This window comes from Anomalospiza imberbis, chromosome Z (genome assembly GCF_031753505.1).
Source record: "Anomalospiza imberbis isolate Cuckoo-Finch-1a 21T00152 chromosome Z, ASM3175350v1, whole genome shotgun sequence".
NCBI lineage: Eukaryota > Metazoa > Chordata > Aves > Passeriformes > Viduidae > Anomalospiza > Anomalospiza imberbis.
In genome coordinates, this window is record NC_089721.1 from 19,942,990 (window position 1) to 20,231,347 (window position 288,358).

Genomic DNA, 288,358 nt, shown 5'->3' on the forward strand with positions numbered 1-288,358 from the left:
CAAGATCACAGACTTAGTACTCAGTATTGCACAAAAGTTACTTATGAACTGCAAGGTAAAGTATATGAATGTTTTCTCTCTGAAAGTGAAAGAAAAGCATGTTTCATAAAATAAAAACAGATTTAAAAGCAAATGGGAAAGAAAAATCCAACTAAGATCTCATTCAATCAATTCTCATGTAAATCAACCTTACAGCTAAAAAAGATATTTTTGCTGTCAAAAAGTAATTCTCTCTCTCCATCTTCTTAGAAACTGTTGAATGGAAAGTCAGCGCCCCCCTCAAGGAGTCACCAAGGAAATAATTTCATTCTTAGCTTGTAAACTTAATTACTCCATGAAATTTAAAAAAAAAAAAATACTGTGTGAAATAAGTTGTAGTCATTGTTTCAAAATAATTGTCATCATACTCTCTATTCTGGAGTCATTACTGGACTCATAGCATAAAAGGTCTATTTAGAATTATGTATTGCAAAAGAAAAGGAAAAATTACAAGGGGATAAAACTCAAATAGATTATCAAACTCAATTTCTCTCTCATTGTCTCTCCTTTTATCATTTTAGGGTTTCTCTAAAAGTTCCTTTCTTCTTGGTCTTCCTTATTTTCAAATAGGTTTCCTCTATTTCTTCTTTTGGACACCTTCAATCATTTACCATTAGTCGTGGTGAACCATGGAGTTTCCAGTTGACTGGAAATTAGTACATATGATGCCAATATACAAGAGTGGCTGGAAGGTAGATGGAGGGAACTACAGGCCTGTCAGCCTGAGTTCAGTGCCAGGGGAGGTTATGGAGCAGATTATGGAATGTGATCGTGCAGCTCATGCCAGACAGCCATGGGATCAGGCACGGCCAGCACAGATTTTTGAAATGCAGGTCCTGCCTAAAAAACCTGAACCCTTTCTATGGCAGTGTGACCCACTTAGTGGATGAAAAAAGCCTGTGGATGTTGTCTGCTTGGACTTTACTAAAGCCTTTGACACTGTTACCCACTGCATACCCCTGGAGATACCGGCTACTTGTGGCTTGGACAGGTGCACAGTTCATAGGTTAAAAACTGTCTGGATGGCTGGGCCCCAAGAGTCGTGGTGTACGGCGTTACCTCCAGCTGGTGGCTGGTCACAGGTGGTGGTACCTGGAGCTCAGTACTGGAACCAGCACTGTGTAATACCAGTGGGTAATTGCTGATCAGGTCCACCTTCAGTTAAGTTCATGCATGACACCCAGCTGGGTGGGAGTGCTGATCTGCTGGAGGGCAGGAAGGCTCTGCAGAGGGATCTGGGCAGGCTGGATCATGGGCTGAGGCCATTGGTGTGAGGTTCAACAAGGCCCAGTGCTGGGTCCTGTCCTTAGGTCACAACAGCCCCAGGCAGCTCCACAGGCTGGGGCAGAGTGGCTGGAAAGGACCTGGGGGTGCTGGTGACAGCGGCTGAGCATGAGCCAGGGTGTGCCCAGGTGGCCAAGAAGGCCAATGGCATCCTGGCCTGGATCAGCAATGGTGTGGCCAGCAGGAGCAGGGCAGGGATTGTCCCCCTGCACTGGGCACTGGTGAGGCCACAACTCCAGTGCTGTGTCCAGTTCTGGGCCTCTCAATTCAGAAGGGACATTGAGGTGCTGGAATGAGTCCAGAGAAGGGCAACGGAGCTGGGGAAGGGTCTGAAGCACAAGTCCAATAGGGAGCAGCTGAGGGAACAGTGGATGTCTAGCCTGGAGAAAAGGAGCCTCAGGAGAGATCTTTTTGCTATCTAAAACTGCCTAAAAGGAAGGTGTAGAAAGGTGAGGTCTATCCCTTCTCCCAACTAATAAGTGGTAAAATGAGGACCACCTTGACTTATGAGCTGAGATTAAGTAGTTTAGTTACAAACACTGAGAGAAAGGTCCCCTTTTATGGGATCATAAAATCCTTCACCATCCATCCAAAATAAAGGACCTCTACAGCTTCCCTAGTGGATTTGGGCAATGGGAGATGACTCAAAAAGGACACAGAACATAAACAAGGACCATTAGCAATATATAAGAAGTTAAAGATGCCCCTTTAACACAAAACTTGTTATGGAAGTACAACAAATCTGTCAGAACCCAAAGTTCTTTTTGATTTTAAACTAGGAATCTCAAATCATGATAATAGACTTTTTCTCCAGATCAGTGAAATCCATTCATTATCACAGTCTTCAGAGTGATATAAGACATTACCTCTTTGGGGAAGGGAGAAATTCTTTTGAACAATACAAAACAGCAACAACAACAAGCAACAGCAAAGACATTATTTCCTGTCTCTTGGCGCTTCTGCAGACTCTTTCAACAAGCAGCTACTCCTTTCTTCCATGTGCAGGAGCCATGCACAGTGACTTCACCCAGTCTTTCCTGGACTAATATGTAATCTCCTGAACTATATAACTTTTACCAAAAAATAGCAATAGAGCTTGGAATAGCAATAAATAAATGTAATAGTGAAACAAATTTAATAAAATTTAAAAGCAATAAATAAATGTAGATGCTGAACATTTATGAAAGGGAATAGTTTACTGAACGTATCTGGAAATCAATGTTTCTTCTGCAAATGGCAGATTGTCATTTGATAGATTTCACAGGGAAAGGACAAGTATATCTAAACCTTTACAATTCATACTTTTACATTACTTTACATACTTTTCCATTACATTACATTACTTTACATACTTTTCCATTACATTACATTACTTTTACTTTTTTAATTTTCATATGCTGAAATAGGATGTGCAATTCCTTTGGATTCAGACCTTTACACTCAGCCAATATTCATTCCATTCTCCCTCCACAATGAGTAAGGTGTTAGCACACACACAGAAAACAGCTGCAAACAACCAAAACCAAACACACCACACATCAACTTGAGAACATGCAGTGAGAGCTTTGAAAACTGCAAGCAATGTGACTGTCTGTTTGTTTGGATAGTGATAGGACCAATAGGCTTTTTGTTTTTTAGTTCTAGGCAATCAGTAGAAAGAGATTTGAATCACATGGCAGGGAAATACATTGAGTTATTGAAATAGCTATTGGTAAAATCATATAGATCTACATTTAGTTACATGAACAGTGCTTTTTGTGTGCCATTTTGCCAGGAACATGCATCATAAACATAAAATAACATAAAATTATGAGAAAAAAAGTAGAATCAACAAGGGAGGAAGGGAGTAGGTTGTCATAAATTCATGTTTCCCAGAGAAAAATTGAATAAGAGATATGGGATGAAACCAAAGTAATTATAACATATAATTAATTAAGACAGTTCGTAAATGGAAAAACTACTAAGAAAAGATAGCCCAAACAAAAAATTAAACTCAAAAAAAAGCCAACCAAGCAAGCAAACAGACAAATAAACCAAAACAAAACAAAACCCCAAAATCAAATCAAACCAACCAACCAAACAAAAAAACAACAAAAAACAAAAATAAAGCATGCCATCAAAAGAGAAAAAAATTATACAGGAGGAACACTAGATGATCAAAGAAGGAAACCAGTGATAGATGGTCAATATGTTGCAGGTGTACTCTTTTTTTCATGACAGTCCACACCTAATGAAAGAAGAAAGCATCCTAGGGACTGAGGTATGTTTTCTTAGGCTTGGGGGAGTGAATTGTTGAAAAGCTTTACCCTCATCATAAAGCAGATAAGAAGGCAATTAGACCTCCAGAAAGCCAACAAAGCATTAGACCCAGGACTTAAATACCCAGCGGAAGAGAGGACAACTATAAAACTTATAAAAAAGATTTATGACAGGTTACAGAGAACAGGGTATTACAAAACGTCTGGAGAAAGAATTGATGCAATTACCACATTCAGTAGAGGAAGGAAGGAAGGAGACAGAGAACAAATGCATTGGCTGTAGACACAGATATAGGAAAGGCTCACTAGAAAAGATAAAAACTTTGTGTGACACTGATACAAGATATGGAAATAATAAGGAGAAAGGGAAGATAGGGAACTCACATTTTCAAAACTTGTTTTTTGTTTCTTTCTCTGTTCACCTTTAATATTGATCAGCTAGGAGTAGAAAAGGGGACATGCAGTAAAGGCCATTTATCTGTGTTTAAAGCAAGAAGATATCCCATATCTGTATTCATGTTGATTGTCACAGGGTGTTTTTAGTTGAAGAGAGCAGTTAGTCCAGATAAAGCACCTATCACAGACAGCTGCATCAGTCAGTACAGCATGAATGTGTTCACTCCAGTGGCAGGCTTCAACCTCACAGAAGCAGAAATTAATTGAATAGCCCAGAAGATACATCTGATCACTTAAGAGAAATTTCAAAAGTGGTACAAGCCATGAAGACTAGTGGCCAGAGATTACAGAGCAGCAGCAGAATACCATTGAAAGACATATGAGTCACAACTCAATGTTGAAGGGACGCTTTCAGAAGTAAGTACTTTTATAAATGCAAACACCACAATTTGCATGGTCAAAGTGAGATAAAAGGGGAAAAAATTAAAGAGATTAATTTCTTTAATTAAGAATTTAATTAATTTCTTTAATTAAGAAATTAAGGTCAAAATACTAAAAGCAGTAAGTGGATGTGTGCAATCCCTCCCCTTTCTCTCCCAAAACACTCCACCAAATTAGTTTCTCTAAATTACACTGTTAGTTTACTCTGGAGGACATTAGTTTGTATTTTTAATTTGTACTTTCTATTTATAACAGTTTACTACCTTCAGTAATTGAAGAATATCTATGATCCGAAGGTCAGAAATACATACTTACAGTTCTGTATTTGTACTCTTAGACTCTTGAGTACAAAATTTGATCTGCCAAATTTAAAAATACTCCAAACACCAATTTTCTTGCCCCGATGTGATTTGCCATATGGAGCTGAGACTCAGGTAATCAATTAGTCCACTAACTTCTTTGAAGATCTTCTCTCATACCACTTCACATTACTGGTGGTGAAAAGTACTGGTTGATATTTTTTCAAAACAGAAGTATGAGCATTTTTAACAAGATGCAGCTTAGAAAAGCATAGCCATAATCACAGGAAGAGGCAGAGCCACAAAACAGCCTTTATACTTAAATAAAGGCCTTCACTCTTCTTATCAGCAAGCCTGTGCACACTCTTGTCCAGAGTCTGTCACACAATTTATCTTTTCTAGAGGGGGAAGTGGTGTTAAAAGACCGGCACACTTCATCAGTATGCAACAATTAAAGAATTACTACTATTTTTAGTTTCAGTGAGATGTTTAGCTCATTAAGTAGCACTTCTAACTGCCCTAATCACCATGTCAACTTCTTGTTACAGACAACATTTCTGATCATCAGAAAACTAACATAAACTTAAAATATATACATCATAGAATCATGAAGTGGTTTGGGTTGGAAGGGACCTTAAAAGTCAGGATGGTTCTATGGTTCTGTGACAGGGATGCCACCAACTAGGCCAGGTTAATCAAAGCCCCATGCAGCCTGCCCTTTGATAACAGCAGTGATGAGAAACAGCTGGATTCACCAAGGAAAAGAAAACCAAAAGCAAAGATTTACCATGTAGCAAAAAATGCCTGTACAAGCACCAGCAAATTGTAATCTGGAACCACTTTTATTTTTGTCTTCTGAAAATGTGTAAAGTATTTGTGTACTAAATCCATGTACCAAGATCACAGCAGAAGTTTCATACAAGGTCATAAACCAATTAACACACAAATTCAGCAGAACTGTATTTACCATAGGATAGCAAAAGCACACTGGGGAAAAAAGATGAAGTGTGCTGAATTAGGAAAGTCAATTTCTAATTCTAATGTACAAAAGCAGTACTGTAAGTTTAATGCAACTAATTTTTAAATGTAAAAATTGTAAGAAAAAAACAATAAAAATAGCCGTCTTAGCATCTCCAATATTTTATAAGGCCAGCTCTATGTAGCACCATTCTGAATTGTCGTTGTCTGTCATTTAATATCTGTGTATTCTAAACTACACAGTTAACCTCTCTGGAAGCTAAGAACCTATGAACTGCCTTTCCATGCTTTATTCCTACCATTTTCTTACAGCCTTTGAAAACATTGATTGAACAAAGAAATTAACACAGTTGATGTTACAAGTGTTACACAGCCATATGGACCATTTGCTAGTTATATACAATAAGATCAAAAACAAATAAGAGTTGTGATGCTTTTTGACTCAACACAGACTAGCTTCTAACTCAACTTTTGACACACTTTCTCTGCCTAGACTACCTTTTGTTTTTCTTTTTTTGGTTGGTTGGTAGGTTTTTTTTGTTTGTGTTTGGTTTGTTTTGTTTTGTTTTATTTTGTTTTGTTTTGTTTTGTTTTTACCTGGTATTTTTATTCTTCATTTCAGCCGGTCAGACTATATCATCTTGGATAGCCTCAGGGGCCTCTGAGCAATCAATTGCAAAGAGTACAAAGGTTGAAAAAGGAACTGCAGGTGCAAACTATGCTATCTCTGATCACATATGGTACACTGTAATCATCCATTTCTTAAGGCTTCAAAAACTCCAAGCTGACCTTGTGCTTTATAAATCATGCCACTTTTACAGAACTATCCCCTCCAGCTATTAACTGAATTGTTTTGCATAAACATGCATCAAATCTTATTCTTCCTTTTCAAGCTTCCAAAGGGCATAGCTTACCCCAAGAGGGAAGAGAAACTAAGAGAAACTTGGAAGATAGTTTAAAAGCACCCAAATACCCACTTACTATATTCTAGCTAGTCAAAACCCACAAAAATCAATGCTTATCCTCAGGACTCATCCCTCTTAAAACAGTGTCTGAGATTATTTAAATTCAGAGTAAGTTTTGCGAGAACATACACATTATTTGCTCACAAATACATTAAATATTTTTTCATTCATAATCTTATTTAATTAGCATAAGCACAGGAAAATGGTTTATGGATGACCTTCAGGCAAACAAAGAGAAGTGTGAGAAGTATTTTCTGGTTACTATCAGTACAGGGGAAGTCAATGTATTAAGCTTATAAGGAGGCTCAAGATTTGCATCCATTTACATATCCATGGAAACCTTGTTCCTTAAGCCTCCCTTCCTCTGTCAGTAAGTAAACAAAGTTACTAAGAAACTAACTTAGATTTAGGTATGTAGCTAAATGCATACCACTTTAGCTGCATTAAACAGGGGTGGACTAGGTTAATCCTTAATTTCAGAATAGAAATGTTGACTTTTTCTCACTTGTTGGTATATACACTCACATGACATACATTTCCAGACAAGACACAAAGGAAATATCATCATTATCTCCTACCCTGTGATTACAACCTGACAGTGGAATAAGGCACAGAGTCTGCAGTGTTAATGCAAAGACCTTTATTGGTTTCAAGCACTTATACTTTCCAAAGCTGTGATAAGCAGCACCACTCAACATTTATTGGTAACATGTTATTGTGCTTGCCTCGTGAACTGAGTGTGTGGTGGTTACACTGCATACATGAACAGGATGAGATGTTCCATCTTCTTGGATGCAGTTCATGCCATGTGATCAGCTTCAAGGTTGTTGCTGCACCAGCTATAACAAATCAGCCGTGCTGCTCATGTCATTTAACTCATTCTGCTCCTCAACAATGACCAGCGTCTAGGATGTGGAGACCAGAGTGCATGTACTTACGTCTGTCCTGAAGCTTAGAATCCATACCTCACCTATGCTTTTTTTCATAATTTTTTCCCCCAAACACCAAGCTATGGGATACCTTAAACAAGGGGTGAAGGCATGTGCCACTAAGGGAGATATCACATTACTCTGATACAACATGCTCTTGTGCATCTAGCCATTACATATTTGTAGGGAGCGCAGGACTCCAGGACGGTTTGGATGGATAACAGATCTCTAAAGTCAAGTCTTAGATGTGGTTTATTAAAAAGGGTGAAGGGCCCTGCTTGGAGTTGCCAGCCGCAACTCACGGCAGGCCCAGGGAGAGAGAGGAAGAGAGGGGGAGAGAAGGAGCGAGGGTTCCAGGTGAGGGTCCCAGGGGAAGATCCAAGAGAGCGTCCGGTCCCTCGGGCACACCTTATCAGGGGGCTTCAAGGTGGGCTGGGACAGGACTTGGGCCAATGGGGTCACAGATACCTGATACTTCAGGGGAGGGTTATGGGTGTGGGATGAACCATACATTGGGGGTGAGACAGAGCATTCCATTTGACCTTTGGACCTATCTGCAGGTAAAGGGCATTGTTTAATCAGAAGGGGGGGGATTGCTTTCAACCTGGCTATACTATTGTTTTCTAGTTATTCAGTAGTCAAGGTTTGTTATCTCAAATCTAGTTCTCATGTCAATGTCTGTATTTTCCAAATCTTTTGCCAGGCAATCCTATTTATAAGGTTTTCCTATTTCATCTTCCCCAACACATATTCTTGGAAGTTCTGTCTTGGTTTGAAAAGACAGGAGTCTGTGAAGGAAGGCAAAAGCCTCCTGTGAAATGGAAAAGGTAAGCCCCCTCCTTCCGAATTATCACAATTTCAGAATTAAAAGGCCTCTCAGGCAAAGATATGAGAATGGGAATAACAGTTTTTTTACTAGGAAGGAAAAAAACTAAATAACAATGCAATTTAGCACAAGCAAAAAAAAAAAAAAAAAAAAAAAAAAAAAAAAAAAAGTGGCAGAGTGAGAAAAACCTGACACCCTGAGAAGTCAGGGTGTTGATAGTAGTCCAGCCAGATGGTGGCTGCTCCTCCTGGAGCAGCAATCTGCAGAAGGGTGTAGGTCCTTTCTGAAGATGCGGCGAAGGAGCAGCTGGGCCTGGTTCCTGATTCCTCTGGGAAATCCGGCGAAGAAGGCTGTCTGTTGTCTCAGAAATGCTTGTTTTATGGTGGCAGGGATGCTTGGCTCCTCCCTCTGGGTGGAGCATCTCACAATGGGATGATGTAACTAGTCTTACCAGCCACAGTGAGTAATTCAATAGCTCATTAACAGGAGATTATCTTCCTGGCAGTGTCATTGTTCTTGAAAGAGATAAGAAAAACTGCCTAACTCCCAACAGATGGCAAAAATAGAATACATGCTTATTTTACAAGCCAGGACAAGTTCCCCCCATAGTATTTGTTTACATGGCATTTTGTAGGCAAGCGCATGAAAATTCTACCCAAACAGAGCCAGCAGGACATGTTCCAGCTCTGAATGAAAAGCCATACTGTGCATTTAGCACATTATTGAGCCTCAAATGATAAACTCCACTCAACTGTAAGCAACTTTAAATCCTGGCATTTTTAAACTTTTTACTCTTTAATTACAAAGAAAAAAAAAACCCAAGGATACCTGCTTGCAATATATTAAATAGCAAGATTAAGAATTATTCTCTATAGTACTACCCCAGAACATATGCTAACAATAAAAGTAATATGTAGTAATGTAGATTTAAAAAAAAGTAATAATGCTAGTAATAAAAGACTAGCTTTTATTTTATGTCCCTATCTGTGAGAGGTGAAGACACACACAACTATTTTTCGGGTTTTTGTAAGACAGTAATGCAATCTGAGATCTTGGGAGGAACAGCCTCTGCAGGCAAGCAGGCCATATTAATGTGCCAGTCAAAATGGTCTAGCTGTTTCTGAGGCAAAAAAAAGGTTAGAAAAAAAAATGGAGAGCTTAAAAAAAACATGATCTTAGTGAAAATACTCATCTTAGACTTCCCTGTTCCCTCACCAACTAGATTTATGAAAACCACTGTCAAAACATCCAAGATCCACATAGAGGACAGCAACCTATTATTGCTGCCAATTACTTGCTTACTTCAAAGCACTTGCTTTGATAGGCTGAAAATTTCAGTCTATTTTGAATGAAAAAAGCATCTTGGAGAAAGCAGTATGATTTTCAAAATCAATCACTCAAGCATAAAAAAGATATGAAACTAAGACCTACTTATGCAACATTAATTCGGCTACCTGTTTATGTATGCTCAGGTCAGATCTAATAGGGAAGGGAGCTGAAGGGACATCGCTCTTTTACAAAGGCATTCTCAAAGCCAAGGCTAATAATATTCTCTGCAAAATTATTACTATTCAGAAAGTTACTTAAAACCATCCTGTCTAGTTTCGATAAGAACTAGCAATAATTTGTGCATGCTTTTGAAATTCTCAGTTTTCGTATTTGAAAAATAAGTTTCAGTTCACAAAGCAATTCTGCACACACTTAGAACCAAATCCCAAATCATCAGTCCAACATTCCTCTCACAACAGTATAATATTCTGTATATATTTTAGCAGCAGGACAGTCATTAAAATTTCTGTTCAATGTTGGGAGGCCTGAACCTTTCCCAGGAATCTTTCTAGTTCAAGGCAGGTAGGGGTTGTGAACAAGCCACAAGCACAAGCGATGTTCAATTCTGTTTGTGCTTGTATTAGTAAGAGAGGGGGCTGAATCTGAGCAAAACCTCAGGTCAAGTTCAGTATTACATGTTTCATTTTATATCCAAGACAGAATTTGGGAGAACTGAGTCTCAGTCTTGACGTGAAGTATGAAAGTCTTCACCAAATGAAAGGAAAAAATCTTTCAGGAGTTCATCTAAGTTAACGTTGTAACTATGGAGTAAATCCTGAGGTTGGGTAAATAGCTATTTACTTACTTGTCTAACATTTGCTTGTGTAAATGCTGATTCCAGCCTAAGAGACTGAACACCACTGCATTCCTTTCCTGTGAACATGGCAATTCCTTAAACTGAGGGAAGTAACAGCATTTCAGCAGGGAGAGCCTGAACCTCAGGACACTCCCTATGTGTCTGCAATCCTCCCTCCCTTCATCTGTCCATGATGTTATGTTGCATATTTTAATGATCACAAAACAATTTTTCATTAATGACCTCTGCCCCATTCTTTATGTTTGAGACTTGAAGGGTGAATCAAGGCTGCACGTGAAGTACAAAAAGCTGTCTTCTGAAAGCACTCTGCATGGCAAAAAGCACTGGGAGAAATATTTGAACAAAGCTAGAATTGCAAAAAGAAGAGTCTGGTTTCATACTCAAGGTTGTTAAGTGATAGTCTGGAGCATTTTTCTCTGGACCTGTATCTGCATATCACTTTTCACTTTAGTAAATGCTATACAATGCCATACAATGCTACATGGGAGACAAGAAAGAAAGAAATAAACAAAAAATAAAAACCAGAAAAAAATTATTCCAAGACTTTGGAAACTGGACACCCAAAGTAAGTTATAGCATTGAATAGCAAGACTAAGTTCTGATCTATTAAATTGTGAAATATGGGATCTATTAACCTGTTTAAAGTGTTTTGAAAATATTATCGATACTTGACTATTATTTGAGAATGCTTAGATAGTCAATTTCCTTAAGAAACAATCAGAAAGTTAATAAAACTATTTACTTAGCATAATTTTTAAAAGCACAGGATATATGGTCAGGTTTAGATGCTGATTTGCTTGTTATTTCATCAACAGTTATGGTATCAGAAGTAGCAGAGCAAATAAAGTTACAGAATGTATTTGGCCCTCTGTGCAAAACTACTATACATTGCATTGAGGACCTGTTTAAAAATGCTGAGGTTTTTTAACAACAGAAGCCAGAATTCCAAACAGTTTTCCTGTTAGCACTCTCATATTGGGTAGTAATTATTAAATTTCAAAAGCAGAAAAACAAAAGCAATTCTGTGGAATTATTATTATTTTTTATACATTACTATTTTATACCTTATTATTATTTTTATACTGTCATTAACAAATAAAGTGTTAGAGGAAGATGAGATAGAGGCCATTTTCTCTTATTTTGTGCAAAGCTTCTGAATCTCTAAAATATCTAATATGGTCTTCTTTGTCTTAAACAAAAAAAACAGTATTTACATTTTTCCATCTTTAGAATTTCATTAATGAAATAGCTCACACTAAGAAAATAATAGTTATAGGCCTGTTTATTTTCTAAGGTTTCACAGGAGAAATCTTTAAAACTTTTTAAAATGTAAAACTGCTTAGAAAATTTATGTCAAATGGAAGGACCTCAGCAGTTTGCATTAAAGCTAATTTCTCAAGACAGAAAATACATTCCTTCTTTGTGGTATGTAAAATATAGAGAACTTTATTACAAAAGTTGGCAATTAATTACTCGGCCAAATAAATATTTTATTCTTTTTTCCTTTTTCTTTGTTATAAACTGCCTTCAGCTATACTGGTTTGACCATAAGGCTTCAGGCTACATATAATCCAAAATAATTGCAAAACAGTGATCAGTTAGATAGTGATTTTTCTCCTCTTCACAGACAAATTGTGGGTTTCCTACATGGATTAATCTTAAAATTAGCTGTTTTGTTTCTTCTGCTGCTTACTTTACACTTCATACCATCCTTGATTTTTTTATTGCTGGAGTCCTCAGTGAAAAAAGGGAAGTACTGCACACATTTTTTAAAAAGGTGAATGGGATCCTGGGAACTACTGACCTGTCAGCCTCTCCTGGCCACTGTTTCTCTCTCTAAATTGGAGAGAAATAGATTTGATGGGTGGACATTTAGATGGACAAGCTAGATGACGACCTGCAAAGAATATTGGCCCACAGTCCAAATGAAGATTAATGATGACTGCTGTCCCCCAGGAGTCTATAATGGGATCACTACTGTTTGATATCTTTGTTAATGACATAGATGAAGAGACCAAGTGCAGTCTCAGCAAGTTTGGAGATGACACCAACCTGAGTGGTGTGACTGACACACCTCAGTGATGGGATTTCATCCGGAGGGACCTGGACAAGCTTAAGAAGTGGGTCCCCATGAACCTCATAAGTTCAACAAGTCCAAGCGCAGCAAGGATTTTCACCTGGGTTGGGGCAATCCCCAGTATCAATACAGGCTGGGAGATGATCAGATTGATTGTTTACTTACGTTGAAGTACAGGTTAGTTCTTCAGTTTTGTTGGTGTAAGAAACTAGTACAAAGGATCCCTGACTAAGGTATAGTTCTTCATTTCTCAATTTTGCATGCTTTGATAATCGCTTTTAGTCAGAGGGCTGTTTTTTATCTTTAGATGTCTGTTCAAGGAGGAAAATATCTGGCTAATAGGGTTGTAATGAACTCCTATTTTCTTCCCTCCCCTTCCTCAAAAACTACATGTCTAAGTCTGACAGTGGCCTATCTCCCTTCCTCAAGGTTTAAGGAAACATTGCAAACAGATTTCTAATTCTGAATGTAGAAAGCTGTGTTTAAATAAGTGCTTCTTAAATGGCAGCTTTCTCCACATTGGACTTATGGTGAACAGTTCTAAAATAGTTTGGTAATTTGATAATTAATAGTATGATAGTATGACAATTTACATACATCCAGTTCCAAAATATGCCTTGTTTTATAATACAGTGTCGTATGTTATAGAAATATTCATCTTAGTTCAAGGTAAGCAAAAAGTGCAAAATAGTATCTGCATATATGAGTTGAAAGGTAAAGAGAAATAAAATCAAAAAATTAGATCAGATTTTAGTCTCTTGTTTACAAGTTGTGTAATAATATTGCTACTTCCTGGTATTTTTCCTTAGCATATCTGCAGAGCTTGTTTCTCCCTAAACTAGAAGTCAAAGATAAAAAGACACAAGGCTAGCCCAGATTTACAGAAATTAAATCCCACCTAAAGTTTTGTATCATGTTTCTTATTAGCTCACTACCAAGGCCACAGCTGTTGATCAAAGACTGTACAAAACCAAGTTACAAGCTCATAGAGGAACACTGAAGTAGAACACTTGATAGGCCTGTAATCATTTAGGTGGAGGCTCGATGAATCTGTTCCCAGGAATCTCATTCAAACAGATTTCATCTTGCCACCTTTTTATGAGACTGCAGCTAAAGACACACCTTTGTCTAGTTTTCTCAGCTCTGAAATAAAAAATTTATTTCCAATTTAAATTTTAAAAAATCATCAGAAGCTTATTAAGAATGCAGATATTCCCTTCATTAAGAATGTTGCAGGAATGTCTTGTTTTTCTGTTGCCATATCTGATCATGAAAAGTTGAATCAAACACCCTGTGAGACTACTCCTTACATACAAGGTCCTCCCTCCCACTTAATTTTTTCCATCTTTCAGGAGGGACCAGACAAGGTGATCATTTCTCCAGAGCCCGTGATCTGGCTTCTTGTATGCAAATAGGCATTGAGTGAGCTGACAGCTCCTTAGAAGGGCTTGGCAGCCTCCCCTTCCTGCCACTGTCTCTTCTGAGCTCTTTTGTGGGCCTTTTGCCACATAGCCTACCACTTGGATTTAGAAATAAAGAAATAGCAAAAGAATTTGAAAAATATATTGATTTTTAAGGATGTATTCAATTGTTCAGTTGTAGGAAATCTAGAAAATTACTACCTATAACTTAAGCTTTCCCTTTATCCTTTACAGTCTCAAGCTGTAATGATGCTGACAGTTGTAAAAGCACAGTTGGAAAACAGGAAGCAAAGTGAAGAAAAGTAGTACTTAAAAAATAAAGTTACATCTGGTTTTGCACATTTCTTTTTCTTCTCTCATACTACTTCTGCTTTGCTCAGCTGATCTTAATATTTTGCTGATCTTATATTTTGATCACACTCTGACATGTGTTTTTCCTGGGCTTGTCTTAGGCTTAGCTTCACCTTTTCAGAAAGCTTCTGCCTGTTTACATATCACATAGCAAATGACATGTGCAATGATAAGTAGCATTAGATGGGCTAAGTATACATTCTGACTTTCTGATGGGATAAGTAATCATTCTGCCTTTCAAGTGAAACCTCATTTGGACAGAGAGTCTGATTAGAGCCAAGTGTTTAATTTTTTTCTAGATTTCACAAGTTCTGGCACAAAGAGTAGGGACCTCAACTTCTCCTGCATTTTGAATAAGACACAGTTGTACAGTAGCACACTATAAATTCAGTAAATATAACACCAAAGGATTTTTGGCTTCATCTTAGTAGAGAAGCCAATGAACACACTATAAATGTGCAAAGAGGGAAATCTCACTTTACTGCCTTTGATCTAAAATTCCCGGGGATAAGGACAAGAGATACCACAATTGTTCTTTTCTAACTAACATAGCATAATTTTGACCACTAGCAAAGTCTTTTTATTAAGGCTACTAGATTTTTCTTTTATCACACCCTGTCTCTCAAGTGATCAGCAACTCAACAAGACAGCAACTTTAGATATTTCACAGTTTTTTTACCACCTGGGCTTGCAGCATCTATAATTCTTTGAAAAGCAAGAATACAACAACTGTGACTAAACCAAGCAACATTTAAGCTACTGCTCTTTCAATTTATTATCAGCTCTTAAAAAAAGAGTGTCTATGTGAAAGCAGGGTATTAACAGAGTTTCTGCTTCCCTGTCTGTACCAACAGGGCTCAAAATAACAATCACATAAGTGCAGGATCTAACTCTTCTAGACTAACAAAGTTTGGTGATGAACATTAGAATTGCCTCTTAATGTGCACACATGCCACAGCATTGCTTGATTTCAGAGCAAAGGTTCAGTCAGAATAACTTCATCTTCTGAAAGTATCATCAGACCTGGTTAGTCAGGCCAAATCTCTATTTACTCCTGCTCTGCTAATGTCTGCATGATCTACAACCTCTGAAAGGTAGATTTTCACCTAATTACCAGATACCAAATACTTACTGCCTTTCACTTCAATGATGTGACCTCACTTGTCATCCTGGAAGGAACACCAGTAAAACTGCTGTTCCTTAACTACCTGAAAACCAAGACTATCTCAGCTCTAAGTCATTGTAGCCCCAAAGGATTTATTTGCTCAGAGTTTGGCAGCACTGAAGTTTTTCTGACTTCAGGCTCAGTTATGAGCTCCCAGTACTAGGGGATCAGACCAAACCTATTTAACTGCCTGTTGGTTTTAAGCAGAGATCTGAAAAACAAGTAACTTGCTAGGGAAAATGTGTTAATCTCCATCAATGATAAACAACTTTTTCTTCTAACCTTCTAAAGGGATTACAAACAGCAACCATCCTATATATCTCACTTTCTATTGAATGTCCCACAGAGTAAGAGATTAGTTGTTAAAATTATATACATAATATTAAAATTATGAAATACATAGATATAAATAGAGAAAGAAAGAATAAAGTATACGACTCCACAACAGCATGGATAGCCTGGAATCTGCTTTTGTATCTTCCTAATTGTTCTCATATGACTATATTGAGTAAAAAAGAATGTCTAGAATTGACTGAATGTGACAACTTGCTCCACACAAATCCCCATAACCTAAATGGGCTTGTTTTTCCCAGATCTAGATAAGGTATCCCCTGTGAAATCCAGGCATCTGTATGGACTACTTTATTACTTCAAGAAACCAGCTCATGATAGCATCACAAAGACTTCTTGAAAAGGTCTTGGGAGCAGCTTCCTATTTACTAGAACTGTATGCTCAAACCTCAAGTCAGAGGTACATCATCAGGAGTTTTAGCTTTCCTTCAGGCAGAATTGCTCCAACAGCAGTACCAGAAACACCCTTCCAAACCTCAAAGGAAACATCAAAGAACACATCAACAACCTTCTGTAACCTCCCCCTTGGAAGTCTCCCAACAGGGACAGGCACCCAAAGGCAGTTTTGAAAGGAAATGGAAGTGTGAATAAACCCAGTTTACAGCTTGACAGCTACTTTTATCAGTTTTAGAAAGTGTCTGAGGTTACCTAGGACAAATGGTTTCTCAAAACTCTCAGCAAAAGGTTCACAAATGGTTTTCAGACTTCTTCAAACCTATTTATATTTCCAGTGCCCAGCTGGATTATGACTGATGTTCTACTTTTGTTGCACAAATTTGGAATCTCTGATTTGCAAATGTGCAAACACTTGACTCTGTTTGTAGACACTCCTATGTGGTTTTGGCCTTTTAGACAGCTGCAATGACAGAACCAAACCAAGCAGTAACACATCAGAAAGACTATTGGAGTACAACATCTGAAGATTTTGTAAATTAAGTAAACATGGGACTGCGCCTCACATGTATTATCAGTTCACTTCCCATATGCATTTTGGCTTAGCCACACAAAATTAGTATCTCAGAGCTCCATTAAACAGGAACAGCAATTTTATTTCAAAACTCTTCCAGTCAATTTCATCCATGCATCAGTTTAGCAAGTGCATTCCCTCTTTTCTGTGGTATCATTGCCGTATGTCTGTCTTTGCTGGTTTCTGTACATAAGGAACATGGCAGAAGAGTAAGAATTATGGCTTGCCTAGAGCAAGTTCTTCAATAATGTAAAATTATTGAAGAATATACTGTGGGTTACACAGAACAGAAAGATGAGCTCTGTATTGACAGAGACAACCTACAGCTTCATTGAAATTTGTTCTTTCTTAGGAAGACAATAAGATCCAGAGGTGAACATGACAACAGAGAAGAAAAAAAACTCTGTCCAGATACAAGAACAGGCAGTCAAGTTTGTGACTCAGCCTAAACTTGTTGATTTTACCTTGAGAAATATCAGGTGGGATATTTATATTGTATATAAAGCCCAGGATAGGTAAATGAGCATTTAAAATGAGCTCATTCTGGGATGAGTAGTTCTATTAAGAGGTATTTGTAAAAGTAGATATTTATTTTATACTAACCAGAAAGCAGTGTAAATGCATCTTGTGACACTGCATTGATTCTTGCTAAGCCATAGGAAACTTATAACTAATCTGAACAGAGGAGGATTTTTAAATAAATGTAGAAATATGCAGTGCATATAATTTGGCACTTGGTTCCAGGTACCAATGGAATGAAGTGCTTATATCTTTTAAGACTTAGATATGACTGCTAATGGCCAGTTTGCAAAAAAGAGGTTACAGGTAACTTTGCCATTAAAATCACTCCCAAGCTGCTCTCCAAAAAATTTTAGCAACATTTTAACAGAAAAATATACCTGTGACAGGGCAGCATACAATACAGCTGGAAGTTCCCAGATGTTATGTATAACATGGATGCACAGCTTATGCAACTATCAGTGGATAAATAACTTCATGCTCGGACATGGTCATTTACACATGATATTGGGAATGTTGGTGAACTTTATGAAGCATTAACAGAATTCTGTTAAATGTGTCAAGGTACAATAAAGAACAGAGTGAGGCATAACTGAAATGAGGCCCTAACAGATTTTAATATTTTTGTGCTGTCAATAAACTGCAATTGAATGTTAGCTATGCAGTGTATGGGTCATGGTGAAAAAATTTATTTCAAAGCTGTTTCTCCAAAGAATATTTTGTAAGTATTTTTTCTAGTTCATGTATATATTTTCAAAGCAGACTGCTAAGAGCTTTTAGAGACTGACTTGTAATTTTAGTTCTAAGTCAGAAATGCTGTTTGTGCTTTTTTTTTTTTTTAATTGGCACTGAAATTCCAACATATTCTTCAGATCTCCTCACCCTAGCACTTCTTCAACAGATGCCTATTAGAAAAGCATATTCAGTCTGGAACCTCATGTAGGTTTCTTCTTAAACATAAGAAAAAGGAAACAAAATATTTTGGGAAAGATCAGTATCAGTTTATAATGAACAACACCAAAGAAAACTCAGGTCATATCTAACATATTTACATATAAGTTTCTAAGATGTATTACCTTGTGTTGAGTTTTCACTAGACCTAGCTGTTTGTTAATAATTTTGGATGAATCACAGGAGTACCCAGATACCATTGTATCAGCACAGTACTTCATCAAATACTGACATATGAAAATGGGTCAGATTATCCATCCAGAAAAATCATTCTTTTCCTTGTATGTTTACTTCAACACTCTTATGTACTTATATGGAAATGTTATTTAATCATATTATTGCCAAACTGCCCATAACATAATTCACCTAGCACTGACCAATTACAGAACAAAAATTAAACAAACATTTTGCTGTTGTTAATTTTTTTTCTATGGGTCTGAGCTTCTGAAGCCAGCAGGTCACTTGGATTATATACACAATGTTGATAATTGCATTCCTTAAATCTACAAAATGCAACATAGCTCACTATTTTCCAAAATAGCTTTTAAAACAATTACAATTACTGCCCGGGTATTTTCAAACACAGCAGGCTATTGGCTTAGGCAGAGATGGAAACCCTAAAAAGAAGATAAATATTTTGAAATGCACTGTAAATCAAATTTGTGCACTGGACTAAGACTGGATTATCTGCCTCTAAACAGCAAAAGACGTTTTAGCTTGAGGGGTTTTTTCCATGCTTATTTACTAGAAATTATTTTAAATTGTGTCTGTGTAATTTTTTTTTCTCGAGAATTTTAACAGCCGATTTGTAATAAATACTCTACTATAATTAGTTCTACATACTTTACTCGTTACATTTACTGATGTACAGGAATCCACTGTTTCTCAACCTTTTAATAAAAAGTACATTTTTCAGCTTAAAAACTGATTTGAAACAATGCTATGTTGGCCCAAAGCTGCTCAGTAAGTATTTATAGCAGATGTATCTACAGTCTCAACTGGGCAAATTTTGATGACGTAATTAACAGAGGCATTGATTAAGAATGAGAGCTTAAGGAAGATTATTATATTGTGATCTACTGTCTTTTGGTACTGTGTTACCAGGACAAAGTTAGCCACTTTTTCTAACCTTCATTCCAGAAACTGTCTGGGAGGGGGAAAAAAAGTCAGCTCAAATGGAAGCCAAAGGCACTGTTTTTGTGTATGTGCACTCCAGCCTGGTTATGAATCATCAGTTTTCTGACTTTGGGCCAGATTCACCTTCTCTGGCATGGCAAGTCTATTGCAGGACAAAGACAACACTGCCTGTGTACCTTCTGAGGAATCCTTCAGCAGACCCCAAGCTCATGTCCACTGGGCATCTTCTTGAAAGAAGTTATGTTAGTAAGATAGGATGATGCTAGATTGATGCTGCTGGTTTACTAATTAGTACAGAGCTGGAACTGCAGCCTTCTCTTTCCTAGCAGATCACAAAGAGAATGTGGGAAGTTTATCCTGGACTTTCCAAGTTTCCAGCTGGAAGAAAATCCCTTGGAGTACCCAGATGGAAGCAACATTTTCCTAAGTCAGGTCATTATTTTTATAAAATGGGAGTAAAAGCTTAAAGTTTTACAAAATTTGTCTTCACAGAGAAAGATAGCTATCACTTTCTTCAAAATATCATGAGTATTTAGTTCTTAATCAGAATGGGGTATTATCCCGTTAGCCCTTGTAATATTGTAATATGTTAAAATATTTGTGTTTTCTACTGAAAGACTTCAGTTGCATAAATCTAGCTGTTGAGTTTCCTACCTTTCTTCTTCCCCTTAGAAAGTGATTTTCTGGCTTTCCTCAGTATACAGAGCAGGAAAATGTGAAAGAAGCAAATCATAAGACAAAAAAACCTAATAAGAGAATGGCAACTCAGAAGTTTGATTTTGGTTTGGTGGTTTATTTCTCACAGACAGTTGTATGATTTTTTCTAAATCCTGGTTCAAGATTTTTGTGCAGTAGGTCTGATCATTCATCTGTCAGTCCCTTTTCAAACTTCTCTGCATTATATCCAAGTAAGAATGGGCCATACCTCCAAAACCAGCATGAACTTAATCAAAACAAAGATAAACATATATTGTTGAATGACATACATGGTATAATAAGGAAAACACAAGCAAAATCAAGCTGAGACTTCACATGTAACCACAAGACTCCACTGCACAACTCTGGACACCCTATGCAAGGTCACTGCTTTCGTAATCAAGTTTCTCAAGCCACAGAGGAATGATCAAAATTTCAGTCCAAAGTTACCAAAACATGTTACTTGTCTCTTTTATTTTTAAAGGAGATTCAAGGTTCATTGTTTTGAAGGCTGTGTCATACTCTTAACGAGCAACATACCTCTTGGCAGCCCTTCACTATCTTGATTACCAGCTGAGAGTCAACACACCCTGTAAGCATTTGTTCATCAGTTCAGCAGAATTACTCAGGACCCAGTGAGCATCTGGCATTCAAGAATGCAGCTGTCTTTGTGACAGGCAAATTTACAGACATGATTTTTGCAACTGCTACTTTTTGTGATAATTTACAGTTCACTCATCTGCTAAATACAGCATGGCCAATTAAAACAGGTTATCCAAAATGGTATAGACTTCTGCTCACTGCTGCAACTCACTGAGAGAGTCATAGCTTCTTTTGTTATTAGTATATTCACCAAAAGGATTAAACTGACCCTGTCTCTGCAGGCTCTGCAAAGGCTCTCTGCTCTCCATCCTGAAGACTGAGCTTCTGCAAAGGACATGTCTGAGCTCAAGGCATTTCTGCATGTTTCTTGCACTCCATCTATCCACAGAAGCCATGTCCTCTCCTCTGTAGGGGTACCTCTGGCTGGGACCTGTGGTCTTGATCTATGTACCCAACTCTTGCCCCAGGATCCCATTGCTGAGATTTCCTCAGCTCTTTACACACCCCCCAGCTCCATCTCATGGCCCCACTCTTTCTTCCTGCTCCCTGGCCCCTCGCCCCTCCGCAGCTTTCCCAAACTAGCAGCCTCAGCATAGCTCTCCCAAAACCACTGTCACTGGCCTTCCACCTCAGCTCAAGCCATCCTGTTCCCATGCAGAGTCTTCTCCATTTGGAGTTGTCATGGCTGCACACTGGGGCAGCCCCTTCACCTCTCCAGCTGAGGAGGCAGCTGTGGTGAGCTCGTGGCGGGGCAGAGGCTGCTGCTTAGCCTGGTCCAAGCAGCACTCCTCAGACTCAGGGTTCTCTGAAGGGAAGCCAAACCATGCTCAGCTCTCAGCCACACCTTGGGTGCCAGCTGCTTACAGGGGAGACTAACCACAGCTCAGAGCTCAGCAGATCTCCACACCAATATGATTGACCAGGGATTGACAGCTGCCATGGCAAAATTGCACATTCAAGCATTCTAGCACCTCATCCTGGCTGCAGCTCTGAGACACCACAAGCCACAGCTGAGCCCCAGCAAAGGGCTGAGGGTCATCTGCTGCTGTAGACCAAGCGGTGGCTGCTGGCCAGATTTGAAAGATGCTTGGAGCCCTGTGCTAAGCATGAAAGCCAGGTGATAAAAGGGCCATATTCCATGGGAACCAATTTTATGCAGTGCTGCTCCAAGGTACCTGTGATACCTGATGCCACAGCTATCCACTGAATCTTTCATGGGCATCTGCCCACACTGCAGATGAGCAGTCAGAGAGCCTGTGGTTCCAGAAACCTGTTTTGCTCATAGTGGGGGAAAAAAAGACCACATGACAGTTTCCCAGCTAGAGGAGAAAGGGAGTGAGGGGACACATCCACAGCCATGAGACCAAGGCCTCAACCCCATCATTCTTGGTCTTTCTCTCATTAAAATGTGTGATCATCACAACTACAAGAAATGGGGGAAAAACAGCATAGCAAATCTGAGGGGGGATGCTTTACAGAATGGTGCTTGAGACCTTTCCTAGATGGATTAGGGTAACAAAGTTAAAAAACCCCAAACCCTCCATGGAAGTAGAATTCAGGTCATTTGACTTCAGCTTTACAAACATTTAACAGTGCAGTGAGCAACCAGTGCTGAGCCAACTTCATAAACCTCACTGAAAATCAAAATGGAATATTCTTACCTTGTGTTTTCTTTTTGAAGCTCTTATAAAACGCAGTTTAATTTCTTTTCCTCTTTTAACTAAATAGGCTGTTCTTCACTTTATTTCACAAGAACTCAGAGCAAAATATAGTTAATTGATATGTGTAATTATAGCCATCATACCTTCCCTCCACTCTAGAAAATCAGTTACAAGCCCTATCATTGACAAAATGCTTTTGAAGAATAATACATCTGAAGTCAAATGTTACTGCAAATTGACAGGATAGTTTCAACAATGTAAACTTATCTTAGGTAAACAAACTTCTACGGAAACTTTGAGCCAGAAAGGTCAAATGAGACATTTGAGATCCCTTTTTGCTGCAGAAGGTCTTGTTTAGATAGTGCATTTCAATACAAAGGCTACATGTGAAAGGCAATCTGAGACCAAAAGAGAGGCTCGGTTCCTCCTGTTTGTATTTGCTCCTAACTCATAATAGGAAAAAAGTAACTTTAATGGGCCTCTAATTGCTGCAGTTAAAAAAAATATTAAATATTATTCTTACTTGGACTACTGTTTGAAAAAGAATTAATGCATTTCTAGATTTTTTTCTTGAAATTCTTATTTAGGTTTTGTATTTGTTTTTACTCTTCAATAAATAATTCACAAAACCAGCCTAAAATTTTTAACAAATAACTGTGTTAAATTACAGCTGTGAAAACTCTCAATAACATTCACATTAAAGTAGCTGATCAAAGACAGCAGTACTGTACACCAAATATGAGATGTATAGATGGGTTAAAGCAGTGAGAAAGAGGATAAACAGCCACCAGGGGGGAGGAGATGATGGAGGGAAGAGATATCCTGTACCAGTGTGTGGATTCTGAGGAGTGGAGTCTGAGAAATGACTGAGAGTGTCCTGGAAATGGATTGTAAACTTTTCAACCACACATTGTCATTCATACACAAGGTCCTGCCCCTATTTCTGGTCAGTATTCAAAGATGTTAGAAGGCAGTGACCCTACTAAGTACCCTGCACATCTGTAAATTTATTTGCTTAATGAAACATAGTTGACCTCACAACAAATGTGACAATATTAACTTAAAATGCATTCTCAACTGAAGTTTGTCTTCTGAAATCCCTAGAGTGGGTCTGGGTCTTTTCATAGAGATATAACTGGAAGATATTCCCACATGTCCAGAACTGTTACCTCACAGTTAATTTGGAAAGGAAGTGTTACTCAGAAACATCACTCAGTGTTGCTTCTCAGGGGAGGTAGATTCTACACAGAAGACTGATCTTCATTGCAAAAGATAAATCATATTGCAAGATGGGTTTTTCAAACAATGTGAGCGATAATTTTGTTGTAAACACTGCAAGAATGTGCACATTTGTAGACTTTGATGTCAAGATGGGGTTGGGGAGAAGAATAAACAAATATACTTGTCTTGATGCAGATGAAGAAATCCAATTTCCACAATCCACAGCTTATTCCTTATCAGCCAGGTCATATCTGGTCTCTTTGTGTGGTCATAGCAACCAAAGCTTGGAGCACTCACTGGCTGAGTCTTCTCTTCTAGCTTCCAAAACACTTCCTTTTCTATCTCAAGCTGTGATCTGATAAATTTATTTCAAACAGGATTACTAAAGAAGTGAGATTATTTATTTACTGATCTTGATAGATCTACTCTGAAAAGGCCTTCCTGTTTGTAGAAATTTAATCTTCCAATCCTTAATGCAGAAATACATATATCTTTTCTGGAACAGACTTCAATAATTTTCTGATTGGCAGCTTTATGACCTCTGAACAAAAACTGTGTCCTGTCCAGCTCAATGAAAATGTCAGTCTTATGCAGAAACAGAAGAAAATAAATGACACGTGCTTAGGTGGTATGCCAGTCTAAGGGATGCAGAATCCTTAAGTGTACACCACCCCACATTTTGAGTGGGTCATTTCCCTAAACTGGACATGAACTTCCACTTTAACTGGGCCAAATACACTTGGGAAATGACCAATGCCTTAGTTCTGTAACGAACCTTGTTCTGTGGCTGGCTGAGCCCTTATAAATCTGTTTGGGATTTCATCCTGATTACTGCATGGAAATGCTCTTACACCATTCTGTCTAGAATGAAGATTTGAGGGACCACACAGAAGCAGTCATCCATCCCTTCCACCTAATTGTTTGTGGTGAAGGGAAAACAGCCAGATAGGGTGTCAATTCTTGCAGAATGATAGCCTCGGTGTAGTAATGGCCTTCTACAAGACTTTTGGATTGATGACTGACTGCCTCCAGATGAGGCTCACAAGACTCATCCAAAGTCCATTGCAGTAAACCTCCATAGAAGAGGACCCAGAAGAGTCCTGGGTCTTAGTTCCGAGTAGCAACAAAAAAATAATGAAGTCAGAAGAATAATGAAAACCTGTTCATAATTCTACAGAGGATATGTAAAATGGTTCGTGTACATCAGAGAGCTTCAGATAGAACAGCAAGTATACTCAAGAACGGTATAGAAAGGGAAGATAGGGAAAGGAAAAACCAGCATCTCAGGTAAAAATGGTGCTCATTTCCTCAAGAAATAAACTGAAAAAGTGTAACAGAGAATTATAATAGTAGGATTGTCCCCCGTATCAAATTCTGCTGAGAAAATGCTCTTTAAAAAGACTGGAGGGATTATTTTGTGTCAGAAGTTCTACAGTCATCATGGGTTGTGCCAGGTTTAAGGTAGCAGGAGAAAAGGAGGGAGAAACACCTCTATTCCAGTGTTCTCAGTCTGTCATTATAATACCAGCGGGGAAAAAAACAACACTACAAACTGAACAATAATGGGAAATCTATCAGATTATAATTTAGTGTGAATGTATGGGAGGAACGTCAACAGCTTTACAATGACAGAGAAAACTGTCACTAAATTTTGTTATTTACTAAGACTATTCCAGCTTTAACTTTTGATTTAAACAGCAATAAAATTTTGTCATCAAGCACAGATAGAAATACCCTTATTTTTAATACAAGCCATTGGGTTCTGAATCCTTAATTGTAAATAGAATAACAAAAAATAACCAGAATTAATAAATACATCATCAATACATTTAAGGTTCTTTCTTTAACATCTTATTCACAAGAGTGGAGTGTTTATGTTCATTAAACCAGAAATTAAATTTTAATTCTGAAATAAGAAATATTTCATAGGACTTGATCAGAGATTTCTATAGCAAATTATTTGTACTGTGCCAGGTAAGAAAGAAGGCATCTCTCAGCAACATTTACCCAAGCACCAAGTCTACTGCAATTACTTTCTTCTTTATATTTAAAAATACCATGGCTTCAGATAAACTTCAGATAAAACCTTAAAAGCTCAATGCAAGAAGGACATTTTATTGTTGACTGGCTGTAAACGAAATAATTCCAAGAAGTACAGAATATTTTTGCTGCCATTAATTTCATTCTTTATCTACATCACTGCTTAGACTAAAATATTACTTAATAATGTACATGACCATATTCTTGATTTTTCCTTTTTGTTATTTCCATATTTGCTTATATATGACAAATATTGCTGCTGCCCAGGACAGGATTCTAGCATAACATAGATGTTACTTCAAAGAAGACACCTTGTATAGATTTTGATGCATTGGATGAAGCAAACATTAAGCATACAGAATTCTAGTAACTGTAAGTAAGGGAAGAGACAACTGTACCATGGGTATCAATCTTAAAATCTGCACTTTTATTTTACTAAATTATCTATGTTAAAAACAAATCTGTGCCTGGTGTGGAATTTCACTGCATCAGGTGTTACAATATTTTTGTTTTTATTACAAGCAGGAGAATGCATGTAGAACAAGTGTTAAGAAACATGACAATAAATTAGAATATAATTTACAAAAGCAAAAATAATAATAAAGTAACAGTGTACCACATTAATACTGAGTATAAAATAATAAGCAACTAATCACAATAATACAAAGGTAATTTCAGTCTGTATTATTAAGGATATCTATGTGACATTCACTCCTTTATAAAGTTCCTAACGAAATGGACTATTTTGGATGTATACACCTTGAAGGATTAATCTTAGATTTTTATTTCTGTTTTGATCTTTATCAGCTGATAGTATTGCTCAGCAGAAGTACTGGCACCAGGTTTCTGCATCTTGTATTGTACTATTTGATTCTAGGTCTGTCATATTTATAGCCTGCACAAAGACTCCTTTTGTCACTATTTAGGAATATTAACACTATTTAGCTTAGATTATATAGATGGCTACAGTGTAGCAGCAGCAATGAACTGTGCCGTTGAAATCAATTATTTTTCTTTGAATTAGGTTTCATATTTCAGTCTTAGTCTGTAGTGTTGCTTAGTTTGCAAATCCATATACATTCTGTTTTTTGTTCCCTTTAACAATACAATTCAACATGGTTCCAGGCAGTTCTTTGAATTCCAGCCTCAGTGCTGTTATATTGCAGAGTAAACATCAGAATCCCCGATGTTCTAGCACCAGTAAGAGAGCAAAATGTGTCTTTGGAAACATTCCTTACAATTTTCATGTCCTAAGTGAGGTAAAAAGAAGGGCTTCTTTTCAATACAGAGAAAACCCTTTTCTCATTAGCTGAAATGACACATTAGCTGATAAACAAAATCATGCCCTGGAGAAAACTGGACCTTGATACAAAGAGGCCTCTTGCTCAGGGAATGTTGTAACAATCCCTTACCCTTTCATCATACTTCTGATCTAACCAGGGCATGTTAGCACCAAGGTGTTCTGTCAAAAGAATATAGGAAGTCAATTCACTTAACAGTCAAGGACTACATACTGCCCTTAATCTCTATGTGCAACTCCCAAAAATTTGGGATGTTTTTATCTACTGGTGTCAGTTTTAACAGGAGTTGTTTACATGGTGATGAGAGCAACAGATAACAAGCATATGTGAATACATGCAAGCCAAATGAAAATTAATTCCACTGGTCACAAGTGTACAGAAGTGGAAATACTGGCAAGAGGTAGCAGATGACAGGAATTTGATGGTCATGAGTACAGACATGGGGCTACACAAAAACCCTTGACAGATTGTCAATATGTTGGGGGAATTTCATAGTATGAGTCCTCTTAACAGTATCTATTGTTCCATGTTAATTCACATTAGTAAATAGTGTGCAATATATTTGGTTTGTTATTGGTAAAATACATTGGTACACTTCAATATCATATTTTGAAATTATTTTTCACTGAAAAGATTATCTTTTTTAAAAAAGTGCTATTTGAGTTAGAATTTGTAACACGTTATTGTTCACATAATTTTAACTGCTTTATAACAAAGGAGTCATGGTTGGACACACAATCACATTCATGAAGTACCTGTTGCAAAATGCAAATGTTCAAGTACAATATATTATTATAAAGAAATACCTACTTTCCCCATCTCCTTGTTGAGACTGTTACTGAAAAGTGAAGGGGAAGAGGAGCATGACAATTAACTTTTTAATGTTATATTCCCGATTGTGACTTGCCTAATAAGTTTGGTTTCACTTTTAAAAATGCTAAGTATTTGGTGAATATTAAAAATAGGGTAATGTGAATAAGTGGAGCATGGTGGTGAATAGTTAAGGCATCTATTTTCTAATTTACAGGCATGACTTTGTTCCAGTCTCATGCTGAAAGCTGCCCCTTGCTTAAATATGGTCCAGCTTCAAATAGGTCCCTGGCCATTTAGGTGAAGGTGGCCAGAAGAACAGCCATCCCTTTTCCAGTGTGCCTTATTCCAGGCAAAGGCCTCTCGGCTTAAGCACATTTTTGACTTCTCATTTGATCAGAACCTAGATACCTCCATGAGTCACTTATTCTTTGGTTGCAATCCTTGCCACTCAGATGCAGTGTCCTTAATAGAACATTCACATATTCCTTCTCATAAACAATACCTCTGCTAAGGTATCAAAGGAGGGAACATCCGGAATCCATTTTAACTTTCAGCTTTGCAAAGGATTGTTACTATTACACAGTAGGCTTATCATTTGCATTCAAACTCCTAAGTTTTCGAGAATCAAAGCTAACACATAAACCAGATCTAGAAGCCCAAAAGTTGTTTCTTCTTTGTCGCTGGTGTTGTAAACAAAAGTGAGCTGGAGTCAAATTGTAAGTCCTAAACAACCTTTACGGTAGTAGTGAAGGAACTGGCAATCCAGTCTTCACCACTGCTGGGGTCTGCCTCCCCCCATGATACTGAAATATGTTCCTTTCAGTGGAGTTCTGTTTCACTTGTACAATGGTAAGATGGCTATAAACCTGCAGTGAAGATTTCATTTTGTTTCATAGCACACTTGTATTTCATGCACCACTGCAATAACTGTTGCACCTCTTAAAACTAAGTCCCTCATGGTTGTTCTATTTAGTATAGCTTTATATATGGCTCACAGCAGTGTTCAGGAAATATGGATTACTCCAAAGGGAAATAGGTGGAATGAAGGAAAAATACTTTTTTTTCTAAAAAATTTCTGCTCCTTAAATAACATTTCCAAGCTCATTTTATAATTTAAATTGTGGTGTTGTGTCAAGAGATAAAATAGTTAAGATTTTTAAGCTATGAATTATTTTTTTTTGATTCTTCTTTACTTCCATAGTAAACCAACTCATAAGAACTACATTTTAAACAGTTTTAAATAGAAATGGATTCAGTGTCATTGCTAAGTCCATAATAAAAGTTATTTTAATGGTCCATGGATGTAAACAGACTATTGGATTTAGTCAAAAGAACACAAACGTTCCACAGTAAGCTATTCTATATGTGTTGTGTGAATCTTTCAAATTTGGGATCCCCTCATACTGTGTCCAGCACTTTGGATTAATAAATCCCACTTCACAGAAGTTAAAATAATATTGAAATCCTGTCAGCTGGGGCTGACCAGTGGTTATGTTTTCCACAGGGTAATGCATTTGCAAGGACGTCAATCTTGTTCCGCTGTGTGGCTCTCTTCGATGGACACTCTTCCACAATGATAAAAACAAGGCACATTCTTCTGCTTCCTGTGGGTCAGTGTCCTTGGCAGGTCTTGCAGCACATCTGTCTGAAGTATGCTCGACTGCAGAACTTGAACTTCAGCACCAGTGGGCAATAGGCCACTTTGTTCACATCTTTGCACTCTAATAATTAAGAACATTAAAGAGAAAAAAAATCAGATCTATAAGTTAAAGTACAAAGAAAATTTGATGTTTAATATGCTTCACTATCCATCTATCTTGCTGTCTTTGTAACTACTCTTTCTAGTACAGTCTAGTGAATATAATATTGCAAATTTTAAAAGCCATAAAAATATTTGCAGGGCTTTTGACATTTAGAAGTGTGCAGTCTTTGTCTTGGAAGAATTATCATTTATTGGGATAAGTCATCACTTTACACAGTTAGAAAATGTGAGGGGGGCGGTTTACATTACTTTTACTTCCTTCTCAGGAGTTATTTTATTCTTCCATGGGAGGTTATCATTATGATGATTCATGTCCCTGTATTTGTAAAAATCCTTAAAACAGAATGAGCATTGCAGCTAAGAGGGATGGAGAATATTACATAAGTGTTACAAATAATGGTACCAACAGGGTGAGTTCAGTGACCAAACTGAATGGTGGATTATACTTTAGGCTTGGTTCCACACATCCACAACTTATTTTATGCTAGAAGGAAAGCCACTTTTATGCCTGTAATAGACATAAAAGCTGTTTCTCAAAGTTGTGTTTTCCCTGTATGCTGGGCTTACTGCCTCAGCTGCTCTGTTGTGCTGGCAGGTAGCTTTCCCAGGAAGGGAGAACAGATCTCAACCCCATGGAAGAAGGTTTCATTCTTTTGCATCTCACACAGGTTGCACATAAAGTGACTTTGTGGGTATATTACAGGAGCTGGAATATGCTGTAGTTCTCCTCTGGCTCATTTTTTGCACCTGTAGAAAGAAGGTGGGAATGGGGAATGTAATAGTTTGATCTGTGCTCAGGTCTTATCCTGATACAGCTCGAGAAAGAGAGAATTCAATAACATACTCAGATTCTACAGCTCTTCAGTCTCCACATAATCTCCTAGTACATGATTCTTGCTCTGGGACAAGGTGTTACAGATTGTGGATAAACACTTGCAAGCATACTGTAGTAGCAAATTGAGTGCAGAAGAGAATTTTTAGTATTTGAACCTAGGAAAGCATTATGAGGCTGAACTTCCAGGTCTGTACTGACCAGTATTTCTGATAATGGCAATATGCATGCTTTTAGCTAAGCAAGAAGTGGTTATGAAATTATTTAAAATTTCATGTCATTAACACAGACATTGCATTTTCATTGCAATTCTTTCACTCCACCTACATGATGTTTGACATACTGCTTTTCTAATTCTTTAATTGTTAATGGAAACATAATTGAGTGACAGGAAAAAAGACATTGTGGGTAGCTGGTTGAAACACATGTATTTCTCTACCAGCAACCACACATGGTCACAGCATTTGACTGGATTTCAAAAACTCTTCACAAAAAAGGTCAAATCTGTTCCAGAAATATTTCAGGTGCTCATGTTCGTGAAGACTGGGAATATAAGAGAGACAGATGGTGAATTACAAATGAAGTGAAAAATAAAAAGTTCATTTGATCTCAACAAGACATAAAAAGTTCACTCAATCTCAAAAATAACCCTCAAACCCACTGTGTTTAGTTAAATACAAGTATAGCCACTAACTCAATTTTTTCTAAAAGTAGGATTTCAAATGATCCTTTTTCATGTTTCTTTTAATTTATTCTTCCTCTTGATTAAAACTGGACTCTGTTCAACTGATGCCATTTGGACAGCAATGAGAGAATATTCTGGAAATTCCCCAAAACTTCTGTTTTAAAAATCAGTTTTCAAATAGATAATGGTGGCTGATGAAGAAGCCTATTCTTCATAGGACTGTGGTTGAATGGAGAAGGTCTAGCAGAGTTCCTTTTGTTTCTAGTAACAAGTGTTAATAAGTTTCAGTAAGCTACATGCACAAGCTCTGCCTTGCTGAACTTTGTGGCTAGATCGGGTGATATTATGATATTAACTGTAATTTTATATTAAAAAAACCACAAAATGTCACTGTGCCTCCAGCTAAAGAAATTGCAAAGATGTATCATGAAATATATATATATATATATATATATATATATATATATATATATATATATATACTGAAATAACATAAAATAGACAAAACAGTTTTTCAGGTGAACTTTTAGATGAGCTTTAGCAGTCTAGATTCAGCAGACATATATGTATTTAAGAAAATAGAATAATTACAAATAGATTTCAAGTGGTGTGGTAGATGATGCCTGTAGTTCAATTCCAGCAGAAAATGCAACATTTGCTTCATCAGAGGTAGCCCATCAAAACCACATCTACAATATTATAAATCACCAATGAAAAGTTTGAAAACTCCAGAGCTAAAGCACATGCAAAATATGACAAGATTCAATGTAACTTTCTTTTAGTATTTCTGTATCCTCAAAATTTTGATTCTCGTTTTATGCAAATAACCCATACTTTCCCAGAGAAAAATTTTCCAAGTTTCACCAACATGATCATTACACTGTGGAGTGGCTCAAGCTTCCTCAAAACCCTGTATGATTTTATCTTTGGGTAGCAAAATTAATATTGCTAGGAAATTGTTGAACAGGTTCCATAGTCTGCGAGCACAGGCATTTAGCAAAGGGAATCAGGTTTGCTGGGGCTTGAAACAGGAAGAGAGCCCCCCAGATAATCTGACCCTGCTGCAAATCAGCACATTGCTGCTGAAGTTGCTTTTGCCCCACAGTGGAGCCCAAAGCACGAGGCAGTGCTACAAGGTGGCACATGGACAAAGTCCCCGTGTGTGGGCAGGTATGCTCTGCTACACACATGCACTCTGAAGTGGACAAACCCTCTCTCTGGGAGACCTGACTCCTTCCTTGAAACCCAAATACTGATAGTCAGATCACATCCCACTGCACCTGTGGAGTGACAGAAGCAAGAACAGAGGCACAGCATGCCCCACTCACAAATATATTCATGACAAAATATCATAGCTCCAAAATTTCTCACAGAAAATACTACTTTCCCAAAAATAGTTGTGCTCTTTAGGATTAGTTAGCTCTTGAAATCTTTTCATTATCTCCAGGATGGTGAAAAAGATAAGCCTCACTGTTTAAAGGCTGACACGTTACTGAACTAAGAGATGTCAGCTCCTTTTGTGTCTAAGAGGACATTTTTAAAGCAGAAAATGTGTCAAACCTGCTCACTATTCTGCAAATCCTGTTTGTACTTCTCCTACTCACTATTTAAGAGCAGCTGTAAAAAATTAATAAATTAAAATATGTAAATAAGAAATACTTGTACAAGTATTGAAAAAAATACCTTGAAGATAGAATTTTTGCCTAATTTTTGGATAGGGCAACCTTAGTCTTTCACAGATTGCAGCAAAATTATTCAGAAATTATCTAAGCATATTAAACTGTTAAGTGCTTTGAGATAAGTACCTCTAGTGTGAGACATAAACAAAAATGGGGGGATGCTAAGTGGCAATGTGTTGGGAACTATATCCTTCAGAAGATATTGTGCTATATCTTTTTCCCTTTGATTCTTCCTAACTGTGCTAATGAGCCTGGATGGCTGTCAATAAGGAGCTGGCTTGCACCTTATTGGCTCAGAGTGCAGGCTAAAAAACTGACAACCATCTGGAATACGGTATAAGTGTTTTTCAATATTTTCTATTTGTGGATCCCAAAAATTTTCCAGTGAAGGTGTGGGTCCCTAAAAACACAATTACCAACAGACTCACTGTACATAGCTAGCCTGCACAGTTCTACTGTAGGGAAGTTCAGGCCACCCAGTGTACAGAGATCACACACAGAAAACCCCCAGTTGCATTCTTCTATAAGAGATTAGCATATTTTCTGATAATACTGAAGAATTATTTGTGTAATTACTATAAATAACAGTATGACCTTGACATCTAGAAATTAAGAGGAGACTGGGACTGAATCATGTCCACTTATAAGTAATTAATTACCTTCCTTACTTTGGACTTAAATCAACATCTGTGTCTGGATATAACATGTAGCCTGTGAGATTTAAAAGGCAGAAAGTTTCCTAGATTGATAATTATCACTTAAAGATTTCTTGAGAGTGCCAAACAGAAATAATGCAAACTTTACTAAAAATAGTGAATTACAGTGTTCATACGTTGAAGCATAAGTGTATCTCTGGGACATTTTTAGTATGCTCCCATTTCATCACAGACATCTCTATTTGCAGACTTTTATAACAGTTTTGAATCTATGGCATGGATATTGATGGATAGAGTAGACATTGAATGACCACCAAATCTGAGCAGACTGCAGGATAAACTTGCCTTTAAAAAAATTTAAATCAGAGCATTTGTTCCACACAAATAGGACATTAAACTCCAATGTAGAAGGAGATTTTGTGTAAAAAATACTCAATTATATACTGCACAGAGATTAGCTATGTTAAAAGCAGCAGTGCTAGCAACATTGCAGTCAGGTACTCAAAATTTAGGGCATATAAAAATTTTGGAAATAAGTATTTTAGAACAACTGCTTTTGCTGTGTAATCTCTTGATAGTTTGGAGTATTTTCTATTCCTTTTCTTCTTCCACACAAAATGTGGAAATATACTTATCTCATGAGCAACTATTCTAAATTTTATAATCCATGAGCAAACATATTTTTTTACTGCCTAGAACTCCAAATCTACTTTGAAGTCAGCATTTCATAATAGTTTGGTCTAGACCATTTACATGTTCAGATCCGAAGTATTTAATAAATGTGAATAAGCCTATTTTCACAATATTATCGCATATATTCAGTACCAAAAATACATTCTGATGAAGTGAGTTAATAGTCTGATTAAATTGGACCATATAGTGCAAAAAAAACTATAATTATTTTGAACAGGCATTATAAATAAAAAAAAAAGTCAGTTGGAAGAAGCTGAAAGGATGTCAAAAGTGTAACAACAGACTTGTTCTTACAAGAACCATGTAGCACGAAATCTATGGTCCCAGTTTTCCAATGAACACTATTTTTTGCTACTACTTTGTTGTGTTTAACACTGATTAGGCAGGTAGAAGGTCAGTGGATGAAAAGTGTATCATGCTCCCCCTGCAATTATGAACATTTCCATTGAACTCATAAAGAGATTAGAAAATCAATGGCACAAACAATAGTATTTTGTCTGTGACTTAGGCTATATATTTTTAAGGGCATTTTTTAAAACAAACAATGTGTACTTAGGTTTTCATTGACTTTACCACTGAGCTACAATGACTAAGCAGAAAATAATTTTTAAAAAGTCGTTCACAGCCTGAGAGATGATGTTATATAGACTTTTACCAATGTAGCAATGCTGGTTACACTTTACTCTTTTCAGAATAAATTATATTAAGATGGTAGACTTACCCTCTGTGTTGGAAATGGGAGTACTGTCACATTTACTTTCACACTGCTGCATTGATGGAGGTCTGAGAGTTTCTGGACACTCACTGGATGCTTGTCCAGTATATGACAGGCACTGTACTGTTCTCATCTGTTGCCCAAGACCACACTGTGCAGAACACTAATGAAGGAGAAAAAAAAATTTAAAACCCTCTGTCTAATTTTTAAATATATAATAAAGAAATAGGAAGCAATCAGAAACACTTCATATCCACAAATTTTAAAGAAGACAGGCATCGGAAGATGATTGATTAATAGAGAAAAGAATTATCATTAAATATTCCAGAATTTTTTACAACACATGTGAACACTCATCTCTCAAAGAAAGAAATTGCAATGCAATATTGACTCCCTGAACAGTTCAGATTTGAGATATCAGAATATAATTTACTCTATTTCATATATCATACTGACACTTTAGAATAGAGAAGAAAAAAACCAAAGAAAACAAGAATCCAAATCTGCTACAGGACTTTTTTTAAGGGAAAAGTAGACATCTTTCAAACAAATAGACTTTGCTGTTTGAAAACATTTTTAATTTCTGTAACTAAATAGTTACAATTTTAGTACAATATTAGTTAAATATAAAACTGGATCTGAAGAATCACCATGAGAAAAAAAGCCAACTAGACTGTAATATTGCAAATTACTTTCCACTGGTTAATTAAATAAAATGTTTCATTTTCATTCGAGGAAAATTCCTCCACAAACAGAAAATTTTCATTAATTTAATATTCTAAGAGCAGGCCATTGATCACTAATGATATGCAAAAACATAAAGAAAGAAGGAAACTTAGTAAGTCATATTCAGAAGCACAGTATAATGGCACATTATTCAGCCTGTCCAGGAGTAATTTAGCTCCCTGTATGATAATTCAATCTCTTATGTAAAAAATTATATTGATTGCAAAGTGTGTTTTTTTTCAGAGATAGATAGACATACAGATCTGCTACTACAATAGCAATTGGCTTTATATTTCCATTATGTTTCTCAAGGAAGTTAAGTGTGTTTTAAAAACAGTACACCCTGCAACACTGTTGTAGCTCCGAAATACTCTTTAAAAAAGTAAATTTTTTTTCTTTACAGTGCATGTAGAAATTCATCCAGTAGAAATGAGATTGCTCAGACAATCATCACCAAGAATCACGTTTCAATCTGACACAAAGGGGGAGAATCTTTTTGTTTCCCTCAGCCATAGGAACCATCTCTTATCTATCTCCAGGGACATCTTAAGCTACAAGGTGCTAAAGTGGGAGACTACCAGCAATGAAGACTTGCATGAACTGTCTCACCTGTCCCCAGTCTCCAGCAACCCAGCGAGGAGGAGGACATCGGCCTAAACTGCAGCGGATGCGCACTGGCGGCTTGTTCTCATCTTGGCATTGTGCAGCTGGAAAGGTTTTCAGAAGATCACTGCTTTTGCACAGGACAATTCGGTGTTTGAATCCTGGGCCACACTTTGGTGTGCACTGAAAAAAAAATTATTCAAATAAATAATTAAAATCTCAGTAAAACACCAATGAAACTCTCAGAAATGCAATGTGTAAAACAGGACATGATGATTTATGATCTTACAATTCAACTATAATCACAATAACAGTAATAATAATTTTTAAATGTTTAGAAACACACATAAGCTGACTGAAGATTGTTTCATTATGTACAAGCTTTTGTAAGTTTTAAATTTCCTTTGCTGTTTGTATTTAGACTACAATAATACTATTTATATCAGGCTTAAGAAAAACACTGTAAAGAAGAAAGGTCTGGCACATGTAACACTATTATGAAAAGAATTTGAGTGTTTCAATAATTAAAAATAAGACAGTCTGTTCTTAATATCACCTTAATGGTCTTCTTTCACTTCACTTTATCCACAGACAATGAATACATTTTTTCATCAATACACAAAAGGGAAGATAAATATTGGATTTGACTTCATAGAAATCACATCATTCAGATATATCAAAATATTATACCCTCTCCTACAGTGTATGCTTTCCTCTCTTTTCCTATTTAAATTTTAACTCTTATTTCACAGTTTTCCCTCCTTTTATCTCTCTTGTGCTAGTCTGATAGCAGAAAATAAAACATCCACTTGAAAAGAAGCAGGCCTGATGATCACTGCTTTTCCTCATCTTCCTTCATCATGTTGCTGCTGCCATTCTCTTTCCTTTTTGCTACTGACCATTAACTGTCATATACAGTAGCTCAACTGCATAATGAGGAAGAGACAAGTGCTAACAAAATTAAAACTCAAGACCTTTCCCAAATCAGCCCCTTTTTGACATGACATATTGTAAGCACAGTTTTAGAATTCTTAATTGGCATGTTAACCATTATCCCATAAGCATATGGGCAGTATTTGATCGGAATCAGTTTTTGACAGCATAAACTTTACATGCAGATTATGCTAACCTCTTCAAGACTGGAACTGCCTCTAATATGTAGAGACAAAATATTATTTGGGAAACAACCTTATGTGAAACTGGAGCAATATTCAAGAGAACACATACCAAAGGCCTTCCAAACATCAAAAACAATCCACTATATCACTGGGGAAAAAAAGAAACACCCCTAAGATTAAATTTCAAGAAAATTTATTGAGTGAGGCAAACTTATTTGTTTCATGCCTAATCCTGAAGCATCTTTGAATAATTTATAGAAATTGTAAAACAGTTCCACAGTATTATGTAAGGATATATCCTATCAATATGTAAAATTTTATATCTCTATCTACATATACCTCAAAACAAAAAGAAAATCTCCTGAGGAAGGCACCTAAACTAGTCCATATTAGAATGAAAAGGTTTATTCCAAATGTTATTTCCACTTGGATTTAGGATCTTAAACTTGGCTGCATAAAGATGAGTCTTGCATTTGAAGTTTATAATCCAGAATGCAAAATGGATATATAATCACTTTCCTTAAAATGTAAGCTTTTCTACCCTATTCAATCTTTTTCTACTGAGGTACAGCCTCTTTATCTGCAGTAGTTCAGTATTCAGAATTTTGATGCGGAATAAACAGTTTCAAATGTCTCTATACTTCCAACACCAAATCTTGTGCACACTGCCTACTAGAAAACTAGATGGAAGAGGGAATTAAGAGAAGATGTCTGGTAGAACTACACAAATAATACTAATGATAAAGAGAGACCAAAACCCAATGACAGTTATTATGTGAGGTCTTTGAAGTTATGATCATGACTGATTAGTTTTGGTCCAAATTTCAAGGAGTGTTATGTCTACTTACTCCCACATGTATTTCATGCAAAATGCATATCTTTTTAAGTAGGAAGTAGAAGTATGTGCCCCTTCCAGCTAAGTGCTTAAAAATCAAATCAGTCTGTCAAAGCAAACAGAAAAGTGACAATGTTGAAAGGACTGTGTCAAAATGTCAAAACCCAATTGGCCTGTGAGGTTCTATAATCTGTAGAGGATGTTAGCAAACAAGCAACAAGGACTAAACTTTGAGTTTAGGAGCATCTTCCTTCTAGTACTAATTGAAGACACAATCTTGAATCTATATGTAAGATGCCATCTAAGAAAGATCTTCTTCCAGTTACTGGTACCAGAAGAGAACAACACTCCCTTTTCTGGACTTATAGCATAAATTCTACCAAGATAGACTACACTGAATCTCAGAAATGGAAGTGAAAGAAGGAAATAAGTTTCCTTCAATAATACTGAATCACTAAAAATAATAAACACCAATAAAATTTAACAGAAAGGTTGTACTCTTCCAAAGAAAATGAAAAGAAAAAATCCAGATAAGCCAAACGAGGAAAAATTATCTTCCATTACTAAATGCTTCTACAATTTCTGACTGCCTTTGTGGAAGTCATGAAAGCAAGTTATATGTGCTTGTCTGATAAGGCTCTTCACAAGAAATCCTTAGAATATTTATTCTGCTTTTTTAAATAATTATCCTGAAAAATATAAAAGGAGTAGTTTAGAGTGGGTAGATTAATTCTGTCAAAGCTCAACTATCACAAAGTGTGAAAAACCTTATGGCACTAGCTAAGAACTATTCCATTCCAGTGGGAAAGACATCCTTAGTTTTCATTTCAATTTGATAAAACCATGCTTACATTCTCCTAAGGACTTCATCTAACCAGTATGTTTACAAAATGTTTCTGTTTCTCTGACCAAAAGGATACATAATTTCTTGTTAATAATCACTGAAAATTTTAAAAACATGTAATTATATTGAGTATCAACAAGAGCATAACCAGATAAAACACTTCTGTAATTGTTTTATTTGTAATATGCATTGTTTTGAAAATGAAAAGAAAACTTCATTTCTTGCATTCCAGAGAAAATTAGCAGGGTTTGCCATTGGTTTCAATTGGAGGAGTATCAACTCTTAATTTTTTAAGTTCACTCTTTTTTTCCTTTTCATGTTTCTGTCAGAAATTCATATAAACACACATATAAAAATGTTTACATTTATAGTACTATAGGGATTTTAATATATTGTATTTCTGGAAACCATTAACAGACAAAAAAAAGCAACTTTTCTCATTATATTAAAATGGTATCATCAGTCAAGACAGTCTGCCAAGCTACACAAATAAAATCCATACCAGAAGGAAACCTGGTACTTTTTCACAATCCTGATTAATTATCACAACCAGAAGTTTAGCAGAGTTTGAATCTTTAAATTAGAATTATTTTGTTCAAAATCATTACATGATCTTGCTGCATAAAAGCCTAGATATTATAACAGAGTGTAAAATTAATTTAGGTAACCAGTACGTGATACCTGTGGGAGAGAAGGAGCTAATTTAGGGTATTGTGACACTCTGTAGGTTATGGGCATTTTCAGAAGAGGCAGGAAACAAAACAATGAGGCACAGGTGGAACGTCTTCTGGGAAATTTTCCCATTAATCCTTTACTGAGCAAGCTCTGACAGAAAATGTACTAATATTCAGTGGTCAGAGGTCCTGCCTCCATTGCTACCAATGAGCTAACACAGTGAAATTTCCTTACCTCTGACCAGTCCAGAGCAACCCACTGTGGGGGGCAGGACTGGTTGTTGCAGGGCTCTTTTTCAATAGGCCTGTGTGTTAAACAGTTGGCAGCGTCCAGCGTCTCCTCCTCAGAAGGCCCAATCTTTCTGATGCAGAGAACTGTTCGTGAACGCATTCCTCCATCACAGGTCTTACTGCACTCTGACCAGTCTCCTATAAACCATCTGGATAGAAATTGTTAGGAGGCTAAGTTAAATACATTTCAGAAACAGAGTTGATAGCTACACAAACCAAGAATGCAAATAGTTTAAATCACTAAACCAAAGTAATTTTAACAATGCACACATTCATGCTGAAATAAAGTAGAAATTTATGGGTATTTTTACTAAATATTTTAATTTATGCCTCACTGCAATCGTATCTTCCAATAATAACACTACTTTGTATTTTCTAGAGCAGCAATTTCCATCCTAGCCTATAGTAGTTAGAAAGGAGTGTTTGAGCCTGACAAAACTGAAGCTATTTATGTAGGTTTGTATTGGACTTGCCTGAAATAATTTCTGTGAAAATCGTTTGCAACTGGAAATGTTTGGGAACCATTGCTGAAAGTTATATCACAAGTTAAAAGCCAAGGTGTTTGCCTCTTTAGTATCATTACAATAAAATAATTTTATCTCAAAATTGGGCATTTTGAGAGTTAATTCTCATATGATTATGAGACATTTGTAAACTTTTTAATAAAAGACTACACTGAAATGTAAAATATTCGTATTTTTTGAACTGAAGCAAACACTAGTAAGACATTAATTCATATCATAAAAGCAATCATCTCAACAAACTCCTTTAAAATTTAAAGAATTGCATTATAGGTGGTAGAGGGAACTTCTGACTGTTTCTGCATACGTAGTAGAAACCAAGAATTATAAATCATATTAGATTGCTTTGTACTGCTGCAGAGCTTAAAGCAACTATTAATCTGGCTGCAATGTTACATATTTCTACATATGAATGGCTAATGCAGCTCAATTAAATAGAAATATCTCTTCATACTGATGAGCATATTTGGTCTTCAGTATTTGTTATGTTGATTATTTACTCGCCTGAGTCATCCTTAAAAAGGATGAAGTTGAAGTCTAGTATACTACCACTTGTTCTAGTATGCTATCACTTGTTGCCAAAATGCCAAAATTGCCAGGCATGTCAGTCACTGTGGATGTTCCTGGTGGCATGCCTGGAGCTACCTCATAAGATCTGTCATTTTCTCAAGCTGCTGTCAAAAAAAAGTGCTGCTATCCTCTTTTGTGTTACATTATGCGTAATATATCCTAACATGAAACTAGATCGATGCAGAGATGGAAACAATTATGTCATATTCTGTCATTACTTTCCCAGCAAAAGGAAGTTAATTTTTGATTCTTCATCAAAAAATCTTAAGCTTTCAGCACAAGAGGGGGAATCTGAAGCTCTTTAGAGCTTTCAAGAGGCTGCAGAGTTAATTTTAATTGGTATTATGATTTGCTCAAGTGACTTTGTTCTCAGGTATCTTTAATATTTATACTGTATGGTAAGACAGCACTATGCCTAATTCATAGAATTAGAAGAGCATTTTCTTGAAATCTGAATTGGAAGAGTTACTGTAATAACAAACAAAGTATTGAAAATAAACATAGTCTTCTGCTGTCCAAAGACATAAAGTATAATGTAACTGACATTCAGTTAGAAAGGGTATCATTTTCATTGCTTTTGGTATACACCATGAGAAAAGTAGAATTGTGCTAATTAAAAAGGGAAATATTTGGCCAGTCCATGTAAACACAAAGTCTTATGGCATGATAAATCTTTCTGTCAAAACAGTCAAACTTCTTTGGATAACTATCTGTTATTTGAACAGCCTTCTACTAGATAACTTACAGAATCAGGAATTGACAACCTTTCCTTAGTTTGGCACTTAGTATTCACTCTGTGGGGGAACATTAGATTGGAGGCTGACATGGGTTGAATTGCTGTGATATGTTGAAGTAGATGCTAATTAATACACTCTACCCATTTTCTGAATATTGATATCTTGACTTTCAAGATGTTCATCAATGTCCCCGTTGTAAAGGATGGGGAATCCAAAAGCTTCCCACTTTGTGGGCTGGGTTTTTTTTGTGGGGTTTTTTAAAGTAGTGTCAGTGAAAAAAACAAAAGAAAAAACCAAATCAAACAAAACAACAAAAATACTCCCAAAATTAAACTAGTTTGGAAGAACTTTGTTAACATAACTTTTTAAAATGTTAATTTGCTAATAGGTGAGCCACACAAAGGAAGGGATTGGAATGTGTTTGGTAAAAAGGAACTGATTAAACATGACTGCTTTTCAAGTCCTGCTCTCAGGTACACATAGTTGGTACACTCAGAGCCATGCCGAACTATGGACAAGTGCATATCCTTCCATAATAAATATATATTTACACAAAGAATGTGGGGACAATGATTTCAACCTAATTTAGACCTGTCTGACACAGCTTGTTCACACTCAAAGGTTACAGCAGTGCAATGGCTTCACTTGGCTTTATGCCAAATGAGTGTTACATGACACAGGGGCATGAAGTGTAAGAGATAGTGCTCTGCCATCCTGCAACCAGGCACCACACCAGGGAAGAAGCTAATACTCCGGGAAGAGACTGACTTGAGTTGAAGTTCATTGACCTGCAGTGATTTAATACACAATAATCTTGTCTTATTCCTCACAGTGTCCTTCAGGCCACAATTTAGCAGTTTCTAAGAGACATTTAGAGGTGACCACAATATTATGCAGTATCTGCATTTAATCAGCATTAATGATTTTCATACCCATTTGGAATACAGCTACAGATTATCACCGAAGTCAAACTAACCAGAGCTTGGGAATCAATAAACTGTTGTATCTGTTCCATCCTTTCCACAAGTTTTATTTGTCCCAAAGCATAAGGAAAGCTTTTGTTCACATGCTGATATTATTTTCTAGTACAAAATATCACAACTGTTTCTAAACAGGTTTTTTAGTAAGATTAAGGTATGCTCTATGTCCTTGCCACACTTCATTTTTGATCAAATGAGCTGCTGTGTTTTTAATTATAAATATATAGCACACAGCCATCTTTAAAAATAAACCGAAACAGAATCTAAGCATCTAATCCTAAAAGCACACAGTATTACTCTACAACTCTGAATATGCTGGAGAAAAGGTTTGACAAAACTATTAGCGGGAAATTGTTTGGTCTGCTTATAAGTTTCTATATTTGTTAGTTCTCATGTGAACATTTCCACACAAATGTTATAATAACATACTTTAAAATATGGCAAACATTTCAGATGCAATATTAATAACTAGGGTAAAGTTGTCTCACCCTAACATTTTTTTATCATTGTTGCCTTAACAAAGGTCCCCAGTTTTACTCTGTGCACTACTCACTGCATATGACACTCACATCCTAAGAAACCATTTTGCTAGAATCTATTTAGTTACAGGGTTTGGTGTAGTTCAAACATCACTATTGTTCCTCAATCAAGCAGAGATCCTCAATGCATTTTTCAGAGATGATTTTAGAGGAATAAGAAACTAAAAACCCTTTCTGATAAGACAGGACATGAATACTAGATGAGAATCTTATTTGGTTAACAGGATTTATTATAGATTAGGAAGACTTATCTTTCTATGCAAAACCAATGTCCATCTTAAGTGATTAACGACTTACTCAGGTGGGCAAGGCTCGGTATTGCAGGCTCTTTGGTTTTCTGGAGGCTTACTGTCAGGGTCACAGTAATTGTTTTGTACAATGGAGCTGTCATCCAGCCTTTTACACACCACCTCTTGTTTCTGGACACCTTGAGATGAAAAGAAAGACCATTAATTAATCATTCTTGCTCTTCTAATTTTTGAGTATAATTGTATTTCACCTATTGATTATTAATTCTACCATCCCACTTTATTTGGCTAAAGTCTACAGCAGTGAGAATTTAAATTGACTGAATGCTCCCTAGCCACAATATTTTTTTAATTTTCCTTCAATTTTAGGCTGTTCCACTCAGAGAGGAATTTAAGATTCTGTTGTTTTCTTAAAAAAAAAAAAAGGGAATATATTTATAAATTTACTAGAAGTTTGTTTTGCACAAAATCCATTCTCTGTCTGCCATCCCCTCCTAGTAAAACACTTAAATTTCCAAAGAAAACATCACAAAATAGAATGTGGTCACACTTCAATGCAGAATTATTGTTCATGTACTCTGGTTTGAAACAAACCAGCAATACTGGGAAACAGTGTTGCATTTTCATATATTATACTACAATTTTTTTTTTCAATAAAATAATAGAAGTATAATTCATTCTGAAAGAGGCAGTTTGTCTCTGTGAATATTCATTTTGCCTGGCACTTCCAGTTCTTCTTTCATTGTTAACCATCAACAAGGTAATTTGGAATTGATCATTACTGCTAAAACATGGTATATCACTGCCAAGGCAACATGATAAGATAGTTTATTAAGCATATTTTCTGAGTTTTTTTTTTAAAGCAATAAAGAACCACTGATATTATGACAGTATATTGTTGCAATACACACTGCCTTACTCCTTAAAAACATGCTGTAAGATGTTTATTAGAATTTTAAAAATATGTATTTGCAATTCACTGGAAGTTTTTATTGAACATGCATAGTTATAAATCTGAAATAATGGCAGTATTTGTACTCAAAAGCTTCAAAAAGTCCTGTACCTTTCTTCAAAAGAGAAGTAATCATTTAACTTATTCCAAAATGTGAAATGCATATAATTAAATGGAGATTAAAACCTCCTGGCTTCAAATATCTGCTAACTTTACCTTACAGCCATCTCTTCATTTTAAGACATATATATGTCTTAGAATCATAGAATGACTTGGTTGCAAGGGGCCCTAAAGATCATACAGTTCCAAAACCCAGGCTGTGGGCATGGAGCCTTCCACTTGACCAGGTTGCTCAAAGACCCATCCAGCCTAGCCTTGAACACTACCAGGACTGGGAAGTCCACTTCACTGGACAACTTATTCTGTGCCTCACCAACCTCACAGTAAAGAATTCCTTCCTAATATCTAATCTAAACCTGCTTTCTTTCCGTTTGAAGCCATTCCCACTTGTCCTGTCACTAAATGCTCTTAAAATAAGTCTCTCTACGTCATTTTTGTAGGTTCCCTTTGGATCCCAGATGCCTGCTAAGCTGTCTCTTTTCCAGGCTAAACAAACCCAGTTCTCTCAGCCTTCCCTTGTAGGAGGAAATAATATCCTCCTTTGGCTCTTGAAAAATAAGTGAAAGATCTAAATATATGAGAAGCTGTGACAAGATTCACCTTGAATTCTATAATCAATGCAAAAACTGCCAATAACTCAAATAGGCCTGACAATCTAAGTAGGAATATTTCTAGCAATTTTCTGCTCACATTTCACTACAATAAGTATTTAACAGCCCTAGACAAACAGCAATGCCAATAATGTGGCACTGCTAGCTGATATACAATTAATGTTGAGTTCTGACTAATCATTTATCCTTTCGATCACAAACTGCCTTAATTCTCTTGGTTGAATTAGCTGAATGTGGACTTCATAATGATATTTTCCTCAAATATATTTGGTTAAAAAAATTTATACACAGTTTAGAATTAAGTATTGTAATAATGCATACCATTCTCACACATGTACTTATTGGATAGCATTGATATTAATGTTATATTTTTACTGCATTTTCTACTGCCATCAGACACAATTCCTTCTAGAATTTGGATAAAAATTGGCACTCTTAACAAATTCATTTTTGAGGAATTTTGTAATAAGAAAATATTCTAAACTTCTATGATTACAAAGTATCACTCAGCTTTAAAAAAATTTGCAAGTGTGTTATTAACTGAATGTGTTCAGGCAGCATATCACCTGTTCAAGAGCTCTCACCCTATTCACTTACAGTGAAGAATCTTTAATTGATGCCAGGAGATACATTAATCCATTTCTTAAAAGTTCTGCAGCATCTTGTCACACAGTATATAAAATTTACATAATTGCTGTCTAATTTTAATATTATTTATTAAAAATCTCAGATTAAAAATTCAGATAATAACTTTTAAGACAAGAAAAATAAATGGAAAAAGTCAGAAGTGCTGTTCTTATCCAGACAAGAGATACAACTTGGTTATGCCCTGTATTGAGAAATTATTTTTAAATTATGAATTCTTCCCTGAGCATATGGTCTCTTTTAAAAGTAATCTAAAAAGCACAGATAAAGATTTCATTTAAACACTGGGGACAACAATTACAAGCAGTTAGATAGAAACATTCTGCTTTCAAACCTACAGATTTTTAGTTTATAATAAAAGACATAAACTGTCCTCATGACTGGTCAATGCAATCCTCAGAGAAAACTCCAGTGGTTTGTTGACAATAATCTCCTGAGAACTGAAATGCTTTTCAGATTTCAATTCACAAATAGTCTGCATGACTTTCAGCAGCCAAATTTTAAATTACATGGAGCACATTTTATTCTTGAATTAAAATTGCAGGCATGTAAATGCTGTATCTATTTTTAAAAGCAATCCCAAAAATTGTGGCTTGTGATTGCAACAGTTAATTATAAAGATGCCAGTACCAATACATAGTGAAACTCACATCTCTAAAACTAGTGCATGCTGGTTAACCCAGACATACTTTCTGAGCTCACTCATCAGATCACAAGATGTTCATCTCAGAGCCAAACTTATATTTTCTTTGATGAGGAAATGTATGTTTTATTTGCCTAAAGATAGTTTCATAATTCATCTGAGGGCATAAAAGAAAAACATAGTAGGAATCACTCTAGATGGGTTATGAGCAGCAAAGAAAACCAAACAACAATCATTTTACTTATGACAGTAATAGTATGCTATTTTATAAAAAAAAATTAAAAATTATTTAAAAACCTATGAATATCTGAGATATTTAATCCATCTGGAGATGAACTCTAATAGAATGAAGGAAATCCTAACCAATTCTTAGGACTACTGGCAAATTCCAGATAATAAATGCTGTCATTCGTTGCCATAAATAAACATGAAAGAAATTAAAAAGGGAGTAGGCAGTTATTTGAGTTATTTTTAAATGCATAAACTATAAAAAACATGAAGCAAGACTTAGTTCCTTTGCTAGATTTTTTTTAAACAATACCACCAGAAGTTCACTGCTTTATTAAGAATACTTGTGGATCAGAACTGAGTAATACACTTTCTCAAGGGAAGTTGCAAGATATATGGAAGGACATGTGTGAGAGTTAATAAACTAGAATACTGTGATCTACAAGTGATATAACTACCCTTTCCTTTCAATTTCCAGAATTTTCCTTGTATTGTCTCAGTTCCTATTGCTACATATATTATTTTTAATTTTCTTTGTGTTTCTTATTAAATAATATTCAGGTCCTTAAAGAAAATCTGTTGTTGCCATTAATCTTTTTCTGATTTCCCGGTGTTCTCTCCTTTCCCACTCCTCTCTCTATAGATAACTTAGCACTGTACGTTGCAGTATTCTCTGGCATTGCTTTCATATCATCTTGTCCAAGTTTGCCATTGGCTATAAAGACCTACCTATATAAGATAATAAAAAGCTTTTCTTCTGAAAACCCTTACCTCAGAATAGAAGAGATTTTACTGTACTTAAAGGAAAAAGGGGAATTAATATGAAGAATACATTTAGATCAGCTTTACATTATTATGTAATTTTTTTACTATATATATATAATGTATATTTATAGATTTCTTTTTTTTCCCAGAAGAAAATAACTAACTCAGACACTATAAATTTATATTGTAAAGGAAAATTTTTCAATACAGAAAGTATAGATTCTAGTGTACAAAAAGAAGAGCTGCAATTCTGGATCCCCAAGACTAAGAAAAATACTGATATTAAAAATCAGTGAAATTATCTTCTTGTCCTATATGTAAGCATAGGAATCCTACATAAATAAGACTTGTCTGTCATCAGACATGCCTTTTTAACTATCTGGTAAATCTGAAGATCCTCTTTTAAGGAAAAAAAAAAAAGAAAATATCAAAATAGATCTCAGACTTTGGAGATTTGGTTGCTTGTTGATTCCCTGTACAGTGAGCATCAAGGTCAGTGGCAGAAAAACTGTGTACCTTGCTCCTTTAGCATAAGTGACACTACAAAATACACAGTTTACAATCTCTCATAGAACGGGTCAGGTTGTAAGGGACCACAGTGGGTCATCTGGCTCAAATTCCCTGCTCAAGCAGAGTCATATGCACATGGCATATGATTGTGTCCAAATACTTCTTGAATATCTGCAATGAGGGAGAATCTACAACCTCTCTGGGCAACCTGTTCCAGTGCATGGTCACCTGCACAGTAAAGAACTTCTTCCTCATGTCCAGGTGGAACTTCCTGGGCATCAGTTTATGCCTCTCGTTTCATTGCCTCTTCTTCCATTGACTGGTACCACTGAGAAGAGCCTGGATCCATCCTTTTGTCAGTATCCTCCAGCAGCTCCATGTCTCTGTTGTCCTGAGGAGCCCAGAACTGGACACAGCACTCCAGGTGAGGCCTCACCAGGGTTGAATAGAGGGGCAAGATCACCTCCCTCCACCTGCTGGCAATGATTTTCCTAATGCCCCCCAGGACAGCACTGGCCTTCTTGGCCACCAGGACATGCTGCTGGCCCATGGACAGCTTGTTGGCCACCAGGACCCCCAGGTCCTTCTCCACAGGGCTGCCTCCCAGCAGGTCAGCCCCAGGCTGTGCTGGTGCCTGGGGTTGTTCCTCCCCAGGTGCAGGACCCTGCATTGCCCTTGCTGAAATTCAGATGGTTCTTCTTTGTCCATCTCTCCAACCTATCAAGGTTCTTCAGAAGGGCTGCACAGTACTTCAGGGTATTTGCCACTGATCCCAGCTCTGTGCCCTCAACGAACGTGCTGAGGAGGCATCTGCCCTTCAAGCCCTTGATGAATAAGTTAAATAAAACTGGGCCCAGTATTGAACCTTGGGTGACACCACCAGTGTCAGGCCTCTAACTAGACCCTCTGCCACTGATTATGACCCTCATTGGCTGTTCATCAAGTCCACATCTCCTGAGTTTGCCTATGAGAACATTGTGAAAGGGTATTGAAAGCCTTGGTGAAGTTGAAGCAGACAATACCCACTGCTGTCCCCTCATCCATCCAGGTAGCTCTTTCATTGTAGAAGGCAATCAAACACCTGATCACCTTCAGTGAACTCATTCTGACTACTCCTGATCACCTTCTTGTTTTCCATATGGACAGAGATGGCCTCCAGAATGAGGTGCTCCATCACCTTCCAAGGGATTCAGGCCTGTAGTTCCCTGGGTCCTATTTCTTGCCCATTTTGAAAACTGGGGTGACATTTCCTTTCTTCCAGTACTCAGCATCTCTCCTGATCTTCATGATATTTCAAAGGTGATCATGAGCAGCCTCGTTACAGTGTGCACCGTCTCTCTCATCACAGGGCCCATGGACTTGAGTAGGTCTGTCTAGCTGTTTCAGACCAAATCCTCCTTCCCTAAGAAAGTGTCTTCCTCCCAACATTCATTCACCCTGATCTCCTCAGTAAGGGATCCACGAGGCCTGGTCTTGCTAGTGAAGACTGATCCAAAGGCACTCAGTAATTCTGCCCTCTCATCTTCCCCTCTTACCAGGGTCCCATCTCCATTTAATAATGAGCCCACATTATCTTTTTCTTTTTCTTTTGTTATTGATGTATTTGAAAATACCCGTTTTATTATGCTTGACATCCTTAGCCAAGTTTAAGTCTAGCTGGGCACTGGCCTTTATAGTCTCATTTGCATTTACCCTGACCACCTCTTTATATTCACTCCAGGTGGCCTGACCCTGCTTCCATTTCCTGTGTATTTACTGCTTATACCTGAGTAATGACAGTAGCCTTCATTCATCCATCCACAGAGATCTCTTGCCCCATTGGCCCAATTTCTTTCTAATTGTGATGCATTGTGAGTGGAGTGAGTAATCCACCCTTCTGGACCCCTATTCCCCGCAGGGCCTGTTCCCATGAGATTCTTCCAAAAAGATCCCTAATGAGGTTAAAGGTAGCTCTCCTGAAGTCCATGGTTATAATCTTTCCTGCTGTCCCACTACCTCTTACTTCAATACAGAATTCTACAGTCTCATGGTCACTGCAGCCAAGGCTGCCTCTCATAAAAGATTTTCTTCCACCTTTTAGAGGCAATCTAAACATGTAACTGTTTCTTTCATGAGCTCTAACTTACCTCCTAGATAATTCTATTGAGAATACAGGGGGGACAGGAGGTATAATGCCTACTGTGAAGAGCCCATTGATTTCAGGTGGTGGGTGAGTTTTCATATGAGATGATGAAATTCCTTGAATGCTTCAGAGGTCAGAAATTCCAGAGAGCTATACATACAATAATGAACTCATAATGAGCAAGTAAGAGTGTAATATATGCTTTGAGTTGCTTAATACCATAATAAAGACACAGAGGAGGCAGGAATGGAATTCAGAGCTCTGGCATTGTATTGAACTGTCATAAGCAGGAAACCTTTCTTCTTCCTACGATTCCACTTACTGTGCTCTTCCTATTCTTCAAAGTCAAGACAGGCACTAGGAGAGAGGTTGTGTTTGAAAAATTAAAGCAATTTTTATTGTTCTGATGTGATTCTTCAGCACAGCAGAGATGAACATAATATAGAAGTCCAGAGGAAAAGACAGCATTTTACCAATCAGTCAAAGATTGTGGGTTTCTCCCAGCTTGCTCTTAGCTTATTCCTTGACTCCTGACTGCTCTAGTCACCCTTCTCCAAGATAAGGCATACTAGCAGGTCTAGGAAGAGCTGAATGCAGTGGATTGCTCTTAAAACACTAAGAAGAAGAAACAGCACAAAAAATCAGACACTTCTGCAATATAAAGTACTCTGAAACTATTTAAACTTTGCACTGCCACAATGTCTTTATCCTCTGCTTCATGACATTCAACACATAAGCTCAAGTTTCACTTACTGCATCAAGTAATACTCATGTTTCAAGAGTCACTAAGCAATTAAGAAATGCTTAAGTCACTAAGTCATTAAGCAGTGCAGATACAGATAAACTGATTTAGAAAGAGCTAGACTTAAGCAGTACACAGTGGACATAAGGTAGCCTGTTAAAATGGTCCCTGGTCAAGTCTCTGTTTAATAGAATATTTATATCAGCTAAATTTTCTTGTTAAAGTCTCTGTCTCTTCAACCTTTGTCTCCCTTTTCTTTTTCCTGATTCAGCTCCTCTTTAGAATTGTGTCTTCTTTTGGCATATGGTGAAAGGCATTTCATAAACTGACAGAAACAGCAGAAGCAGGTTCTTTCATGGAAAAAGCAGATGAATGTTTAAACATGAATTATAGCTACAATGAAATGTATGCTTATGAGTAGAGTGCTCAGTGAAAATAAATTACCTCAATATATCCTTTTATTAAACTGAGAGGAGAGAAAATGCCTGGTTTGGCCACCATAAGCTACCAAAGAAAATCTCTCCTCCACCTCCTCTGAGTTTAAATTAATAAATATATGCCACTTTAAGGGATTCACAAATCTTCTCTTGAAATCTAATTAATTACATCCAAATTTTTTAATTTCGACATGTGCCTACTCCTTCAGAGCCAATTATTTTTTCTACTGTGTTTTGTCAAATGTGTGAAATGACAATGACCTTCATGACAGGATTTCAATGGCTAAAATCTTGTCTCAGCCTACATCAATGGGAGTTTTCCCAGGACTTCAGAAAGATCATTAGCACATTACCATCAAAAAAATAGGATATGACAATACCGTTAAGGTTTTGATAACTGGAACTTACTTTCTCTATGAGCTAGGCACTTCTCTTCTTTATACTTCTCCTTTAAAATGTTTTTTTTCACTGCCACACTGACCGTTACTAAAATTGTACTTAAAAATCAGTCTGTAACCCAGGAATCCAACAAACTAATAATAAAAATATCGGAGAAAGTTGGCATCCTTTATTTTTTTTCAAGACTTTCTCTAGTGGCACAGAAAATAATTTATGCTTTTCTTTTTGTATTATGTATGGCTAGGCTGTATTTAAACTGCATACAACTAGTAACAGCCAAAGCAGCTTCCAGCAGAAAGGTGAGTCATGATGAATACCTCCCATAGACAGAAAAAACAAGAAAGCAAGAAGTATTTGGTCCAAATGTTCTTTAAAAAAATATGGTGTCTTCTTCTTGATAAGGACTGTCCATGGTGCCATAGAAACTGAAATTCTGAGATGCATTTAAAGCATTCTCCAATATCTTCTGGAACAGAAGTAAGTTGGGGAGATGATTCATTCAGTCTCCAGAGAGAAGAAAGATACTGTTCACACAGCACTTCTACTCACCAGTTCTTGCAGCAGCAATGGTGTTGGCTTTGAAGGAAGCCAACTGTCCTGCTCTCCCAGCCAGAGGTAAAGAATTGCATTGGTGGCCACTAGAGGGAGGATTAGGAATATAGTAAGTTGTCGGCAAAAGCCACCCATGATGAACCACATGGGACAACCTACAAATCCCCCACTGCTGCCCAAGGGCAACAATTCTCAGATACTGCTACGGGCTGGTAAGTAAAATCCAATTGTTACCATCTTCTACAGAAGAGCTGCCAGTGTGCATCCTAAACTTTGGTGGCTGGAGGATAGGAGGGCTGACTAGAATTGTGTGAAGCACACCTACAAACACACAAAGACACATCTCTTTATTTACAGATGCCTATTTTGCCTTCTTACTTTTAATCTCCTTAACTTAAAACTTCTGATGTCCTTTATCAACAAAGCTTCTGGGAAAAACAAACATACCAGCTTCAAGAAAGTCTCAGAAATATCAGCAGGGAGAAACACTGTGCCAAGATACGCTATATTTAATAAAAAGATCTGAACATATTAAAGGTACTTGAAAATAAGAAAATCCACTGTGATTAAAATAAATGTTCATTAAGATCTGAGGCATACCTGAAAGAAATGTTTTCAATTAGTCACCTAGATAATTATACAGTGAAGTGTATCTTGAAATTCAGTTTACCTTGTAACCTGACTGTCTGGTGTCTTACCTCCTGCACAAGTGGCAGAACATTCTGACCAAGGCAGATGATTCCATGCAAACCCAACCTCATTGTCTCCACTGCCAGTGCGAGAGATCGGAACATTGAATTTATATTTTATCCCCAAATTCTGTTCCTGCAGCAGAATCTGTAGTTGAAAACAACTGGTTATACCATTAAAGAAGGCAAGCAGAGGGCAAACACAGTGACATTTATTCTAGGAGTCTCTTATGTCCTGTTCCTGCTGAACAGGAAGAAAGTAATAAAGGAAGTCACGGTAGTTCTTTTTAGATGTTCCCCAAAAGAATCTGTACCAGCTTTTAAAATATATACAAAAGAAAAATATTATTGTTCAAGGTGAGCTTTATCCTTTTTTTTTTTCCTCCCTTAACACAACTTTATTATTTCTGTCAGTTCCTTATTCCTGACAAAATTTCATAATTTTGCTAGCTTCATAAATTTTATAAATTTTGCTAGTTTTCATAAAATTAATGTCTTCATGGAAATTAACTTGAGAGCTGAATAATTATGGGAGGTCAAAGTTGGTAAAGCACATTACAGTAGAAACATGCAGCAGTTCTAACTGAAGTCTTGCGAGGAGTACAGTCCACAGAGTTTTGAAACCATCTCTTCCCTTGTTAGCACTTCTAGTGACTACAGTACAGTATATCTAGTAATAATAGCAACACCAACAGACTGTTGCTGAGGCCATTGTTTTCCCCTAATGCAACAGCCAACAGCTTAAGGTGTGATTGGTGGAATCACACCTGTGATTCCTTTAAAAGAATTATAAAACTCTCACTGCAGCCACATCACTGCAGGCAACACAGAAAAAAGTGCAACAATCACCATGAGTTTTTGCCTAGCCTCACTGCTGAACTGCACTTTTACAGATTACCTGTCTAACACTGATCTTTGACTCCCAAACAAACTTTTTTCTTTCATTGCTAATAGCAGAAAATCAGTTTAGACACAGCAATTTGACCCACCCTACAGCTACTTTTCATGCATTTCTACTTTCTCATACATTTTGCAGAGGCACATCTGTCTATGTCCATATGGCAAAAGAGCAGAGAACTTTTAGAAAGAAAGTCAGTGACACACACTGAATGAAAGAAGGCACTATAATTGTGTAGTTTATTCTGTGTGGACTGTCTAGCTTATGCACAGCTACAGAAGAAAAAAAGATTATTCAAGTGTTTGAAAATGCTGCCTAAAATGTTGCCTAATGCAACAATTATTCAGGACAAAAAATATCCGATCTGGCTCAAGCAATCACTGAACTGCAAATCCAGCAGCTGACAGACTACACTGGGAAAATATCAACTTGTTCTCATACTCCTCCTCAATATAGCAGTAAAACAGCAGGTTCATCATTGCCTGTTGTCAGAGATGGCATCAGGATCTTGGTCATATCTTCTGTTACATTCTCATTGTCTATAAAATCTTTTGAGAGCAATGTATGTAACAGTAACATACTTTAACATGGGTCATACCATTATACTAATTCTGTGGTAAGGCAGAATGGCATATAAATGCCATTCTGTGGCATATAAATGTCACACTTAGGCCAGGCTTAAAGCTACGGAAATGTACAGAACCGTCAGGGACTGTGAAGTGTCAGCAGTATGCAGAGATATGATACATGGCCCACTCGCAATTTTTACTGCCATTACTGTGAACCACATTTAAAGAGATGGTTTATTTTCTGTGAGTTTTTCTGGTGCTCTTCTGACTTTATCCCCATTTCATCACAATGTTTGCCAATCAGTTTTGAAATGTAAGAAATGTGTGTTAAAACAGTCATACAAAGTCCCAGCTAAAAAAGCTCTATACTGTTGGTAAATTCAACCTATTTTAATTTCATTCATGACATTTTCTTTTCTCAGAACACAAATACATATTACAAATATCAGAAATATATTTATTAAAACTTTACCATGACTATGAGGTTTTCTGAAGTAGGCCCTAGTGCTTCCAAAGACTCTGGTTCATCTGTTGGCCTCTTGTAATGGAAAGCAGTTCCAGCAACATCAAACTTTCTTGGCCAGTCAATAGTCCAGGCACCATTAATATAGTAGTCATCCTCTTCAGATTTTAAAGCTTAAAAAAAAATACAAGCCACCTAAAAATTGGAAGCAGCATTTATAATGGAGAAGCCATTGTAAATTAATCTACTAATCTGTTAAAGTATGTAAGCTTCAGCTCCATATCACTGTTTTTCAAGCAATACAAAGCTTTTTCTTTAGCCCTAGTAAAAATATCCCTCATGTAAATAAACAATTTTTCCGCTGCAATAATCTTCAATGTGCAGATGATTTTGCAGATTTCAACATGCAGATGCTGCATGAAATGAACCAGAATGCTTCATGCAACTTGAACTATTATTCTGATCTACATGAGATACATGTACGTCTGAAATGTATAATCAATTATCAACCTCATCTTTACATTAAGAGGCTGGGGCATAGAATGAATATCACAGACAATGTGTAGAGGAAAAAAAGAGAAGGAACATTGAATCTGACTTATGGTACCAGTCAGCTGTTGTCTTGTTGCCTATGTCCACTAGTTTTTTTTTTTTTTGCCTTACTAAAGCACAAATACAAGATATTCCTACTACAAACTGAAATATTTGCTACTTAATCTGATATTTTATCCTTCTTAATTTACAGCCTTGGAACACAAAAAGACTGTAGACAAAACAGAAAGTTCATAGGTAATCAACCATTAGGATGGGTAAGCACATCTTATTCAGTGATTTGAATTTTATATTTTATTAAAAATATTACATTAAGTTCCTAAATATGAAACTGACATTGTATCTTAAAGTGAATATTCACTTATTGACTTCTTGATTTAAGGTGAAGATTACCAGGTTTTACATATTTTATTTATTTTAAATAGATCATGTTTTTAAAGGAAAAATTATGCTTGGAGCCCCAAAGTCAAAGAGCATGTAATTTTTCATTGAGACAAATAACTGATTTTACTGGATAGGGGAAACTTCACATCATAATGCTAAGGAGTAAGACAACTTCAGTTATGTGACATGTTACTCTCAACTACATGTGTGTGGACAGTTGGTTTACCTTAAACAGTTAGGGAAAATGCCTCAGTGATGCTTAAGTTGTCTAAAACAGATCAGAGAGCATTCATGTGAGCAGGAGATAGAGAGGCAATACTCTTCTACTGGTGACAATGACATTCAGCAGAAATTAGTAACTATTTCCATTAGGATACTAAGGTCTGAAAACTAACTTACAGATGCTATATATGCTTAAACTAATATACATCCAGAAGCAAAGCAGTTAATTTTTTACCTGCCTGCCAATGAAAAATGCATTTTCATTCTCTAAGTACATTTACCTAATGTCAGTTAGGCACAGGTGAAGGCCATAGTTGTGAACAGTAGTCCAATTATTACATTATAATAATTATGCAGTGGCATAATGCTAGTAGCATATGAGACAGAAAGAACAAGTTCATGTTCATAATCAAATAATTTATGAGGACCTGAAATGCAGGAAGCCCACAGAAAATTAGCATAAGAGGAAAGCTAGGTGTCACCTTGGATCAAGCCATTTAAGGGAAGATAACAGCACTACTAAATATGCAGTATTTTCTGCAGCTCTGAGCACAGACAGTTTTGTTGCTGCTGGCTTCTCTGTTGGAGAAATCACTTAAAATATTGTAGTATTTGTGCAGCTGCAGAAATGGGCTTTTGACCAATTTTGTCACATAACTAGGAGAGATACTGGTGAAAAAATGATCAGCAGATCAAGGTGAGAGAGGACAGGAGCTAGCTGAGCTAATTCAATTGTCTAACTGCACTCCAAACTTGAGGTCATGGATTTCAAAGGAACTCCATTGTAGTTTAAGGAGCTATGGGATGTGTGCTGTTAGTTTGAAAGTCTTAGTTTGACTTAGTTTGCTGAATAAAGCAGCCAGTGTGGCAACTACAGAGGAAGAAGGGTTTATTTTTTTGGTATATTAGAATAATATATAAAGAATGTCCTTACCAATGTAGTTTTTTGACATTGCCACTTCTCTTATTTCAATGTGCACAGAACCTCTTGGAATTTGAATCACTTCCATATATCCTGTAAGACAAAGATAAATTTTATTTTGGAAGGAAAACTCTCTAAACTTTGTACAAAAATTTTTAACTAATACCAAGAACTTCAGGAATTCAGGAATTCCTTTTTTAAGTGCAAATAAATTTTCAACAGTGTATCTTAAATAATTAAGACATCTAGAAATGTCTTCAGGAACATAGGATAATTCAAGTGTTAGAGGATTTCAGTCAATCATTTAGTCCAACTTTCTACTGCAAGATGGCACAGCTAAGTGATCAGATTGAGTTACTCAGAGCTTTATCCTGCTGGGTCATGAAAAACTCCAAAGATGGAAACTGTACAACCTTTCTAGGAAATCTGATCCACTGGTAGACTGTCCTCCTGAGGAAATAGCTTTTTCTTCTATTTGGTTACTGACCTTCCTTCTATCACTTTATAGCTACTGTCTTGTCTCCATTTACCCACCAGTGCAGAGCCTGGCTCTGTTTTCTCCATGACCTCCTCATAGTATTGGAGGCCTCATACCAGATCCCCATAAACCAGGGGATTCTCTAGGCTGAGCAAGCCCAGTTCTCTCAACCTCTCCTCACAGAGGGTCAAGCGCTCCAGATCCTCATAATCATGCTGGTCCCCTACTGGACAGAATTAACTGAAGTGCATCACTCCATTTCCTGAATTATGGAGTCCAAAATCTGATAACATTAAGACTACAAGATTAATATTTTTTGAGCTAAGTTTTAAAATAATAGCCTATGTATATTTCCTGAATTCTTAATATTATGAACTTCTAAGATTTTTCTGTATTCTTGCAATTCTAAAATTTCATGCATTACTGTCAGATACTACCATATACAGCAAAATAATACATAAAACAATAAAACATAATACAATAAAACATTACTCTTAATATACCACCATAACTAAATAATAATAAAAAACTTCACCAACAGAACTAAGCATTCAATAATCAAACACATTGTTGTATTTGGGATAAATCCAAACTAATACACAAAGCCAGGAAAGAACAGGAAAACATAGTCTAAGTGATTGACCAGCAGCAATGCTATGCTGGGAATGAAGGCAGCATTGGTATTTGCTAAAGAGTAATTAGCACTGGTAAATGCTAAAAGCATTGTGCAACAGAATGGACAAACATGTACATACCTCCTCTGGGCAATGAACCATTGAAAAAACCTTCAATGGCTTCACATGTACTCCCATCTCCTCCACAAACACGGCATCTATCTTCCTTAGCATCAGACCCCAAAATATTATCACAACCTACATGCTGAGAACAGATAAGAACAAATATTTTAATAGGACACCAATGGTCATTTACCATTATTTCTAAAGTTTTTATGAAGTGTTTCTCTCAAGTTTGAGATATTCAGATCTTATTTTTATCTACCCTATTGTTCATAACCAGTACTTTAATGGGATTTTCATTTGACAATGAAAGGAGATAAAAAAGGAGAAGAATTTGCATTTTGGGTTGTTATCAAATATTGATTAATAAGAACCTTGTATTTCTACTGTGATTTCTAGGAAGGGACTTCACAGTGTTTTGCATGTTATATAATTATTATACTTATTAATAAATGATTACTGATGTTGTTATGTGATATAACAACAGCTTCATGGCATCTATATTGCTTTTTTAAGGTCAACATTTGCTGTGTGATCCTTAAACATTTAGACAGCATAAGCAGCATTCTAAGGCACTACAGCTTCATAGACCATATTTCCACATGCTGCAGGGGAAACTTGTAATTTGTATAAGTATGAATGTAGAGTGTAAATTACTTCACAGTAAGAATAAATGCAGAATAAAACAAAGTGAAAAGCTGAATTGCATGCTGTATTAGATGAAAAAAAATTAAAATAAATTAAAATAAAGACAGCACCTTTGGGAAAAGAAAAAAATTAGGATGAAACAAGTAGGCTGTAACCAGAATAAAGTCTGCAGCTTGCCAATATTTTTCCAGGACTCATATATAGAAGAAGGTAGCTACTTAATTGTCTAGCTGTCTTTGTTTCCTGTCTAGCACTATTATTTGCCATCTTGTAAACAGCTAATACACACATTATAAGAAAAGTTAAAATATCTTCAATAACTGACAAAATATTATTATTTTAACTCTTTACATTTTGACTTACTGATTCACTAAGATGACAGACACCAAACTTTTTTCACTGTTCATTCTCAACTTGAGATTCTTTTACTAAAGAATTAGTTGGTTTACTAAAACATGGCAAAACTTTTGATCTCACTGTATCATTCAATAAGCATTCATCTTCAGCCCTCCATTTAGCAAAGCACTTCAGCATTAAGTTAAAGCTTTAGTTATGTCAGTTGTTTTGTTGAAATCAAATAATTTTTAGAGTCACCAGTACTTTTCAAATATCTAGACCTAATTACATAATTAAACGCTTTGTTAAACTGAGGAAGAAGTGGAATGTTAATAACCAAAAAATATGGCACAAAACCCCAATCCTATTGAAATTCTTCTAATGCAGTTCTAGAAACTCTTACAAGATAATCAGATTTTTAGTAAATGGCAAATACATCATTATACATTTTTTCCTAGAATCACAGGGCAATAGTGATGACTTTCTGTTTCAATTACATTAACAGCATGATTTTTTGCAACAGAATGAACTAGTTAAACAGATTAATATGTTCACATTTAGTGTTTCTCAGACAGAGAGATGTTGTAACTGAAATAATGGAATAGGCCTTGGAAGAGTGCAAGGAACCTGCTCATCTCCTGTTGCCATTTCCATCAACTCTACAACAGAAACCACAAAGCAAGAAAAAAGATAAAATGGCAGATTCTAGTAATGTCTCTGAGAAGTTACTGAAATTCAAATTATTTGTCTATTTTATGCAATACCTTTTTTAACTTTCTGTCTCAGTCTTACACTTTTTTTAACAACTTGACCTGTCAACGTTCCCTTTCATGTAATATACAAGTCCCTTAACTATAGGTAACAGCAGACACAACAAAGAAATCCATAAGTACTTTATAAAATATTTGTAACCTTGCATTCTCCATTGATACAGATATCCAGTGAATCAGCATTGCACTGAGTCCCATCTATCACTGCAGGAGCACGTTCAGTGTAAAAATTATACCCTTCAGCCAAGCAGTTTAATGCACATGGTTTAACCCCACCTGGACAACAAAATCAAATGAAAAGGGAAAAAAATTAACAGAAACCTTAAAAATTTAAGGTTTAGATAAAAATATTATACATAAACAGATCTGCAATTTACAATCTTATCTCATACCTGACATATACAAGGTATACATTTTATTTAGCTTCCCCTTAATGATTTCTCTACTTGACTCTTCTCTTTTGCAAAAAGAAGTTGTATGTTATTTCACACAGTAAGATATGACAAGGTTGTCTGGGTCCATAATGCCGCTGTTATGCTAGTACAATCCTAATGGCTATTTAACAATTGAAAACAACAAGGATACCACTTCACTAATTGAAAAGGAAAAATAGCAACAGAATGTATTCCTAGAAGTATATCAAAACCAGGATCAGAACATTTCAGTTGAGAATTCAGTCCTATTGAATTGCACTACAGCTCACACTACATGATCATGATGACCTTTCAGAGGCTTTTAATCTAAAAACCTGTTTGTAAAACCATTTAGGCTGTTAAGCTAAAAATCATTGGTAAATCATTTTATTTAAGTCAATAAAGTATAAAACCCAAAAGTAATACCCTCCAGCTTTAGAAAAGGAAAAAATTATTAAATTATGATATTATAAATACTGCAATTATTGAAGTAGTCTTTAGAGACTCCTATAATGCTTTTACTTCTTTCTCATTTTCCTAATACGTTCCTGACTTTAGTAAAGGCAAACTTATTTTGAGATTACTTAACACTAAACTCATCACTGTAGAATAAGAGGCACTTGCAGGTCACTTATGGAATATCTATTACAGGTGCAGTTGGAGAATGGCTCCATATTTTTAAAGTGGAGTCTCTACAATGATGTTGACTCACCTTCAGACCAAAACAAAATCTACTAGAATAAAGAAATTTTTTTCTTCAGTAACACTTGCAGCAACTGACAAAAGTACAAGCTGAAAAATCTTAGCTCATGCTATTTTTGTCAAAACATTATATTTACAAACATTACCCTCTATACAACATTTATATAATTTAGAAATCTTCACATATGATAATGGTTTTGCAATGCTACCCATTACCTCCAGTGTAGGGTTTCCAGTTATAATACTTTCCCCGGAAAGGCATATTGTCAAAATCCGCACATTGTTTCTCTCTAAAATCACGAGCTCCTGAAGGACACGGCTAAAAAAATAACATAAAATACTTAATTTATTTCAAATATAAACATGAAAATGTTTAGAATTTTATACTGCAAACACAATCATGCAAGTGATTAGAAGGTTTTGTGTTGTGGCTCTGACACTGAAATTTGCTTTATTACTTTACAGTTGAAGTGTCCATTTGCAATCTTAGGCTGGCATGAAATAGCTGAAGTAATTTAAAGAAAGGTAAGTGTTACATAACAGATTCCGTAAAACTGGAAAATCATAATCCTGTCAAACTATGCATCATAATCAATCCATCAGCTACCTTCTTATAACCACATTAAAAACAGCTGGGAAAAGAATTTGGTTGGAGCTGCAGGTTCAATTATACTGTACAAAGCAGCTGTACTGAGACACATTATTAAGACATCAAGAAAAAAAAACAGTTTCTACAGAACTCTATCACTCCTGCTTACTTGTAGCCTTGACAAAAGCATTTTTTAAGGCTAAGAAAGGGGATAGATAAAATGTCTGGCTCTTATTACTAGCCTCCGTGTGTCAAGCAATAAAAATTTTCATTTAAAGTTTCATTGCTTTGCATTAACAATTACTAAACCATGAAGTAACTTTTTTACTTGGAATGAGGGTAGATTTAAGTAAAATTAATCTTGGAAAGAATTACAGGAGAAATAGAATTCTTTGCTATTTATAACATTTTTCATCAGCAGATTCAAAGTAATCTTGAATATGCCCTCATCTCACTAAACATTGTTGTCAATGTTTAAGTACCTGCTGAAATTGCAAGCTTCATCAGAAAGTATTTAAAACACAGATTAAAATGCTGTTTAGAGTGAAAGACAAAAGTATTTTTTGACAGACATCAGAGGTGTTAATAAACATTACTACTCTTAACTCTTCCCAGGAATCTGAAATGCATTCAAGTGAAAGGGACACTATATATAATGGATGCTAAAAATTTTTCACACAATGATTCTCATTATACATTAATCAAGAACTTATGAGAGCCAGTCCATTGCCATATGATTCAGGAGCTTTCATTTTTTTTCTGCTATTCTAAAGCAATATAAATTAAAACAGTGACCATCAGACAGTATTCATAATTTTAATTTTCTCTATTACTCTATTACCCCCTTCTAATTAAAAATACATTTTTAAATACAATACATTAGCTGGTAAGAACAGAGTAGTGCAATTACTTTTATTCAAGAATCCTTTGGATGATAACGAGAAGAGTTCAAAATAACTATATAATTTTTTAAAAGTATTTTATTTCAGGATGTTTTTAATAGCAACCCAAACTAACTTTGCCCCTTTGCATGACATCCTCCAAGCAGTGGAACAATCAGTCTTGACATCCCTCAAAGCTGGAGCCTGAATCTCTTGGGTACTGGTCACTTCACACTCCTTCAGTCCCATTTGCTCAGCTCTTAATCTACACAACTGGTATTTTTATTGCACTGAATTCTCCTTACAAGTTAAATAATGAAACCCTTTATCTAAATAAACCCTTTATCCTATACTAGGATAAAACAATAAAATATGAAGATGAGTAAAGAAGGATCAAGATTTTATTTTTTATACTCAGAAAATATTCTCACTACCTGGTCTTTGACATGTAGTCTTGCTGTCTAATTTTCCTATCTGTTTTTAGTATCTCACCAATCTGACAGGAGGTAAAACTAAAGGCTACAATCTCAAGAAATGCATTCAAAACTGTGCTTGACAAACCTGGTTGCCTTCTGTGACTCAGTAACCTTCCTAGTTGCTGTTGGATGAGTGGTGGACATTGCTTACCTGGATTTCTCCAAGGCTCTCAGTATTGCTTCCCACAGCCTCCTTCTGCAGAAGCTGTTGTGTTATGGCCTAGACAAGGGGTCCGTAGGGTGGGTAGGGACCTGGCTGACCCAGGGCAGTGGTCAATCACTTCTCTTCAAACTGACAGCCTGGCACAAGGGCTGTTCCCAGGGACTGACACTGGGCCCAGCACTGTTTATTTTTCTGAGTGATCTAGAAGATGGGATCAAGTGTATCCTGGTGCAGTTTTCCAATAATAATATACTGGTCAAGGAAGCGCGGATGCTTGTGAAGGGAGAGCCACCCTGCAGAAAGATCTGGATAAGCTGGAATAGTGGGCTGATGAGAACATTGTGAAGTTCAGCGAGGACAAGTGTAAGGTTTTGCACCTGGAAAAGCAAAACCTTAGTCCAGGAGTGCAGCACAGGCAGGGATCTGCCCAGCTTGGGAGCAGCTCTGTGGGAGGGGGCCTGGCGCTGCTGGTGGACTCAGCTCCATCTGAGTGCCCAGTGTGCTCCTGCAGCACAGAAAGGGAGCAGATCCTGGGTGGCCCCAACAAGGGCCTCACCAGCAGAGATGGAAGTCCTTATCCCAACCCACACAGTGCTTGTCAGGCCACACCTGCAATGCTGTGTCCAGTTTTGGCCCCTGGTGCACAACACAGATGTGGACAGGCTGGAGAGGTCCAGAGGAGAGCCACAAAGGCAGTCACAGGGCTGGGAAGCCTGGACGTGAGGAATGGCTGAGGGAACTGGGTTTGTTCCTTGAGAAAGGAAGACTTTAGGGGGGGCCTTATCCCCATGTTAAAGTATTTGAAGGGTGACTACAGAGAAGATGGAGATTCTCTCTTTTACAAGGAGTCACATAGAGGAGATGTAATTTGTACAAGTAATTCCTGGGCAGATTCTCATTGAACACAGAAGAGAAAGTTTTCTCAATGAGAACTGGCCATTGGAATAATTTCCTCAGAACAGTGGTAATTTCACAACCAGTGTATACTTTTAAGATTTGGCTGGACAGGCCATCTTGTCCAGACCGTGTTTTTGCAGAGAAATGTTGGACCAGATAGTCCTTGAGGTCCCTTCAAATCTAAGACTCTATGAAAATCCTAGGCATTGAAATGCAAAAAAATTACCACAAGGTAAGCAACATTTACAGAATGTCATCTCTTTGGCACTATCTCTTTGAGTATGTGTTCTTTCCCTAATGTAAACATGCAATAACTGCTTTCCTTTATTGGGTAAAATATTTCACTTTTTTTCATGCAATTAGAATACATGGATAACTCTTGTCAAGCTAAAGACTGCTTGTGTCTCCAAATGCTCTTTTATGAGACTGCATATCATGAGGTAGCAATCCAGCAAGCATATGAGAACTTAAAATCATGCCTGAAGAAAGTCCTGAGAAAAAGATGTTTTGAGTTTAAAAAGTGTTAACAAATTACTAAACCTACACTAACACAACACCTGCTCATCTTGGGAGTTTGGGGTCAGGCAGATTTCAAAACTTGTTGTTTCCTATTAACAAAGGTCTATACAACTCCTCAGAGAAGATCAGAACCAAGCCAGAGGAAAGACAGTTCAAACTCAGGTACTATTTACAATATGTGGCTTCTTACATTAATTCATTTCAGAAAAAAAATTGCTTGAAAATATTAAAATTATGAAAGAAACAAACAATATGTGTGAATGAAAGGAACACTCCCTCCTCAAAAGAAACTAACATTCTGTTAAGAGAAAGGACTGAAAAGCACTAATCTTTTAAAAGTGTGTATACACATATATATACATAAAACATTTCCAGAAGCAAACCATGTTTTTCATCATATATATAAAAAATTGACACTTTTACAATTTTAGATGTATGTGAAATTAATATTTGCATCCTTATAAATACTTTAAATCAATTAGTTACTATAACTGAGAAATTATATTTCTTGCAATTCTACTAGAATTTTGTACTTCTTTTAAAAATGAAAGCACTTTGGTTGGAAAAATACATATTTTTTGTTAGAGATGATGAGGTTGGTGGTAGAAAACAATTTTCTGATGAGCATGTTCTTTCTACCACCCTTATGTTTCCAGAACTTATTAGCTAATGCTATTTTCTGCTGATCTCAATGTTTCCATTAGCAGATGCCTTTTAAATTAAGAAGTCATATATGGCTTTGGAAGTGCTTGATGAGAAATAAGGCTAGTAGGAGTGTGTGCACTGTTTCCAAAGGATTAAAATGGTAAAAAAAAAAAGAGAACTAGCTCATGTCTGCAAGAGAATTGAAGTCAAAATGAGGGGGTTTTTGGGTTCTGAATGGTAGGCACTTTAGGCAGGGCTATGTTGAAAGTTACAGATGGGCAATAAATGTTGACACTGCAAAAGAAACTTCAACGGAAAAAAATGTATGTACAAAGAGCACATTATTCATAAAAACAACAACAGATTTCCATGCTCTTCCATGCTCACTTACATTAATCAACATACCATTCCATTAAAACTATCAAAGACTAACTATCAAGCACTAAGGACTAACACAAATCTTGAAACAAAACCTACTAGTGTCTCTGATTCTTAGTGACATAGAATCCTGAATATTACTATGAAAGAAATGGACTAGAATAGTCAAAACCATTAAGACTGTAAATTTAGACTTCTGAAAGTACCAAGATGTTCACACATTGGAAAACCATACCATAAAACATACTAAAAAAATGGATCACAAACTTTAAGAATGTCATTTCCAATCTGCCTGGCTTGAGTTTGCAATCGATTGTTTATCAGACCTAGGCAATGAAATGAAAAGTTCTCTTTCCAATACCTTGTCGAAGTTACTGATTGAAGTATGAGAATAGGTAGGAAACAAGTATTTCAGAATAGAGTGCTGTAATTTTAAAATAATTCAATAGATAGTTGCAGTGGTTTGAATGGATGCAAATGATTACACTCAGGTATGAACATTTGGCTGTGAAAGCACAGCTGAAGAGTGACCTCCTAAACAGCGCTTTTAAGAAAGAGTTTTGAACACAAGGAATCAACTTGGACTACAAGAACATTGTCATTACCATAAGAAAAATTAACAAAATACTAAAATGAACGAACAGAATCCCATAATTAAAGTGACAAACTAAGTTTGAAATTAGAGTTATCTCTGACAAGCCTCAGCTAGTGTAGTGGTTTGTGCACCATACTTCAAGGTGTGTACTACTGGGATCCCAATGGTTACCAACACAGAGATGGTCTGGTGTAAAGAAAACTAAGAATAGACATGACAGCAATCTGCACACACAGGAAAGGTTCCAGTCTAGGGAATAATACCAATTATCTTCTTACTGGGGATAGGGGATAAGTAGGGACCTTAAAGGATTGAAAAACATACATTATATTTTATGAAAATAGTACTGACTGTAAGGATATTGAAAAATCCTAATGTTATTTCCTGGACTGGAGGTATTTCAAAACAGGTCAGGTGACTAACCATCAGTTAAGAATGGTTTATTGAGAATTATTTTGTCTTTGTGCCAGGGAATAGCCTGAATGGCCTCCTCAGAGACATGTATGTTTCTCCCTTCTCTGACTCTGTAAAGTTCCTCTCTGTAATAAATAAATAAGGAATAGGGGAAGAAAAAACAAGTAAGAATAAAACTGTCTGAAAAGTGACAACTAGAAATTTAATATAATAAAAATAAACCAAATCATAGCAACATTTCTGTGGTGTGTCTAGGTAGATATGGCATCATTCTTAATAGTAGGAAAGCATTAAAAATCGTATATTTGTGAAGGAATGGGATTATATATTATATATATTATATATTGTATATTATATATAAATATATTATAATCTATATTATATATAGATTATAATGGGATTATATATTATATTTTATATACTAGTTACTGTGGCAGATTGGAGACAAATACAACATTTAAAATAATAATGCCTTCAAATACTTTGCAAGAGTCCTCAGAGTAAAAGGAAGAGGGCTGCTGTGTGACGTGTTTTTTAAGAAATGTTAGACTGTGTACAAAGTGAAATAGTGCTAATGTAAAAAGATCATTATTTGAAAAGGATTAATACAATAGTCTAGATTACAATTTGCCTCATATCAATCCCAAATAAACAGAACAGTTGGGAGATACTTGACTGATACAGGTTTAAAAGAAAGACAAATAATAATACAAATCAGTATTTTTGTATAAGTTTTATCAACTAAAACTTGATAAAACTTTTTAATTCTTTAAAGTTTTAATTAATTCTTTAATTTAACCAGTATAATTCCTGGTTAAATAAAAAGAATAATGAAACATGCCTACATTTTGGTAAGTCATTTAGCTTAGTAGTAGACGGCATCATGAAAGATGTTGTAATAGTTCAATAAAGCATATGTGAAAATTACTAAATACTGACTGATAGATTTCAGTAAGCAGTCATGTGGTTGCCTAATTTGAAAGCAGATTTCCTATCAGCTGTAAGAATTAGAAAGACACCTGATGTAACTCAATGTTTTCATTTGTGAACTACAACTACAAAAATATTTCTTGTTTATGAAATACTCCCAAGTACAAAAAGACCACCTTAGTGAAAGTAAAGAGAAAGGCAAATTAATTGCTGAATATCATCTGATAAACCAGATCCATTAAAATTAAAATTGTAGCAAGACAGACAAATGCAAAGATACACATCTACAGAAAAAAAATAACACAGTCAAGGATCCAGAATGGTGCACTGGATTTTGGAGGTTAGACAACTGGAAAAGTTTTACAGCTCCTACTGGACAGCATCTAAACTTCAGTTTTTCTTACTACACTGGGGCCACTTCTTGGCTGTGTGAACAGGGCAGCTGTGATCAATAGTAAGAAAGTAATTTTTAATTAGGAAATTTTTAATACTGCCTAGTAATGAGAATAATCTCCTCAGAGAAATTTGCAGGGACAGAAATTACAATAATTAATAATGATCATAAATGCAATTTTTTCAAATAACTAGTATACAAACTATTATAATTTCCTGAATATATTAAAAGATATATACAGTAACTAGCAAATACCTGGTGGCAAAACAGCAGGTTTTGAATATATTTGCATAGAGCAAGTAAGAGGATAGTGTAACACATTAGCACTGAATGTTACAAAGGTATGAAAAGCGTAAGAGGGCTTAAAAGCAGGTTCATGGAGGATGCTTGTAGCAGTTGATGTGGTACAGATGCAACATGAGTTCCAGCAATCTTTAGCAACACAGCTTTTGGAAACTCACAAGGTAAACCTTTGAGCCATCCTTTGCCTTTGTCATCCATCCTTTGTCAAAAGTGTATAATTTATTCCCTGAAAACCTGTTATAGGCCACTGCTGGAAGATAAGACAGTGGGCAGGACAGATTTTTGCTCAGTGTGGAATGATCCTTGTTCACATTTACCGTGGAAGCTCAAGTTGAACTCACTCCAGGCCTTAATGCAAAGGCACTAGCTAGACACTACATCAAGATAGGATCCTAACATTTACCAGAACACACAGGGTGCCTGGAATATAGATGTGCCTTACGGAACTGTTTGCCAATTAAGCACAGAATCCATACACTTTCTGAACTCAAGAAAAAAATGCACCCATTGCTGGTAAGTCATAAACCAGTCAAGTTGATCACAGTCGAGTAAAAATTACTTACATCAGTATTACAAGAGCGATAACGCTTCCTTTCTCCAAGACAATATTTGCCTCCACCTGACGGCCTGGAAAAACATGTTTATATGTTAGGATATGGCCTAGAACAAACATAACTGCATGAGCTATACTAATGCATTCTTAATATTAATACAAGTCCAAGAGGTATATATTACATAAATAAAAATACATTCAAGTTTTAAGATGAGATTTTGATAAGAATTGTATCTTTGACTTGCATTGGAGCAGACACAAAATATTACCTGGTATTTGAAAAATCATCACTCATAATATTAATGGAGTTTGCATAAGTTCCAAACAGTACAGTTTAATTGCATTTTGAACATAATAAAAAAAAAAAAACCCTGTTGATTTTAATTATTTGCTTGGTTTATAAAATTAAAATGAGAAATGTGTAAGCAACCTATACGATACTTTTTTTATCAATCATCTCATCTTACTTGAAAACCAACAAAGACTGGGTTGGTACTTGGGACCAGCAAAGACAGTATATTCTAGTTCAGAAATTTTACTCTGATTTGAATTAATCAGTATTAAATCTGAGGAAACTCCAGAGTTAGCAGATTTCTATTAGTGTAGGTAATAGTCTGTTAAATTCCCAAACTGCTCAAGAACACTATCTATTTTCCACAGAGGTTAAATATTGAACTAACTTAGACTTATATGGAAGATTACTCAGACATCAGCTCTTCAGCTTGCAACTTGAAAGCAGAAAGAAAAAAAAATACTTTGTGAGGCTTTCATAATAAAAAATTTAAATATTCACAATTTAAAAATAACTAAAAATTTAAATCAATACTATTTTTCATATTACAATATTTATCCTTAATCAACAGGGTTTTTTTTCCCTAATGCAGACATACCCTCTCCCAAATGTACTTGCCCATTAAACATTTAAAATGTAATTTAAAATGTAATAATTTTCATCATACCAACCCAAATAATGGTAACAGAAGTTGGAAAAAAAATCTCAGGATATATTCATGCTCCAAACAAACATTTCACTAGGCTTTTTAAATACTGCTTTGAAAAAAATAATTAATTTCTTATTCTCTCACTAACACAGTCCTACTGTGTTATTGATGCACGCAGATAATTTCTGCTTTTGTATTTCTGTATTTTTAATTTTGGTATTTGCAGTGAGTAAGTAGTGATATTGGCCAGATTAGGTAGTTATTGCTAAAATAGGGGACAAACAGACCACCTTAACTATTAGTGATATAGCATTATGGTATCTGTCTTGCAGAGTGCAGTGGAAAGCTGATGGACAGCCTGGCTTGGAAAACATGGATATAAGAAACAAATAACCGAAGTGAATGGAGGGCAGAAGACAAGAAAAGGAGTGACAAAAGACATAGAATTAATTTTTATGAAAGAAACACAAATGACTTTCAGAAAAAGTGGTCTTAAAAACCAGTAGTGGCCACAGAGATAGTGATTATGAGTAATGACAAGAAGAGAATATGGAGAAATAGAACTATCCTGCAAAGGCCTAGAGCTGCGTTGAGGTAATCAGAACAGGTAAAAGCCAAAACAGAGAAGAGGAACACTTACCTGACAGAACTCTGGAACAGTGCTCAGGACATTGGAAAACAGACAGATTGTAAGACAAGTACATATATATAAATATAAATATATATATATATATATATATATATATATATATATATATATATATATATAAAACAGATCAAGCTGTAGTGGAGAAAATGGCTGCTCTTCAGACAGGGCAAACACACCAATAGAGAGTAGTGGTAAGAAAAAAGATGCTGAATTGTATTAAGAGTCAGTAGGAAGTCACATCTGAAGTGATGGACAAGGCAGCACATAAATATAATGTATGCAATATAATATTACTACCTATGGTTTGTATGTAAGCAGTTATATAGAAAACCTTGGAAATACTGTGCTGGGTTTAGGGTTTATTTTTTAATAAGTAACTGGCAATTGTTATTTTATATCTGAGACAAGCATTAAAGAAAATATGCCCTAAGAAAGAAACCTCTCTAAGGCATAATTTAAATATATTTTGATGAACAAGTCACATAAAGCAAACCATTGTGGTTACTGCTAAATATAAATCCAGCTATCTTTACAGTACATAAGATACATTAAAAATGTTAGAAGCATGTCTAGTGAACTCCTGTTTAAGTATTTCTGTCTGCTATTTGAAGACAAATGTTGGCAAACTAGCAAAACATTTTTACAGATAACAAGTGAAACCACAGTTTTGAATAATTTCCAAATGTGTCTTTTTGTTGGCTCCGGCTTACTTTAGCTACTTACGCTGGACTGTCACAGTGTCTTATAGATGAGGAGACTCCTCCCCCGCAGGTCCTGCTGCATTCTCCCCATATTGACCACGGACCCCAACCCCCATCTATGCTCTGGGGCCAAGTGCCAAAAGGTACGCACTCTCCCTGATAACACCACTGAAAGATTTCACAAAAGAAACACAAAATTAGCTTGGAGGCTGACAGAATTATCAGGACAGAAAAATATAAGGGTCAGACAATGACCAATTATAGGCATTAGCATTCCCTGTATAGATAACAAGACTAGTATTTTACTTTTTCTAGCCATGTTTAGACATTGGTAAGGGTGTGTATGATTTGTTAAATGTCTCCACTCAGTCCTGAATTATAGGTCCCTAACACACACCAGAAGTGTTTTTTACTTCATCAGCCTCCTTAATGTTTCACAATTAAGGAACTACAAGTTGTTTACATTCTTTTAAACACTAAGATTAATTTCCAAGCCCAGTTTGGTAAAAGACCCTCTACTGAAGACTCACACAGAGGCTTCATTACAGAAAATCAAAAATTCCCCTGATAATATTTTTAAGAAAGGATTTATTTTTATAAAAGAAAATCTGGAGGACATTACAATGAAGGAAGAATTTTTCACAGTATTTCATTCACTAACACTACAGACATAATAAAAATAGTGCCAAAGCATTAGGCATGGTACAAAAAATCATTTTATAATAGTGACTGGCCACTTGTTTGGGGCAGAATGCACATGTGTATTTCATTCAAGCAAATATTTAAACTTCGCAATATTGTTACTTAAATCAGAAATACATTATGACAGATAATTCACCCAAATTATTAACTATTAAAACAAGTTTATAATTTAGTTCATAAGAAACCTTTTCTAAACCATTCAGAAATAATCCTGGAGCCCATATTTTGATCATATTCTGGTGTCTACCATATCACTGAGAATTTGAAGCAGCTGAATTAGATACCCTTTCCTACTACTGTAGGCTTAGGTGACAGAGCAGAGCATGGACTTGGGCCTATCATGGCCTGAATCTGCACATTTCCCTTCCAAAAGCTGAGCAAGTGCTGTTTTTAAACTTCCTCGAATTTCTGTAGTATAGAGGCTTTCCAAAAAAAAGACACACAACTTCTGTGTGCACCCCTCATCAGTGTTTTGCAATGCCTCTCATGACACAATAAGGATGGAGTATAAAGTAAGCTAGAGGAGTGCCTAAAATCATATGTTTTTCTTCTCTCTACAGTGATAAATTGATAAATTTTATTACTAAATATCAAAATCTCCTTGATACAATGTATTAGAAATGCCACAAAAGTAGATGAACAGATATTTAACACTAAAGTCAAAAGCTAAAAATGAAAATACATCTAAGATTAAAAATGTAAGCAACTAATTTAATTTAAATTACACTACAGACATTAGAAACATATTAAGATCCAAGCTAAGAAATGCAGATATAAACTCATAAGAATATCACAGATATAAAACCGAAGAGGTAAACCTTTCTAATTCCATACTATTAGAACTATAGAGACAATAGAGAAGTGTAATTTACCTACTTTATTTTTCCAAAGCTGTATAAAAACCCTGTCATGCAAACTTTGTCTTCCACATTCCCATGCTGCCCTGTAAAATCTCTTTAAATACTGGATTTTCTCTTCTACTGAACTTAAATCTGAGGATTTAATACTCACCTTTGTGTCTCTTCTTAATTTTCTAGTAAAAAATTATCTTTCACTAGAAGCCAGTGATGCATAGAATCTCTGTCATAGTAATTAAAAATGACAAAAGTCTTCATTACTTCTAATGGGACTGCAGAAATGTGTTTCCTTCAAGAATGACAGCAACTTCATCTGCTATAATGAGGTTAGGACTATTGAGTGATTGCCATATGAAGAAAGAAGAGGAGGTGACAGGTATTTTAAAAGAACAGTTCTTCACAGAATGTTTAGATCTGAAATATTGATTCTTCTCTAACATTGAAAGAATAATTTTCCATTATTTCAGCAGAAAGATGACACTGATGCATCCAAATATGCATAAAATATGCAAATCCAAATAAAAGGAGTCTGAAATTTTTCCTAAAGAAGTAACTAACGAAAATAAAATACAATACCGTGGCACATTTGACATCACTTTTACGAGTATTAGCTGCTTTACAGAATTAACATTTACAAAAGTATGATTTTAGAAAAACCAAACAGCAAGTACTCTAATATAAAGAAAAATTGATTTCCTATTTTGTATGAGGAAGAAAAATATTAGTGTAAATTTTTAACTACTAATTTTCAATCACTGATTCTACAATTATTTTGCAAGAAAACATAATGTTCAATAATAATATACATTTTTGTCCAGTGAAAAATCAAATCATCCCACAATGTAGCTAGGTAAGCTATCCTTTCAGCGTGTGTTTTCATTTTTTGCATGTTTACCCCTCTTTTCCTTCCTTTGCATGGATGTAATCTATGATCTACAGAAAGAGTCACTATTTTTATTATTTTAAATTAAACATGACATAAGTGTCCCTATCAGTTTTGTCTTATTGTTTTATACACACAATTTCTTCATGAATTAATTTTTTAAAAATCTATCAGTTAATTTAGCTTCACAACCACATCTCTGGGAAGACCAGAGAGAAACTTCATGCTTATTTAAAATTCTTATTGCAAATTAGGAAAAGTGTACCTCTTTGAACCCAGCTGATATGTAAAACCCTCCACCAACTCATGAATATATTAAAGCTTCAAAAGAGAACAGATGTAACAGTTCCATCAGCAGCAAGAAACAATTCTATTCTTTTTCCCTGTATGCAGAAAACAGCTGAATAACTGTAATGGAAAACACTCTAGAAACCTTCAGGGGTAAGCAGATACCTACCATGGAAAATTTCAACCCAAAGGGTTAAAAGCTTGGCAAGTTTATAAAAACAACTGAAAGAAGGTTTTATTATAGAAGGTTAGGCTGTTTTAATTGTAGAAATCCCTACACATTCTGCCAATATATTATATATTGCATCTAATTATGGTTTGGGGTTTTTGTTACACATAATACGTAAGTAAATATCTAAATACAATTAAATACTCTGAGATCTTGTTAGGTATTTAGAGCTGGAAATTTAATTTATTATATATTTGCACAGAATCCATCAAAACAGGGCTTAACTTGGTTGGGGCCTTTAGGCATGACTGCAGTACAAATGTAGCAGCAGCAATAATAATAATAATAATAACAACAACAACAATAAGAAGGTTTTACAGAGCAGTAACCTATTTATTTCACATTACTCTTTGGGAAAGAAAATTACATATTTGGAAAGAGCTCACAATTTCTGGTTTATTGCTACCAGGAACTATTAATTTACAGGAAGCCTTGTGGATACAGTTTATAGACATAATTCTCCACTGTTAACAGGCATCTTTGCTTAACAGGTTTATCTTTGTAAAATGGCATGGATTTGCTAATTTTCCTCTAAAATCTAACAATGGAACAAAATACTGGTGACAGGAAAAAGATGTTTGGCAGAGAGTAAACTGATTAAAACTTCATGACAAGTGAATAGATCAACATTGTCTAAAAGGATTTCAACTTGTAGTCTCATGGTTCAAAAAACATATATTGAGGTAAATTATTCTTTGTCATCAAAAAGGAGGATGGTTCCAAAATAAATTTAGACTGTTGATTTAAGAACAGGGCTTCTAACATTTTCTATTACTCTAATATAAGGTAACATTTTTGGTACTATGTGAACATCTCTCTATTTTTATTGGCTAACTCTATTCACTCTATTTTTTTAATTACCAGTTCAATAAATTTATTTAACATGGTTTACCAATATTTCCAAACCCAGCATGGAAAAGCCATCAGAACGATAGCAGGTCATGTGTCCTGAATGAAGCCGTCAACACACATTAATAAACTCTGACAGCTGCCCAAAAGCTTTCATTCTTGTTGTTTAAACATCAGATTGCAAGACAAAATGCGCTGTTATCTTTGTTGAAACCAGCTCAGCTAGTATGGCAAATGTCAGAGTGAGAATAGATGTTCAGAGAAAAATCCAGTTTGGATCACTGAATCTCATTAACAGATGAAGCAACTCTCAGACAGATACTGGAAATGGTTTAATGCAACAAGCTCTCTTCACTTGGTACAAACCTGCATAAAATAGATTATCTTGAAAAATGGTATGTAGAATGCATTTTTTCTCCCCAGTATATATCTTTAAAATCAATTAAAATATTTTTTCTCTCCTTTTCAAGATCTGCATAGATTTTGCCTTGTAACTGAGAAACAGTCTTCTAACATTCTTGTCTGAAACTACTGAGATACAGAGATTGTTTTAAAATCAAAATTTTCATATTCAGACAGATATTGTAGTGCTAAATGTATCTATTGCAACACTGACTTTCTGTACTTTTCTGCTAGGTAGAAGAGTTTATCTAATTGTACATCAAAGTCCATAAAGCTAAACAGTTATGCAAGCATAACTTAATAATGAAAAAATAATTCAAAGTCAAAATAGAAACGTCACTGGGAAATACAGGCTTTTATAAAACTGTTTTATGGAGTCACCCTTTTTTCTATATGCTTGTATGATTTGGCATATATCTGAAAAAATAAAATTATTTTCCCTTCTAACAAAATGACATAGTTCAGGCTCTAGATTTATGTTGCACATTTTCAAAGTTCATGGCAGGCCCAAAGCTGTAACAATCCTTAATGGAAGAGTGGTATAAAATAAAATAAAGATCAAACGAAAAGATTTTTTACAAAAAAATTACTAAAAAAATAGGCAGAAGAAATAGAACATGTTTTGGGGTTGTTTTTTGATCCAGGCTCTAGAGTTTCATAGAGAGGATAAATATGTTATTAAATTACATATATGAAATAATGTTGAAAAAATTCTGTAGGACACTTTCCATTATGATGCACACTTATTATGATAAACTATGTTTTTGTTTAAACTGTTATAATTGCTGTGAAATACTTTGATTTCCTAGTTCTTTCTTCTTGTAGTCTTTGAACAATAAATTGCTTCTTCAAACAATAAAATTTTTGGTACTCACCCCCTTTTCAATGCTCCCCGTTTGGCAAAGAGTACCTTCTGCTGCTGGAATGCTGTTAGTAACACAGCGGTTACTTTTGCTGAGGCACCAGAGCTCTCTACACACTTCCTAGGAAAGAAGGCAGAAGCAAGTTGATCAGAATAAAAGCCTAAAATTTCTTCCAGTCCTCATACACACATGTATACACAGATTTGTTTTGAACGGAGACAATTAAGACAGTGGTCTTAATTGGTCTTAAGTGGTCTGCAGAGAGAAATCTAAAGGTGGCTGTGATGGTAGTAATTTTTAAGCCACTATATTTTCCTAACAATATTCTGCCCAAAAAACCCATTCTGGAAGCATCAAAACTAGACAATAATATGTTTTTCACACCTGCCATACAAGTAATATTGTATAATTGCTTTTTTTCTTGACTCGTGCTAAGACTGGGCTTAGTATATTTTAGTGTTGTTATAGAAGTAGTCTTCGGATAAGCTGTAATGTCTCCATTAAGGCTGCTACCTGCCTCAAAATTACCTGCCAAATAGGATATCAATAATCTTGAGATATGAAAGAGCAACAGTTATTTTTCTTTCCTTTATGTAAAAAGAAAATTTTTGATCTCAGACTAGCCATATTCCTGCAACACTTGTTAAAGCAATGTCTTTGTAGTTAGAACTAATTAACCTATGTACTAAAAAATTTCCTTTAGGCTTTCTAGATTTGCAGCTGCTCTTTCACAAATGATTTATCCTATCCTATTTCCTTACATTGTCAGTGTTAAACTGAGATTTTCAAATCATCTTTTTATTCCTACCATATTTTCTTGTTTGGTTTTGCCCATTTATTAATTTAAATTAAGCCAGTTCTGCTGATATTGGAGATAAATTGTTAAAAACTAGCAAAGGGTTGAAATTCATAATGTGAGCATAATCCAAAATTGGGTGAACACTGGAAATCTTCACAGTTGCTTCAGTTGCCCTTGGATTCAGCTGTGTACATACAAAAGAATGAGGAGATGTTTGCTTTTACAGTAAATTACTTACACAGTAAACTTTGCTGTATTACTTTGGGATCTGTGCAAGAGTTCACAACTTCCTTATACTAATTCAATATTTTAATTTTTTTTTAATTTTGAATATAACAAGATCTTTAAAATGATCTTATGGTAAACCTTACTGTTTCATTTTATTTAACAGCTGCTTGAAATAATATTCTACAAAAAATCCTTGTATAGGTTCTATGGCGAAACTTGAAAGAAGAAGAAAAAGGAAAAGACAGTATGAATGAATGAAAGATATCTTCCACTCCCCTCCAGGTTCATATTTATACATTACTCGCTAGCAGCTGCTGCAACAGTTCAACAGTAGAATTTTTTCTTGAAAAATGCAGAATTATTTACAAAGTTTAAAATCAGCTCATGCCATTCTTGCAGGGATGTTAGCAGAGTGTATTTAGCTTCCTGATTGGCAGAAGCAAGCTATCTTTTCTATAGTCCATTAAAAAAATAGACAATAGGAATGGTTTGAAATTATAGAGAATGAAAACTAGTGATTCCTGGACTTTCCATCAAATTTTTGGAAATTAGGCCTAAGTTAATTCATCCTATTTAGTGTCTGGCTCTATGAAAACTTAAAATTATTAAGCCTGTTTTGGGAGATATACTGCCACTTGTAAAAGTCTACCTGTAGCCAATGCAGAACTTTTCAAATTGGTTTTCTTTCAATGAAGAAATGTAAGCAGTGCATTTCTTAAAACAGATTTTTAAGTTTTATTACTTAAAACTCTGAACAAAATATTTTTCTCACTCAGCTGAAAAATCTTCAAATTAAGATACACGTAAATAAATATACTAATTAAAATAAAACTGAGAAGTAACAGAAGATACATCACGTAGTTTCTTCAAAAATTTAGCTCGAGTACAAATTCACAGCAACCAACTAAGGTGCTAAAATTCAACGCTAAATCAATTTCACATCTAAATCAACCATGAATCCAAACTTCAATACAGTACGGATTTCAAAATGAAAACATAAAATGAATTATTTTCACAGTATGAGGTCTTCCTGTAATAATCCTGCCTTATTTACTTTAACCTTTAATTTACTTCCTCATTTTGTTGAAAAAATTGGTGTAATTTACTCGCTCATTCTTCACGTGTGGTTTATATTGTCAAATAAAAAAGAGGCAGACTGTGATAATTCTACTTGTGACCTTCTATTTATTTTAGATCTGACCAAGTTCAAATGTCCAAGTTAACAGCAGTTCTGACTTCATAGAGTTTGCTCCAATGTTCTGAAAAGCAAAACATTCAATTGCATTATGAAACAAAGATTTCAAACATTCCAATATGGACAAAAGCAAAAAATCAGGTCTGGATAGCAGTCTGGAGTTTTAAAAGGTCTATGTTTCACAATTATTTGAATCCAGAATCCTGGTTTTTGCTCCAGAGTTTATGTGCAGAATCCCAATTCTGATATGCCTACACAAGTATACCTTCTATATATCATGTAAGTGGAAGTCATAATTAATGTCTTTACCATTTGTCTCTACAAATGAAAGCATGTGACAACTTCCTTTCAATAGGAATCTTTCTGTATATTCAGTCTTCTCTGGTGCATTAGACTTTTCTAATTCACTGATCTAATACCAGCCTGACATTTTAATTCAACAGTGTAAATTAATGAATACAGCACGCCAAAACTATTTTAGTCATTCGTCTGTTTGTCGGAAGATTACAAGCACATCAACTCACCTCCCTACTTCACAAAATGAGAAAAACATTTATTCCTAAATTGTTTTGAGAAGCACTACATCAAGACTAGATATTATTACTGACATATTCTGATAATCCTTTTTCAGACCATAATTTCAGCAGGAATTTACCTTAGTAAATCCCTAAAGACAAAATGATAGTGGTGTAAAATTAGTAAGGGCTTTATCATACTATTAATGTGTGGGCAGAAACCTCTACTTAAATCAGAAAGGAGTTCTGTTTGAGACAGATATACAATATCCTAAAATCACCAGACTATTTCCTCAAAGAGAAACTATTCAAAGCACCAAAGATCCACAAAAATAACACAATGTATCAATTTGTAGATGTAATTTATATTAAACACAAAAAATAAAAGGGTTTTTGTAATAGCTTTTAAATATAGCCAAATTTAAGATATTGTTTATTTTTCCCCGCTGTACTGCATTTAAAAGAAAACATAAACTCTGAAGTATACTCTCCATCACCCTGTATATGAAATGAAAAATAACATTAATAGTAATTTGAAGACAAATGAGACACCTAAAAAGAATAAAAAATCCATCTATGTTGTTATTTCATTAAATGAAAATGGAATTAGATCAGGTGTTCCTATGGCTATGTCTTCTTTATTTTCAACTGACCTTGGAAAGTTAAACAAAGAAGTTCTGACAAAGGTTCATAAAGCTTTCTCTTCTCAAGTTCAACCCCATGAACCCTGTACCTGCTACTACTTTAGTTATTGCCTGAAGCTATTTCCTTACTACTACCAGTATCTGTAACACCTCTAACCAATAGTTTTTAATAAGTCAGCCTTAAAAACATATGAGAAACTGCCCTGAAAATGTCAGGCCCAAAATAGCTAATAGAAAATATACTGCTTTTTTTTCACACACACACACACACACACACACAAGCACACACGCCCACCCACACCCGCCCACCAACAGGTGACCCTTTTAGGGTAGTCTTTACTTCCTCGGAAAAGGATGAAGCTAACATATATTTTGCCAACATCATATTTGTTTGAATAATTCAATGAAACTAAGAGAAAGAAGTATAATCTGAAAATTAATAAACTATTTCAAAGTCAGTCTCCAAATCTCTGGATTTAGTAACTACTAATTTGTAAAATAAACAAGGGAAAAATTTTAAAAATCCAGGAAACATAAACTGAAGCTGAGGCCTTTCACAAGATCAAGACAAGATAGATGACAACCTGTAACGGTGTATCTTAGGGTTCCATGACTTCAGTTTGGAATTCGGATGCTTGTATTTGCAGTAAATTAAACAAAGCTGAACCCATCTAGAGAAAAAAACACAGCAAATCAAATTACCTTCATTTTGCCTAAGTATTATAAATGATGGAGCCTTTTTCTGTTGCATCATGCAGAGTTACATATAGGCATTTCAAATTATGTAACATCTAAGCATCCTATATCATAATCATCATAAACTGTTACAATACAGCACAATGAAAACTCAGTAATATGAGCAAAGATCAAATTGCTGTGCTGTTCTTGTTTTCAAAATTCATTAAAGCTTCTAATAAATGTTAGCAGTTCAGGCCATAAAATTAAAATTTAAAAAAAAGGATGGGAAATACATTCACAAGGCACTTTAAATTATGATAATTTGGGAGGTTCATCTTTGTCCATAAAATTTAAAAATCCCAAATAGGTTTGTCTGTTACTTCAGCATGTTTAATTTATAATATGCTGCACCTCTTGATGAGCATTTGCTAAAATAGAGCATAAAAATAATTTGCTTGAATTTCAATTCAGACCTGAAAATCATCAACAGAGTATTTTCAGGCTCATTGCTGAAATGAAGATGACAACTCAACTAAAACTAGAAGACCCTAATTAGTAAGGGCACTTCAGAAGGTTCAAAGTTTTTGTTCAGATAAGCACCCAAAAGTTACATTTTAGTTCTTCTCTACCAAAAGATCATTTAGTGGTGCAGCATGTTATGAATCACACACCAAAAGAATGTGAAATAGAATACAAAACTTAAGTCCCATCTTCGTATTATGTTACCAATATTCTTTCATAAACATTGGGTGCTTATGTGAACCTTTAGGAAACTAAAGGAATCCTACAAAGTCAATCACCTCCAAGTACCATCTTCCCTTTCAAACCCATGCAACCTATCAATCTTTATTCAAACAACATTCCGGTATCTGGAATCTCATCCATTATTCCTTCTATGATCATCTAATGCACCAGCTTTTCCTTGCACTTTCCTAATAGCATTCATAAGATGCAGCACATTGGTGTTGATATCCGTGTCTCTAAGAGAGAGAAAGAGAAAAACAAAGACAGAAAGGAAGGAAAAAGAGGGGGGTTTGGAGACAAGATAGTCCTAATGAAGAAAAAAAAAGGGGACTGCAGGAACTTGTTTGAAAGAGGATGCAGAACTGCTTTAGGTTCCAGAAAGAGGAAAACTTCTGGGATTCCCTTGGCTATACACATCATAAATTTAGAAAAAAGAGGGAACAAAATTCATTTAATTACAACACAATCCTGTAAGTCTTTACACAAGAAAAGCTTGAAAGTTTACTCATTTTTAATGCTGAAGGCCTGCACAATAGTGGTGAGAGTTCTTTAAACTTACTAGGAAGCAAAAAAAAAGAGAAAGGTTGATAAAAATGACAGAGTATGATACCAGTATCTTCAATTCCTCTCTTTGCTTACACATACTTTTAACATCACTTTGTGAGCAATGCAATGTAGATCCATCTGATGAAACTGCATATGCTCAGCTAACAAACAGCAAGCATAAGGGCAACTTAGCTATAGTATGATATATGAAGCCGGGGTCAAAAAAGGCACTTTACAGTAAGTTATTATTATGCCCAAATTCAACTAAATGCATGATCCTAGGCATAGGGATTGGTAAGAGAACAAAAGTAAGGCAACAAAAGTAAGGGAACAAAAGGAAAACAGTAGCTTTGGTGCAAAGATACAACAGTGGCTTCTCTGCCTTTCCTTGTGAAAGATCATCAGTTTCTAGAATCTGCTTCTGCTTCTATCTTCCTATAAAACCCCTACATCAAGGTCAATACTACTGCTCTTCATTTAACTAGAGTAAACCACATCCATATTTCAAGAGAACAGTGACAGTTTAATTCATGAACCTTAAAATTTATATCACCTGATTACTAGGGTCAATTGCAATTCAGGCTTCTTACACTAGTGGTAATATTTTAGAACTATAGATATATAGTAACATACTTAGTCTCCTGGATTTTAAAGTCAGCTGACCAATGCTGGTGGAAAAGCATAAAATGTCAGAAAAATATACAGAATAATTGTAAGCTACTATCTCTGAAACCCTGCTGCTAGCAGCCAGAAGCTTCACAGATCGTAAAATGCAACACAGCAATACCAACCATATGCATAAAGTATTAACCGCTTTTAGAATGTCTGAGGTTTTAGCCTCTCTCCTAAAAATGTAGGGACCAACTCTAAAGTAGAGCATTATTTTGAACCACAAAATCAGGCATTTTTCAGGTACTATTTAAACTCACAAAGCAGAGAATTTGAAAGTCAAGACTGCAATTCTTTCCTGAGTTAAACCCAGAGACAGCCAACAGCCAACTGTTACTAGGCAGATGCTCAAAGGTTAAAGAGATCAGAAGTCACTGAAAAAGTTTACCTTACAATCACCTAAACCAAAAGACTAAAGGAGATTCTGAACTATTAGTGGAACAAAATCACAAACAGAGCAGAAAATTGAGACACATTTGACAATCAGCAGAAGAAAATCCACACTGCATCATCCTAGAATATGTAGGTTATCCAGCAATTACATAACTGAAGAGGAGCTAGCACTGTTTCTAACAGCCTCAAAATCTTCCACTGCAGTGAATTCAATAAGATACCTGAAAGCATGTATTGCCTTCACAAAAAAGCTATGCATCAATATTGAATGCATAGCTTTGGTGCAATTTCAACCACTAGAATTTGGCTCACTCTAAGTAATAAATGTAACATTTTTCTGAGTGCAAACATGTACCCTAAAAATGAAATATTTTAAATAGCTTGAGACATTGCCTTTCAGTTTTTCTTTCAAAATACCCATTTCTTCACCTAAATTCCGTAAAATTTTCCCTGTATCAAAAGGGTTACAGTATAGGATATAGATTAGTGTTGTATAGTATAAAGAACAATGCACATGTAACACTAGAAAGATCAATATCTACTTGCTAAACTACAGTTTTATTTTTTCAGTTCAAACAGCTAAGGCATCACCTTGACTTCCTGTCTCAATATGCTAAACAACACAGACAAATCTGTCCAATAGCTGCAACACTTTTGCTACAAGAGTTTTGTCCAAATGTAACTAACAGTTGATTAGGAGTAGCCCTCAAAATAGCACCAAAACTACTGAAGAGCTCCTTTTTATACCAGATTGTCTCCTTGTCAGTAAACAAACAAAAAAGCAAATTGAAGTCCCTTTAGTGATTGAGTTCTGATGCTTTAATTAGTCAAACACCTCTCCATGTTATTCAACTTCACATTCCTAAGTAAGAACAGCTCCAACTTTAACAGTGAAAAATTCTTCGCAGAATTAGGACAGGATCTATGATCTAAAGCAACAGTTTAATTTAACATCCAGAGGGAGCAGATGAGGAAATAAGGGAGAAAAGGCAAGAAGCACAGTTTAACATTAAAGCTATAAGGTTGAAAGAGATACTTTTTCTACAGGTTAGAAGATTATGGCAGAATTCCTAAGCAGAAAGAACTTGAAGATTTCCCAAGTTATTTTTAAAAACACCAATTATATCAACGGGTTCATCACAGTCCACAGAAGATTTTCTGCCTGCACATATTTTGATTTGAGAGTTCAACTGTTTGTCTTGTCATGGCTTGCCACTAAAAATCAGTGTTCATAAAGAACATGAACAAGAGAAAAATGCAAGCAATTTTCTTGGAGACCTGGAATTTATTTCCTTTTGAGTCACAAAGCTCCCTTTTGGAAAACCTGCTCTACACCTTTTTTTATTAGATGCTTCAAATAAAAAGGGCTAAAAGAAATGCTTGAAAGGACCTAGTATATGAACTACATTCACTGTAAATAGGTAGTTTTTGCTAGTTTTTCCATTATAGTTGCACATGTATCTGTTTGAAAAAGATCCATGAACTATTAGTGGCATCTTTATTGAATACTACATTGAATAGAAATATCCAAAGCACTGACTGTTTATTTTTGATAATAAGAGAGCTAAGCAGAGTATTTGATTTCACTTGTTCTGGGATTTAGATCCAGCTTCACTCTTCAGTCCTGAAACCCTTTTATATATAAATAAATCTTCTCTGAGTAGGTTATTTTCATCTGCACTACAATCTCCCAAAATCTGTTTCCCCCCTGCTTCAAAATTATCACTTCAAATCTCTAAGATAATAATCACCATGGTCACATTGCAGAGCATTATGACCATGGCAGATAATACTTTTAAATGTATATTATTTCTTAGAATGGATACCACCAGACTTCTATAATAACTTAATACGCCGTTTGAATCCTGTGATCAAAAATAGGGTGGTTATTTTCTGAGACACTTGGAAGTTATGTTCATATTGATGGCACACTGATGGAACACCTCACCCTATATCAATTCAGAGGTCTGGTAATGAAGACATAGCTTCGCTTCATGAAGACATTGCCTCAATTAAGTGTCAACATATTTTCCATAACTCTTAGGGAATCCCCAAAAAACCATTAAAAAAAAAAGAAAGGAGGAGGCAAAAAGCAAAGATATGTCTTCATTACTTACAATTACTTCTGGTTTAAGAAATAAAATGCACTGTGCAGTATGATCATCACAACAATGGTTAAACAGTTTAACACTGTTTCAAAAACCCAACATATATGTGGAGAAGCCAGGTTTTGCACATTATGAACTTTCCAGTTTAATTTAGAATTAAATATGGAATATGTCTCCAAAGACTGTGCTATAAATCATGGATTAAATAGCTGCAGATTTCCCTAGACTGCAAATAAAAGATTGTGGTGAAAATTTGTAAGAAAAAAAAGAAAAATAATAATGGTATGACTTAGATGAAGAGACAGCAAATAGGGCTATTAAAAAATAGAGATGGAAAGTGAGAATCTAAAGAGGAATAATAAACTCCATAAGAGGCTTGATGAGGAATCAGAAGACACAGAGCTAGTTAGCCAGCTACATAGCTCTTAGATCCTTTCCAAAATACAATCTGCCAAAGAGGCATCCCAAAAATAATACTGTATTTATCATCCCAGAAATATTAAAAATGACATTTCCCATTTTATTTAATTATTTTATCTGAATTATCTAAAAACTTAAACTTATTAAAACTATTTACTTTTAAACCATAAGATACGTTTTCAATGTTTACTTAGTGTGGTCTCAGCTGATTAATCCATAACAAGCATAGCAGAATGAGTCCTTTAACTGCATACTTTTGCCTGGAAGATTTTAAGTAAATATTTGTAACACAATGACCTACATTTGAAGGTTTTTATTTCTACTGTAAATTTATTTACTTTAATTATTGCACACTGGTACTTGCAGCCAAATCTTTGCTAGTACTTTGCTACTCAGTATTGTATCCAGCTATCTAGCTTCATGTTCATCTATTCCCAGAACCATAATTCATCTTTCAAAATAGATATCTGAATAATGTGAGATGCAATAGACTCAATGTCAGGGGAAAAACAAACAAACAAACAAACAAACAAACAAGAAAATAAAATCATATCTGATCAATCAATACAAGTACAAAAGGAACTTCAAAATGTAGTTTTATATGGAAAGGTTAAAGCCAAAAAAATAGACATCGTGTTTCAAGATTATTACAACACAAATCTGACCTCAACCAAGTGAAATCAGGGAAAATTCTCGATTACACTTTACAAGGATCGGGCTCGAGTGTTCTGGGCTCTTTTTTCCCCTACAATTAAAGAACAGTTTACCCGGCTCATCGTTACCCACACTTAGTGTATAGCACATACAAAGGGCTCAAGCAAAAGATGCAGCATAAGGATTAAAACTAACCCTTTGCTTACAAATGATGGCACCGGACATGCTATTCGAAATCTGTAACCCACTACTCCAACTAACTAAAGATTTATGCTGTAAAGGAATATATACAAATGACTAAGCAGAACACTCAGCATAAGGATTAAGACTTCTTACCCCATATTTACATTGGCGGGATGTTGCTCCATACTGGAAGCGACACTGTTCATCAGCATCATACACCTGACCTGGGGCCACAGCTGGATAAAGAAAGTCACGCTTGGGAGGCTCATTATCAAGGCAAGTACCACGGCCCGAACTGTTCAACATAAAGGACCAAATCAATTAGGAATTCGACTGACTGTAAATCACAGTAATGATATTATGTATCTAGTTATTACTTTTAACAGTGCTGGGTGTGAAACAAATATGATTGCAATAAACAGACAGTAAGCAGGTACACCCATATAAACAAGAGAAAATATTTAGAGGGAATTAGGAAATTAAAATAATTTTTCATCATTATTATTTTTAAAAATGCTTATTTTAGATTGTGAAATAATTTTATATATTATCCTTTTTAAAGTGTGATAATTTCTGAGCCACACAAGACTGATTTTCATTTTTGGTTTAGGATTCCTATTTGTTTTCACTGAAGAACAGCTACATTTAGTCATAGAATGAAAAAAAAAACAAATCAAGCAAATGCAAGAAATTCAGTTTACAGTTTGAAATGACCCTTCTGATCCTTCAAACAGCTAAGTATAATCTTATAGATAGAAGCAGCTCAACTGGTTTATGTAAAACTAAAACACATTCGAGATTCAGCACGACAAAATGTTTATAGGATCAGGACCTTAACATGCAAGCTTTTCTTCCATTTGAGTGAAGAAAATGGTTACAGAAGTAAAAATTCTGCAGGAACTTCAAATTTACCTATACCAGGGTAAGTGAAAAAATTTGTATGGGTCCAAGATCTTTTTTACTGCACTAACAGTTAGTCCTAAAAAATTCATGTTGGAACCATAAGAATCATCTTTGCAAACTTCAATATTTTCTTCTTTTTATATTCACTGTTTTGTTCAGTGGTTGATGTTTTTTTTCCAAAATATGCCCATATTCAACCACAATATTTTAGTGTAGTGGAACAAATGACAAAGAAAGCCAAAACCAGACTGAGCTCTGTTTAGAAAACTTTGTACTTTGCTAAATACAATTATTCAGTTTTATTGGGTCAGTGTGCATAAAAGAGGACAGATGCTTTTTTACTTTCATTTCACATGTGAATAAGTGAGGATTTTCAAAGAATTCTTATGGCAACACTTAAAATTTTTTTCCGACATTCCTACCAATTTTGCCAGCACTTATGTTCTGTTTTTTTCCAAATCTTTTCCATGCACCTTGCCAAAGGAACGTAATTTCAGAAGTGAATGTTCTACACTGTTTTTTGGAGATCTCCAATTTTCTATACTTTTCATCTGCAGATAAAAAAGAAGCAAAAAGCGTCCTTTAACTACACATTTTATATTCTCACTTTAAATCTATTTTGATCAAGTCTTCAAAATACTAGAAAAGATCCTTTGGAAAAATGAAGAAACAACCTCTGCCAACCACTTCAGATGGTGGCAAATAGCAACTAATGTAAGAACCAGGTAAATACTGGAAAAAATACAGTATTTGATGACAAATTCCAAGGATTTCACTGTGATTCACCTGCATGTATGCATACCCATGCATCCACTCAGCTGAAATCTACTTTTAAAATATCAACTGTGTGGTTCTGGCATTAAAAAATGGTGTACTTTCCCCTTTATCTCATGTAATTGCTGCAAGTATATATATTTTCTAGCAGCAGAAGTTGGGAAAATATCCTTCAATCTTTTAAAGTATTTCAGTGCAGTATTTTGCATATATGAGGAGTGCATGTTAATTCCAGTATTAAAAGAACTGACATGCAAGCTGGTTTTTCTGCAATGTCTGGACTAAACTGCAGATAGAATCTTTCCTTAAACAAGCAGTGAGAAGTTTAGCATTTGGCACCAGTTTGAGTTAGTACTGCCACATGATGGGAACATTTCCATAGATTCCAATATTGCAGTTTACAAGATGACTGTAAACTGTGATCTTGTAAACAGACAGCCGAGGGCACAGCATTTAAAAAACCTCATTACCTTCAGTTGCTTCTCTCCACAAGCATATATATACCCCTGCCTAAATTAGATTACAGAACCCGTCCTAAACCCTTAAATTTGCTAAATTAAAATCTATACCTACTCTACAAGACACACAATGGCACAAAAGCAAGTCATAAATCCTTGTATTGGATACAAAAATATGACTTTTCTGCTCTAATTACCAAATTTGCACCATAATAAACTATTGTTATAGTAATTGAGAAAAGTACTACTGACAAGTTATTCTCTTACTAGCTACATTATATCATAACCTCTAGGCTGAAAATTTATTTCTGACTTTCCTTCTGCTTCAGTTCTATTATTTATCTCAAGCAGTTGAGCAAAACTGACCCCTGATACTGTATTGTGGGAACTGAAGTATCCTGGAAAAGAAATGGCATGATCTTTATAAACACATTAACAAAACCAGAGACTTTCCATTGGTAATGAAAGGTCTGACCAAAGCTCTGCAAAGGATGAATACAGGCTGAGGACCATTTAAGCTTTCCAGAAAACTTTTACAGGACTTGGGAATGGTCCAATACTCTTGTGTGTATGTCCCTGTTCTTTCTTTCTTTGTTCCATCTAAGGAAAGCCCAGATACTTGAGAAAAAAATTTATGTTAAATCTAGAGGACTGAACCAAAAGGGTCCAAGAAGATTCATGGTTTTGGAGAACTTTATAAACAGAGATCTAATTGTTATTATCAGTCCAGCATATAAAAAATCAGATGTAAAAAAGGATAGGAAAGAATGCCCCAAATACCTTCATATCCACAATTTTAGAAAATTTCTACCCATAATTGCTTTTGTGCTTTGAGATTTTGTCTTATACAGGAAGTATATATACCAAATCAAAAAACCTACAGGATATCCTTGCAGAGCATTTTTGAACATGAGGTGGATAAATCTTTAATGTCTGCAACAGAAATAAGATGATCTCAAACTGACCGTTACATTCTATTACTCTACAAGGTACTAATAGTACTCACGGTTTTTCTCATTTTCCTGACTTTAGGTTAATTTTGTGAAGTTTTATGGGACATACAGGGACTTGTTTCAATTATGAAATAGCTAAGCTTGATGTCATTTCAGCCCAGTATTCCAGTGTAGTGTCTCCAGAGATCATTATAAAACACTCTACAATATAATTTAAACTTTTTTTTTTTTTTTTTTTTTGTATTTTAGTATCACAGGATAGCAAATTATTCTTGTGTTTGAAAGGATAACAAGGATACTAGAATTTTCTAGGAAAGCTTAAGATTTCAGTCTCCTATCACTGCTAACTGCTCAACTAAATTAATACCAACCAGGGATTGAATGTTTCTATATCTTTACAGACTGAACAACACAAAACTCAGGATCACCACCTCAGCACAGCTTTCACAGATGTATTCAAGACCAATAAAGAGAAAAAGCAAAAACCATGGATGTAGATCTCTGAGGGTTTATGTTCCTATATACAGTATCTATTCTCAAAAACCCCTACTTACGTAGTATAACCCAACTCCTGCAATGGCTGAAGAAAATATCCCAGAACGCTGGCTCTGAAAATTGGTTTTGAATGTCACAGTCAAAATAATTATGTGGACTATAATGCAAGCTACACTTCATGATTACAAATAAAATATAGTATAAATATTTGTGAATATCTGTAATAGCTAAACAATCATATACATAAATACACTGATAGTATGCATAATGTTTTATTTAATTCTGATACCAAACAAGCAGTAAAATATGAAAAATTAGTAAAAATTATTAATAAAAACACAGAGCATTTTTACATATACATACCATTAATCATTTACATGCCAATACATCTGACTCCTAACAGAATCCTTACTTCATATTTATAAGTATAAACTGATTTTTAAAAGCACCAGATTATAGTTCTGTACAGGTTACAAAAGCTGCCTTACTTTACATTAACGGGTAAACATTAATGGGTAAACATTGCTCAGTAGTCTACAGATCTAAGCATAAATATTTGTAGAATCTGGACATAAGTAAAAGAACTGAGATTTGGATTTGGTGTGCTTAAAATTAAAATGAAGCCAAATGCAATTACTAAATAAAAACTTTATTGAATGTTAGGGAAAATCAGATTTACCACTCACTCTTCTGATAAAATCTACTTCTATCCATTCTTTTATGCCAAGGTTGGGTCTGTCTTAGTATCTCTTTCATACAAAAGACTTTGTAATTTTGCACAATCTTTTCATCACACTAAATGCTCCTTTTGCTTGGAGGAAGCAATTTGCTGTTTCTTTAATGCATGCTATCCCCCATGCTTTCCTATGATCCAAAACATTATTTTATTCATTGGAATATCCAGCTGCTGTGCAAAGAAAAATCTATTGGTTCATCTATCAAAACCATCCTTCTACCAAAATCTGGTTTTAAGAGTTCAGTAGATACTAACATATAAAATACTGGACCAATCATTTATTTCATGAGATACTCTATAAATAAGTTAATGGAAATCTGATGCTGATTCTGTCCTTTACAATTTCCTTATATTTAAATAAATCAAAAGGTAGACAAAGAGTAATACTTGCAAAGTCAACACTCAAAGCCATATTGTCATCCCATAATTACAGAAACTCTTAGGTCTTTTTTTTCAACTGAATAGTCTTTTAAGTAAAACATAAGACTTTCAGAGTTTCATAAATCTATAGCAAATGAGGGCACATGTTTATATTTTTATTTACATACAGGTGCATATTTAATTACCTGTTAGCAAAAAATAATTTAAATATTAGTCTAATTTAAAGAAAATAAGCAAATTATAATCCAAAGTGTAGGTCAACACATAATACTGAATGCATATTTTCTCCACTGATTTGTAGAAAGAGATATTAAATTTTGATACAATAGATGTAATCTTATCTTCCAAAACTAGTCTTAGTTAATACTTATTTCAGAAGTTACTTTACATTTCTGGAGTATGAAGGAACTGGTCATAGATAATATATGAGGCATATGTAGACATATCCTATATTTACCTTGCATATTCACTTGTACAATTAAGATTCTTGGGCAGATGATATCTGGACCAGAACACTGAATGATTTTTTTTTTTTTTCTCTATATTGTCTGCATGGGCTTGCTTGGACAAAGATAGTTTTGGCTCCCTTCCAGAGTTAGAAAGTTGTAGTCTAAGATCTAAATCCTGCTGTATGGCAATCATAGAGTGTCTCCAAGAATTTCCTGTGATAGATCTTAATGAAATAATTTATGATTCTTGGTTCTCCTCCATCTTCAAAAGACAATCCTGCCTCTGAAAGACAGAGCTGGCCATCTTGCTTCTTTTAACTCCTCTCCTGTTACTGACAAGAAAAATAAACTATGACTCCAAAAATCATGCAGTTTTTTTTAAACAGAATGTAGAAGTTATATACACACATACGTGTTGCATGGAATTAAATTCATACTAATTGTTTTTCAGTCATTAAAATTTTAGGCTTGGTTCTTTTCTCCTGTGAACAGATATTACAGGTTTCTACTCATCTCACAGAAATCTCTGTCTCCTGAGACTGCCCTCCAAGCCTTCAATTCTCAGTTAGTATTAGTGGAATTAGTTCCATATAATGTTAATGAAATTAAAGCCATTGCAAAGCACTTATGAACAATTCAGCTGATAAACTGAATTATGTCAATCTTTCACTCCACCTAAAAGCTTGATAGACAATAGCTATTTTAAGCTTGGCAGACAACAGCTCTTATGTCCTTCAAGGAATGTTTTCTCCAGAAAAAAAATATTTCCTTTGGCCATTCCAGTATCTGTGCTGGTTGATCATCTTTGCTGAAAGTGTTGGTTGACCTATTAGCATTACACAACTTTGCTTTGTCTTATTGTCATACTTTGAGCCATATTCATCCTTTTTCCAGCACTCCTGCAAAATATTTTTCTTTCCCAACTACTGCCTGACTGAACTGATACCCTCCAGGTGATACTTCATGGTTATTCCTCAGTACAAAACTGAGGAGCAAGTGGTAGCAAGTGGTGACCTGAGCTGGTAAAATAGTAAATCCACATTAGCCTTCCTTACCATAAAATACTGTGAACGTGTAATGAAATTCTATCAAATTTTATTCCAGTCGCATTAACGTGGTACCATGGCAGCATGGCCCAAACATGTGCAAAGGTCCAAAGATATAAATCTAAAAGGTCTCATAGATCTGCTTTCTGCTTGGGTACCTTCATTTAATACACTCAAGTCCTACCTGTCTTGTTACACACAGCTAAATGAATTCCAAGCCAGCTTGGCCTCTAAAGCTCTAAATCAGCATTTTTCTCACCAGTTGCTAAGTCATCAAGAAATATTAGGGGAAAAAAATCATTTTTCCTGTGAGGATGCAGACTCTTCTACTCTTCTAAAAGCAGTCACAGATACGTTGCCACATGAAACTTGCTATTATTTTTTTTATTCTTGCTAACGGTTTACTACCTGCAACTGAAATATACCTGCTCTTAGATCTGTTCTCTCTTAAGGAAAGGTGTGAATGGGTAAAAAGTGTCTTGCAGGTATCTAACAGCTGCCTGTTGTCATTGAGATGGCATAAAAGCTGGTGAGGAAACTAGAAACTAGAGAAACAAAGTACAGTTTTACAGGCTATCTACCTTATGAAATAATAAATCAAATATTTTAAGGAAAAAACTATCAATTCATTTGTAGGATATTAGATCCACAGACAATAAGAAGCATAGATTTATAATAAACAGATCATGTTTGAGAAATCTGACATTTTTGAAAACAGATTCCAGGATTAGTAGATGAGAGAAAAGTTATATTTGACTCTTAGTACAGTATTTAACACTGTATTCTAGACAACTGGAAAATCTACAAAAATTGTGATGTGTAACATATGTGTCCAAAGTGGCTTTGAAAAAAAATAATACCACTATTCCAGGATACAAAAATACAGCTGAAGTATTATGAAAAATAATTTATCATTGAATCTGCTATGCATAGATTGTTGTTTTTCTCTAGTTCAAATATCACTTAGTATCTTCAGTAATGATTTTTTTGCAAAATTCCTTTTTGGTAGTAATTCAAGTAGAGTTGCAAACACTCTGTATGAGTGTTTGATAGAGAAGTATCTCAAAAATCTGAGGAGATTAGACTATGGAAACAGATTCAACAGAATACTTCTGGCATTATAGTAATGTAACTACAATTTCACTGCCATCCCACAGACTTCAAAAACTTAACCATAAATCAAACCATAAATCAAATCTATGGAATGGAAAAGAATAATAGAGGTGCTAACACTAAATAATAAACTAAATCAGTAAAAAAATCCCAGTGTAAAAAGGCTCAAGATAAAAATGCTTTTAACTGGCAGTAAAAATTCAAAAGACCACTGCATGCATCAGGCTAAAATTTGAAACTGTACAGGAGCATTATGAGCAAATGTTCAGTTCCATTATTTTTGAAGAATAACACACACCACAGAATTTTATCATGTTCCTTTCTCTAAATCCATAAATAAAAAATAACTTCTTCACTTTATGTTGAATTATTTCCTCATCAACAGACAACTTATTGTCAGGATAATTATGGGATAAAAATTTAGTTTTTCAGAGAAGAGCAACAATAGAAGTAAACAAGACAGAGAACAGCAGAAGTGTAACAAGAAGAACAAGCTCCCAAATACTACAAAGAAATACCTGAACAGTAAGCTTACAGTCAGAACTACAAAGCTGTGAAATAATCTTAGAAGAAATATGGAAATAATATTCTTTAAATATGGAAATAATATTCTTTTTCATAGTTAAAACCAGGCTGCAACGACATACTAGAAAGATGACTAATGGGAACAACATTTAATTAACAAAAGTAATTAGTAATTATAAAACAAAATAACTATGCATATTTTTTAAATAATGCTAGTATTAAATAAATACACACACACACACACACACACACACACACACACACACATATATATATATATATATATATATATATGTCCCCTTAGCAAATGAAATTATATTGTGAGAAAGCTGTACCACACATATATGGTAAGAATGATTTACTCATTTACTGCTTTAGTTTAGACATTTTTCTTAAATATACCAGTATATAAAACTGTGTGGATGCACAGTTCAGAGGTGTGATACAAAATGCCTTAAACCTATTACAGTAACTGATGAGAAGTTTTCTTCCTCTAAATAGTACTAACACTTAAATATCTGTCTCTGCCCACTGACTCTACAGAAGTTCTAGCACCTTGACAGCCCAAGTCAGTGATTCTGATTCTCTACACCATGTGGGAAGCTACTTGACATTTTGGTCTAAAGGTTTTGGTCTAGATGAGTTCCTTCAGAAATGATACACAACAGCATCTTATTCTGAAGTTAAATCCCTAAGAGAAAAGAAATACTAATTTTGTCCTTAGTAGAAGAATGGTTAGACAATTGACTGGTTTATGTCCCTCTCAAAATACAGTTAAGTGTCTGAATTACTGAACAAGCTGTATTTCTTAGGGCGTGATTGCACAAATGACACTGAACCTGCCAACTAACTGTTATTTGCCTCCAATAAAAACCGTCTTCCAGCATCTAAACAAATCTGTTAAGAATCTGCTCTCAGTGAACTCATGGCTATATGTACTTGTCTTCAAAATTTGAAACACATACAAGGCTTCATTATGAATCATCAGTATGTATAAATTTATATATTGATACATTTCTGTGAACAACTTATTTTGACTGTTCAAATTTTTTCATAGTGAAATTTCAGGTAGCAAACTACTTCTGGATAAAAATCACCACAGAAGTAGAGGTCATCAGAATTTTAAGGTATTAACATAAAGATCCATGCCATGCACTTCTATAATCTTTATATTCTCACCAATAGTACCAAAGAACATTGATAGGTAAAAACCCACAAGACTGCCTGAAAAATATCTGAAGAATGAAATGTAAAAGGAACAGGACTATAACATGATCCATAGATGAATCTTGCCCTCTTTTATTTCCCAGTCTCAGATTAATGAAGTAATGAGGTATGATCAGAACTTTAGAATCTTTTGAGTAGATTAAAAACAATAGAGAACTGTTAAGGTGGTGAATGGAGCAAAAGAAGCTTTTTGCCATTTACATTGAAATAATGCTCTACAGAAAAAAAGAGTTTCCAATGACTCACTGTATGTCTGTCTATTCATTATAAAAATGTAAACCATCAGAACAGGTCACTATATCTCTACAACTGATCCCAAAAGGTGTCAATTTTTTGAAAATGCATTTTTCTGGAGAGATTACTTACTCTAAAAAACTGGTGATGTAATCGCGACTGCAAGCTGACCAGGAGAAAGGATTGGTGTTTGCTGTAATATGAGCTGCCATTAGCTTTGCTGCTTCATGACCTTTGGTCCCACAGGAATTTCCAATTCCATCATGATTCATACCAAAACTGCTCAAAAGAGTAGGAGAGAAACAGCCCATTACTTTTCTACAGCATCATATATCACTTAAAACATAATGTCACCTTTACAGCAATCATGTTGGACCTAAAAGAACACAGTGCAGGAGAACTCCTAAGTAGAGAGTCAGTTAAGTTCTGATTAATTTATTCAGATCTCATAATACAACACAATAACATAACCGTCTTCCCTTCTATGGATTTTTGGAAGCATTTTATTTGTTTTCTAAAGCTTTTAAAGAAAACAGAACAGTATTCTTGCAAGCCAAATACAGAGCACTCAAGCCTTTATTTGGTAGGGCACCTGGATATGGAATATTTATTATAGTGCAGATTCTTGTATTAGTAATAAAGGACTAAGAATAGGTACTGTTGCTGTAACATTACACTATATTTAGGCATGGTGCAACCAATAATAATTCAAGTAGAACATGGGTTTTGCAATTCCTAGGACCATCCTGTATGCATACACTCTCTCAGTATCTACTCACAGAGGGACTTGGAGCCCTCCTTTTAGAGCTTTGCTTTGTCAAAGAATGTCAAAATAAAGACAATAAAAAATCAGCAGAAAATAAGAAACTTCTGGATGGAACTTGGCCGAAAGAGATTTTCAGGAAAGAAATTAACTTTCAAGAAAGATGATATGACCCTAGTAAAAAAATATCCTAAAGAATCCTTATTCTTATTGTTATAAAATAATCCTTATTCTTATTATTATAAAACTCCATGTCCTTAGTCCTTGATTAATTTCAATTCAATCACTTGGGGAGAAAAGTTTGTTCCTTTATTTCTTATTTTTTTAAATATTAAGCTTTGGTCAAATTTACTCCTTCTCAAAGGCTTATGAAATCAGAGGGGCAGATAGTGAGAGACACAGGAACTTCCCTGATAATGAGATAGAAGTAATTAAAACAATGACAAAACTGAGATGCTGAACTCCCAGAATAATACAGTGAAGTCTGTCTTTGGAGTCTTCTGTATGCTAAAAGGACTGACTGATTTCTTAATCATCATTCAGGAAAACAAATGTATTGAGGCACTCAGTTTTGATTTTCTGTAATATTTAGGACTGGTGCAAGAACATACAAAAAGTAGTAGAAAACAAACAGACCTTTTGTCAGCTGACAATACCACTTCATATCAGTTCATGCCACTTTCTTCACTGAAATCAGAGCAGTTGGGTTATATTATTCTGATCATATTGCTCCAGAATGTGGTATTATACCCCTAGATTTTAATGTTACCCTGAATTTCAATACACTGAGTACTATTTCACCTCTTCAGATGATCATAAAACAACCTACAAGTGAAAGGTGTTGGCAACCATTCCTACCAAAAAAAAAAAAAAAAAAAAAAAAAAACAAAAAACCATCAGTGAACAATGGATGATTCCTACAGAATCAGGAAGGACTTCATCACCAAAAAAGCATGGCTGCCTTGCCTATGGGAGGTTTCCCTGTGGTATACATATTCTGCAACAATGCCTGCACATGTCAGGCTCAGTTTGTGGTATCTCACAAATGCAGAAGCCATATACTGTATTATGTACTGGAAAGGTCTGACACCTTAGACTATTACATAATCAAATAAAGGATGTCACTTCTCTATAAAAATAGAGTTTTAATCAACTCATCTGAGTAATGTATGTAATGCAATGAAACTTTCAGACCAGTGTTAATTCCTATGATCTTATCAATACCTATTCATATTAGGAGAGGAAAGAACGTAGATGTCCTGTGCAACAAACTGAACCAGAATTTTACAATTAAAAATGTGCTTTATTTACCTGTTCTCTGTGGCAATTATTTCCTAGAATTTGGGGTACTTCAGAAACATTCCTTTTTCAAATGTCTCTGTACCATTTCTGGAAACAGAAAACTTTATTTTTTAATAATCTCCATAAATTACTTATTTTATAGAAATGAGTTGGATGATTCTTGTATTCAGTTTATCTCTAGTTAGTGTATTCCATTTGTTTAAAAACTGAGAGACTTCAGTTCTCTGGGAAATGAAATTTTTATCTTTTGGGTGTATAAGTAAAAAAACAAACTTCATAGTTCAATAACCTTCCTTCTACCTTCTCTTCTTGGGAAAAATACAATGTTGGTGACAGTGGCAGTGGTATGCCTGATAAAAAGCATGTCTGTGACTGGAAGCCATAATTTCTGATGCACATGGGAACTCAATCAATGCCTTTCCATGATCTAATGGTATGCTTTATAAATATTCATTCTCCTAAATCATCTATCCCTTTCCTAGAAGGTTTTTCTACTTGTCCTTGCATCTGAATTTAAGAGGAATGTGATCATGAGGTGCAGGTAACTTTTTCTGATGTTTGCTGAAGGGTTTTACAACTACTGTCATAATTTCCAAAGATGGTAGTGGCAGCATGCCATTACAGTTCAGTAACTTGCCCTCCTGTGGGCAGGATTGCAGATGGAAACACATTTCTGACCAAATTACTAGTTTTATTTCCATCAGAACAAGCTGGTCATATTTGGCCATCATTACATTAAAACTAGGTCTTTACAAAAGCATGCTTGCAATTGGATTGGCACAGAAATGAAGGGAAGAAAGTAGGGAACATAAAATATTCTTTGTGGAGCTACTGTTATAATTTGCCTACCTTTTTCAATTTCACTAAACATACACAGACTTCTTCCTTTCATTGGCTTAAAAAGCCTGTCTAAAACTACCAGTATAATTTTGTCTTTACAAGAACAGCCAGATGGATGAGCAGAGACTGAAATCTCCTCAACTGACACAGAAGTTATTCTATGAAGTTATCTTTCTACCTGCCATTTCAAGGAAGGATGTTTAATCCCGCAGCTCTTGCGTTTTCATGCATTATGGCTCCTCATTTCCCAAGAGAGCAATTACTTTACATTAAAGGATTGTGCAAAGTAGGACCAGTTAAAAAGTTTAAAATTATAACTGAAACTCTCCTGCAAATTATCTCTAGTCTGTATGTTTCTTAAAAAATTCTAAAGCAGCACATCCTAGTAGCGCTCACTGTCTTGTTTCACTTACTAACATCTGTAACTGAATAAATTTTTTTCCTTTGGAAATCTGTTTTTCATTATATCTGAAAAAATTATCTGAGGGAATTATTTGTAATATGTATCCAACTTGCAATCCAACCCCAAAAATCACAGGGGAGATAACGAGTGACATCTGCACTGAATAAAAGGGCAATAGATAAGTACAGACCCCGGAGTATAAGCAGAGGGAAGGATGTGAATATAAATTTCTTGTCTACCCTTCCTTTATCTTGCAAAAAAAACAGCATTGCAGGTAGGTCCCTACAGTTTCATTGGCTTACTGATATTTTTGGTAGTTCTAAACAATGATGGTTATGACTCCCAAAACACTTACTGCTGATTCATATGAAATTACAGCAGTCATTTTTGTGAGACAGCCAGAACGCTTCTGTCATTATGTATTACCCAGACACTTTGGATCCAGAGAAGTCAGATCCAAACCCTCTGAATGCATCTCCACACTCTTCACTGAGATTTATTTTGTATACCAAGTACTTTATTAGCCCTGAAGTTATCTTAAAAGTAGTACTCAGGTGAAATGCTGTTTCTCAATCAATTTTCTCTGCTATCCAGCTGAAGTACTAATTATCTTTGTATCAAACGATATCTTCATTATCTTCAAAAGATATCTTCGTATCTTCCTAGCTTTCTTAGGGTTTGGAGGATTCAGAAAAGCATAGACTGTTTCATTTCTCTAAATACAATAGAGAATGTTAGGCTTTCTTAACAATTCATGAGTTATATGAATTTGACCCATTTTTTTTTAAAGCAGTGTCTTTTATGTTGCTCTGCCACTTAACAGCATTAGGAAGAAGAGTACCAGATACAGAATTGTGAGTCAGGTGAGGAAAAAAAATTACAGGAACACAAGAGAAATACTGTAAAGTCAAGCACCGGGTCTTCTTGTCCATTATCTGAAGCTGATTAACAGCTCCAAAAAGTACATATCCTCACAATAAAGAATTGGTACCCTATCTTCCTAAGAGAAAGAAAAGCAACTTACACCTTAAGAGGTTTAATGACACTGATTATCTGTTCTAGGAGATGAACACACATGCAAAGAGTGAAATGGGCTATCTTCAAGTGAGTATCTTGACCCTAGGTACATTGCAAGTATTTCCTCCAATGTCTCACACTGACCTAATATTTATGGAGATTGACGTAAAGGGTAGGAAGGCATCATAAAGTGTATCAGTGAAGAATGTTTTCAAAGTTTCTAAAAGCAAATCTCTGCACAGTATGGGCGTGCTTGTACAAGTATTCTTGTATTTGAAGGAAGACCTAAATAGTGAATCATAATTTGCTTGGAGAAACTGAGTTTATTATATTAGAGACAAAAATTTTCATAAAATTTGTATTAAGCAATTTTCCACTGTATTGTACTTGTTCTCATAATGGTTTAAAAAGTGTAATTTAAATCTATGTATGTATTTCATATAGCTTAGAATGTCTATTTAGGGCCTACATTGAAAAATTAGAACTGTTAGCTTCCCTACATCTGTAAATATAGGCATGGCTTCATATACGCTTTTCTTAGTGTCAGTAGAAAATACACGAGCGAAGAAAGGGAAAACTACCATGTTTCAACACTGTTTTGTTCAGCAAAAAGTGGGTGAATCTGAACATAAACTACTATTAAAGAATAGTAGAATTTTTTTCCCTACAATATCAGAGATATGAGCTACTTGGAACAAAGCACAATTTCTATGTGAACATACATGGTAATTTTATTAATTATTCTTTTGTCTACTAGGAGTGAAATACTCGTCAGTTGTTATGAAGTTATGGTAAATGTTGGACACATTACAATCACTGGATTTTATGTTTTCTCAGTAACAAAAGTAAGCACTTTTTCTTTACTTTTGTAAGTATTTGCCCCATACTGTCTCTTAAAAGAGAATTCTCCTCTTTCTATGTAGCCCTCCATATAATTTTAGCCAATGTTATAAAAGTATTGGTTGTATCTACATAACAGCATGAAAATTAAAATTTACCATTAAATGACATTACAAATGAAGGGGAAAAAAAAAAAGTATTGTCTTAAAAAATACATTTATTTAATTTTAGGATTCCAAACATTGATAGCATGTATTTAAACTACCTAACATTGCATATTCCTCAAGGGAGGAATCAAGGTTAATTAGTTACTTCACTTTCTATTTCCATGTCTTAAATGGATTTTAACCTTAAGTACTGATTTCCTGCATTTGGACATCATTCTGCAGTTTGGAGTATCCCTAATGCTTTATTTTGAAGTAATGCAGAATTTTAAACTTGGGTGAAACTTATTAGCTCCCTGAAAACTTAGGAAACAAACTAATTCAATAATAGGAGCTTTATAAAAAGCATATCTGCCATGAAATTCAATATAATTTTAGCACACTTCTATCCTAATTTTTCCTCTTTACTTTCTAAATATGGTTCTTCTCTCAGTTGTAGATGATGACCAAACACCCCACCAAAACCAATCTTTATAAATGAGCATCATTTAGTATTAAATAACATATGAGGCTCTTAAAAGCATAGCAATTTCTAAATTACTAAAAACCAATGCATTTTATTCAGAAACCTGGACTTTCTTATGGGGAAATTACAGACTTCTGTAGGACTGTTACAAAAAAAGCAGTGCACAAACTTCTCCTGGGTTACATTGCCATAGCTTCATAGCACAACAGTAACATCAAGTAGGGCTTGTGTGCTACACAAAGCCCTTAGTGCAAATGCATCAGGTCTTTAGACTGTAGGTCAAAGTGGAAATATTGGCTCTGATCAGGAAGCAAACTTCTGAGCTCAGATGTCCTTTGGAAATTCAAGATGCCCTGAAGGTTATGATAACCTTCCACTTCATCCCCATTTATTCTTCTTGCACTTTTGTTAAGACCTGTGAAATGTTACAATGTTCAGTTTCCTTGATAAAAATGCTTGGATGTTAAAAAAAATTATTTTAGTATTGCAAATTCTGAACTTCAAGTAATATTTCAGATATGTAGAGAAAGATGTTTTTTCATATTTTAAATATAAACATGTCCCACAATTGGGGGGTTTTGCCATTTGTTTATGACATTTTATTTTATATGCATGTCCCTAAAACTGAAGTCCCAAAGAAAGCTTTTTAAAACCTGCAATATTATGAAAGCAGGCATAAAAAGAGAGTTCCTTTAGCAAAAAAGACCAGGGCAAGGGATGTATGGTGGGGAGTGAGAAAGTTAGAAATAATTATGTATGGTCTTATGTGGCTTGTGGACTCATTTTCGTTAAGGTTTTTGTTGGTTTGGTTTTGTTGGGGTTTTTGTTTCTGTGATTGGTTTGGTCTGGTTTCATTTTGTTTAATTTCTTTTTGTTGGGTTTAGTTTTGATTTGGTTTGGGGTTTTTAAACTAAAAAAGATAGTTAAACTGTCCCTAAAAATTCACGCTATTAACTCCATCACTCCTAGACATCTAGCAGGAATAAGCTTAATGTTTTCTGTTTGCTGTTGAGGTGTTCATACACTGTAGATTTGAGAGAGACTGCTATAGTTAAATACAGAAGACATCATCATCTGAGACAAAACAATGACGCCTGCATCAACTGGAGAGCTGACAGGGTGTGTTGTTACTACAATTCCTTCTAGCTGTGTTTCAAATAGTTTTGAAAAAGCTATTGTAAAGTTTAGTATATGTGTCTCTATTACCTCAGACTGGAGTATTTTCTTTCTAGTTGTACAAAAAGGACATTCCTTGATATGCACTTCTTCTAGAAAACCTCTCACTAAAACTCAAGTCCTGTAATGTAGCTGAGGTTTGACTGATTATAGTAAGTTAACCCTGGCTGAATGCCAGGTGCCTGCCCCTTTTCTTCCTCAGCTGGACAGAGAAAATATCAGGAAAGGTTCATGGGTTGAAACAGGGACAGGAAGAGACCACTCACCAATTACCATTATGGGCAAAATAGATTCAACTTGCTGAATTCAGCTTAGTTTTATTACCAATCTTCCCAGGCCCAAATTTATTCCTGAACGGAGAATGGGGGTTACATTCCTTACATATCACTGCTGCTCCTTTTGCCTCACACTGTTCTCTTCTCCAGCATGGAGTCCCACCCACCCACTGCAGACAGTTCTCTACTAAATTCTTCGACATGAGGCTTCCCCATGGGCTGCAGTCCCTCATGAACTGCTCCAGTGTGGGTCCTGTCCTTCAGGCATAGCCAGCTCCTGTGTGGTCCCCCACGGGGTCACAAGTCCTACCAGGACCCTGCTCCAGCGCAGGCCTCCCACAGGATCACAGTCTCCCTTCAGGCATCCACCTGCTCCAACATGGCTCTCCATGGGCTGCAGGTGGATCTCTGCTTCCCTGTGCTCCTCCATGGGCCATAGGGGCACAGCTACCTCACCATGGTCTGCACCACAGGCTGCAGAGGAACCTCAGCTCCAGTGCCTTCTCACTGACCTTGGTGTCTGCAGAGCTGTTTACCGCACGTATTCTCTCTCATCTTTTCTGGCTGTTGTCATATAGCAATATTTCTACCCCTCTTCTAAAACATGTTATCCCAGAAGCCCTACCACTGTCACTGATGGGCCCACCATCCTACCACTTTCACTCCATCCTGGAGCCTCTTGCCACTGTCTTTGTGGGACATGGAGGAAGCTTCTGGCAGTTTCCCACAAAAGACATCCTTGTAGCCTGCCTGCCACTAAAAGCTGTCCATGCCAACCCAATGCACTGCTCAAACATGAAACTCACTGGTCACTAAGAATGAGGTACAGACAAGCACCTCCTGAAAGTACCACCAGATTACAAGATTTACTCCATCACTGAAGACCATGCTTCTCATATAAAAGGAGGGGTATTTATAATATTTTTCATTTTGCATACAAGCTGAAAAGGGACTTTGAAGAGTGCTAGAATTGCAGGCATATTTTAGCTGTATGAACTAATTTACAACTAAATGCATACTTGAAAGTATCACTGCTCTTCATTTTAAAGACAATTTCGTTAGTTGGACTATATGTTCTTATTATTTCTCATATCTTTTTTATCAAGATATGACTGTCAAATTGTTAAGGTTATTACATCATCTATAAGTCAAGACAATTCTGACTTTTCAGAAACAATTTTGCCCACCAATCTTATCTACCAGCTTCTTTCATACAGCCCTCAATGGCTGTCTGTCATTAGTAAATTATTTTCTTACTCCAAGTTCTGTGGACAACTTTCAGTCCTAAGCCTAGTCCACTATCCTCATATTTTGACATTTCCTTTGTTTACCCATTTTTATTCTGTTTATTCTTTCTCACTCTGTATTTCACTTTCAAAATCTCAGCCAACATGTCCACAAAACTGCAACAATCAATGGTAAAATACCTTTCTTTTACCGATATACCTCTTCCAGTGGAATCTGGAACTCCTTACCAGTTTAACTAAGCACGCTTTACAGCATGCATAGGACAAGCTAGACATTTTAGAATGTACCCAAATACAAAAGCATAGAGCAGAAAGCCACCTAACTCAGCTGGCTGGGGAATAGAAAATGTGACTGGATCTTACATCATTCAACTTGTCCAAGATAAAAGCATGATGCCTGCATAGGGGTCCTCTCTTCACCAAGAGAAAAAGTTGAACTTTGACAATTTAGGGGATACACGCTCAATTCTCACTCCTGGTACAAGAAATTACTGTTTGTGATTTTTGCCTACCAGAAATCTTAAGCATCTTTGGTGTGAAGTATATAATGGTAGGAAAGCAGACATTCTGTATGTCAAACATCAAAATTCAGTTTTCTAGAGAAATTATTCTGAAGTCTAAAGGGCCAACTCTGAATTTTATCTAATTCACAGAAGTACTAAGAGTAATACAGGCTGTTCCCTGAATCATGGCTAGGGAGGAAAAAATCACAAAACATTAGTTTCTCCATTGTTTATGCCCTCAAGAAAGAAACAAACACTGTGTACCACCATCTTCAATAAAAACAGCCGGTTATGAGCCTGAACTGCACACAGCTGAACAGTACCAAAACTGGGTTATATACATATAAACTCTACAAGTGGTAAGGAATGGAAGCCAAAATTAAAAAAAAAAAAAATACTGTAACAATTTAACAGAAAGTATGACTGACTATTACAATCAGACTACCAGTTCCTTTAAGGTTTCAAGAAGTAATTTTCTGGTATTCTTCAATCAAATTGAACTAATTTGAATCAATAAAAGGTTAAAAGAGAGTTAGAAATAAATTAAATTTAACACACTATGATATACAGGAATTAAGACTGAAGGATTCAATGCCTTCTCATCACTGTATAATTCAATAAAGTACTAACAAGACGTTGAGCCACTTCCATCAGGGAAGCTTATAAATCAGATTTTGGAGAAACTGTGGATAATCTATCAAAGAAAGTGTATTATAATTGTTCTCTTTTAGTCACTAAAGAATTTTTATCCTCAGTTCAAAAGTTTTTTAAAAACTCGTTATTCCATAGCAACTATACAATTAATTAAAACATGATCTTTCAAAGTTCAATTCTCCCATTCTAATCTAATTAGAAAGCTATCCGGAAAAGCATTTTTCCTTGAAAACTTCAGAGACTGATAGTCTGATTGTGATTATAATGTTCATTCATACCTTCTGTAAAATTTTTATGGGGGGGTAATTTCTTTTTGCTTCTGTTCCTCACCACTCATACATTTTTTATGTGTATGTGCATCAATCGCATGGATGAAGGGGCAGATGCCTGCTCAGCATATTCACTGAGGACACAGAGCTGGGAGGAGTGGCCGATACCCCAGAGGGCTATGCAGCCCTTCAGAAGAATCTTGACAGGTTGGAGAGATGGACAAAGAAGAACCATCTGAATTTCAGCAAGGGCAAGTGCAGGGTCCTGCACCTGGGGAGGAACAACCCCAGGCACCAGCACAGACTGGGGCTGACCTGCTGGGAGGCAGCCCTGTGGAGAAGGACCTGGGGGTCCTGGTGGCCAAAAAGCTGTCCATGGGCCAGCAGCGTGTCCTGGTGGCCAAGAAGGCCAGTGCTGTCCTGGGGGGCATTAGGAAGAGCATTGCCAGCAGGTGGAGGGAGGTGATCCTGCCCCTCAACTCAGCCCTGGTAAGGCCTCACTGGGGGTGCTGTATCCAGTTCTGGGCTCCTCAGGGCAACAGAGCCATGGAGCTCCTCGAGTAGGTCCAGCAAAGGGCAACAAATTTTATTAGGGGTCTGGAGCATCGCTCTTATGAAGAAAGGCTGGGAGGGAGTTGGGTCCATTCAGCCTTGAGAAGAGATGACTGAGAAAGGACGTCATTAGTGCCTATAAGTATATGAAGGGGAAGTACCAAGATGGGCTGTTCTTAGAGATGCTGAGTCATAGGACAGAAGCTGATGCCCAGGAAGTTCCACCTGGACACGAGAAATAATTTCTTTACTGTGCAGGTGACCGAGCACTGAAACAGACTGCCCAGAGAGGCTGTGAAGTCTCCCTCACTGGAGATATTCAAGAAGGATCTGGATACCATGTGCCATGTGCTCTAGGATGAGCCTGCTTGAGCAGGGAGATTGAACCAGATGACACACTCTGGTCCCTTCCATCCCGACCCATTCTGTGATTCTGTGTAATTGAGTGCTCTTTTGTTGTATGTCACATACTCAATGTAGATATGTCCTTTAAATGCTTCTATTTTTCACTTAACAATGAAGTCAATTTCCTATTCTAAGTGTGAAAAGAGGTACAGCCAAAGAAAAATGTTTACAAGGCTGTAAGAAACAATTATTTCACTCACATGTGCAAATAATGTCTAGTAGGTACTGGAAACTCGGAGATTGAGAGGAAATAACAACTTTGACATTTGTAGAGGCATTCAGTCACTGCATGGGTAGAATGACAGGTGATGTTGTGGCTACCACAAAACATAAATCTTGAAGATTTTTTACCAAAAAAACTTGTATAGAAGCTAAAGGAATATTATTTCTGCATCTTATCAAATCAGCATTTGACATATCATGCCATCTCAAGAATTAGCAGAAAGACTCAAAGAGCTGAGATTTCAGAATTTTAAAATACCTTTTATATAAGAAGCCAAAAGATACAATACACAGAAAACATCAATGGTAAAAACATTCCTATGATCACAGGATATATGCCATCACTATATGTAGGGTTTTTTTTCAGATTCTAGTCTAAGCTCTTCAAGTAAATTCTGGTCATCATGCCATCTTTGCATGATAAAATTGCTGCATATATTAAATAATTTTGTTTATCTCTGGAATAACATGTATAAAACATATACAAATATCTCAAATGCAGATGGGAAGTGGATGGTGCCAGACTCTTTCCAGTGGTGCCCAGGAACAGGACAAGGAGACAAAAAGTAAAACACAAGAAGTTCCACTCAAGATGGTCCCTTCCAGCCCTAGTAATTCTGTGATTCCATGAATATGTAGATATATGAGACAGGAATTAGAATAAAAAAACCATATTGGAAGATTGGGGGATTTGTTATATATTTGACAAATTCACAGCACGGTCACCAATACAATACAAAATTTAATTTACAGGAATTTTAGAACTATTAATATTTAGGGAGGGAGGGACAGGGAAGTTTTTACATGTATTTTTAAATTCTCATTATCATTCAGATCTTATACAATTGCTTTTGAATTCAAAGATTCATCTACACTACATGTGTCGGGACTTTTTAATATATAATATAAATGAGAGCAGAGTTGCATGGTGATTATCTAATATAATAGGTGGGCTAAAAATAACTTTTACTTCCAACTCCTTTTTTTGATCAGCAGTTTGCTAGCTTTCATTTCAGTCCACACTAGAATTTTAACAGTTCCATCAGCTAATGGGTGGAAAAGCATGTCATCCATAACTGTGTACTGGTCAACCCATGTACATAAAAAAGGAAACCTCTTGATGAAAGAAGGTGTCCAGTCTTTTTAGAATCATCACATTGTACTAAGAGTGCTGTCTTTTGTACTAAGTGTGTCATTGTACTAAAAGTGCTGTCAGTGTGGACTGAAGGCCTGAAATATTTCCAGACCAAACACTACTCAGATTTTATCAGTGTCATAGCAACATACTCTTTAAAACTATATGCTAATACTTTAAACATAACAAGTGATGCTGTCTGCTCTACCCTGTTTTATACAAATCATGCTTGAGTGAAAGACGACTTAAAGCATAAGAATATTGACAACAGAATCAATGTTTCAATGATAGTAACTTGAATTATATTAAAGACAAAATAAAAAGAGAAAAAAAATTTTACCTTTTAACCACTTCTCTTTCATAAAGTAAGGCAGAAAAAAGTAATGGGGGAGAAAATATTTTCAAAGCCAAATATTTAAAAATATGAAACAGAGTAGGAAGGTTGTGAGTCAAGTCTCAGAAGGACAGATTTAACTGGAATCTGAAATCAAAGGGTATACAATGAGTCTTCAGTTCTAAATTTAAAGTCCCTGGTAATACACACTAAATAAAATATATTGCCACTTATGAATACCATATACAGAAATATGGAACATCAGAATAGAGATGATGCAGGAAAAAATTATATCAATTATTAACTAATATTAAAAATGTGGTAAATTAAAATGTATTCTTATTTTAAACTCACTCACTTGTGACCAATCTCATGTGCAATGGTAAAAGCTGAACCTAGGCCAATATCTTCATTAATGCTGCAGCTCCTTTCAGGCTCACACATTCCAGCCACAGAGGCCAAGCCTGAATAAACAGAAGGAGACACAAAGGGTCATGCCAAGGTGTTCCAGTCTTAAAAGCCCTAGTTATAAATGCCTGGATTCTTTTTAATAACTTCTATGCACAGAAGGAGCAGTTGGCAAAAGGTTAACTTTCTAGTCATTTGCAAAATCACTGGGGGGAATTTCACTTTGCCGGCTAGACATTAATATTTTTTGAACTGCAGTCAGTGCTGGAAAATGTCTAGACTAGGGGTTAGATTTATAAATTTTACTTCTGGTAACTTGGGACCACCTAGTAACTTGAGCCAGGAGAGGGAATTCAAGAAAGCATTTCTATTTTAACATTCTTGTGCCTGAAGAAAGCAAAATGTATCCATATTATTTTTCTAAAGAAATCTGTTTAAGTTTAGTGGGTTCATTAAAACATACAAGCAGCTTTTTTAGCTATGAAAAACTTCACATGGTACGTTAAAAAATTAAAAAAGCAAAACTGAATGCATCACTGAAGAGACCGGAGACATGTTAATAACAAGCAAGCATTTAAGCATGGAAGTCTTTTCCATTTATCACCCATCATCTTCTGGCATTAAAACCTTATTGTGTTACAAGGGCTTTTAAAAACTTTCTTCAGAGAGAGAACACCACTGGCATTTACTGACTATGGCTTTTCTGTATCTTACACATTTTTCAGCAACAGATTATTACAGAACATACTGCAGTCATAATTCAGTACCATTAGAGAAAGACTTAAACATCAGGTTTATTTAATGTATTTCTCCCCTAGAATTTCTTATCTGAAAGAAGCAGCAAACCATTCTTTAAGGAAGTTACCCGCTCAGATAACTACTTTACAAAAAAAACAAAAAAAAAAACAAAAAAAAAAAAAAAAAACAAAAAAAAAAAAAAAAAAAAAAAAAAAAAACAGAAAAAAGAATAATTTATAAATAAATAAGTACATTCCAAACAACTCAAAAATAACTATAAAAAATTTGAAAAAGCTTAACTTTGGTTGCAAGATGAGAGGAATGGAACAGGAAGTGGGGAAGAGAGAAAGCAAACTATTTATATGAGTAGGGACTTCAAATTACTCTATTTGTTCTAACAGTAAGAAAGTCCACATTAGCAAATGTGTGTCCACATTAGCAATTAATTTGAAGCCATAGGAGTGGATCAGCACAGTGAAGCACTGAATTTGAGGCTCTTCATGTATCTTTGCATGCTGGTTTGGCCATTCTGGACTAGTTGAATCCTGTAGGCTGAACATCACTACACATGTGGCTCAAAGCTTCCTGAAGGGAAAAAATATTGCAGGCATATCATGAGAACACACCCCATGGGTGATCTTAGGTCTCCTATAGGCACATGTAGAGTATTTGGGGGGTATGTGTTCTATGTTTTCTTCCAAGCAAATCTAGTTTGGACACAGCAAAACTATTCTGATAGCCAAACTGACATTGCTAACAATGTGTGTCTGGAGAGTTTGCAGTGTGGAACCTGCAAAAATGCAAAAAATGCAATAATTATAGTTCATCCATGCTGTTCTAATTGAAGAATTCTGAAGACAACATGGCAATACACATATATACAACTATCATGTTCCCCTGCAAAGTCCACCATATTTGAATGATAAAGTCATCTCCATCTTCAGGTCTTACAAGTGAGGACTTGCTTCAGCAAATAAAAAGACCAGAGTAAAATAACTCCATACTATGCTTGCAGAAAGTGACAGAGATCAAGCTAAGAACTCAGTCAGTGACTCAGACTTTAAAAGGACTTGTCCTTCACTGGAGCCACAGACACACTGCACAGATGTCTGAGATCTTTTCTAAGGGGTTCCATGAAAGGTTCCCTGCCTCAGGTGTCTGAAATAGGATACAGAAGTTTACACCACATGAAATCTTTTACTTCTGTCTCTTCCTAGAATACCAGTTATTCAGGTTTCTTTTGACCTTCTGAGACCTCTATGTGACTTTTTTTCACAGACTCCTTTATATATATGATTAACTTTAGTTCTTGGATGTCACTGAGACTTAAGCATATCAAATGCCTTGCAAAAGAGGACTACAGGGCCTTGTCTCTTCTCCAATTCAATGCCTATAGTGCAGAAAAATTGTCATGGTTTTGTTGCCAAGACCCCTATAACAGTAAGTTGAAACTGATACCATATGTAACTCTTATTTTTAATTTTTTTTAATTAAACTTTTTGTTTAATAAAATATTTGCCAAATCTATCCTCTGTTACACTGGATTCAAGTGAAGCAAAATTTGCCTTTATGCCAAAATCTGATAGAGTAAGAGTTAGTTACACTAATGATCTGTGTCAAAAGTATCACATAAAATATCAAATAGTTCATGCATGAATGTATTCTCTTTCAACCTTTCTTTTTTTAACACTTGCAAAGCCACTTCTAAGACGTCATCTCTTCAGTTTCATCACCTCCAATGACAAATAAAATCAATTACATTTGGAAATTCATCAGCATGATTTGCCTTTTACTAAAGCATGCTGTGGGTTTTGTTTATGTTTATAGCAGGCAAAATTCTGGTACTTTTCCCCATGTAAACTACACCCCTCTGCCAGAAGCATTGTACTGACTTGTGAGAGACTTTCAGAAAAAATTAACATGGTTTAAGACTATCAGTAATATAGGAAAGACAAAGCAAATACAATCATGAATTCTGAATGAGAAAAGTATTAATAATATGAACTAGCTGAATTAGAATGTTGTCTTTAATCACCTTTAAGAAAGAGGCTTATGAAAGGATGAAAACTGAAAAAAAAATCTAAATAAGTGTTATGTTAATCTTTGAATAATGTTCCCTTTATCTGCTAAAGCACCATTGGAAGCAACAACCTATAGGTCATGTGTAGTTATTTGTTGCAGTAAATAACTACTGGTGATATATTTAGGTATGGAGAGAACAATAGCTCTCCATCCTTAATCTAAAGTTGACATGTGCATTTCTCCATTGTCAAAGCACTGTTTTAAGCAGTTTCAATGTTATTGTATTTTCTATCACTGTGCTATTTTTTTCTAAGTCTGTGAAAGGAAAAACATGAAGCTGTACTTGCAGTGTACAACACAGCAACAGTGTAAACCTCAAAGTCCATTTCTTTTGTAAGGTTTATGGGGGTGGTTTTATAACCTTCCTGAGGATTTTTACTTCTGTTTTTTAGATTAGATTATGGACACTGGTAAATGGAAATAAACAGCAACTTCTCTTCTGTAAGAAGTAAAATTGAGTCATCTGCTAGGTTTTATCAGTGTTACAGCTGTTAAAGATGAAATACACAGCACCAGCTCACACAAACTCCCAGCAATGTATCAAAGCCAAAATCCACCTAGATTACCTTTTATTTTTCATGTTTATAAAACTGCAAAATTTTGAAAGCACAAACTTAAAAAGATCTAATCAGTCAATAAACCAATAGCTAAGTATAAAGCCAGGAAACAGCAAATATGAGCTGAAATTTCTCTTTGTAATCTTACCCAGTGTTCCACAAGGCTTGTTTTTATAAGTGCAGATATCATATCTGTTAAGAAAAAAATGTAGATAAAGTATGTCAGTGAAACAGGTTTGTAAGATACTTTGTATATTTATCACATATCTGTATCACAGTCCAAGTTGTCAGACCGCAATCAGTTTAATTATGTGCAGCCAGCTGGTGTCGGCCTTTTCTACACTCTGGTGTAAACCACAAGCTGCAGTACACTCACAGCCGCTGGCCTCAGGCCAGTGGGACACCTGCCAGCAAGAAAAAAATGGTTAAAGTGGATCTTTGTAACCACCAGCTTCATAAAGCAGTCTACCATTCTGTTATGAAGTTATAGCAGCATGACTACAGACTGCTACCAATTCTTAAAACCTAAGTTTTACTTAACATAATTGGAAGCCTCCTATGGTCTCACACTTATCAGCTAAGTCATACTATTTAGACTTTGGTTCTATTTAAAAACCTGAACTCCTAATTATTATACCATTTTTAAAATACATCTTATGATCTTATGAACTGTCATTATAGTGCCCTTCTCATTATCCTTTAATAATTATAGTGTATCTTAAGAATATGTGCTAACAATCTAAAATGAAAACCTTTTCTGCAAAAAGCTAAAATATTTCTTTAAAGGAAAATTTTTGTCCTTGTAGATACAATCTTTCAAACACAGAAGATAATGAGTTTTTGTGTAGTTAATATGTAAATATCTGGAGCTAGCAATGAAATTGTGTTCTGTGGCATAGCTTTCTAAATAGCATGGTGGCCATGCAGTAGTCAATTCATTAATTACACCTTCATATTTTGAATATGCCATCCTATAATATGGATAGTGATAAAAGTACACTCCCACAATGCTATTTATTTTCAAGAATTTATACAGATTTCCTTGATTTCTGAAGTATACTATGCTTCAGAATAATTTCTACTCTTTAGAAAGCCAAGTGAGAAAAAAATATTAAAATATACCATCTTTATGCTTTAATTTTAAACCCAAACAGTTACTAATTTTGGGCTACCAGACATTTTATGTTACAAATACCATAAGGACTGCTATCACATAGGAGTCTAATCACAAGATATATACCTTTCACTGCTAAAAGAGTTATGGTCTGTCTGCAAGCCAAATCCATAGACAAAATAACAAAGCTTATAATTTGGAACAAATCCAGTAAACTCTCTATGCATGCAGACTGCTGTGACCACATGGAATTCCTTTGATTTTTAAAGGGTACCGAGTGTGGAGCAGTTTGTGGGATTAAGCTATAATTTTGAACTTAAATGTTCATGTGCATTAATTTCATCAAGGTGGTTCAAATGTGTACTGATTTCCTGTTTGCTGTCTGGAGGAGGAGAAGGTAACCAAGTCAGCATTCTTATAGAAAATATTCTTATAAAAAAGCTTTCTTATTTATCTTGAAATATAACCATTGAAATGGCCCTAAGTTCCAAGATGACATGGATTCAGAGTAAAAGAAGGCTTTTTACTGAACATTTCCTGCCTTTTACATAATTAAGGAACCAAACTTCTTATTTCTGTGTTCAGGAGAGTGTCTGAACCTAATCCTATTGCAAATTTTTTCCTCAGAGAAAGTAGACCGCTCAGTCTTATTTAGTGAGAAAACCCTAACTAAATTCTTTAGAACATAGTTGAAAACTGAATGGAAAAAAGTCTCTGAAATACACAGGTCTTCTGCTTTTTAATATCCAATGGCAGGTAAGGAAAAACAATTAAAGACATACATCCTTAGATAAAATGGATGTTTGAAAATAAAGCCAATTCCACTCAACTCAAGTTAAATGTTGTCACTGACTTCAGCAGAGCTGAAAACTTTCCTGATGGTCTGAATCAAATTACTGTCCTACAGGTATGATTCTGAAGTTACTCCTCACCTAAGGTTCACTTTTACAAAGAACTGTGACAGGAGATAATTATATTAATTAAGTCCCTTGCTTCTGTTATATTTTTGAAAAACAAAGACTACAGTATTCTTCAGTTTCTGCTGGGAAATGTGTGTTCTTCATTATGCATAACCTAATATTTTTAGGAAAATATGATGGTAATGAAACTTAAATTAGATAATAAAACTAAGGAAAAGATAACTTTATTTTCCAATACACCAATTATTTTTGCAAGAACATACTTGGGTAGAAATATGTTCTAAATATGCCATCACTAAATATTCAAATTTTATAGACAATTATTAATTTCCTGTAAGGATATTCATACACTCTCCTAGGCCCCAGTTTACCAGGAAAAATTTTTTTGAACTTTTGAAAAAATTTTCAGTCTAATAACTTACTTCGTCTACATCATCTTCCAGCTCCATTTTTTCATCTTATTACTTTGTTATGAATGGTTTCCCCTTGTGATTTGTCTGAAAGCTCACAGCATTCTTATCAATCAAATTGCTTGCTTCCATCATTTACTTCTCTATATGATTTAAAATCAGACTAAATTGTCTTTTTTTAGGTTTTGACACCACTTTTTCTAACTTTATTTTGAACCTTCAAGGAATCCATTTAATTCTCAGATGTTGGGTTCCAAATGCAGAAGATTAAAGATGTAGTACTTGATACTAGTAATTTTAAGATAAGAAACCCCTGAAAATACAAATCATCAAGACTGCCCATGAGATTAGATAGGTCTAATTGTTATGGGAAATAAAAAAAAGAAAAATAAAATAAAAAGGCAACCCACAAACAAACAAAACTAAACAAAAAGCCCACATCCAAAAATGCAGCACAAAGGTGCAGTTTGATCGCCAGACGCCTAGTAAATACTTCAGGAGCTAAAGAGACCCAAAAGGGAGAGTCTCAAGCCAACAATTATCTCAACCAACCATTAAAGATTATGAAAACAGTCACAATTATGACAACTGTAAAAATGTTGATTCAATTCACTGACTGATGATATAAAAGGGACACCACGCAAAAGCTGAATGAAAGAACACAGTTACACAGGTAAATAACTTGGGATAAGATGGCAGCCAGACCATTTTGAGACAGCCAAGAAAAATCTGTACCCCAAGCCAGAAAAGAAAATCATATAAATCCTAATAAAGTGGGTGCAGTGCCCCTGAAATGTGACCACACTGGGGAAGTGGAATGGAAAAGAGGTAGGAGGGAAGATGGTTGATTACATGGCCATGCCTGCCCTAAAGAAACCAGAAGTCATTTCATGAGGCAGATGGGGAAGAGGTCTGGGACTGCTGAGCATTCCTGCGGGGCTGCTGAAGAGCTGCACAGACAGACAGGAAATGCATGATGAATGCACAACTGTCACTGACAACTGACTGACACATCAGCCAGAAGGAAAGTGCACAGACAGACCATTATCTGTTCAATAGGCTGGTCAAGGACTGGAGCAGCAGTACACTCCTGTTATGCCATGGATCAAACAGCAAGAGTTAGAGCACCATACAGGGGCACCTTAAAAACAAAAAAATCCTAGTCTTTTTTGGCAGGATATACGGGCACCATGCTAAAATACACTTGCACACTGTATTAAAAAGTGAAAGGGATCACACTAGACACTGAAATTCTACTATCTGCATTATCAAGCTGCTTTAAACTCTATCACAATTTTTTAAGAAACACTCCTTGCACAGATTTGGCCCATGAGAACAAATGATCTCAAAGAACTCCCACAAAAAGTTGTGGAGATGGCCATGATTATTAACAGGCAAAACATACAAAACTAATCAGTTTTGGAGAAGCCAGCTTAGTAGTATGTATACAAGATCTGTGCCAGTGGTACTCAGTGCAATAAAAAAGCCACTGATGTGTTTATTTAATGTATTAGTGTAGATGTAAGCTACAGACTGTCTCTTCAAGAAGTCTCTCTTATCTGTAACTCTAACCTGAAGAAAAATCCATTTCCTTTGCAAATCTGATGACTGGCATGATCCTGATTATTTGAGTAGGACACTTAAGTCAAACAGATACGAAAGACAAATTCTCTGTGAATATTGTAAGCACTGCTCAAATTTGTCAGGTAAATTATCTGCAGCCATAGCCAATCCCAGGCACCTTAGGGGAATACAGCCATTTGTCTCCTGCAGAGAAAAGAGAGAAGATTCTTCCTGATCCCTGCAAACTGTTTTCAGGCCTAATGCATGTGGTTTTGCAACTATGTAGCTCACACCGAGTTCCATGATTGCAAATGTATTCCCACATTAAAAATAAAAATAAATTTTTAAAAAAGAGACATACTAATTCACAGATTTGATTATAAGAAAGCATCACAATGATTCAATCGTACTCCACCCACCCTTAGCATAAAAATGTAAGTAATTTATTCTAGAACCTAGAGAATTTTAAAAATACTCCTCAGAAGCTATTCAATCTCACATTAAGAATTATTTAGAGCATAATTTGAGAACAACTGTCCTAGGTTATCCAATTATCTGCCCTTCCCTCCACAGCAGTCATTTGTGAGTGTTTGCAAAGAAAACAGGACAGCTAATACTGATACCTCCCCTGATAGAAGTCCCCAGCTCTGTGGCTTGGGGTACTTCAGAGACAGAGATTGCATCTTATCATTTAATTGATTTTTCTTTCATTGTCTTCAGCCCTTCATTAATTCCTCTTTATTCTGAAAAAAACAAATTGTTTCAGTGTCTGTCTAGGGCATATGGTCATGCCTTTCTCAGCAAAGTTGAGTCTCAGTGTTTCAGTAGAGCTTCTTACCTTTCAAATAAGTATTTAAATTTTGTTTTAAACCAGATTAATATATGGGATTTCTCAGAATTATACCATTACACTGTGGCCCTTCTGTGACCATCATGTGAACTCACAGGCTTTTCAGACTTTCTGAAGTGTGTGTATTACAGTTCAAAAAAGTTATTCTAACAGTGGCATAAACAGTAGTAGATACAAAGACCAAATGAATTATTTCTCCTTACATGTTAATGTGTATTTATAAATTCTAGGATAACATTGCCCTTTCTACCAGTCTCATTATACAAATTTGCCCTTTAATTGAAAAGAGTCTCTATAAAACACTATTATTACTAACTGTATGCTACTGGAAATATCCAATGTGCCAGAAGGGACTATTTGCATCAAATTAACACTTAGATAGAAATATATCTGTTACAGGATTGGAAACACACATGAATATTAGTATTAGATACACCCTAAAGAATTTCATTAGTCAACAAGAATAACCTAAACAATATCTTTGATTAAAGTACAGTAAATAAATAAAGCATAAAAACTCTTACTAGAAAAGCAAACTGTTCAAAATCAGTATGATATACCAGCTGTTTACTTATATATATATCAAACTTCTCCAAAACCACTCTGAAAGCTACCAATAAGTATGAGTAATATTTAAGATAGATATTGACATAAATAACCAGGACTTTTGAAGGAATATTTGTTAATGGAGAAGATTTCAGGAGACCAAAATACAGTCACAGTGCATTGCTGAGGGAAAACCTACCAAGATGGATGGAATTCAAATGTAAAAAAAAAAAAAAAAAAAAAAAAAAAAAAAAAAAAAAAAAAAAAAAAAAAAGTAAGAAAATTCAGGCTAGGGAAAAACAAAAAATATGTATGATGAGACATGATGCTCTTTATAAGTTTCAGATAGGTGAACACATACTTCATATATATAATACTAGATGATTTCCCAGTTAATCTGCTTGAAAAGGTTGTCAGAAAATAAAATAAACTAAAATAAAGAGAACTGATTCTGCCTTGACTAAGAGTAAACAGAGCTAAATACTACAAATTGTTAATGTTTCATTTTTAGGGAATATTTCCAGACATGCTACCTCTGAAAGCAAGGTTTTATTTTTTACTTTTAAACCAAACTATACTTTTTGATACTCACTTTTTAATTATTATAGGTTTTAAGAAGAAGTTCTTTAAACAAGGACTATCCTTCTCACACACACACTTGCTCAACAATAAACCTAACAAGTTCACTAGGGTTATTTTTTACTTTTTATTCTTCATGCTGTGCAACATGATTTATCTATGCACCCAATCATAGATGTATAATTTTTGAATAAAGGTAAAAGACCAGGCAACAAGGTACCTCTTATGAAAAATTAAATTAACCTAGTTCCAACACCTACAACTATAAACTGAACTGCTGCCAGATCAGACTGAAATCTCAGATTTCTCTTAAATGGATCAAAACCTTCAGGCTATCTGACAACTCCAAATCCTATTTCTAAAGTATGGAAAATATAGAAAAAGAAAAAAAAACCAGCGACTATCTTGTATTTTCACTTTTTTTTCTTTTTGCATACATATACTTGGCTATATTAAAAAAGTGGTCATTTTGCAAGTGCAGAAAATGTCACTAATGCTAGAGAACTGGATGTGCCTAATACTAGAGAATTGCAATGGAATTAATAACTGCTAAGTTAATTTGGTCATTCATTAGATTTGCATGGGTTACCAATAGTAATACTCTCTACTACATAGCATTTTTTATGTCTTTTTAAAAGTTTACTTCAGCACATCCTTTGGCTTACAGAAAGGGGCACACCACAACAGCATTCTGCCTTAAAATAAAGAACATGTCTTATTTGGTTCCTTCCTCAAAAGCCTCATACCAAAAAGAGCTATTTAAACCAAGGAAGGAAAAGAATAACATACATGTTACACATCACTCATCAGAAACAGCTTTTTCTATTATTAGTTTTCCATGTCTTTAATGCTTCCATGGACAACCAACGACTGTCTCTATTGGACTTTATTCTGATACTTAGCTTGGGTGGATAAATTCTGAGTTACAGCCAGAAAAATTATTGCTGCTCTAAGTTCTAGTTCTCCTGATTTATATAAATCTTTTAAATAATTGCACTGTAAATTAAACATTTCCATACTACTTTTTCTAACTGCAAATGCAGTCAAAAAGATAAAAATAAACACAGTTCTGAAAAATAAAAATTAAAGCTGTCATTTGTATTCATCAGTTTTGGCAATGTAATGAGAGAATAGCAGTTGCAAGTTTATCACAATCAGTGATAAACTTAGCGCCCTTAGGACACTCAGGATAACTCCTGATCCACGTAAAAAATATTACTCAAGTGCATCAGTAATATAGAGCCACCTACCTGTGTAACAATGGTGATTTCAATAATATTGAGGGATATCATAGAGATTCAGCATTTGCACTATCACCAGAGTGTAGGAAATACATTATTTGTTGCATTCTGAACCTCAAAAGTGTTTGAAACGTTTATTGCATTCTCAGAATTGAGCCAAAATTTAGATAGTGTTATACAGATGTAGCTAGCTCAAACTGAGCTAGAGAATAAATCAGAAATTTCTACATATCTGCTCTAATTACAGTGCTAAAATTTTCTCTATCAGTACATTCAGGGTAAGTCCAGCAACTAATACATAAAGTTTTTTTCAAAGGAAATTAACACTGAACAGCTTAAGCAGCATTTAGGGCAATTTTTAGAGTGTGGTAATGCAACTAAGTCTGGGGAAAAGGAAAGCTAGAAAAACTAATTACATAGGTGTGGTTGGGGGCGTCCTGCCACACAGCAGAAAATAGGAAGCAACTAGTCTAGACCTCTGGCAGAAGGGAAACACAACAGCTATGATTACTAACCAAGTTTTACTCTGTTGTATGGAAATAAATTAGATAAGTTAGAGCAATAACATATTGCACATATATTTCTACGTTTTTCTGTGATTTCTTACTGTGATTTTACTGTGGGTATGCCTTTTTTTTACAAATTTCTGAATATTGTAAACAGTTAGTTTACAATCCCTGAGAAGATCACATATTCAAAATGTCCACTACCCTTACTCACACTGCATATGGCATAAAAGGCTAAGCCTTGGCTGTAAAGAAGAGCAGTTCATTAGGATGACAGACCACAACTGGTACAGAAGAACCTAATAACTGTAACATGGGCCAGACCACAGATTCCACTATCCCAATACCCTGCCTTCACAATGAACTAAGGGAAGGCCCAAGAAAGAATAACACCACTGTAAGCATAAAATGTCAATTATACCAGTACTCTCCCAACTATTTTTGGCTCAGAAATTTTGAGACAGATGTGCTTCTGTGTATTTAGTACTTTCAATGGATTTTTCTTCTGTGAACATGCCTAGCCAACCTTTCAACCTATACAAATGTCCAGCTTCCATAAAGTGACTTGCCAAGAAGTTTCAACATTAGCTAAACCTTGCATTAAAAAGGGATGCCTCCCTTCTCCTGGTTTTGAGTCTTTCTTCTTCTATATTTTCTGGACAGCCTCAATTTCTTGTGGTGAAAGATGCTATGAACGATTTTTTCCTCATTTATGCCCTCCATACAGTCTTGTGACTGGTTAGATCACTGTAGTGCTGTCCCAGATTTGACTTTTCCGAAAGTTGACTTCTCCAAGTAAGAGAGTCCTCAATTTAGACATTCCTTGTAAAGGAAGTCACAGATTTTTCAATCATCCTTGCTTCTCTTCTCAATTCTCTGAAAGCCTTTTGAGATGAGAAGGCCAGAGTGACACAAACTATTCAAGATGTAGTCATACCACGCCCAGTTTAATCAACCGCATAATAAGGTTCTTTATTCTTCTCCCAATAATCTTTAATACATTTAATTTGCTGGATTAACAATGTATACTTGACAAGTAGTCCAAATGTTCTGAGGAAAATAATATTATCCAGTAACAGGAACAGCGGTTGTGTTTTGCTACTTCTGGTTGATATTTGTACAAAATCTCTAAGAAAAAGACTGAAACTCTTACACATATTATTATCACAACTTATTTTTCCTGAAAATAATGAGAACCCTGTGCTTGGACTCAGTTAAAGAATCACAAAATTATATTTACACAAAGAGCTAAATTTCAGTAGCTTAGTGCATTAATTAGGACCTTCCTCAGTCAATGCAATAAAGTTTATTTGCTGACTTCTTTTAAAGGTCAAAAACAAAGAGAGTCATTCCACCTAAATTATTTTTAACCTGGACTAGAATCAAAAAAATTTTTTGTCCTAAGACAATACTCACAATCTATTTTAAAAGTTTAGTGCTTTTTTCTATAAGTATGTGCTACAGTAAGTTACAAGAAAGGATTTATCCTCTTCAAAAAATGTCAGCAAACAATTTGATCTGCTTGCTTAAAGAACAATACAAAGCCAATTGAGTGCTGGACACCTGTGGTAGTTTTTCAGATTACATGCAAAATATAGGTAATAAAGTTTGATGCTAGCATATTCTGGGGTCTGCTTATGAACTGAAATGAAAATAAATACACAGAGTGACTGAATTAAATGGCAACAGAGGCAAAGACTGCTCTAACAAAGAGGATCAATTTAAAAGAAATACACAAGTTTACAATAAGAAAAATACGTCAGAGATCTTGTCCGAGCTTGTAAGAGCACATTAACCTATCATGTTAAGACCAAAAGGAGCTTAATTTGATTTTCTGTGTTTTTTAAAGGGGCTGGCAAATGGAATACATGCATTTCACATGGATCTTTGAAGTGTGTCTGTATGAAAAACAGAATCCATACAATTCAGAATTGCATGCAAATCTTTGTTTCATCCTCTTTTCCATTTAATACAAGCCAGGAAGAAATATTAGCTCTATTGAAGACAAAAAAAAGTTTGTGTAGCATCTATTATCATTTTCTGTCTAACTGATTTTTTACAAATCATTTTAATGTCAACAGCAGCTAACTGTTGTGAATGAAGGGCTGAATACCATGGGAACATTAACTGACTTTACAGCAGTCACTCCTCATAAACCACATCACTCTTGTGATGTATACAGGTTAGGATTAGTCAGCTGTATCTATCCAGGCTGTCTGCAGGCATCTGTCCTTGCTTCCTCTGACCTTAAAGAATCTAAGAGTGAAGCTGGTGCAATTTATTTTATTACTCCTGACAAAAAGAAAAAGAATCACAGAACTAGACAGGAAAGAAAATGGGCTTCAGAAACCGTGATCTATCTTGCAAAGAGATGCATGTGTTAGGGTGTTCTGTGTATGAATTCTTCAACCTAAGCTATTAAATCTGTATTAAAACTACATGATTGTCAAAAGGAATTTCTCAGTGATTCCTTAGGTTTAAACCTTCCATACATGATTCAAGTCTTCACTTTGTAAACTAGTCTTTCAAAGTATTTAGCTACTTTTGTCTTTTCTGAAAACATTTACAGTTATATATCCAAAATTAGTTTTGTTCGCCCATAAAGTTCCATTACTTTTTTTTGACAATCTACTCATTCATATTAAAACTGACCTGAATTTCTGTTTTATTTTTTACCACATACTGCATATTACTATGAGACTATTAAAATAATTATTCCCATGAGTTTTATAAAATTTTAAATGCTTAACAGAAATTTTGCCTGGCTCTAAGGAGAACCTGTATTCCCATGAGGGCAGTGCAGCAATAAAGTGCCGTGCCCGAAATGGTTTTGCAAGATTTGACTGGGTAAAGTCTTGTGAAACCTAGTTTGATCTCATAGCTCACTCTGCTTAGGGGATAATATTGGATTGAAGACCTCCAGAGGTCCCTTCCAGACTGAATCCAACAGATTCCAAGTAAGTGTTACCTAAAAACCTTCACATCATTTAATTAATAATTATGAAATAATAAATATTATATTCTAACACAACTCTTCAGAATATTATAGGAAAGCAAATTACATGTAAATGACATTACTCAAAATGGAAGCATCATTAGAGCCATAGTTATGGTATAGTATTAATTTTTTCATCAGTACAGAAAACTAGGGGAAGAGGTTCCCCCTCCCTTCCACTCTGAGTTGGAATAATTCTACATCTTCCTAACAACTACACATGAAAGCTCTTGAACTTCATTCCCCAATTAGTTGACTGTGAAATTTTAAACACCTGACATTGTTCTGTAAAGCACATTATCTTCTGCAATGCCAACACAATTGCCCAAAACACTAACTGTAAGAAATCCAAGAAGCTCAAGCTGAAAGAAAAATAAGCATGTCTTATTTCTTTTTGCCTCATTAAATTTTAGAAATTAAGGTAGTTAAACCATTATAAATAATGCCAGGTGAATATTGTAAGTTCTACAAACAAGAAAAAAATCACATCCAAGAAAATATTTCTTTCAATTGTGGCTGAAAATGGGGAGAATTTCACTGTATTAAGGTCACAAAATCATTATTTTTTAATTATTAGTTTCATTTATGTAAAGTTATTGATCTAAAACACTTAACTTCTCCCCAGATATATACAAAAGGAAGGATCAATTTAGAAGTTGAATGAAGTAAGGATGATTTAAATACCATGTAGGAACTACCACTATTTGATTTTGTTTTTTATTTATTAACTGTAATTGCTGTTTTATAAAGTAGTCTGATTCTCATTTGTTCAGTTCAAGTCATTTTAGTGTTTCTATTATTGTCAAGCATGGCTTTATTCAATAAATACAAGTCATTTGCAAATGTAAATACTTTAATCAAATTCCCACTTTTGCTTGGAAAAACCTGGAAAAAAACATGTGGTGTTCCTCAGAACTGTGTTGGGGCCAGTCCAGTTTAACATCTTTATCAATTATGTGTATAAACCTCTGCCAGTTCACAGATAACACCAAGCTGGGTGGGAGTGCTGATCTGCTGGAGGGCAGGAAGGCTCTGCAGAGGGATCTGGACAGGCTGGATCATGGGCTGAGGCCAATGGTGTGAGGTCAAGTAAGGCAAAATGCCAAGTTCTACTCTTGGGTCACAACAACCCCAGGCAGCTCCACAGGCTGGGGCAGAGTGGCTGGAAAGGACCTGGGGGTGCTGGTGACAGTGGCTGAACATGAGCCAGGGTGTGCCCAGGTGGCCAAGAAGGCCAATGGCATCCTGGCCTGGATCAGCAATGGTGTGGCCAGCAGGAGCAGGGCAGGGATTGTCCCCCTGTACTGGGCACTGGTGAGGCCACACCTCCAATTCAGTGCTTTGCTCATTTTTTGGCAACTCCCACTCCCTACAACTCACTGAGGTGATGGAGTGGGGATAGAGAAGGGCAATGGAGGTGGGGAAGGGTCTGCAGAGAGCACCAGTCCTGTGAGAAGCAGCTGAGGGAGCTGGGGGTGTTTAGCCCAGGAAAAAGAAGGCTCAGGGGAGACCTTATCACTCTCTACAACTCCCTGACAGGAGGCTGTAGAAAGGTGAGGGTCAGCCTCTTCTTCCAGGCAACAAGTGACATGATGAGGGGAAATGGCCTTAAATTGTGCCAGGGGAAGTTTGGATTACATATTAGGAAACATTTCTTCACAGAAAGGGTTGTAAAGCATTGGAACAGGCTGCTCAGGGAAGTGGTGGAATCACCTTCTCTGGAAATGTTCAAAACACATGTGAATATGACACTTGAAAATATGGTCTATTGGTGGTGATGGTGGGTTGACAGTTGGACTTGATAATCTCAAATGTCTTTTGGAACCTTAATGATTCTATTATTCTATAATTCTAACTTGTAAAAGCCTAAAGCAAAAAATCTGAATTAAAATGTTATTTTTATTAGTTAAAAATTTTTATAAAATTAAGATTCATGAATCTGTTTAAGTTCTTGAGCTACTTAAGAGAATGTGCCAGAAAAGAGTTTCCTCCCAGTAATGCAGGAAGAGATGGCAATTTCAGCAGTGCACAGACTATAAAGAAGAGCCACATGTTTCAGTGAAGTTACTACCTCTAGAACAGCACCATACTATTTAGAATACCATTTTTAGGAAAAGACACATACAGGAACAAAGTTTTTTGGACTGCCAAACAATCTGCTTAATTGACTCAAGAAATAACCAAAAATAGAATTGCAAAACATCACAATTTTCCTGACCAAGTGCATCTCATACTATTGCTATTGTTTTGTGCTTGTTTTTTTCAACCACTAAATAATTAACAATCATAACAAAAATGTGATTAAAATAGAATAGCTTCAAAACCAGTCTTGGTCAAAGACCCATAAACGCTTCCATGGCCTAAGAGACTGCATTTCACACATCTGAAAAATTCCTTGGTTTTGCTAGTATAATTTCTTGTTCTTTACTGATTTCAAACACACTATTCACAATTGCATAACATATTTCACTCTGCTTTGGCAGGTGGTTGAAAAAGCTCATAGGGTAGAAATTTCTTCTGAAAGAATCTGGACAATGAACATTTGTCAGCATTACTTATGATCTTGCAAATTCTAAGCAGGACTAACTGTCCTAAAATAACAATATAAGCAAATACCTTTCATTACAGCTAAATTAATGTGCAAGCTAAGGAACTGCCTGTACCTCTTCCTGCCTATTTATCCAATCACTTAGCACTCCCTTTTTCAAGCTGCTGAGAGTAATAAATGAGAGATTTACATGGGTCTGGCTGAAGTGGTGTGAAGGCAATCCAAATGCAACCTCAGTGCTATCCAAAGAGCCATCTCAAAAGGTCTGAAAAAGAATCACATACATTTGGAAGCTGAATGTTATCAGCTCCCAAAACTACAAGTTCTACAGCATTCAGAACACAATCTGAACAAAATGTTCAGAAATAACAAAAATATTAACTTTAATCATTTACACCTGATGTCCTAACATAATGTTACAAATACCTACAGTAGCAATTTGATCCAAACAGCAGTATTGGAGAGTCATTCCTTCTGCAACTCACTATAAAGCTAATTTTAAAACAAGGTTTTGTAAGTGGCCATATGGAAAAGAAAAAAATGAATTTTGGCAGTTTCAATCCTTCCTGCTCTGACCTTAAGGCATCTTGTCCTTCAAGATCATAACTGCATTAACTCTCAGCTTATTGACAGTGAAACAGTCAGCTTCATGGACTAAGCTAACTTCTATTATCTTGTTAGTACTTCCTAGTAAGTTGCTTATATCTCTAATTATTACACAGACTCTTATATTTCCCTGGCATGAGCCTTACTCTATGTAGATCTAGGAGTCTTCCCAGAAAAGACATGTTGGTCAATATGTACGCAAAACTCCAAAAAATGTAAAACTGTAAGTCATTTAGGAACTATGTCTCAACTTCAGAAAGAATCCAAACAAAAATATGAAAAAAATATTTTCATTAAATGATCTGAATATTCTTCCTGCTCCATTACACTGATCAGGATTTGACAATCCAGTTAGTCTTATACCAATCTAAAACCATTACTAAGAGTTCCAAAATTTCATCCTTCATGAGTGATTAATTAGTCTGGTTACATAAATTCCAGACTACCAAAATTACATCCCATTGCTAAGATATGCTACTGACAACATTTTCAACATTTTAAAACAACAAAAGATCAGAAATTGTCTCACTCTTTTGAAAATCACTTGGGAGGGCAAGTCGGGGGAGAGGGCAGGCAGCAGGGGTCAGAATTAAAAATGGGGAAAAATTAAATAAGTGAAAATAAAATATTGAAACAATTCAATATTTCATGGGGGTTTTTTTGTTTCTAGATATTTAGGTATTTTCAATTAAATCTATTATTCCTTAGAACTAACAATAACTTGCTTTTACAAAGGAAAAACATCTCTCCATGTATTCACAGACCTGCTTTAGTATCTGTTCGGCCAGAACAAGTGTTTCCAGAGCATCCCTCCAAAACTGATACAAGACTCAAAGATCATTAATAGATTCATTAATGAATGATTCATTCATTTAGCAGTTTGATTGCTAAAAACAATGTCAGTCACTGTAGCAACTTCTGTAAGATGGACACATATCTTCTTCTACTTGGAGAAATATTAATTATAATAATTACCTATTATAACAATTACCTAATTAACACAGAATTGTCCTGAATGACAACTATATTCTGAGAGATATAAAAAAGCTTTCAATTCCAAATTATAAAAGTCACAATGATTGCTCATTAAAAAAAAAAAAAGAATATAAAGTGCATATGTATAGAAACATCCTTTTTCTACAGTACCCAGGACACAAGTGTATCTTGTCAGCAAACTGCAATACCACATGCCCAAAAACTCAGACTGCAGACTAACAGTAAACTGTCAAACTCTGAAAACTCATGAAAGTACTGATTCAAAATGATTGTGGACTTAAGCTGTGGGGACATATTCAGGATAATCTGTTTGCCCAAGAAAGGCTTGGGCAGAAAAAACAGGTAATTAACTATTTCAAGTCATGTGAAGATTTCTTTGGCAGGGGGCAGGCGGGCAGGAATCTAGAAAGCTAGAATTTAGAAATGTAATTATGACTAGAAGCCTAAATCTAATCTAAAATCCTATAGAAAGAAAGATGGTCTACCATCCAATCTGGAGAAAAATGCAAGGTGTGACTGGTAATGCATTAAAAGAGCATTAAAGCAGGAAAGGGCACAAAATAATGATTCTGCTTTCAAAGTCACCACAGAAAGAAATTTGATTCTGGGAGAATCTATTCCTCAGTACTCATCACCATGTAACAGGTCACCAATCCCGGGGCAGATAGCTGATAGCTTTTACTAAAGTGACCACAGATTGCTGGTTGAGAATATATCACAGGTATCAGGAACAAAACATCAGAGGAGCACACCTCAGTTGTAATTTCTGTTTGGGAGGCTAAGGAGAATTTATATTTTCATTTTACCAGATTACAAAGAGAATGAGAACTCCAATTAAAGAGTAAAACTAAATCCATGAGGAACAGCAGAAGATGCATCTGAAGCATAATTATAAAAAATAAGCACATAACATTCTTTTCTGCTTTGTGGAAGCTCTCGCTGTATACTATAAAAAGCTTAAGATTGTCTTTCCTGATTTAACTGTCCTCTCAAAAAAGAAAAACTCAAACCAAAATCAAACCAAACTAAAAAAAACCAAAACAAAAACAAACAAAAAAAAAAAAAAAAACCCAAACACAAAAAAAACAAGCAAAAAAAATCACCACAGACTAAAAATCTTTTGATGTGTCCAGTAATGCTACTTCAAATCTGTATCATGAAACAGAATGAGCAGCATTATAATATGAGCATATTTCTAAACCTGGTTCTTATTTCCATCTGTAACTTGCTAAATTCTCTTACAGTGGAAAGTAGAGAAAAAGTATGAAGAAGGTGCGGACACTGTTTTTCAATGACCAGGCTGCACAAAACCAGAAGAATCCAGACTACCCTAATCTGCTATAAAAAGGGCTAAAAGAAAAAGCACATGGTATAGAAGTCTGTGGATGGTATAAAAGCACAGTGTCTTTGGCATAAGTACTAACAATAATGAAGAGATAGTAAGCCCAGTTTTTCTTGTTGCCAGGGTCCAGGGGATGCAGACATCTGCAGCATGGCATGGACAAAGGTACTAACAGTCAAAACTGTAAGACCGTAACTTTATATGACCCAAGCACACTGGCAGTAAAATACCATTTCCAAGTGAATTTCAATATCATGCATATGAAAAGCATGTATTTAAATACTGTACTTCATATTTAAAAGGATTTACAGGATATTTGCATTTTTGCCTGTAGTGGCACAATCAGACCTTTTAGCAGATAAGAACCCATAGTAAGAGATCCTGTTTGGATACAATGAGTGTAGAGTATCAACACAACTCAATGTGTAAGTTTCAGAGAATTTTCACCTTGGCATGAACACAACTCTATCAAAATCATAAGACTTAGGTGACTAAAGATTCGGCAATGAGGCCCTGCTAGGAGCAAGCTGAGGACTGAAGGTTGGAGGAGTGTATGTTTGGGGGGGCATAACAAGTATTTTAATACTAGCACACACAGCAGTTCACAGAAAAAAATCAAGCAGCTACAGCAAAGACTGAGACAAGCAAGAATGTAATATTTAAACAGAAATTTTGTCAGAATATAACAATTGATACTCGTGTTCTAATGAGCAGTGGTAGTAAGGATCAATTCCATACTGTAAAAAAAGGGAACCTTAAATACAGATGACCTAGCACATTGGTGACTCAGAGGGAAGAGTGCCATCTACTGAGGTAATAACTTAATTATAATACACCCAGCAAATCCTATTTTTGTTGTGAAACAGAAAAGGAGTTTTAAAAGCAATATTTAAGTGCCTTCTATATCCTATAGAAAATCAAAGGATTTTATTTTGAAATATTACTACAATTTACCTGATGGTGGATCTGTGTTCTTAGTAGGTTACTGTTTTAACTGAATTAATATTTAAAATATGTTTGCATAGCTTCTAAGATCTCTATTTCTAAGTAACCTAGGAGCTTTAGTTTCCAAGTAAAAGATGCCACTTTTTGAATATTCTGCCTCTTAAAAAAACCTCATATTTGGACATAGCAACATGCAGATACTCAAAGTGACAACTGAAAAAGGCCTTTATGCCTTTTTATTTTCCTTCATATAAGATTTTAGTGTTGAGTATAACTATGTTGGAGGACAAAAAAAAAAAAAGGAACCAGTTACAGAAGATATTCTGAATTTATTTGACATTTGGGTTAATAAACTTGCTGATAATCAAGCAGAAGCATACTTTTCAGCAAAATTAACTACTTATAGAAACATATGCAGTAGTCAAAGAAAAGTACATACCTCTTAGTGTGTTCTGTTTGACACTCTTTGCCAAGTATAGCAGAATATTATTTGTGTACAGATTTCAAATTCTTTAACTTAAATTGTGTGACATAAGTGATTAGTTCTGGACGTTTGTGAACTAATTCCTCCTGTGCTTTACATATTTGCTAAGTATACAATACAACCTGAAATCTGGTCATTGGAAAGTACTAGAAATGGAGCACAAACTGCACTGTCAATGTCTCTTTAAAGGTTAGAGGTATATCTTAAATTTTGTTCTCCAATAAAGAATAGTAAAACAATAGCAAATTGTCTTACTGGAAACCTTGTCCAAACTTAAAATCTGCATGAAGACTATTACAATATTTGTATAATGTTTGATTTCTACTTTTTCACCTCCCTGGTTTAATTTTTCAAATAGCTTACCTCACTTGTGTTTTACTAACTTAATGGGAAAACACATTCAAATGCATACACATGGTAGTTTACTCAAGTATAATAAACCACAGCTTTATGATGGCTATTTAAAAAAAAAATTAAAAATTTCATCTGTGGAAAGCAAAACTTCAGAAATATGACCATGTTTCTACAGTCACCTAAAAAAAGTTGTATTTGAAATATGAAGCAATCATGAGCTGGTATTCTTGGATTTAACCTCACCAAATGTAACAGGAAATTACTTGGTAACTATTTGGAAAAAAATAGATGCATGGAGTAGAAGATCATCAAGATTTTGGTTTGAGAACAACTATAAAACTATGTCTCATATAGTGTTCAGGGAGTGTATAGCACTAAAAAACTAGAATTTCTCAGCTTGATTTCAACATATAAAACTGACGTAATTCCTAACAACAATATATGCTGTGACATATTAAGGGCAAAATTACAATTGAAAAAGAGTAAGATATTTTGGTGGATTACATAAATTACATTACTTACCAGCAAACTGAGTTCTTCAAGATACTTTATCCAAATACACATTTTTATAAAAATACTACTACTGATATAATTTTTTTTTTGCCCTAGTATTTACAGGCAACCATTCTTTTTTTGCTTTCTACTGACTTGGTATGATTTCCCATGCTCCACACACTCCAACAATTTTCCCTAATTGTCAAAATCAAGGTTGTGAACACTTAGGAAGGAGAAAGCAGGTTAGGAGAACATGGTGCATCAGTGTAGATTCTGATGCACAGTAGATACCAGTAGTAAATTTGCTTCCTTCTCATAGTGCTGTCAATACACATCATCTTTGCTATAGAGGACTGTAGCACTGAGTTTCTGGAGACTGTTTCTGGGATCCAGGGCAACAGAAACTGTGTGCCTCTACTCAGAGCTGCATCCATCCCAAGCAATCACCCGGTGTTCACAGTGAGCACTTATCCCTGTGTTAAAGACCACAGAATTATTTGAATTGGAGAGCAACTTAAAGATCACCTAGTTCCAACCCCACCACCCTCAGCAGGGAACCCTTCCACTAGATCAACTTGCTCATGGTCCAAGCTGGCCTTGAACATCTTCAGGGATGGGGCATCAGACATGTCTGCACAACCTGCTCCCAGTGAATAAAGAATTTTCTCCATGTACCTAAGCTAATATACTCTCCTTCATTTTAAAACTATTCCCCCTTGCCCTATCACTACACGCTCTCGTAAAAAGTCCCTCTCAAGCTCTCATAGTCTCCTTTTAGCTACTGGAAGGATACAATAAAGTCTGACTGGAGCATTGCCTTTACAGGATAAACAACCTCTGAACCTTTCCACATAGGAGAGGTTTTCCATTCCTCTAGTCATCTTAATGGTCTATCTCTAGACTCACTCCAGTCCTTCCTGTTCTGAAGACATCAGAGCTGGATGCAATACTCTCCATGAGATGTTAAAGAGCAGAGCAGAGGAGAGCAGAGCAGCAGAATCACCTCCTTCAACCTGCTACCCACATCTTTTTGATGCAACTCAGGGCACATTTGGCTTTCTAAAATCCAAATGCACATTGCTGGGTCATGTCCAGCTTTTCATCCAGTCCCAAGTCCCTTTTGGCAGGGCTGCTCTCAATCCCTTCATTCCCTAGCCTGTGTTGATACTGGGGTTGCTGTGACCCAGGTGCAGCACCTTATAATTGGCCTTGTTGGATCTTCTGATGCTCACACAGGTCCACCTCTCCAGCTTATCCAGGGCCCTCTGGATGGCATCCCATCCTTCAGGTGTGTCAACAGCACCACTCAGCTTGGGATCATCTGCAAATCTGCTGAGGGTGCACTCAATCCCTTCATTTTACGTCATTGATGAAGACATTAAAGAACAGTGGTGCCAATTTGGACCCTGAGGGCATCACTTGTCTAACATCCATTAGAACTCTGAGCCATTGACTACTCCCTTCTCGATGTGATCATCCAACCAGTTCCTTATCCACTGAACAGTACACCCCTCAAATCCATCTCTCTCCAATTTGGCAAGAAGAATGTTGTAAGGGACCATGTCAAAAGCTCTACAGGGTCCACATAAATGACATCTGTAGCTCTTCCCTTATCCACTTGTGTAGTCGCTCCCTTGTAAAAGGCCACGACATTGGTCAAGGGGGACTTTTTTCACTCACCAGGTACTTCACATGACTGGCACAACTGGTCAACTGTCTCAGAACTCTGAGGAGCATTCTCATGAAATGCTATATATTTATGTATTCAGGCTCTTCAGCTGGTCACAAACTTGCATTTCACTTAGAGTGGGAAGAACTTTGCTACCCCAGTCCTTGTTTTGCGGTCCATGACAGATGTAGAAATATTTTTCAACAGAGCTACCACAGCATGCATGGTAGAATGAGTTCTGAAATGTAAGGCAAGGTCTTCCTTAGCAGACCACTAAGAAAATTACCACTAAGGAGGTACCACATTACCCATTTAGTAATTTTAACTAAATTACTGTTATTCCAGACCTTTCAGCTATAAAGGCAAGTAGCAGTAAAGTAATTTCTTTGGTTTTAGTAAGTTTAGTCATATATAAGTGAAACGCTTCACACCAATTACGTAAGACATCAAAACAATTACACAGAGGGCTAAGAGAAGGGAGGTTTGCCCTTTTGGAAGAAGGAAATGGCCTGTCTCAACCTAGGACAATTAAAAGAAAAGAAGACATAACTGCTGTTAATGAGTGGGGAGGTCTTATACATATGGGTTAGGGCAATGCCAAGCACAAATACAGGCGGAGTGAAGAATTAATTGAGTAGCCCTGAGAAACATCTGGAGATACTGGTTGATGAAAGGCTGGACATGACCCAGTCACGGGCACTCACAGCCCAAAGAGCCACACGTGTCCTGGGCTGCATCCATAGCAGTGTGGGCAGCAGGGCCAGGGAGGGGATTCTGCCCCTCTGCTCTGCTCTGCTGAGACCCCACCTGCAGTGCTGCATCAGCTCTGGGGTCCCAGCACTGGAAGGACAGGGACCTGCTGGAGCAAGTCCAGAAGAGGCCACAAAAATTATTAGAGAGATGGAGCACCTCTCCTGGAGGACAGGCTGAGAGAGTGGGATTGTTCAGCCTGGAGAAGAAAAGGCTTTGTGAACACTTTACTGCAGCCCTCCAGTACCTAAAAAGAAAGCTGGAGAGAGACTTTTTACTAGAGCTTGTTGTGATAGGAGAAGAGGTAATGCATGAAATTGCCTCAAATGTAAGAGATAGTCATGACCTTTTCTCTGTTGTGTCTTTATCATCCCCTTTATTCAAAATACTACACTAAACTGCCTCTTACATATATATGTATCTTTGATATTGTGTTACCAGACACAAAAGCTTTGTTTTTTTATTTAATTTTTCTTTTTTCTTTTATTTCTATCCAGTTTTTAATCTAGCATCTAATACAGTAGTTTACCTAACAGTATTTGACACAATGGAAACAGCAATTCCAGAACCAAAGTGTTTTACTGTGAGCTAGAAGAAACAACACACACTGAAACAGTAAAGCTAAAAGATAACTTGGCAAAACAGGTCCACTTAAAATGATTAAGTGTCAAGTGATCAAGTGTCTTGTCTCTAGAAACACACACTGATAAATTCCATTATATGCTTGTCATTTACAAAAATAAAATACATTTACCAGTGTGTCTGAAATCCAAAACTCAGGCACTCTCATGAAGAAGATTCACACACTGAAGACTGTACATTGTCTTAGTATAAAAAAAATTTCCTCTGAGCCTCTGAACAGACTTTACAGACTGCATAATTCTAACTATGTAGAATCAAGGGACAACAGTACTTCCAAAGCTGAAGACAATGATCTAACAACAGAAAGGTTGAAATTCCTTAATGAAATACCCTATGGGAATGGAAAGAATTTTAAATGAGAAAAATCCATCCCAGTTGAACATGACTTCTTACTGCCAAATCTTCCACAAGACTACAGAGTAGCACAGGAACTAAACCCTTAGCCAAAGGACCTGGATGAACCTTTCAGTTTTGTGAGTTTTTATTATGTACCTATTGTCTCTAGGCCTTAAAAAAATTCCAAAGTACACATTTATTTTACACTGTTATGGGTGTATGATTCCAAATAACAGTTTAACAATAAAGCAATTCTATTTCTACAGATGAGGTGATTTTAGAAACAGGACACTAAAACACATCTGTATCACCAGTCCTACAAAACATTGCTCCAGACTACCTCATAGAAAATACTTTTATACAGCTGCACCAAACACTTGGGACACAAGTGATTTAAGATTTGTATGGGAGAAGACTCTCTTTAACACACAATGAGGGAGGAAAGGATACATTTGAACAAGGATGGTGGAAAATCTTATGGCATACAATATTTGCAAGATACAAGTAGATACAAGTAGAACAACGACCTCTAACAAAAGAAGGCACAGTGAAATAACATCACTGAAACAGCAGAAATAATTTTGCAGGCTTAAAAAAATACCATTAACATTTTTATTTCCTTTCCTCATTCTACAGAAGTCATATAACTTGAACTCAAGGCACAACATCACCATGGCAAGAGAAAAAAACCTGTGGAGTTGGGAGAAATGCTTTTTAAAAATAACACTATAGCATTGTAAAAGAAGTCCTAAGTATTACATTTTGATTTAAGAGTGACACTTTGGTGATTCAGACTGAGGAATCTGCATGGTTTTGTTGGCTTTAAAGTGTAGAAGGAAAAAGTGGTTTTGGTGTCATTCCCCACACATGCACACACACAAAATATTCTTTTGTTCCTCCCCCTTCCTTCCATACACTAAATCTAGTTGTTATCACCTATAAGCAAGAAGAAAGTACTCTGCCCTCTAAATGGCCTTAATCCTTCAATATGATATATTCATGCAGAGTTAGCTTTTAGATATATATAGTTGTGCAGAGCCAAGTTAATATTTAAGGCACTTGGCATAAGTATTAGAGTTTGACTTAGAGATCAAAATACAGGACTGCAGCCATAGTAAATATTCTTCCTGATAACTCACTGAACAGAAACACTTAAAGAGAAGTTACATGTATAGGGGTCACAAAGGATAATAAAATTATGTATTATAATTATATATTATTCTGATGGCAGAAAGGCCTTTTGGATGAGGCTGAGAAAGATTAAAATCTTCTTTTACAGCCCAAGCAGCCACACTGCATCTGTGCATCTCTAACAGCTCAATGTTTTAATATATTCTTGATTCTTCTAATGGTCAGAGCAATTGCAATTTATCCATTACACATAAATAGATGTATCAAATTTATTGAAATGAAACTGCTGCATGTAACAAATAATGATTTTTCTCCAACTAGAATGCAATATATTTCACTGCACTGTGCTACCACAAAAAAATCATACTGTGGTATAAAGGAAATTAAAGGAAATGTTAATCTTCAGGCAGGAAAATACATACTGAAAAAAATACCTCTCCTCTCTGAAAGAATGCAAGTTCACCACTACATCCTTCCACACTGAAACACTTTATATATTCAGTGCTTGCCTGAATAAGTTTCAACTAAAAACTTCTATAAACCATTAAGACAAGCTTATGTCAGTTTGAAGGGATGTACAGTGATAAAACAGTTCAAAATAGAGAAAAAATAGAGAATAATACAAAATAAACAGATACGGTCCAGAAGGAATTCTGGTTGAAATAAAAGAATACTTTCACCATGCATGATGAAAGTATATGAGAAGAGAGAGAGGCAAAGGTGACAAAAAAATTCTTTGGTTTTTAGCTGGTTCAGACTGGCCTTTGTGGATTACTTACTTTGTATACAAAAGTAAGTACAGCATATTTTAGGAATCAAAATGAAGATACAAATTGGGTACTTAAAATAATTTTTAATCATGGATTAAGGCTTAGGTCCACAAGTCAGAGAGAAACAGAAACAATTCTCACATAAAACCAGAATGAGAAAATTACTATTGCAATATGTGCTGAAAAATTAGTGACTGTTGGGTCAATTTTGCAAGTCAAATAATCAGAAATACCTTCTTGGCAGTTTGAGTTGACAAGGGTTCCCGGTACTAGATCAAATATTTTCTATAGTTATTTACGCAAGAGTTCCCTGCACTAGGTCTAATATTTTCTATTGTTAATTACCTACATTGCTGGAATTTACCATCCTAGCTATGTACAAAAAATAAATGTTAAAATAAAACATGCATACCTGTCGTGGTTTGACATGGAAGTGAATTTTTTCAGGAAGTTGGGTCAAACCAATCAGTGGTCAAGTTTGGATATTGGCACCTGGAGAGTCCACTGAAGGTATGGATACGCCTCTGAGAACACAGGGGGTTAAAAGCAAGAACTCCCAAGAGCTCGCTCTCTTTGGTTCCGGTCAGGGTGCTGTGCAGATCTCCCCTGCCCAGCCATGGGGCTGGGTGGGGGAGGGGGAGCCATGAGGCCTGGTTGAGGTGAGCGGAGGGGTAGAAGGACTGGAACCGAGCCAGCTCCTGTGGACGGAAGGGTGGAGAGAAGTGGAGATGTCTTTGTCGTCCCCCCACACAGAGGGATGAGACAGAGAGTCCGGACGGCAACTGTAACTTTGCTGTCGTGGAGGAGAAGGAGGTGGAGGAAGGTGCCCAGCCTTGGCCTTGGGAATCGGCTGCTGGGCAGAGATATCAGCCGTCCAGGGAGTCTGAACTTTTAACCCTTTCCCAGGAAATGAAGGCTTTGTAAAATACTACTCCTCCTTGATTTGAAGTAGAAGAGAGACAGTCTGGGATCCGAGATGATGGAAGAGGAAATTTTTGAGTTGGGAGGAGATGATGGAGTGGCTTGTGGCTGGACTTTTCTTGTTAGCCATAGACTGAACCAAATTCTCCTGACAGAAGCTGCCTTTAGGGGGATGCATTGGTGGGCCAAGAGACCTGTTTCAGTGATTACCAACAGAGGAATGGAGAGAACAGAGGAAAGCTGAAGAGGGTGTGGAGAGGCCCTCTGTCTTCAGAGAAAAAGAAGATAAGAAGAAGATCTCTGTTCTTGGACCCTCGGCCCCAAGGGGAAATGGGGGGGACTGTAGTCCCGAGATGAGAAACTGAACTGTTGTCTCTTTTGGTCCATGGCAAAGCATCCTTAAAGGAGCCCTATGAGCAGTCTGTCCATGCACGGTGGTGAGAGCACTGTGACATGGAAAGGAGAGTGTCACCATGGCAGATTTTCTCTGGGCGGTTGCCATGTGTGACATGGAAACACAAGGCAATTGTGGCAATTGTGTTTCCTGGGGGTCTGTGGCAAAGGAGAGACTCCTGTCTCCCTTGAGGGACTGAGTATTGATTATCTGAAGGGTGGCAACTTGATCAGGATCCTGGGTGGTGTCTCATCATGGGTTTGTTTGGAAATTAGGTGGGAGGAGGAGGGGTGTTTTGGAAGGTCTTAATCCATGATTTAGTGTTTGTTTTTATAGTAGTAGTAGTTTAATAAAGTTCTTTTTTTTGTTATTAAGCTTGGGCCTGCTCTGCTCTGTTCCTGATCACATCTCACAGCAATTATTTAGGAAGGTACATTTTCATGGGGGCGCTGGCATGGCGCCAGTGTCAAACCATGACAATACCCCTACTTATTTTAGTATTCATTCCACTTATTTAAGACCTCAAGTTTATACTTACTATGCAAAATCTAAATATAAAAAGCTTCTTAAGCATAAAAGCACTTTTCATATAAAGCAGTATTTTCCTATTTGTGATACTTGATGCTGACTGTGACCAGTGTTCCAAGTCTAGTTCAACAGCATTTATAACTTAAATCCACTTCTCTCTGGATATAAAATAATTACAAAAAGCAACAGAGCAAAAGTACATTAAACACTCAGTACAAAGGATCTATACACAATTTGGTGCCAAACAATCAAATATTAGAATACCCATCACTATTGAGAAACTAACACTTTGACTCAATAAACCACTCTAAGCTGCTTGAATATAACTGCTGCCTATTAATGAAATGAGCAGTCATTACTCAAAAGAAGATACATGCATATAAATATTTAAAATTTAATTCAAATTGTTGATTAAAATATCAGCTTGAGGTAGCACTACCACATGTGTCAATGGTAGTAAGCCTTGGCAAGCACATACAACTTTGGGCTGTCTCCACAGTGTTCACAGAATCTCAGACCTTATGGATCATCCAGTTCCAACTCCCTTGCTTTCACCAGGGACACCTTCCACTGGACCAGATCCTCAAAGCTGCATCCAACCTAGCCTTCAACAATTTCAGGTATGAGGCATTTACAACTTTGCTGAGGAACACGTAGCAGTGCCTCACCACCCACAAAGAGAAGAATTTATTTTTAATAACTTATCTAAACCATAGAATCATAATATAGATAAAATAGATAGGACCTATAAGGATCATTGAGACCAGCTCCAGGCTCTGCTCTCCCCAATAATTACACCATGTGCCCAAGACCATTGTCCAAAAACTTCCTGAACTCTGGCAGACTTGCTGCTGTGACCACTTCCCTGGAGAGCCTGTGGCAGTGTCCAACCATCCTCTGGTTGAAGAAACTTTTTCTAATACCCAATCTAAACCTTCTCTTTAATGCCATTTTTCCCTTGGGTCCTGTCACTAGACATCAGAGAGAAGAAATCAGTGTCAGTCCCTCTATTTCCCCCTGTGAGGAAGCTGTAGACCATGATGAGTGTCCTCCAGACCAACTGACCTCAGCCACTCCTCATATGGCTTTTTCTCTACATCCTTCACCATCTCTGTAGCACTGCTTTAGAGTCTCCCTAATAGTTTAGTATCTTCCTTATACTATAGCACCCAAAACTGACCCCTCACTCAAGATGAGGCCACTCCAGTGCAGAGCAGGGCAGGGCAATCCCCTCCCTTGCCCAGCTGGCAATGCGGTGCCTGAAGCTCCGAGGACACACTTGGCCCTCCAGTCTGCCAGGTCACACCACTCATTCCTGTGCCGACCCTTTTTCAGTTTAGAGAATCACAGAATAATCAAGCTTGAAAGAGGTATTCAAGATAATCTGTTCAACCACCAACCCAGCACAACCATTGTCACCTCTAAAGCATATCCCTAAGTGTCACATTGAGAACACTTCTAGAAATGATGACTGTACTACCTCCCTGGGCAACTTATTCTAATGCTTATTCCACACTTGCAGTGAAAAAATATAGTCTAATATCTAATCTGAGCCTCTTCTGGCACAACTTGAGACCATTTCCTTTGTCCTTTTACTTGACACTTGGCAGAAGAGATTGGCCTCCACCCCACTACAACCTCCTTTCATGTAGTTGTAGAAAGCCATGAGGTCTCCCCTGAGCCTCCTCTTTTCCAAACTAAACAGCTCCAGATCCCTCAGCCTAATGGTGCTTCAGCCCTCTGATTTCCTTTGTGGCCCTCCTCTGGACCTAATTCAAATGGTCCACATCCTTCTTATGATGGGGGCCTCAGAGTTGGATGCAGGACTGCAGGTGGGGTCTCATGAGAGTAGAGAAGGAGAATCACCTCCTTGCCCTGCTAGCCATACTCCTTTGGATGCAGCCCACGAAAAAATTGGCTTTCTGGGCTGCAAATGCACATTGACAGGTCATGTCCAGCATCTCATCTGCTGATCCCTCAAGACCCCTTCTGCAGGGCTGCTCTCAATCCATTCTCCATTCAGCCTGTGTCCATGTTTGGGACGGCCCTAACCCACATGTAGGATCTTACACTTTTCTTTGTTGACTCCCCTGAGGTTTGCACTGGCCCAGCTCTCAAGTCTGTACAGGTCTCTCTGGATGCCATCCCTTCCCTCCAGCGTGTCAGCTGCCCCACAGGGCCTGGTGCTGTCAGTGACCTCGCTGAGGTGTGCTCAATCCCACCATCCATGTTGCCAACAGAGAAGTTAAAGTGTGCTGGTCCCAGTATCGACCCCTGAAGAATGCCACTCATCACTGATCTATGATCTCCATGTGCTCATAGAGCAGTTGACTGGTCATGAGTTCAACCACCCAGATAATTCCTTATCCACTGGGTAGTCCATCCATCAAATCTATGTCTCCCCAGTTTAGAGATGAGGATGTTGTGTGGGACAGTGCCAAATGCTTTGAAGAAGTCCAGGCAGACGACATCACTCGCACTTCCCTTATCCATCAAAACTGTAACTCAGCCACAGAAGGCCACCAAATTGGTCTGGCAAAATTTCCCCTTGGTGAAGTTATGTTGGCTGTCACCAATGACCTCCTTATTTTCCATGTGCCCCAGCACAGTTTCCAGGAGCATTCAATCAATGATCTTGCTGAGCACAGAGGTGAGACTGACTAGCCTGTAGTTCTCCAGATATCTTCTTTTTCCTTTTTTAAAAATGGGGGTTATGTTTCTCATTTTCAGTCACTGGAAACTTTACTGAGCTGTCATGGTTTCAAAAATACAATGAATAGTGGCTTAGCCATTTTCTCCACCAGTTCCCTCATGACAGCTGGATACAGCCCAGCAGGTCCCACGAACTCATGCACCTTCAGGTTTGAGACCACTTCAGCTCTCAAACCTAATCTTCTCCTAGCCAGTGCTTCTACATTCTATAGTGATAGCCACTGATACTTATAGCCAGTGATATACAATTCTATATTGCCTTCTGCAACTCAGACAGTGTTGGCTGGAGGACTTGCCAGTGAAGACTGAGCAAAAAAGTAATTTAGTACTTTGGCCTTCTCCATGTCCCAGGTAACCAAGTCTCCTGCCTCCTTTTGGAGAGGACCCACATTTTCCTTAGTTTTCCTTTTATCATTGACATACTGAGAGAAGTTTCCCCTGTTGCCTTTGACAGCCCTCAGCAAGTTTAATTCTATCAGAGCTTTGGCTTTCCTAACCTGATCCCTGCCTGCTCACACAATCTCTCTGAATTCCTCCCAAGCTACTTTTCCCCACTTCCACCCTCTGCATGCTTACATTTTTGTGTCTGAATTTGTCCAGAAACTCCTTGGTCATCTTTGAAGGCCTCCTGGCACTTCTGTCTGACTTCTTTGTTAGGATGCATTGCTTCTGACCTAGAGGAGATGACCCTTGAACATTAACCAGATTTCTTGGGCCCCTTTTCCCTGTGCAAGTCTTTATCCCACAGTACTCTGTACCACTGTGTTGTCCCTTCAATAGCTCTCTGAGTGGGTGAGGTCTCCATGAGGACCAGTGTTTGGAAACATAAGGCTGCTCCTATCTGTCTAAAGAGGGCCTCACTCATTTGGTCTTCCTGTTCAGACCCCCACTATAATGTCACCTGCCCTCCCTTTAATCCTAATCTGTAAACTCACTGCTGGATCTCCATCAATCAGGCGGAGCTCTGTGTACTCCAACTGGTCACTGACATAGAAGGCAACACCCTCTGCTTGTCTCCTCTGTCTGTCTTTGTGAAACAGCCCCTATCATTCCATTCCAACACACAATCATAGGAGTCATCCCACAATGTCTCTGTGACAAGGATAAAACTATAGCCCTGCTATGGCATGCACAGGGCTCCATTTTGTTTACTCTTCATGCTACATGCATTAGTACAGAGGTACTTAAAAGGGGCCCCTGATGAAGGATGAAGTCAACTTAGAGGCTTGAGCAGCTGGAATTACTTTGTGCTGCTCTTCACGTGTTCTCATGCTGACCTCTGGTCGCTCTCCAAGCCCCGGGCATCTCTCGCTGGCCCTGGGATCAAACTGGTAGGAGTGGAATGAATTGAGATTCCTTTCCTCCAGCAACTTTTGCCTAAAGCCCTCTTCACCATCTTGGCAAGCCTATGACTGAAGATGCTCTTCTCCCTCTCTGACAGATCGACCCCATCAGTCTGCAGGAGACCAGGTGTCATGGACTGCTTCCATACAGATTTGAAATACTATATATAGTGCATATTAATAGTTTAAATTAGGAGTAACTAGAATTTGGCAAAAGGGCATGTTTGGATGTTTAATGAATGACTAGTGATTTAAGAATGACACTTGATTATGCAGTATTAGAAGAGATTTTTTTTTATTTACAGTTAATAATACTGTTATTGTTGTCCTGCATTTGATTGATGAGAAGCCATACAGCAAGGAAAGGCCAAATCAGAAGTTCAAAGATTTACAAGTCTAGAAATCAGTAAGAATTACAGCATCAAAAACTTCAAAAATTGTTGCAACTGTGGAGTATATTCCCACTTGGAATACTCCCACTGCCACAATTCCGCTTGCTGATAATAGGTCAGTGTGGCAGCAATAAAAGAGAACTGAAGAAAATAATGGTAGGAGGAACTAGAATGTAGTGCATGAAAGAGTAAACCTACACAAGACTTGCTAGTCATTTTATGTGTTTACAATTGCACATTTAATTCTTTACAGTTTGCAAGACCACTGCTCTTTCACAGGCTGTGACAAAATAAATGGTTTGACCAAAATTTCAGTTTGTTCTCAGTGTTATCTCAGTCTTCATATTCCAGCAACCATATTTTCCAGAGTTAACTTTATACAACAAAGACTGTATAGCATGTGTCTTACACTTACTTCATACAGTAATGACTCTAAAACATATCTTTAGAAAAGTAGAAATGTCAGTCAAGGAAATAACTGGGAATCCATATTCACAAATAATTGGGAACGCAACATAGGCAGTAATTTAATTCTGAATATACCACATGTAAACAAATGTGGTTTCTTATTTTCTATATCAAATTTCTCATTCATTAAAATATTTGTATTTGAGCTGAAAACAAAAGAGTTTGATTTTATATGAGTTTAAAGAAAAAATTTATCGCTTGTTTAGCAAATCTGATTTCAAAATCAGCTTCAGTACCAATTAGCCCTGCACATGTGGTTAGTCTAGCATGGCAATTACAAAATATTCAAGTACAGAATTTTAACTGCAGATTTTTACTATACTTCCACCATCCAGGTCTGTCAGAATTTTAATAGCTATTGAAGTTACATTTCATACACTATGAAAGTGAAACAGAACAGTTACAATTGCAGACATGAAATATAATTTATTTCTTTACTTGAGATGATTCTGTAATATCCTCTGCTCCTGCCTATTCACACCTGCTCTTTGAAAAGAACTAGAAAACTTCCAGACACTTCACTTGAAGTGTCACTTCTTTGCTGGAGATTCACTGAAAGCAAGCAAGCAGGAGGAAAAAAAATCACCAAAAAACTCACTGTAAGTAGCACTAATTACTTTGGAAAGTACTCTTAACACATTGAATATACTTAAAAATTAGTTAGGAAGTCTATAAAAGACATTAATTTAATAGAGAAATTAGTAACTCTTCAGAAAAAATACCATACCTAATTTTAAAAGGGTTGAGACACTCATGCACATTACTTCATTATTCCACTGCAACATTTTTCAGAAAGTTTTAAGCAGCATGGAACAGACAGTGCTCAGTTTAGGTTTTACTTCACTATTTGCATAATTAAAATGAAATAGCCATACGCTCAAATTGAAATCTTATCCAGATCCTATTAAAATAATGGGCATGCTGCAAATGACCTCAAAGCATAAAGAATCACGCCTTTCATTAGAAAGATTGGAGTAAATTATCAGAAACTATAGAATAGTGAATACTAAAATTAAATATATATGATGTTGTCACTAAAAGAATGAATTTACAACCAGTGTCCTAATTAAAACCACATTTTTAATGTTCTCTTATACATAACCAATCTAATAAAAGGTAGCTGTAAACTTGAGCTAAATAGTCCAGACTCATGTTTAAAATGTGAAGAAAACATGAAATTGTAGTACATATATATATTCCTGTGTGGAAAGAGACAGAATTTATGCAACCAATCACAAACAAAATCCAAAACTGGTCAAAATCCAGGGAATAAACTGGCCTAATATGTTTTTCTGGGTTGTTAAGAATGAGAAAAAAAATACTCACTGGCAAATGTATTATTCTGCCAGTCATTGTAGGTTATGAAAATAATAACATTCCCAAGAGAAGGGAAAAACATAGAAGAAGGTATGTATTCTACTTAGACTACTAAGAAAACTTAAAAATTATGTATTTTTAAACAAGTGTATATACTTTATAAAAAATTTTAAAAAGAAAGCAAAATACAACATTTCAAACTGCTAGAAAGCCCTTTGTCAGATATCTGGCCAAGCAGTAACTGAGTGTTCTAGCAGATATCCCAAACTATTACCACCAAACATTTCCTGGAAAAACTATAATTTCAATAGTTTTATGACCCTTTGTGCAACTCAGAAGGTGAATGCCTGGAGAAAAAAAAAAAAAACGGGAGGGATGGATGGGGGGAGTAGAGCATAAGAAAGTATTTTTTACTGTTTTTTTTTTTCTTTCTCTAGTATACAAATGGAAAAAATTATTTACAAACTACAGAAGACATTAATATACCATTACTATCAACAGCATATGTAGTTTGGCATTTTATAGGTTTATCCTGATACATTTTTAATTGCCAAAAGTTTCATTGCCACATTTAGAGGAAGACTTGAACTGGGGCAGTTATGAGTTGCATTGCTCATCCTGTGTGCTGGTAGATATTCTCCAATTTTCCAATTCAGAAAACCACCAGGTGTGTAACCAGCTTCCCTCAGTGAGCACATCTTAAGATAAATTTGTGGGATTACACCCAAAATTTCTGTCTCTCCTATTTCAGTTGAGATAGGAAAACATTATTTTTATTCAGTCTTTTTATTTGGTACCATTTATTTTAATCAATCTAACAACAACAAAAAAAAAAAAAAAAAAAAAGAAGAAAAGAGCTTTCAGACTTCAAGTCAGAGCATGAAACTCTGAGCTTAACTCCACGACAGTGGTCACTCTTCTGGATTTGGTATTAAATAAAGCACATTTTGAACACATTTTGTCCATCTGGAATGGATTAGGCAAACTCTGGTATACCTTATACCATTTCCATCTTTTCACCCTCACAGACTAACATTTTATAAACTAAATCAGAATACACATCTTGTAACTAACCAGCTGTACCCTAAGAGTCAACTAATGGCATCAGAAATTAAAAACAACAGCCCTTTTATTAATTAGAAAACATTCCACTCACATGTTGTGCTTGTTAATTAGCTGCAAATAACCAGCTGGTTGACATTTGCCATGCAATAAGCAGGTTTTCAGATTCACATTCTAGCTACTTAATTGTTCCACATGAGTTCCCTCAAGTCCCACAGAGTCTATTTGATTCCCTTCAGCTGAAAAAATATAGGAATAATGTTTAAAGAAAAATTTACCCACATCTATCCCTCAAAAAACCCCAAACAAACAAACAAAAAAGCACTCACAAAAAAAAAAATTCAGCCATGAGTGGACACCTGAAGAATATTTCCAACCTTATTCTGCTAACATGAGGTGGGGGAATAAAAAAACCCACCCAACAAGTTTATAACTGTCACAGAAAGGGAAATTACATAAAATGCCAAGCGATTTTATTAATTTCCAACTACTTCCTATTTTCTTCTATTGCCTGTTTTATCTACTGATTTCTGCCATGGCACAGCCTACAGACTCTCACCTCACAAAAAGACAGAAAATGGTAATAGAGAATTCTTAACTGAGATCTTTGAGTAGGTTTCCCCCTCACAGAAAATGCACACTGCTTGCAATATTGGAACATGGCTATAGACCCAGATTTACCTAAAGTGAATCATCTACACACAGATCACAGTTGTTATGCTGCATGTCTCAGTCACAATTTTTCTTTCATCAATCTATCATCATTCCAAAGAATATGCCTTAGCAGAGATGGCAAAGACCCCCAACATGTTTTTGACACAGAAGTAAGAATATAAAAGCTATGACAGTGGTGCCATATCTAGCAATGTGACTGATTCAAGTGGTCAATAGCAGATCTCTAAAAAGGAGTGTAAGGAATACATCCTGTATAGAAAAAATAAATAGAATATATATTCCTATGTGAAGCTCTGCTCTGCCTCACTTTACTCAGTCTGCTGAGCAAAGCCCTAGTAGACTTCAATTTTGTTTGGGTTTTTTTCCCCAAATACATCATTTTGAATATGCAGATACATTTTTTCCTCTTAAACCCCTTCAATTCCCTGAAAACAAAGATACATGTGAATTTAGTGCTACTATTTGGAAAGCTGACTCCTTACATTTTATATATCTGCAGAGACAGACATTAAGGGCAATATATGCCTCTCTGCTTTTCAAACCTCTCCCTCAATCTTACACATGCGGTCACAAGAAAACCAAGTCAATGGGCACTGTTATGATTTTTGCACAAAAATCAAATAAAAAAACAGTCTTCTGTCAGGGGCTTAAATTCATCTCAATGAACTCCAGTAGAAAAAGCAAAAAGGCAACGCAAAGAATAAGGGTGAAAACTGCTTCATGGACTTCAGAGTCAAGTAAATAAGAAACAAGACACAGAATTACTGCTTGAAATTGGAGCTCTTCTTACAAACAGAGGAACTAGCCTCAGGATGAGGATCCAAGACAAGGCTACATGAGAACAGAAATGCTTTGGATCTACAGATTTACTGGACAAAGCTAGGAAATTGTGCTTATGGAGCTGGATAAGAGTACCTTGTATAAAAGAGGAATCTTGCAAGAACTTAAGAAGCCCAGAAGAAAAGTGTAAAATGCCTCAGAAAAGAAGCATAACAGGAGTAAAGGAATCTGCAGGAGAAAAGGAATCTGAAGAGTCCTGGCTGGTTGGCCTCACCTTGCTACCAACTGCCTTAACTAGTACAGAACCTGATAGGGGAATGTTACTTACTATTACAGATTAAAAATATATTACTAACCTACAGGCAACTGACATGCAAAAGGGAAAGAGAATTCATGAAACAAATTTTCTTTTAGGACTGCTATCTGGACAATGCAACCACAAAACCATCCCCAGCTGCCTAAAAACTCTAATGTTATTAAAAAAAAAAAGGCATGATTGTAGTCACCTCTACACAGGTATGAAAAATGAAACAAGAAACGTTTTGTTCCTCTTGAGTATCTACAGCAATGTCAGAAACATTTCTGTTCTTAGATTATGAACCACAAGAATTACAAGAGTTTAGAATTGCTGCCATTAAAATATACTTTCTGTGTTCTAAGAAAAGCCGGCAGCACCAGCCTGCACATTGGATGCAATTCACAGACAAATGAAAGTGCTCCTTACCCATAAGGGCACATGAATGAGGAAAGAACTGATTGAAGCATTGTGAAATTAATCTTATGCATATACAATAAATATAAACCAATTCTGTAAAATTCTCTCCTTGAAAGACTCAAAAAATCGACCACGTAACAATACTAATGCCTCCCATATGGGCTTCAATAGCATGGCTAGAGAAATGCTGCATACTAATACTGGTGTTAATGCCAAGAGCAGCCATATCACACTACTTAGCAGTATACCTGCTTAACTAGTTATAAGTACAGTGGTACCCAGCAAAAATACAAGTGTCTATTAAGAGAGAGTTCATTCATTGTCTCACAATATTAACAAATACAAAGTCACTGAAGACCAAGCCAAATAGAAAAAATATACCTTCTGGGGTACTGAGCATTTTTACTCTCATCAGTACAACCTGCAAATTGACTTAATCAATTATCAAAATTGATATTATATCAATTATTAGTTTGTATCAAAATAAAAACACCTTACAGCTCTGATTCTTTATTCAGTCAAATACGGATCCTTCCAACAGAGTATATCAGTTCAGTGGGACAGTGGAATTAATCATTGCTAAAGCAGTAAACCACTTGCGAACTTAGCTCAAGTGGATTTCAATCCAAGTAAAAGATTTTTGTATTTCAAGGTATTTTAAGTCAAGAATTTCAAAAGGTACTTCTACAAAAACCTCCACAGGTTTTATGTAGATACACCTAAAAAGCTTTACAGTCTTAAATTCAATTCTAGTAAGTTTTCTGCAGGGAATGGTCCCATAAAAGCACCCTAGCGGCAAAGAGATCTTAATGTTTTTGTCAAGCATAGTGAATTTGTTTTCCTTTTAAAATGTAAAACAAACTCATGGTGTGTGAACTACCAACAGTAGATGACATTTCATTCAACAATTTTTGAGAAGTACTGTTTCCTTAAGTGAGTGAGGTTTCAAATGTTTTTCTGTTTAAAATAATTGCATCTCACAGACTAGATTCTGTCCCTTTAGAGATACACACTTCAACTTTCCCCTGAAACCTTCCTTTCTATAGCCCTCCCGGTACACCTTTTTAATTGATCTAATAACACACCAGGAGGCAAAGTAATCTTCCATCTCATCAGCAAAACACTCCATTGCTGCAATGTTTAGAGAGTCAGCCACACATCATTTGGATAAACAGCTCTTTAGTACCTGGACGAATCAAACTAGCCCTCTTGAGCTATAGAGAAATGTAGCACTAGAGAACACTTCCAGTATAAAGGAAAAACAAAAGGCCTTTTAAAAAAAATTTCATCTTCTCAATCCTGATACAAAGTGTAACCTAGAATCCAACCTTCTGACCTCTACTATTCTGTGCAAGTACATAGGAAAAGGAATGGTTCTGTTCATAATGTATAGTTAACAAAGGTGTTCTTAAGGAATACCACAATTCCTACTTCATGATCTTTAAGATCAAGAGAAGGAAGCAATTGATTGAAATGGAAGGAGAGGGTTCAAAAATATAAGTAAAAATAAAATAATATCTGTACATTATAGCTTTTAAGTTTTGTGGGTTTGCAATCTATGGAGACCCTATTTCTTAAAGAGTTTCTGAATAAACAGAAAGAGGAAGCAGCCTACCAAGGAAGGTTCAAAAAAACCAAATCACCAAATAAGAACTAACTTCAAAAAGGCAAATTGATACCTCTACACAGCAGTGGGATGTACAAGCCTCAAAATTTACAATGGCTTTTAAAATCAATTATCTGACATTGTGCTAAAAAGCAAGATTATCACATAACGATGCAAGAATATAGGAACCAAATGCAAGAGCTCTTTCTTTATCAAAGGATTTGAGATTAGACATCCATACAAGTTTTTCTCCTATTTTTATTATTTTGTAGTACAAAAAAAATTTAAGGATTCACTAGGATTATGCAAAATCTTCACCAAAAAAAAAAAGGTGACATTGTCTTAACAGCATTACACGCATAATCAACCTCACATTCAATTCTGTCTGCTTAGTATTTTACTTTCACCTGCCTCCAAGAATCCAAACTTGGACAATTTTAGGATAAAACATTGAAGTTTGACACCTAAATATATCCTCTTACTGGAAAAAATGTAGGTGATATACAAGGTCTTACTTAGACCAGTCTCTGGCCTGTGTATTTTTAATTAGCAAACAAAAAGTTTTCTGCAACTCCCTACCCACTTAGCATACTGCAGGGTAGCTGTAGGACAGTGACCAGGTAGGCCCATAGACCAGGAACACCAAACACAGGCCGGCTCTTGGCTGAAGACTGGTGCTTTAAGTAGGCATGGCAATGCTTCTGTGAAACTAAAGACATTAGTTTGACATACCTCCACTCTAGTGAGGCTACCTTGTTTTAGCATACAGCTTCTTTAGGATACAAAAGTCAGTCTGCACTGGTCAAGCAGATACTCCTAGAGAATGTGCAGCCTTAATACTGTTTTTCCCAGATGAGACCATGACATCTTTGAAAGCAACATGAAGGGATAGCAAAGAAAAGTTGAAGTGCTGTAATCATTTACATGGTTGAAGATAATGACTCATTTTCTCAAAACCTTTGCTCCACATTTCAGACAAAGACTGATGTAGCTGCAAACTTAAATACTTCAATAGGGCTCAGTAATATTTTCAAATACATCAATACTTACTAAAAAAATCTGGTTTTAATCAACACAAAACTATTCATAATGTCGAACTGAAACTTTCCTACTTTCCATAAAATAGAAGTACACACAATGAGCAAAAAATTGATTCCAGTGTCAAAGTCAATAAAAATGCAATTACTCCATACAAAGCAGAGCAGCATCAGTGGGACAGATTCAGGAAACTGCTTTCAAAATACTATAGGAGTGGCTAAAAAGTATCCTAATTTTTGGTAGTATAGGTCCAAACTCCTTTGGATAGACATGGTTATTAAAGACCTTTACAGTACATTATGAGTTTAAAGAACCACAGCTATATCCTGCTCTTTCACATATAATGCCTTAAATCTGGTTCATCAAGTGAAAGATAGACAAAAGAATGAAAATAAGTCTATCAACATTTCAGTAATTAATTTAGAATTATTAAAGTTAGTGGACTTACATGTTAATATGAATATAAATTTGTCCTTAGTCATTCCATCCCCCAAAAAACTATCAAGTCTTCATATAACCTGATTCATTTTATTAGTAACAGCTGGGATAGCTAGCAGTTTCAGTAAAAGCTGGATTCAGCCACTCAAATTGATTAGCGCAGCCCTTGTGATTATTTTGAGGAATTACAATTATTATATAAATAAATGAACAGAAGCATTTTGGTGTGAAAGAATTTATAACTGAACTTTATAAAGGTAACTATTACTAGCCTGCAGACACAACACTGAGGCACTTCGTTGATTTAAAATACAGGTATATTCTTAGAGGTATAAACTTCTTAGAAGAAAACTAGGAAGCTATAAAATTCTTACATCCCTTTTAAAAGACAGCATACACATCCTACCTACTTAGATAATTATAGCCCCAATAATGAAGAACTAAACAAGTCCTCAGTATTTATTGGTTTTTGATGAAAAAATGTAATTTTGAACAGCTATTACTCATGTTCTCTCAAAACTCGCTCCTTTTACAGTTAGAGGCCTGCAAGTTAACACTGGTTTAAGCTTTTGTTTGAAAACACAGAACTATTTGGAGCTACAGTGGAACATCCCACTGAAACACCCTATCACATCAGGGAAGCCAGTACAGAATATACACTAATCAAACACATTAAAGCACAGCTATGAAAGAAAAAAACTGTGATTTGTAATGCCAGGATACCACCAACAAAGTGTCAGGTTAGTCAGCCATAGCAGTAAAAATATAGAGTTGCCAATACAACTTATGCATATGTACATTGAGGAGCTTCAATGGACACAACCATACCAGCCATGGATTACATTTTTTCACTTGTCTAAATTACACCAGAGGAAATTTCATGTGTAGCAAAGCTGTGATCACATATTCCGCTTCAGAAGTCCTAGTCAAGGAATTACTTATAGGCACAAAACTGATCATAAACAAAAGTCTTTGTGAAAAATTAAGACCTTAGAATGCAACTATTTTATTTTTCATTGCATTTAATTTATTTGTATTAGGGTTTAATCTTTTTTTTACACTTCTTAAAATCTAAAAGCTTTCTGAGTTACTCAAACATTTAAGCACTCTGATTTTTACTAAGTACTATTTAAGATCATACAAAATTATATCTTAAATATGAATAAAAACCAAATGCAAGTGATGCACTAGCTTCTATTTCCTCTCAAAAATAAAAATATTTGTTCATTATGCAAAACAAAACCAAGGAAAAACACCACCTCCCTCAGAAAAAAATAAACTTCCACAAATTTTATGCAAAATTATACAAAAGATGCATTATTTTCATCAGTATTTAAATTTTGCTGCAGTGAATGCAATGATTCCAAAATAGGTTACATACAAAGCAGTACAGAATTTGTCCTGGAAAGCAGAAATCATAATAAAAAGATCCTAATCAAAATTAGAGCTGATGCACCTGCTGCGACTTAAAAAAAAAAAAAAAAAAAAAAAGAATAACTAGTATCCTTAAATAAGAGTGAGACTTATTTTCTATTAAACTACAGTTGCCTACACCAAACTGCAAAGGGACAGACAGAAATGCCTTTATCAGGATCACAAGATCCTTTATCCTTTATCAGGATCACAAGTGCAGGTTATGTTGAATTTATCACAGTAACAGCAAAATAGAAGCAAACAAATGGGCACATATGCAGGCTTTGAAACTACCTATTAAAATCATCAGTTCTCATCTTAATTAAGCATAATAAATCAAACCAGCTACAAAGCAGAGACTCATATTGCTGGAATCTGAAAGAACCTGTTTTCAGAGAAATACTATTACACTAGTTGAAGTTCTGGCTTGAAATTATTACAAAAACACTTTACATGGTTAACAATATATTTTTCATTCTGTTTTGTTTTCTGTGAGCTTATGAATTCTTTTCAAATATTAAAGTATAAAACGTTCAATAGGATCCATCTTTTCTACTGTAATACTTTCTATTGGCAATTACGAAGTGAAAATAACAGCAGAAGCAAGTGATTTGCAGATCTTTTCCAAATTCTTATTCTAAACTTTAATAATCTGATATATTTAAGATAAGCCATCTATTAATTTTCCTCCTTTTAAGGTTACCTACCAAATATATTATTTTACAACTAGCCTCTAGACATATATATGCTAAGAACAAGAAAGCTACAAGAAATAAAATAAACACAATACTTATAATGACCATACCTAGTAATAAGAACCGCATTATCATGGTGGGCAATCCCATTTTCTGGAATGGTGTTTCCATCACTTTGGTGGGAGAGAATGGATTTCTGCCACTTACAGAAGCTATCGAGGGACTTGTCTGCATGGTGGTTTATCTCCAAGTTTGGCTGCAATACAACATGCATACCAGAAATGTTCCAAACAAATTACTAAGGTCAGTTGTTAAGCCTTTTGAAACTAAAATGGGACTATAATTATAAGCAGTGGTTTCTAGGAATAAAATCTTCTTGCCAAATTTTATTTCTGTAAAATCTGACCCCAAGTTCAGCTGTGTACTACTGAACCATCATTCTTGCTGCTCCAACTTTAATAATAATTTTGTCAATAGAGAAAAAAAAATTAAAATACAGTTCTAAAAATAAAACTGACATCCCTGAAGGTGTAATAATAGTCACCTGAAGTAAGAAAACATATCTTTGAGATGATACATGAGGACTATTCCTTTGAACTGCTTCATCTTGATTAAAGTAGTGAAAAATTACATGATAGGTTTTGTACTCAGAGGCAGCCACTTCAAGCTATAATTAAATAACTCTACATTATGCAGTAATGTAGTTTGTATTTCACAGGTATAAAGCTTAGCACAACAGCTCTTACCTGATCTTCAGTGAGGACAATCAAACGTGTCACTATAATATTCACAACGTTTCCTAGACTGGAATCACGATAAAGTTTGGCAACCTGACCTCCAGAAAATAAGAAAAGGCACAAAGTCAGACAAGAAACACTACTTGCTTCCTAAATGGTTAAAAATGAACCCAATTTCCTCGTGTAGTTCCATAATGTAAAGTACCATTGTCACCTAAATACAAGTTATTTTTTGACCAAAAAATGACCATTCAGTTAAAAAAAACCCTTTCTGAGTCACCCTTTTCCATTGAAACTGTTTATACCTTGTTCCATAATTCGTGCAGCATGAGCATTTAGAGTGTTGATGTAAGAAGAATAGAACTGTATAATCTGTATGTAATTATTTTAATTCAAATTCAAAACAATTTAAAAGTGATCACAACATACTTCTTGACATTTTCCCAAAATGCTAAGATTTCCAGTATTTAAACTATTCATCTCTGCAAGCTAGTAATTATATTAAAGCATTATTCATGGCAGTAAACAAACACTTGACAAGTCCATTATCATTTCAGTACATACATATTGATACGAACAGAGAGAAGGATGAAACTTACAATATTCATTACACTCAAAATGTAGTGTTCAATGTCTTTGCGACCATGGTATCCCACCATCATTTTGTCTGCTACTACCAGCGTTTCCACAAACCGTTCAAGGCTTACAGATCTCTTCTGTCGACTATGACTACTTAGTGTGCCATTGACTGGAAGTGAAGCTGGAAAAGCAGATGCATCATTCATCCACCAAGGTTTGCCACTTCTCGTGAGGTCTTCTAGGAACCAAAACAATTAAATACTTGAGAGGGAGTCACTAGTAAAACTAATTCAAATTCAGATGGCTTATGTTGAGATTGACATCCCAAATTTTCTAGCAAAGAAGTCTTTCTTGAGGCAAAGAAAAATTAAATTTCTTTATTTTCTAAATTATTTTGAACTAACTTATATAATGGAGAGCCAACGTTGGGCACCAATAATCTCAACTCTGCTTAAATTTGAATTAGGATGATAATGCAATAATCCTCTCTTAATAAATCTGATTTTGCACATTCATGTTACTAGTAAAGATTAGTTATAATTAACCACAAGAAGACATCAGAATTTTAAGAATAAGAACAAGACAGCTCTAACCTCTGGAAAAAAAATACTAGAAACCAAAAATTCAAAATTAATGTAAAAGTTATCAAAATTTACTAAGGAATTAAACATTCTCATAAAACACTAAAAAGCTTCCCCCCCTGCAAAAATCTGTAATTTTTAGGCAATTAGGCTTACATGCCTAAAATGAATCAATTTTCTCTTTAGAAAGTTATCAGATTATATTTTATCTACCTTGCGAATTAACTGTAATAGAAAGTTTTAAATGGTCTGACATGGGATAATTGCCATAGTTATTTCAACACAAATTTCAGTTCAAATACGTTGATTCTTGTTTTGCTTTCAGGTAAATATATAGAAAAAATATTTCTTGTGTGCAAGAGATAAATTATTTAAAAATCCAAAGGGCTGTAATTATCGGCAAAACAAACATTACAAGATGACTTTGAATTCTAATTCCTGTCCTCAGGCCAAAATTGAATCCATCTTTCCCTACAAAGGCAGGGAAGGATGGATTCAATTTTTTTACTTTTTTAATGTGTATCATATTTCCATAAGAGTCAACAAAGATCTCAAGCTAAAGTTTAGCAAAGTATATTTTTAGTCTGGTTTTATCTAAGTAGGATTTCAAAATATCTACATTATTCTTGGTATTTACAGAAGAGCACAAGAACATTAATAGATACATTTATAGCTGTCTGAACAGGGCTGCTCAAATGAGCAATAGTCTTGCATCATTACTTCAACTAAAACAGGGTCAGCTAAGGATGAGTAGGGATAGAACCAGTAGCTCCCATAAAAAACCAATGCTTTATGCAAGTCAGCTAAGCACACTGATTTCAAAGAGAAAAATTACACCACAAAGAATGTACGCTTAGATCAAAACAAGGAATACAAACCTTCAGCATTCCTACTGTTGCAGTGTTTCTTAATTTTTGAGGCTACAGTATTGGCTCTAAAAGGCGCATATTTTAGAAAAGTAAAAAAATTTAAGTAAACCTGGTAGTTACAAAAACACCAGTAACAAAATTGTCCTCATTCTGGAATGGGTATAATTAATTCTAAAAAAACCCTGTACAAAGTATTAAAGCCTGGTTTGGACTCTATAATGACTACTAAGCTTTCTCCTGTTTTTCACTTCTATTCTAGAAAATTCAAAGTTGCTTGAATTGTTCAAAACTTTTCATCTCACTTAAACAGTGTCTTAGAAATGTCTGGAATTTTCTCTGACAGCTACTGTACTAATTTTTTTTTTTAATTCATTCTTATGCAAATAACAAATGCTGATGGTTTCTGATGCTTTTGGAGTACAAAATGTATTTTACTGCTTCCACATTAACTCAAAATTTTCACTCAAAATGCAAACTATTCTAAACATTTAAAAACTACTGATTTCAAGTATAAAACTTTCAGAGGAAAAAAAAAGATTATTTTGGAATCGTCTTCATACTATCTTTCAAACAAAGGTCTCAGAGGGCTCCATAAGAACAACCATATCTCATTTTCTTCTCAGATGAGAAGCTTAGGCTTCAGCTGATCTCAAAATTATATAAATGCTAAAATATATCAATAAATAAAGATATACAATTTATTTAGTGAAAATAGTTACATGGCAACTTACATCATTCTTTCACTATATTCATAGGTTAAAAAAGAAAAAATTGAACTCCATTAACATTGAACATAATTATAAGGAAGTAAGAAAAGGTAAAATAAATGGAAAAATAAAGAAAAAAAAACACAGAAAAATACTATCATTGATCCCAAAATAATTATTGCAGAAGTGTGAAATTAGGTTTTAAACTGAATCTGAAAAGAAATCCAAACCCATGTAGACATGGAGTTCACAACTACTGTACACAAGTTTTCCTAAGTCAGTCATCTAAGATACTGGGGGATGGTCAAGGTAGAAAGAAAGAAGCACAAATAGAAAAATGTCTCAAAATGCAATAGCAAGCTTCTTATGTTAAATGCAACTATGACAATACTTCAAAGCAAAACATTATGCTGTTTTTTCTCAATATTTTAGCATCATTATTTCATGCATCTAGCAAGCTTTTACTCCATTTTAGAATATACCAACTGTAAAGTCTGACACAAGTGAAATCAATGCATAAATCAAAGAATAGTAGAACTATCCAGAAATAATCTTCCATTCTGCAGCTTTCATGTCAATTTTTGTTGTTTCTCAACTCTATACAAATACAGCATTTTGCAAGATAATCCAGTGGTCTCAAACCCCATTGAAGCAATTGGAATTTGGCAGTGGAAAACTTCTTATCAAGGCCTTAGTGATTTCAGCTGTATTTAATAAAATATAATTAATTGGTGACAATACATACATGAAACACAAATTCAACATTTTATATTTTGAACATTTTATATTTAAATGCTTAAAATCTAATTTAAATTATGAAAATGTATCCTATGTTCTCATCTGATTCTCCATGTCTCTCCAATTCTGCTCTTGTATTAGCTACCATAATTCTACCATTGTCTATGAAGTAGGCCATTGCTTACTGATCCCAGTCAATTCTGATCATGCTTTCACCAAATTTTGAACTCCACTTTCTATTTTATTATTGTCATTTTTCTCAGAAAGCTCAGAAACTACACTAACCTTGTCTCTATCAACACTTCAAAATCCTATTTCCCTGATGGAGAAGAGGTACAAAATAAACTAGGTTACACTAAGGGAAACTTGACAAACAATGAATAGTGGCACAGTTTCTCAGGCAGACTCCTCCCTGCATAGAATACTAAGAAAACTGTTCAGCAGGTAAAGTTAAAATCAGTCTCCAGACAAAATTAATCATATGCTGCTAAAAGGTAGTTACAGCTTTGTTACATTTGCATTTTAAACCACAAAATTGCACTGTTCAAAACTTCCAAAACCAGTCAAATTACCTAAATATCACTGAATACCTGGGTTTAATCCTTGGGTGTGAAAGCTGCAAAAATTAAAATTAATATTTGACTTTATTTTTTAGCTTTTTTTTAGGTATGTGAGGATGCTTTGCATGCCATTTCCCTTTAAGATAAAGCTACAACGATGATCAGGAATTAAAAGGCTTTGGTACCCATGAGGGTAAAACAGATTGTCATCTGGAAAAGCAAGACCTTGCAGTCCTGGCAGAGAGTGAATTTTTTTAAACATTTTAATGGAGTGGAAATAGTATACAGAACAACAGGAAAAGGAGAAACTGAGATGAATGAGCATCATAATATTCTCAGGCTTGTAAAAAGCAGTGCTTTAGTACTTCAATAATTAAGGACTTCATGCTATGAAAGCTCAGGAAATGCACAGGAGCTTCCAAGAAGAAAGGTACCATCAGTTCTACTAAGTAATAAATGATAAATATTATACCATGTTTTACAAAAAATGCATGCAAGATGTATAGCTCTGATCAACCTGTGATCCATGTGACAGATACCACCAGAAGAGCAACCTGATAAAAGTAGCTGCCTCTGCTTCATGGCTTGGAGTAGCATGACTTCTAAGCATTACTGTAGAAGACAAGATCCAACAGAGGCCAATATCCTTTCTTTTTGTAGGGATATAATAATGGTGAAAATTACATGTCCCTACATTTCAAATCCTTCCACTTATTTCAAGTGGCTTAAGTGATAGCTCTTCCAGCAAAATGAACATATACCAGTACCCTTATTTTACAATCAGTTAGCAGGCAGTAACATTTAAGATATTTGTTTTGCAATATTATAAGCATGTATATTGAATTATGCTCTCCAACTAAAACAAGTTACACACATGAAGTCTGACATTCCATAAGCACAATTAACTGAAACACTCAAGAAAAAGCTATCTCCCAAGAATGGGATCTTGCAGACAATCTGTACTGTAAGCTTAGACAGCTGGTGCCACTAAACATTATAAACTCCAAGGGAAGCTAAAATAAATTACATCAATGAACAATGATATTATTTTATTTTACTGTCAGTCTGCCCCATGCACTGAATCTCATGGAATACAACTGCCTAGGACTGAACTTTTAAGAATAAGCTATTACTGAAATATAATCAATTGACAAGGTTAGAACATCTTTCTAGCATGTTAAAAAATTACTTTTGTGCTCTTGAAAAAACTTGTCAGATTTACTGCATGCTGTCTTCAAGAAGTTAGTTTTCAGTTTAATCAAGGATTATGTCAGAGTACTTGAAACATATATCTGTAGGGGTTAAAACTACTTTAAAAAGAAAAGATCTCTCCATAAAAATTATATAATCCTGCCCATAAGGCACAGGTAAATCACATACTTGACTATAATGGAATAATGTCAACAAAGTGGACCAAAAAACAGTACTAAAACCCTATAAACCTCCATAAACAAGAAAGATATGGACTCAGTTCCAAATGTATTGATAATCATAATGCTGACATATTTATTGTGTATCAAGTTTCTTCAAATGAGATTGAACACATACCAAACACTGAGCTGTAATATGTAGTGATTCAAGCACACTTTCCTGTTGGGAAATGAAGTACATTTATACACATTTTGAGGAAGCCTGCACTCATTTCTACCACTGTACACAATATAGGCATAAAACAAGACTTACTCCTGCTGTCTTAGTTTTTGAAATACACTATATTCTCAATCTGAATCTGAAAAAAAAGAAGAATCAAAACTACTTTTCAACAAGACATTACATCACCCACAAGGAAGATTCTCATAGCTACATTCTTCCCTACATCTTAAATGTGAAACAAGCAAGATATTAAAATACATCTCAAGTTACCATTTTTTAAAAGGAATGACACTCATTCTTGTTTACCTGAGACTCCACAGTGACTGTGATCATAGAGGTGCTGCTGGTGCATGGTAGATTTTTTATATATAACATGAGGTTGTCCATTCTCGTAATTATAGTCACTAGAATCTTCTGTTATATTTCTTAAAGGCTCAATAAAATACTCATCATCTTCTGTAGCAATGACACCATGCTTAAAGAAGCAAATAACAAAACAAAAGCTTACAAAAGACAATATGGAACTACTATCACAAAACTTAACTTCGAAAAACATTCTCTGTGAAGAAATCCACAGCTAATAGGTAACACATAAAACAGTGCATGAGTCAGCTCTCGTCTGCTGATTTAGCATGAGCAAAGTAGGTGACTATAAACAATACAGTGAGAAAAAAAATAAAACTACTGTTGTCCTGTTTGTGGAGAACTTTTTGTAGATGCAGTTAAAGAAGCAAGAGATATTCTTAGAGTATTACAAATAATCTCTTCACAGAGATGTTCTGAAATGACATGATTCATATCCATTAAAAATTACATCAAGCCAAAATGGCTTTGCTCTAATGCAGGTCCAATATCCCTCTGTGATGCCACACTGCTAGATGCTTAAACCAAATACTTCATCTAAGACAAACACCATGAAGGATTAATTTTGGAACACATATTCAAAGAAAGCATTTCTATTTTACATCCAGACACAATCCCAAAACTGAACTAGTTAATAGAAATCAAATTATTTATATTAGCTTAAATTACACTGTCTACAAAGCATTTATTCCATAAAAACTCTTGCCATAAATCTAGTAATTAAGAGTTATTGCAGACTGTACACTAGACCTCATTCTCCATAACAAATGAATATTTCTTTTCCTCATACTGCAGTGCAGAATAGCAGATATTCTATTCTCATAACTTTCAGATTTGTGAACTCAGCTTCTTCCAAACAGGAAGTGGTTTATGGAAGAAAGGGGAGATTTCAGGCCAACTATGCAATTTCCTGAACCTTCAGCAATTAAAACTGAACTTTAAAAGAAAATCCAGGTTTTGGATCCTTTCAGATATAGAAATATTGGGGAATAAGCTCTGACAGACTTCTACACCAATGTTTGTTAAATAAAAAATTCTGACACTCATATGTAGAAAATTTTGAATGTACAAACTTTCTACACGGGGAAGAGCTATTCATCACACAGAGGCCTGGAAGCAGGAACTGCTACATTCATATCCTGACTTGATGAATCACAAATTTCTACCACGCCTTTCAACTGCAAAATATGTACTACACATGAATCTTTTTTAAGACCGCTATGATCAGTCATAAGACCACTTGCTCCATATCTGCTCTAAAAATCATAAAGCTGTTTTCAAAGATCAGAACTTGACTTTGTACTCTTGGTCAAAGCTCTTGTCCTGCCACTGTTTTGTACATAAAATACCTACTGTTCTTCACTTCTGAAACAACAATACAAAACCTACAAAATAAAAAATCCTATGTAATATGTCAGAAACAAGTGTTTTCCAAATAGAACTCTATTATAAATGGTGAAAATATTTGTATGAACAGACTGCAGCTTTCCATTACTCATTCCTTACATTGTTAATGCAAAAATAAGTGTTCCTCTTCAGTGGTATTTTTCACTACTAACTCAGTTATTAACTCAGAAGGTAACATCAGGGTCTAAATTCACCTGGAAGATCCCGGTATCAAATTCCTCTTACAATGCCTTCTCGTAACTTGAAGTCTAAGATTTTACTAGAAAATAAATCATTTACTGGTATACTGCTGCTTAAACAGTATTGAAAATATAAACCAAATTGTAACTGGGCTTGCCAGATGTGCAGAAATAACCTTGACAGTTTGGACTGCATCCAGTCTGCATGTCAGACATCTGGGTTCAAGTGAATCCTGAGCCATTGTAAGCTCTGGTATTATGTTCCCACAGGAAGAGAGTCCTGCAGAGTAGTTCTGGCCAACACCATCAGGCTGTCTGCCTCATGCCAAGCCTGAGAAGACAGAGGTACCATCCAATCTGTGGCACTGTCTCTGAGTCAGAGTGGGTCCTAACTTAAATTCCTACAGAATGTAGAATGATTCTGACAGAATCTTCCTACAGAAGATACATCCTTCCTGTCTGTACTCACATCTAGCCACGTTTGCAAGTCTAAGCACAAATGAGATAATTATATCAGATACTGAAACTGATAATTGTAAGTGGCAATATTACCTCAGCAGAACAAAGTTAATTCAGATATCATAAACACTTAATTGCAGCATTAATTCTCTTTACAAATTGCATACTTGCTCCTGCAAATAACTAAAGAATATCTGCAAACAATGGTCACAGTTCCTTCAGGTATCAGCAGTGAAGACAGTAAGGACAGCATCACCACTTTTTCCAATGCCTAGCCGACATCAGAACTCATTTTCTCAAATGCTACGATGCTTAAGAAAAGACATTTTAATAACACTTAGTTAAGGAACTGCAAATAAATTTTAACATAGATCTACAAGCAGGTAGTGAAAGCATGTGTGGTCAGTTGCTGCAGTCAGACAAATGATTCAATTAGCACTGGAAACACAATGACTCTGCATATGCAAATATGCATTTATGCATCTACCTATGCCAGGCTTGTGCTTCCCATAATTTAGCAGTGGAAGAACAAAATTTTTCTTCCAGTGCTAAATTGATGCAAGTAGTCTTTATGAATCACAGTGATTCAACAGTGAAATGACTGATTTTTAAGAAGCACTCTGAATACTGCAACTAAAATGTACCTTGGTGATGGCCAGCATATATTCTAGGTTTTAAAAATCCATGTGGCTAGAGATACTCGCATTGTTTATGTATTCAGCAATACCTGATTAATACATAGTGGGAAATATACTATTATATCCAAACCAACATTCTAAATACCAGCTTTGATTTATAATCCACTATCTGAGGAAAACAAAACTTCAGTTGAAAAAGGAGTTTGAAATAATGCCCATTTAACGCATTAAAATTAATTCATTTTCATTTTCTTTTTAAGTGTTGCTATTGTATTTTAACAGTTCATAAATTAAACTTCTGCTCTAAAGCATCAGAAATATCATTAAGACATAAGAATGACCAGAAAAGGTTTTGACATAATACCATGGCTATAAGAAACAAGCTGAATGCACCAAGTATGTTAATACAAGGAACATTCCCAAGATTATTATCTAAAACAGATTGTTTGAGGTTCTGTGTTATCCAATCCCACTACAGACTGCCAACTCATGCTAAAATATACAAGGTCTGGTTCCAGCATTTTGACATGCTCAGACAAATCTGTGAATCCACATGGAGTTCCCCTGAATTTGTGAAAAATAATCTTTTTCTGTCAGGCTGTCCAGCCAGGGCCTTAACCTCCTTCAGATGGGGGACATCCATCAGTTGCAAAAACAAACTGAATTAGGGGGGACAAGTAAGTACATGCCTTTTCCACACAGCACTATAGTTTCACAATTTTTCCATGCCTTGAATCTTTTTTAGGCTTTATGCTTTATCCATATTTAATATACAATACTAGTAATGGAAACCTCTGAAAACGAGTCAGTGTTGTTCAGTATGTCAACAGCTGGCTATACACCATGATTTTATGATCGAGGAAAAAGATTAAATTAACTTACTGTGCTCTCAAAAATGAAAAAAATAGTGATCTGGCCTGAGAGAGCACATCATGGAATCTAACAAAAACCTAAAACCTTAAAACTAGGATAGGAACAGCTTGTATATAATTTTCTGAATACTGAAGTACTGCAAAACATATGAATATCAAAGATAGTCCTGAAGACACTGATAAAGAATTATTTCATATACAGTCAAAAATACCATAGTAAATGTAAATTATGATCCATAAAAGTAGATGGATTCTTTAGAGTAAAAATGGCTTTCAAATGAAGTCTTAAAAAAAATATTAGTAATTTGTAAATATATGTATTTATATGAAGCAAACATTAAGTCTTCCAGCAAAATAATTCCCCACTGAAAAAGTAAGCTCATGCTCTTAAGCCACAGTGACCTACCTGTGCCTTCTTTATCATTTCTGTTTGGATGGAGATAACTGTGCTCTCCAGCACAACCATTAGCAATGCATGAACTTCACATATATAGAAATACTGCATGTTTTACATTAACCATTTACTTGGGACCACAGTAGCCTCAAAATAGTTCCTACTACTGACCTTTTCAGCCCAAAATTGCAAAATTTTCTACTATGCAAAACTTGTTTGAGCACTCAGTTAAGAGCTTTGACACCTGGCAGAGGACAAAGGTGAGTCAAAATGCAAAAAGTTTGGGTTTTGCTTTATTCCATTACTGAAGGCTCCAGAACTTCTCTGACATTTGCTCCTCCCAGAGTCAGTCAAACTCCTTTCCCCTGAGGTGAAGTCCCTCTCTCTTCAGCTAGTCTACCACCATTTCTTTTTGTCTTTCCTTCAGTAAGAAATAGTCAGCTTAGAAAATTCCTCAGTCTGGTTGCCTTGTACCCAACATCCAAAGTCCCTAAAATGCTGCTCATTGTAGGCTCTTTACTACAGTAAACATGAGTTTCGAAGCCAGCAAGCCTGTGGACAAGACCTTCAATTTCTTCACATGAATGCTCACTGGATTAAAGAGCTTTACTCACAACTTCAGATAATTTATAGCATAATCAGGGGCCAGCAGATTGAAGCTGCTGGACTGAAACTTCAGTAAGTAGCAGCCTGTAATTCTAGGGCACTTGGTAATGAGAAATATAGACAGAGAGGCTGAAACAAGAAACAGTGATAGGAAAATCAACTGACTGCTTGTCAATTTTATTATAATGAAACTGAGAGAAAGCCCTCCTCACATTTATCTCAAATGTAAGTGTTCTTCAAAGGCATACAACATATGTTATCTAAATCATGTTCTTACATAACCACTCTGAATAACTAATAAGAATAATTCAAGACATTCAACAAGGGAAAGAAATCTGATCTATTTGTCAACAGTGAAACCTAACAGGGTAACCGAAGTAAATATATTGCATACATTTTGTTTATGAGCAACACTCACTATTAAATATTACAGCCTATTAAATATTACTTACTACCTGCTTCAGAGTTAAACTTACAATGACTGGCTTTAATACAGATGTTAATCAAGGACTATTAGACTATGATTGGCAGTCACTTACAGACCAGCAATCAAACTGGAAAACACAACAAATGCCTTAAGTACAATGCATTCTCAGCTATTGCTAACTTTAAAACAAGTAACATTGTCTTCAATATTCACTGCCAATTGCTTTATTAAACATGTTCTAACCAGCAGCTGTATAACAAAACATTCATTAGTAGGAATCTTCATTTAAAAATAACTTTGTGATGCATTTGTCTGAATGGAGTGGTAACTCCAACATTGTGCCTTGAAAGGCACTGCCAACACTGAAGTGTTTCCATACAGTAAAGGATGGCACCAAGTCAAGATTACTGCTGCACCCTCTGCAGGATTCATGCCTCTGAGATAGAGCCATGTGTCGCCCTGCTGATGTTTCTGGAGCAACACAGGAGCCTCACATGCTTGTGACCAAATCTTCCTAAGAGATGGAGTGCACAACTGATACGTGAAGTCCCAAGTAAAGAGGCATGATCATGAAGAATTTGTGTGCCCAAAGACTAGATTAAGGCTGCCTTAACACCTGAAAGACACACATAAGGACTGACAACAACCACAGCCACTGATGATGATTTAACTGGGAAACACTCTACACAGAAGTTAACTTACAAACACAAAGTTAACCTACTGACACCTAGAACCACAAGTAACCTCACTCCAGCAAAATGGACAGCAAAATGGACAGCCTAAGGGCAAAGGAAAGACATGCTAAATGTCACCTCAGGGTGTCAGACACAGAAGAGGAAAAAAAAAGATTCTGCTTCCTTATGACATCTTCCATGCTTTTTAGAAAAAAAGAAGTGACATAAGGAGCATCAGATGGGAAAAGACGATAGAAAAATACAGGCGATTTTGTGCTTCATCGCACCTTTATTTTCCTAACATGAAAGGAAAACGAGTCAGCTATGGCAAGGGCAGGAGTTCTTGGCTCACTCCCCTAGCCGAGGTAAAAGAGGAACTGAAATGGGATCACCATGGCACTTACTGCAGTCTCCAAGGGGACCAACTAGTCTGTGCATCAATTAGCAAGCAGCAATTGGCATAAAAAGGCTTGCAGCCGCTTTTAAATAAATGAGTCCTGAAAGAAGGGACTTTGTCTCCATCATATTTTTAGTTGAAAAGAATTCAAGCAAAGATGGCATGCACTAGCTTTGAAGCCTGAATAACAGTGACCAGAGGGGGGGAAAAAACTATTACATGGAAACTGCAATCAAAGTGAAACTTGTACTAAATTCAGACCTATCTGCTATTAGTCTACACAAACCAAACTGTAATACCACACTCAATGGAACATCATTTTAACTCCATTTCTTTGAAATGTTCACTTAGCGCTGGAAATCCCCATCAAATATTTTTCTTCAGGAACACTCTGAAATGTTAAACTAGCCTGTATCAGGCATATCACAAGTAGTTGGGTGTAATGCAACCTGTCTAGGTCTGAAAGGTGCTGGCTATTTTTTGTAAGTAACATCCCAAGAGGCATTATTCAATAGCACTTCCAAGGAAAAATGGGAATTAGTTTAGCAATTCTGTGTAATCTTTTTTTTTAACTTAGCAATTAGTTAGATCTGTGTATTCCTAACAGGAAGATCGACCAGCATCCTACCATAATAAAAACCAGAATGAAAAACCATAATATATATGTATATTTTTACTAGAGAAAACACTGGCTCTTGATTTAATGCTTCATAGTCATGCCTTTCTATTTTAATATTTTGTTACTCAATAGTCTACTTTTTTATTTCTTTGCATTCATTTTCTAATTTCTTTTTCCATGCATGTACAACTGTCCTGTGATCAAAAGATCACCATTAAGAGAAGAGATGAGAATAAATTAGGTAAGAACTTCTAATTCTACTTCTAAATGCAAAGTTTATAATTTGTAAACAAAATCTTTCTGGTAAAAAAGTTATATAATTACTTTCTAATGCTGTTACTTGCTAAAGACTTTTCATGTTTTGAATTCATAGCAATGATGATGTCTACACCAAGCAATTCCTCTTCTTTTATTTACTTAGTTTTTAAACCCAAATACTCAAAGACAGTGGGTATGCAGTCCAATCAACATCTCTCTGTAGAGATTCAGTATCCTGGAGGATCTAGTGTTTCTTCCTCCCTGCCCCTTGAGCTTGGAAGGCTCTTACAATTGTAAAGATCTCAGCACAGATATAATCCTGCAACCCTAGCCTAGACACTATAAACACTACAGAGGTTGCCTGCTAGAAGACTACAGAATTGAGTCTCATTACTTATATTAAGCTTGAGAAACTGACACTTACTATTCCCCAGGACCTAGGTCAGGTTTTTTTCTGCACCTTCCTGTCTACTTGCTTCCCACAAGGACTCGAAAAACTGAAAGATATGCCAATTTAATTCTTCTTCTGTAATTTAAAAGGGACAAGCACACTATTATACTGTAACATGTAATATGGACTTACCAGACCATTGCAGTTGCTTAAGGCCACTTTAGTTGTACTGTGTTGGTCTTGCAAATATCCTGTGTAATGACAGTGGTCTAAGAAATCGTGCTTCCATTGCGGTCCATCTTTCCCCCAGTACTCTACTGTAAAATGTCTGGACACCAAATCTGTGTTGAGAGTCAGGTTTAAATGAAAGTGCTTGCCATAGGCAGAAAGTTTAAAAAATAATTTAGATGCTGCCAGTTCTTGGTCATAAGGGTCTGTGCTCCTCCTCCTTCTCGAGGGTTTAGGATTTTTCACAGTAAAGCTGAGGAAGGCTCCATTTTGATCAACCCTTATTGGGATTGTTAGTTGGTAGTGTTCAAGGTAAGACAGGAATTCCTCTTTGTAATCAATCACAAGGTAAGACAGTCCAGGGAGTGGGCATAGAAGAGAAGAAAATATAACAGGAAACAACAAATAGTAGCATAAACATAGACCATTTTTGGGTAAATTTCATCACTCTCATGAGTAAAAGTCACCTTTCAGGTAAGTGCACAATGCAGCATTTTACAAAATAAAATAAAACATTATTTTCTTTCTTTGTAAGTCACGAAAATGTGTTTGATTTCCTATTAATTTCCTTATCACTTTGGAAATAGAAAGGTTTTTTAATACCTATCTTTTCCTATTTACCAAAAATATGTAAATCATTTGGGCTAATTTAAGAAGGGCATAGTTTTCCCAGAGCTACCATTCAAAGACAAAAGCTATAAAATCCACTTGCAATAATACAAACAGTAGTAATGAAAAGGATTATATTGTAAAAACAAGATTAGATTCTTACTTCCCAGTCTAAAAGCATGTTAATGTTATCATGGCAAGTCTCTCAAATATTATCAAGTATGTTTTATGAGATTTAATTTGCAAGGCTTTCCTACAGTTAAAAGTAGACAGAGAGAAATCAGAAAAAGGAAATTTTATCTGTATGACAATTAATCATGATAAAAGTAAGAGCAGAGCCCAAATGAGCTCATGATTTATATAAATATGGTTTAGAAAATATTACACAAATACAATGCAAAAATACATGCTTCTTGCCAGCTACAGAGATCAGACCCCTACCTTGAGAACTGTATGAAAGCCTGCTGTTACTGAGAAATTCCGATGAAACCATGACTAGGCTCAAAATCCATGTCCACGTCTTCCAAAAAATTTCCATAATTTAGAAAAACCAGAAAGTTCTTTTTTCTTTCTCCTTGGAGAGCTACCTGTGTGCTATAGAGTTAACTTCACTCCAGAATCGCACCATAACAGGTAAATTTATTTTATACTACTTTCTAATTAACTATAGGATGTTCCACTTTCTGGACAGGTACTTTCTTCTATAGCTGCAGTCATTTTCTCAATTCAAAGCAAGGATTTGTAAGGTTCCTTAAGATATGAGACAGATGTTAGATTGGATAGTTACTGAAATTGCTCCATTTCTTTTCCTGAAAAACAGAAGAATATGAGTCAAGGCAAATTCTTCCTATTAAAACAGATCTATACTGTAAAATATTAAGCCATGACAGTGGCTTATTACACAGGGCAATATTTTGAAATAATATTCAGTATCAATTTTATGGTTACATCCAAGGTCACAATCTTACAGAAAGAAAAAAACAGAAAAAGAGTTACCATTAACCTTGAAAAGCAGATCCATACAGCCTATGATGGACTTATCAACTTCATGTTATTTTTATGAATTCTTACATCTATTTAGTGTTTCTTGTAGCTCAAATACTGTGTTCAGACTTGGTCAATCTACAATCAATGTTATGCAGTCATTGATTTCAACTGTTAATAACACATTCCCATATACTGGTAGATAAAAGAAGAACCTGGGAAGAAATCCAGAGTACAGTTATCTGATCTTTCTGAAGCATGTATTTTGTTATTACTAGGGCCAGGGCTCTGCTTATGCAGGCAGAATTCCCATTGACTTCGATGGGAATGCTGCATGTTAGAATACTAAAGAACAAAATTCAGTATCTAAAGCTATTCATCATACACATTCTAATATTTCAAATATTTGCTGTCAATTTTTTTTTTTAATTTACAACACTATAGCCACAACAGTAAAAAGCAGCTCTAGGTGCAGTCAGGGATTAAATGGAAGATCCACACGGTCAACTAAAAATCCAGTATCATGGGATACCAAACTATGTGTTGTGTCAGCTGGTACTCATCAGTCCACTTAAATATTCTCAGCACACCTGTGCACAAACTCTACTGAAGCAGACAATGGAGAAACAGAACACCTAAGAAGGGGAACTTGTTTAAAAACCAACTTCCACAAGCATAGAGTCACTTATACATGCACCAGATAAATCTGTCTTTTTGAAATTCTGGAAATTATTTGCAACATTCATTCAGACAGGCAATACAGCTGCAGCTTATGGATAATTTATGAAGGTTTTATAAAGCACTGTAACATATAATACTATGAAAAAATAATCACCCAAATCCTATTTACCAAGATTACAATGAATATTTAGATAACATCTTAGCCAGTTTCAAACCCATCTAATTACCAATGTGCAAATTAGGTTAATCTGACCTTTTAAAAATATTTCAAGACAGCACATAGGATTTATTCAGGTTAGTTAAGAGACTAAGAGGTACTTCGCAAACATACTTTTTGCTTGGTATTATTTTTTTCCTGGGGAAGCAGAATTTGTGATGCCATTCACATGTGGAAAGGCCTCAAAGCACATTAATAAAAATGCTCTGTTTGCATTGATATATAGAACTTTTATTTCCTAGCTAATATTTAGTTACAGTTCTTAGAATTTTTCAAGTTTTGAAGATACATAATTAACTCCCTACTCTTTCAGCTACATTAGTACAATAAGTAATGTGCCTTATTTCTGAGAATGTATCATTTCAAAATCTTGTCACTGAGTCTTGCTTTATCCTCGTTTGCTAATGAGCTGGTTTCTTTTCCTTGTGTGCATAGTTATAATCTGATACAAGCATCTCTGGACACTTCCTGATTAGCAGCTCAACTTCTTTGGTTTATCTCATTCTGTATAATCCAGTTTCCAGATGACTAAATACTTCTGCAGTTTTTCTCTGAATTGCTTCCAATTTGCCAGCATCCTTTTTTATCTGCAGACACTAGAACTGGGAACTGTAGTCCAGTAATGGCTCATTAACACCATATATAGAGGTAATATTGCCTTACAGCTTTTACTTAGCCAAAATATCCTAACAGGGAGCTCATGTTCAGCCTCTTAGGCTGATAATAAGTTATCCTAAAATTAGGATCTCCTGACACTGCAGCACTTAAGGAGCTAGATAGCTCAGAATACTGGACATAAATTAAGAGTACCCAGTATTTAGTACCATTATTTATTATTTACCCACCAATGGCCCTCATGGTGGACCATAACCATATGCTAGTCAACAGTGTCAAACAGTCACTCGTGCCTAATGTTATTGCAGAGGTCTCTGAAGTGGTCTCCCTCATTTCAAGCTTCACGAAAGACCAATCTCCTTTCATATCAAGCTTTCTGAAAGTTTCAGCAGATTTTTTTACCTCTTCTTCATAAATATTTCCAGTTTGACCATGGATACAAGCTGACCATATGAAGCTATATTAATATTTCAAATTAGAGTGGCAATGGATGTGAATGATAAAGCACTCAGGTAACTTCAAGATAAAATAAGTATGACATTTGGTAGGAACATCAAAGTCTGGGATCTATACCCTTTTTGTTTTATTTTCACCTTCTTTGGCAGCCTATTTTCATGGCAGCCTGTAGATTGCTGTTAAGATGTAAAATTTGGTCAATACTAAGCTTACAACAAGAAACTTCTAGTGTATCACGTGGTGAACTACACAATCACCCACTAGTTAATGTAGGTGTGGCTTCATGTCCTCAACCACCACACCACCTAAAACCACAAATCCCATCTAATTCTAAGAACTCTGCCAAATAGGAAAGGAATAGTACATGATGTTTTCTGACGCCAGTGACAAAACAGCTGCATGGCACTGGCATTTCTGTGAAGGCACTGATAACCATGGCAGTCCTGTCACTGGTGTCATGAGGTTCCTACCCAGTGACACTCAGTGAGGAGAAAAAAGGCCAGTTATTGGATCACAAGTCTTACGCGGGGCGTCTGAGGGAGCTGAGGGTGTTTAGCCTGGAGAAAAGGTGGCTCAGGGATGACTTTATTGCTCTCTACAATTGCCTGAAAGTGTAACCAGGTGGGGGTCGGTCTCTTATCCCAGGCAACAAGTGACAGGAGAGAACATAGCCTCAAGCTGCAGCAGGGGTCGTTTAGGTTGGACACAAGGAAGAATTTCTTTACAGAAAGGGTGATTAGACATTGGAACGGGGTGCTCGGGAAGGTGGTGGTCACAGTCCCTGGAGGTGTTTAAGGAAAGCCTGGATGGCATTTGGTGCCATGGTCTAGTTGACAGGGTAGTTCTCAGTCATAGGTTGGACTCAATGACCTTAGAAGTCCTCTTCAACCTATATGATTCTGTGATAAAGTGGACTACGAAGAGGTGACTAGCCAAACTGGTCAGAGCAGTCACCATGGGAGCCTCCATCTAAACAAAGGTGCCTTGGGCAACTAAGGCATCACTTAACCTGAAGGCAGCTCAAGTTTTACGACTGGGTAGCATCCGAGACCGATGTGCCAAGACAACCCCCACTCCAGGGGAGTCCACCGCAGAACCGATGGGATCCGGCGCGCTCGGCGGCGGCAGCGCCGAGGTCTCCCGTTAGAGGCCGAGGTGCCAGAAAACACACGGTACCGCACCGCCCCATCACAGCGCCCAGACCGCTGCTACGCCTCGGGGCGGGGTCGAAGAGAGCTACGACCGGGAAAGGGACCCGCCACCCCGGCGGGCGGGACAGGAGGTTGTCCTCCACGCCCCCGCCCCGGCGGCTCGGCCCCAGCCGCCTTCCCGCCCTCCGCGGCCGAGCCGTGCGGGCGGCGGGAGCCCGCGGTGAGGCGCGGGCAGGGGCGGCCGTGCGCCCGCCCGGCACTAGGAGCGGTTGCTAAGGAAATGGGGAGGGCGGGGGACGGGCATCAATCACACAAATTCAATTACAGGTATCGCGGCTGGCCGTGAAAAACTTCGCAGGGCTTCAAAAACCGGGGATTAGCCGTGCCCCCGGGAGCTTCCCCAGGCGAGAACTGCAACGCCCAGACCGCGACGGGAAGAGCTCGGTGAAGAAGAAGGGGGGCCGGGAGTGGTGGGGAGAGGGACACGTACAAAGGGAAAAGATCGAACCCTTTTCCCCGGGAATTAACCAGAAGCCGAGTCGTGAGGAGTAAAATTACTGCTGTGCGGGCCCCGGAGTACGACGGGGCCGCCACCGTATGAACCCCTCCCCCGCCAGACCCCAGGCCCCCGCCGGCCGTGCTGAGGGGGCAGCTGTCACTGCATCTACCGAAAAAGCAACACGCACCCCCCCAAAAGGAAAAGTCAGCATGTTAGGAAAATACATGGCTACACACACAGTTAAAAACGTACACACATGCACATTATCTGTACACGTCTGCACACACAGAGAGTTAAAAACACTGGTACTGAAAAAAATTGGAAGTCACCAGACACACAACCCTCAAAAAAAAAAAAAAATCAGAAGAAAAAAAAAATCCGTCCTCCCTAGAGAGGCTGAAGGGCAGAGTCTGCTTGCTGTGGTGGAGCTTGCCGCAGAGCTGATCCTAAAGTTAACTTTCAGCAGCCCATTTCCAGACAGCAGCGCTGAATCTATTTGGATAAAACGCGTGTGACCCAGACACTTGGCGTTTGGCCCAAACGCGTTGCACCGGCAGCCCAAATAAAAACAAGAGTCTGACTCTCTCCCGCTCTCTGCCTTCTCTCTTGTACAACAATGAAAGAAAGTAGCGAAGACAAAATCCGCACACACGTCGCCGGGGAGCGAGAGCCCACTTACCTCCTCCCACCACACAAAGTCCCTTTGAACCCTGGGCGACTGCGGAGACAGACATACACCGACAAACACGAGTCCGCGGGGTTAAGAGTCTGGCAAATCCCAAGCGGCTCGAAGTAAATCAAAACCACACGCTTCTATCTTCCTGATGAGCCCAGCGAGAGCCCGACATCCCCGCTAGCATCGCTGCGGGACGGCAGCCGCGCCGACCCTCCAAGCCCCGGTACAAAGTGTGCACTTGTCTGATCGTGGACACCGCCGGACACGGCACGGCCGAGAGCGGGGCGTCCTCAACTCAGCAGCAATCCGGAATAGCCCTGGGTTTTCGCTGGGGTTTGGGGGCTGCCTTGGTTTTCATCTGTTGTTTGGTTTTGGATTGGTTTTGTTTTTCCTTTTCTGCTTCTACCAACGACTCAGTATTCAAAATATAAAAAATCTTTTAAAAAGTGCACTATTCGAGATGGTACTTCATCAATCACCTCTCTTATCGGCTGAAAAATCCTCGCACCCCCTTCCCCCATCTCAAGGCTTCTCTCTGAAATTACTCCAAATGCACCTCGCCTAATGCAATAAATCTCCCCCCGCTCCCCAAAGCCCTGCACGCACCATTATTCGGGACACAAGAAAAGCAAAAAGTTTCATTGAATAGCGTGAAATCTTCCTTACCGTTTTCATCTTCAATTTCTGATATAAAGTAAGTTTCAAACAATAGAGATTGCACAGGACGATTCCCGTATTCCTCTCTGCTTTTCCCCTCTGTGCAAGCAACCATCAGGGTTCTATTCTCCAACAGAATAAAATTCTCTAGCCTTCCTAAAGGGGACTTTAGAAAACGGGTTGGCTTGGCAGGAGGAAGGATGCCATCAATTCACCGAAGCTATCACCCTGCACATTTTGTCTTTCCAACAAAAAAGGGGGGGAGAGTAGGAAGGAGGGAAAAACAGGCTTATATTGGGGTGGGGGTGGGTGCCCTCCTCTTGAGCAGCCTCCTCTGTGCAAAATACCATGTGAATATCATCTGAGTTGGGAGGGGAGGGGGGACCGGGAGACAGAAAGGGGGGAAAGAGAGGGGGAGCAGAGGGGAGGCAGGCAGAGCAGGAAGGACTCAGGAAAGTTTGGTTGAAGTAGCCCCAGACCTCCTCTGGCTGCCGGCGCCGGGCCAAGCCGAGCGCGGCGGCAGCGGGGGAGCCTTGGCAGCCTCGCCCGGGGGACGGCGCAGGGCCCGCTGACGTCAGCCTGCAGATGTGCCCCGGACCGCCGCGCATGCGCGCCCGTCACGTGGCGGCGGGGGGGGCAGGGGCGCAGCCGGGGGCGCGGGCGCGGGCGCGGGCGGGGCGGCGGGACCCTCGCCCGGAGCCGCCTGAGGGGAGCCCGGCCTGGCCCGCTCGGGGGAGCCGCAGCTTCAGGGTGCCGGCGGCAGGCGCCGGGCACGGGCGCTGCCGGCGGGCGGCGAGCTGGGGCGACCCCCTGCTGCCATCGCCCTGCTGCCGTCGCGCTGCTCGTCCCGCGCCCCGTTACAGGCGTTAATAAAGGAAACCTCTAAACCACCATTTCCAGCGGAGGGAGGCGGTGTGTGAAGCCCGCGCGCCCAGCGGCAGCCGGGCCGGTATCGCGCCGAGGCCGGGGGCCCCGGTCCTGCTCGCACAGCGCTTTCAGTTTCATTTGCGGTGGGGGTCGGGGCGGGGGCCGCGGCATCGCCTCCCTGCCTGGCAGGGCAGGAAGGTGCGCGTGGGAGCGGGCAGCTGGCGGCCTGCGAATCGCCCTTGCTCCGGGAAGCCGGCGCTGCCGGCGAGAGGGTGACACGGAGAGAGTGGGCTGGAACTCCCACTCGCCCTCTAACCACCAAATTAATTTCCGAATGCCGAAAAAAGAGAAAAAAAGGGGGGGGAAAATCCTTCCTAAACCTAGGTTCTAAGGTTTCAAGCTTCTGCTAACTGTATTTCCCAAATGGTGCGGGTGCGGGTTTTCCTCCCTCCCCAGCCGGAGGTAGTAGGTGTAATTGCAACTTCTGGTGAATCTCTAATATCTGGCTGGGCTGTGAGATGATTGCAGAGAAAGGTCCAAGAGCGCAGCTACCTCCGGGGCTTCTCCGACCATCGAAACAGCAGGATCGGCCTGCAAAGTCAAACAGCAGGAGTCTGATGGTCAGCAGGGGCTGGCTTGGTGCCCTGTGAGATGGTGAAATCAGAGCCGTGGCTGGCATTCATCGTTTCAAATAAACTCTACACAATTACATTTGAATATGAAACAATACTATAGGTAAATTATATTTTGTAAACTAGTATGTGAAATTTCTTTTAACTGCAGCCCTAACAAAATAAGCACAATGTCCTAAATAGTTACCTTTGTCACTATTCATTCTGAAACAGCACAGTGAACGCCTACTTCGTCGCCGGGCAAATTAATGTAACAGTGGTTAGGTAGGTTAGTAGTAGAAGGTATCACTGCATTGAAAACCGGAGCTATAAAATCAATACTCCTTGGGAATACGGGCATTCAGAAAAAAACTTCATTCTGGAAATGCATCTCCAACCTGCTCCCCCGGGTTAATTGCTCATACGGAGAGCGCCATCCTGCGTCGGCGAGCGGGGGGAGTGCTCGGGGCGTGCAGGGATGCTGGCTGAACCGGGACGCCCGGGGAGACAGTTCTGCTGCCCTTCTTCCTCTTCATACTGTATGTACGTGAACAGTTGCCGCTGTGGTGGGTACGTCTGGGTACATTAAAACAGCTATTTCTGACACTGAGAAGAGCATTTTTTGTTAATATTCCATAGTTCCTGCTCCTGCAGCAAATCATTATATGCGATGTTCGCATGGAAAAGCCGCAGAGCGCGACCTGCTCAGATGCAGCCAGGTGTACCTGAGTCACATCACCTATCTCCATGGACAGGCATTGTGACAGGTTCTGCTCAACCTTTTCTGCAAATTCATTGGTTCGTACAGAGAACTGGGACGGTCTGTCCTATAGAAAGGACAGTCTGTGAAGAGACTTTTTTTACACACATCAGAACCAAATAACCTTTTGAACAGACAGACACGCATCACAGCCAATTGCCTCATGACTATGGTATCCTTGGGGGATTTGGGAGACCTGCCTTCAAATCAGACCCTGCCTGAATCAGACTCAGGAATGTTCACGTTGCTGTCTGACGGCTGAGCTGGGGACTATTCTGGTGTTAAAGACTGGCCTCTTCGTGGTTGGATCTGATCCATTGTGTATAGCTGAATAAATACTCATCAAGCTAAAAAGAAAGACAGCTTATCACTGTCTGGTTAGGGTCCTCACATGGATTCAACTCCCTGCTCTAAATCCAGCAAAGCAAAGCAAATATATATGGACTTCACAAAATCCAGCTGCTTGCTCAGACCAACAAGTTATTTATTCCCTGTTCCAGACAACTGCATTTTCTTGCCTAAGCCCACTGGTGTATATATACCAGTCAAAACTGGTCTATTACCAGGAAAAGCTTTGGCTCATCTTTAGAAATTCCTGTCTGTGATTAGAATTTCTGACAGAACTACCATTACAGTTTGACTTAACTGTTTTGTTTTATTGTATAAAACAATATTTCAGGGTGAACCTCATTCAGGTAAAAATAGTGAGCTCATTTGGTGACTATTTTAGTGTCCTCGCCCCAAACAGTATCCATATAGATACATTTTTATGAACTGCAACATTTTAGAAAATAAACTTATACAGGAAGTCGTACATAGATTCTTAGTATAAATGTTTCTTTGCTACAATTAGAAATGTTTCTAGGAGGGATAGTTGTTTTACTCTGAATTCTAGTACTACGTATAAACCATTTGGGCAACTGTAGCTCAGAAGCTCTGGGCAGGATGACAAACTTACTGAGCACAAAGCATATTACTCTATGTCTTAACTAGTTTCCTCGTGTTTGCTGACCATGGACACAAACAGCTAAAGTAGTCTTGGCTTCAGGCCTTTGAATCCTTTAACATGTTAGCTAAAAACTTTTAAGATTGGGAAGCGTTCTCTTTTGTTTAAATAAATATTCATATTGAACTTGAATTTAGAATTGTGAGATATATTTGGAGGTATTTGGGTATACAAAAAAAAAAAAAAAAAAGCAGAAATCTTGCTTTTTACTGAAATACATATAGAAGACAAAGCAAGAAGTTAACAGTGTTTCTGTAATATGAGCTTTTTATTACCTGAACATTTGGATGTATATGCTTGACAATGTCTTTGTTTTGGTTTGGTGGGTTTTTTTCAAGTAATTTTACCTGATCAGTGAAGATCTGAAGACTGTAACCTATCTTATTTAGAAATATCCCAGCTGTGTTTGTGGAGAGAATAAACCTGTTTAAGAATTATATATAAAACAGTGTTATGAATCACATAAATACTGTAAAATTTAAATGTTGTATATAATTAATTTCAATTGATCATAGAGTTGAAAAAGTAGTAATGATGAACTTGCATTTATATGTGCTATACTTTCTGTGCTTGTACGGAGAAAAGTTTTTTATGTGCACAAGGGCTTCATTTTTAGTTCCATCAAATAAAAGTTTCTAGGGGTACTTAAAGGTAATGGTGCTATTGAGACCCAGTATCTTTCACTGACTTTTCCTTGTAAATAGTCTGAATTCAGACTGCTTACAAATCTCACCTTCCCTTGCAGGAGGAGATCTAACAGCATCTCTAGAAATGACCCTAGGCTATGTATGTTCAATTGTGCCTGGTACATTGCATTTCAGAGGGAGAATGCATATCAAAGTGTACTTTCAGTTGGAAAATGCATCCCTTTTGAATTGACCTCTTTTGATGAGCCTCTAAAACAAAATTCACAGTGATTCATTTAGCTTCAAGTAGGGCTTTGAGGCTACTTCTGCCCAGCAATGCAATATTGCCAAGAATGTCTTCATTTAAATAAGAAGAGCCTTGCCAAACTGCAGGACCCCCACAAGCAGCTCTGTCTGTTATACAGATGCGGGGCTTATCCTCACACAAACCCCCTTACTTCTGCAAGACCCTGTGAACGTGACTACCCGATTATTTTAGTTTTAGATTTAGAAATAAAACTAGAAAACTTAATGTCAGCTTGACATCCTTCATAATGTCCAGGCCAGTTTCCTGCCTGGTGAACACAGGTGGGCAGAGAGATCAGAGAATATGAATGCAGTGAGAGTAACACCCTAAACTTGCTCAAAACATGGGAGGGATGGACAGTGAGAAGAGTAAGATTAATTATCTATTAAACCTGAGATGAGGAATCTTAGACTCATCAAATTGATTATGGAAATGCTGTAGCAGAATGGATCACCTCAATTTTTCCAGGCAAATAAGATGAAACAGATGCTATCCTCATTAAGATTAACGTAGAAAATAATGAACACAAATCCAATAAAGTTCCACACAAGAACAGGAACAATAGTAAACAGAAAAAAAATAGATAAAGCAGATGAGGGAGTTGGGTTTTTTCGGAGTTTTTCCTGGTTTGTCTATTTCCAACTTTCCAAGTCAAGAGAGAGATACCAGAAAGATTAGGTCAGTTTAAAGGGAGCATTTCCCAGCTATATGTATTATAGTTTTTCTGTGTATTCTCATTTTGCTATTTTCCTATTTCCAGAGAAAGTTGTTCAAAAGATCTGAACAATCTGTGAGACTTAGAGAGAGCAAAGCTGAGACAAATTATACAATATGTGGAAAATGTGTATGTGGAAAATCTTTATGAAAAAAATTGGCAAATGGTATTCCTCAAAGATTAGTGTACACTGAAACATATAAAACCTGTGCAGAAAATCTTAGGAAATACATAAGAATTCAGTTATTTTGGTTTTAGAATTAAAAATTGGGAATTAATTCACAGGAAAACCTGGCTATTACCATGCAGAACACTGCAGCATTTTGCAGTCTGGCACTCAGCTCCAGGAATGACACTTCTGGTGCAGAATTAGGCATCTTGATCTCAGGTGCCTGAGTGACTTGTTTAGTTTCTGAATTGAAGGAGGGCACTGATGAGCATCACAGACTACTCATTTAGTATCTGCTGAACCATGTGGTGATTCCCCTTTTATTGATATGCTTCATATAAAAATGTGGACACGTACACCAGTGTCAGAGATTGTAAAACTGGATCTTGAAATGAGCACGGATTTATTTTGAATGGAAAATTTTGGACTTTTCACATTCCTGGACTGTATAGGTGGAAAAGATTTATTAAAGATTCTGGAGCATACTGTGCATGCTGCTTTGGACACAGATTAAAACTTTGTCTAATTTAGATGGTTTTCTGGCATTCTTTCTATCACACTGTCTTGCAATAGTTTATAAATGGAAATATCTTTCATACATTCTCTTAAGACAATGGCTTGAGGAAGAATTGAAAAAAATCCCAGCGCTCACCTCTCCCCTTGTAACTTTTGTGTCACTCCAAAATGCAAAAACTTATTTTGAATACTGTATTTATTAGGGTAATGTGGTTAGTAAATGTGTTTCTTTCCTCCTTCTTCACAAGTAACTTCATTTTTCATTTTTTACAGGATTATCACAGCACTAACATCTTGTGTTTATGGTAAATAGTGTCATGCTTTGAAGGAGTTTATTAAAGTCTCTTCAAAAAGTCCAGCATTTCCCTTTTGTGACTTATTTAGGAATGGTTGGTTTTGCATAAATGTGGTCTGTTCAGTAGTAAGTGCTCTCACCCTCATCTATGTGTCTAACCTGGAAGAGATTACACACTGCAGATTGGTGAGTAGAAAGGAGAAGTGCCACATATGCTTGTCCCATTTTTTGCCCAGATAAATCAAGTTATCTCCTTGTAGGTTCTCTTGGAGTCAAAATCCAGGGCCAGACGAATCTTTTGGTATGACCCAGCAGTTGTTTTTTTGTTAAAAGCAATCCTCAACTCCTTCAGTACAAATGTAAGAGCAATAGCTTAAAACCACCTACCACTTCCCACTAGTTCCCACTGCAAACCACTGGCATTCATACATATAGAAAAGAATTCACTGTGCTGTTGACTTTCACATGGGGGCAGCTCAGGAGTGTACATATATTGTATTTAGCTGCTCTGCTGTGAGACCAGTGATCTCCCATGAGAGAACAGTTATAAAAAGGAGTTGTGGAAAAGAACGGCTACTGGTCCTCTAGTAATGACCACAGCTATTTGTCAAATGAACCTCTCAAAGACCTCTGACATTTATATGAAGCGTGAGAGAAAGAGCAAATACCATGATGCTTGAGATTTATTTAACACCTTCATAGTAATTAGGGAGATTAATATTTTCTTATTCCTCTAGATATTCTTGAAGTACACTCAGTGTTGCTTATATTTCTCTTTGTTATTTGGTAAAAGGATACAGCTACAGTCTAAATATAAAACTAAAGTAAAGGACTTGAAATAAAAGATCAAAGGTCGCAATGTAAGTTTTCCAGCATCAAAAGTATCTTTTTCACATTTATTGAAAACTCAGGTATGCATTAAAATTACAAATAAAATTTTGTTTCTAAGGAGTCAAAAGATTACTTTTCTTAGCTATGGGCTTATATTCTGGGTACAATCTACGAACTGAAATATGAACTGGGTTTAGCATACTTCTGCTCCTGCTAGAGCCATCAGGGGATTATTAACATCAATATGCAAATTATAATGCAAAAGGATAATATTCAATTTTTCTCCAAAGCTTTCAAGATGCCTAATATTGTGATTAAAGTGACTTGTACGGTCTATGCTATCAGTTTGGCATTCTAACATGAAATAACCATAAAACCATTCAGAGATATGAAGATGATGTTGTGGGACTTTTCCCAGATGCTTGGGGACAAAGGAAGTGCAACTTGAGCCTGTGTTTGTATATACACATACTTACATGATGAACCCAGATTAAGAGGCCTCATCCTCTATGTGGTCATCACTGCAAACCCTGGAATGGATTCACACTGGTTCTTGCATCAACCTTCTGAGTTCTTGGAAGGTTAACTTCTTCTAACTTTAGTTTTTCTTTTATTCAAAACAAAAACAAAAACAAAAAAATCCATCACCACCCCCTCTCTGTATTCCCACCATGCCTGAAACTCAATCAATAGTAATAACTTCTGTGTATTATTTTTGTAAACTTTTAAATTAATATTATATCAAGAGATTTTCAGCCATAAAAGTACTCAAAGCAAATAGAGTAACAGCTAAAGAAGTCTATGACCATGGAGAAAATTCTGTACATTTATTTTTAGCTCATTGCATCCACAGTTGCATCTACACAATTTCACTCACAGATTAGGTTATCTGACAATAAATAGAATAAACTTCCATATTAATTATTGCATGAATAGTTTTCTGCATAGAGTTAATTATACACATTACACAACTCTTCCCATACCAATCTTCTGTATAAAGTTGGGCTATTTCACCAACTTAACATTGTATTTACAAAAAAATTCAGATAAACACATAAAGAACACAAATACAGAGATATCCCACCTACAAATGTGTATCTATGATGAATTTTTTCCTGCTGTCTTTAAAAGCAGGTCTTCAAGGTTTGCCTATTTCCCATGCCAACTAGTGCTTGAGTGGTGCAGAAATAAAAGTTTAGTTTTGTGCTTTATCAGATATCATTGGTGTTTCATAGCAGATCAAGTGGGACTGCAGGGGAGGTGTAATTAAGCATTATTTTTTTCATAATTCAAGGATCTGTATAACTCAGTTTAAATTTTGCAAGAACCCATCTTCACTACAGCCGGTACAAATTTTAAGGCCAAAGCATCTTTTGATAAATATACAAAAATGCTGTACAATTTGTAAAAATATATTTTACAGCTATTTTCTCTGCTGCAGGGTTGCTTATTTCCTTAACATTGCCTCATACTTCTTCTGAAGTATTATTTTTAAGCATCCCTGTGGATATAGCCTGTCCTTTCTGTTTAAAGTATAGACACAGGATGTTTCTATTTCTCATCTTCCAAAAGCTGTCCCTGGGCCATTCTTTCTCTCTGTCCCCATATAATATATCTGACTTCCAGAGGTGAGAATTGGGATTCTTTCTGAATAGTCTTGGGGGAGGGTAAAGGGGTAACCTTTGCTCTTGCTCTGCCTCAGAATCTCAGCTTTGCACATGAATGAATACTTTTCTATTGGGGTCTTTCTTTTGGGGGATGAAACAAAAGAAAGAATACCATGGATTTCACTTTGTGCACTGTCTCTGCAAAGGTTTTCTCTGAGACTTCATGAAAAAAAGAAATTCAGAAGCTTGAAATGCCCAGTGTAAAACTTTTTGAACAAGCAGGTTTTCAGGCCAGCATTGATCACGCTGTACTCTACAGTAAATCACAAAAATAATTTTCAAACAAAAATTACTTACTAGCTACATGGTTTCTTACCAAAGATGGGATGTAAAGTGCATTACTGTAATTCTTATGAAGTACAACTGTAGTTTTGAAAATTAAAAGTTATCTGTTGATTACTGCTCTCAAAGAAGTATGGAATCAGGTAGGGGTTTTTGTTGTTTTGGTTTGTTGTTGTTGTTGTTTTGTTTGTTTTTTTGTTTTTTGGGTTTTTTTTCAATTCAAGAATTTGGGGAATTGACTGAACTATGATGTGCAGAAAATAATACTTTTATGTTGAGAACAGGACTCTGGATGGCAAAATGAACATTCTATTAAGTATAACTAGATACTATCAATGTTTTAATCAGAATAATCCTCACTGTGCTTGTGATATGAACATGACATATGTCCTAGTAAATGTGCCTGGATGCATGCATTGCTACTGTAGTATCTTCTGCCCCCTGCTAACATTTAGGCCTCTAAGCCTCTTAGAAACTCCTCCAGGTTTCCATTATATATTTTACATGAAAGACAGGAATTTATCTTGTATGACATAATATAAAAAAGCTGTAGAAAAATGATACCATTTTGTTTGTGTTTTCTTGACTATAACGTATTTAATACTACACTTACGAAATCTCACAGTATTTTCAGGTGAGCCAGTGACACTGATCAGCAATACTGACAATAAACAGCCATCAGCAGTAGGATCAGCAATATATCATGGCTAATCTCATTCTGGCTCCCCCTCGGATCCTGGTTGAGGAGAAAGTGAATTCTTCCCTTGACCTCTGAGACATATTAAGAATATTAATGGTAAATATGTGCATTACTAGTGGTATGTTTATCCAATCCAGCTCTTAGCTTGTTAAAGAACTTTGCACATACAAAAACCAGTTTGCTGCAGATGAGCTGGCAAGATCTTGCAGACTTAGTGACTTCAATATAAATTCATATTAAGTGAATTATACTATTTTAATCAGGTCTGCTTACACAGATTTAAATATAGATTCATTTCATGAAATTATATATAGGTAAAAATGTACTTTTATGTACTAATGATGGTATTGGAAAGCTAGGCAAGGCTACTCTTTAATTATTTTCTATAAAGTAGTGCTTTGCTATATTAAAAAAAAAAAAAAAAAAACAAACACTAAACCTGATCCCGTCCTATGGTGAAAGTACTGTCATTAAATTCAGACTCCTAGCTTTTCTAATCCTTGTTTTTGGACAGGCTTTTTCTAAAACATTCAGATGGTTTGATAGTAGTGAACTTCTAAGCAGCATGTATTTGCAATTGAGAAGTCCTTACACCTGAGAATGGGGAAAGGGCTCTCCTCTTGTTGGTTATGCATTAAGAGTCAGCTTTTCTGACAGGTGTACAGGCCTTTGACATCTAGATTACCCAAATTATTTTTTAACACAAATTATTTTTTTTAAACACATTCAAATTTAACTTGGACTAATTAACTGTATGGTTGGAAAATGCTTTTACCCCTTTTGGAAAATACAAAAGTAATTAAAAGCAATTACCTTTTAAAATACAGGAAGGGTGTGTGTGATATACTTCTTATCCATCTTTATTCCCGTTTTTTTACTAAATTAAACATACCTGACTCTTTTTTTCATAATAATGGTGACAAGATCAGAATCTGTGCAAATATTACAACTTTGTAATTTTTATTTCCCAACTTCACACTTGGTCATCAGGCAATCTTCCCACATCAGGCAGCATAATATTTTAAACCTCTGAGCTATAAAGTCATAGACTGGCCAGCTGGAAGCAAAATAGGTTTCCCCTTACCCATTGCCAATGCTTCTGGACTCAACCAATTCCCTGAAGAAAAATGACTATATACTTGGCACAGAACAGCTGCTAAATTTAAATTCCTCCTGCCTCTATATACTAAGCTTTCTATCTGATTCAACACTAAACTCCTATGATTTGGCCAGCTTCTATTCAGGAAGGGATCTTAGCCATAAATAAATTTACTGAAAATGATTCTTTGCTTTTCTTTCCTTCGTAGGACTAAAAGGAAGTTTCAGTGAAATAGAAAAAGTGGCAGATGCAGCCAACCTAACATGCCATCAAGAAAAATTTGGGCTATTACCTGCACCACTCCACATATGATTGCACTGCTTCATTTCTCTTATGAATTACAGGTGTCTGTAGCAGTGTGCATATTTAACCAGCAAATCTGAACTGAATGCAAATTTTATAGAAAGGTTTGGAAGAAGAAAGTAGTCTGAATGTCACTTTTTTAAAATGAACACAATTTTATTGAGGATTCTCAACTGTTTCTGGGACTATGTAAGACCCATCCAACATCTTATGAAAAATCGTTGTACCCTTCTCTTGTGATTCTTTAAAGTGTCACTAAAATAAGGAAATACTGTCTGTGTGATTCAGCAGACATTTATTCAACCCACATGTTTAAGATTTCTCTGATATCCACATTCTAGAGAAAATTTAGTTGCAGGATTAGTATCTTTATCTCTGATTATGTTATAAACTAGCCATGAGTGTTGCAAGCCTGATGGAAACTGATAGCAGGTGAATAAATATCAATAACTTTAGCTGAAAAAATCAATACTAAAATGCAACTGTTATAGAAGCAGAAGTATATTTCTCTGATATTGTGCACAATGAGTTCTTACTGTATTAATTACTGTATGTGCAATACATGGACTGAGATTTTAACATCATAAAAAGCAACATAATTAAAAAAAAAATTTAGTCTACTAAAAGATATGGAAGTGCTTCTGTGTATTGAGCAATATATAAAAACAGTATCATGCTCTTTGTACTTCATTGTGTATCACCATGCCAAAAAGGAGAAAACAACTTTCTAAAAATGATCGCATCCTGTCTTATCCTTTGTCAATTTTTATTAAAGGAATAGTGATTATAAACAAAAACGATCTACTTTAATTTCTACCTGTTATATAGAAATTAATAAATCATTGTGATGATTACTTACTGCATAAGTTTATTTGAAACAACCTCCATAAAAAAATGAAATTTTGAACTCTTTAACTCTTGTCAGGAAATCAAAGGATTTCCTTAGCTATGCAAAAAGCAGGCATAGATCTTTGAAACAAAACTGTTTTGTGGGAAAATATATCACTAATTAATATATTAAAAATATTCTCTTTGGTCTGAGTAAGCTGAGTTTTGTCTTACACAGAACTGTGTAGTTTGCTGATAATTTACCAAACACCCATATCTGAAAATGTTGTTTCCTATAAGCCTGATCCCTGCCATACATATGCATTTTCACTGGAAGCCTCACATTAATATTATTCATTTTTGCTTCTTAATTTGAGCTCTGAACCACATGTCAGTTGTTTGAGATGGCAACACATCAGCTTGAGTTAAATTATTTCAGTGTCTATTTTTTTCCTAGGTACTCTTGCTTTTTAGAATTGGCACTGGGTTTGTGTCCCCTTGAGGAATTATGTGCATGTTGGCAAGCATCCAGATTGTATTTTTTAATAAAAGCAGCTTGAAAACAACCTTGCTAAAATGTTGCAAAGATAACTTTATTCAGTATTTAGGATAATGCTTCTTTGATGCTGCAGTAGTCCAGTGGGATGGTTTCATCCCTGGTATAGCCCCGCAGATAGTTTTAACTCCAGTGGAAAAAAAACTTCAGGAGGAATTAATTTGTCTTGAGTAAAATAACTCTCTCTTGATTTAAGGTGAAGGCCTACATCTAACTCCTGGTAGTTCTACACGGAGTTAACTGATTCGGTTTAGGACGTTCCTGGCACAGTATAGGAGATTTCTTCTTGCAAGCACTATTCCTATTGTACATCGTTCTGGGGCTCTGTCTGTCCTCCCCCAATTTACTTTGGTTTATGTGGCTTGGCTTTCTGAGAAGTAACTCTCTTCTCTCGCAGTAACTCACAGTTGAGGTAGTGATGTAATATTTCATTAACTTAATATCTGTGTAACATTATAAAATTTGAATGCTGCTGCAGCTACACTCTTCTGGATGTAGAGCAGACACTGTTTGACTTAGAGTCAAGACACAGTTGTTATTCTCAGCTTCAGTGTTCTTGAACTGTAACCCATACATGACAGCTTGCTTTCTTAGTTAATCATCTCTTAAATTAGCAGTCCAGAGACTTGAAAATGTTTTTTAAATTCAGCTTTGTTGTTACTGCCCACATCAGTTCTAGCCATAAAGGGAAATTTGCATTGAAATTTGTGTTGTTAGCAGAATTCTGCTGGGACCCTCAAATATGCAATTATGGTATTATTTTTATACTTTTGCCAGTTCTTCAATATTTTGTCTTCCCAAATAATAGATTACATGCAATGTTGCCAGAATCCTGTTCTATACAAGGAACTTTGATCCAGTTACAGAATTTTTGTCAAGCTTACACTCAAAGAATGTATTGACTGCCTTAGCCTTCATAAGCAAAGAGCATTAAAACTAAGCTGCTGTTTGCAATCAGGGCTTCTCCTGCATTTAGAGCCATCTGGCAACTACCTGATAAACTCTAGATGATTTTTTTAGTTTGCAAAACAGGTAGGAGAACTATTCTGAATAGACTAACTAACTTTACATTCAGCTCAGCTGAAGAGTTTCACCTCTCTTGTTATGAAACACACATTTGCTACCTTTCTGTTAAGCAGCTTCATTCACATTAACCCCAGTCTTTGGATTCTTTTTCAAAATACAACAAAACAATCACCTTGTTTTCTAGTGTTGCAGTTCACTTTTGTAGGACTATAAGTAACATGTTCCCAAATCTAACAAACTTTCATTGCAATGAGTTGGACGAAACAAAACCTTTTAAGAGTGCAATAGACACAAATACAGAAAGAAATTATACTGAAATAGAAGCATGCTGCCCATTCAAATAAAAACTTACACACCACTGCAATTGATTACACATACATAGTAGAATTGTAAGCTTGTTCTTTTGCCACATTTAATATAATTTGATAATTGTAAGAGTTTCTTAGTCAGTGTAAATAGTAATAAAATTACTCAGCCCGTTAAATAAAAGCAATAGAAGCAGCAAAGATTAACTTTTATGACAGTTATCAGCTTTGAGCAACGTAATTTGTTTCTGTGGATAAATTAGTGTTCTAGTAAAGATGTGTCTAGATCATGTCACCAAGAATATTTGCGTGCCTCATCACCAATCAAAATGGTCCAGTGTTCTATTAAAGGAAATAAAACACAACCACTTCATAATCTTAAGGAAACTTGACCAAACAATTGTCAAGGAAATGAATGGAGTAGTTATTTATCAAGTAAACTGCAACACTAACCTAGTTTAGTTTGTACTTCAAGTTTTTCTGCTTGAAACTATCTCCAGCGACTCATTTAATGCAACCTAAATTAAAACTAGAATAGGAATACCACCAAAATTACATTTGTCTTGGCTAGCTATAATCAAAAGCTCATTTGCAAGCACCTGCAAGCAGCATCTGTTGCCAAATAGAGATGGTAATATTATGTTTCATTTGACACAATAAATTTTCTGAAGTACAGAATTTGCAATGTTTGCAGAACAAAGAACTTCTTGTAACCATTAGTGATTATAATTACGAGTAGTTCGGCACTGCTGAGGTACCTTGGAATGCTCATTGTTTAACCTGGAAACAATCTACTAAAACATGGTGTATTACCTGAGAATATGCACAAAATAAAGAGTCTCATTGTCTTAATCACTAGAATGTCATGCTTGGAAATAAGTAGAAGTATTGTGATCAAACTATTTTGTGCTAAAACAGTTTGAAGTAAAATAAATAAATAAGCAAATAAAGGAAAAATGCAGCAAGAACAAAGCAACAGCCCCCCTGAAAAAAAAACCCAAAAAACAAACAAACAAAAAACCAAAAACCCCCAAAAAACCAAAACCCCCCACAAAAAGACAAAAAACCCAACTCTCCCAAAACAGCAAATGAAACAAAACCAAAACACAAACAGAAAAGCCCCACAACCCTCCCACCTAAAATCCACACACCAAACCAAACAAACAACAACAAAAAAAAAACCAACCAACCAACCAACCAAGCAAACAAAACCAACAAAATCCCACCCCAGAGTAAATCCAGTAAACTAAACCAAAACACTGAAACCAATACCTTTCTCACAGAAAAATACATGGACAGGCTATCTTTCGTGAATCCACAACTTCAAGATTTAAACAGCTATAAGACTGCTATCACATGCTTTTATCAAACTTTTCTTTTTTTAAAAAAGCTTAAAATACAATCTAAGATACAGAAAATATAACGTCATTTTACCAAAATACTAATGAACATTCAAGAATTCAATAGACTTACTTTTCCAAGGTTGTCTGTAATGTCTGTTATGTCTGTAACTAGCTATAGCAGTCTTCATTAGCATCACCTGCACTCTCTCAAACCACAAACATATTTCATGTATATTTCTGCCAAAACTTTACATCCAGAAACTTTTATGCCAAACTCTCAAAATCAGATTTTTTTTCAGTGAAGGAAAATGCAGATAAATATAGCAGTTACATTTAATGCCACAATCAAAAGTTGAAAATCTGCAGAACAATTTAGTTATTTCACTAGGAAATCACATCAGTAAGTTTGTCCCAACTGACCTTTGCAGCATTTGTGAAGGCAGGTGTGGTCTGCTCTTCCTTAACCTCATAATACTACATGCAAGAAGGTCTTCCTATTGCTAGATCAATTTCTTTGCAATAAGAAGTTTGCTGTACTGATGTATTCAAAAAAGCAAGAAGAGTTGGGGGCTCTGCACGGCATGCACATTCCAGAAGAATCATTACTCTATAATGAGTAATTTTTTTTCTCTTCATGTAAATGCCAGTCTGATGCCTAGACCACACCAAACCTGAACGGCAAGCAAGGCTCCCATGGGGTGAGATTTTCTACTGAAACATTCACAGAGGAAAGCACCAGTCCCCAGGATTTGGCCTCTCAATCAGCAGGTGACTGCTGGTCCGTAAATTATGCCCTAGCTGTTGACACAGTTGTGACCGATATCTTATTCTTAACCATACTAAAACTACCAGCTCCAAACTGGGAGAATATGGCATGTGTTAGATGGAGAAGCTGTCTGCTTATCTGGTGCAGAGGCAGAGCTGTGAGATGTTTTAAGCAGTGCCAATATTCCAGAGACATGGGCCTAATCAAATAGACCCAGCCAAGTACAATACTGCCATACTGAGCAATGACTGAAATCAAAGACACTTGTCCTTTTGCAGGTTGTTATCATGACATCTGTCTTGACCTGCACAGGTTATAACACACAGATTTAGGTTTTCCTGATTCTCTCTAGATAGGCATGGCTGAGTAGGGAACAGCTGGTCAACTAAGGGAAAGAAGACAAGGCATAGGCAGACTGGCATTGATCTTCCTATTTGCACCCGGGATACTACTGGCCTTCTTGGCCACAAGGACACACTGCCAGCTCATAAATCAGTTTGTCATCTTATTTAGGCTTGGTAGCTTGAAATGTTCATTTAACATCCTAGCATTTTTTTTATAATACCTTTGTAGAGTTAAAAATTGATGATAAGCTAAACAAATCCTTATTTCATGGAATGCACATGGAGTCACGATATTAGCATTTAATAGAGGTGTAAATTCCAAACAAACAACTGTTACTTAGATGTGCATGGAGAGAAAAAAATGGAGAAATTATCCTACTCTTTCGGTATATGCCCCAATGTTCCTGATTGTTGAAAGTACTGATGAAAGAGCTTACTCCTAGCTTTTTTTCATAAGGAAGATCTCTTCTTCATCACTGCCTTGATTTGCTTCAATTTACTTGTCAGGATTTTTCTAGGAGCTACAGCTTTAGGCTAGCTCTGTTTCAGTCTAAACCAGCTTCTCTTAAAAACTGGCAATGTATTTTAGGATTGGATTATCTCTCTCTACAGGTTTTCTTCTGCTGTACAGATTCAATCCCTCCTGAGGAAAAAGCTCTACACTGAACCTTTGGGTTTTGAGCATATCCAGGGTCTAAGCAGAAAGACTTCAGAGAATGATGAAGATACTGTGGAGCTGCAGGAGGATCTCAGGGAATATCTATGTGTATCCCTCAGAGTCCAACAATTAGTAGGATAGATTTCTGAACCTGCTGACTGCCAATTTTCCTTAATAATCACAAATCTGAATTCCATAAGTTTTTGCAAGTTCATATGTAATCTTACAACATATTTTATGGCAGTGAGTTTCATAATTTAATGCAAAGCTTTATGTGAAGTACTTTCATTTAAATCTATTCTAGTATTTTACTTGGATGAGATTCGATTTTGGTATGAAGAATAATGAATATTGCATCTTCTTTAAAGCACTTGTTTATAGACTATCCTATCTCCTCAGTGATTTGGTTTGGGTTTGGATTTGGGAGGTAGATGGTATGGGTTGGTATTTTTCTTTTTAAACACAAGATGCTATTGAGTGTTTAACATTTTTTCTTCTATTTATTAATGTCACGACAGAAGCAGTCATCCAGTGTCAATGAAGTATTTGAGCAGTATTAATAAGTAAGGTGAAAGGATAGCAGAATACAAAGCATTTAAACACAAATGAAGGAAAAAAAAACCAAAGAGACAATCCTATAAATCAAAGCTAAAAAATGTATTTATTTGAATTCTTGATTAAAAATACTATAGAATAGTCAGACTAATAATATAGATTAGTCAGACTCTAGAGCTCATAAAAGAGGTTAAACCACAAGAGGAGGGCAGTTACACAAGCAATATGAACCAAAAAAGAAGCCAATGTTCATGCACAACAGCACACACCACATCCTATACCCATGCTTAATCACCAGTTGCAAGGGTAAAATGAACAGCATTCACTCAAAACTAAGCAAGATGAAAGATTTTTTTGCTTAACATTTAATTGGTCTAAAAATGGCAAATTATACTGGAACTTGTATTAGATTGGTCCCCCTTACCTCTCCCATACATCCTTACATCATGTTTACAAGTCATCACACCAAATCACAGAAACACCATTCTAAAAACCATCACATAAAAACATTCTATCATTGTATACAACTCTACTTTTCCATCAACTGAAAAATCACCCAAGTTCTTCCCTCAATAAACTAAAATCTGGTTAATAAAAGATAATTTAGTTACTACAGATAAGTAAAAGCAGAATTTTTGTACTCAACACAATACAATAAAAATGGCTACATAAAAGAAGGTAGCTCTCAACTGACATAACTTAGAAGCTGTAGAGATCAACAGAACAGAGATCCATTAAAAGCCTTGATAAACTAGGTCTGAAAAAGTGAAGACAGTTACTGTAAGGCAATATAGCATAATACAAAGTGGGCCATTTGGGAAGTGTGCAGTGAAAGGCGCAGACTCAACATCGGCTGCACGTTGCAAAGAAAGATATGTCAGCTCTCCTATGTGTTTACCTTGAAGCCAGTAAAATTGTTTGCAAGGGCTCTGAGAAACAAGCAAGGCATAACACATTCTTGAGAGGAGACCTCTCTGCTAATTCCAAATGTTTGCAAGGCCATGTACAGGAGCAGTGGTATTATTCTGAATTTTGCCTCTGCAGAATACAAGAAAATACTAAAGGAAATAGACACAACTTCAGGCAATTTAAGAAATCTAAACCATAGAAGTAATGTATAAAGTATGATTTTAAAGCAAAAAGGACTGTTAAACATATTTGTCTATTACATGAATTGGGATCTTACAGAAGCACTGGAAAAAACCTTCCATAATGCAAATCTGAAGGCAAAAATAATGCAAAAATAATGTATAAATGAAGGCCAACTGTAAGCAGTTAAAATAGATTTTTTTTTCTTTTTCCACATTTCATGCTCCTAAATATCCAATTTAATTTAAAAGAAAAAAAATTAATCCAACAAGAAGCGATGCTTGATATTAAAAAAGCTTAGTAGGAAACCTAAGTATGTCCTGGCCCTGAATAAAGAGTACTGGTGTTGTTTTGTTTTCAAGTGCATGGGTAGGTCACACTAGTTCTGAAAAATTTGGAGGCGCATTCTCTTTGGATCTTCTGGATGTCTCCGGGCCATTCCATATCGCAGCAGCAGCTCAATATAAGGTGGCCAAAATGACTCATCGATTGTTATGTAAGGTTCATGTGGTGTGGCCACTAATGTGTTTATCAGCATCTGGAAGACCAAAAGGATAGGATTTAGGAAATTAACAAAACAGCTAGATTTTATCTCCTTTAACCAAATGTTTACAAATTACTGTGATGTAAGCAATATAAGATACACAGGACTACAGAAGAAATATAAGACCTGTTAAAAGTAGAAGTAAAGCAAAGGACTTCCAATTAGCTACATAACATCTTTTTTGATGTAAAAATGAGAACCAGAATCCTCTTTTATTCCAGAATAAATGTAGATTAAATGCTGTATCAATTACAGAATTAGTTAATGGAGTTAAAAACAAAATCAGTTTTGTCATTCTTTTTCAGTTCATGGAGATCATGTACATGCCCTCACGATATTGCTCATGGGGAGTACTGCACACATTACAGACTAAATAATCTTACCCATCCCATGATGCTCTTTCTATTTATCCCAGATATTTCATCTTTCTACTCAGAGCTTTTAATTGTTATACTGTCCCAATTTCGGTAAGTACAAAATATTTTTTGCCCCTTAGTGCTAAAGACAAATTCAAAATCCTTGCTACCAGATTTTATATTTTTGCATCCTAATAAAAGACCCACTACTAATAAAAGACCCAAATGAACAACTGCTCTTCTTTTTTGGAACATTCTGAAGAAAAACTGTTCCAGTTAATAAGTTTTGTAGTTCCAATTATGACAATTTACTCCAAATGCATTATTCTAGACAAATTTTTACTTAGTTTTTCCTGACATCTGATACTCCAAAATAGCCTTTATGGCTGTAACTTTATCTGTATCTCAGAAAACATTTTTCAAATTTAACAGGGAGTTGAAGCTAGAACACGACTCAACAAAGATAAGGGAAATTGACACTTTAGGTCAGGATGTTGAAATTCAAAATGAGTCTGAATTTTTCAAATAGTGTGTTCTTCCAAACAGAAGTCAGACATTACATGAATATGTTCAGATTTTCAGGAGATTAACAAAATCAGAAAAATATGAACAGCAATTTTAAAGCATTAGAAGAACTTCAAAATTCTTTTTCCGTAAGGGCTGTGGCTACTCTGAATTCTGATCTGTTTTCAAGCTCTGCCTAAATTGGCATTAACAGGTATGCTGAGATATTTGAAGCATGTAAAATGATTTTGATGATATAAGCCCAAAGCCTGGGCTTTAAACTATAGTACTGTGTCATAGTGATTAGATAATAGCATCTTAATACCAGAAAGTTTTTATACATCATGTTTTGCCTCAAGAAAAAAAATTTCCCCAAGGACATCTTACATATAGAAGTCTAGAACTGTCTAAGGAGGGGGAACAGAAAATTTCACTTCAAATGCTACATTTAAGACAAGAAGGAAAATTATGCTTTGCAATTCACATTCATAAATTGCACTGTAATTAAAAATTCACACTAAGCAACGCTTCTATACTTATAAAATAAATCAGAAATGCATGAATTGGATGAACTGATTTCCTTGTATGAGTTAATAATCCAGTTAATGAACAAGACTATTGGCCCTTCTGAGGCTACATATTAATTAGTTCTTCTTTTAGTGTATTGTCATGGTTTGACACTGGCGCAATGCCAGCGCCCCCATGAAAATCCACCTTCCCAAATAATTGCTGTGAGATGTGATCTGAACAGAGCAGAGCAGGCCCAAACTTAATAACAAAGGAAAAAAAAAAACTTTATTAAACTACTACCACTATAGAAGACACACACACTAAAATCCAGGATGAAGACTCTCCACAACACTCCTCCTCCCCACAATCAATTTCCGGCAAAACCACAGTAAGACACCACCCAGAATTCCTGATCAAGTTGCCACCCTTCAGATAATCAAATACTCAGTCTCTCAAAGGAGAGAGAAGTCTCTCTTGCACCACAGACTCCCCCAGGAAACACAACTGCCACCCTTGTGTTTCCACGTCACACGTGGCAACCGCCTGGAGAAAATCTGCCAGTGTGAGAAAATCTGCCATGGTGACACTCTCCTTTCCATGTCACAGTGCTCTCACCACCGTGCATGGACAGACTGCTCATAGGGCTCCTTTAAGGATGCTTTGCCATGGACCAAAAGAGACAACAGTTCAGCATCTCCTCTTGGGACTACAGTCCCTCCCCATTTTCCCCCTGGGGCCGAGGGTCCAAGAACAGAGATCATCTTCTTCCTGAAGACAGAGGGCCTCTTCACACCCTCCTCAGCTCTTTGTTCTCTCCATTCCTGTGTTGGTAGTTGCTGAAGCAGGTCTCTTTGGTCCACCACTGCATCCCCCTAAAATGCAGTTTCTATTGCAGGAGAATTTGGTTCAGTCTATGACTAGCAAGAAAAGTCCAGCCAAAAGCCACTCCATCATCTTCTCTTACCTAAAAATTTCTTCTTCTAACATCTCAGGCCCCAGACTGTCTCTCTTCCTCTGTAAATCGAGGAGTAATATTTTACAAAGCCTTCATTTTCCAGGATAGGGTTAAAAGTTCAGACTCCCCTGAAAGCTGAAATCTCTGCCCAGAAGCCAATTCCCAAGGCTGGGCACCTCCCCCCACCCCCTTCTCCTCTGCCAGCAAATTTACAGGTGCTGTTGTCGGACTCTGTCTCTTCCCTCTGGAAGGGGGGGTGGGGGACAAAGACATCTCCATTTCTCTCCACCCTTCCGTCCACAGGATCTGGCTCGGTCCAGTCTTTCAGCCCCCTTGGCTCACCTCTCCCAGGCTACATGGCTTCCCCTCCCACACCCAGCCTGTGGCTGGTCTGCACTGCACTCTGACCAGAACCAAAGAGACAGCTCCCCTGGGAATTCTTGCTTTTAACCCCCTGTGTTCTCAGAGGCGTGTCCATACCTCCAGTGGTCACTCCAGGCGCCAATATCCAAACCTGACCACTGATTGGTTTGACTACCAACTTCCTGAGAAAATTTACTTCCATGTCAAACCACAACAGGTATATTTCAGAAATATTTTTCTTGAAACAGTATAAAATGAAATGGACCATTTTTTTTGTTAAACACAGTATTTGTCTCTCCCAACATGAGCCACTGAGGCACATAAAACTTCTTTGAACTAAACATTGTAAAATCAAGAAATAAGAGACAGCCATTCTCCAGCCTAAACTGAACATTACTGCCACACCTCTTGTAAAAATTTGGGGTTTACTTTGATAGGAATTAAAATAGAAAACTGACCTAAATTCAAATAATGGTTTGGGTTGGAACGTCCCTTAAAGATCATCTCAATCCAACCCCCTGCCATGGCCAGATGCACCTTCCACTAGATCAGGTTGCTCAAAGCCCCATCCAATTTGGCTTTGAACACTGCCAGGGATGGAGCATCCACAGCTTTTCTGGACAGCCTGTTACAGTGCCTCACCACCCTCACAGTAAAGAATTTATTCTTGACAGCTAATCTAAATATCTATTCTTGCAATTTAAAACTATTCCCCCATGCAAAAAGTTGCTCTCCATCTTTTTATAAGCTCCCTTTTAATACCAGAAGGCTGCAATGAGGTCTCCCTGCACTTTTCTTGTAGATGCAACATTCTTAATCGTTCTAGATTAACTGCCTTCACTAAATACCACATACTGTTATTTATATTAGTAATAAACACTTTATCATCATCAGTACATCTGAGTATTTTAAAATTCCTCAAATCTCTACATAGTAAAAACATCTTACCTCTAAAATGTCATGCAATGTTATCAGTTCTACAACTGGCTCTGCTGAAGAGTTCTGGAAAGACAAACATCCCTCAGCCAAATTGACAAAACCCCAAACCAGTCAGGAAAAATGTTAATTGGCAAAGTAAAATAATTACACAATTATTTGATTGCATAGTACACAATAGATGAAAACTTTTAGTCAGATTTAGTCCCAACAGAAATACAGGTTGCATTTAAATCTACGAGTTCAAAATCCTACACTTCAAATGTAGTATTTTTTGAATTGTCAAGAGCGATTAATTTAAAGTGATCATAATGTTTTCATCTGTGTTTACAGTTACAAATACATCAAATTTATAATGTTGTACAGAACCTTCTGTGAACAAGATATGTTAAGAGGAAAAAATATTTTTCATGAGCTTTAAATAAATGTTTGTAATACAAATTTGACAGAACTCAGGACTTAATTTCATAGTGCCTTAATATTTTTCATGATTTAACAGTGAATATTTACTTGCTTTGAATTTAACTAAAACATTTATCTTATCAAGATTAAGAAATAGAATAATTAAAATTTTAATGGAATAAAAAGGCAATGATAAAATATCACTAGAAGATTACTTATTTTCCTTTGTAGCAAGCAAATCAAGCCATTTGTCTATAGAGATTCCTTTGGCAGCAATGTCAATGTATCTGCTTGTACTGTTGAACGGTAAACCTGTTTCTTTAATTTTCCAGTTTTATTCTTTTTCCCCATGCACTTCAGTTTCAACAAAATACAGGAAATAACATTCCACTGGCTTTCTCAGCATTGCTGTTGAATACATGAGTTTAAGACCTAAGATATTACCAGTTGTGCAGCACCTTATACAAACTCCACTTCTGGAACAGAGGAGAAATACAAGCAAGAAAGAAGAATATTCTGAAAGGCAAGTTCTGGATCCTTTTTCCCAGTTACAGTTTGTAATAGACTTACCTGCAGAGAGTCTGAAGTTTCAGTTTCCAGGAAGAGTCTGCTCAATGGAAGCTCTGCAAATCCTGGAGTTATGACTCGGTAACATCTATCTGCCTTTATATTGATATTTGGCTGAGAAAATAGAATCTACATCACCTATCTGCAAAAAACTCCTTAGAGCAAACATGAAGGTACTTCACAACTTCTGCTGATATATTTGCCCGGTCAAAATTACTACTAATACAATTAAGTACCACTAATCACTTAATGCTTATGAAGTTGTTAAGTAGGATGCTCAGCATTTTATTATTTAGCCTGAAAGGCACCTTCTTCACCCTTCCAATCAGACAGATTTGCATAAATATTCATCAACCTCTAATTTTTCGTATTATTATCTTGAAAAAAATAAAGTAGATTTTTATCTTAGATTTAAAATGCAAGATCATTGTTGCTACAGTCACTACTGTAGCACTAAAGGTGCTGGGCTATGGCAACGGAAGCCAACCTGAGCTGCTATGATGCAGTCTTCACTCCCACTTCCACATGCATGTCGCCAGGTGAAAGGAGGGTGGAACCAGATGAGCAAGGCTTGGAGCAGTTCAAACTGTGCTGCAGCCATGTCTTACAGACATCAACCCTGCACATCTGCCCTCACACAGAACCACTGTGAACACAACATGCTTCAACAAAGTGAAGCAAAATAACTGATGTGCAGAGTTAAGAGCTTGGTGCTGCCAGACTATTGAACCAAGCTGATAACAGAAGTGAATAATGTGTTCTCCTGAACCAACATAGCAGCTAATTTCATTGCTAATGACTACAGTTTCTATTTCTGACACTCAATAAATATAAGCAAAAATGGCTGGCTGTCCTGCCTTCACAGTCAATTGCTTAGATGCAGATTAAGGGGTACCTGTAGTTAAGTCAAGTGATCCAAGTGAATCAAAAGATATAGAAAAGCTATGAATTCATAGAGTGAAAAGAAAGAAAAAGACTGTCAGAAAACAGACTCTGTTTAAGAGTTCAGGAAATGCATAAATAAAATTTAAGCTAAGGAAAGATAAAACCTTGTGTTGAAATTAATCAAAGTAGTTTTTTTGTTTAAGTAAAGTGATTGGAAACGGCCAGCATGGCTTCTCTGTAGACCATTTACATCCAACAAATTTAGTGGCCTTCTACAAGAGTTACAGTATTTGTGGAAAAGGAAGAACAACTGATGCCATCTACCTGGACTTGTGCAAAGCATTTAACACTGTCCCACATGAGACTGTTTCTAAAATGGAGAGACTTAGAACAAAATCTGTCATATTTACTAACAACAGGAAAGTAAGGCATAGCTATGCAGAAAAACTAAGAGTCAACAAAATAAGATATTTGAATAATATTTTGAAAATGAAAACCATGTCTTGACATCTCCAGTTGGTATTTTTATGTGCAAAATATGTGCTTGTGTGGAAAACAGATTTTTTTAAAATTAAAAGATCAGGATTCATTAGCTGCAAATTACAGACAGAAAAAGACAAGGGTGTAATTTGTTGCTTTGATGATGGGTGTGAGCTAGTAGTTTTATTTATAATATTGTTTCTTAGCAGGTTGTAAAAAAGATGAGTCCAAGTGAATACAAACATAGACAATGGTTATTTCTAGGATAAGCTAGGGAATTGAAAAAGATTATCTCACAGGAGAATATAAAGGTGTTACTAGTTCAATTAGCAAAACAAAGAAAGAGAGGTTATGAGACTGTTGCCATAAATATATCAGGAGGAATAAACACAAGAAAGAAACAAAGCTATTCTAGGGAAAATTCTGGTGTAAGAATACCAGTGTTAGACTTGAATAAATTTAGACTGGAAGCTATGAGACAGTTTCTAACAAGAGTACTGAGGCACTATAAGAAAAAACACGGGAGAAACAGCAGTAAAAAAATTATTTGTTCTAAAATGAAGCTCAATTGTAATATTGAAGAAATTATATTATGTGGTTACCTGAAAAAACAGGGAACTGGATTAAAGAAATAATTTCTACTTCTGTAATGTTAAGTGTGCCTGAAATCAAAATCAAAACCTGCATTTTTTCATAGCTTTTTCTGTATCTATCAAATAGTAATGGTAATAGTTTTATTTTTACTGCACACTTTGAATTTATTATGCAAAATACTCCCTGGCTGCCTATCCTCCCTGAGGTTTTACGATACTTTTTGACCCAGTTTGCCTGAACAAAATCTGATGGTTAACATTCCAAACTACTCTGTAATTATAAACATTTTCCCTTATTATTCCAAAAACATTGTTAGACAATTAAAATTTGCTTTGCCAAGGAAAATAGGAATCTACTTGCCCAGTCAAGTGAAAAAAAAAAAAAAAAGAGTCAATTTGGACTTAACCCCACACCCATTTCTAAATTTGGCACAGCTTACAGTTCAGTAAGAAATATAATATATTGCTATGCATCTTACTGGGCAAGGGATATATGCATTAAGAAAAGAAAATGTCCAGCTGGAAACAGCCTTAAATAATATAAAACAACCTGAAAAATGTAAATTAAACCTAGAGGATCAGCTGTAAAAACTATGCTTATTTCAAAATACAACTGCAGGTTCAATGCTAGTGACTTCAAACAGATACTGCATCTAATTAAATTGAACATTTCAAATTTAATAGGTAAAGAAAAGTCTTACCTTTAATGTAATATTTTCACCTCCCTCCAGAAGGGGAAAATGTTCATGCAGAAATCCAACCAAGGCACTCAAGAGTTCGTTCTTAAAGGTGTTTAATTTCAGTGTTTTATTCTTCAGTTCACTGAGTTTTCTAATTTTCAAATTAACAGTAAAAACATAGCAAGAGAACAAGAGATCAAATCAGGTAACTAAAGGTCCCTCCTAAGTAAAAAAATCCCTTATTATCTATTGTTAGAAATTCAACATCTTTAATCACAGGATATAGTAGCATTACTTTCATGCTTCAAATATGGATTACTGAGCAATTATTTGATCTATTAAACAAAACAAGGAATACATTTTAAGAGTTTGCTTGCTCATTTGCTCCTCTTGATATTTAAATTCTTCGATTTGTAACTCAAAAATGTAGAAATACCTTGTGGAAAGATAATCAACTTGGGTATTTGCCTCTTCTTCGATTTTATTAAGAGTCTCTAGCATCTGTTTCTGTTCCTCATACCACTGCTGCTCTCTTTGAAACAGAAAAGTAGGAAATGGCACAACAGATAAATAGTTTCCCTGGGCAGTCAAAAAAAGAAAAAAGCTTACAGCATTCCAAAGTCCAATTATTGTATTACCTTTCCAGTTCTTCTTCCAGTTTTTTATTCTTTGACTGAACTGCTGACAGCAGCACTTCAAGATTATTTTCTAATTTCTGCAACTATAAAAGAATAGAAATTAAACTATTGTTTGCAGGTACTCCAGGCTGTAGTATTTGTTCTATGTAAGGCTACATCTGTAAATCTGATAAAGAGGGACAAAATCATCTGCAATTTCTTAATAAACATTAAAATCTAGTTTCAAATGCAGGAGCTATTCAAAATGTCACTGTGACCAGTTGTTCATTAGTGTCTTCTTGAAGCTCCCAGAGCTTAACAAAATACTTAATTTTACCTGAAGTACACACATGAACTGCTCAGGTGATGAATGGCTAAGGAGAAAATGACTACAGCATCAGGGGTCTATTATCTAAACTATTGCAGCTGCTGGCAAGACTGAATCCATGCTACTTTCACCACATAAGATGTACAGAAAATGAAGATGCATCAAAGAAAGACTAACTGCATCCATGAATTAAATGATCTTCAGTGCTGTGAATATCTGGGACAGGAAATATGAAGAAATAAAACTACTGCAGTCAGAAGCTATAGGAATTACTGAATCTAGGGAGTAGTGGACTCTCAGTGGGCTGTGTCTTCCATTACAGAATCACAGAATGGGTAAGGTTGTGTTGAGAAACACATTCAGTGCAGGTAGCTCAGGGTGCAGCTGCAGCAGAGCTGCAGGTTGAGCTCTGGCAAGAGCCCCAGGCAAGAGGCCATGAACTGCCAACTCTTTGTAGAACAGGGGGGCCTGGGGATCTGTGGCCCTGCCAGGTGAGGGGACATCAAGACATGGCAGGAGCTGATGATGCCTGGACTTTCCTGTGTTTACACTGTGGGGGTATAAAAGCATTTTGGCTTTGAGGGTATAAAATTCCTTTGTTCTGGGTCCTTCCTCAGAGGCACCCAGCTCAAGCTGTTATTCTGTTATTATGCCACGATTAAATATTTTTATAGATCAGGATATGTGAGCCTAAGGGAAGAAGGAAACCTAGGACTGAGCTGGTAAGGACACCTGATCTGAGTGTGGGATGTGTAGCTGCAAATGGGCTTAGTGACTGACAACATGGCTCCTGGACTGTTGGACAGGAAAGTTTCCTTAACCATTGTGACAGGCCACAGTGGGTTATGTGGTCCAACCTCCCTACTCAGGCAGGGGTCATCCAAGAGCATATGGCACAGATTGCATCCAGACAGTTTTTGACAAACTCCAGCAAGGAGTTTGTCACACAACCTCTCTGGGCAATCTGTTCCAGTACACAGTAAAGAAGCTCTTCCTTGTGTTCTTGTGAATCCCATTGCCTCTTGTCCTATTGCTTGGCATCAACAAGAAGAGTATGGCTCCATTCTCTTCAGATACTTGTATAAATTTATGAAGTCCCCTGAGAGGCTGTGGAGTGTCCTTCTTCGAAGATATTCAAAAGCCATGTCGACACAATCCTGTGATGCACTTAGGGGCAGGGTTTAGTGGTGGATTTCGATGGTTGGACTCGATCATCTTAGAGGTCTTTTCCAACCTAAACTATCCTATGATTCTATCTCCAGAAGTCCTTTCTAACTATAGCCATTCTGTGACTAATTCCACTTAACAATTAAAATTCAGCCACAGATCACCTTGAAAACACAATTCTGAGTGGATCTACTTGCCCAAGCACTTGCGCAATGTTAAATGAAACAAGTTTTCAAGATTACTTCCCAAGTAATCTTGAAAAGTACAGTGTGTAGGCTTCAGCCTGAGAAATGGACCCTGCTGCATGATGTTAAAGATGATGGCTAAATCTTTGCAAGGCATGGTCATCAGTCTCCTTGGCATTTCTGTCTCCTGGTGGCACCCAGCACAATGGGACTCCAATCCTAAGTGAGGCCTTGCAGCATTAGTGTAGCAGGGATGTTGATTATCACATAATTTTCACTGCATACAGATAAGTTTGTTGAGCTACTGTGATTAGATGGTGTGTCCAGAGGCAAAATACTGTTTATTTTGCACTATTCAGTGACTTGTGCAATAAGTCAGTTTACAACCTCACTCATTACAACTAGGAAATTCTACTAGTTATATTAGAGGGGGAAAAAAGCATTAGAAAAAACATAAATGGCTGAAGGAAAATACACATCATTTTAGCAGTAGTCCACACTAGGAACAGTCACAGGAAAATGCAGCAATTGCATATATTGTTTTTCTTTCTTTTCCCAACAAAATTTTATTAGACTTACCTCTTCTTTTCCTAATTCTAACAGTACATCTGGATTGGTAGAAATTACTGAAAAATAAAATTAATAAAATTAATTGTTTATTTTTTGCACTGGATGATAAAGATTTATTTATAATGAAAAGCAGCTTGACTAGAAAAAAATTTGTGTAGCTTCTGAATAACAGTTTGGCTCTCAGTAGCAGTTTAACCACATGCTGTGGTGTCCTGCTGGGCTAACCTACTATCACTATTCAGCAAATTTAATCAGACTGTAAAAAGTGCACTGTTAATGCTTGTGTGTTATTTTTATACCTGAACTAGCTCCAAGTACATTGGTGTAGGTGCATAATGAATAAACAGTACATTTCTATACACTACAAGACAAGCAAGCCTGATTTTTTCAGGAGAAGGCATTCAATCAGTATTACCAATGTGGGCAATAAAACTCTTCCAGTCCTCCAATTCCTTGTTAAATAGCCTCCTAAATGCTTGATCAGGACCATAGAACCTAGCTTTAATAACTTCAGAAGCATGTCACCATCCTTACTCTTCACAAGAACAGTAGGGAGATGAATGGCCCAGCAAGGCCAATATCCTAACTCAAACACTGAGCAACAGCAATACCTAAGCAAAACCAAAGTACAATTCAAGAAGATGGAAATTTTTCTCCAGAATGCTTCTACAAAATGCAGTGATTTATGACTCATGCATTTTCAGAATAAAAATTGAATTCTTGTTTTTTTACAGCATTCAACAGACTCTTTCAACAGACTCAGATCCATGTCAACTTGCAGCTTCTGCATAAACATGACTTTTTTGAAATATTTCAATACATTAACAGGAGAAATGAAAGCTATTCTAACAGATTAAAATCTTTATAAGGCAGATTTTTTGTGCAAGTTTGGGCTTGAAATCTCTAATCTTACAAATAATTACTTAAATAAAAAATTCCTTAATCAAAAAGGAAATCCTTAACCCTCTCATGACAGCATTAAACATATCCTAAATAGACACAGTCTATTTAATAAATTTAGAAAAGTACTTTCTTTGGTAATGTTATAGTACTTAACTCAAAAATTTTAAGAAGCTTTATATCAGTAGTTTTAAATGAGCTGTTTGTTCTGAGATGAAAATCAGAAAAACTACTGATGTATCAAAAATGCATTAAATGAAATGCTTCAAATAAATCTCCTTTTAATTGGAAAATTACTGTTTCTAAATCTTGACGCAAAATTTGAGTAGTCTGCTCCCAATTGAGCTTAAGAGCTGCAGAAGACAGCAGTCTGTGCTTTATTAGAGTAAGATTTCTTTATTTACATTAATATACTACCTACATGCAACGTTGCATTCTCCAGGATGCAACACCTACATGTGATAAAATTAATTGGTGCACTTTTATTCACATTCACTGGCATATTTGAAAAAAAACCCATACAATTCTTCCCTCTGCCATTTCCTGCTGACATGATCTTTATAAGCCTTCCCTTACTAATTATTATCAATTTTTACAACTGTCTCATAACACTTCTTTATTTCTAGATACCTAATCCTGAGTTCATGCTTGCCATTTACTGTTCATATTGTGTGAGTATCAGAATAGAAGGCCCTGCGTTCCTGGGAAAGAAATCACTAGCCATAATTTAGTGAAGGAACAATGCAGATCTAAAACACTGGGACAACACACTTAGGCCAGCTGCTGCTGTAAATTCACTGCTTGCTCAATCCACAATCAATTAAATCTTTTTCAGTTTTGTTGAATCATTACACTTGCAAAAATCAAATGTCAGAGAAAATTGCCTAGTGATACAAAGTACAATTACTAAGAAAAATACTACCAGATGCTAGGAATGTAAAAGCAACTACTATGCACATGTTTATACAGAAACTCATATTAAAATAAAACAAAAAAGTATTTGGCAGAATACTGCTATTTTGCAAAGAAAAACAGAAATTACGCGGAGACCACAACTGTTTGAAATGGTTTAAATATGGTTGCTTTCACTTACTGATTTTGCAAAGGTAAAAGTTAAATTTTATTTTTATACGCCAAAAGCTTTTTTAGAAGTTTTAATTCAGCTGATTTAGCAGATCTTGAGCTACATAAATAATACCAGAAATTGAGAAAGAAAAAGACACTAAAGTAAAAACTTTGCAATAATAAAATTTGCATCATGAATTCAAGCCTGTTTGCCAATATTGTGCTCGAAAAAATGTAGAACTGCCAAGATATAACCACTGAAAATAAGGTTTAAGATTGAAATGCTGACAGGTTCTCATTTACAGGAAATGAACTGGCCACTACTAAAAGCTAAAACCAAAGTAAAAAGACAGCCTGACATTCATGCTCTATTAGTAAATTGTGTTAAATCAGTATTTCTGCTATTTCTATTTAGATAAAATCAGACAATGTTTTCAATTAAGTAATTCCTCCTTCAAAACAAATAGTAGGTAGAAAGAAGCCAAGACAGAGAAGTAAGCAAAGAGGACTCCTCATTTTCATACAAGCACCATAACTCTATTCAAATTCTTAGCAGGAACGTTTTTCTTCCACTGGAAAGGGAGCCAAAAAAGGCAAAGATTTTGTTGTAAAGTATTAATTATAGATAATTCTCTAATAAAAAATTAAGATTTCTAATAAGAAATATTATCATCTGGGAAGAAGTAAGAATGGTTGAACAAAGCAAGTCAGCAAGCCAAAAAAATAGGCCAAGGATATTTTTAAGCCAATACCTTGATGTTTAATATACATATTTTAGTACGGAAATCTAACAGCCTCAGGTATTTTACCCAGATAAAAACTAAGTTCTTTCAATTAATTTGCTTTAAGCCAGCAACTTATTCGTAAACAGCAGCCAGGAACCAGTATGTTCCAAATTCATTCAATGACATGCCTTTGGTCTACATACCTCAGAAGCACTGGAGGCTGACAGCTCTTGGAGTGAAGCTAACAACACTGAACTATGAATTTATACTAATACAGCAAAAGTATCTATTTATTAAAAAAAAAAATATCCCGGCTTCTCTTATTTAGTGATGAGATGCAGCAAATACATAGACTTTGAAAAAAGTTGGAGAACTGCCTCTAATGTTGATCTGGAAAGGCATTTCCATTTGGCTAAATAACAAAACGTTGGAAATCACCACATGCTGTCTATAACATTCCTATAGTTTTGCAAATACTACAAAACCAAGCCTCTACTGGCATAAAAATATTCAAATGAGTCAATATATTAATTTGAAGATTAACTAGAAGTTTTATGGGATTGACAGGTGCTAACAGGTCCTTGATGGGAGACATAACCACGAGCACTACCGGAATATAAATGACAGTGTAGTGTGAACTGTTTAAGGAATGTCCATATGGGACATCTAAAAACAAAGATTACTTTACTCACACTTATATCCTGAATGCTTTTATTTCCAGTGTCTGGCCACATCAGCCTTGCAAGAGGGTGAAATCTATCAGCAATGGTGCTTATGTACAAAGAGAACTTTGAAACTTGTACATAAGTTCTCTTATGTACAAAGAGAACTTTGAATTTTATCAATTCAAAGGGAATTGATACCCTTTGAATGATAATGCCTAACAACTACCACTAGCCTCAGTGGTTTGTGCTTCTTAGGATCAGTAAGTGTTCTGGATTCCTGTGTTGTTTAAAAATTCTAGTGTCTCCTACCACTGTATCTTGACTTGAAATCTCCAATCCCTGTTAATTCAAAATAGGTATTTTACTACAGTCTAAAGGGCTTAGCACTAAAGGTCTATTTCAAAGTTTCAACTATCACATCATAATACGGCACACCTTTAATCAGAAAAATAATCAGATGATGTATGGCTAATGTATCAGCTTCTTAAAAGACATAATGAAGACAATATTATTTACTAAAGTATTTCTGTTCTAGAAATGAAATACAAATAAAAGATAGCGAAAAAACAATCACACAGAAAAAAATATGAAGGAGGACAACAGGATAATGAACTTTTCTTATTTAGTTAGGAGAGCTGCTAAAAGTTGTTTTTCCATTTAACTGACTGATGAATGGTGGTATGAATCACACACTTATTTGTCCAGAATCATAGGATTAAGTTATAGTGGAATACACTTTTAATTTCAAGTTGACTTAGAACTGAAGTGCAAAAATAATGAAGAAACTAAACATACATGCTACTTTATAAGGTAGCATTATTTTAAAGTAGTTATGGAATGAAAATACAACCAGCAGACTTTAATATACTCATGGCCTAGATGAAAGAAACTTTGCAGTTTATATAAGCATTCTTTACAAGGAAACAGTTACTTACATTCAGGATTTCTTGCTTGCCACTGATGAAAATCTACTGTTAAAGCTTTGCATTGCAGCATTAACAAGTAAAGCTGTGTAACAAAAAAAGAAGCATCTCGTGAAGTGTGTTGAGTTGCATTGGCATAAAATGAGGTAGAAAAGGATAGAAATTGAATTGTTAAGTTGATACAGCAGAAAATGAAAGAGCATCTATTACAATAGAACACTAGTTTCTTCAAAATATTTTACAGTAATTCACAGGGATCAAGGAATGTTCCTATTATTTTTTCAAAATGGGGAAATGAGGAGTCAAAGTTGGCAGACTTGTGAAGGCCCTTCAGAGGAAGGTTTGCACAGGTAAAGAAATGCTTTCTGATGTCGTTTCTGAACCTCACTTTGCATATTTTCGAACCATTCCCACACATAATATCACTGGGTATCAGGTAGAAGATATCAGCATCTCCCTCTCCACTTCCCTGAGGAAGATGTAGAGAGGAATCAGGGTACCCCTCAGCTCCTTCTCTACAAAGTAGAAGCCCAAAGGCCTCAGCAGTTCCTCACAGGACATGCCTTCCAGCCCTCGAACCAGCTTTGTTGCCCTCCTCTGGATGCACTCAAGGACCTTCACAACCTTCTTAAATTGTGGAGTGCAGAACTGCACTGAGCACTCCAGGTGAGGCTGCAGAGCCCTGAACACAGGGATAATCCCCTCTCCTGTGGCTGGCAGTGCCATTCTCAAGGCTCCCAGGATGCCCTTTGCACTCCAGGCTGCCAGGGCACGCTGTGGGCTCCCCCTGAGCCCTGTCAACCAGCACCCTCAGATCCCTTCCTGCAGGGCTGCCCAGCAGCCACTCCTTTCCCGCTGTTTCTGCTGTCAGTAGAAGTCATGCCACTGAGGCTTGACCAATGTTCCAAGCTAGCTAGATCCCTCTGCAAGGCCTCTGGCCCCTCCAGAGTGTCAACAGCATCGTCCAGTTTGGAGTCATCAGCCAGTTTGCTCACGGTGTATTCCAATCCTTCATCCAGATCAGTGATAAACACATGGAACAGAACTGAGCTGCACCCTGAGGAACACTGCTGGCAGCCCCCTGAGCTCTACACTTCAGCCAGGTCTTCACCCAGCACTCTGTGAACCTGTTCATCCCACAGCTGCACAGATGTCCAGAAGGATGCTGTGAGGGATAGTATAACAATGACATTTAACAAGAAGAAATTACATATGCATTGATTAAGAAAAAGTCCAAATAGCTATTGAAGTTACACCCCTTTCTCCTCCCATTTTGCTGCCTATGTTAGTAATTTATCAGTTGCAGTTTTCAAAGTTAGTAAGACAAAAATCTGTCCTTATCTTGATTCCTGAGGCTTCAGTTATATTTCCTCTCCCCTGTCCAGATGAGCAGGGGAGTGATGAACAGCTAAGCTGGCCAGATAGGATTAAACCTGCCATAGGGAACTGGCAGGTGAAGTGGTAAATCCAATATCCCTAATATTTGAAAAGTCATGGCAGTCTGGTGAAGATCCTACTGACTGGAAAAGAGACACACAACTCCATATGATTGAGAAAAAGAAAAATCTGGAAACTACAGATTGATCAGTCTCACCTCTGTGCTCAGCAAGACCAAGGAACAGATCCTCCTTGAAATTATGCTAAAGCATGTGGAAAATTAAGAGGCAACTGTTGTTAAGCAACATGACTTTAAGGGCAAATCATGCCTGACAATTTTGGTGGCTTCCTATAGCAGGATTAGGGCATTGGTGCATAAGGGAAGACCTACTGATGTAATCTATTTCAGAGTTTTGCAAAGCATTTGACACTGTTTGGAACAACATCCTGGTCATTAAACTGGAGACATACAGATTTGACAGACCACTCAGTGGGTAAGGAATTGGCTGGATGGTCACACTCACAGGTAGAGTCAACAGTTCAGCATTGCGCTGAAGATCCCTGATGAGGGGGCATTCCATAAGCCTTGATTCTGAGACAGGCACTATGTAACATCTTTGTCAGCGACATGGACAGGGGGATCAATGGCACCCTCAGCAAGTCACTGACAGCACTAGGTTATGTGGGACAGTTGACACACTGCAGGGAAGGTATGGCATCCAGAGGGATCTGGATAGGCTTAAGAACTGCACTAGTATGAAACTTATGAAGTTCAACAATACCAAGCACAAAGTCCTATACCTGGGTCAGGGTAGTCCCCAGTATCAATACAGGCTGACTAAGACACGACATGAAAAGTTGGACACATGCACTTGCAGTCTAGAAAGCCAACTGTAACACCTGCATCAAATGCAGCATGGCCAGCAGACAGGTCAAGGTAGGTGATTCTGCCCCTCCACTCTGCTTTGGTGAGACCCCACCTTGAGTGCTGCCTCTAGCTCTGGGGTCCCCAACATAAGAACGATGTGAACTTGCTCAAGTAAGTCTGGAGGAGAACCACAAAGATGACTGGAGGGCTGGAATACCTCTCCTATAAAGACAGGTGAGGGGAGTTGAGGTTGTTCAGCCTGGGAAACACTATAGGACCTTCCAGTACATAAATAGGGCCTAAAAGAGAGAAGAGAGACTGTTTACAAGCTCACTTCCCCATAGGACATGGGGAAATAGCCTTAAGATGACAGAGGGCATGTTTAGACTAGATACTAGGAAGAAATTCTTTGTTGTGTAAGCAAAGAGACACTGGAATAGGCTGCCCAGAGAAGCTGCAGATGCCCCATCCCTAAAAGGGTTCCAGGCCAGGCTGGATGGGCCTTAAAGGAACCTGATTTAGTTGAAGGTGTCTCTGCCTATGCCTTGGTTAGAACTAGATGATTTTAAGGGCCCTTCTAACCCAAGCCATACTGTGATTCTATGGTCTTAAGAGAAAATGAAATATTTTTAAAAACCCATTGTCTTACCTTGGCATCTGATGGTAGCACTGTTTCTGTTCCTAGAACCATTAGCTTGTTCTGACACTTGGTAGAAAAGAAAAGAAATAAAGCATAAAGAAAGTTTGTTTACTCTTCTCTGTTTTAAGAACAAAACACTATTCTTAGAAATTTAAACATAACTTTTAAAATATAGAAATAAAATAATTTTAACTTGGATCCTTCCGCATCCCTTATACCCTAACCATGAATAGCAAATTAAGAAATGTTTTGAAATCACAACACAGTAATGTAGAACTTAATTAACTCTGAAGCAGAAAGTTGCAGCTAAAAAAAGATATATTCTTTGAGTAAAAAGGCAATTTATGAGGGAAAAGTTCATATGGGGAAAGGCATTGAACAGATAAAGAACATGAGAAACTGGGAAGAGAGTCATGGACAAGGCTGTACAGGGAAGCTACTGAAAAGTTAACACACTTTCTGCTACACTTCTGGCTTTCCAAACAGATTGCTCCAAACAGAGCAATCATATTATAATATGTATTTTTAGTTTTAAGTCATTTAGGGCAGTATACTGTACAGTTCAGAAGTGGTCTGGTTTATGGGAGAATATTACATCAGCTCTCATGACTGCAATGGGGTGTATATGCAGTCTGAAATTCAGCCCACCGCAAATATCCAAGGCATAAAGTGGTGACACCTGCTAAACTCTCTTTTTTTCTAACTGTCACCAATGTAACCTGCCCATAACAAGGCAGGATGTATTCTATGAAGCAATACTTTGGAAACCTTGCTGTTAATATTTGCATACCAGAACACTGTATAGGATTTCTCCCACAAAAATTGTTCATGATGACACTAAATTATTGGAACATTTCATGCAACCACATAACCTAGGAGCTAATAAAATGACTATTAGTTTAAACATTTTGCTGAAACATGAACATTTTGCATCTAGAATGCAAAATCCAAATAATAAAAATCCTACTATTTTCATCAACTTCCAAAAATAACACATCACTTCTTATATTATTTTGGGCATGCTGGGAATGAGATACGAGATATCAAATATTTTCAATTACATTCAGAACAGTAAACATTCAGATTTCTCTTCTAATTTGAAAATCAAGGAAAGTTCAGTTCCTCCAAACAAAAGTTCAGAAAATGAGACATAGAATTCCCTGCCACTTGTTACATGTGAACTTATCTGAATACTCAACAAGAAATAAATCCCATTAGTCTTTTTAAACCAACTTGTGTAAAATTATTGTACTGTGAGTTGTCTGTACTTTGTTCTAATTTAAGTTTGGAAATACTTTTACTTCAGTTTCTGGTATTTTATTGTTTTGAACCTACAACTCAAAACTCAAGGAAATAGCACGTACAATAGAAAACTGAGTGAAGCGATTAAGACTCTGAAAATATAATTTAGAATACGATTTTTCATCAGATTCAGCAGAATCTTAAAAGAAGAACAGCATTCCCTAAGAACTGATAAAAGTTTATCTTTTCTAGGAATCCTGAAAATAAAAATAACCAGCCCTAAACTGTTATTTGTTAACATATTGTACTACGTACAAGAGATAAATTTTAACCATGATAATGTAACTGTAAGTTTGCAAGGGAGTAAGCACTAGCCTATCATTTATATTTGCATACCTCTTCCAACTGCTTCCAAATACTCTCACATTCACCCAAGAGTTCTTCCTTGGCATCTACAGGACCAGCTGTGTTAGTGATTTCTGATAAATATCCAGCCTATTAACAAGCAAATAGAACAGTTATCATGTAGATCTACAATAAATGATTTCTTAATCATACCTGTCATTTCAGATCAACTGTGTAACAGAATAAACTCCCTTAATTCAAAGCTTTTAGCTAACTTCTCTATTGTTTTAGAATGCACCCAGCCATTAAGTAAAATCAGCTAACTATATAACTAAGTAAAATTAGAAGACAATAATAATTTACTTTTAAAATTGAATGACAAAGTCCTAAGTTTTCATAACTGCTTCGATTATCTACAATGGATTCTTTATTTTCAAACAACTATATTATAGAAACAATAAGAGAATCTCATGTGTATAAAGCCACACTTTACCTCCATTTATCTGCAAAGTTTTTAAGCAGTTACTTCTGCTCTGTCAATAAACATGGCAATCTATTTCGCCTTCATTTGAATTCAGAATATTTTTGACTATCAAATTAAGCACCCTCAAAGTTACTAGAAAAAAAAACAAAATAACCTGAATAATATACAGACAACTAAGGAAAGAGGGCACCTGGACAGTCAAAATAAAAACCAGCCCACGTTAAATTAAAAACTCTGAGAAACTGTTGGGTCAGAAAGAAACAGATGGAATTAAATTTATAAATTTTTATGTTTCACACTTAAGAGATACCTTAATGACAAGCAGCAATTAACAGGGGAAAAATAAGAAGGGGTAAAATTTTTTTTCCAGGGAAAACAATCAACAGGCTAGATGTACCAGATGCAGGAAGCCTTTAAAAATACCTTAGTGGGTACTAAGCCCACCAAATACATAGGAATTAAACAGAAACATTAAAAATGGATAATGATCTAGAGAAGAATTACACTTTTCTACCTTCTTAATGAAGCATCAATTACTAACTCAATCTTTTGTCCTTTTTCAGAACAAAAACACAGCATCATGTGTTTTATGTAAAAACCCTATTAAAAAGGGGTGAAATAGTCTACTAGTACTTGTGAAGTTCAAGTACCTCATATCAAAGTGGATGAGGAAAGAAAATCTCACTGAATGCTGGAATTACACTAGAGAAGTCATATGTAGCCAATACCTCTACTAAAGCTTCCTGGCAAATTTGTCGCATTTAAAAATGAACACTACAAAATCTAGGTTACCATGATCTTATAACAACTAATGAGCATAGATTTTGGAAAGGAAGATCATTATCTTCTTAAGAGTCTTGGAATATCTCCATAATATAAAACAGAACCAGTTCCCATAATTTCTTAAGACTTCTGAAATGCCTCCAGCAAAGACTGCCCAGAAGGAAGAAACTAAGAAAGAAACCAAGCAGTCTTAGTTTTTTCTCAGACAAAAAAGGAGACAAAGAGGGTCTGGGGAGACAGTGGGGAGAGAGAAGAATAAAAGGAAGGGGAGAAAAAGAACCCCATGCTTTGGAAATTTGGGGTGGGATAAAAATCTATTCCATGCATATCCCCTGCAATACTATAATTCATCATTATGAAAGCATCATATGGAATAAAACTCTGAAGAGAAAGCCAGAAAATCTCCATTGCACAAAAATGACTAAATTATTCTGCTGTTAACATTAAATTTCCAGATCAATTTCATACATTTCAAAATGTACATATTGTGAGACATGACAGGGCTCTCACAAGCCAAACTGACTTGCTGTCCTTAATCCTGTGCTCTTAACTACTTTACACAGTAGACATACTGAAGTATCACTTTCAGATGTTATTTTCTCATACCTTGAAGTTTTCCCTATTTCAATATGGTAAATTACATTTCTATTTCCACGCCATTCCTGAAAACTGAAGGTTTTTTTGGCATTAATACTAATGTCTTCCAGTTTCAACAAGTTATTCCTTCTTATCTTGTTTTAGGACTACATAAATAGGCAAGAAATATACACATGTCCAAGTGTAGGCGCTATATTAGCCAAGGCTTTACAAAAAAAAAAAAATTTAAAAAATCACAAAATAGGTCAGGTTGGAAGGGACCACAGGGGTTCATCTGGTCCAACATCCCTTTTTAAGCAGGGTCATCCCAGAGCACACGGCACAGGATTGTGTCCCAGCAGTTCTTGAGTATCTCCAGTAAGGGACACTCCACACCCTCTCTGGGCAATCTGTTCTAGTGCCCACTGCCTCTCGTCTAAATGCTGGGCACCACCGAGCAGAGCCTGAATCCATTATCTTAGCACTGTCCCTTCATACACTTATGCACATTTAGAAGGCGAAATGCGTAATGTGACCAAGCACATAACGACCAACTGCGGGAAGACGGTGAGGGAGGGGAAAGTGATGGAAGGTCTGTGAAAGAGACACGGCACCTTAGGAAGCAAAATATCGGCCGTATACAAATACCATCACAAAAGCGGCGAGACAGAGAGCCCCCGCGCCCCCGACGCCAACCCCTGCAGCAGAACGGCGGGAAAACGTGAGGCGGGACATCCCCGCTCACAGCCGAGGGATGAACGTCGCCCCTTCCCAGCCGGGAACCAGCACCCTCCCTGCAAAGCAGCTCCACGGCCCCAGCGCCAGAGAACGCCTCCCGACCCCGAGGTGTCGGAACACCGGCATCCCTGTGGCGCGGGAGCCGCCCGGGACTCTCCCGCCGCTCCTCCCGCCCGTTACTACCATGGCCGCTTCCCGCCGTCCGAACCTTGGCGTCACGTCACTCGCAGAGCTCCCGGCGCGGCGCAGTGACGTCGCACCATGGCGTCCGCCGAGCCCGAGCGCAAGCGAAAGCCGCCGGAGGTGGAAGCGGGCGGCGAGGATACGGCGGCAGCGGACGAGGAGGATGAGCGCTGGGTCGGGCCGCTCCCGGGGGAGGCCGCGCAGGCGAAGAAAAGGAGAGGTAAGGGGAGGAGTGGAGCGCTGCCCCGACTGGGGTCGGGGTGGTGGGATCACCTCCAGGCCCCGCCGGGCGGGAGCGGCCACGGGTGAGGGCAGCTGTCGGGAGCACGTGTCCTGAAGCTGTGTCTCGTATATAAAATGAGCACACTGGGGGGAAACCTTCAGGCGCGGAATAACAGAGCAGGGGTGCCAGGTGCTGCGAAAGTTGTGGTCGTTCAGCCTGCAGAAGAGAAGGTTACGTGGAGACCTCATAGCAGCCTTCTAAAGGGACTTGAAAGGAAGCTGGAGACGGACTCTTCGACATGAACTGTAGTGATGGCAGCAAGACTAATTGGTGCAAACTGAAAGAGGGAAAATTCAGGTTAGCTATAAGGGAAAAATTCTTTACTGTGAGGTACTGGAACAGATTGCCCAGTGATTTTTTTTGGGTGCTCCAGCCCTGGCAGTGTTCAAAGCCAGGTTGAACAAGGCTTGGAGCAACTTGGTCTAGTAGGAGGGGGCTTGGGACTAGAGAATATTTAAGACTTATTCTAGCCCCTTAGCATTCTATGATTCTAAGACTTTTGTTTCCTCTGGAGAACACTTTTAAGGCCAAGAGCCCTGCTGTGCAGGCTGAAGCTGTGCTGTTTATTGATGTAGAGTTAATCCATCTTTCAGATCACTGCCCTAAGGTGGAGCAGCAGGAGAAACCTCTAGGCTGTATTTTGGCATGTGGTATTGATGTGTGCAGCACCTTCCAGCTCTTTGGCTATCACTTTAAGTTTTCTTCAAATAAAAAAACCGATGTTCATCAGATGTAAACATGCAAGTTCAGTAGAAAATACTGTTGCACAGGTGTTAAAAAGTAGGATCTAAAAATCAGAAACAAAACTCAAAATCAGATTATTTTAGGTCAGCCAGTTAAACAACGAAATAGGTGGATACCAGCACTTAAAATTTACACTACAGGACCTGTGTGGGACCACAAATCTCGTAAAAACAACAGAGGTACACATGGTTTTAGAATGAAATGAGGTTCCGATGACCTTCTGTTTTCTGGCAGTACCTTAAAAACTGTTGATTGACTTTGTTTTTTTGGAAACAATAAGACAGTTACTGTAACAGTTGCTTTAAGAGGGAGGAGCAATATGAGTTGAAGCAGCATTTGAGTGGCTTTAGTCCACAGAAAATGTGTCAGTCTGAGTGCAAAGCCAGAGCTAAAAGCCCTTTAATAATGTTTGCACAAAATCCTGCATATTTTTGACTAAATATGACTAAGCAATAAAAGGATAAGTAAAAGAAAACAAAATGTAGATGTAACTTCATGAAAAAAAAATCCTGTCTTTTCTTTCTATTCTGTGTAGTTCTTGAATTCGAACACGTTTATCTTGAAAATCTACCATCGGCTTCAATGTATGAACGCAGTTACATGCACAGAGATGTTATTACACACGTAGCATGTACAAAGTAAGTGTTTCTGTTTTCCATTGTATTTCTTTGTCTGGGGTGTATTTTTGTGTAGACTAAGAAATTTTTACTGTAGAAGTTTTATAATGGAAAGTTACAGTGTCCTGAGGTGGTTTTTAAAGGGTGGTGGGGTTTTTTAAAAAAATAAGTGGCTTACCTAGAAGCAAAGTATAAGTTGCTTTTATAGACTAAAGGAGGGTCTTAAAATCATTGTTAAAATATGCAAGAAGTGCAGGACTGAGATTAACTTACTCCTTCTGAAAAAATACCATTCACCAGAATTGCAGAGATCACACACAGACATAGTAACTACCATGAAACCAGACTTAAAATAGTAGTTATGTTTACATATTAAAAAAGGATAGTGTTATATTTTTCTTCAGTTTGACTTTTCATAGATTAATCCAGAATTCACTAAAATGCACTGTTTTGTTTTTCCGGGAGTTATAGTACCCATTCAGACAGACTGTCACAGTAATTCCTCGACTTCATTCTCTGCACAGTGTTAATTCTAGTGCAAATTACTGACTAGTGGGAAGGTGCATAATGTGTGAATCTGTTTTCTTGTTTTTATTTTTCTTTTCTAATTGTAGGACAGATTTTATCATAACAGCCAGTCATGATGGACATGTAAAATTCTGGAAGAAAATAGAAGAAGGGATTGAGTTTGTTAAACACTTCCGAAGTCACTTGGGTGAGAAGTTGCTCTTTCTTATCTAAAGGACTTTACTTTTTCCTCTCCTTTGCTCTTTGTTGTTTGAAGAGAGAGTGCAAATAGAAAGAGAGATTCTGGGGTTCCTTTAGTGCAGTCAGAGATTAAATGATATCTACCAATCTTCCTTTTATTCCTCTGTCCTGTTACATTTTGCTCCCAAGTTGTAGCAGGGATAGAATGAAAATGAAACATGTAAATGAAAACTGAAGCCTTTTCATTGCCTTGTGCCTGCTTGTGGGGGGAATATCTGGGACATAAGTGAGCAAGATAAACAAAAGTGTTCATAAAAGCCTGAGAAGTTGAAAAATATGTTGTTTTAAATAAGGATACCTCAGTCTTTTTTTTCCCCTTGCAGTGTGGGGAAAAAAGCAGTTATTTTCATCTGGAATAATGTAACTGTAGAGCAAATTCTGCATTATTGTTGTAATTATCAGACAAATTGTAATTAAGGGAAACTTTAACCCCATATTCTGACCTAGTAAGTACACAAAGGTTTTCAACACTATACTAAGCATTAAATAGTCTGGACAGAAAATGAGATTATCAACAGTATTAGAAATTATGATATGCCTGAAGGAAAAAAATCCAATTTGATACGCAGAATGTAAGTTTCCATTTAGAGTTACAAGAAATACTAAAGTCTGTTTTTGATCTTAGCCTTCAGCTTCTTATTAAATATAGAAGCAAAAGGTGTGAACAAAACCTACCATGTGAAAATCAGCATTGTGAGAACTTTATGGAAGGCTCAGTTGCAGAGGAGTTTTGAGTATCGTGAGTGTAATAGTTTGTACAGTTCTGGTGCTTTTACCCTGTTGAGAAATGCAAGCTGAGGAGCACATGATGTTTACCCCATCTAAACGTTCTCAAGTTTCTAAAATCAACATTTTAAACTAAATTTACTGCCATTATAATATTTTACTATGTTTTTGTAAATTGTTCATTATCACATACCTGAGTCTAAACTCAGGTCTATGGCCTGATAGGCCATAAAATGTTGTTTTGTGAATTTTATTTTTTTAAATAATATTGTATTGAAGTCAGGTAGAGTTTTAAATGGAAAAGGTGACAAAGTTGGGAAACGGGTTTAAGCCTCTGTAGGTTTTCCATATATAATACTGAAATGGAGGATGTCCTTTCCCATTTCTTAATAGTATCTTAAATTAATTCACAGGTGTTATTGAGAGTATTGCTGTTAGTTCAGAGGGGGCATTATTCTGTTCTGTTGGAGATGACAAAGCGATGAAGGTGTTTGATGTAGTTAACTTTGACATGATCAACATGCTGAAACTTGGGTAAGTTACTTAGTTCTCAGAAGTGTTCTTTTGAGATTATCAGAGGGGGTTGTTTTGCTAAGAGGCAAGTCAGTAATTTGGGGTTCTTGAGTTCCTCCCGTTCCCCCATGCCCCAGTCGTATGAAGTTGAGTAAACTGCATTGTCTGAAATGAATCCAATGGCTGGAGACTGCCTGACTGAATAGAAAAAAATACTACTGGAGCAGTAGAAGAGAGGAGTAGAAAAGGAGCTTCCTCGGTGTTAAATATTACGCACAAAGATGTGAGGTTTCTTCAAATATTTAGCTAGGCATAATTTCTTTCTGTTGTTTGGCACTGAATTTAAGAATTACAGTCTATTAGTAGTTCCATTAGGGAAGGGATTTGGCCTGCCTGCATTGTCTCATTTGTTGTCATAGGGATACAATTTCCTTTTTCCACTAGAAGTAATATTGTTGTTTTTTTTTAGTCTTGTAGCATTTTTGTAGTTACACAGTATGTACCTAAAGTATCTGGGAGGAACAGGAATGGATGTTACTGGAATTGTAACAATACCAGAGAAAAACAAGCCCCACACTGTTAAAAGGGTGCATTTGAAGGGCTGGAGGATCAATAAATGCTGCATCAAGAACAGTAGAAATACTGATTTCTCCACAAACCTTCCAGAATTGGAAAACATCTTCTTCATAGTCTATGATGTATTGGTTAATTTTGAAACTGAATAGAAGTATAAAGCTAGGGAAAAAAGCTTTTACAAAGAATGTGTTATAAAAGCATATGCTGTCTGCTTTCTTTGTTATAGTTTTAGTGTCATCCTCCAGATAATGTATTTCACCTATAGGAATTGATTCTCTCTTGGCTGTCTGTTCCAGAAAAATTTCAGTTAGGGTTAAGCTTTTTGGTTTTGCTGTTATTTTTGACATAACAGCCCTGTACTGTTACTGCATAATTGGTAAAATTATAGAAAAAAGAAAATAAAGCACCCCTGATCTTCAGAGCTTTCCAGTTCTAACTAATCTATAGACCATAGCTCTCTGCAATTCTCCAAGCTTTATTCTTCCATCTGTGATCTGGAAAACATTGGCTGTTTCTGCAGAGATTTCGTGTTTATTTATCTGCTCCTGTTCTTCCTAATGAATTTGAGACGAAGTTTCTGTTTCTCCTTACTGACAGAAATTGAAAATCCAAATTATTGGTCTGTCATAATGTCAGAATATCATCTGTCCATCAGCATTCATTAGTTCAATTTGTGAAAAGATACTAAACATGTGTTTCCTCTGGAGATTGTATCATTTTTTTGATGTTTGCATTTTAGTTTGAGTTCTAGTTTTCATAATCTTTGCTTAACAGACTTTAAAACAGACATAACTTATATTATTGACTATATCTCTGACTTGTATTATTTGTAGATTGTGCTTTTGCAAGTAACAAATGAGTTCCTTCTTAAATGCACTCACAACCCTTATTGAATATAGGAGGATTGTCTTAATTTTGTTTGTATCACTTCTTGGAGGTTTTGTGGGTTTTTTTCTGGCAAGATCTAGTTGAACTTTTGCAGAAGTGCATGGCAGAGGTGCAGTTGTCTTCATTTCTGCTGAGTCATTACTCACTTAAAAGATGGAGGAGAAATGGTATTGACTTATATAAGTTCAGTACTACTTATTAAAGCCACTTGGGCTTTTTATCTGGATTTCGGTCCAAATTCCTCCTTTTTACCCACTTTCTACTTTGACTATCACAGTCTCTTTATAAAACAATATGGAAGGGACAGAAATTGGAAGTCTTCCACTGAATGGTATTTCTTGTTAAAACTTGTCTATAATATGCTCAATATTAGTAAGATATGTTTTAGCAAAACCAGTAAATTAAGTTTAAAATTTGCTTCTGATGTTTGGTTTCAAGTTTACAGCATAACTTGACTCTTACTTAATTAAAACCATTCCTAGTTTATTTTAAATTTATTTTCCTTTCTACTCTTGGTTGCAGCTACCACCCTGGCCAGTGTGAATGGGTATATTGCCCTGGAGATGCTATATCTTCTGTTGCAACATCTGAGAAAAGCACAGGAAAAATATTCATATATGATGGACGAGGAAATAACCAGCCACTTCATGTTTTCGATAAACTCCATATGTCCCCGCTTACTCAGATACGCCTGAACCCTGTCTACAAAGTAGTTGTGTCTTCTGACAAGTCCGGAATGATCGAGTACTGGACTGGTACTCCTCATGAATATAAATTTCCCAAGAATGTAAACTGGGAGTATAAAACAGATACTGATCTATATGAATTTGCTAAATGCAAGGCTTACCCATCCAGTATAAGTTTTTCACCTGATGGCAAGAAAATGGCCACTCTTGGGTCTGACAGAAAAGTTAGAATTTTTCGTTTTCTGACGGGAAAGCTCATGAGAGTCTTTGATGAATCTCTGAGTGTGAGTTTTGTCTTGTTTCTCCTTCTCTGAAATGTTTTCTCTACTTACTTGAATTTGTTTGCCAGCACATTCACCTAAGCTATAATTTATTTCCTTCCTATATTTTTCTTGCAAAAAAGGCCTTCTGTGTTCTCTTGCTTAGAGAGTCTCTTAGATTGCTTTGTCCCAAAATGAATTCTTACTGGTTTATGTTACCTACATAGTGAAACAGAGTTGATTTTAATTTCTGTTTTCATGCTGCTAGATTACATTTAACTAGAAAGCAATTGTGGAAGATGGTGGAAAATGCCCACGGCAAGTAACATCATGATAATGAATTAAATTTGTCATCTTCTAAGGAATTTGATAGACAACTGCACACTTTCATGTGCTTAAGCATAGTCCTACAACATGCCTGTTGTATCATGAAAATAAAGAAAGTATTACTTGTATTTACCTAAATCTTTCAGTTAAGTTTGAATGGAGTAATCTCACTTGAATTCAGTATTTCCTAGTAATGTGAATCAGTGTTTTACTGGATAAAAAGTTTAAAATATGTTAATATAGTAGTGCTGGGTTTTTTTGTAGATGTTTACTGAACTTCAGCAGATGAGACAACAGCTACCTGACATGGAGTTTGGCCGGCGTATGGCAGTTGAGCGTGAGCTGGAGAAAGTGGATGCAGTAAGATTAATTAATATAATTTTTGATGAAACTGGACACTTCGTTCTCTATGGAACTATGTTGGGCATTAAGGTCATAAATGTAGAGACTAACAGGTAAGTTCCAGTGACACACATCAAGATAAATTTCTGTTTTCAAGTCTTTATTCAGTCAAATTTAGAGCATATTTAAAACTTGATATGACTGTGGAGGTGTCTAATCTTTTTGTGTTATTTGAGAGCCTTACATTACACTGTAAGGCTCCCATTCTTTGTAAGGAGTCATTGGAGATTAGAGCTCAGACAAATGGCAAGCACATGCGTATTAAAAATGTGTAATTGATCAATTAATCTCCATCTAACTGGATGGGATAATATAAATGTAAAATAAAGGTGGATCATTTAGTTGGGATTTTTATTGCATAAGGAGGCTGACTGGTAAACTAAGACAGCAAGTTTAAATAGAGAAACATCATAAAAGTAATTAGTAAATAATGATTTTGAAGATTTTGAAATTTTGCTCTGAATGTAACAGTCAGAAATAAGACATTCTCTGACTGTGAGCAGCTGAACATTACACCTCTTTACATCTTGTATTTCAGGTGTATTCGTATCTTGGGAAAACAAGAGAACATCAGAATGATGCAACTGGCTTTGTTCCAAGGAGTAGCAAAGAAACATCGGGCGACAATCACTATAGAGATGAAGGCATCTGAAAATCCTGTTCTCCAGAATATTCAGGCAGATCCAACAGTAATCTGCACAGCTTTTAAAAAAAACAGGTTTTATATGGTGTGTGGGGTTCCTATTTAAATAGCTCCATTCTTGTATTGATTTTTCTACATTATTTTTTGTTTTTCTCTTTACACCTTTCTAGTGCTTTTTTGTAGTTGTAAATGCAGCTTTTACAAAGGAGTCTCTTTATATTGCAAGTATATTTAGAATTTTTATCTTGAACTATCTGTACATTAACTAGAAACAGCTGTGATTTTTTTCATAAATTTTTATTCCCCCAAGAAGATTATATCCTTTTGTTCTTGTTGAAGAAAAACCTAAGTAAGAACATTTTAAAAACTAACCTGATTTTATAAAGAAACAGTAAGTAACTGTATGCATAAAAAATCTAATTAAAAAAAATTTCAGACCAGAATCAGGACTTGGTAACACTAAGGACATTATAGGCAACCAAGAAAGGAGGAGTCATCTTCCTGTTCACAGTTGGATTTTTAGGTGAGATGGAACCAAACAGACAAGCAATTTCAGAGTGGTTAGTAGGTGATTTGAGAGGTCATAGCCATAGAGGTTAGAGATTATATGGTGTGTTATGCCTTAAATTTGCTAGGTTTCTATAGTTTTATATGAATGCAGTATTGGAATAAGATGATTTATTTTAACTTTGTAGCACAACTGCAAAGCACAACTAATCCTTTTGGCACAAAACCTGCCAATTTTGTTTGAGTATAGCAGAACAGCCTGGTATTCTCCACCTCACTTTAAAGAAAAGATGCTGAACTCTTGCAGACTCCTGTTGTAAAGGGGAAAGTTTAAAGATAACAGATTATTAAAAGTTACTATATTTGCATTTAGTTTTATTGGAATTTGTAACTGTGGAAATGCTGGTAACACAACACAGCAGTCCAAGGATAGACTGTCTATGAATTGTCTTTGTACATTTCAAATTGAATTGGGTGTTCAGCGTGTTGAATAATGGTATTGATGTGTTGGGTGCAGAGCAGTGTGTATTTTAAGAGGAAAAAAGAAAAAAGCAGTTAACCTGTTCTTTTGTGCTTCAGTTTACTAAACGTGAACCAGAAGACACAAAGAGTGCAGACTCTGACAGAGATGTATTTAATGAGAAACCTTCTAAAGAAGAGGTCATGGCAGCCACTCAGGCAGAAGGTCCCAAAAGAGTGTCAGACAGTGCCATCATCCACACAAGCATGGGAGATATCCATATCAAGCTTTTTCCTGTTGAGTATGTACTTGCTGTTTTTTCAGTTGCTTTGGTTTTGTTGCTTTCTTCTGTCCCTTGTGGTTGCAGTATCCATTATCTCGTGCTAGAAATAATTATTTTCTTACCCTTTATTGTTTTTGTTTCCTGACAGTTTATCTTAATATACCACAGTAGGAATGTGACTCTTAAGAAACAAAAATAAAGTAGAGTAAAAATAGGTCAAAATAACAGTCTTGGGTGCAGGATGTTTTGGAATTGTATTTGGGTTTATTTAGTTATTGATTTAGGGAGGGTATTCCTTTCTTAACTTTTGTTCTTGGACAGGTCATGATACTCTTATGTGTAAGCTCTGTATTGTAAGGCAGTGCTGTTTGCATAGATCTTGGGGAAAAAAAAAGATGATGCTGGCACCAGCAGCAGATTTGGCAGCAGGTCTGTGCAAGCCAGAAGAATAGTACTTGCAGCTTCCGAATGTGGCCAGTGTACTACATGTTGTTATTGCAGCTCCTTTAAAAGGCATATAACATTTATACCAGCATATAGTACTAGTGTTGTGTATATCCAAAACTAGGCATATAATTGAAAAGTTTTATGCATGACAATTGCTACAATCAGTGTGTACTCTTCTCTCCTTTGTGATGCAAAAATTGCAATTATTCTGTTATTTAACAGGAAATTTATATAATGTATTGCTATACATAGAAACCTAAATTATGTTGATGTACTCCATGCTTCTCAAAAACAAATTCATTTTTGGTCATAAGCACAGTTAGGGCAACCTCAATTCTACCCTCTAGGGCTACCAGACTTTTCCTACAGTTGTCAACAGTGTTTCCTTGCATCTGGCTCTAGTTTCTGGAATTCAAAATTATAGCATATGGGTTGCAGTAATGGTAGAGCTCTTGCCAGTGAGTGACGGGTCAAGCTACATTAATTCTTTTTTTTAATTGTCATGCTAATGTGTCATATCTGCATGCACAGTATTGCAAGGTGCTTCACTGCATCGGTATGCAATTTAAATACAATATTACTGTGGTTGCTTATTGTTAGGTTTGTCCTTTCTTATTGTAATATTATCTCCCAGCTGAGCTTTAAATTAAAATCTCCTTAGTGTGATTAAAACTGTAAAGAAGAACATAAGGATATGGCTCTGAACACCTTTGAATTCTTTGGTCATTTCATTGTGAAATAAAGTTGTGAATGACTGTGTTCTGCTCACCAAGAACTGGGACTATAATCTAGTCTGTTCCATTAGTTATGCCATTGGTGCTCTTTTTCACAAGATAGCTTAGAGTGTCACTAAAACCCAAGCTAATGTTCCTTTTCACAGAGTAGAGTAACTCTACAGCTGTGGACTCAACTTGGCCATTTTCTCCTTATTGGGAGTGCAGATAAAAAGCTGGGGAACCTATAGTCAGTGGTGCCTTGAACTAGGCCTTCAGGAGACAGATGTGGTTTCTGGCTCTCATGGTTTAACCCCAGCCAGCAACAAAGCCCCCTCAGAACCACTAGCTCATATCCCCCTTGGTGGAATGGGAGAGCACTGGAAGAGTAAGAGTGAAAACACTTTGAATTGAGGTACAGACAGTTTTATAGGGAAAGCAAAAGGCATGCACCCAAGCAAAGCAAAACAGGGAACTGAACAGGCAGTTGTTCCACTATGTCCAAGAAAACAGGCTCCGTCACATGGTGTGGATACCTGGGAAGGCAAATCACCATTACTCAGCATGTCCCCTGCTTTTTCCCTCAGCTTTTATGTGCTGAACATAATGCCATATGTGCAATGGAACATCCCTGTGGTCAGCTGGGTTCAGCTGTCTCAGCTAGGTCTCCTCTCAGCACCTACAGCCCCAGCCTCTTCACTGGCGGGTGGGATTAGGAGCAGAAAAGGCCTTGACAGTGCATAAGCCCTGCTCAGCAAGAGCTAAAACATCCCTGTGCTATCAACACGGCTGCTGCCTTTCTGTGTAATCATGCAGCTTTGTAGCTCTCAAGCTTTTTGCTTTCAGCTCTTTTTGAGTTTAGGTTTGAGGAGTTGGAGATTTGTTTTTTCCTTATTTGGCTAAATCCCTTCCTACAGAGTCCTGAGACACTGCACAGCACAAGGGGGTCTAAGACCCAGCTGAAATCTTTATGGCCCTGACAGCAGACAAATATTATTGTATTTTCTGTTACATTATGTTAGGTGCCCCAAAACAGTGGAAAACTTCTGTGTGCACAGCAGGAATGGTTACTACAATGGACACATAATTCACCGTATCATCAAGGTAACTTGCAACTTGTTAAGTTTTTGCTTATTTATGTAATGTACTCTGCTGGTCAGTCCTCTGTTAACACTTTCATTTCCCTTTTGCACACAGGATTGTTGGAGTGCCTTTAGAGTTCCTTGTAAATTCTAAACAGGTCTGATGTTCTAAACAGCTTTAGCACTTATTAAAGTTGTAGTAGCTGTTCTGAAACTGATAAGGTAGCAGAAAACTGAAAATTGAAAGATGAGTCCTGCTATCCTGCTTGAATTAAAACTTTGCTTCATGTCAGAAGGCCTTTCTTGTAAGGCTTCTTATTTGTGTTGCACACTCTATCAAGTGATAGAGCCTAAGAATTTGCAAAAGGTAGCGATAGTCAGGTTTCTGTCCTTCATTGTCAGGAATAGTGGGTAACCTTGCTTTTTCTCAAGTACTTCATAAACATTTTAAAAAGCCTTAAGTGCTTTTTCCCTTACACACAACATTTTAGAACATTTTGTGGAAAGGTTTGAAGTAAGTTTGAAAAAATGTGACCTAGCATATAACACTTACGGTTATGTATTCTATGCAGTAATGTGATAACATTTAATTTCTGTGCAGGGTTTCATGATTCAGACTGGTGACCCAACTGGTACAGGAATGGGAGGTGAAAGTATTTGGGGAGGAGAATTTGAAGACGAATTTCATTCAACTTTACGACATGACAGACCGTACACACTCAGCATGGCTAATGCAGGTCCAAATACCAATGGATCCCAGTTTTTTATAACAGTAGTGCCAACTGTAAGTATACTAAAAGCTCTATTTAAGGCCTGAGAGGCTACCTAGATTGTAAAAAATCAACTTTTTTCTCATGGAAAAAGGAATACACTAGTACTTACTTTACAAACAAATGATGCACATGATATGTAGTGTATAGGCTTCACTGAAACTGTCCCTTACAAGATACAAATACTTTTCCATCACTTGTGATCAAGAGGCCTTTAAATAGAGTGACGGTGGTATAAAATTCCTAGGCATGTTTGCAATCATATATTACTAGAGTATCTGATGTTAATAATAGTGGTTTAAACTTGATGGAAACCTAGGTATTGCTTCAATTGTTTGGGGTTTGGATATGGTGCCAGGATGTCTGTCTAATATTGTCTAATTGTAGCTATACAAGGAAGCCAGTGTTCAAGTTTAAAATTTTCATTTGATCTGTGTATAAGTTCAGAGCCAACAATAGAAGTTTTGATATGTGAATGTAAGATACAGAAACCAAATCCTTAAAAGTAACGCTTCTAAAAACTGCATTCTTACAGCACTTCAAAGTAATATTTTAAAAAACCTATCTACCATAATTCTGAGGTTTATTAAGTTGTATGAGGGCCTATATTCAAACTGGGCATACTATATGATTATTGAATTGGGTAGTATTCTATACTGGCACTTAAAATTCCTCTGTGAAAATAACAAAAATCAGAGAGACTGAAACAACATTCCTGTGAACTGAGGATACACTTTAAAATGAATTATACAATGCTACTTCACTGGTAGAACATGATCTCTGTAGTACTTTAAGAAAGCAATTGAAAAAGTAAGTTAAAATGCATATGAATATGTGTTAGCTGCATTGTAGTATTTCCTTGCATGCTAATATTTGCAGGGTGTTAGGTTCCATAGTCTGGACGCACAAAATGTATCCATGTACACTTTATTTTTGGTTTGGTACCTAACCTACAAGCTGCTTTCTATTTTAATATGTTTTTCTTTTTCTCCTGTGCTTTCAAACAGCCATGGCTCGACAACAAGCACAGTGTGTTTGGACGGGTGACTAAAGGAATGGAAGTTGTTCAGAGAATCTCAAATGTCAAAGTCAATCCCAAAACTGACAAACCCTATGAGGATATCAGCATCATTAATATAACAGTGAAGTAAGGAAGGCATTGAAGGTTCCAGCTTAAGCAGAAAAAAACTGAGCATGTGGGATCTAGAAAAGAACCTAGGAAGAACAAACATTTTTGATAGTTCCTAGATATAGCAAATACCAGGACAGAGCAATCACCAGTTCTACTATTTTTAATGTACCTAAAGTGCCCTAATTCTCTATTTCTGGTAACTTTGTATTTTAAAGTAAAAACATGTACATGTTTCTTACAAAGTCTGCTGTCTTTCTTGCATCTCTTCTATACAAAATTAAAGATAAAAACCCCTACCACATCCCATGATAGTGTTTGTAACTTTTTCACGTTTATTTGCATCTTTCTTATTTAATCAGTTTCACAGTACTGAAATCTTTGACAAAGGAAAAGGCCAGAAATACTAAGTTGAGTGAACTTCTCAATCCTTTGTACATGTATCAAAAATTAGATTAAGTTATGGTACTGTTGGCTATGAAAAGCAAACAATGTAACCTACCTCTATTCTTTAAAAATAGTTATGTACACACCTCTGTCCAAAAGCAATGACCAACTCTTAAAATGCCAGTGTATAAATTTCTTTGCAATTTGTTTGTTTTTTCCAGTGATTTTTTTTCTTTCATGTTTGCTTTCTCTTTATTTTAGCATAGTGAGTCTTTTTTTCTGGCTTTATTTTTAGCCAACTTACTGCTTCTACTGACATACTTAATTTATTTTAAACTATGATCATCATCTGAACTAAGCTTTGCGTGAGCTGCTTCTGATGGAGTTATAGAACAAAATCAAAACATCATTAAGGCTGAAAAAACCTAGTCAAACATTAACCCAGCAACACCACTATCTTTACCATTAAACTATGTCCTCAGGTATGACATCCATACATTTTTTGAACGCTTCCAGGGATGGTGACTATTCCAATACCTGACCCCATTTCAGTAGTGAAATTTTTCCTGATGTCCAATGGTAAGCTGAGGCCATTTCCTTCCTCTTGTGCTGCCATTAGTTAGCTGGGAGAAGAGGCCAACAACCTCCTGGCTATATCTTCCTTTTAGGCAGTTTTAGAGATTGATAAGATCTCCCCTGAGCCTCCTTTTCTTCTCCACTGCTCCTCACAGGACTTGTGCTCCAGACTCTTCACCAGCACCTCAATGTCCCTTCTGAATTGAGAGGCCCAGAACTGGACACAGCACTGGAGTTGTGGCCTCACCAGTGCCCAGTACAGGGGGACAATCCCTGTCCTGCTCCTGCTGGCCACACCATTGCTGATCCAGGCCAGGATGCCATTGGCCTTCTTGGCCACCTGGGCACACCCTGGCTCATGCTCAGCCGCTGTCACCAGCACCCCCAGGTCCTTTCCAGCCACTCTGCCCCAGCCTGTGGAGCTGCCTGGGGCTGTTGTGACCTAAGGACAGGACCCAGCACTGGGCCTTGTTGAACCTCACACCATTGGCCTCAGCCCATGATCCAGCCTGCCCAGATCCCTCTGCAGAGCCTTCCTGCCCTCCAGCAGATCAGCACTCCCACCCAGCTGGGTGTCATGCATGAACTTAACTGAAGGTGGACCTGATCAGCAATTACCCACTGGTATTACACAGTGCTGGTTCCAGTACTGAGCTCCAGGTACCACCACCTGTGACCAGCCACCAGCTGGAGGTAACGCCGTACACCACGACTCTTGGGGCCCAGCCATCCAGACAGTTTTTAACCTATGAACTGTGCACCTGTCCAAGCCACAAGTAGCCGGTATCTCCAGGGGTATGCAGTGGGTAACAGTGTCAAAGGCTTTAGTAAAGTCCAAGCAGACAACATCCACAGGCTTTTTTCATCCACTAAGTGGGTCACACTGCCATAGAAAGGGTTCAGGTTTTTTAGACAGGACCTGCATTTCACAAAACCATGCTGGCCTGGTCCCAAAACCCTGACTGTTATACACATGATGGCACTCAGGATAAGCTGCTCCATGATCTTTGGCATCAAGGTTAGGCTGACCTGTAGTTCCCTAGATTCATCTTCTGACCCTTCTTGTAGATAGGTGTTAGAGTTGCCAATTTGTAGTCACCTCCCCCATCAGCCAGGACTGTTGGTAAATAGTCTTCTTGGTGCCTTAAAATGATCTAAAGCTCTTCCAATCAGTTTCATCAGTAACCCTGGTGGATCCCATCTGGTCCCACAGACTTGCAGCTAAGTGGTCTAGCAAGTACTAGCCATTTCTTCCTGAATTATGACCACTTCATTTTGCTCCTCATCCCTGGCTTGCACTTCAGGGGACTTGATACTCTGAGGATAACTGGTCTTACTGTTAAAAACTGAGACAAAGAAAGCATTAAATACTTCAGCTTTTACTTTTTCCTTTTTCACTGTTTCCCTCTGCATGCAATAAAGGATGGAAATTCTCACTGGCCATTTTGTTGCTGATGTATTTGCAAAAACATTTTTTGTCTTTTTCACCAGTATTCAGAGCAAGTTCTAGCTGGGCTTTGGCCCTTCTGATTTTCTCCCTGCATAACCTCATAGCATCCTTGTAGTCCTGCTGAGTTGCTGTCCTAGATTGCAAGGCAAGATGTATTCTATCTGCCATCTGTTAGAGGTGTGGCAATTATCTTCTGTTAATTGGGCAGTTTTCTTTATCTCTTCCACAAACCAATCCTCCCCCTGGGGAGACATCTGCTAATAATGGCCTATTGAATGTCACTGCATGACTGATAAAAGTTACAGCATCCCATTGTGAGATGCTCCACCCAGAGGGAGGAGCCAAGCATTCCTAGCTGGATATAATCTGAGTTTTTGGGACACCAGACTCAGCCTTTCCACTAGATTCCCATCTAGTGATTTCCAGAGGAACAGCTGGGTCTTTCAACTAGACCTTCAGAAGAAGACTATCCCCTTCTATAAGATCATTGCTCAAACAGAACCACATCTGCCATTCCAGGAGGACTGCAGCCGTTGCGATTTAGACTGCTACCAACACCCTGACCAAAAGGGTATCAGGTTGTATTCCGACTCTGTCAATGGATTTTCTTTTGAATAATTGCATGTATTTTCTTTTTTCCCTTTTCCTAATAAATTGTATTTCTGACTTAGAGTCTCTCACTGGTTTTACTTTCAAACCAAAACAGCCTGCCCTTTCTTCCAGAGGTTATAAAATTTCTCTCCCCATGTTCCAACCAGAGCTCTCTGTTGAGACAGGCTGACTTCCTTTCCCACTGATGCATTTTTCAGCACCTGGGTAGACCCTGCTCCTGCACCTTTAGCTAGCATTTCCTTCTGCCTTCCTGGACTCCATTGGCCTTAAGGACTACCTCCTACAGGACTCTCTCAACTAGTTTTCTAAACAGGCCTTAGTCTGCCCTCTGAAAGTCCATGGTGGCAGAGCTGCTGACACCTACCCTTACTTCTCCAAGAATCAAAACCTCCTTTTGTGACCACTTTGCCCAAGACAGCTTCCAAACATCACATCACTCATGCATTTTTCTCTGTTCACAAAGAGCAGGCTCACACTGAAAGCTCAGACAACTTTCCCAAGCTGTTGTGAATCTGGTTCAATAGGGTCCTGTTACTATGCTGCTTAATGAAATCTACTCTATAAACAGTAACATTGATCATGGCTGTTTATGTTCACCTAACACCACTGTGCTCATGAAAGACTTGGGAGTTTACAGTTCTGGTAACTTCATTTATGAATTGAGGAATGATGCATGATAACCAAATCTATTTCCTCAAAAGTTGCTGCTACCATCAGGAAGTTTATCTTTAGTGAGATACAGAATCAGTAACAAAAATTCCACAGGAAGCTAAATGTAGCACATCTCTATTCTCAGAGGACCTTAAAAAACAAAACAAAATAAAAAGGCAAGTTTATTAAAATTAGTTCTCAAGGTTTTACATATTTTATTGAAAAGGAATTATTTTCTGAGCAATGCAAATTGCAGCAGCTCACAAATTTCTTCTACGAAAAGAGCTCTTTCTTTAAAGAAGTCTTTACCTAAGATCCACATCTACCCAACACTCTCAGAACCAGACCCTCATAGTCCACAGTAATTCTGAAGATAGAATACAGAAAAAGTGATAAAACATGACTGTTCAATTAGTGCAGACATACTATTTTTGAGATGAGGTTCTTTAAAGAAAGCCACAACACAGTCACTGGATGTTGCATTTAGTAAATTTCAAAATTACATCAAGATCCTTTGAAAAGTTAATTCAGTCTTTCTAAACAGCTAGCAATGCTTTAATGAGTTCTAGTACAAGAAATACTCCAATTACATATTCCATAAGTCGGTACACTAAAAATTAAAGTTCAGTAAAACTGATGAAACAAGCTTAAATTTATAACTGAAGCCATTTATATGTTGTATTAATGTATAATACAAATAAACCTCTTAGTGTACTCTACACTGAAGAGTTCACAGACAGATGCAACACTTTCACATTTACTTCAAGTAATCTTAAATAAATTCAATTTAAAAACACTTTCATGGTAGCATTCTATATGTCACAAGCAATCACTTGTACTTGAAAATATGCATGAGTGAGAATTTTTCCTCTCCCCTCAAATTTAATGTTACATAAAATACTAACTAGTCACCTTGAACATTTTGAATTAGAACTATACTGAGTAGCATGTGTAACTGAAGCCTAAGCCAGCTAAAATGAAACTAAATCAGGATTCTTCTAAAGAATGCATATCTTCTTTTAAAAATATTACAGGAAAAATACTTAGCAGAAGTTGTTCGTATTTCAAAAAGAACTGTGAAGGGACAGTCAGCCCTAACCAGGTCAGGGGCTGCTCTGCAGCACAGGCTAAGCAGATGCTCAAATCACAGCCACCAACTGTGTACTGTGCAAGAAGTTACAGGCTGGGAAGGATGAACAATTTTAAGTTTGGTATGTGCAAAACCCCCACCTTTCACTCCATTATAAACAATTTCCAAATTTATCAGGTTGTCTAAAGAAACAGTAAATACTTTGCCTACCCGTACATGTGTAGGCATTGAAGACCACTTCATAAACATTAAACTGCTTTAAAGCTTAGTGTTCCTTCAGGTATTATTCACATCATTAGACTTGCTGAATCTGAAGCTGCATTTAACATAATTTACCTGAAACTTAAGTAAGAAGAATACTACAAGTGTCATAATAAGGAAGTAGTTACATTAACTGCTTCCTCTAGAAGAAAAGTGCAAATGTACTAAATTATTTGTTTATACATTCTTGGTTTTACCTAAGGTATGTAGTAGGAAAACATAAAATTCCTAATAATAGAATGAAAGGAAAGCCACAGATAATGGGATACACTTTCTTTGCTAGGTGAAGTTCAGAGCTCTCACAGGTAAACACCTTTCAGCATGGCAAAAATATCTCCACGTCTGTGAAACAACACTGTTCACTTCCACTATCTAGTTCTGATTCGCCTCTATTCCAGCAAGAAAAGTTATGATACAGAGTATTGATCTACTGCTCAGAGTCGTAGCTCCTCTACTAACATGAAGAGGGTCCATGGCATAGCTTCTTCAGTTGGCAGTGGCCATGAACTTAGAGAAAAGGGAAGAAGATTCTGGTATGCATACCAGACAGATAAAATTGTCTGCAAAGTTGCATGTCCAGCAAAAAAAGAGATATCACTAGGTCACTGCAACCTTCTCTAAATTTAAACAGCACTACACCCACATTTCATGGGTTTGTGAATGAGTAATCTTCAAAAATAGAGGCAGTGTTGACAATTCCATGTAGAAGATACAGTAAAAACTGAAAATCTAATTATGAAAGGTTTATATCACATTTTACCAATTACCCTTCTAAAGTCTTATAATTAGTGTTCACTGGTTTTACATTGTGTTATTGAATATTTTAAGGCCACTACCTTAATCTGGTTACATAAAAGAACATAGCTGGACTGACATTACACCACACTACTTCTTTAAGAAGTTGGTTCTTTTTTTTTAATTTAATTTGACTTCTTCAGGAATAAACTTAAACTCTAAAAGCAGATTATATCCCCAAGTATGCACAAAACACTTTCACCTCAGTATCACCATAGTATGTCTATAAATAATTCAGCATGAAAAACTCAACTAACCCCTGCCCCCAAGATATAAAACAAGTTGCTAAATAATGCCACAGCCCCTTTGCTCTGCAACACTTTTCTCCATTCTGAATTTTCTTTGTGCAGTTAAGCTGCCTTCCTGTAACAAACAAGGAGGTAAATAAATAATAAGGGAAGCACTTTTCTTTAAATGGTGTAGCTGCATGTAAGTTTCAATGCCATCTTTATATTTATGGATTCCTCTGATAATGATGAGTAGCACCATTTATCTCTAACTAAAAGAGCTGGGTGTTCTAATTAACTTGAGATGGATGTTGGAATAGCTTCATGGGAAAGCATTTCTAAACTACTCAGAATTTTTATGATACCAATTAACTACTATAACTGCATTATAACTATTACATGTAATCTAACACATCAGTTTAAATTTTAACAGTATCTCAAAAAGGAATTTCAAGGCATCCTTGAAACACTCTTCCATTCCCACTAAATGAAGATGTATCAACTTTCAAAATCACTATAATGACACAAGTTTACTGAACCAATTAACCAATTTAGGATGAAGGTTTATATTTTTTTGTAACCACCAACTTAAATAAAGTCCCTCTTCAGGGAGCAGACCTGGTGACAACACCCTGTATTGTGCAAACAAAACAAAACCATAAACTACAACATTAAATTGCAGCTGATGCAAAGTTAAGCCACATCCAGGACACCAGCAGCCACTAGCTGCCTTGAAAGCCAGTCCAATCCTTCATAAAGTCCTGTACCACTTCGGGCATCACAACCCTGAATATACCAGCTACGGCCACAGCAGAGTTTGTGGAGACTCAACAGTTCTGTGATTTCTTCCACTGGAAGAGCACCTGCTACATCCTGCAAAAGAATCAGATACAAAGACTGAATTATTCTTCTGTATTATATTTGAAGCCATTTTATTGGCTTACACTGAACCTAAAGATCACATAACAGCTCTTCAAACACAAAAGACAAATCAAACAGTTAAGCATTTACTACTCACTACCATAAAAAAACCCCTGGTTGATCAATCTACTAAGCACGCTTAGCACCAACATTTACTTGACCAGCATTACACATACGGAAAATATCTACATTTTATGCTTTACACATTAGCACTCCCTACCCAAAGCAGAGGGTTCAGAAGGTTGGAATTGGATAGACAAGCTGAGGAAAATAGTAAAACCAAATCACAAGTACCTGTTTATTAGCAAAGATCAAGAGCAAGGCATCCCGCAATTCCTTCTCTGTTAATAATTTTGCAAGTTCACTGTATGCTTCACTGACCCTGTCTCTGTGACTGCTATCAACAACAAACACCACCGCTACGAAAGAAGAAGAGAAATGTTTTACACACATTCACATATAAACTACAAAATTAGCTTTCAACTTACGCTTTTCTTTTTTTCTAGAAGCTTTCTATGTGAAGTTTCTCAGCAATATACAACTTCAATTTTAAATCCAGGACGACTGAGAAATTCCTTAAATATTTCTGTATTTTAAACAGAAGTCTAGAATTCATCCTAAAACAGGGAAAAAAATCTCTATTTTTTTTCCTAGTCTAATATAAAGGCCATGGTATTTTAACTACTTACATCTAAAACCAGATTTACTATGTGTGGATTAAGTATCTCAGTTTAAACCATTTCTTGATCCATTTATACTCCATTAACTCCCATATGGCTGTCTCAGTTTCCATTAATGGGCTGTAATATTCACAGGTTCAGCCAAATCAGCACAGCTTGCTTCAACTACAGACTACACAATCCAAAGAAGATGGCCAAGGACGCGACATAGCAGCATTAGATTTTACTATCCACTACAAACTAACTAAGATGCCAGAAAGACTGGAGAGTTAAGGGGGCAGAGCTAGAGGACAGAATTTAAAATCAAGGGGTTTGTGATGAAAAAAACCCCAACACCAAAACTAAAAATAACCTACTGCAGTTATGTACCAGGGTAACTGCTTAGCTTTCTCTCCAACATGCAGTTCCAAGGCAGGCATGATTCCATGCTACTTCACACAGTACGTTTAAAGAGGACAACAAAATACAATTTTTAGAAGTTAGAAAATATGCGTAATTTAAAATGTTAAAATTTGCATTTAAGGCTGAAATAAGGCACATAAGCTGGCATTTGTAATTCCTAAGTATTTTAGATAATTGTGAATGAATCAATCAAGGGGAACTTCTTTATGAACTGGGAAAAACCTATGGAGGATTTACAAAATGACAACACAAATTTTTAAGTTCATCAATGTTTTCAGACTCAATAATTTAGTATATAATCAGATACTACACTGCAATAGCAAGTCAGAAGTTACAGAACTTAGTAGAATTTTTAAGTTGCTATCTAAAGGCTCCTAAAAGCTGAGTATTTTCAATTGCTATTTATATTTCATACCTGGCAAGTACTGCTTCTCATTCTGCAGACTTTGGGACGCTGTACCTTGTCTGTTGTCAGCTAGAACCAGTTTAACAGAGGTTCTAATTTAGTTTGGCTCCATGAACTGCCTGATGGATTTATGGAGAATGCACCTTTATCACGCAGTAGACATTTTGACCAACTGGATTAAAATTTATTAACTCATGAACCTAACAGCTGTACTTTGCACCAAATGAACAACTTTCTAACATCATAAATTATTTGTATTAATAATCTGTCTGGCTCTGAAACACAAGCTAGAAGACAAAATGTATTTTAAGAGCTGTATCAGTATTACCTTGTGTATTGAGATAATAATGTTTCCACAAAGGCCTCAATTTGTGCTTTCCTCCAACATCCCAAATAGTAAACTTTAAATTCTTGTATTCTACTGTTTCAACGTTAAAACCTGGAACAAAAATATTTAAGTTTTACAGTCCTGCTCTGTATGAACATAAAATAACCAAAATCAGCAGATAAATCAAACATTTGGAAAAGTCATAATATTTAAATTGTAGCTACTAACCTATTGTTGGAATTGGCTGCATGAATTCATCTTGCTTTAACTTAAACAAAATAGTTGTTTTGCCAGCTCCATCTAACCCTAAAGTAACAACCCGAATTTCCATTTTTGGTCCGATATGTACCCTGTTGTCCTAGAAGAAACAGATTATTATGTATTAATAACAACAGCAAATTTTGGAAATTCAATCAAGAAAACCCTTATGTTGAAAACAGGTATTTTGTCACCATTTCTAAAATGATTAAATGGATGGTCTCCAAAAGTACAAAGCATGATCAATCACTTCCAGCAATAATAGAAACAAAAATATCCAATAATATCTGTAGTGAACATGTAACTTCTACCTGACCTGAGTTACTACATGTCTTTTAGAAAGTCAGCCAGTTTCATGACAGTATGTCTGTATTTTATAAAATTCCAAATTTTTTCATCATTCTTGGCTGAGACTATGTGCGTAATTGTTTATGGCAATTAATTAAGAGTTCTCTGACCAGAAAACTCTTTTTTCCCCCCACTTTATTAATATCTCCACCTAGAGACTTACTTCCCTGCTGGAGGTTCCATAGCTTTACCTCTTCACCCTAAGCCTCTTCCAATCCTTTGCAAGAGCAACATTTCTAGCACTAAGCAGTAATCTGAAATAGTAGACAAAAGCAAACAAAATCCCCCAAGTCTTGCTGGGAGACAAGAAATGAGAATCAACTTCCCTATTTGTAGTTTACACCAAGCTAATGTTGAGTATTGAAGGAGATGACACTGACAATGTGACCAAATGGCAAAGCAAAATGTTTTTTTATGTTACTAAAATAAACACATAGGCTGAGATTAGTATATATTCCTGAAACACATTTTGAAGTACTTATAACTGCTATCTTGATGAAACATCAGGGTTTCAATCACCAGAACTATGTGGCAGTATATTTGTTTTCTTTCAAAATGTCTGCACTGTGCCTACTCCACACAGCCTCTTATTTATTCTTACAGAAGAAACACTACTGAGTGCAAAAATGCTACAACATCTCTTGGTAAAAGACCAACATATTGCCAGTGTTACACGACATATAAACATCTATATCACATGATGTGACATATCTAACTATTTATCTTTCCATATACACACACATGATCCATTATGTATCTGGATATATTGTCATCAGGACAAGCAACTGGATTCTCCTTTCTGTCATCAAAGAAGTAGCATACTTTCAGAATAATCAATAAAATTTAATGACCTTATGCTATCACAATCCTGGAAGAGAATAAAAATACCTTGAGAAACCGCTTCCTAAAAAAAAAAAAATAATTATGCAACTACCACAATGCAAAAGTCAGCAACATCATGACTGTAAGTGTAAAAGTCAGATCAAAGGTTCATCTCATCAAATATGTTGTCTGAAACTAGGCAAAGACGGACATGAAAGTAAGAAATTAGGAAAGTACATAGTGATGGTAACTGTCCTAAATAACTTCCCTGTGCATAACAGCTTGCAGCTCATGGATTTCCTAAGCCAACTGTGAAGTTTCTTCAACCAGCAGATCTTGATGCATTATTCACCTGTGAAATTGTCTGCTTGCTGCTTGAAACCTAAATGGGCCCAGATGGTCCTTATCATAGAACTCCACACACTACCTATTCAGTATGAAATAAATTACTTTATTTGAATCTGTGAAATGAACTTGTGTAAACTCAGCAGGTTCAGTATTACTATTACACAAGGCAGATGCTCCACAACCAAAAGACTATTTGAGATTTGGAAAATAAAACATTGAGACTTAACTGCTTTTTAATAAATTTTGTCTAAGTTCTAGATATTTGGAGTCAGAGCTGAAATTCAGTGACAACACTGCAACACAACATGATTATCAGAACGGGTTATCTCAATCTGGAAAAGAAGAACTTGTGGGCAGATTTTTGAGATGCACATCAACAGCAAAGGTACAGAGAAAGAAAAACCATGAAGAAGTATGCAGAAGGCTCTGAAGAATATAAAAAATGCCATGTCTGCAGCACTCTTTACACACTTAAACTTCAGTTCTGATTTTATCCAAAATTTCTGTCAGTGAATCTCCCCAAATCTTCTCTGCACCTGAAAGGAACAAGGAAAAGCAGTAGCTTTGGATAGAGCTGCTCAGCTCACAGGTTTCGTGCAGGAGGAAGTACCCTGGCTATGGGCAGAGCTTGCTGACAGTGAGCCAGTCTGACAATCCTCTCACAGCTCCACCAGAAGTACTTGTCACCTCAACAGCTCCTGTGGCTGGAGGGCAGAGGCAGTACAACTTAAATCATCAGGGAAATGAAGAAGATGAGTGATGCTGTTAAATTTAGCCATCCTGTTGCAGTTTCCTTTTCTATGGTTTAAAATGAAAACAGGCTGTTCTCAGCATGTTTGTATTCTCTCAGAAGGAATGAAAACACGATGGATACCAAATTTCCACTTTTTGCACAAGTAGTTGTGTCACTTCAAAAAAAGCATTGCAAGCAAAGTTGCTATTCAGAAAACTGTGTGTAGTATCTGCAATATAAGTCAGTAATAATGGACTATTCATGATCACAGCTAGAAACTGACATGAAAAAGTCTCTCCTTGTCAATTTTATCAGCACCTTTAACTAAAATGTTGCTTAAAAATGACTAATAAAACCCCTTTGTGTCTGTATTTCTGGCAGGTGCATAACTTGATGGCATACTTAAAACCAGGTAACCTTAGACTTCTGTTTAAGTAAAACTTATTTTCTTAAATCTCAGTGCAGAAAGTGCAGAAGAAAAATCCACAACTATGATCTCTTCACTTTTTTATCCTTGACCTCTTTCAAGAAATTTGATGAGACAAAAGCTCTCTGTACAGGTTTACTTAATGGTATCTTAAAAGTGCTTTCCCTCTGAGAGAACACTGTCTTCTTGGATAGTCTTGATTTAAGTAAGGGTTAGTTGCCCACTATTAGTTTAACATCATAATGAGAATTTATCTGTCAGTATCAGGCACTGCTTCCTTAATAGTTTTCTCTCTGCAGCATGCACACAGACGTATTCATGATGACCAAATGCATTTCTTGTATATAATGCTCTACAGCCACAGCACTCATTTGACAGAAAACTATCTTTAAATAAGGATCATGCTCTTGGGTGAGGAGAATTCTCCAAATGCTCCCTTCAGAGCTTCGTATGTGGCATTTCCCTAGCTAGTTTAGAAAGAGGAAATGGCACTATGCCTGTTTTCTTGTGTAACCAGTGAAACAAAAAATGTAGGTAAAATTTACTCACTTTCAAGAATGAAAAGGACTTCTTTCTCCCCTCCTTAAACCTCCACAACTTTCATTTGATATTAAATGTTTCTCTGATCTGGTACTGTCTGAAATGCTTTTTTACATTTTATAATGGATGCAGCCTTCAGTGTATGCCAGCTTGTGAGAGACACCTTTCCAGTAATATAATAACAGTTTACAGTTTTTTATCTGAAGACTTTATTTCTGCCTGATATCTGTTGCCAGGTCCAGATTTTTTATGTACAACAAGCCTCATTGCAAGTCACAATATTAACCATCAGCATAACAGTAATCTAAAAACACATCGTCGAGAAAGAGAACATTAAGCTTTATCAGATTTGAGTAAACAAAAAGTAAGAGGCTGAAGGAATTACTTTCACCTTATTTTTTTCATGGCTGCTGATGTTTTTGTGAAAAATTACACTTGCATTAGCACCTTTGAATTTCAGACATTAACCTTCAGAAGACTTCATAAAAATACAAATTGTTACAAGACAAAACCAAGTCTTCTGGGTCCCCCAAACCTATTTTAGGCCTCCTGTAACACCTCAGCTAGCGCCTATCATTCTCTTTCCAAATGCTCAGAAATTCACAACCAAAATTTTCCATGTCTGATAAATAGCTCTGAAAGCCAAAGCCAGACATTCAAAATGCCCCTCTGACTCGTAATTCTTCATCTGTGAAATGTGATTACTGCTTCATTCATGGAATAATGAGGGTTTGCAGAAGAGGTTTCCTTGGCCCTACCAGCTCTGGTCTCTGCTGAATAGGAAAGAGACAGGCAGAAGTGTAAATACTACATTAACATGGAAATTCAAATATACTGAGGTTACAAAATCAATTATTTTGAAGAAATTTAATTTCTCAAGTCAGCAAGAACTGACATAGAATCTCTGTGGAAGCATTAATTTTCTTACAGTAAATGCTTCAACAGCTACAGTTAAATTCTCTTTTTTGTCTCAGCCACAACAGATCCTCTTTCATCCATTCAGAACCAAACAAACCCCATATATCAAAGTACTTCTTGTTTCTTGATTTTCAAACTTATTTACTTTCCTATGAGGAAAGCATCATAAATAATAAATAACATGTAAATACACCAAATAGAAGTACCATTATTAAACTTTGAACAATTTCACCCCTTTCAATATAAGTGGTACTGAAATTATATTGAAGCAATAAAACCCAAACCTACTTAGAAGATTAATCATGTCTAAGCTAAGCTATGAGTGAAAACCAAGCAACTATAAAACAAATGACTGTTTAATGAACTGAAAGAAATATTTTTTTTAACATTATAAACTGAAAGTTATAATAGTAGTATTCCATTTAAAATAGGTGAGCAATCTCCAGGAATAATCAGATATGTTTTCAAAGAAAGGTGTTTCTAGAACTCACAAATGCTATTCAACTTATTTAAAAGAAAACAGCTCATGTTCAAACAAAGATACTGATATGATCAGTGTCCAAAGAACATTTCCCACCCTTATTACAGCAGCACAGTGGTTTGTTGCTCAAATACCAGATTGCACTCATCATGTGATAAGACAATGTGGCTCTGATACTGAATTGCCTCAACTTGTTGCAACAAATACTGCACAATAATGTACATCTATTATTCCTGCTTTATTTTACATTAGATTTGGGACTTCATGAAGTGGATAACTGTACTTCCATGAGATTAAGAATACCTTTGTAAAAGTGACAGGTATGCTAGCATCCAGCTGGACATGATCTGCAAGTTCTGTAAACTGCTGCTGCTGTTTCTGTAATGTCTCTAGTAATCTTGTAATTTCCTGTTTGGCCAACACTACTCTGCAGTCATCCTAAACAGACAAAGAAAACAAAAGCATGCCTTTCCTTTAGTAATTTATTTTAAAATACCCCAAATACAATATAAAATGATTGCTAGAAAGAAGGCATTTTAAACAGAAATACTCTACTTTAAGAAATTGACATTTACAAAATAGATTTATTTAAAATTGCAATACAAAAATGAATATCTTAAAAATTTTCCTTAACACTAATAGATACCTAAGTAGTTCTGCAGGTTTATAAAAAAACCAACAAACTTTTTTTATGAGCCACCTAGGAGTAATATAAATTATAAGAAACAATAATAACAATGTAACATATAAAGAACATTTATATTTTTCATATATCATTTAAACAGATGGAACACAGCAGCTATTTTGCAGCATATAGCAACACACTTGGTATCCACCCATTCATGATCAGAACATTTGTACGGTTAAACCTGACTATGCAACCAAACAAAAGCTCTAAATAAATCTGGAAAAAAGAACTACAAATAACACATTCATGAAGTAGCTTCTTACACTCAGTTTACTATTTGCTACACATACTATTTACTTTTTCTTATCATTAAACTGAATGAATAAGAAGACCAATCAGAAACTCACACACAGACACTTTCTTCATACATTTAAGATGTTGAATTAGCCATGTTACAAATGCTACTGAAAGCAATTTAATCCTAAAACATATTTTCCTACCAGCCATCTATGACAACTAGCTTCAAACATCTATACTTGTAATTGCAACTGTAAAATCTTTCCAATACATACTGTAGGGATTTTTTTTTTTTGCTTCAGTCTTGTCTTGCATTCTCACTAACATCGCAAATATCAGAAAGTACTCCAGAAAGATCATGCCACAGGGTTTCCAGTAACTGGAGGACTCTATGCTTTTGTACTGATTATCTTTGGCTAACACTGCCTTGTAATGAATACTTAAATCTCATGTTAGACCATGACTGAATTAATCTTATAAGAAAATAATGCAGAATACCATCTAATATCTTTTTTGTAGTCTAAAATTAATTTGTACTTCCATGTATTTTGCCATATGCTACAGCTCACTTGCCAACCTACCTGTTGCAAAGTCTTTTCACAGTGAAGGCAAGCTGTTGAAACCTGTGACAGCAGAATGGTCATATCTTCTTGCTGTTGCCTAAGCCAAATCAACTTCTCTCTCACATGAGCATCAACAACACTAAGAGCCATTTCCTCCTGACGACAAAGGGTTTCATGAAGATCAGAAAAATAGGCTCTGACACATGAGCGAGCATTCTCTGCAGTTCCTGGTACCTAGAATATTGCAGCAAGGAGATCCAAGAGATTAAGGACACCAGTTGATTCCAGGAGCAAATTTTAAATTTTATTCCAGATTCTAATTTATTTTCACATATGCTTGGCTACATCACAGTTCAAGTCCCAATTAAGGCTCATAAGACCTCCTGAAAAATACCAAAACACTTCTAGAAGTTATTCCTATAATCACGTAGCTCATTTGCATGTATAGACACCTCACTAAAAACGATCAGGGAAAAAAGCCTCAATAGTATTATACCACCTGAGAACATACACAGTCTGTACACTAGGAGTCATACAACTTTTCCCACTGCCGCCATATTTTCATATAGCCTAAAAACATTGTAACACACAAGTTCCCATCTATCTGCTGACCTAAGCCTCAATACTGAATTGCTAGACAGAAGACCGTAAAGTCTTGCCCTATAAAACCTACGCATAATTTTCAAAGGAAGTCCTTATCCCAGTTATTACATAAAAGCCAATAATCTGTCCACGTGGGGGAAATAAAAAAATTTTAAAAGCATACATGTTCAGTATGGGCCATTCCAACTCCATCTTCAACTATTTGTTCTCCTCCTTCTACATGCTGAACAATTCCAACTAATTTTCTTGAATAATCTGAAATTTCTTCTGTGAAAGTTCTTATACAGTGAGCCATGTCTAAAATGGATGCACGAATCTGGTTCGCTTCTGGTTCCAAGACAGAATGCTATTAATTAAAAGCAACATATTAAACATCAATCATAATGATCTTCCTTAATAATATTTTCTATTTTACTACATATTTAATATACATGTGCAAGTCTATGGGCATATAGTTACACATCTACATATATACATATAGCAAATCCAAATAAGAACTTAAAACCATCTTACAATTTAAAAATACAGTCAGGACTTACAGATTATGCTGAAACTAGCTCAGGCATCTAGCAATTACACAAGTAAACAAAAACTTGGCTGTTTATCATTATTGATTATAAAAAAAGAAGGATAGTTAGACTGCACCAGTGATGTGATGTGCATGTAGTGTCTGCATTATGAAAACAGCTTTCAAAATGGTGGCCCAATGTAATGAAAAGTTCAGAAAAGCAGCAGATAAAGGGACTGTCCTTCTTCATATATATATATACATATTAATAACTCATTGAGTTCTCAGAATTTTTTTTCTTTATTTTACCATGGCAACTGTCTGACACAAAGGGAAAATTAAAGAATGGGATGAACACATCAAGAATCTATCCTCCTTTCTTGACAAACTTTTATACTTTATTTGGAGAAATAATTATGCAAGCCACCCCATGGCATGACTAGAAATTAATTACTAGCAGTACCTTATGACCTTGATGCTTCCCATATTCTTTGCAGACACAACACATGAGAGGACTCGCCTGACAGCCCTCTTCTAAACAAACAAACTCAATGGCATGCACTTGGTGTTGGGAGCACATCGTCTTCTCGTGAGGCTTATCAGCAAGAGGTACACGCCTGTGCTTTGCCAAAGTCTTAGTAGAATGAGTAAGCTGGGAACAGTCTGCACACAGGTGAGTGGCACAAACAGTGCAATACACGGATGCAACATGGGCTTCATCTTCATCACAACGAATGATACTCTAACAACGAAAACCAGGCAAAACTAAAGTGGTTAACATTTAATCCCAATAATGGAGGAAAAATCAGAAGACTTGTCAACAATATAGGCTTTCTTTAAAAGTTATACACTAATAAATATTTGGACTACTTGGAAACTTGATTATAAGTTTTCAATAAACTTTTTGAAAACACAAGTTTAAAGTGTTCAGTGATTTTACAAATCCATGCTTCAGTGCAAGTTGTAAAGGTTTGGAGGAGAAAATAAATCTGGGTCTGGAAACTTCCTCCAAAGCAGTTATTACAGAACAAAGAATTAGAGAAAAACAAAACACCAACAGTCAAATAAGCACTTAGGAAAGTTATCTACATCTAGAATGGTACTGCAAGATATGTTGCACACCAGCTGTTAATACTGAAATGATAAAAGTAGCTACTTTTGGTAATGAAGTACTACATGATATAATAAAATGACTATAAAAGGCAACTATTGACAAGAATAGCTGAAGTCTTTAGGAAGAATTCCTAAGGAGTTTCAGAAAACTGTACTTATATGGCTAAAACTAAAATATCAAAGTGAGTGACCTTTTCTAAAAATCCTAAAGGCAAAAAAAGGGGGTGAAATAGTATGCATGCTTATTAATACCAGTTTATTTTATGCTCTAGTCAAGTAAAAATTAGCATTTAATTATGAACAATTAATTGAAGTCTTAATACTAGATACTGGAAGAAAAGAGCAGCATTACTGGTGAAATTACATTTGGCAAAGAACTGATTTTCAATCTTTTTTTCTATTTAGAGATAACACCTAGCAAATGTAACTTTTTTTTTATTTATAACTCTGTACCTCTCCAGACAGACCAATGCCTTCTTCAGCTGTCCCATACTGCCCAGCAGGTCCATTCTGCAACCGTTCCAAGAGTTCCAACAAAGCAAAGTTCTTTTTCAAGCCCCAGACACCAGAATCTCCTATTTTTGACAAAGAGTTAAACAAAAGGGAGGATAGGAAGAAAAATATCAAGCACATATCATTTTGAGAAATTCCACAAACCACAGCTGAGATTCGGATAAGTATTAAAATCACATCAACTACATTAATATTAACAAAGTGAGATACAACCAGCATTTTTTCTGCAAGCTCACTCCATCTTCTTATTTCCTTTGATCATTGAGCTATTTTATGCAGATCTTCCCTATTAAAAGATGCCAAATTATTAAAAATTTAGATAAACTTAGTAAAGATACTTGTAAAATAATCTGCAATAGCTAACAACTAAAGAATACAAGGAACACACAAACACTGCATATCATAAAAATTATTGTTTTCAGAGGTATAGTGAACTCTCCTACCCTACTAATGGAAGCCATGAAGAATTCCCTACTGAGAAACCTTATTCCCTGTATCACAAGATGCAACCAATTGCAGATCTCATGCCAGCAAAATCTAAGTAAGAGTTAAAACAATATTCAAAAACAAAACCCAAGGTACTACACTATTTGATAAAATGGAAGATCACTCATACTGTCTAGAGCAAAGCAGAAATCCATGTCTACTCCTTCATGATCCTTATTTTGTAGAGGTTAACATGAAGCAATGAGATGAGAAGCAAAATCAGAACTGTATCCCAATAACTGCTGCTAAATGGTAAACATATAGGCCACATAGCATATGAGAATCCTAGCAGTTGCTTCTTCAATGAATTGCCGTCCCTTGACTTTTTTCCAGTGTAACTGTCATAAATTTAATGACATTTTCTCTGTTACAATGAAAAGGTGGCTTATGAGATCAAGCATCATCTTTGAGCATTGAATAATTATTTTTTAACCATAACAAAATCACAGAATTGTTGGGAGGGTCCTCTCCATCACTTTGCCAAAGTCACCTAGAGCTGGTTACCCAGGACCACAACCAGGCATCTTCTGAAGATCTCCAAGGAGGGAGATGCCATCACTTCTTTGGGCAACGTGTGGCAGGGCCTGGTTGCTTTTACAGTCAAAATTGTTTCCTTATATGCAGACAAAAATTATGCATTTCAGTTTGTGCACATGACACATCAGCTATCTACATGAACTCAAGGAAACAGTATTCCCATGTGTTTTCCCAGAGAGCCCAGACTTCTTGAATTGTCCAGTTGTCCCATGCTGTTTCCAAACTCGTAAAGTATGCTGCCCTGTGGCAGTCTTGCAGGAGTATGTGCCCTTGATCCTTCTGGGATTCAGGGTCACCACACTGTTCTTTTACAGACATTAAGTTTTACTTATTCAATATGGACATTTATCAAACACTCCATGGACTGTGGTTTATCATTGGGGAAAAAGTGCAGTTCTAAATGACTAGACAGACAACAACTACACAGTTATGAGAAATATCCAGTTGGCAACCACATTGCTTTATGTAGCTTCCACTTTAACTTCATTAAACTTCTTTTCTCTAGTCCATTTTCCTCACAGTTTAGACTATACACTATAATACTCTATTTCAAATTTGGTCACTGAGAATTTATGTGACTCACAGATTAAAGGCAATAAATGGATGATACTGTTTTCCTATAACTACAAATGGGAGCATTTTAAACTATTTTATGCTCCAACACTCTTAATGAGTATAAAACAACACTGATAACCTATTTAAAAAAAATATGTTTACCAGTAAAGACCATGCATCTGTTGCTTGCAGAAATGGGCCTATGGAAGCACTATAGGCAGTAATTAGTGCTAACTAGTGCTATCTAACTGAAGTTAGATATAAAGCAAGGTGCTTTAAAAAGTCAGTGAACCTCTGCAGTTATCAGTTCCATGGTGGAAGCATTCTCTCCTACAGAAAGGCACTACATTGCCAACACCCAATGTAAGATCAGTGCACTCCACAAAATAAGCTGCAAACAAACAAACAAAAATATTTTGACTTTTATTTATCACAGATCTTCAAGGAGTTTACAGAAGGTATGTTCTGTCCCTCCAAAATTACATTAAGTACCAGCAAAGTCATCTGCTTTGACATATTCTGACCTCAGAGCTTAGTAATTTTTTAGGTTGAGCACTCCTAGGAAGATCACTGTTTTTTCCAGAACACAGAACAAGGAAGAGTCACCTCTTATTACCAGCTGAAGAAATACAAAACACTATATACACTTTTAGAATTTAATTTACATCAAAACAGTTTCTAAACGGTCTGGATTTGCTAAGTATGTATCTAGACAGACTAACTCGCAGAAAACAAAATACTGGAACGTGGCTCTGCGGTTCCTTTCTATGGTGTTTAGCACCTTTCCACAGCAAACTAACTGTGCACAACCTTCAGCTTCTACAGCATACAAAATAGTCACATTAACAGCACAGCAATATAATGACTACTGATAGTAACATGCACCTTCTATTTTCAGATTAGCCACTAATCCAGATAGCCATTAATAGCCCAGTATAAGTGGATGTACATGTACCAAAAGGATAAACCTACTTAAGTAAGAGATTATAGCTCCTAGTCTTTAAGCAAACATTGTCTTAGCCTTTAGGCAAACACTGGGTAAGGCTACAAGAGGAACAAGCTATTTAATCATTACAGAGTTTCTTACAAAAGTATTTTCTTTCGCAGGTTTTAGAGTTTTTTACAAAAACCCTAGACACTGAGAAGTACTCTTCTCAGTTTACCACATTGTATGTGATTTTAATCATGTTCATTCTGTTCCATGTCTAGCAGTGAAGAGAAAGTCAAAACTAATTTATTGAATTGTAACCAAGAAGATCAGAAAAGATAAATCAGTAGCTATTATGTAGTTATTGTTTCATTCGTAACTCTAAGATGTCATGAAAAACAAAGATACATGGCTTTTACATTCTTTCTATTATGTATCATGAGACTTGGTAATACAAGTACAAGTAATTGTATAAAATGTCCATCTTGGTCACAGCTAAAAAACAAGCAAAGCTTGCATACTAACTTTTAATTTACTGAAACAGAATTTATAATAAGCAAGCACCCTATAAAACATAGAATCACAGAATAATCTTGAGTTGGAAGAGACGCACAAAGATCACTGAGTCCAACTCCTGGCCCTGCACAGGCCATTCCCAATGACCACACTGTTTGCCCGGAAACATCCTCCAAACTTCATCCTCCATCCTCAGAACTTCCTGAACCCTGGCAGACTTGGTGCTGTGACCACTTCCCTGGGAAGCCTGTTCCAGTGCCCAGCCACTCTCTGGGTGAAGAACCTTTTCCAGTCTAAACTCCCCCAACACAACTTCAGGCAATTCCCTCGGATCCTGTTACTGTTCACCAAAGAGAAGAGACCAATGTCTGCCCCTCCTCTTTCCCTCATGAGGAAGTTGCAGACACCAGTGAGGTCTCCCCTCAGTCTCCTCCAGGCTGAACAGACCAGGTGACCTCAGCCTCTCCTCATACAGCTTCCCCTCAAGGCCCTTCACCGCCTCCATGCCCTCGCTGGACACTCTCCAGTACCGTCCTTCTTATGCTGTAGCACCCAGAACTGCCCCCAGCACTCGAGGTGAGGCTGCCCCAGAGCAGAGCAGAGCAGGACAATCCCCTCCCTTGCCTGGTTGTGATGCTGTCCCTGATGCCCCACAGGACATGGGTGGCCCTCCTGGCTGCCAGGGCACTGCTGGCCCATGTTCAACTTGCCATGGACCAGAATCCCAGGGCCCTTTCCATGGCACTGCTCTCCAGCCTCTCATTCCCCAATCTGTACATCCAGGGTTGCCCCAACCCAGGTGCAGAACCCAGCACCTTCCCTTACTCTTGAACTTCATATGGTTGGTGATTGCCCAGCCCTCTCTGCAGTGCTTCCTGACCAGAGTCAACAGCTACTCCAGATTTTGTATCACCTGTGAAGTTTGTATCCCTCCCAGTCCTGCACCCAATAACTTATGAAGATGTCAAAGAGCACAGAGCCTAAGGTGGAGCCCTGTGGAACTCCCTAGTGACAGGTCACCACTCTGATGACAACCCATTCACTGTAACCCCTTGTGCCTGACCCATGAACCAGCTGCTCTCCCATCATGTGATGTGTTTATCCAGCTGTGTGCGGGACATTTTGTCCAGCAGGACAATGTGAGTGACAGTACCAAAACTTTACTGAAATACAGCAAGACAACATCAGCTGGCTTCCCCAATCAGCTAGGTGGATTACCTTGTCATAAACATGCATTCCCATTAACAAGTTATGTCTCATTTCACTGGTATCTATCAAAAAAGTTTACATATTTGCACAAATGGGACTTTGCTCCTTTTTACTTTAAATCTACCCATACAATTTTTAGGTACCTGACATACACATTTTCAACACAACTGACCAAGTGTTTATCTTATATTTAAAATCATTATACAATGAGTTCTGTAAATACATCCATTTACTCTCTTGGACTTCACCTCAAATTCTGCTATGATCACAAATGTAAGAGAGTGTAGTGATCTCATCCTTGTGCCTACAAAGAATGTTTGTGCCCATTAGAAAAATCATTACACATTTTAACTGTCATCTCAAATGAAGAATAAGACATGAATAGCAGGAAATGTGCCAGCCAGGAATGAGATAGTGACAGACCGAAGATATTAAGACTGACTCCAGCTAACAATACAAATGTCAATTTCAGAAGCATGAAGCTTGACTGCAAATCTATTATAAATAATCAAAGGGAAAAAGGAACAATTTTTGTCTAAATGTTTAACTGCATTTTCTTGCACAGCATTTTAAGCTTCAGCTTGGCACTCAAACACTAGTGAAGGCATGTGTAAATGTAGGCAACGCTAATCAGATGGATTCCATGAAGGATGCCATCACCTGCATATCTTGTGAACAAGTTTTAATGACAGAAAATAATTTCAGCTCCACAGTAATGGTAGATAAACTCTAAAGCTGTAACACCAGAGAATTTTTCCTAAAAATACCATGGTCCGCATATTAATTAAAAAAATCCCCAGAACCCAACAGAAGCAAACAAACAAAACCCCCAACAAACAAACAAAAAAACCCACCAGCCAAAAATAACCAGTGAGAGACAGGAAGAGAGAAAACAATTTACAAGAAATTATTTGCCTTTTCTCCCAAATCAACATATTTTAAGGAAAATCCTTGAGCGGAGCCTCTTTTTCTACGGACATCATTTATTGGATTTTCCCCCCATATAAACTGTCTGAATCAACACTCTCTAGAATACATGATTTCAAAAGTTTTAAAATGAAACAAACTTTTCTATTGCACCTTTTTGGTTAAAAATAATGTTAATCCAATTGAAGACAACAGTTCATATACCTTCAGCATGTACATACTCATTTAATATTTTCCATTAGAAGATTGATCACAGCCAACTTCATTGAAGAATTCTTTAAAAACCCAACAAAAATCAATGTTTTGTCTATTCTGCAATGCAGAATGGTTTGGGCAAGATATAGTCCTATTTGTTCATTACAAAATATTTTCTCTTGTAACAGGATTCTATTCTATTCTAGGTGAACTATTAGAAAATTTTGCTAAGCATGTAAACAACGTTTCAACTTTCAGTGTCAGAACACATATTTCCAAAAATCCTGATTCACAAAGTACTTCTAACCCTGCCTTCACATACAGTTGTATACAGAAAGAAGAGACAGCCCTGTATATTTAAACTGAGTCCAGTTCCAAAAAAATGTAGCTACATCTACCCATATACAGATCCCCCAGCATTTATTTCAAAAAGCTACCAAGATTACTTAGGAAAACTTGGATGAATATAGTATTAAGTGCTCTAATAAAAGGAGCAACAGTAAAAAAGTAACCATAGGTTACTTTAGACCAACTAAAAGTCCCCATAAAATCCATAGTTACTGATTAAGAAACTGTGTTCAGTACAGGTAGCTTTATGTCCTAATTTTACAGCTTTTCTTTCAATAGAATTTTCTCTTGGCAGTGATCCTATAATTGAGATTCATATACTAAACAACTCTCTGAGACTAGAGAACATTATTTCATTAAATACATTAAATTGTAGAATTGCCATAGAGTGAACATGGAGCTCGTTTTCTCATATCCTCAGAGGGGAGGGACATATGAAAAGCTCCCCTGGGCCCTGAGTTGTCCCTCCCTGCTCCTAAGCTCTAGAACTAAACAGAACTACAAGTGCAGCAAATTTAACCAATACCAGCAACTATTAGGTGATTAAAGCAAGGTAGCAAATGTATAGATATCTCAAAGAGGGGCCACGGTGAGCTGCACTTCACAAAACTTCTTAGTTTTATATCCTGCAACCAGTAATATGTCTCAAGGGTGTTGGACATGGAAAGACTAAAAGTGATCCCTCAGATCACCAGGTAGAACTGTTATTAACAGAAGTATTTTTATTTTCAAGCTGTTTGCTAAGATTTTCTACCAATTACTTTTGTGAGCAGCTGTTGATCACAGTGCATCCTTCTTCTTTCTAGTGTTAGACAGCAGGATGCAACTCTATTTATCAACTCCTCAATATATAAGGATCCTGAAGCTTTACATCCTTCTTTCTAACTGTAGGGGACTTGTAGGTTTAATAACATTTCACCAAAAACTCATTAGAAAGATGAAAAAAAAAACAGTAAATGCTTTTATAAAGCTTCATTTTCATCAAACATGAAACACACTGGAAAAATATGATAGGATCCTTTCAGATGCCTGGGGAAAAATTGCATAATAAAAACTAAAAAGCAACAAGTTCCCCATCACAAGAAAAAAAAGCAGTGGTCTTGGACAAAAATGTTTCATAACAACAGGACTAAGTGTTGTGCTCTAAGAGCCTACCTCTAAAAGCATAGTTTAAGAAAACTTGTGCAGCTGTACAGTCATAGATAAGAAGCCAAACCACTACTCTTAACCACTCTACTAGACTGGCGATCATTCAAGATTCTCATACTTTACCATCTCCCTCATCCAAAAAACAAACCCCTCTTTCATACGAGACTGATACTTTTTTTCCTAATTTCTATCTTCACAAAAACATCCTGCAGAGTGCCTTAATATACCTAGCAGATTCTAGTACTTCAAAGTCAAGTGAATTTGATACTTAAACATTTCTCTTATGGTTTATGAGATTAGAGATGTCCTTTTCTAAAGATTATCCTTTCAACAGGCTCCCTTTTCCTCCAGTGCTATTCAAAACTGCTGGAGCCAGTTCTATTAACAAGTTCTTTTTGTTACAGCTTCCTCTAATAACTTATCTTCTCTATAACCCCACGTGGACTAGGCAATTCTTATTCTGAAGAAATTATATGCACATGTCATCTTTTGCCTAAAATAAACTTTCACTGTAAGAAAAAAGTCTTTATCTTACCCTTTCAAATACCACATGCAGATATTCTTAGAGTAGGGGAATTCCTGTTAATAACCTGCCACTACCAATAATGCATGTATAGAAATCACTAACATTGTAAAAACCAGGTTTGTTATCACTAATCCTTCCCTCTATATCACTTCACCATGAATTCAAGCAAATGTCTGTCAAAAATTTACCTACTCAATTACATGGGTTTAGTGTTTAGGACAACAGGAAACTAATACTCATACTTCAGGAATACAGAAACATTAAACAGAGTAGTCCCTTTGTAAATACAGATGTACAAGAAGATGTCCAGGTATAAAGTATGCAAGCCTAGGTTCAAGAACAAAAAGGCAAAATCTGTTCTTTCTTTTCCTTACTGCACATTCATTACTTGGAAGTATTGTCACTAAGTGGAGCACTAAGAATCTACGTCAAGCATTATCTTCTAGATATCCTTGACTGTAAGGTTTCAAGAATGTCAAACTTCTATTTTCTTACCTAGTTCAGTAACTTGTCGATCAAAAGGACAACGAACTGCTCTGCCATGAAGGGGAAGCCGGGTAAGACAGTCATGGCAGACAGTATGGCCACACAAAAGCAGCCGGGGAACTTTGTCCCCTTGCAGAGAAAATACATCTTCACAGACCCCACACTCAAGAACCTGTAAGTTAAAAAAGACCGTATTTGGTTTTAAGCTAATTAAAAAGCAAAACTTCACACAGGAAGCTATATGACAATTTATTTTTACAGATGTTCATGCAATCACAGTACATAAGCTGAGTCAGTAATTTTGCTTTATATGCACACACATAACGATCATACTATCGATTTTTAAAAAGTAAATAAATAATTGGAGACAAACAGAACGTTTTAACTCCTCAGCATCCTGCCTGACCACCACTAATTCCTACCAACTTAATTTAATACAGTGCCACAAGACAAGTCTACTGGTCAAGAGGCACAACCGGATGAAACATCCTCGCAGGAAAAGGAAGCGGCCAGCAAGACCCTGCCAGATCAGTGTTGGCCAGTAGAGTTTTCCCTCGCAGCTGATGCTTATAAAGAGGTCAGTCATATCGAGTGAGCCACTTAGCAAGCTACAAACGCAGCACCGAGCTAGTGCGAGCAAACAGTTTCGGGCCTGAACATCTCAAGCAATAAACAAAAAGCAAAACTGATGGTCATACAGAAATAAAAAAAAAACCCAAAACCAATGCGTAAGCCCGGCACGCCAGGGGGCACATTCTGTACCACAGGCCTCCCGCGCCGCGTCCTGGGCGGGCACAGCCCGCCCCGCCACAGGAGCTGGGCCGAGCCGCCGCCTCACCTTCACCGCAGCGCCCGCAGGGCCGCGACCGCCACCGCCAAGCCCGCGACTACTCTCCGGCCCAGCCTTGTTTACAACCAGGGCCGCCATCTCGGGGAGGGCGGAGCGGCGCCGCAGGAAGGAGCACAGAACTGCTGCCACCGCCTCAGGCACCACCCCGGCGGGCGCAGGCACCGCCCTGCAGAACTGCAAAACTACAGAAATGCAAAACTACGACTCCCAGCGTGCCCCACGGGAGAACTGGCGGGCGAAGGAGGCGGTGGTGCCGCGCCCGGGCCTTTCGCGGAACCCTGGGAGCTGTAGTCCCTCCTGCCGCGCTGCAGCCTGGGACGGTCGTGCCTGCTGCCGCCGCAGTCTGCGCAGCTCCTCCCTGTCCGTCGGCCATCCCGCGGTGTGAAGGCCATGGACGTCAACCAGCCCAAGCAGGAGCATTTGCTGGCTCTGAAAGGTACCAACAGCACGGCCTCACCGGTTCCCGCCCGGCCGGCCCCCGATTCGGTGGTGAAACAGCGTGTCTGATCCGCAGCCGAGGGTGGTTCTCCCCACAGTTCAGAAGGAGGTGGAGCAGGGAGCGGCCCGGCGCTCGGGGCCCGCGGCGATCGGTAGTGCCTGAGGGCATAAGGGAGCGGTGAGGACTGTTCTGCCGTGCCGCGCACTCCACAGGGTGTGCTCCTGTGGTGCACACGGGAGGGTGTGGGGCTCACAGGAGGCGTGAGGGGCTCAGCGCGGCTGCCCGGCTGTGTCAGTGCTTAAGGCTTCAAAGAAAATGTTCAGCTATAATTTCCTTTCCAGTTCTCCTGCTGCCTCTTTTGTTTATTTGTTTTTCAGGACTAGAGGACACAGTGTTAAACTGCGTCAGGGGAGGTTTAGGTTGTGCGTTAGGAGGGATTCCTTCACAGGAAGGGTGATTAGACACTGGCATGGGCTGCCCAGGGAGGTAGTGGAGCCACCGTCCCGGAAAGTATTTGAGGAAAGACAGGACGTGGCGCTTGATGCCACGGTGTGTTTAACAAAGTGGTGTTCATTTTTTTACGTTGGATTCCATGATCTCAGTCATCTTTTCCAGCACAGTTGATTCCGTTATTCCCCTTTGTATGGCTTTTGCCATTTTCACCGCATAATGTTCAGTTAGGAGGCTTACCTCCTTGACTCAAGGGTCACGAAGAGTGAAAATACAGTTGTGTAGGTCACTTGCATGCCTCCAAAATTAATGTAGAAATCAGGAGGGCCCTGTGAAGAATTTGTTAATTTCTGAATCATAAATGCCGCTAGTTACGTACATGTAATAAAGAGCTGGTTAGAATCTCACCTCTGCAAGCATTCTAGATCAGTAAGACTGTCCAGGTGGATAAAGTAGTGCAGGTATGCGTAATTTCAGAGACCATCTTCTCGTTTTAAAACTGTCCTGGACAAAGTTTTTAATGGTGTCTTCATGTGCTGGTAAAATCTGTTAACCATAATTCAAAGCTCAAAAAGCTCTTTTCAAATACATATACACATACTCAATAAGGGCAAAAACATAAGAACATGAAAGATCAGCAGCTGCCAAATGCGTTTTGGTAGTAATTTATTTAAAGCAAAAAGCTTTATGGTGGATCATTTTGCTTTTATAAGAAATCAGTGCCATCCTTGGTTTTGGATTGAATTCAATACAGGTTGTAGGTTTTGTAGAAGTGGGGAAGGTATGGGGATTTATTTGCATTGTGACTGTATTAAACAACATCTTGGCAGTGGCAGTCCTAGATTTTATTATTTTAATATCATGTATGTTGCTGCTCTCCTTTAGGGAGTGTGAAATGATTGCAAATTTCTTGTGGGTGCAGGGGGAAAGGGGGAGAAGGGTAGGAAATAGGAAAGCAACACTGCATATCTTACTTATGTTTCATAATAGTGTAGTTCTCCCTTCATCATGCTTCTGCATTTAATATAATCTTTGTATGGAAGTATAAAGCCTTTGACAACTTAATAAGTTGCTTAGTTATTCCAAAAGTCTAATAAATTAATAATTTATCAGTTCCTTTGGGATTAAAGCCTAGTTGCATGTGATGCTTGGAAGCTTTGAGGCTAAAACTAGATGTGTAGTTCTGATACAAAATGGAAGCAGGCAGCTTTAATTTGCCTAGAGCACTTCCCTTTTAATTTTTCACTTTAAAAATTACTGTATCAGTCAGTACTATTTTTGGAAGGGTTTCTGTAACATATGTGTTTTCTAGTTACTTTATGTGCTTGGCTGAAAGTGCTGATATATAGGAGTAAAACTCTTAAAAATTTGTCTGCTAAATTTGAGAAAATAGGCAGTAGTAACTGTGTGCCTTTTAATATGCTTCACAACAATATAACCAGAATAGTGATGGATGGCAAGTATGAGATGGTGACAGTAAAAGAGTTCTCAGTCCTGAAAAAGACTGCTTTGAGTAAGCAGTGTGCACGTGGATAATGCTCAGTGCACTGATGTTACACTGGTAATGGTAGAATACAGCCGCTAATGTTCAGCCAAGATAAAATAGAATGTTCTGATATATATCTCACATATTTTTACTACCTGATTCTTTCTTGAAAAATATCCTAGCAACCTTTGTCTTAATATGGTAGTATCTCATTGTTTTATAATACTTCTGCTTTAGGTCCCGTTTTCCACTGATCTTTGCATCATGGGGCAAGGAAATTCTTGTAAATAAGATGTTTCAGTCTAGATACATGAATCATTATCAAGAGACTGTTTTCCTAAGAATCACTGGATTCCTACTGTTCAAGCATGGAAGTGGTCTTGCACTATCGACCACATCAGAAAGATCTAATAAAACTGCAGAAACTTGCAGAAGCAGCAGTGAAGGAGTTTCCCATTCGCCGGTTACCAAGATTTGCACCCTGGTTTCCAAATGATTTACACAGACTTCCCCTCAAACCAAAAAAGCAGGCACCTGTTATTTCTTGTGAGGAAGTGGAAGAATTGAAACAGCTTTCTACACCTTCAGAATATGTTACAGGATCTCCTGATTATGACTGCACAAAAAATCTCCTTGAGTTTCACTCTAGCATGAAACATGGTCCAACGTTAATCCAAGCACAAGCTGTTCACAGACCAATTAACTTGGACTGTCAAGGAGAACCACCATCTAATGAAAAACAAAAATTGAAAAGGTCTTGGAGTGTCTCTTTCCCTAGAGCTAAACTCAAAAAAAAGATTCATCCTTTATCTCAAGAACTGCAGAATAATTTGGAAAGATTAAAGCTGCATGCATTTTGTAGAGCCAAGTGGACAATTGAACAGTCTCTTTGTAAAAACCAGAATTTGGAGGACATATGGATAAAATTGAATAGACTCATTAAACAGAATGAATTGCCATCTTGCAATGCTACTATCCAAAGATCTGTGGGACAGATATGGATTTTCTGTGATATATTATACTGTGAATATGTTAGAAATATTCTTAGGGAAAAGCTAAGCCTTACAGATAAAATGAATTTGCTTGTACATAAATATGGAATTATATTTAGTTTATAACTTCAGATATAGTTTAATAATAACATTACTGTCAGAAATACTAGAGTTTTTAAGCGCTTTAGAATATATAGACCTTAGAAGAACTGATAAATTAACAGTAAGAAAACTACTTATGTTACTTTGCTACAGTTTTCCAACTATAATGATATATTTCTTTAACTTTGTTTTGCCTCAAGACTTATAGTTCTCTTTAGATTAGTAAGTTTCTGTTTGGCTTAGTACTGTGTTCTATAGCTTTTCTCTACCTTGGTGGTCTAAAGGAAAAAAATTAAAGTAAAAATTCCAGACTATTGTGGCAAGCTATCTCAGATAATAAAACTATGCTAATAATTAATACAATTAAGCAAAGTACATCCTCTCTGCTTCATTGGAATTAGGAGGAGGAAAGATGTTTTTAAGTGTGTTGTAATAATTGCTATAATAGCTGTAACTGACATTAAGATTTTTAAGATCTGATTATTTCCTGAAAGTAGTCTGTGAGTTTTTTTAATGATGGTGTATCCCTCCCATGAAGTACAAACTTACTTTATGTGGGATATATGCACTGTCTTAGTAATGTTAGCTATATTTTCACAGAAGTATTAATGATAGTTTCAGTGGAAGCTGTGGGCTGAAAAATAATTAACAACTTAATAATTGCTGTTTTATGCCTTTAATATTTTTTTTCCCTGAAGTTTCTGTTCTTTTGTCTCTAATTATTTTTGGGAACAAGAAAACACTAGCTTCCAACTAAAAGTGAGGAAATTAAGACATGAGACATCTATCTGAAACCTCTTGTTGTCTTTGAGAATTTGAATGCCTTTTATAGTCATAAAAGGCAGAGTTCAGGATGACTTTTTGTCTCGTAAAAGAATGAAGTGTTCCAAGGTCATGCTGTCCTACTAATTTAGATAGTTTTGCTGTAGCTGGAGGTCAAGGTCTGTAAAATCTGGAAAAGGGGGAAAACAGTATTTGTAGATTGTTAGATTCTCAGTAATGCTGCTCACACCAAAGTGTACCTAAGCATAACAGAGTTCCTTCTGTATAAAAAAATTAATTCCCCTCAAAATTAACATTCTTATAACATCCTTGTGTTGGATAATCATATTTTATTATAAGCATTACATTTTTTTTAGATAAAAAAATTCTCTATTTGAGTCATTGACATGTATTTTTAAATTTTGACTGAATTTTAAGACATTTGTAGATGTCTTATATTGATGTTTGGGGTATTTGTGACATTTAATATGACCACTTAGCAAAATTGATGCAAAATGCTGTCTAGACTGCATTATAACTGCAGTATAACTGCGAGTTGTTATTAGTTTTAAAGCTTATATTGTCAGATTTTTCACTGACATTATATTTCTGAGCTTAACATGTGTAGTAACAAAATTTCTTTGTGCATCAGCATTTTTGAAAATAAAATGAAGTAAAATGCCGTGTGATTTGAGTTCTGTTTAATGTATTTTGTATATCTTAGAAGAGATTATATATTTTCTAACATTAATTTAGTATTCATAATAAATGTGGTGATATGCCTGTCGTAGTTTGTTTTGACTTAATTCTGTGATGTATTTATTTATTTTCTGAAACAGGACTTAACTTTTTCTTTAGAAACAGCAAATACCAGTTATACAGTCTTAGTGTGAATTTGAATAAAATGGGATAATGCCAGTAATACATTCTGACTAGATTAATTTGATATACTGACAAAAGAGCTAAAAAAACTTTTTACTAAACAGGAGAGATTGTTGTCACTGTAGCTGCCAGCTTTGTGCTGCTTTGGGTTGGCTTGTATGTGAATAATGGTAGATACACTGCTAGCTGTGAGCACTTCAGCTGGTAACTGAGGTCTTGTAAGAGTGAACACAATTTTTGATTGCTCTGCAGAATTGCTTCAGTCTTGGTTAGCGCCGGTAAACAAGCTGAAATCCAGTCTTTCATTTTGTTCTCTTCAAGGAATGCTTAATTCATAAGCATGTGTAATTCATTATCTTTTCTTTTTCATTTTCAATGTTGAATGTGGTTCACTTTATTTTGTATATCTTGGGTTTTGTTTAATAAACCTCATGGTTCTAATTCTTCAAAGGCCACCATAACAAGGAGAATATATTCTCTTTTTTTTCATGTGAAAAGTGTTTTTGTCAATGCTAATTTGCATAGGTCTGCTGTATGGTAGCATAAGTTCTTGTGAACCAATATGGCCCACTGTACCCAAATGTCTATCAAAGTAATTGAATACCTTACACCACTGGAAACAGAGAATGTGGTCTGGACACAATAGCTGCACAAAAGTACAATAAAAATAAACCCATCATACCCGTGTCAGTGCAAAGGTATTGATTAACTTGTTGCAATCAAGAGAAATCCTTTTGGTTTATTTTTTAGTTTTAGTTGGTGTTATATTTGTTCAGTTTCAAAGAAAGAAGCCCTAATGGTTTTTACATATTCAGATTAACACCTAAGATTACAAATGCTCAATTTTGTTTCATATGAATGCCTTCATGATAATCTATATATAAGTTTAGTGCCTTGGGTTAATTTGAAGAGGGAGAAATTATTTTATGAAGTAGCACCTTAAATCTGTCATTTATGTGAAAATAATGTAATTTTGAGTATGAGTTAAAATAGCCTTTGAAAATACCACTTATTTGAAGTAGGGTTTTTTTAATAGGAAAATCATAGTGATTTTGATTTTGTCAGTATCAATAAAATAGCTTTGTTATATTTTCATGAGGTTTTTGTGCTGGTTTTATTGGTTTGAGTTTAAAGTTTGTGACTTAGACAAAAAGCAGTGGTATAAATAATGTAGGCTTTTAGTCTTGTAACTCTGCCTTGTGTAAGTGTTATAGGTTAAGATGTAAATGCAATTTCTAATAGACTGGTGTTTGACTGAAAGGATCTTCATGTATGAGTCATCATGTCCCATTCTAGGGCAACAAGGATCACAGGACAGGCACTTAAGCTGGAAAAGTCTACAAACAGATGAAATGGACACACTTCTGAAGACCACAAAGCACTTAATGCTATGGCAGGTGTAAAACCTCTAGCACATCAAATTGAAAGCAGTAGATGAGTAGGTTAGTTCACCAGGGATAGAAAGCAAGAGGAAGCAATGGCATTCTTGGGTCTTAGAATAGTAGGGAGGGTTTTTTTGTATTGTGAAAGGCCATGTGATCCTTTTACAGGCTGAGACTTGTTTGGTGGTTGTGGTTTGTTGAGTGGTTTTGGGGTTTTTTGTGGAAGTTGAAAAACAAAATTAAAAATAGTTGTTTGATTGACCAGTGGTTTTTTTTTTTTTTTTGGTTGTTTGTTTGGTTTTTTTTTTGCAGTGATGAGGCTAACCAAACCTACCTTGTTCACTAATATTCCGGTGACTTGTGAAGAAAGAGATTTGCCAGGTAAGTCTTTTCTACTGACTGATTATTACGTATGTTTTACCAAGTTTAAGCAGTGTGACCATCTAACACTTTTATGTTAGAAGGAGTCATGACCTCCCATAGACTCTTATCTGAACAGCAATATACTTAAGATTTGAAAATAGCTAAAGGAAAGTACCAAGGTGCACTCTATAGCTGTTGACCTGTATCTCTGAAAGACTGGTGATGATACTCAAACAAACACATGACCTCAAAGTTTGAGCAGTTGACATCCACAGTGAGATGCAGTTCTGTGAGGGAAATGTGTAAGTGGAGAAAGATTGGTATTACTATTTTTTTTTTTTAATTTGGAGAAAAGGCTCTGCTAGTTAGAACCAACACATTAATGTTCTGTGGAAAAACAATTTTGTAAGAGTCACTGGTTTTCAGTTGCATTATGCTTGGTGTGCCATCATGAATTGGAAATCCCTGGGTTGTCTCCCAGAAGTAGTTGAAGTCTTGAAGTCAAGTATAAGAGTGTCAAAGGAAAGACTCAAGAAGGAGGGTTGTGTGGAAATACAAAGCAAGCAGGGGAAGAAAGTAAGTGAGGTTGATTACTTCTCTTATGTAATGTGGTTTAGATGGATAGATTTTCTCTCAAAATTCAGTATTAATTTGAGCAGTGCCTTTTGGATTGTGCACTTCAGTCTGTATATACTGAGTAAATTATTGGACACAAGTGTCTTGAAGTTAAGTTATAACTTACAGGAAGGCCTATGGATATATATTTCATCCCTAAACATGTTTATTTTAAAAGAAATTTATCTAAAATAAACTACATCTGAATAAGTGATTACGGGCCTAACTTAAATGTAGACAAAACTTTGGACTTAGCAAATATGTAATTAATAGGAACTTGATGTATTTTTACAGGTAATCTATTTAACCAGCTCATGAAAGATGATCCTTCTACTGTAAAGGGGGCTGAAACTTTGATGTTAGGAGAAATGCTGACTTTGCCTCAAAATTTTGGGTAAGAATAAATGATTGTAACTGTAACATGCAAGGTTTAGGATTCATTTGGCATAGGATACATACTTCTCTTTCACTTTGAATACCATTGTTCTGCAACAAGATGTTCAGTCATTTAAAAATAATATGTGGCTTGATTTATAAATATATATGTGTATGCTGCCTGATGTTTCTTGTCTGATAGCCTGACTGAACCTAACAAGGATTGCAAGTTAAAAGAGATTTGCAGCTGTGGGTGAATTTCTAAGGTAATGCACTACTATAAACCACATGTTATACTAACAGAGTTTACTACTGTGATTGTTCTGGGTACTGAAAGCCATCTTCTTAGTCCTGTCATACTTTTAGCTAGAAAAAAATCTGATTTGTTTCTTCTCTTTTAAAACTGTTTTTCTTAGAAGGATGACTTCAGAAGTATGGGTATGCAAATGCCAGTTTTCTTCCAGGGTTTGATCTGGCAGATGTGTTTGTGTGTGAACTTAAAATTGTTTCAGTGAAATGTTCTGGTTTTTAATAACTGTTATTAACTTTTTTTTTCTTTTTTTCTTTTTTTTTTTTTTGCCTGAAATACAGAAATATATTTCTGGGAGAGACATTTTCCAGTTATATTAGTGTGCACAATGATAGCAATCAAGTTGTCAAGGACATACTGGTGAAGGTATGTGAAGACAAATCCACTTATAAAAGATTCATAAAAAATAAAACACAATTATTGTATTTTCTGACAATATATTTTATGTTTAATGCCAATACATAGACTTTAGGAAATATATGTCACTTTTTCCAATCCAGAAAATATACCTGCAAATTAGAAAGAGTAAGGCATAAAAATAGCAATTATTATAGAATTCTTCAAAGATTAAAATGAAAAACTAGGATTGGGTCAAAAAATTACAGAATCATAGCGTTTACATTGGAAAAGATCTCTGAGGTCACCAAGTGGAACTGTTAACCCAACACTGCCAAATCCACTGCTAAACTGTGTCCCTAAGTTCCACATCTGCACAGTCCTCTGCAGGGATGGTGGCTCAGCCACTTCCCTAGGCAGTCTGTTCAATACTTGACAACCCTTTTGGTGAATAAATTGTTCTTGCTAACCCATCTAAACCTCCCCTGGTGCAACTTGACACCATTTCCTCTTGCTCCAATTGCTACTTTTGAGAAGATATCAGCTCACACCTGGCTACAGCCTTCATTCATGTAGTTGCAGAGAGCTGTAAAGTCCCTCTCCTGAGCCTTTTTCTCCTAGCCAAACACCCCCACCTGCATTGATGTTCTTTGGACATGCACCCTTCTATTTGAAACTTCTCTGAACAATTGGTGTAGCAAAACTTCCACAGCTAAAAAACGGAGTTACATTCACTTACCTTCAGTTTCAATGAGATTTCAATTCCATGTGAAGTATACACTGATCTCTATATTGTATTAATTATTTTCTAGAGAATTGGGGTTTTGTGTTTACTGAACAAATAAAACAGAGTAAAAATTTCGGAAGCCATTGTGGAACTCAATGTAAAAAGTAAATAGTAATTTTGTAAGCTGTATGGTAAAAGACTGGACTATTTATGTGTTTTACAACTTGTCTTTAGCTTTTAAAGTATCTCATAATCTTAATATATGTCACAGAAGATGTCTGAGTCAAGAATATCACAGAATATTCTGAGTTGGAAGAGACCCACAAGGATGAGTAAGTCCAGTTCTAAAGTCAGTAGCCCACACAACGATCAAACCCACCAGCCTTGGTGTTGTGAGCCCATGTTCTGACCAGCTCGGCTCTTAAAATATGTGTGAAAGCATATAGGGTACAAAATGCTCAGTGAGACCTAGTACTTTATAACATAAGTTACTTTTCTTTAGCACAAGTTAAACAGCAGTAGTTCTAACTGATACTTTGTTTTTCCATCCCCAGGCTGATCTTCAGACAAGTTCTCAGCGTTTGAACCTTTCAGCTTCTAGTGCTGCAGTGGCAGAACTTAAACCTGACTGTTGCATTGATGACGTGATCCATCATGAAGTAAAGGAGATAGGAACACACATGTAAAATTTCAACTTATTCTATTATTAAATGAGCTTAAGTGAAACTGGAGTACATGCATGCTATTCTGCTTTTGATATAGCACAAGATTTAAAGTAACACAGCGTTTTTTTTAATTTGTTTTTTTTCAGCTTAGTTTGTGCAGTAAGTTATACTACACAGACTGGAGAGAAGATGTACTTCAGAAAGTTCTTCAAATTTCAGGTATTTCCTGAAGTATTTACTCTACTTTTAATAAGTGTGTGAGTCTGGAAAATGCATTTAAAAACATTTGATACTTCATAAGCACTTTTATGTACCAAAAATCCATTCCCTTTTAAAAGTGAACCATTAAGAGCCACTGCTTCAAACTTTACACAAACTGTTGTTTTCCAATTATTTCACAGTTAAACTTCTCAGAAATAATAAATATTGCATCTAATAATTTTTACTAATATATTGAGAAAAAATGTGCTCTTAAAGTCCCTTTTTATAGCAGACAGCTCTATGACTATTTTTAAACAGAACAAGTATGGGACATTCTGGATTTGATACATCCAGCCATTGAGCTTGTATTGTAAAATTCTGATTTTTCATTTGGTGTGTGTAACCTTATTAAACTGGAATTAAATAGTTTGGTTTTTAGAGGAATTTAAGTAAGGAAGTCTATTGTATTGTTATCTAATACTGACAGAAGTAATTGACAGAATTTAAGCCTTTTCTTCCATTACACAAATTTCAAGACTTGCGATAAGAGTGACTGAGGAGAGCAAGAAACTAATCTGTGGACTGGTTCTGGCAAGAAAGAGTCTGTTTAATGTGTAGTTCATGGATGTTTAATTTTTAAAAGAAATATATTGAGACTTGGATATTGGTGGACCAATCTTCATGGAATGGAGGATTGCATGACATGCTTTACTGAATACATTTTTAGATACTCTGACAGAGCATCTGGTAATACAGGAGCATTATATAGTTTCATCCTAAAGCTGTTTTAGGGAAGGTTTGGGTTGGATACTAGGAGAAGGTTCTTCACCCTGAGGGTTGTTAGACACCAGAACAGTCTCCCTAGGGAAGTGGTCCCAGTGCAAAGCCTGACAAAGTTTTCATGAAGCATTTGGAGAATGCTGTCAGGCACATATTCCTGAGGTTGGACTTGATGTCCTTGTGGTTATCTTCCTACTCAGGATATTCTGTGATACTATGGGGTGATTGCATTTTGCTATTTTCTAGTATTCTGTCTAGATACTTCAGAAAAAAAAAATTCAGTCTTTAGAAGGTTAAATTGCCTGAATTAGAGAGAACACTTGAGTGCTGTTAGTATTTGTGGGCCTTGAAATGCCAGCTATTGGTTAGTCAAAGGTGTTTCCTGACAATCCTAGGGAAAACGGTTCCATATAAATTTTTGCGTTGCCTTCCCTCTGAAACTAGCATCTCTGTAGAGTTTCTTCATCTTTATTGAGGTTAATTTTCATCTTTGTGTGTTTTGTCGTGCTTTCCTTATGACACTGCTTCCCTTTCCATTTCTCCATTTTTTTTCTCTGTTCAGTGTTCTGTTTCTCTGTCCCTTCTAGGCTTTCTATGATTGGTTCCATATGCATGTGCAAGCTTCAGATCTCATGTTTTCTCTTCCCTAATGTTCTTCTTGTCAGAGCTTTGTACAGGATTTGCCTCCTTTAGATTTTATATGCAGACTTATTTGTGCAGTTTTTTGGGGGTTCTGCATGCATGTATAATTGCCACGTGTTTTAACTGAAGCCAGCACAGGCAACTGAATTGTCAAAACAGTTGAAGCCAGTTGTCAAATATGAAACCCTTCATTCAAAGAACGAAGCATAAGTATACATACATTTCCTTATATTTCTATAAATTCTCTCTGATTCATTATGAGAAAAGCATTGCAGTGAGAATTTTGGCTGTTAGTTTTTAAATTTGACATGGAGACACTAGTAGGAAACCTGAGAATGAACAAAAATGAGTGTTACAGAAAACTGAACTATGTCTTTACAGTGAAAATTCATGGCTGCTAGTGATTGAGATGTCACTAGCTATTTTATAATAAAAAAATACTCTATTACAGATTCTCAGATTTTTCATTTACACTTTCTAGTATCTTTTAAGTTGAAGTGGTGTTAGTTGGTTTGAATTAGCTTCTTTTTTAAACTAATATATGTAGTTTTATAGTAATTGATAGTGCCTCTTTATTCCAGAGCTATCTTTAAGTAATCAACAGCATTATGTTTTCATGGAGAAGGAATTATATTTTCTAGGATTTGGTGGTTTTGAACCTCGCAATAATTTTTTGTATTTTATTGGAATGCCAGTTGAAATTTACTGCAATAAATGGAAAGACTGTTTATCAGAAGAGAGAGAAAAAATTTAGCATGTTGGAAAATTTATAAGAAGCTCACTGAAGAAAAATATTTGACAGAAAGAATTGTCTCTCAACAAAGACCTAAATTAAGATTTTTTTATTCCTTTTTTTTTGACTAGAGAAAGATGGTTATGAATACTTGAAAGATTTGAACTTTATGCATTTTAAAATTATGAAATCTCTGTGAAGACAACTTTTTGATCTTGAATTTTTCAGTGCTAAAGATTTGTTGACAACTTGGAACATTAGAGGTCTCTCAGGATGTAGTGCACTTACATGCAAACAAAAAAAGTTTCCCTTTGTAATGGGAAACAAGTGTCTTCAGAAACAGAATTTAAATTTGGTTCTTACAAGTATGATTGAAGATTATTTATTTCAGTTACATTGCTTTATATATGCTTCATATTTGATTGTGTGAACTGCAGTAGCTTTATGCCCAAAATTCAAGCATTAAGAACCAACACTTTATAATCATATTTTATATCATTGAGTTTTCATATTTTGCTGACTGAATCTCATGAAATGAATATGATTTATTATTTTATGTATTATGATTTTCTTTAATTTCTTGAAACATTTTCATTTTCAAGAAGGAAGTGAAGGTTAAGAAAGCTAAACAAATTGATAGTTCTCTGCTTTGTTTATGTTTAGAGAAGCACTTAGTAACTTTTGTTAGAAAACTCTGAAGGACTTGTAAATGTTAGATAGTTCTTGCTCACAGTTGAAACAAAATGCAGGACCCAGGATGAATATAGTGTTATTTTAAACACACAGATCTACTTAGAGCACTGGATTTGGGCAATTTTGTAAGAGGCCAGTGTGTAGGTGGAGAATTACTTGTTTTCAGTATGAGGAGACTGCTTAGTAGGAAAGCAGTCAAGTGTGCACAAGTAAGAAGCAGCTAGGATATACTCTTGAGTTGATTCTGTCATATATTCTGTCATGCACCTGCTATATGTAAGATCAAAAGAAAAATAACACTTTTTAATAAAAGACTCTAGTACTTCAAAACAGTCTATGCCTAAGTTGTCTGAAAAACCAATTGTCAATCTGTCTTCTTTTCCATTTCCTTCAGGTTCTTAAACCACTAGATGTGAAAACCAAATTCTACAATGCAGAGGTGAGAACTGTGTGTATTCAGGTTTGTTTAGGCATGCTGGGTTTGTTACTTAGGTTAAATTCAAAGCGCTTTTAAAGTACACCTTTCTGAGAAAAGTGATCAGTTCTAATGGAAGAACTGTGGTAGATATATATTGTATAGTTTAAAAATAGATAGGCTTTTGATGAAGGGCGAAAGAGATATCAGGACCTTAATTTAATTGACTAACAATTTTGCATATATTCCAGTTTCTCATGGACTCAAATACTTTCAGTTATTGCTTGCATGTTTAGGCTGACAGAGTGCTTACTGTAAGGGAGATTAATTGTTCATAAATGAGATGGCAATTGATCAGAGTGAGGAAAATTTAAATTTAGATTTTCCCTATGTAACTATGACCTTTCAGTTCAGTAATTTATGTTTAGGCTTGTGACAGTTACACACGGTGCTTCTAAACTATATGTCTTGCATATTTATTTGGACATACATACATGTCTGCCTTTGTCTTTTTATGGGAAGAATTTGGTATGTATCTTTAGGCCACGGGCTTCAAACCATGTGTTGACCAGGTGTGAGGTACCTAAGCAGGACTGTAGCATAAACACATAGCACTGACTGAGCCCTTTATAGAGCCGCTGTTATCTGTAAGTGGGAATGTCTGGAAATGTCTTCTGCTGTGATTTAAGAACAAAAATAATCCTAAGAAATTAGCTAATTTCTCTGGGAGCAAAATATATCTCTTATTTAGTGTGTGGATTATATTATTGTTTCAGCTGTAAAGTATGTGGTAGGGAAAAGAGGGACAGATATCTTAAATGGTGCTGTCTCTTTATACTTCATATGTAAAGTTTGTGATGAAGCACCTCTCTAAGGTAATTCTGGGCAAACTTTTTACATAGATTAAATTTTTTTTTGTTTTGTTTTCATAGTAGTTATACTGACCAGTTTTGGTAAGGGACTTATTCAATTAGCTACCAATTCTTCATGGTAAAAATCTATGAGAAGCTTTGGTGTTTGATCTGGTTCATGTGGGTTTGGGTTTTGGGTTATTTTTTGTACTTTTTCTTTTCCACTGTAGAGTTTTTAAGAGGCTCTTTGATGCCTTTTGTTCTTCCTGTTCATGAATTTATGCAGCTTCCATTACCATCTTACCCATTCAATTTATTGAAAAAAATATTTTAAAATATTTTGGATGATATTAAGTGAGCAATTTCCATTTGTCTAGCAAACTGGTATAGTAGCACTCCTGTCTAATTTGAAAGTATGTATTTTATATATATATAGAAAATATATATATATATTCAGAAATAATCTGAAAGTATAAAAAGTATTGCTATGTCTTGTGACCATAGAATTCAATTAACTTCTAAAAACCTAGAAATAAGTCTATGGTTAGCTGTTGCATGTGATACTACATTGCTGTGAAAGCACCAAGAAATTCATCCTGACTATTGTCCTTGAGAGCAGGGGAGAAAAAAATGGTATGTGTCGGTTATTAGTTAACTAAAGATCTCTAAAGGTTGACTAACCATTTAAGCTGTTATCATTAAGATTACGAATGTGATGCTGTCTATTCATAATGTCTGTTACTAAAATTAATTTCTATTAATATTCTAATGATAATCCATCATTTAATTTCTTCTAAGACAAGGAATGATGCTGAACCTTAATCTTCTTGCTTATTGCTTATATTGCAGTAGCATCCAAATGGAGTTGATCACTGAAATTTATGCATAGAGCACATGCCCTGTTGCCCTAACATGCTGCAATCCTGGGTTTGAATTACTCTCTCACTGACTTTTATGTGCCTTGAAAAAAGGCTCTGTAAAAGGTTCTGTTCCTGCAAGCATGCACAGGGAGGTAGACAACAAAGTTTGCAATTAAAGTTGGGTCTTTGGATTGATGAATATTCTGAAAATAGTTTTTCTTAATATTATGTCAACTTTTGTTCTAACTTGCAATATAGTAGCTTTGCTAGGACACATTACCACATTATTTTTGAGACGTTATATATGAGGATACTTAAAATTAAGGTGACAAGGACTGTTTTTCCATTTCATGTACAACCCATTGCATGGATTGAAATTCAGGACAAACTTTAAACTTACTCAAAAACTAACTCTTTTTTTGAGTCAGTTTATTTTACCATATCTTGTCTGTGACTTGTGTGCCTTCAGCTCTACTTTGGACTGGTTCTGAAGCAAAGCTAGTAAATCAAGTAACCATACTAGCTATAAGTTATTAGAAATGTAGTTGTCATCTTTGTTTGCATCCATTTTTATTTTTTTCCTGTCTTACTAATGCTATCTTTTTTCAATGGTGCAAAAAAATGCAGAAATGCATTTTGTTTGGAAGTTAGCCTCCTTTTTCTTTAACATTTAACCCTAATTTCTCTAATGTGTTCTTTTTTTATTTTCCCATTAGAGTGACCTCAGTTCTGTGGTAATTTTTATTTATTTTTTTTATAAATATGTATGCTTTTTTAATTGCTTAACTGTCTCTGTGCTTGTTATTTACATTCTTTACAAACATAATGGAAAAGCAATGTTTGTTCTGCATATCATAAACGGATGTGTTTTCATCTTTATATGTGCAGCTAATCATTTAAATGATTAGCTCTTTCTTTAATACCCATTGTTGAAACTAGAATTTGATATCTACAAATTCTTGTGGGGGTCATCCTATAAAATACCTCAACAAAATTTTGAAATTATTATTTGAAAAGAGAAGTTATTTCCTTCTAAAATTTTTCTGCTTTTGACCCGTGGAAATGTAGGTTTCAGTACAGCACTGCTTGCGTAAGCTGTGACAGAACTTTTCATATCTGGTTGGTGGAGACAGTGGGTTTGAGGAGAGAGCAGCAGTTGGATGTTCTTCTTCCTTTGGCTAGCTGGAACTGCACTTCACAATTTTAACTGCATGTAACAGTTGATTGAGTTACTGTGTTACTTCTGCAGTCTGATTTCACTTTAAGGCTGCCTTGTACTAAAATAAACTGCATATTTGACAAGTTTGTTTGTTTTTTTTAATACGTAATACTAAACCAAATTAGGAATAACACAAAACTAACTTGCTCTTTCATTATGCTGCTTGTTTTTTCTTTTCCCTTTCAAATTAGCTTTTTTAAACTTCTGCCTATGGTTGCTGTTTTGAAAACTACTAAAATTTGGGTAAATGGAAACTTTGAGCAATGGATTTATGGGATATAAATTGTATCAATTCAAGTGGCAGTCAGTCGGTAGTAGTAATGATTACTGAGAGCCATGTTTTAATTGGGGTTATTTCCAGTTACTGCAAGCATCAAGTGTCTCTGTAACCTGTTGAGGTTGCACAGTTTTCATTACTATATAGATGCTGCTTTGTATTTAATGTGTTTATAAGGCAATACAAAAAGGCAACACAACCATTCTGTATTTCTCCTTCTAACACAATTTTTTGAGACTAAACATATTTTGGCAATTTTGTCCCACTTTTATTTTGTATAGAATACATTTTTATTTGTATAAAGAATAATTTATTTACACTGATCTAAAAGAAACTGTAAGTTTTGTTCCACCTTCCCCACAAAAGTACTTCCTTAAAATTTATCATAACAAAATACTCAAACTGCTTCAATCTGAATCTGTAGAATAGACTATTTCAGTTGGAAGGGACCTACAAGAATCGCTTAATCCAATGGCCTGAATCAGCGACTGTTATAAATGTAAATTTGGTATCCCCCTTTTTTTAACTGGCACTTCTTTAATTGTGGTTTTCACTTTTCTGGGGACTCATATCTCTTATAGAGTGAGTCTTCCATAATTATTTTATTCCGAGATTTTTAGAAATGCAAAGTGATTTCACTGGTCTGCAATTCCACAAAAGAAGTGAGGCAAAAACTTCTCTAGTCCCATGGTTTTTCATCTTCTGAAGTTTAACATTCTACAGCTTTCATTTTTGTACTAGAATTGGTCTTTTGATACCACATTGAGACATTAGCTTCAGATGTTCTGAAGGTAGAGCACCAGTTAAATTGTTGGATGTATACAGTATAGGTAACCTTTGGCATGATGCTGAGTGAGAGAGGGGGCTGGATTTTGCATTTTAGCTAGAATGCTAGTATTTAATAATAAAAGCTCAGAGCATGTACCTGAACCATTTTACTTCAGTTAAAGAAAAACACACACATTTACTTTAATTTTTTATACAGCTTGAGGCATTAGTGATCTGGCTTGCCATGATCTTACATACTGCAATTCCTTACTATTTATTCCATTTTTTAAATAATTTGGATAAAACTTGAGTTGCTATTAAGTTGATGAAAGTCTTGGGAAGTGGTGATTTAATGCATTACAAATGAGCAATAGCAAGAACACAGCAAAATTATCCCACATCCATTGTTTGGCAAGATATCTGTTGACTAACACTTTTGCTCCTATTGTTACTGGGGTTAAGGTTTTTTCTTGCATTAATTAATTTGATTTGCAGGCATGAACTAAACATGTGTGACTTTTTTTAACAAAAGGATTGCCTACTCTTTTTAATAACACTAATCATATCTTCATGAACTTGAACTTTTGATTTTTTTTCAGACAGATGAAGTGTTTCTGGAAGCTCAAATTCAGAATATCACTACTTCTCCAATGTTTATGGAGAAAGTTTCTTTAGAGCCATCTATGATGTACAATGTTGCAGAACTCAATACAGTTGGCACAGCAGGGGAAAGGTATGTTTACATTCAGGACGTTTGACTCTGAAATGATTCATATTAATATTTCAGAACAGACAAGTATTAGTTAGTCGTTTATCTAACTAATAGGAGGATTGTATGTCTTTGCTTGAGTAAAAAGATCAAAATCCTATTCTATGTTCAACTGGAAAATTTGTTACAGTTTTCTTTGTATAGAAACTATTCTTAAAAATCTGTAATTCTGTCTTCTGTCTTCTCCTTGCCTGTTGAAGGATTCACCTGCAGCATAATGAAGCTTTGTTTACTGTGTGTTTGCATCCACTGTAACGGTTTTTCTCCTGAATAGGAATCTTAGCTTCATGACATTGAGATTTACTGTGAGGGAAAACAAATAGCAGAAAAAAAATACTAGCATTTTTGTTTAAATGTTAAGACGCCAGATGATTAATTATAATGTAGCAGAGAGTATTTCTATGTTATTTCTGAGAAGAGAAGAACAGGTTCTTTTATTTCTCCATAGTCCTTGGTGTTTCATAAATTTTAGAGATATTTTCTGTTGTGAAAACAAAAAATATTCTATATGTTTTACCATTATCAAACCATGCATACACATACAATAAGACTTGTGGGGGATGGGGGGAAAAAGTTGGGTTCTTAATCTTCAAAATAGCTGTTTAAATTAAGACCTAGTATTTCTGTCATTTCAGTGAGTCTACTTTTGGTGCAAGGACTTACTTACAACCTATGGATACACGTCAATACTTATACTGTCTAAAACCAAAGCAAGAATTTGCAGAGAAAGCTGGAGTAATAAAAGGTGTAACAGTGATTGGTAAATTAGACATTGTATGGAAAACTAATCTGGGTGAACGTGGAAGGCTGCAAACTAGCCAGCTCCAAAGAATGGTAAGTTTAACTTAAGTATTTAACTAAAAATTAATTTAACTTAAGTATTAATTTAACTTGGCATTAATTTTTAAGGAAACTCAATGAACAATTTTAATGATGACTTGGAAAAGTGCAAGCTGCTTACTTTCTGAGCCTCATTTTTTAGTCACACTTTTCTGTATGTATTAGAGAGTTATTTCATATATTTCTTCAGTGGAGTGTGGATAAGTTAATGGAGTGAGCACTTTAATTGTCAGAATCCAGTAACCAGTGTTGCAAAATACATTTGTTAAGAGTAAAATTAACTGCTTGGATACCATTTGGCAACAAACTGACAAAAGTACCTCTTTAAATGTGCCAACTCTCAATATGGAAGTTGCTTCCAGGTTCATACAGATATTTTAGCTTGGAGTAACATTTTTTTTATGCCCAATGTTATTTATCTTTCATGTCCACTGTTTTTATTGAGTCTGTCCTATTTTAGTTGATTTATAAATTGTTCTTGAATTTTGAGTTGTAATTACTATCTTGCTTAAGTCAGCTCCACAGCCATCTAATGCCTAAATCTGGTTTGCATCTTCTCATTTGAGGATGGTGAGAGAGATACAGAAGGGTAGTTAAAAAAAACATTGACAGTTGACTCTCAGTCTAAGTTTACAGAGCTTATAATTGGGTCTGTGCCTCTGTCTTTGCCCAGTCTCCAACTACTAGTACATTGAGCACTTCTGTGGGCAAGTCACACTGACTTGGAACTAGGCAAGCAAACTTAGGTCCTGGAAATTCACAAGAAAGTCACTGAAAAGTCCCTAAGTCACTGAAATTTGTCTTGATTTTTAATTGAGGTGTTGAGCATAAACCCATGAAATTAGAAACTGCCCTTTTCCTAAACTTAGTTACTACTGTTACTTTGAAACTTGTTGCTTATTTTTAACAATAAACGGTTTCATTTTCAATTGACCTTTTCTCTCATTTCTTTTCCCTCCCTAAATCAATATTATCTCACTCTGCATCTCTTTTGTTTGAACCTTTGAGAATTGCATGTGAAGCACACACTTCAACACTCCAGGATTAGTTTTGGTCATGCATCATTTTGTGCCTTGTGATTAATAGAAAAACACTAATTATTTTGGATACATGGAACAACATCTGTCTTTAGAAAAGCAGCAGGTAGTTGTTTTTTTTTTTCCTTCTGAGTTGCAGTGTAACTCCCTCTTTTCTCCCCTCATTTTTTAAGTGCTATCAGATTATTTAATTCTAGACATCACCATTAATCATTTTCCTCTTAATCCGTTTGCCAGCACTATAACCACTGTTTCCCAACCAGGCCCAGAATTTTACCTCTACTATTGCCTGTTTACCTAAGTGTCATGGTTTGAAATGGGAGGAAAATTTAGAGAAATGACCTAGTTACAGGTCAGATCAGAAATGTACCTTTGGAACAAGTATGCACATACCATAATTTGTGGATTTGGTTTTTTTTTGATTGGGTTTTTTGGGAATGTTTTGTTTGTTTGTTTTTAATGTGGCTTGGTCTTGGAATTCAGAACTACAGTCTCTTTGGGGGACAATGAACCAGGCAGGTGTCCACAATATGCCAAAAGATGTTCCATATTCTCACAGGCATTCAGTACAGCATCACACTAGAACCAGGTTAAAGAAGTTCAACATTAAAGAACATCATGCTTGAGTAGCACAAGCAGGAAAATGTCTAGTTGATTCCATAATCTGAGCAATTACCTCAGTTCTGGATAAAACCTATGTTACTCCTCTTATTGTTACTTCAAGGCCTTTGCCTCTAACCATTAGTTCTTGCAGGTATCTCATTTTTGAGTTCAACAGATATGATGTGGTATAGGTCTCATCTACTCTGATCCTGTTTTGATTTGGTCAGTTGATGCTAAGTTTATTCTCTAAAATACTGCTTTTATTGTAGGTTTGTGTTTGTTTTTTCCTTAATGTATCTCTGGTAAAAGAAGAACCTAATGTCAATGGAAAATTACCTGTTGTTTAGTATAATGTGTATAATTTTTCCAGTCAATTCCTCCATGTCACCTAATACAGTTGAGTATATTTGCATTTTTCCAGTGCCGAATAATTACTTCTCTTTCATGCAAGGTTCCAAATGCATATTGCTTGACTAATCTAAGTCCCCATTGGTTTGACATCCCTTTGCTTACTCTAATGTCCAGTTTAATATGCTTTCTAAAATGTCATCTGTCATTAGTCTGTAGCAAACTTTATGTGACTAAAACCTGTTCCCAGCCTGTCATTCACTGACTTTCTGGACCACTTCAGAAATATCTTTCAATCATACTGTAAATATAACTTTCACTACAACATCCTTTTATTAGCAGAATTGAAACATGTACAATAACTAAGCCTAGGAAGGCAGGACAAATTTTCCCCCTATTTTTCTCTCATGATCTGTCATTTGTGGGAATTGAATATCTAAACATGCTTTTTGATCTGCAGGTGACTATTTTGAATCAGCCCTGCTTGGTACTAACTAAGTTTATTTACTATAGGTTTATTTGTAGACCATATGAGATGTGTTTGTCTCATGGATAATTGACAAGTGTTCATATCGTGTGACTTTCTAACTGATGACAATTATTTTAGCAGAGGCACAGAAGACCAAAATAGCAGTTTCTCTTGCTTCTTAGGATGTGGAATAGTGGTGGATTTATGCAGGGAAGTTTTACTGGTGGTGTCCACACAGATCTGTTATCTGCCTAACAGAGGCCTTAGATTAAAGCTGATATTTTCAGGAACTGTATATGGCTATTCAAACTTTAAGGATTTACACTCTCCTGAAAATGTAATAATAAAGATCATCCTTATCTGATGAATTGTTAAACCTGTTAAGAAGGTGTTCATCAGTTGGAGAGCTGCTGTGATTTCCATACTAATAAAAAGCACAGTCAATCTTCTTCAGATTTCTCTTATTCCACACTTCTTCCAGGAAATGAAAACTTTAGTAAAAACTTCCATTTCCCTATCAACGTTTGAGAATATACATTCTTGTTCCCTCCCAGGCTCCTGGTTACGGTGATGTAAGGCTTTCATTGGAGACAATACCAGATACTGTAAATTTGGAAGAACCTTTTGACATTACATGTAAAATAACAAATTGCAGGTAACAATGTCATGTGATTCTCCTTTTTCCTGAGTGGGTGAGTTGGGTGGCTGGTTTTGTTTTGTTTCCATACTTCCTACTGAAACTACTTAAAGCTGGTCTTGTGGCAACACAAAATTACTTGAAATACAGAGACTAAAAAAAACTCCAAAAAAAACCAACTACAACTAAAAAAACTTATATCATGATGTTTTAATATGGTACCGAACTAGGAGATAGCCAAAATTCTGTAGAGAAATTCCATGAATCTGTCTGCAATATTATTTATGATTGTACCTCATACTTAAATCACAACTCATTTTAGGGTTGCAAGACTGACATTTAAATGAAGTAATTCTAAATAGAAGTTGAGCCCAGAGACTAAAGCATGTATCTGGCCTGTAGATGCTTCTCATGAAAAGCTTGTAGTCCATCCAAGTATTATGTTATCCAGTACTGCTAAACCCATGACAGGATGCTTGTGTCAAAGAGAGCTGTCTGCAGCTGAATTACTGTGCATCACAATAAATACTGCTTGCCATCTTATAATTATTTATGAATCTTGATTAATAGTAACCTGAATAGTAATCAAGCTTTTAGATGTCTGCAGTCTTTGAATGCTTAAGAAAGCCCACAGGTTTATTCTTGTTTTTCAATTTCCTCTAGCAGTGAAAGGACTATGGATCTGGTTTTAGAAATGTGCAATACCAATTCCATCCACTGGTGTGGAGTTTCAGGAAGGCAACTTGGAAAGCTGCACCCAAGTTCATCCCTCCATCTTGCACTTACATTGCTGTCTTCAGTGCAGGGATTGCAGGTAAGTTATGAGCACAGTTCTGTTGCAAAATAGCTGTTTTATAATATTAACAGTTCTTTCTAATAACAACTCTTAATAAATATTTTCCCCTTCTAGAGTGTCTCTGGCCTAAGACTTACAGACACATTTTTGAAGAGAACATACGAGTATGATGATATTGCACAAGTCTGTGTAGTTTCTTCAGAAATCAAGCAAAACTGAAGAAAAAATTCTGTAATTTTACTGGGTTTTTTTAACCAACTTCTTCATGTTTTTGCAGTCAATTGTTCTAAAATGAGTATAAACAAACACATATAGCTGTAAATGTGATAATGATTATTTAATTTCTCTGAGCATTTCTTGAATGTTTTCAAATCTTTTAAAACATGCATATGCATTTTATCTACTAAAAATAAAACCTTTGAAAAAAGTGTAGTTCTAGCAAATTACATTGCATTTACATCATCTCAGGACAGGGGGATGAGATTGATAAGAAATACTAGCATTTTGTGCTTATTTTTCTTATTTTAATTTTTTAAAGTATTTGAACCCTTTTAAATCATGGCTCTGTCAAGACTACTTCAGTTCAAAGGAACTGACCTTTTACAGACAAGTTCCTGGAATCCAAATCCAAAAAAAAAAAAAAAACATGGGGTACCTGGCATGGCAGTGTGTTTGCATGGTACATGTGTAGCCATAGGAAACAAAACCTGATGAAAGCGTGAGATGAGAGATTACAGCTGGCACTGTTAGAGGCACTTGGAGCTAGGAACTGGAGTATAAGCCAAAGACTCTGTTGGTTGTGGCTCAGTCTTTGAAAAGGAAGCAATACAGCAAATCTGCCCCAGTTATCTGCTGTCATGAGCAGAGTTGTGCATCCCTGCAATACAGGACATGCTATTAACAGGCATGTTATTTTCCAGTTAGTAGGGAACTGAAAACTAAAACAGTAGAACTTATGTAGTTTTTTATTGTTAAAATAATGTAGTGTCAATTACTCTTTGCATCCCAGTGACAATTAAATAGATTTTAAGGAAAAAAAAAAAAAGAAGGAAAAAAGCATCTTGCATTGCTGCTTTAGATTAAGTTCTCTAAAGCATATACAGGAAGAAGTTTAGGGCTTGGTCAGGCACTACAATGTGCTTTTCCCTAGCTTTGTTTTGACAAAAACTGGAAATATTTTTGGCTGAAATATCTATGGTTACCCAGAGGTAGCCATTGAGCAGATAAAATGGCAAGTGTCTTTCCTAGTTTAATACTAGGTAAACTAGTGTTAAAGACACTAATCAGCAGCTTGTATTTCTCAGCTACCATGTTGGCACTTAGCAACTTCACAGTTAGTTTTGACACTATTTTACTTAAGGCTTCCCATGTAAAAAGTCTTAAGAGTATTATTCAGTGTTAAAATATTGGATAAATTGAGGACCAGCTTTGTATATTGAGGGACTAAGCCCATACAGGAAACAATAAATTAAAAATTTATCCTGCCTGTGTGATAAAATCCAACCAACATGAACAGGTATTTAAAGAATGCAATTTACCTGTTACTTGAGATACATAAAAAAATTAAACCAGAAAACCACAACTATACAGACAAAAAAAGTATATAACTTTATTTATAATATATCTTCGAGTTAAACAACACAAATTGAAGGAGATGTAACCAGATGGCAGTAAGAGGTAGGAGAGATACAGAAATAGTAGACAAGTTGCATTATGCCAGTATGACTTTTTGTTGCCATAAAACAATCTACTCAAAGTTACAGAGCTAGTTCTATCTCAGTATGCATGAGTCATTTTACTTTGCACTTGTTACAAAACCAAGAGTGCAACTGAAACAATTTCTAAGCTGAATATTTCATTAAGTGTCTTTATGATCATAGTTAGAAGAATATACTCCCATGCAAGCAGGTTACAGGAGTTCACAATTGATTGCAAAATACTTTCTTCTCTAACAAATTATCGTACTTATACACTGATGGAACAGTAATGATACAGAACCTATTAGGTGTAAATGCGGATTTGCTCAGTTGAATGATAAACTCCAATTGATCTTAAATTAAAGCAATATTTACAGGGATTGTGGTTTACCACTTTATCTAGCAGGATGAAAAATTTTAGCGCAAGATACAGTGCAGTTACTACACGGGAAAAGAGTCCTTCCACACCCTGTAATTAAGACATGTTGCATGATTGAAACAATCTAGGCAATTCAAAGAATAGCAGACTTTAGCATAAATGATCTCTCTGTTCATGGTTGCAGTGGAAACGCATGTAATAACAGCTCCTGTTACTGGTTTCACTGTTTTTTTGTTTAGGCTATAAAGCCCTTTCTGTTAATACATAAGAAACAGAGAATGTTTACTAGTATTGTGCCAGTCAGTTGTAGCACGTTCCTGAAGGCTTAGCTAATGCTATTAATGTTTTAATATATACTCTCTATTATCTGAACACAGACAACAGTATTGTAAACACAACAATATTGTAGCATGTGAAATGAAAATTACAACTCCATGAATATGACTTCAAGAGTAGTTTTCAGGTAACTAACCAATGCTTAATTCCATTTAACCTTGGGGATTGTTCTCCCATAAATTCATTAAGCTATGGAGCTTGTACTTAACAGTACAAGTACACAACTTTTTCTGCCCTCTTTAGATCTTAACATACTTTGTAGTTCTTAAGGAACTCTCCTGAAATTCTTGACACTCTGTCTCAAAGCAGAAAAGTAACTGCATGAGGATTGCTGTTGCAAAGTGAGAATAATTTGAGTTTGTATAGAGATACTGGCAGAGCTGCCCACTCCACCATAGATTTTTTTGGTTCTCCCATCAAAGTTAGTGAAACTCATTTTGGGCAGTTGAAGATATGAAAGAGAATTAGAAGGAACTGTGAAGTTTAACATACTAGGTATAATGCTTCTCTCCTGACACAACATACTGTTCCAAGTAATACCTGTACACTTTTTGTAGCCCACCTAGAGTGTCCATTAATCTTCCTTCTAAATGGTATTCCTGTCCTACTCAGTGTAATTGAACTTAAGTAAGTTTCCTTGAATGAATAAGATTCAGGATCTGAGCTACCTCTGGCAAAAGATCCCTTTAGGGATTCTCTTTCTCATCTGATGTTAAGTCAGAAGCTGTTACTTGAAAATGTATTTAATGCAAACTTTAAGTATCTCTACAACCTGAAGAAAGCAGCTACACCAACTTAAAGAAAAAATTTTCAAAAGCATTTTAATGCTGTATATAGGCAAGCTATTCAATAAAGTGTGAAATGTCTTTAAATTGTTTATGTATTAAGCTTTACCTCTTTATTCAATAGATGGTAATATGGATTTCCTAGATTTGTGTTTTCTCCAATTCCTTTCATTTCTCCTTGGATCAGCATTTTTCTGTCTGGTTTAGTAGGGTAAGATTAATACTGCATATGTACAACAGTAATTTGTTAGAATCAAGTATATTACTTAGCCCCAAATTTTGCATTTGCTTCTGCTAGAGGAGCTCTTTTATGAGCACAAGATCAATTGGTTATAAAGTCTAAGGTTCAGGAGTTTCTGTGTATTTCTCCATTTGGGAGTCTATTGTTACTCCTCCATATACCTCCTCCAGACTGACTGGCCATGAGAGATCACTCTGTCTAAGAATTCAAAGAAGGCTCCTCAAACTAGTTAAGATATAGGAAGAGGAAAGTGTGTTGAGAACATCCCTGGGCTAAGAACAAGTGTACTTTGTATCAGAAAGCAGTGTGAACAGTAAACAGTGTAAAAGAAATTAACATACTAGACATACAGAAGAGCAGCTTTCTTGCAAGAGTAATATTAACTGAGCAAGAAACAAATACTATAGCGTCGAAAAAATCTTTAACTTGACTATATAACCATAATTTTAGATAGATATGTATAATTAAAAAAAATCCCCAATTGTTAAGCCAGTGATTTATCACACAAGAATAGAAAAAGAATCCTTCTAAGGCAGTTCTTTTTTAAAGTTTTCAGTACTAGTTATTTGTACAGTCACAGGCTCAGTTTTAGCTTATTAAATACTGCATACATATGGAATGTAATACAGCTTGCCATGCCTAGGAACATAGTGCCATAATTATGACCTCCAGGGCTACCATCATGATGTGAGGGTATACATGGCAGTAGAAAACCCTACAACTTATCTTTCCTTTCCCAAGCCAAGTTCCATTTTGATTTCTGTGCATTATCCTACACAGAATTATTGTCTTCTCTTTCTCTACAATGTGTGGTATTCCTTCATATGCAGTCATCTCCCTCTCTTCTACCCAATGAAGTTGAAAAGTATTTCCTGTTACTCATGAAAGCCCCTCCCCAGGATTAAGGAAACAGACTTCTCAAGCATGAGTCTCTATACCAACACTACTTAATGCTCATTATAAAAGGGCATATCAGATGGGCCAATTGTTTCAATATTTCAGTATTTCAATACTGTTTAAATGAGTATAACCGCCATGATTTTCACCATATGAATAACACATCTTTTACACTACCATTTTAGAAGTAGCTGTTAGGCAAGATCAGCACACTATAAAGCTCCTCCCCACTCAGTAGCCCTGGAGGTCAATCTGATGCACATACTGAAATGACTTGGACTTGGGGATTTTGATAAACCACCTATTCACTGTGTTGATTTTCAGAGGAGTAACTATACATAAACGCTATGTTCCAAGTTATGTGCAAGAGATCTGTTTACCAGATTTATTCTTGTTTGCAAACACACACAAAGAATTTTCTGTCTTCTATTCAAGCAGAAGAGTTACAATGGTGCTTTTGCTACTAACTATGGTATGCATTTTGGGATTATACATCATTCCAATTCATATGACTGGTTGAAGTCAGGAATGTTCTTCAGTGCTGCCACTCAGATATCGGCTTCGGATATGATTTCTCAGTTGCTCTATGAGCTCAGGATTCTGCTGCTGTATCTGCTGTGCAAACTGCTGCCCCCTGTGTTGAACAGTTTTAAGTGAACTAAGCAAGTGAAAGCAGCATTTGTAAGAAAACAGGATATCCCAATACAGCTGAAAGGTGCATGACATTAAAATTAAGATTAAAGATATCTTGATTTACAGTCTTAAGGTATTTGCAGTATTATGAATTTATCTGGTTAAAGTGTCTCCAAACAGGATCATTGTCATAAATTTATTTTCTTTCTTTAGTAGTATTACTTCTACTTGATAACATAGAGGAGTAAAGTATCACCTTACAAAATATATTACCTTTTATGGTAAAATAACACATCTGCTCCAGTGATTTATTCCCTTCTTTTTGAAAAGATCCACTCTGTAACTACTCTTAAGAGTTGGAATGCAACCTTACATTAATGGTTCCAGAAATACAGTATGCAGCTGCTGACTTGTACTTGTGAACAAGATGTCATTAATTGAAAGCAACCATACTGTCAAGTTTTTGTATCTTGCATGACTGAAGTAATAACAGATCTATCTATACAGTTGTAGCTTAAGAGTTAAATTAATAGCAAAGACTAATTCCATGTATAAGAGAAGCGTAACACTTGTTTACTAATTAAAAAAAAAAAAATACTATTTTACAAAAAGCCTAGCTTGTCCTCCTCTCTGTTACTTCTACATTTTGTGTAAGTAGCAAACTATCAAGACTCCTTCAAACTACAGTGCAGGTTGAAGGAAAGTCACATTTTTATAGATGTCTGTATAGTACACAGTTTTTATGAAAATAGCCCTAAATTTTTGCAGTGAGACATTTCTGTCTGTGATGTAAATCATAAATTACTTTTGCCCTGAAGAGTTGAAACTTAAAATATAGATTGGAGTTGGCTAGAATGCTGAAATAAAGTAAAATTGTATGCCCTATTAGAGATCTTGGGATATAAGCAAATGGCATGGTTTTTTGCAGACTCTTCCATGTGGATATCATCATTACAGTATAAAAGCCTTGGGTCCTGGGTTTTGTAAAGGTATTCTTCATTATTGTGAGTTCCCTGAAACATTCCTCATCTAAATGGAGAGAAGCCAGAGCAGAAATTGGTTTGACTTGTGCTAAGTAAATCCGTGGCTTTCCCAAATAGTATCTGAGATATCAGGTAGTAAATTTATCCACACAATTTGATAGTTCATGTAGGAATATTTAAAAGATTTAAAGGAATGTTTTTAGTAAGTGGCATTAGAAAATAACAATGTATGAGAACCAGAAAGTGAAACTGAGCACAGCTTAGCTGTTCAGTCATTCCGGTTGAACAGCTGAACACAGCAGTTCAGTCATTCCAGTTGATGGAAATGTATGGAGCAAACAAATACAGTCCTGGAAAATAAGTCTTCGAGTTTTTGGTTTTAATAACAAACAGTGGGAATAGACCACAGTATAATTCCCTTGACACTGCACCCTTTTAAATAGATGTTGCACAGTTATCCTACTACAAATGTGACAGTTAAAACCATGCAGTTCTTACTTACGCGTGGATCAGGCTGGATAAATCCGAAAGGCCACCAACTCCAGCAGCAGGGCCACCAATGGCATTTGACATCATCCCTGACATCCTGGAACAGTTAGCACAGTGTTTGTATTGGGGTGTGCAGGGACCTTTACTGTAAGCAATAAGCCCCACTTTTTTGAATTGCTGAGAGGAACTAAGTTGCAAGGAGAAGCTACACTTTACAATAAGCAAAATAAAATTACATTTTCAGTAACACATCTCCATTTCAAAATTACAGCTGTAAGTACTATACATCTTTTATTAATTCAAACGTCTTAAGACATTTGTTTTAATGGTACCCCATTTTAATACTTACAGTTGTTGAATTTGAGGATTTTGCATTAAGCTTGCTGCCTAGAATAGACAACATACAGCTGAAATTGTAAAATATTTACTCCTTGGCTATCACTGAGAAAATCATGCAGAAAAAACCCACATGCCATGTTTTGTTACAAACTTAAGTTTACATGCAGAGCAAAAAGAATCACTACAGCAATGTATTTCATGGAAATGAAGCTGATACAATTTATTATGTGTTAAAGAAAAAATAGTGGTTATAGATTCAGACATGAAAAATATGACAAGCCATTTAACATAAAAAACCCAGCACCAGAAAACTAAACAAACAAATGAAACACTGAAGAATTGCAAGGACAAATGTTTTCTACTGGACTTTTTGGACAAAAGTCTGTATTTTGTTGCTTCTCAGCCTGGATAAATTAATTTTGCAAATATTATTAGTACCAGGCATTAACAGTTAAGATTATGGCCACAAATATTTCGGATCAAACTGGAGTGTGGACTTACTTTGTAGCATGGTTTTGTGGTAACATATATCTTCTCTGGTAACTGCATATCTTCTTATTTTGTAGTAAGCATGAGGCTATTTAAATTTCTCATTCATTAGATACCTCTAAAATTATATTGCTTTTACCATAGTTTAAGGATGTCTATGGACTGATACTATATAAAAAAACATGTGATTTTTCAATGTTAGTAATGTAATTCCTACAGAAATCAGTGCCTGTATGAATGCACCACCAATAGACAAAATACAGGATGTGCTTCTTAACTGTCTTATTAAAGATATTACAAAAATCAGATATATCCAGTATTCATTTTATTGATCAATATATCAACATATATAGCTAACTCAAAAGTAAATCAACTTTTTTCTCTAGTTAATTGTTAGATATAAAATGTCACATGCAAGTCAGTTCTGTGCTCAATATAGGGTTAGTTTCTTCCATCAGTAATAAGCCTTATCTAGTTTAGGGGCCAAAAACTGAGGCTACAATCAATTTTCTCAAGGTTAGAGAGTGAGGCAATTTTTTCACTTTAACAAAAAACCAAATAACTGCACCTTGGGAAAACAACTCATTTATTCCTGAATAAATGCTCATTGTACTATCTAGTTCACCAGGCATCTTCTGGAAACAATGTAAAAGATCCTTTCCTCAAAGCCAGCTCCATACATTATTGATTCTAAACAGACAGAGGTTGTCTTAAGTACATCATGTGGCTAGTGAAGTCGGACATAGAGATGCAGTGCTATTTAATCATGAATGCCATCAGAGAACTTGCTCCCTCTTTTCTTGCCTACTGTCTCTATTATTTGGACCATGTTACCAAACCAGATGTATGGATCTCTTTTGAATGCAGCGCACTTCACACAAAAGCACTGGTTAAAATGTGCTGTTCCATTGAAGCTACCAGAGGGCTTGTAAAGTTTTAACTGCTTTCTTAAAGGAAGTAAGTTTGGGGTTTGTTTTGTGTGGTGGTCTTTTTTTTTTTTTTTGTTTATTTTTCTCCAAGTTCCATTCTACAAAGTTAATTAATTCTGTTTAGCTAAGAAAGCCATGTGGAAAAGAAAAGAGATATACTGAGGGAGAAGTACACAATTTGTTATGGTACTGAACATAAGAAGAATGCAGTATATACTATTTATATTCATTTTTTAACTCTTAAGGTTATTAGGGATAACTTGAAAGAGTAAGAACAGAAAGGTCTCTTGGATAGTTCTCCCAAAGAAGAGTTACTTTAGTCCTTGTATCATTGTTAAGTGTTCTGTGGAGAATTGAAGAAATTTTCATCATGCTGTTGACAAGAGCTTTCTGTTATATCATACATAAAAACAGCATAGCTAACCTATGTGTGCTGTTTTCTATCAGTAACAGAGAATCAGCTGGAAATAACACAGGTGTTATTGGAGATACTTGCTTCACTTCTTGTTTAGAGTGGAAAATGATATAGAAAAGTTTAAATTCAGTGTAATAAAACCATTGCTATAATAATACTCATTAAAATTGCTTATGTTATTGAACAAGAGTTGTTCTTAAAGGTTCAGTTTTTAAAATGGGATAATGCAAACCTTGAGATATACTCACCATACTAATGAAGGCAGGATTGTTTATCAAGCTTGCCATGTCAAAACTCAGTCCAGTTCCAGTCTACAAACAAATTGCAATTGAAGCTAAGTTTCCTACAAAATTCCAGTTTAAACTATTGTAAATAAATAGATACAGAGCAAACTTACAGGACTGGACACGTCTCTTAGTTTCTGTTCTGCTATTTTCAAATTTGACTTGTAAGAGTCATTCTCTGGATCAAGATCCAGGGCTTTTTGATAACTGGTAACTGCTTCTTCATATTTATTCACTGAGGTCAGAGCCAACCTAATGTGAAATAAAGGAATCCTGATTAGAACAAAAATGATCATCAAAAGCTAATGATATATTTTCTGTTCTAAGTAAAATAGTATCTCATAACTGATCTTTAGCTCGATCATTTAATTAAAACAGGTACTACTGCTTAGTGTAAGCACTTGCTTTTGTACAGAAGGAGATCCCTCAAGAACACATCTTGCATTGTCTGTTTCATATATATGCAAGTTTCATTAAAAACTCCTTGGTATCAAGTGACTTAGTCACTTTAAGAGCACAAGCTGGATCCAGCATCTGTGCCTTTTTGCATAAGCTCTAATTGTTTTTTCGAGTTCTTTGGACCTAAGAGATTATTTAGAAACTTACATGCGTAGGTAGGGCAAAGATAATCTTAATATAAGTTATGCAATGTTAAGAAACTGGACCTACAAATACACTGTTTATTTTTATATGTATTAAAAAACATATACTTTGAATATAATAATTACTATATTAAATATTTTATTATAGAAGATGTTTGATGAGTATATTGTTGTGTTTATACATTTATATAAAATTATTTTTATTAGTAACATTTTCATTATTTTAAAATATTGGACCTACAAGTTTCAGCATTTTTGTCTCAGGATCAAGGTAAGTGTTCTCCTTTTGGATCTTGTACTTCAACAACTTGACAGATGTTATATAGCATAGTAGTAATATCTGTAAAATGCTCTAAGAAACCCTTGTATCAGGGAAGCCTACTTAATGATTTGAAAAAGACTCTGCTCCAGAAGCTCATGAGAGCACAGGACAGACCTACTACTTTTAAGCAGTATTTTACTTCAAATTTGATTAGCTACGGTGTTCAAAATATCATCTTTCTTTGAACTATTTCAGAAGTCCATCTGGTTGCAGTTTCAGTTCTATCTGCTAGAGTATTTTCAATTTATACTGACAAAAAAACTAATGTGATCTTTTCCACATTTTGTAGAAGATTTGTGTAACCCACATTCAGCTATTTAGTACTTCAGTTCACCTTCTGATGCTGAGCTACACAGCCTGGGTTGATAAGCTTGTGCTTATGCCCACTAACAGACCTTGGTCTTTTGTCTCATGCAAACAAGTTCAGCATTTTAGATACATCCATGATTGTCATTGCTCTCAGTATAAAACTCCTGGAATTTCCAATATTGCTCCTGGAGGAATCCACACAATATCAGTGTTTTCTCTCTTAACTCATTTACCCCCATAAAAAACAGTCTCCCTTTTGGCCCATTAAGTTGCCAAAATATTTTCTGCCCAGACAAGAAATGCAGCCCATTATTTCTGTGATGCAATAGTGCTTTTCACAGAAAAAGTATTTTACAGACAAAGTTTCTTGGAGCACAGTACAAGTCAGAACAGCAGACAATTTGTTTCCTCACACCTCCTATCCAGACAAGTGGTCTTTCAGGATCATGCTGGAAATACCACCTTTCACTGACATTCCCATTTTAAAATGGCCCCCATCTCTGCATATTTGTGGCATTTCTGCATCTTTCTGTGACATACAAAGAATTTCTGTCAGATTCTGAGAAAAACTATTAAGTCTCCATAATGCAGTTAGAGAGCACATCTTTTTCTTAATGACTTTTTGTTTAGAAGGTGTTTTCTACACTGGGGGCATGGGGGTAAGATTTACACTTATTACTAAACAAGCACGGTTTCCTCATTCAGCCTATACCAAATGTTTACTCATCTGCTGGGTTAAGCAATGGCTTGTAGCTCAAAATGTGTCCTCTATTAAAACAACCAGACAATAAAATAAAGAGAAGCTTGATTGTCTGAGAATAGTCCCATTCTCAGTGTGTATCAAAGGAACATTGGTCTTACACCCAAAACTCTAAAATAATCTCCAGTTAAATCAGCCTGTAGCATCTCTCCACATCAGTGAAATCAAGGGAGCTTGGATTGTCCTATATGAAGACACAATCTAAGGAGAGTTAGATGAAACAAAACCAATTCAACCTAAAATTTTGAAATAGATTCATCATTTCAAAAGCTCCTTAGTCTATGTTGGTATTAGTAAAATGAACTGTATTATGGAAAGTCTTTAAGTGATAGCATTACACCACATTTTATCTTAAAATAAATGTTCCCTGCATGGTTTTGTCCCAAGCCAACAAGAATTATCATAGACAATTTCAGGGCATGGTTCAGAATTTAATACAGACCAATGCAGTTTAGCAATAGGTTGTTTGGATGTGGCTACTCCATGCTCCAAGGTAAATTTTAATAACATGGACATAAGCCATTTTGTGCCAACTGACTCAACAAACAATCACAAGCATTTTTTAATTTACTGGTATAAATATAACCTCAAAAGACATATGCAGCATTAAGTCCACTACTACAGTGTGCTTGATTATTGAAAATGCAAAGCTGTACATCATGGAAGAATGGGTCTTCACTCAAACCAACAGCCTGTTAGAGCATTCCTGACATTGCTTTCAGGTAACACATAAAACCACCCTCGAGAAGCTATACAGTTAATCTCTCAGACATTGCTGAGAAAACCTGCCAAAGAGACATAGCTTATTCTTGCTAAAATATCTGCTTCCAAAGACCTATTGAACAGAAAAACTAAGGCTTTATTCCTGCTAGTGTGAAGCCCCAATGCTGTTCTCTAAGAGCATCATTAACAGATTCAGTGTTCCAACAGCAGAATTTTGATTACTTTTAACTAGTTAGGAGGTAGAAAAAACCCGTCATTACTTCCTAAGCTAAATCCAGCAAGTTGATGAATTGAAAGAAAAAAAAAACTGCAAACTGCTGAAATCTGATGAAAATGCTGGTATCAACCACATATAAAAAGAGCTGACAGTCTGATAAGGTAATCTTCAGAAAATTGCTATACTTAGACAACAACAATGTTCTGTAAGTGAATAAAACAACCTGGCTCCATATATTTCAGAAAATCTATGGTAATGTACCATAGATTTCAGTGTTTACTCAAATTTCTATTAGCTTACCCCATTCTTCCATATGCTTTGCTATACTTTGGATCTATTGCTATGGCACTCTCACAGTCCTTTATTGCTTCCCTGAAGTTGTTGAGCTTACTTTGAGCAGCAGCCCTGAGAAAAAGATGGTAAGAAAATAAAGCTTTGTCAAAAAAACCCCAACCAACCAAAAAAATGCACAAAAAACCAAACCCAAACCAAAACAACCAAACCCCAACACATTTGTGACTTAAATATTTAATCTTACTGACTTTTCATTCACTATTTAGGCTATGCTTAACTTTCTTTAATTATGTAAGACAAGCAAATGTTATGAGTTAAGTATGTGCCTAAGTGTATTGCTGGACTACAGTTTTGGAGAACATGCACTCACCTCTGAGGACACAAAGGACAAATAATTCTAAGGAACTGTCTAAGATCTAGCATATGACTATACATAGAATAAATCATAAAACCTATTACAAGAAGTGAAACTGTCAAGTAGTAGTTTATATAAAATCACTGTTTAAGGAGAAATATTTTATGTAATTGGTGCTTACCAGAAGAAGTATCGTTTTACAGCCATTCAAAGGAATGCTGTGATTTTTCCCTGCTCAGGATTTTAGAACTCATCTCAAGCTTGTAGGTCAATCACAATAACATTTCTCAATAACCTCTGCATTACTAAATTACAGTTGCATCTCTATACTGGAGAAATACTGAATGTTGCAGATATTAATACAATAAGATTAAAGACTTGACCAAATTAAAAAGGACACATTAAATGAAATGAATGTGACACAATTAAAATGAAACACATTAACAATCAAAACTTCACCAGTTTGAAAGGTTTCAAGCCACTCTTATTTATTTTTCCTTGGTTTTCAAAATTAGAAGAAATTACAGTATTTTCATTGCATAAAGCATATCTATTTTATTAAGAATCCT

The 288,358-nt window shown here is 36.3% G+C and overlaps 7 protein-coding genes and 1 long non-coding RNA gene across 21 annotated transcripts in view; 4 read left to right on the top strand and 4 right to left on the bottom strand.

The window, feature by feature from the left end:
- Positions 1-25,776: 25,776 nt before the first annotated feature.
- On the bottom strand, positions 25,777-173,705 carry ADAMTS6 (ADAM metallopeptidase with thrombospondin type 1 motif 6). Of its 9 annotated transcripts, none has more exons than XM_068176915.1 (26): positions 173,165-173,705; positions 172,695-172,841; positions 167,191-167,558; positions 166,105-166,469; positions 158,535-158,703; positions 153,201-153,418; positions 152,611-152,694; positions 151,975-152,120; positions 111,724-111,767; positions 108,149-108,254; positions 95,356-95,502; positions 86,083-86,224; positions 76,166-76,273; positions 71,103-71,248; positions 68,800-68,863; positions 61,269-61,371; positions 60,080-60,213; positions 58,202-58,325; positions 56,981-57,061; positions 54,898-55,061; positions 52,968-53,106; positions 43,593-43,722; positions 39,893-40,097; positions 36,193-36,369; positions 34,864-35,020; positions 25,777-29,556 (listed from the first exon to the last, which is right to left on the bottom strand). In XM_068176915.1, the coding sequence occupies exons 3-26, from the start codon at positions 167,285-167,287 to the stop codon at positions 29,447-29,449; spliced, it is 3,360 nt and encodes a 1,119-aa protein (XP_068033016.1). In that variant the 5' UTR covers positions 167,288-167,558; positions 172,695-172,841; positions 173,165-173,705; the 3' UTR covers positions 25,777-29,446. The 9 variants fall into 9 exon arrangements, 7 of the variants coding, with proteins under 7 accessions (XP_068033016.1, XP_068033018.1, XP_068033017.1 ...); XR_010994567.1 differs by lacking the exons at positions 25,777-29,556; positions 173,165-173,705 and adding exons at positions 52,267-52,355; positions 52,504-52,590 and having other exon boundaries at positions 172,695-173,140; XM_068176917.1 differs by lacking the exon at positions 173,165-173,705 and having other exon boundaries at positions 166,105-166,253; positions 172,695-173,136.
- Positions 173,706-176,126: 2,421 nt separating this feature from the next.
- Positions 176,127-184,213, top strand: LOC137464618 (uncharacterized). The gene is made up of 3 exons (XR_010994316.1): positions 176,127-178,743; positions 181,963-182,133; positions 183,345-184,213. It is a non-coding gene; the product is annotated as an uncharacterized lncRNA (long non-coding RNA).
- A 6,972-nt stretch (positions 184,214-191,185) lies between these two features.
- Positions 191,186-213,130, bottom strand: CENPK (centromere protein K). Its single transcript, XM_068176859.1, has 10 exons — positions 213,066-213,130; positions 210,353-210,451; positions 208,724-208,780; positions 205,842-205,914; positions 201,561-201,607; positions 199,323-199,405; positions 199,124-199,216; positions 198,706-198,856; positions 195,090-195,143; positions 191,186-191,447 (listed from the first exon to the last, which is right to left on the bottom strand). Exons 1-10 carry the CDS (start codon positions 213,066-213,068, stop codon positions 191,289-191,291), a joined length of 819 nt encoding a protein of 272 aa, XP_068032960.1. The 5' UTR covers positions 213,069-213,130; the 3' UTR covers positions 191,186-191,288.
- On the top strand, positions 213,129-226,134 carry PPWD1 (peptidylprolyl isomerase domain and WD repeat containing 1). Its single transcript, XM_068176848.1, has 11 exons — positions 213,129-213,285; positions 214,628-214,730; positions 215,324-215,424; positions 216,617-216,737; positions 218,703-219,150; positions 219,718-219,908; positions 220,394-220,583; positions 221,585-221,766; positions 223,931-224,012; positions 224,592-224,774; positions 225,768-226,134. The coding sequence occupies exons 1-11, from the start codon at positions 213,144-213,146 to the stop codon at positions 225,909-225,911; spliced, it is 1,887 nt and encodes a 628-aa protein (XP_068032949.1). The 5' UTR covers positions 213,129-213,143; the 3' UTR covers positions 225,912-226,134.
- Positions 226,135-229,756: 3,622 nt separating this feature from the next.
- On the bottom strand, positions 229,757-252,642 carry TRIM23 (tripartite motif containing 23). Of its 2 annotated transcripts, XM_068176849.1 has the most exons (11): positions 252,476-252,640; positions 251,647-251,809; positions 243,716-243,837; positions 242,613-242,891; positions 241,805-241,987; positions 241,057-241,272; positions 239,854-239,988; positions 234,904-235,033; positions 234,676-234,786; positions 233,154-233,278; positions 229,757-232,811 (listed from the first exon to the last, which is right to left on the bottom strand). In XM_068176849.1, exons 1-11 carry the CDS (start codon positions 252,563-252,565, stop codon positions 232,632-232,634), a joined length of 1,734 nt encoding a protein of 577 aa, XP_068032950.1. In that variant the 5' UTR covers positions 252,566-252,640; the 3' UTR covers positions 229,757-232,631. The 2 variants fall into 2 exon arrangements, with proteins under 2 accessions (XP_068032950.1, XP_068032951.1); XM_068176850.1 differs by lacking the exon at positions 242,613-242,891 and having other exon boundaries at positions 252,476-252,642.
- Positions 252,643-252,769: 127 nt separating this feature from the next.
- Positions 252,770-279,150, top strand: TRAPPC13 (trafficking protein particle complex subunit 13). 5 transcript variants are annotated; one of them, XM_068176851.1, is made up of 13 exons: positions 252,770-252,923; positions 259,295-259,363; positions 260,255-260,354; positions 260,927-261,011; positions 262,263-262,390; positions 262,520-262,592; positions 265,817-265,861; positions 268,265-268,282; positions 270,412-270,545; positions 271,217-271,415; positions 274,433-274,533; positions 275,179-275,329; positions 275,426-279,150. In XM_068176851.1, the coding sequence occupies exons 1-13, from the start codon at positions 252,878-252,880 to the stop codon at positions 275,528-275,530; spliced, it is 1,254 nt and encodes a 417-aa protein (XP_068032952.1). In that variant the 5' UTR covers positions 252,770-252,877; the 3' UTR covers positions 275,531-279,150. The 5 variants fall into 5 exon arrangements, with proteins under 5 accessions (XP_068032952.1, XP_068032953.1, XP_068032954.1 ...); XM_068176852.1 differs by having other exon boundaries at positions 275,182-275,329; XM_068176855.1 differs by lacking the exon at positions 252,770-252,923 and adding an exon at positions 258,921-259,042.
- On the top strand, positions 252,793-258,693 carry SHLD3 (shieldin complex subunit 3). Its single transcript, XM_068176858.1, has 2 exons — positions 252,793-252,923; positions 255,100-258,693. Exon 2 carries the CDS (start codon positions 255,231-255,233, stop codon positions 255,978-255,980), a length of 750 nt encoding a protein of 249 aa, XP_068032959.1. The 5' UTR covers positions 252,793-252,923; positions 255,100-255,230; the 3' UTR covers positions 255,981-258,693.
- Positions 279,151-279,539: 389 nt separating the features above from the next.
- SGTB (small glutamine rich tetratricopeptide repeat co-chaperone beta) overlaps positions 279,540-288,358 on the bottom strand; it is a 21,510-nt gene continuing 12,691 nt past the window's right edge. Inside the window, 6 exon segments of the mRNA XM_068176857.1 lie at positions 279,540-280,280; positions 281,765-281,848; positions 282,101-282,138; positions 284,172-284,234; positions 284,321-284,459; positions 287,441-287,545. Coding sequence (XP_068032958.1) covers positions 280,169-280,280; positions 281,765-281,848; positions 282,101-282,138; positions 284,172-284,234; positions 284,321-284,459; positions 287,441-287,545 — 541 coding nt within the window. The 3' untranslated portion in view covers positions 279,540-280,168.

Excerpts from the sequence above, each read along its gene's own strand:
- ADAMTS6 (XM_068176915.1), bottom strand. The coding sequence starts at position 167,287 with ATGGAAATTTTTTGGAAGACGTGGACATGGATTTTGAGCCTAGTCATG. Across the intron at positions 166,470-167,190 it reads GCTTTCATACAGTTCTCAAG|AGGAATTCCTGTCTTACCTT; the intron begins GTAGGGGTCTGA and ends TTGATTACAAAG. Across the intron at positions 76,274-86,082 it reads CCCGCCAATGTAAATATGGG|GAAGTGTGTAGAGAGCTCTG; the intron begins GTAAGAAGTCTT and ends CTTCTTTCCTAG.
- CENPK (XM_068176859.1), bottom strand. Across the intron at positions 201,608-205,841 it reads GCAAGCAAGAAATCCTGAAT|TAATTTCTACCAATCCAGAT; the intron begins GTAAGTAACTGT and ends TTTATTTTTCAG. Across the intron at positions 199,217-199,322 it reads CTGGAAGAAGAACTGGAAAG|AGAGCAGCAGTGGTATGAGG; the intron begins GTAATACAATAA and ends TCTGTTTCAAAG.
- PPWD1 (XM_068176848.1), top strand. The coding sequence starts at position 213,144 with ATGGCGTCCGCCGAGCCCGAGCGCAAGCGAAAGCCGCCGGAGGTGGAA. Across the intron at positions 214,731-215,323 it reads ACACACGTAGCATGTACAAA|GACAGATTTTATCATAACAG; the intron begins GTAAGTGTTTCT and ends TTCTAATTGTAG. Across the intron at positions 215,425-216,616 it reads ACACTTCCGAAGTCACTTGG|GTGTTATTGAGAGTATTGCT; the intron begins GTGAGAAGTTGC and ends ATTAATTCACAG.
- TRIM23 (XM_068176849.1), bottom strand. The coding sequence starts at position 252,565 with ATGGCGGCCCTGGTTGTAAACAAGGCTGGGCCGGAGAGTAGTCGCGGG. Across the intron at positions 251,810-252,475 it reads CTGCGGGCGCTGCGGTGAAG|GTTCTTGAGTGTGGGGTCTG; the intron begins GTGAGGCGGCGG and ends TTTAACTTACAG. Across the intron at positions 233,279-234,675 it reads TTATTATCTCAATACACAAG|CGGTGGTGTTTGTTGTTGAT; the intron begins GTAATACTGATA and ends CTTCTTTCGTAG.
- TRAPPC13 (XM_068176851.1), top strand. The coding sequence starts at position 252,878 with ATGGACGTCAACCAGCCCAAGCAGGAGCATTTGCTGGCTCTGAAAG. Across the intron at positions 259,364-260,254 it reads TGAAGAAAGAGATTTGCCAG|GTAATCTATTTAACCAGCTC; the intron begins GTAAGTCTTTTC and ends GTATTTTTACAG. Across the intron at positions 270,546-271,216 it reads GTTGGCACAGCAGGGGAAAG|TGAGTCTACTTTTGGTGCAA; the intron begins GTATGTTTACAT and ends CTGTCATTTCAG.
- SHLD3 (XM_068176858.1), top strand. The coding sequence starts at position 255,231 with ATGGAAGTGGTCTTGCACTATCGACCACATCAGAAAGATCTAATAAAA.